This window comes from Pinus tabuliformis, chromosome Q, assembly GCF_031772625.1.
Source record: "Pinus tabuliformis cultivar Carrire ecotype Pingquan chromosome Q, CPIR1, whole genome shotgun sequence".
Taxonomy (NCBI): Eukaryota; Viridiplantae; Streptophyta; class Pinopsida; order Pinales; family Pinaceae; genus Pinus; species Pinus tabuliformis.
The window spans coordinates 177206025-177494382 of NC_142296.1; positions in this window are offsets into that span (position 1 = coordinate 177206025).

Consider the following 288358-nt stretch of genomic DNA (forward strand, 5'->3'; position numbering starts at 1 on the left):
ATTTCATTTGGAATTCGACGTTTGATAGTGAGGTTAGATTCTGAACTTGTTGTATTACAGCTTAATAGAGTTTATGCCATTAGAAATCCTGTGTTATTAAGGTTGTTTTTGAGAGTGCGTCTCTTGGAACGTGAATTTGATTACATTGAATATCAACATATTCCAAGGTCCTTAAATACATTAGCAGATGCAATTGCTTCTCGAGTGTTGGACAAACATTTACAATAATCATGCAAGTAAATTTAAAAACATTTCATCATACATGTTAAACAAGATAAGCCGGTAATAATGATATATATAGATAGAAGTGTGTCAAAAATATATACATCGTCTTCGATCATAGGTTGAAAACACCTTATGATCGGCAAAATGATAGTACAAAAAGTCAAAAATGTCACATGTGACTACAAAAGTGACTAGTCAATCACTGGTGGTGCTCTCTGTATGACACCACTGCGCGGGCTACCTTATGCAAAAATCTCCTAAACGGTCCAGGGACTGCGACTACGAAACGCTGAAGCCTGATAGGAATGTCATCCATAGTAGTCTCAGGTATATCTGCCGTGAGACGCTCTAGATCATGCTCCAACTCAGCTAGTACTTCTGCTGCCGCGTCCTGTGGGGCCGGTACCGGTGCAGCTGGATGTAGTCTATCAAAAGGCCGGAGGTTGGCTGGACGCTGTGGACCAACATCTGCATTTTGAAAGTTTTACTGTTAGTTTTGAGACGATATATATGAAAAATAAAAAAATACATAATTAGAAAACTTGTGAAAATAAAAGTACCTCTGTCGTCCCATTGTTCTCCCTGTGGAAGAACCATGTCCGGATCACCTCTAAAATCCATTCCGGCATACGGAAAGTCCTGTATCGAAAAAACCTGGTCCTCTAACCAGTGAAAGTAACTATATGAGAATCGAACCACTGCCGCACCCTCGTCAGGATGCCGGGCCATCACCGCAACCCATCGTATCAGCTTTGGCTCCCGAGGACCCAAGATATCAACAGTGAGTTGCTGAGGGATCAGCATTGGAACTCTCTCCAAGGCAAAGCTCACGACTATAGGCCCATATCCAAAAGTCTTTAGTCGTCCGTTCTTTGCCTTGGTCAGTTGGCTCTTCATATGAGCCGACACAGCTTCACACCAGTTGAAAATGGTGCCTTGGTAACAGTCAATTGCCATCCGCATTTGGGATCCGGAAGCAATGTGTAAAGCGGCCGCGCCGCAAATTCTGGTGACCGTGAACGCTATGACTTTGAGTTCAGGCAGAGTGATGTGTTTTATCTCTATGCCTTTTGAATGGTGAGCCCCACGTGTGCACCAATCCTCGCGGAGACTATCAAGGGGTTGGCCACCCGGCCTAGTCCCCGCAAGATTGAGTTGCTCGCCTCTGTTTGGCAAGCCAGTGAGAAAATATACATCCGAGGGCTCTATCTCGAGCTGGTGCCCTCCTATGTAAAAGCATTGTTCTTGAACGTTCCATCGCTCAACCAGCCATTCCAAGAATCTTACCTGGCCCCTCATGCCCGGTATGGTCCAATATTTGTATAATCCGCATGCTCTTAGGGCATCCAGGGAAGGTTGATGATTTATTGCAGCTTCATCTTCCTCTACATGCTCTCTTTCTCTCCAGTCTAACATGATTAATGCCCTGCATATCAAAAATAGCAATTAGAAATTGATTTGAGGATTTTTGGTAGTTTTTTGAGGGAGTTGGGGTTTTGAAATGCGCACTTCTCGGAAGACGCACCCCGGCTTTGTAGCACAGGGCGCCCGGACGCGGCTGGCCTGAAGGCGGGCCGCGTCTTCCGACCGTTTTCCCGTATGAGAAAAAGTCGGGGGACGCAGGTCACCCGAAGGGCACCTGCGTCCGCCGAGAGGCGCATTCCAAAACCAAAACCCCCCCAAAAAATGAAACTAAGACCTAAAAATTAATTCTAAACGGATAGAAATGCAGAGTAGGATGTGTAAAATACCTGGGTGAGACGGCGTTCGATTCCGACGGTCAGATTTTCCGCAGCGACCACGGGAAGTTTCTTGTCAAAAGCTCCTTTTTCAACCTCCAAAGTCAAACGGTAAAAATGACATGGTAAAAGGTCTTTTTATAGGTTTTTTGGATGAATTAGTTCATTTTTTACCATGAAAAGATGTTTTTCGATGTATTTTTGCCTATTTTAAACAGGTATGAGTAATGTGTTGCTTTTGTGCAGGACAAAGGGATTTCGAGGGAAATTGTCATTTTTCACAAATAAAAATATCAGAGTCATCTTTTAAGCCCTTTTCTGACTCCTAAAACATGAAAAGATCGCCGAGCGTTTCTTTTACACTCGTTAAAACGGAATTAAAAGACGGTCCCCTTTTAGCTCTTTTCTGACCGTAAAATCAGGAAAAGATTGCCGGGTTTTTGTCGTTTCAAACTCGATAAGGAAATAAAACGACGTGTCCTTGATCGCTTTTTACTTTTCAGGTCGACGACACTATTATGAAAGTACTCCTTGGTCGCAAGATCAAGCGGTTCCCCCAGGTATTATTTTATACTTTTTCGGGCTTGAGGGACACAAATTTACGAAAAAGTTCAACGTGGAGTTTCCTTAAGTTTTTCAGACTCTCTAAAATTGAAAAACGCCGAGTTTCTCCTATACTGGGCTCGTTAAACTTTTACAGTAAAGGACCTGTTCAATTACAAACAGGAACGAACCACTCCTTCCTAGGGTTCGAATTTAAAATAGGTTGGACTCGTCCAAAGGATGAGCTTATAATCAAGCATATGTTATCCTCCTCAAGCTTGTTAAAAATAAAGAGGTACTTGCCAGAAATGGTGGGGGAAAAGAGAGAAGAATGAGCCTATTTGTTACCTTTTATCTCAAAAGAAACTTTATTACCGCTCTTGAACACGACACTTTTCATTCACCTGGGTCGGGAAATCTTTTACCTCACAGTTGACCAAACCACTTTGAAAGTCTTTAACCGGGTTCCGGGGATTAACTTTGAGTTATTCGTCACCAAGCCATCTGTCGTGTCGTTATGTGTTCAAGAGGTCCGCAAGCAAAAATTTCATCTGCAAAATACTTGTCATCCATTTGACCATCCCTGAGTCAGTCCTTACAGCAACATTTCTTCAACTTGAACAATGATTTCGTGTTGCAGGCTTGCCTGCAACGGGTCGCTTTCTATCGACATCGACACATTATCTAGAAATATGACTTAGGAATCGACAGTACCTTGAAGTCTGCATGCATTAATGGCAGGTTTCTCGCCTTTGACGTCAGTTTACATCATTGACTTTCGATCAAAGGATTCCGTGAAGTGTTCGACATCAAAACATCTATTCACATTTCATGGGTTGTGCTTGGTACTTTGAGAACCATTGACATTACTGGTGGTCTCTCTCACGCTTGTTAACAGTTTACATCATCGACTGGTAATCAAGTGGTTTCTAACATGTTCGACATCAAATCATTTAATCACATGGTTAGAATCGTACCAATTCGGGAAGCAGAAGTGAAGACCCTGGATCTAGTTTCTACCATCCAGGCTGCGAGGAGTTTTGTATTCATTATCTATGTAGACTAATCATAAACAGATGGCTGCGTCCATACTGTGTCTACGAAAGTCTATAAAAAATGATGTACTGCAAGATCATTCCTGTATCAGAATAGTTAGTCCATTAGTTAAAGTTTTGAATCTGAGTATGGGAATGCCTACCTCAGTGATGATATAATCTTATACATGTATTTTGTGTTGAAAATTGCAGGTTCCAACCAGGTCATCCACAAGACAATCCTTGAAATGATAAAGCGCTTCACCCTTCCTAGAATTACAAAACCCTAATCTATTCCAGGCTTCGCACTTTAGGGGGCAATCTGTTACACTAAAAAATGTCACCATGACCACTTACAGTTAGTATGGCTCAAATCAACAGTCATGCTACCCTCTTAGGCAAGTCTCATGCCTCTGCTATCCATCTCAAACTCAAAGAAGAGAGAAAGTCTTGTAAAAAATGTGTTTATCTCTGGGGTCGCAGGTTCTCTCTAGCCTTACCTACGGGGACGCTCACCATGTTCACAAAAGCTGCGTCCATGGACGCTCTATATGTTAAGGGACAGGTGCGTCCTTCTGTAAAAGGCAAAATGCGCGAGTTTCATCTTAAAAAAGTTACTTGTGGTTACTTCTAGAACCTTCTAGAGGTCGGTTTGATGAAATGGATGCGCCTCCAGTTGGTTCATGTATCTCTATTAAGGGGGAACTTATCCCATCAATAAGGGAGCTATCCCACCCAAAGAGGGGGATTATCCCATTGATGGTGGACCTGAATAACCTCTTTACAGCACTATAAATAAAGACATTGAGCCAGAGGGAGGAGAGGTTGAAGCTATACATTTTCTTTGGGTAAACGCTGCAGGAATTAGGACTCCCATTTAGAACCTTGTGAGGAGAGATTGTCTTTGCTTGATTCTACTTGGAAGTGGGTGAGCTTTGTCAAAGTAGAGGAAAACCCTTGATGGACCCTGGGAGGAACTTGCACAAGACCAAGGCCAGGTTGTAAGAGTTTCTTTGTTTCGTTATTAATACAAACTGGTTTATTTTTCTCAATAGCTTGTGTTAATGAGTTATTTCATGTGTTCCTTGGTCTGCATGTTGAATATATGTTTTATTATATGAAATACAAGTGCTTGGTAATTGTTTGATTGTTTGTGGTTGCAGGAATTGACATGAAGGAGGAGCTCATCTGGATCGGCAAGGACGGACTACAATAACAACGTTTTGGAATAAGGTAAGCCTAAACACTCGTAGTTTTCATGTTGTAAAAGGTATATTTAGAGAAAGATCACTCCATTTTGTCTTGTTTGTCGCTAGAGAGTTTAGACTCCTAGGGAGGTCAGTTGTGTCCGCACAAACGACTTTTTCCGCCACGACAAGTCTAAGGCTACTCCTCCTTAGGAACCAACAGTTCCTCCACAGCCTGTAGTTGGAGCTCCCTCTCAAGGGAAACTCGCATGGCCGTCTGCTCATCCAACTTGAGATCTCTATGATCCACTGTCCTCTGACTGGTAGGCAAGTACACCCAATATTTGTGAGGTGTATCAGTGTGTAGAATTTCCCACTATAGATCAATAGATTATGCAATATACTAAAGCAAATTACAAGATCTACTTCTACAACAAACTTGTGGAAGATTAATCGATTTTGAGCAAGATCAATTAGAACACATATAACTAAGAATGAGCAAGAAATCACACATGAACATAGAAGAATAATCTAGGGAAAGCCTCAGCTAAAAACCCTGATCTCTGTATTATCATACAAGTGGAAATATGTTCAGATTACACAAAGCATTAGCTCACAAGCTATCCTGCTCTCAGTACAATCCAACAATACAGCTCACACACTGAATAGACACAAGATATGCCTTCCCTTAGCCCTCCAAGCCTGCTATTTCCTTACGCAGTTTCTATTGGGGTCCAATGCTGCCACCTGTGTAAATTGGCCTCATCACACACTCATCAAACTCAAAAGTAACTGCGCAATCTCTAAGGAATGAATTCCTTCTGAATGTAAGAGATATCCTCCATGGAATATTCCCGCAACTGATAGTACACTGTCCCATCATCTGATCTCAATTGGGTCTCTGACTGAACTGACATGCATGAGTTATTTATGAGAGAATATTCAGTTATCTAAAGTGCAGCAGTTACATGCATGCATGCATTAACTAACTGAACTCACAATTAGTTCAACAAACTATTTGAACTAATCTAACTGGACTTAACTCAATTAACTGAGGTAACTAATTACAACTCAAATTACAACTCATCCTGATCTCCTTTAATCAAGGGATAAGTTCCTCAATCAATGGAGAAACTGTTGCATGTCTTCACATAGACTTCATGTTTGATTTTCTACAACTAATTAACTCAAGATGAATTAATTAATTATTTTACAAACAGCTGCTAAGATCAAATTCGAATTTTAATTCTCAATTTTAGTTTAGGGACTAACTAAAATTGGAATGTATCCCGAAATGCTATTTATAGCAGTGCTATTTTTAGCACTTCTATTTTTAGCATTTCTTGTTGCTATTTTCAACACTCCCTCTCAACAAGAAAGGGATTATTAATCACCCCGATCCTGTCTCTATTGATCCAGATTTAAATAGGAACGCAACAAAATATAGAGATAACCATATACACAAAGATGCAGCGGAAATAATGCTTCATTTCATTAATGGAAAATACTGAAATATGCTTACAACCAGAAATGAAAATAAACCAGCTAGGACGAGGGTAGCTTATCTCTGAGAAGAGATGTGGTGGCTACATGCCTCTAAGCTGTGTTACAATGAGGCTCAAAGGCCTATTTATTGTTGAGAAACAATGGAAAACCCTTAACATCCAAAACCTAACCCTAGAAGATGAAACGCCAAATTGTGGGCCCCGTTTGGGTAAATTGGTACATCAATTTCCCGGGGTTGTAACGTTGGCATACGATCTCCATTTGCGCGTGCAATAGATCGTTAGAAAGATCTATCCGAGCACTACAACTTTGGGGAGGGAAACATCAATCCATGGACCCATGTTGCCCCCAAATTTCTCAAAAAACGTCGTTTTGGGCCTCAAAATGGCTTCAGAAGTTCAGGACCCGAAAAACTACTAAAAGTAGTAAATTGTGCTACAATTAAGGAAACTGAAAAAGTTGAAAGTGACAGTTGTGGGGGTCCAGATGGGATAGGTGGGTGGCCACCAACATCCACCTGGATCATTCCTCCCCACTTAGGAAGCAATGGTCCCCATTGTGTTGGGTTCCTCCCTGAGATGAGGAAGATTCTGCTGAGGGATCATCTATGGAACTCGAACTTGCATTTTGACAATGCCTTAGTCAAAATTTCTGCACCCTATTCCTCAGTCGAAAAATATAGCAACAACATGATCCTCTTCACCACACAGTCTCAAAGATGATGGTACCAGATATCAATGTGCTTGGACCTGTCATGAAATACTGGATTCTCAGAGAGTTTGATACAACTCTGATTATTGCAGTAGATCACAGTTGGATCCATCCTCTGACCAAACAATCCCACTAGAATCTTCTGCATCCAAATGGCCTCGCATGCTGCCTGACTGGAAACCATGTATTCAGCCTCTGCTGAGCTAAGTGCAACTGACCTCTGTTTCATGTTGTACCAGGAAACTGTAGCTGAACCAAGGTTGAAGATTCCTCCAGAAGTGCTCTTTCGGTCTGATGGACTCCCTGCCCAATCTGCATCTGTGAAGCCCTGAAGCTTCACTCCCTTTATCCGTCTGTACCACAATCCATACTGAGATGTGCCTATGAGGTATCTCAACACATGCTTCGCTGCCTTCCAAAACAACGTGGTAGGCCGAACCATAGCTTGACTCAGCTGGTTCACTGCAAAGCATAAGTCTGGTCGTGTGTTCACTAGATACATTAGTGAACCCACAAGCTGCTGATAAACATTAGCAACTACTACCTCACCTGAAGTAGCATCCTCTTTCCTCGAGTTCCCAGCTAGAGGAGTCTGCATGGGCTTGCACTTCTCCATGTGGAAGCGCCTGAGTATCTCATTGGAATACTTGCCTTGAGACACAAATACTTCCCCATCTTTTTGCCACACTTCCATGCCTAGAAAGTAGTGCATAAGACCCATGTCTTTCATATCAAACTCTCTTGCAAGGTCCTCCTTGCAAGAATTGATCAACTGATCATCACCTGTCAAAATCAAATCATCCACATAAAGAACAATGATCAATGGCTTACCTTCTACCATGATGTGGTAAAGGTTCGTATCTGCTTCACTCTTGGTGAAGCCCAACCCGGTGAAATAGCTGTCGATCCTGATGTACCAAGCACGGGGTGCTTGCTTCAGCCCATACATAGCCCTCTTGAGTCGGCACACATGCGACTCACGATCGAAGGTCTCAAAACCTTATGACTGCTCAATGTACACCTTTCCTCAATCTTCCCATTGAGGAACGTTGTCTTCACATCCATCTGATGGATCTTCCAATCCATCTGAGCTGATAGTGCCAACATCGATATGATAGGTGAGTACCTTTCTACAGGAGAAAAAGTCTCATTGTAGTCGACCCCCTTGACCTGTGAGAAACCACGAGCAACAAACGTTGCCTTATGTTTCTCAACACTACCATCAACTGCCTGCTTTACCTTGTAAAGCCATCTGGAACTCACCACTGACTTGTCCTAAGGTCTTGGGACAACATCCCACACACTGTTCCGAATGATAGAGTCATACTGCTCTACCATTGCAGCAACCCAGACTGGTTTTTGTACTGCCTCCTCGAATGAAGAAGGTTCAGACTCTACACACTCCCCAACTAGGGCCATGTAACCAGTGTACTGCTCGGGTGACCTCCTCTGTCTGCACTGAGAAGATGGCTGTCCCACATTCTCTCGCGCATCCGTCATCAACCTGTCAGCGTCCCTTGAGCGTTTCCGCCCATCGCTGGAAGACTCAGCATGAGTGGATGTCTCCACTCCTGGATCCTTTACATGCGGCTACTCCACATCACTATGAGGCTCCTCCTCCTTAGGAGCTGAAAATTCCTCCTCTGCATGCAACTTGATCTCCCTCTCAAGTGATACTCGCATGCCTTTCTACTCATCGAACTTTAGATCTCTGCGTACCACTGTCCTCTGACTAGTGGGTAGGAACACCCAATAGTTGTGGGGTGTATCAGTGTACCCCACAAGTATCCCCAACTTAGTTGTTGGATCTAGCTTCTTCCAGGCATCTTTGGTCACATGGCAATAAATCGATGATCCAAAGTTCCTAAAGTGACTCACATCTGGTCGCTTCCCGGAAAAGGCCTCCATAGGTGTCTTCATCCCCAGTATACAGTGCGGGCTTCTGTTCTGCTAGTATATTGTTGTATTGCATGCCTTAGCCCAGAAATGAAGTGGTAGGCTTTGGTCATGCAACATCGCTCAAGCTGCTCCCACAATCAATTTTTTATTCCTTTCGGCCACCCCATTCTGCTATGGGTTATGGGGTGCCGTCAACTTTCGTTTAATTCCTTCTGCAACGCAAAAGTCCTTAAATTGTTGGGAGACATACTCTCCACCATTTTTGCTACGCAAGGCTTTTATTTTATTTCCATATTCTTTCTTTGCCAAGGCTTTAAACTCACAAAACCTCAAGAAGGTCTAATCCTTATTTTGTATAAAGTAGATCCAACATCTACAAGAAAAATTTTCAATAAAAATAACATAGTATCTTTGTTTAGAAGTGGAGGGTGTAGAGAATGGTCCACAAACATCTGTGTGAACTCGCTCCAGGATTGCTCCAGCTCTACTGTCTCAATCCTGAAAGGAAGATTTCGCATACTTACCTAAGGTACAACCTTTGCATGTATCCGTATGCTCCAGTTTTCCCTTGGGAAGTTCGATAGAAATCTGCTGCATGATCTTCAAGGCCCCATGGTGCAAGTGGCCCAATCTTCTATGCCATATCTCTCCAACATATTGGCTTTGCACCACCTCTTCTTTGGAACTCAATGAACCACAATCATCTACCTCCAGCTTGTAGAGATTCTTTACTCGAATCCCAATCCTCTTGGTTTGTCCAGTACCGATATGCCTAAAGAATACCTTTCCTTTACTAAAGACTACATCATAGCCTTTATCTTCTAGCATAGCGATAGACACAAGATTCTTCTTCAGACCCGGTACATACTTTACATCAGTTATGGTGAGAGGAACTCCATGCTCCCTCTGAAACACAACCATACCTTCACCTGAAACACGGTACTTTCCATCATCGCCCATCTCGATCTGCATCTAGATATCCTTCTCCTCCAAGGTACTGAAAAGATTCTTGTCGCTGGACATGTGGAAAGAGGCTCCACTATCCAGGTACCTAACACATCCCACCATGGATGAAACCATGCATGCGATGAGAGAGAAATCCAACTCAAACTATGAGGCGAGTGCCTCACCGTCTGATCCCTTCGAGGATCCCTTTTTGGATTTCTTCTGTGGACAATTCGTAGCATAATGGCCCACCTCATGAAAATGAAAGCATCACACTTTCGATTTGTCAAACTTCTTCCCACCATGGGAAGAACTGGATTTGGGATGGGACGCCTTCCCTTTCCCTTTCCTTGCCTTATTCGCTAAGGCTAGATTTTATTCATCATCTTGCTTTGATGAAGATCCATCTCTGGTGCTTCTCCTCATCTCCTCTTGCATCAGATCCGACCAAATTCATTCCCAATCTGGCAGTTTCTCTCTTCCATTTACCGAGTCTTGGTAGTTATGCCAACTCTTAGGAAGACTGAGGAGAGCAAGACTCACCATGTCATCATCGGCTGTCGTGATCCCTACACTTCCAAGCTCATCCCTGCAGGTGGTGAGCTTGTTCAGATATGTAGAGATCATGTCGCCCTTTTCACACTTGATTTTCTGAAGCTTGTCTTTCAGCATCAGCTTCCTCTGATCACTGCTATTTTGATATAGATCTTTTAATTTTTTTGACATTTAAAATGATGTCTCCTTCCCATGGAGGCTCGAGACAATGTGGTCTCGAACTCCCTCCAGGAGGATTCTCCTCGCTCTAGCCACACATTTCTTCCATTCCACCAATTCTATAGTATTAGCTGCTGTTGGCTTGGGGATTTCTTGATCAATGAAGTCCTTTAGACTGTTTTCCTCTAATACTGCTTCCATGCGATCCTTCTAGGATATATAATTTAAGCTACCATCAAGGGCATACTCGAGTCTCAAACCATTGAATGCCTTTGGGGAAATTTGAGATGTGATAAGAATTCGAATTCTATAATCAAGAACTTGAAACTTTGAACTTCTCCCTTCTTTGTATACTGTTCTTCGCTTTGATCACCTTTGCTCTGATACCATGTATAATTTCCCACTGTAGATCAACAAATTATGCAATATACTAAAGCAAAATAAAAGATCTACTTCTACAACAAACTTGCGGAAGCTTAATCAATTTTGAGCAAGATCAATTAGAACACATATAACTAAGAATGAGAAAGCAATCACACATGAACACATAAGAATAATATGGGGAAAGCCTCAGCCAAAAATCCCGATCTCTATATTATCATACAAGTGGAAATATGTTCAGATTACACAAAGCATTAGCTCACAAGCCATCCTGCTCTCAGTACAATCCAACAATACAGCTCACAGACTGAATAGACACAAGATATGCCTTCCCTCAACCCTCCAAGCCTCTTATTTCCTTGCAAAGTTTCTTTTGGGGTCCAATGCGGCCACCTGTGTAAATTGGCCTCATCAAACACTCATCAAACTCAAAAGTAACTGCGCAATCTCCAAGGAATGAATTCCTTCTGCATGCAAGAGATATCCTCCATGGAATATTCCTGCAACTGATAGTACACTATCCCATCATCTGATCTCAACTGAGTCTCTGACTGAACTGAAATGCATGAGTATTTATGAGAGAATATTTAGTTATTAGAAGTGCAACACTTACATGCATGCATGCATTAACTAACTGAACTCACAATTAGTTCAAAAAACTATTTGAACTAATCTAACTGGACTTAACTTAGTTAACTGAGCTAACTAATTACAACTCAAAGTACAACTCATCCTGATGTCCTTTAATCAAGGGATAAGTTCCTTAATCAATGGAGAAACTATTGCATGTCTTCACATAGACTTCATGTTTGATTTTCTACAACTAATTAACTCAAGATGAATTAATTAATTATTTTACAAACAGTTGCTAAGATCAAATTCGAATTTTAATTCTCAATTTTAGTTTAGGGACTAACTAAAATTGGAATGTATCCCAAAATGCTATTTATAGTAGTGCTATTTTTAGCATTTCTTGTTTCTATTTTCAAGACAGTGTACCCCACAAATATCCGCAACTTTGTTGTCTTCTCAAGATTCTTCCGTGCATCCTTTGTCACATGGCAATATACAGATTAGCCAAAGATCCTAAAGTGACCCACATCTTTTCTCTTACCGGAGAAATCTTCCTCCAATGTCTTCATCCCAAGTATGCGATGTGTTATCACTGAAAATGCTGTAGTTAAAAATTTTTAGCTTGGCTTAAAGTCAGGGTGTTTTCGCAGCGCCTGAATACTGTTTAGCAGTTTCGCAGCGCGAGGATTCTTTTAGCAGTTTCGCAGCGCCACTTGTTTTAGTGATTTCGTAGCGCAAAACACTGATCTTGCATTGGCTGCGCTGCGAAATTGGGAAATGACAGATATTTAAGGGAAGCTTCTAGAAGAACTACACAGAGCTGCATATGTGGCATTGTTGCAAAACAGTGTCTATGGTTTAGTGGCCAATTTTCTTGGTAAATCAAATAAGAGCTTGTGCAGTCTTCGATAGATTATTCTTTTCTGTTGGATGATAATGATATAAGAGGGGAGTCTCATATTAAAGATTTGATGGAAATTCTGTTCTAGCAGCAACTATTGCATGGGATAATTCTCTTTTGTGGACCTTCAACAAAGGATTAGATACGCTTGAACTGACATTGCACCAGGTATCTGCTGAATTGAGAACATTTGGAAACATGCTTCATTTGACCATGATAAACAAGAACACCTTAAGTCTTTGAAGCCATTCAGGTGTTTGTGATTAATAAAGGGTTACCAATAAAGGCAAAAGGTGTTGAGTGGAAAGGAATAGAAGCACGTGCTGGCCTCTCTGGCTAGTCAGCTGTGCTCCATTTTGCAACTTTGGCCACCTTTTTATACACCCTTTCTTCATTGCTCTACCCAATGCCAGTATTTGGACAATTCCAGTGTTAATACTATTTTGTATTCCTTGTTCTTCAATATTGTTTTCTTGTGTGGCAGCAGTGTCCTCATTACCTAGCAGGAGTATAACATGTCTTCTATTTTGGCGAAAACTTGTGGAGAGGATGAAAAAGTGATTGCTGTACAACCCAAGTGTTTGGAACTCTCGTTCAAAATCTTTGGAGCAACAATTTCAACACCGATTTCTACAGAAGACAGCGCAGGCAAATATTCAACGAATGACAAACTCAGCCGTGCTGTAGGAGATGAAGAAGCGTCGTTCGAATATAGTAATGTTGGTGATAATTGTCATGCGAAAAAACCAAATGTAGGGAGAATGGAAGCTGATGAGGGATCATGTGCAGGTGCAAGAATTAAGAGCAGCAGCTCTAGTACCAGTGATCGTAAGGTGTCTTCGATGATACCCAAGAAGAAGCCTGATTATAAGGGCAAGGTTCTTCCGTGTCCAAGGTGCGAATAGTCTAGAGAAAGTGAAGAGAGTTTTTCTGAAGGGAAGGGTGTACAAACAAAGGTTGCGGTGGACATAATGCACTTTTAAATAAGGACCGAAATTTCAGGTCGTTGGTTTGGCACCGACATGAGTGATAATACAGATGGCGCTGAAGGAGTTAGGTTTGGTCTTTTGGCTGATTTATACGCGTCCACATAATCGGTATCATGATAAATCCGATCCTCATGACCGTGAATGGTGTTAAGGAGCCCGAGTATTGTGTAAACATGTTGCGCAGATCCGAGAGGCACGTGCAGAGTATCCAATGCAAAATGTAACTCATACAGATGCTACTTAGAAGGATGATGTGCTGAGTGATGTTTTTTGTTTAGCTCACCGCGGTTTAAATAATGGCGTTATTCCAAAAAAGACACAGAGGTGCGCCTGCCACTGAAAAGATATTTCCATGGATGCTCATCCCTCGGCTATCGAGCAGCATAAGAATTGGATCCGTTTCTGGTGAAACGAATGGGGGGTGTCTACCATAGGGACTTGAAGCCAGAAAATTTGCTTCTGGATACATATGGAAATCTTAAAGTATCAGATTTTGGCCTAAGTGCTCTGTCTCAACAAGTCGGGCATGACGGTTTGCTTCAGGGAGGCAGAGCTAATTAATTATTTTAGATCCCAAGAATGAAGTAATATTTCTGTAGTTGGAGTTGAAGTGCATTTTTAGGGAGTTGAGGTTGAATTTTTGTGCCAATTTTGGAGAGACCGTGTAGGGTCTTCCTAGAAATCATTCGCTCAGCCAAGTTCTGGAATATTTGTCCATATTGCTGCCTTTCAAAGCAAGGTTTCGATCAGCCAATTACACCCTAGAGGAGGACAAATGATTTACTTGCATTTCAAGAATTTGTGCCAAGTCTATCTTCAAAATTTGGAGCTGAACTTGTGGTCGAATTTACTACAACTAGTGGGCCAAAAATCTGTCTTAGGGACTGATATTTTCATGTTGATCTCAGATCTGAAGGTGCCACGAATTTGTCATTTCTGGGTTGAAATTTGCTAGATTAAATACTGTAGTACCTTTGTGTTGATTTCCTGAGTATACCCAGGTGTTGGGAGGTGAAAAACAATTATTAAATCTCTGTTGAACACTGCATGTAATTGCTGATACTATTACTCTGAATGATGACCTCCATATGAAGTCATTTGCTCACTATAGTGGCTGGAAAAAGGGTAGATATACAATGGGGCAATTGCAGACTTATGGTCATGTGGTGTCATCCTATTTGTTTTAATAGCAGGTTACTTGCCTTTTGATGATCCAAACCTTATGACATTGTATAAAAAGATATATAAATCAGATTTTACATGCCCTTCATGGTTTTCTTCTGGTGCAAAAGAGAAATTACAGGATGAAGATGCAAGGTTCAAAGACTGGAAGAAAGGGTCATTTGAATGTAGCTACAGAGGTATTTGAAGTAGCTTCTTCTCTTTTTATGGTTGAAGTCCGCAAGGCTAGAGGTGATACCTTGGAATTTCTTAAGTTTTACAAGAACCTTTTGGCAGGCCTAAAAGTATCTCCAGAAAGCAGAGGAATCCGAGCATGCTGTTTGAGTTTGTTTTTAGGAAAAGCTATTGACATTGAAGCCTGGCAGCTAAACAGGATTATTTGCAAATTGTTGTTCATTTGTTGGAATGAGGAAGATCATTAATAAATGTAGCACAGTGTTAGCAGAAAACCAGTGAGGGGGACTGTGTTTTTAAATCACACAGCAGTTTCGTAGCGCGCTACGAAACTGCTGTAGGTGATGATTTTAAAAAAACACAGAGCAGCTAGTGTAATACTGTGAGCAGGAGTTGTGAAAGAGAGACATCTGTCTATGCCACCTACAGTACATTCAAAAACATGGTAGTACTTCATGCCTGGGGTTGTTAAATGATTTGGGAACATGTTGCTACACTTTCGGAGAAGGTTGGGAGACATAGACCATTATAATAGGAGCACACTTTCTGGTCATTAAATGAGCCATCAGCGCTTTCAAGCATCCCAAGCCAGTATTCATTGTATCTGCAGCTCAGCCATCTCAATCCAACTAGCAAAAGGACGTGTGTCAAGAGCCAGAAAAGCATCAAGCATACGAGGAGAAAGGAATTAATGTTTTAGTTTGATTAGGATTGTGTGCAATTACATTTCAGCACTTTGTAATTAATGCATTAGTGAGTAGCATGTAGGAATAATTAATAGCCACCTTCGAGGCTCCCCTCATGCTGGAGGAGGATGCTCGAGGTGTTTGAGTTTGCTTGCCTATATATGGGCCAAGGTTAGATGTAGAAGGGGTTGGATTGTATATACAAAAACAGAGTTTTTTAGAGCTTATGAAAAGACTGTTACAGTAATGGCAAACAGGGTTTTTTCTTCCCAAGATTCTCAATGCATCTTTTTGTTCAAATGTGATGGTGGTTTAGTTTCTTAATGTTCTTTTTACAGCCTTGTTATGGTACAATCCCTCAGAATTCATATTATATGCTCTGACTTCCTGTGTGCTTGACAGGCTGTGGGTTTTGGTGAAGCATGTTTGAACATCACTCAGAATTCATTTTTTAATGCTCTGACTTCCTGTATGTTCAGCAGGCTTTGATTTAGGTAAATTATGTTTGAACCTTTGATGATGCAAAGAGCCTTGGCTTCTATGAGATGACTGTGATTTGGTTTATTAACTGTGAGAGACTCCATAGCCCAATGAAGACTAATTTGATGTATGTCCAACCAGCTATATTTTTATAAATGTGTGAAGAGTTAGCCCTCTAGTGTTTGAAGGATTTTGTCAAGAGTCATGAGAGAGCCCTCTCTGATTAGGAAGGCTAATTCCTAATCTAAAGTATGGTCTGAAACAGTTACATGAGACCTTGCTTGGTTGCAGTCCCTAGTACTGGTTTTGTGATAACATTTTGGTGCGTCTGCCGGGAGCTTAAGATTGAATTTCTGAAGGTAGCAGGAGTTCAAATGATTTTCAAGGCTGCAGAACTACCTTGGCGACTCCACACAGCAAAGAACAAATTAGAAGGTGACTCCACTGCTAGAAGATCAGTAGCTTGATGAAGTTTCAAGATGGATTCCACCGCAAGAAAGAATGCCAGGTATGCTCCTATGAATCGGTCTCACATCCCTGGTTTTCCAAATCCTATGCCAAAGGTTGATTGGGTGGATGATCTTCCAATATTCAAAGATGAAAAGAAGGATGATGCTGCTCTCCATTTGGTTAAGTTTCACTTACATGTACGCAGTCTTAAGGTTCATTTCCCTGAAGATTGTCTCATGAGGATGTTTATGGCTACTTTAGAAGGAGAAGCATGGTCTTGGTATAAAAGTTTGGAAAATGATTCATTATCTTCTCTTGCTGATTTCCATGATGTGTTCTGTGAAATGTATAAAGAATATTATCCTTCTTTGTTGCTGCTCAAAGATTGTTGTAGGCATTCTTTGAATCTTATTCAGTGCTTGGAGGATTATTATGGTGATGATGAATTTACAGATGAAGAAATTTTAGAGGCTCTTCATGAAAATGTTTTTCAGCACCAAGAAGAAGGTATAACACTCTATGAAGCGCCGCATGAAGAGCAACAAGAGTTTACCTGTGAAAACCATGTTTTATCCTTTGATATTGATGTAGAGATGCAGCAAATTTGTCAGGCTTCAGATCATAATGAAGACGGAATTAATTGCACTCAGCAAGAAGAAATATTGGAGGAAATTTTCTATGACCCTCAGGCAGAGGAAAAGCTTGCTCAATTTTGTAATTCCTTGCAGCAGCTTACCCCAAATAATAATCATAATAGTGAGGAAAATTCCATTGTTTCTTGGAATGATTCAGAAAAGCAACTGGATAGCTTGTCAAATAGAAAAGTGGATAGTACATCAGAGGAGTCTTGTGTGGTTGAGAATCAGGGGCCTGAAAATGAAGAGTGTTATCATGATCATTATTTTCAGCAGTTTTCTATGACAGAACACAAGGAGGCTACGCTGGTTCCTTTCTCTTTCACGATTGAGGAACTGAACACGGTGGTTGAAGATCAGTTTGTACAGCTGGAAAGTTTCGAGAAAAGACAAGCTGATCATGTGTTTTGGGATCCTATAGCTGATTACATGGAAGAGTTTTATTCTCCAGTGTTTCAGCTTACCTATGAAGATCAGAGACATTTTCAGTGGCAGCTGTCATCTCACTATTACATTGGCGCTGAACTCCGGGACAGGCAAAGAAGTCAAATGTCAGATAAAGCAAATAATTGGCTGCATTGGAAGTTTCATATTGATTGAGCTGAAGAGTTTGAATTGTTAGGGTAGGTAGGTAGGTAGATTGCAAATAAGCTCAAGGTTGGCTGAGCATTTATTTTTCAGTAGCAGTAGTTTCTTTCTCCTACAGTCATGCTTGTCAAGCAAATTTTTGTTTGTTACAAATGGGTAAGGCACTGGAGCTGCGTGTTCTTAGCGCACCACAAGGGCACACTATCCCTAGTGGAGCCACTGTTATCACTGAAAATGCTGTAGTTAAAAATTTTTAGCTTGGCTTAAAGTCAGGGTGTTTTCGCAGCGCCTGAATACTGTTTAGCAGTTTCGCAGCGCCAGGATTCTTTTAGCAGTTTCGCAGCGCCACTTGTTTTAGTGATTTCGTAGCGCAAAACACTGATCTTGCATTGGCTGCGCTGCGAAATTGGGAAATGACAGATATTTAAGGGAAGCTTCTAGAAGAACTACACAGAGCTGCATATGTGGCATTGTTGCAAAACAGTGTCTATGGTTTAGTGGCCAATTTTCTTGGTAAATCAAATAAGAGCTTGTGCAGTCTTCGATAGATTATTCTTTTCTGTTGGATGATAATGATATAAGAGGGGAGTCTCATATTAAAGATTTGATGGAAATTCTGTTCTAGCAGCAACTATTGCATGGGATAATTCTCTTTTGTGGACCTTCAACAAAGGATTAGATACGCTTGAACTGACATTGCACCAGGTATCTGCTGAATTGAGAACATTTGGAAACATGCTTCATTTGACCATGATAAACAAGAACACCTTAAGTCTTTGAAGCCATTCAGGTGTTTGTGATTAATAAAGGGTTACCAATAAAGGCAAAAGGTGTTGAGTGGAAAGGAATAGAAGCACGTGCTGGCCTCTCTGGCTAGTCAGTTGTGCTCCATTTTGCAACTTTGGCCACCTTTTTATACACCCTTTCTTCATTGCTCTACCCAATGCCAGTATTTGGACAATTCCAGTGTTAATACTATTTTGTATTCCTTGTTCTTCAATATTGTTTTCTTGTGTGGCAGCAGTGTCCTCATTACCTAGCAGGAGTATAACATGTCTTCTATTTTGGCGAAAACTTGTGGAGAGGATGAAAAAGTGATTGCTGTACAACCCAAGTGTTTGGAACTCTCGTTCAAAATCTTTGGAGCAACAATTTCAACACCGATTTCTACAGAAGACAGCGCAGGCAAATATTCAACGAATGACAAACTCAGCCGTGCTGTAGGAGATGAAGAAGCGTCGTTCGAATATAGTAATGTTGGTGATAATTGTCATGCGAAAAAACCAAATGTAGGGAGAATGGAAGCTGATGAGGGATCATGTGCAGGTGCAAGAATTAAGAGCAGCAGCTCTAGTACCAGTGATCGTAAGGTGTCTTCGATGATACCCAAGAAGAAGCCTGATTATAAGGGCAAGGTTCTTCCGTGTCCAAGGTGCGAATAGTCTAGAGAAAGTGAAGAGAGTTTTTCTGAAGGGAAGGGTGTACAAACAAAGGTTGCGGTGGACATAATGCACTTTTAAATAAGGACCGAAATTTCAGGTCGTTGGTTTGGCACCGACATGAGTGATAATACAGATGGCGCTGAAGGAGTTAGGTTTGGTCTTTTGGCTGATTTATACGCGTCCACATAATCGGTATCATGATAAATCCGATCCTCATGACCGTGAATGGTGTTAAGGAGCCCGAGTATTTTGTAAACATGTTGCGCAGATCCGAGAGGCACGTGCAGAGTATCCAATGCCAAATGTAACTCATACAGATGCTACTTAGAAGGATGATGTGCTGAGTGATGTTTTTTGTTTAGCTCACCGCGGTTTAAATAATGGCGTTATTCCAAAAAAGACACAGAGGTGCGCCTGCCACTGAAAAGATATTTCCATGGATGCTCATCCCTCGGCTATCGAGCAGCATAAGAATTGGATCCGTTTCTGGTGAAACGAATGGGGGGTGTCTACCATAGGGACTTGAAGCCAGAAAATTTGCTTCTGGATACATATGGAAATCTTAAAGTATCAGATTTTGGCCTAAGTGCTCTGTCTCAACAAGTCGGGGATGACGGTTTGCTTCAGGGAGGCAGAGCTAATTAATTATTTTAGATCCCAAGAATGAAGTAATATTTCTGTAGTTGGAGTTGAAGTGCATTTTTAGGGAGTTGAGGTTGAATTGTTGTGCCAATTTTGGAGAGACCGTGTAGGGTCTTCCTAGAAATCATTCGCTCAGCCAAGTTCTGGAATATTTGTCCATATTGCTGCCTTTCAAAGCAAGGTTCCGATCAGCCAATTACACCCTAGAGGAGGACAAATGATTTACTTGCATTTCAAGAATTTGTGCCAAGTCTATCTTCAAAATTTGGAGCTGAACTTGTGGTCGAATTTACTACAACTAGTGGGCCAAAAATCTGTCTTAGGGACTGATATTTTCATGTTGATCTCAGATCTGAAGGTGCCACGAATTTGTCATTTCTGGGTTGAAATTTGCTAGATTAAATACTGTAGTACCTTTGTGTTGATTTCCTGAGTATACCCAGGTGTTGGGAGGTGAAAAACAATTATTAAATCTCTGTTGAACACTGCATGTAATTGCTGATACTATTACTCTGAATGATGACCTCCATATGCAGTCATTTGCTCACTATAGTGGCTGGAAAAAGGGTAGATATACAATGGGGCAATTGCAGACTTATGGTCATGTGGTGTCATCCTATTTGTTTTAATAGCAGGTTACTTGCCTTTTGATGATCCAAACCTTATGACATTGTATAAAAAGATATATAAATCAGATTTTACATGCCCTTCATGGTTTTCTTCTGGTGCAAAAGAGAAATTACAGGATGAAGATGCAAGGTTCAAAGACTGGAAGAAAGGGTCATTTGAATGTAGCTACAGAGGTATTTGAAGTAGCTTCTTCTCTTTTTATGGTTGAAGTCCGAAAGGCTAGAGGTGATACCTTGGAATTTCTTAAGTTTTACAAGAACCTTTTGGCAGGCCTAAAAGTATCTCCAGAAAGCAGAGGAATCCGAGCATGCTGTTTGAGTTTGTTTTTAGGAAAAGCTATTGACATTGAAGCCTGGCAGCTAAACAGGATTATTTGCAAATTGTTGTTCATTTGTTGGAATGAGGAAGATCATTAATAAATGTAGCACAGTGTTAGCAGAAAACCAGTGAGGGGGACTGTGTTTTTAAATCACACAGCAGTTTCGTAGCGCGCTACGAAACTGCTGTAGGTGATGATTTTAAAAAAACACAGAGCAGCTAGTGTAATACTGTGAGCAGGAGTTGTGAAAGAGAGACATCTGTCTATGCCACCTACAGTACATTCAAAAACATGGTAGTACTTCATGCCTGGGGTTGTTAAATGATTTGGGAACATGTTGCTACACTTTCGGAGAAGGTTGGGAGACATAGACCATTATAATAGGAGCACACTTTCTGGTCATTAAATGAGCCATCAGCGCTTTCAAGCATCCCAAGCCAGTATTCATTGTATCTGCAGCTCAGCCATCTCAATCCAACTAGCAAAAGGACGTGTGTCAAGAGCCAGAAAAGCATCAAGCATACGAGGAGAAAGGAATTAATGTTTTAGTTTGATTAGGATTGTGTGCAATTACATTTCAGCACTTTGTAATTAATGCATTAGTGAGTAGCATGTAGGAATAATTAATAGCCACCTTCGAGGCTCCCCTCATGCTGGAGGAGGATGCTCGAGGTGTTTGAGTTTGCTTGCCTATATATGGGCCAAGGTTAGATGTAGAAAGGGTTGGATTGTATATACAAAAACAGAGTTTTTTAGAGCTTATGAAAAGACTGTTACAGTAATGGCAAACAGGGTTTTTTCTTCCCAAGATTCTCAATGCATCTTTTTGTTCAAATGTGATGGTGGTTTAGTTTCTTAATGTTCTTTTTACAGCCTTGTTATGGTACAATCCCTCAGAATTCATATTATATGCTCTGACTTCCTGTGTGCTTGACAGGCTGTGGGTTTTGGTGAAGCATGTTTGAACATCACTCAGAATTCATTTTTTAATGCTCTGACTTCCTGTATGTTCAACAGGCTTTGATTTAGGTAAATTATGTTTGAACCTTTGATGATGCAAAGAGCCTTGGCTTCTATGAGATGACTGTGATTTGGTTTATTAACTGTGAGAGACTCCATAGCCCAATGAAGACTAATTTGATGTATGTCCAACCAGCTATATTTTTATAAATGTGTGAAGAGTTAGCCCTCTAGTGTTTGAAGGATTTTGTCAAGAGTCATGAGAGAGCCCTCTCTGATTAGGAAGGCTAATTCCTAATCTAAAGTATGGTCTGAAACAGTTACATGAGACCTTGCTTGGTTGCAGTCCCTAGTACTGGTTTTGTGATAACACGATGCAAGCTTCTATTATGCAAATAGATCGTTGTGTTGCATGCCTCAACCCACAAGTGAATTGGTAGGCCTTCGTCATGCAACATTTCCCATGCTTCCCCTACAATAGTTATGTTCTTCCTCTCAGCCACCCCATTCTGCTGTGGGTTATGAGGTGTCGTCAACTCTTGTTTAATTCCTTCCACTGCACAGAAGTCCTTAAACTCTTGAGAGACATATTCTCCACCGTTGTCGTTTCTCAAGGCCTTGATCTTCTTCCTTAACTCTTTCTCGACCAAAGCTTTCAACTCACAAAACTTTGTGAAAGTTTGGTCCTTCTGCATGAAATAAATACAGGATTTACGAGAATAGTCATCAATGAAAATCACATAATACCTTTGCTTTGTTGTGGATTCCATCGAGAATGGTCCACATAAATCAGTATGAACTCACTCTAAGATAGCCTCTGCTCGATTGTCTCGATCATGAAAGGAAGACTTGGTGTACTTTCCCAAGGTACAACCTTTGCATGTGTCAACTTTCTCAAGTTTACCTTTGGGAAGTCCTGTAGATATCTACTGCATTATCTTCAAAGCCCCATGACGCAAATGGCCCAACAGCCCGTGCCACAACTTGCCAATGTCTTGGCTTTGCACCAATTCTGCTTTCATACTCAATGTTGCACAATCATCTACCTCTAGTTTATAGAGATTCTTCACCCGAATCCCTATCCTCTTGGTATGGCTGGTGGCTATGTTTCTTAGGAATCCTTTCCTTTACTGAAGACAACATCGTAGCCTTTGTCCTCCAACATCGTGACTGATACCAAGTTCTTCTTCAGTCCAGGAACATACATCACATTTGTCAAGGTGAGAGGAGCTCCATGCTCCATCTAAAAAGCAATCGTGCCCACTCCTAAAACACTATACCTTTTGTCGTCACCCATCTATATGCACATCTTGAGGTCTTTCTCCTCCAAGGCACTGAATAAATTTTTATCACCGGTCATGTGGAATGAGGCTCCACTGTCAAGATACTAGACACAACCCATCATCGATGACACCATGCATGCAATGAGGGTAAAGTCCATTTCGAACTAAGAGGCGAATGCCTCACCTTCCAATCCTCTCGAGGATCCCTTCTTGGACTACTTCGATGGGAAATTAGTCGCATAATGTCCCATCTTGTGACAATTAAAGCATCTTACTTTAGACATTTCACCCTTCTTCCCTCCATGAGAAGAATTCGATTTGAAATGGGAAGCCTTCCCCTTCCCTTTCCTTGCCTTACTTGCTAAGGCCAGATTTTCTTCATCATCATTCTTGGATGAAGAACCATCTCATGTGCTCCTCTTGATCTCCTCCTACATAAGATCTAACCACAGTTGTTCCCAATCCAACAGTTTCTCCCTTCCATTCACAGAGTCCTGGTAGCTATTCCAACTCTTTGGAAGGCCAAGGAGAGTGAGGCTCACCATATCATCATCAGAAGTAGTTATTCCTACACTGCCAAGCTCATCTCTATAGGTGGTGAGCTTGTCAAGATATGTGGAAATAGTATTGCCCTTCTCCATCTTGATTCTTCGAAGCTTATCCTTGAGCGCCAATTTCCTCTGGTCGCTACTATTCTAGTAGAGGTCCTTCAATGTCTTCCACATTGAAAATGAAGTATCCTTCTCATGGAGACTCGACACAATATGGTCTCGAACTCCCTCAAGGATGATCCGTCTCGTCTTCACCACACACTTCTTCCACTTAGCCAACTCTTGTGCATTAGTTGAAGCTGGATTTGGGATTTCTTGATCAATGAATTCTGTCAAGCCATTGTCTTCTAATATAGCCTCCATTCTATCTTTCCATGCTATGTAATTCGAGCTACCTTCCAAGGCATACTCGAGTCTCAAGCCATAGAATGCCATTGGCCAGCCTTGAAGTATGATATGAATTCGATTTGCACCTGCAACCTTGAACTTCAAACTTCGAATTCTCTTCTCAGTATATTATTCACAGCTCCGATACCATGTAGAAAATTTGTGATAGGTTAACCTGATAATGCAATATAAATCAAAGTAGAATACTATAACCTACTTCTACTATCAATTTACAGAAGCTTAAAGATCGAGCTGAACAATACAACAAGAAGAAGAAGAATCAATGGCACAATACACATGAAAATACTTTGGGGAAAGTATTAGATAAAAACCTCACAATATTGTATTATCATACATGGTGGAAATACATAGGAATTATACAAAGCCTTAGCTCTCACAGCTAGCCAACTCTCAGTACAATCCTCACAGATGCTCACAGGAAATCTTGTCTTCTCTCCAGCATTCCTCTCTGCCCTCCAAGCTCCTATTTCCTTGCGTTTTTCCTTGTGGATGATTAGCCTATTACCAAGTGGAAAAACAAGCCTTCAAAACTGCACAATCCTCAAGGATGAATCCTTGATTGCATGCATGAGTTTTATCCATGAGAAAACACATGCAACTGATAGTACACTGTCCTTGAACATTAATCTCAACTGGGTATTTCTAAGAATATACATGCATGAGTTTCTAATGAGGGAATCTTCAGTTAATTGGAGTAGCACTAGTTGAGTGCATTAATGCATCAACTGACTTTTAACTCACTATTAGTTCCTCAAACAGTTTGGAACTAATTTAACTGGACTTAACTTAGTAAACTGAGTTAACTAATTACAAATCAAATATAACTCAATATTATCTCCTTAATTTAAGGGATAACTCTTGCATGACTTCAAAAATACTTCTAACTTGAATTTCTCCAACTAATTAATTTAAAATAAATTAATTAATTATTTCCAAGTAGATGTTAAGACTAAATTCAATTTTAATTTAGAATTTAATTCAAGGACAAATTAAATTGGAATATTCTTGTTGCCATATTTCAACAAAATACATATTTTCCATCTATTTTCTCACTATTTCCATCTTAAAAAAAAAGGCTAAAAATTTCAACAGCCTGGAAAATCATAGAAAATGCTCATAAACAGGTCTAAAAAGAAAGCGTAGCAATGAGACTTAAGTGGAATGGTACAAAAGAGAATGGAAATTTTGCAACATTTATGAATACAATACAATTTGTAGAAATTAGATGAAACTTGTACAAATAAATTTTAAAGTCATGTAATGGGTAGTTTAAAAGTAAAATCGTCATTAAAAAAATTGTTGACAAGTAGGGGCACCCATCAAATTTAACCCCTGCTAGGAAATGAGTACTTTATCACTTGCTCCCTGAAAGAATGGATCTTTTGTCTCATGATTTGGAGGAAGGATGTAATGATACCTAAACCTTGTCACAACGAAGGACATATAAATTCAATGTTACCAAGATTGATGTAGACTGTTGGTTGATATACATGTTGAATAGTGTGGATCATTTGACGATCATATGCTAGTTAAGTTGACAAGTAAGTGTTGATTCTTGGATAATGACATGATTGTCACACATTGATTGTTTGAAAAACAAGTGATATGTGGATTATGGTGAGGAATTAACATTGCATGGAGATCGTGGTGAGCCCAACATTAGGGAATCCGCTATAGCCTTTCACCCTTTCGTCTTGTGACTTTTTTTTAAGCTTGCAAAACTATTCGAACCCTGTAGTTTTGAACATCTAGTGTGGATGTGCATGTCATGCCCACATGCACAAATAATTAAAGGCTAACTGTGGGCCCATAAGCCACAAGTCGAAGATAAGGAGAAATTATAAAAACTTCAACATAAAAGACACTCATAAATTATTTTCATCAAGTGGTATCAACGCAAGGAAATATTTCCTACTTGAAGAGGAAGTGGAGAATGTGAAGATTCAGGGAGCAACAAAAGAAGGTACAAGTTGTTTGACACTCTAGTAAGAGATTTGTTTTCTCTGTGCAGGTGACAACAGAGGAAGGTGAGAAGATTTGCAGTAGCCTAAAGCAAGGAGTGCTCAAATGGTTCAAGAGGAAAGAACCACAAAGATGCCAAAATCCCAATCTCACAAGAAGGTTTGATGAGTATCATGTAGCAAGTTGGAGACTTGTTATTGAAGAGGTTTGTTGCAACTCATGAGTTAAAGATATTAAGAGAAGAACATAAGCATGTGATTAGGAGGTCATAAATTTTTGTACCTTGGGAGTCTGATGTAGGAGCATTGACTTATCTTTCAAGAAATAAACGAAAACTAAAAGAAGTCACATAGAAGGTACAATTGTCAAAAGGAAACATGAATTGGTAATTTACTATTTACAAGCATGAAAAAATCATATCCTTGAGGGATTTAGGGATTATGTTAAGAGCTTTATAAATAATATCATGGATCCGAAGTCATCCATGACAATGTATTTTCCCAATATAAATTGTAGTATTCCAGCATTGAAGAAAGGTGGCCAATGAATGATGAACAAACTTGCCTAGGCACCAAGAGATGCCATGTAATAATATATTAGTTTTAAAATTACTGAAATTTGGTTCATCTGTCGCTGTGCATGTGCAAATATCATAGTTTATATTTCTATCTTGATGGTGTGAGCCATGTCTTGTTGTGTGAGCCAACGTGTTGATGTTGTGATGGTAGACTCTTAAAATCCTAGGAAATGAATAATCTATCACTCGCTACTTGGAAGAATGAATATTTTGTATCGTGATTTGGAGGAAGACTGAAATGATCCTTGAAATATTTCACAAAGAAGGATGTATATAATCAACATTTCCAGGATTTATTTAGACTATTGGTTGATTTGTGTTTTAAATGACGTGGATCATTTGACTATCCTACAATTATAAATCTTACAAATAAGTCCTGGTGCTTGGATAAAGAGAGAATTTCCACACATGGATTGGTTGGAAAACAAAATATGTGTGGATGTTTGTGAGGAATTAACGTTGCGTGGATATTTTGGTGAGCCCATTGTGAGGGAATTCACTACTGCCTTTTGTCCTGCAACTTTTTTTAAAACCTGCAACACTTTTAAGACCCTACAGTTTTGAACTTCTAGTGTGGAGAAGCATGTTACACCCATGCGCACAAAGAATTAAAGGTTGAATGTGGGCACATAACCCACAAGTCCAAGATCGGGAGCAATTAAAAAAGCTTGGAAATGAAATACCCAAAAAATCATTCTCTTCATAGACACAATATATTATTGCAATAAAACAACTACACTGTAAATAACAAGACAAAAGAGTGAAGTGAGAATGAAATAATACTAAAACTTTAGATGAAGTAATTGAAAAACCAATTACTTGAATAAATTACACTTGAATAAAATTCTCATAGTGAGAATAAATTTACAATAAGTGTAGTTCCTTGTGCATGCATAACTAGTAGAAAACAACTCTGCCTTGGTACTACTTAACTAGACCAAAAATGGAATTGTAGGGGCTAGTATAGAGTTTGAATCAATAATAGAGTTGACAAAGGATAGTATGAACCACAAATAAGTGAAAAATGAAGAAAAAACTCACACACTCCACTCTCAACTCTACAAATATGGAAAAATTCAATATAACTAAAAGTCAAAGGATAAGGTTTCCTAGGATAAAGGGATAAGTAGGATAGGGTTCTTGATAAGATTTGTACCTATAAATAGGATGTAAGTGTACAATGTAGATAGGTAGCTAGACAATATAAAGTGTGCATTAATGGATAATAAATAACCATGTCACTACCTCGTCAATCCTTCAATCCCTAATCACTTCCACATGTCATCCTACATGGCATCCCCAGCTAAGAGAAGACATTATAAATAGTAATTAATTAAAATAATATGACCATTTTAGGGTTAGGAAATGTAGGGTAGGTTAGGTTAGATTATGGGAATTATACACCAACATATATCACATGGAATCTCTATTAAGGAATGATTATGCAATCCTTCTTAAGAAAATTTCTTGCTACTTTTGTCCATGGTGTGAGAAAGTAATGTTATTGGAGGAAAAATAAATCTAAACCAATGGCTCTACATCATGGGATTTGATTCTTAAAATTTGGAAACAATGTTGATCCCTTTGTTAAGCTAGTTACAATGAGTTTTCTAACCATTTTTTCCACTTCATTATAGTGGGAGGAACCTATGCTCAACCCTCTTTAGTTTTTGATTTGAATGCACCCTTCAACACTCTTGAATGTGCTAATTAGGTATCCATCAATCCCATGACAACAATGTCCCTATATACCAATTCCCCCTTTCTAGTTGTTGATGGTGTTAGACCCGTCAACATGTCAGGGGATCTCCTCGGTAAGAAGTCCTAATTAGACCTCAGACCATTTGGTGTAGGAGTCCCAACAGTGGGTTGTACGGTATCACCTTGACTGCGGTTTCACACAGAGGCAAGTAATATATCCCTGTTGGTAGCAAGGGTGTGACAACTACGACGAGTCAAGGAAGGTGCATGAATGGTTCTAACACACGAAAAGTGGGGTGAGTGCGCCCCTTGGAAACCTGTAATAGTACTTGGATTGGAAGGGAACACGCGAGCAAAGATGCATCACCAGTTGGAAAAAAAGTTAGCGAGCAATCTAAAGTGATGGTTAAACCAATAACACGTATGCAACAAGATTCATACAATTGCATACAAAATAGTTCATACACAAGTGTGTAAGTTAAATAACATACATTGCTGGAGTAACCAAAATAGTCCAACTACAATAACAACATATGCATGAAAAATTGACGACTCTATTATATTAAAAAGTGTAAGTTCAAGTCATATAATTCATCCATGTCCAGTCGCTAGCCCTGATAGTGGAACGTTACAGCCACAACCGCCTGCTCCTCCAAAGAGATATACTAGCTCTACGTAGTGGAGAAGCCAAGGCTCGTTACAATACTATCCAAGCTTTCTCTAAGATACTCATATTAGAAGCTTGGTTGACCAAAATCCTTTACAATGAGTTATGAGGGACTATTTATAGCAAAGGGTGGGGTGACCCTCGACATTACCCTTTGTGACCGTTCATCTACCCTCATGACTCTTCAACTACTCTATGATTGTTACATTCAATTATCGACACTTGAACTTCCACTTGAGAAGATGTTACATTACAATGCACATGTGCCCATGTGAGACAAAATGGCTTGAGCAAGCCATGCAAGACATTGCTGACACTCGGACCATTGTGTTGAGAAAAACTCTTTGACATCCTTGTGATGGTCGAAGGTGGTGAGCTGATGCCAAGCTTGGACATCCCTGATGGTGTACGTGCGCTCAATGGTGACATATTGTTGAAGCGAAATATTGCCTTTGTTGCATCTGGGTGCACTGATATGACTCCTCTGTCCAACTTGTCTGATAGCATGCGCATGACCGTCTTGGGTGCGACTGAACTGGAAACATGTTGATGAATAGTGTCTACATTGATCTCCAAGCATGTGATGTTGGCCGTGCACATCAACTTGTCAAAATACACGTACAACACCATTCGAACTTGCTTCTTGTCTTCGCCCCGGTGAGTGTGCCGAATGGGTGGGATCGCATGCGTGTGCATAATGACATGCATGGTGCTACATTCCCTTGCATGTGATCAACAACACTTCTCACCTTTTCTACTACGTGCCAGCTGCAGGGATGTATCTATAACTTCTAAGAGTGCAATTTCATCCGTCTTTGCATGTTGTGCCCCCTGCTGTAACTCATTTTCTTGTCTATGTAGCTCCGGTTCTTCCTTGAGTTAGTGCTTCAACACATGCAACTCCTTCTTTGTTTCTCTATCTTCCTTTGTGCAATCTTCGTGTTGCACTGTCAACTCATAGACTCAATCTCAAAGTTGCTTTCGTCATGAGTGGATCTGCTTTGAACTTGCAACTTTTCTCTACCTCTATGATGTCAACAACTTTCCTCTTCCATTTGTTGCATGCGAGTGTGCTGCCTTCTACTACTGCTGATGGTGCTACTCGTTCCGATGCTGCTGCCATATCATCTTGATGTCCTTGTCCATGAAGAACTTGATGTCTTCATAGATAGGCAAGTTCATAGACACTTGATCGACTGCATCCCCAAGTGTGCTCTGAATGGTGTCTTCGACTCTGCTCTCCTAGAATCATTGTACCTATGCTGTTGAGAGGTAGATGAACACTACGATACCTAGAGAAATAACAACACTCATGGAAAGCAATCTATCAGTTGAAAGCCAAAACAAACTAGAGGACTGACATGCAACATACATGTGTGACTGTCTGTGAAGATTGCATAATTTTCACCGGGAGGCTGGGAGACTGAATGACAAAACTGTGCAATGCACAGTCCGAGTTATTGGGAGGCTGACTAATTACTGGAATTGCGCAATGCACAATCCAGCCTAGCCTGCTGAGGGCTGAAACTGCAGAATGCATAATTTCAGTCAGCCGTGACATGTAACCAGTAAACTGATTACATAGTTTCTGGGGTCAGCAGGACACTGCCTCCAAGAATTGCACAATGCAAGCCTGGAGGTCAGTGTTGGGCCAAACTTGTACAATTTCTGGAGGGAAGGTAGAGCCTTCACTTCTAGAAATGCACAGTGCTAGCTGGGCAACACACGGTCCGGGCTAAGGCAACCCAGACCGGTTATCGGGTGACTGAAAACATGAGAAGTTTGAGTGCATGATGAGATGAGTGCAAACAAGAGTGAATTATCATACATGCAAACAACAAGTGCAGGATTCAAAAATGGGAAAGCATGCATGTGTGTGAAATGAGTCACTACGACGATGACCTTCTATGCAAACATAGTGTCATGCATGCGACAACAGTGAGATGCGAACAAAAACTGAAACAGTGCTTCTACAAGCTAACATACATCAAAATGACAACAAGAACTCACTGAAATCAAATAGAAAACACTCACACAAAGCGAAACACAAAAAGCGATATAAACATAACGCAATACATGAAAAGCGAGCTTACCCTAAAACAACTAAGCTGAATGTGCCGATGACTCCTAGATGCAATGTGGGATATCAAAGCTGCAAGTTTGATGTGAGGAATGAGCTCTGTAGTGTCGGTTGATGAGTTTTGATAAAATCGAGGTTGTGACACGCATGCGACAAATCTAGGAAAAGCAACACTTTGCGGGAGGTTTATGAAATGATCCTTGCATGTAACCTCCAAATCTTAAAATAGATCCCTGAATCAAGGGATGTATTTGCATGTTATCTTGGGAGAAGTAGTCCATGCATGAAATCAATTTTTCTCAGTCCTGGAGGGAACCGGTCAACCTGAAGGCACATGCATCGGTCTACGAGTCTGGGATGAAAATATGCGTAGTTTCTAGGATGAGCAGAGATGGTTGTCCTAGAGGGATTGCACGATTTATGGGAGGAACAGGTGACTGTCTCCCAAGATTGTGCAATTTCTGGGCTGAGCAGTTGTCCTGGGTCAGACCTCGCAATTTTCTCAGGGAAGCTTGTCTGACTGCATTGCGCAATTTCTAAACCCAATAGGCTACCGGGCTAGATTTGTGCAATTTATGCTAGCTGTTCAGATGGATGTCCCAAATAATTATGCAAATTCTGGGAGGAAGAGGTGACTGTCTCCTAGGATTGTGCAATTTTTGGGCTGAGCAACTGTCTTGTGATGAATTGCGCAATTTTTGAGAGGAATATTGTCCGGAAGAATTGCGCAATTCTGGAGCCCAACTGGATATCCATCTGGGTTTGCACAATTTCTAGAGGGAAGGTTGGTTACCCTCTAGAATTGTGTAATTCCCAGAGGGAGCTGCTCAACCATCAACTGACACTAAGTTCAGAAAGAAGCCTGTGAAGGGGGTGGAAAAAACTTGCATGTACAGGCTGACAAGACTCTATGAAATGGCTAAAGTTGATGTGCTTGACAGTGCATGACATGCTGCTAAGGATGGTCGGTAGGGAGGCTCCAAAATGAAGCTTGGGAAAAATTTTGGAGGGTGGTTGTAGCCGCTACAACACTAGTATACAACCTTTCACCAATATACAACTTTTCTTAATCCCGAAAGCGTTGGATTCTAGAGTTTCTAGAGAATTACCTTCCTAAGAGGATTAGCTCGACCTAGATTGTCATGAATTGGATTGGCGTCAATAATTGTGGAAGTTTCCTAACTTCTAATGGCCCTAAGTGCCAAGATACATCCTCCCATATCTAGGAAAGGCATTTATAATGCGACTCTATGGGGTGAAGTAGGAGAGCTTAGTGAAATAACATTATGTTGTAAAAATACCACTAGAATAGGCCCTCCCTTTCTACATGAATGAGCCCAATTAATGTGTGAGAAAGGGAGGTGAAGGAGCAAGGGATCAAAGGATGATTATACACTAGAAGGTGTTAAATATTGAGGAGGGTTTGGGGGGGGGGGTGTGGGCGAATTAGTATTCTTCAATTTTTTCCTTATTTAACACATTCACTCTCAATGAATTAATTATTAAGCCACTTACACAACTTTAATGAATAATCTTAAGCATTCAAATACCATCAAGCTTGAACATAGAACACAATACTTGGAGTTTTATGTGGAAATTTTTTTGGGAGAAAACCATAAAACAAATTTGTCTTTATTAATGGATGTAGGCACCAACCTAGTTCCAATCATTGTAAGAACCAACTTGCAAGAGACACCAATCCCCTTTCAAATTTGTAGGAATCAACCTACCAGAGACAACAATCCCATTTCAATGTTTTGCAGGCACCCACCTACAAGAGAATCCAAACCCCTTTAAATATTTGATTTTTATTTTATTTGTTGTTAATTCAATCACCTTATCCCTTCTTTATATCTTCAATCTTAATTGGTTTCAACACCTTATAGCTCCATGTCCTACAATTTGATCTCAACAAATGTAGTTTTGATATATTTTTCTAAAAACTTCAACTCTCTTTTATCCTTCTATTCTCCAAACAACAAGTTTCATCCAATCCGTCCTTCAACATTCACACTAATTGTCCTTTTCCTCAATTTTTTTTGGCCATGTATTTATAATTTTTTGTTACTTCCTCCTGTCCAACATTTACAATGGTTTGGATCCCATGGTTTAAATCGATACCATATTTTGGTCCCATGATATTGTGTCTTAATCATGCAAAAATCTATCTTTCCAACTTCTATAACTACCTAGATTCTGCTAAAAGAAAAAGAATACCAACTAGTTTGTAATGAATAAAACAATAAACCATGCACAACATCCTCTAGGCCTTAGAGATATGCCACAACATGGACATTTGTGGCACTCATTATCAATGCTTTTCTTACAAGGAGAAAGTTCCAACTCTTCAAGATGGTATTAACATAAAAAAAAAAAAAAAAAAAGTTTCTCCCAATATGCTTCCATCAAGAACACTTTTTGGTGGCTCAAGAAAGAGTTCCACATCTGAAAATTGTCCAAATTGTGGCATCCTTTTATCCAACTTTGTTGAAATAATCATTTTTCATGACATATTAGGGTCAACCTACATAAAAAATTGACAAGTTTTCGCATTGTTCCAATCATTGTAGTCTTCAAGGCACAATATAATAAAATCTTATGTTGCATCTTGCTACGAAAAAGTGCCTCTACAACACATGATTGAGATTGATGAATAAGGGGTCAAACGTGTCTCGTGATTTTGTAATAGCTATCACACAAGTAGTTCTAAAATCATATCCTCTACTTGACACAAATTATAATATTCTCTTATCTTATAGATGGTCATTTAGTGTTTCTAACAATAAAACAAAATTATGCCATGGCCCTGTGATGTTGAGCACCTCCATAAATGCACATTCCACCATTAGGCATCATTTTGTAAGAGATCTAAACACCATCAGGGCCTAATAATGCTCCTCCATGAACTTTCTCATCCTACAAGGTCTCTCCAACTCATTCAAGAGGAGCTACAATAGTTCCCTTCAAAAGAAATGAATGCTTAGTAAGATGTATCACAGAAAAGACGATCCTTATTCTTCAGTTTTTCTTTGTCTAGATTACAAAGTTCATGCATTATCTTTTAGAGATTTCTTTTGATATTCTGGGACCCCTTATCCAAAATGGGGAAAATCAATGGAACATTATCCATATTCCTTCATTGTAAAATTTCTTCCAAGAAACACTTGAGTTATATAATACCAATTCTAATACACTCTCCCTTCAATGAGGAACTTTGCCCTAACTTCTTTTCATAAGTTTCTATATCATGGGATTCTTTTAAGGCAACTGCTTCCATGAATTGATCATTCAAAGTATAAATTTCCTCTCGATTAAGACCTACAAAACCAAAATTTCTCTCCAAACCATATGATAAGCTTTCACTATATTTGTATATACAAACACAAATATTTTCAGTGCCCCTTGGCCAAAATCCTCTGTAGTGATCAAGTAACACCTCTAAGGAATGACACCACTTTCTTTGACAACCCTTCCATTTACATCAATGAAAACACATGTTAAATAATCTCCCACTTTGGGATTGATGGCAACATCACTAGAAATAATCTAGTCATTAATGTACTTTGGCTAAGAACTCCCCATATTTGTTGGTTGATTCTTCTTCTCCTTATGTCTTCTTATTTGCCCCCCCTTTGAAATTAATCGAAAAGTGTTACATGGAAAATTCTTCTTTGGTATATAAATTTGTTCTCCATTTCATGGTTACAACTCCCCCTGTGCTTATTCTTTCTTTTACCTCTCCTGATAGCAACATAACTATCACTAGTCTTTGTAATTTGTCCCACTAATGGATTTTCCCCCTGTTTTGTATAGCAATTTCCATAATTAGCATTATTTTCCTACAATTCACTTTATTAAGGTGGCATGGTTTTGTGTACTGCAGGTGTACACTACTCCTTTTACTTGAGAAAATGAAGAGAGAATATTCCCAACCTTTTTCTAAGGTGCTCAAAAGTCTCTCTAGGAAGTGGTTTGGTAAATATATCCACAACTTGCTCTTTTTAGGAAATAGATTCTAATTTGAAATAATGATAACTAACTTGTTCTTTGAGAAAATGATACTTGATGAGTATGTGCTTTGTCTTAGAGTTCATAATAGGGCTCTTAAATATTTTAATGGCATTAGTGTTATCACACATAATTGAAACAAGTTGATCACAATTTACCTGAATATCCACATGATCTTTCTTCTTCCCTAGAACTTAGGCGCAACATGATGTTGCTGCAATATAAGCTACTTCAATTGTTGATAGGGAAATTGAAGTCTGTTTCTTTCTTAGCTAGGAGACTATACAATTGCCTAGAAAGAATGATTCTCCACTATTTCTTTTGTTGTCATCAACACTACTAGCCCAATCCGCGTCTGTATAAGCTTTGAGAGTTAAGTTTGTGCCTCCTAAATACCATAAGTCAAATTCTATGGTCCCTTGCAAGTAACTAAATATCCTCATCACTACATTCAGATGAATTTGCTTTGGATTTGACTAAAGTTTTCCCACTAATCCTACAACTTGCATAATGCCTAGTCATGAACGTGTTAGATAAAGTAAACTACCAATCATAGTCCTATATATTGTCTGATCTACCTCTAGAGATTCTGAATCCTTGTTGAGTTTACATCCTATTTCCATAGGTGTGCTCATAGTTTCACAATTCTTCATACCAAATTTCCTCAATATTTCTTTAACATATTTAGTTTTTAGAAATAAAAGTACCCTTTTTCTGATCAGCGAACCTACAATCCAAGGGAAAATGAAAATTCTCCCATCATAGAAATTTTATATTATTTCTACATATTAGCTGCAAAACTTTGACTCCTTAAATCAGCATCACCACCAAAAATAATATCATCTACATAAACAACAATAATCAACAAACTATCATTCTCATAATTGATATAAAGATTAGTAGATGTTGTTCCTTTTTAAAATCCTTGATGCTAAAGATACTTGTCAAGTATGTAATACCATGCTCTTGGGGCTTGTTTCAATCCATAAAGGGCCTTCTTCAATTTGTAAACACTATTTTCATTATCAAACAATTGGAAACCCTATGGATGTTCCACATATACTTCTTCTTCTAACTCTTCATTTAGAAAGATTGACTTGACATCCATTTGATATACTTTGAATTTGGAGCAAAGGTTTCTTTGAAGTCTACACATTCTACTTGTGTACACCCTTTTCACACTAATCTAACTTTATTCTTGACTACTTGACCATTCTCATTCAATTTATTCTACTAGGCATCAATCACATTCTTATATTTTGGTCTTGGAACTAACTCCCATGCTTGATTTTTCTCAATATGATCTAGTTCTTCCTCCATTGAGCTCATAGTTGATTGGATCATATGATCTGACACATTGTTGTTATCTTTCTGTGTAGGGGTGCCTAATAAATTCTCATATCAATAGTTTCAACTATCTTGCAAAATCTATAGCATTTGTAGCCTTTACTCTTGGAGGAGTAGCCAAGCAAAATTCCTTCATCTAGTATAGAATCAAATTTCCTTAAGTTGACCTTATTTCATTTGATATAACATTTGCTTCCAAATACCTTGAGGTGTTTTATTGAATTTGGTTTGTCATACCATTGTTTATAGTTTGGTTGTGTGGTATATTCCTTCTACGACTAGTCACACATGTGGGGGCAGGGGGTGACAGACTCTCCAGTTTGTTGCGCTAGGCGCAGACCTCCCTGTCGGGGAGTTTTAGGGGGGTGGTAGCCCCACTGCACGGGGTTCGGGGTAGTGCCCTAGGAATTTTTTTTGGACCCTATATTTTGTGGGTGGACCTACTTGTCGTTTTGTGCATGGGTTTTGCACGTGGTTTTGGGCATGATGGTTTTTTGCCCATGGTATTTTGTAGATCCGGTCAAGGGAACTACATTTATGTTCTAATTCAGATTTAATGGATTGGAGTTTATGAATTCTTTGACATATATATATATATATGTATTATAACATTGAAAGGAATATAATGAAAAATCAATCTGGTAGTCCCGGTTTTGGGATCCATGGGAAAATTTTTGTATATTTGTTTTGTGTTTCTCGCCATTATTTATTTTATTTTTTTTAGAATTCGTTTGTAGTTAATTTATGTACAGGGTTAAAACCTACATTTGGTATCAGAGTTGTTTCGGCTTCAAGGGTACACCTTTGTTGTTGAGGAGTTTTGTTCAGGCCCGTGGTAGACCCTGTTCAGTGGGTCATTTGCAGTATCGATTCTTGTGGTGAAAGATGACGAGCAGTGGAAAGATGGAGATCGAAAAAATTAATGGTCATAGTTTTGAGTTGTGGAAGCTCGAGATGGAGGATTTGTTGGTGGACAAATATCAGTGGACTGTGGTAGATCCAGGTACTAAACCAACGAGAATGTCAGCAGAAGACTAGGCAAAGCTGGATTGGAAGGAAAATAGCATAATATAGTTGTGTATCTCAGATTCAATATTATTGAATGTATCAGAGTAAGATACAATGAAGGATTTGTGGGTCAAGTTAGGGACTGTGTACCAATCTAAGTCTCTAGTGAACAAATTGTTCTTGTGAAAACAACTATATAACCTGAGGATGAAGGATGGAGACTCGGCGACCGAGCATCTAAATGCCTTTAATATTGTGGTAAGTCAGTTGTTATCTATTGATATAAAAATTCCAGATGAAGATAAGTGCATCAATTTGTTGTGTTCTCTACCAGATTCATGGGGTAGTTTGGTTGTTTCAATAGGTATAAATATAACTACTTTGAAGTGTGATGAAATCGTCTCATCCTTGTTGTCAGAGGAGAGACAAAAAAATATGGAGAGCTAGAATGGAGATGCCCTTTCTATATGAGGATGGTCCTAGATTAGAAACAAAAATAAGTCTTCGAGTGGGAGATCTAAATCTAGAGGGAGATCTAAATCTCAAGGAACACCTATAAAGGTATGTTGGAAATGCGGAAAGGAAGGGCGCTACAAAAATAACTGTAGACCTAAAGCTCCTGAGAAAGGAAAGGGATCTGATGATGCTCCTTTTGCAGAGGTGAAAACCATCTCAGATGACGGATGGGATGTGTATTTGGCTTCTTCTTCAAGTACACATGTAGATTGTTAGGCATGGTTGATTGACTTAGGTGCATCCTTTCACTTCACTCCCCATAGGGATTGGTTCTGCGAGTATGAGAAATATGTTGGTTGTGATGTCTTCTTAGGGGATGACAGGAAGGCTAGAATCATCGGATGCGGGAAATTCAAGCTGAAGTTGCAAGGTGGAAGGATTAGAACACTTTCGGGTGTTTCACATATTCTTGCATTGGCCAGAAATATGATTTATGTAAGCAAGATGGATGATGCAGGTGTAAAAAACAATGTTCGAGAAAGATACCTGCAAGATGGTTTTGGGAGCACTGGTATTGATACGGGGAGTTAAGATTGGAACTTTGTACAAACTTCTGGGTAGAATTATTATTGATGGGTGAAACAATTCTACAGTTCTTGAAAGTGGAGGGGAAACTCACCCAATTTCTCTCTAGATTTCGATTTTTTTGAATATTGTGTATATGGGAAGCATAATCAGGTGAGTTTCCCCTCTGGTGCTAAGAGAGAGAAAGGGATATTAGAGCTTGTGCACAGTGATATGTTTGGACCTATGTTGGTTTCATCACTGGGTAAGTCTGTGTACTATGTATCATTTATAGATGACTTCTCAAGGAATACATGGATATATTTCCTCAAGAATAAATCTCAAGGGTATTTGGATGTGATGCATATGTACATGTTCCAAAGGAGAAAAGAACCAAGTTGGATAGTAAATCTAAAAGGTGCATATTTATTGGATATAAGGATGTTTTAAAAGGTTATCAGCTTTGGAACCCAGAAAAAAGGAAGGTTATGTACAGCCGAGATGTGGTATTTAGAGAGGTGAAAGATGTTATTAAACATGAAGTCCTACCAAAGGAACCTGAGAAGATAGAGTTTGAGATAAAGGAGGAAGAATCAGACTCTACATTAGAAGAGGAATCAAAAGATGAAGAGCCACAAACTCTAGCTGTGAGAAGATCAGTTTGAGAAAGAAGGAAACCATAAAGGTATAGTCCATCAGCTTTTAATTGAAAATTTTCTTTATCTATTATTGATGATGATCCCAGAACTGTCAGGGAGGTAGTAGATTCATAGGATGGAAAACTCTGAAAAGAGGCCATGGTTGATGAAATGACATATTTGAAAAAAAATGAGGCTTGGGATCTGGTGGAGTTGTCGGCTGGAAGGAAACCCATTGGAAGCAAATGGGTGTTTAAGAAGAAGATGAATGTAGAAGGAAAGGTTGATAAATACAAAGCTTGGTTTGTAGTAAAAGGTTATTCCTAGGTGTCAGGAATTGATTTTGGTGATATTTTTTCTCCTGTTGCCAAGGTAGCTTCTATTAGATTACTTTTATCTATTGTCATTGCTTTTGATTTTGAGGTAGAAAAGATGGATGTGAATACAACATTTCTTCATGGGGATCTGGAAGAAGAGATCTACATGAAGAAATCTGAAGGCTTTGCGGTGAAGGGAGAGAAACAACTGGTATGCAGGTTAAGAACGTCTCTGTATGGATTAAAATAGTCACCAATGATGTGGTATAAAATAACTAATACATTTATAAGGGCACTTGGCTTCACCATAAGAAAATCGGATCACTGTGTGTATTTTAAATTAATTGGTGACCATGTTATTTATCTGGTCTTTTATGTGGATGATATGTTGCTGATTGGAAATGATAATAATTATGTAGGATTTAAAGATCCCATTGTCCTCCAAATTTGACATCAAGGATCTTGGTGTTGAAACTATATTTTGGGTATGGAAATTAAACGAGATCAGGCAAAGAGGAAGCTCTGGTTAAACCAGAGGAAGTATGTCAAGACAATACTGCAAAGGTTTAATATTCAGGATATTAAATGTTGAAGGTTCCTATTCTTGTAGGTGTAAAGTTATCCATTGAAAAGTGTCCCAAGACACAAGAAGAGGAAGAGGACATGTCCTGTGTTCCATACGGAAGTGTAGTCGGTGGCCTGATGTATGCAATGGTCTGTACTAGACCATACATTGCACATGTAGTGGGAATATTGAGTAGGTTTATGTTAAAACCAGTGAAGGAGCATTGGACAACAGTGAAGCAGGTTTTCAGGTATTTGCGTGGCACTAGTGATTATGGTCTCTGCTACCAAGGAAGACCAGGATTGGATAGAATTTTGGACATCCATGGCCTTGTTAATGTAGACTGGGCTGGAGATCTGGATCAAAGAATATTTACAAGTGGGTAAGCATTTAACCTCTTTAGAGGTGCAGTCAGTTGGATGAGCAAGAGACGATCTGTAGTGGCACTTTCAACTACAGAGGCAGAATACATGGTAGCCACTCATGCAAGTGAGGAATCAGTTTGGTTGCAGAGATTGTGTTCAAGTATGGGGTTAGTATAGTGAGCTAAAGGATAGACTATGACAACCAAAGTGCAATTTTCTTGGCAAAGAACCTTGCTTATCATTCAAAGACAAAGCACATTAATGTTCAGTATCACTTTGTGAGGGATATAGTTGAGGTAAAAAAGGTATTACTAGTAAAGGTGGACACTTTGAAGAATGTTGCAGATGCATTGATGAAGTCTGTGAGCACTGAGAAGTTTTCTTGGTGTAGATAAACAATGGGTGTTGCAGGGCGAGACCAATGACTAAGCTATCTTGTGACCCCATGTGTGGAAAAGAAAACAATAAGTGGGAGAATGTTGGGTGTGTGTTATATTCTTTCCATGACTAGTTGCATGTGCTGGGGGGTCACAGGGGGGCGATATCCCCCCTGTTCATTGTATTAGACGCAGCAGGGGGGGCGCAGCCCCCTTGTAGGGGAATTTCAGGGGGGCGGTAGCCCCCTTGCACAAGGTCTAAGGCAGTAGCCTAGGAAATTTTTTTTGGACCCTATATTAGGTGGGCAAACCTACCTATGGTTTTGTGCATGGGTTTTGCACATGGTTTTGGGCTTGATGATTTTCTGCCCATGCTATTTTGTAGATCCGGTCAAGGGAACTACGGTTATGTTCTAATCTAGAGTTGATGGATTGGGGTTTATGAATGCTTCGACATGTATATATATGTATTGTAACATTGAAAGAAAATAATAAAAAATCAATCTGGTACTCAGTTTTGGGATCCAATGGAAAACCTCTGTGTATTTGTTTTGTGTTTCTCGCCATTGTGTATTTTCTATTTTTTAAGAATTCATTTGTAGGTAATTTTTGTATAGGGTTAAAACCTACACATAGGGAGTCTTGTTGTTGTTTACTCTAATATAAGCCTTATTAAGGATGATGCCTATTTTTTGAACTGCTTCTCCCCAAAAAGTATTTTACACTTTTGACTCATCAAGAATTGCTCTAGCCATTTCTTGCAATCATGTTTAGTCTCACAACCACACCATTAAGCTAAGGAGTTGTTTCTATTGAAAATTATCTCTTAATCCCACTTTTCTCACAAAAAGCATTGAATTAATCAGATATGAATTCACCTCCTCTTTTTTGATCTTAAGCACTTAATCTTTAAGTCTATTTCATTCTCAACTTACTACTATGAAGGTCTTGGACTTACCAAAGGCTTTAGATTTCTCTTTTAGTAAACTAATCCATGTCATTCTAATATAATAATCAATTATGAGCATGGAGTATCTCTCACCCCATGGAGATTGAGTTCTTTTGGGTCCACAAAGATCTATATGAATATGTTTTAAAGGTCTTGTTGTTGAATTTTCCTTTGCCTTGAACCAGACTAGTGTTTGTTTTCCAAATTGACATGAATTGCAAATAATACTCTTTGGCTTTGAGATATTTAAAATATTGTTGTTGAATATTTCAAAAATAGAACTGTGTATTTTTTGTGATGACTCATCACAAAAAAAAATACACACACAGTCCTATTCCAGAAATCTTCAACAACAATATGAATAACTATGGAAGTCTCCAATCACTTATATCCTTGACATATCTCGTACAAAATCATTTTTTCCTAACTTGACAAATTAATCCAAGCTAATATGACCTAGCCTCTTGTGCCATAACTAACTCTCATCCCATTTTTCCCATACAATAACTTTATGCGTCCATCTAATACATATACATCGCCTCCATCTCATACATATACATTGCTTGAGGTTCTAATTAGCTTCACAATTGTTTTACTTGAATCTACCTTCTTTACATCACAATCAATAATATCTCTTCACTTCCTTTTGAGACTTCCCATGGTAAACCCAAAATTACCAATTCACCACTATCAATCCTCATTTCAAGACATCCCACGAAACACAAAATTTACCCCTTCATTAAAGATCGAAATTATTTTTCCACTAAACATAAATTTGACCCCACTTCAGCACTAAGTAAAAAACATTTTACCACAAATAAAAAATTTGACAATTAAAAGATAATTTCCTACATGAGACGAAAGTGACCCAACTTCGCTAAAGTATGGGCATGGGTTGGAAAAGATGTACTCTGCACTTTGTTAATAAACTAAGCGGGAACAAATTAATTCCAATGTTGTGGGTAGATGTGTGTCTAACCTTTTACCGTAAAATTATTTTCGTCTTAAATTAAAACTTGACATTGTTTCAGTTATTTTCGTGTTAAATTAAAAGCTGAAATTGTTTCGGTAAATATAAAATATAATTGTTTGATGACTAAATAGATTGAATGTTTTCAAGTTAATTAGATTGATGTTTTTTGTTTTTTTACCTTTTTATAAGTGGCAATTTATTTTAAAGATATGGTTTCGCGAAAATAAAGTAAATTAATTAGTTAATAAATTTATTTTTTTAGTTTCAAGTTTAATTGATATGTTTTTAAATATTTTATTTAAAATTATTTTTGTTTTTATTTTTTAATTGAAATTAGGGAATTTGTGTTATGTCGATTGTATAATTATATTGAATTGTTTATTTAAAAATTTCAAATAAGTTGAACAATTTTTTTTTTTTTTTTTGTACAAAATGCAAAAGTTACATATATAAGTGGATAAAAAGTGATTACCACTATAGACTTTTAAGTAATTGCCTAACATTCTAATAACTTGGAAAACATGAACTTGATAAAATATGATGATTGGTAGCTTTTTAGATTCCTCTATTGTTTAGGATAGAGTTTTGGTTCTCAATATCTATGTTCTCAATTAGCTGATTCACAATGTCCTTTTCCTTTAACCCCTCTTGGTTTGAATTCATAGACATTAGATAGTTAGATGCTCTTAATTATGCATCCTTACATAAGTTGACCGCTATTTCCCTTAGTACTTGCATTAAACTTCAAGGGTGGAAATTTGTTGTTTCTATTGTACTAGTATACCCAAAATGGATGTGTGAAATGGACTAATGTTTATTGTCATGGAATTTTGAGGTGATTGAAAATATAGAAGTTTTATTACATTGAACTCAAGATGGAAGAAAAGCCAAACAAGTCAAAACACCCACATAAACCTGCCCCCTCTTAAAGAACTTTCCTTGATTGACCAACAAAGAAGTTAAAACATAATCCCAAACCAACCAAGGAATTAGAACATAATGCTAGACCAACCAAGAGAACAAAACATTAAATCCACAAAACCTCTAGCAAATTCCCCCCAAGTGATGACTCATATGTACAAAAAAAAGACTTGAATGCCTTGAATAAAAATCTAAAAAGTCCAAAGAGTCAATATCAACACTTAGAGTATGGCTACTTAATCAAATTGGAAAAAATATAGGCAAAGGAAACAAATATCTAATCAAGCAAAAATTGAAAGTGTAAAAGCTCCCATGCACAAACAAAACCTAGAAAAAGAAACCAAACTAAATATACTTCAGTCCATAAATTCACTATATCAAGAATGATCATTACCAACCTATAGAGAATTACAATTCTTACTGAACAACAACCAACCTTCTTACTGAACAACAACCAACCAAATGAAATGAATTTCCATATCCCTTGTGAGATCTTAGTCAACAATCCCCCATAGTCCAACCTTGCATATGATACATTCCATCCAAAGGTTCAAATCCTTGCTTTTCCATGAGCTTAAGCATGTGAGGGGGGAACTCTAGCCTCTTCAAGTTAATTATCTCACGTTGGAAATGAGGTAAACATGTGATTGATATATTTATTGTTAATGTGTTAGTACTTACCCTCGGATTCATAATATTTTGATTATGGTATGGTTCAGTGATTTGTTGAACCATTAATCTTAAGCTCCCTAACTTTTACAATAAGGGCTTTGTTTGCAAGAGAGTATGCTTATTGATTATTTTTCCATAAAACTGGTAGAAGGATATCCTTTGAAAGTTGTTGACCTCTTGTTGAGCTCAACTCAATGTGGAAGTAAGCTTGTAGTCAATATAGGGGCCTTCACAATCATTAACTTTAAAATTATACTTGATTCTTTCATATTTTTTTTTACCATGGTGAATCGGTAACTTGTTTGAGTAAAACATAGTTACCAATCAAACAAGAACTTGAAGTGCTCACTTTTTTAGAGGTTACAAAAAATCATCTGATTTTGAAAAGTGTTGATTACAAGCATATTTTTGAGGCTTCAAAATTTCTTATGTATTAAGTATGCACATTTTTTTTAATGCTAGTGATTTTCATACCGATTTTGAAAAGGTTGATGCAATATCAACCATTTTTTTTCGCATATATTTGACACTTTAAATTTTTTTATATATTAATTATGGATGTTTTTTTTTAAATGTTGGTGATTTTCATCTGGATTTTGAAAGTAGCATAAACATTTTTTTAGGTATATTTTTAACACTTTAAATTTTCTTATGTCCTAAGTATGCACATTTTTTTTAATGTTGATTATTTAACCATTTTTCAAGTTGTCTTATTTTTCTTCTTGTTTTTCTTCCTAAGATGTTTGTTTTTTAAGGGTTTTTTAAACTTGTGTTTTTATTTTCCTTTGCAATGTTTTCTTATAATGAAATTTTAATATTTGTTTTCAAAGTTTAAAAAAATAATATTTTGAAGTTAAATTTTTAAAAATATTTATATATTATTAATTAATAGCTCAATACACAAAATATTTGTCACTAAAAAATAATAATTTTAAACACTCGACAAAAAATACACATTTTGCATATAGATATAATTAAAAAATAGGTATTTAAGACATTTTTTTTTACTAAAAATGACATGTTAAATAAAATATTTTTATGAAAAATTTGAATAAAAAGTTGGAAAAATAACAATTTTTATGAATTTTATATTGAAAAATAATGACATTTGAAAGTTGTTGATATTAGGACCTATGATATTAATATTAATATATAGATTAGATTTTTTAGATTTTAATATTAATATAGATTTTAGGTTATATAATGATTTATGATATTAATATTATATATATATATATATATATATATATATATATATATATATATATATATATATTAGTTTTTAGATATTGATATAGATATTAGGTTTTATTAATATTAATTCTATTATTTATATTAAGTTATAAAAAAAAATTAGGTTATATAAATATTAAGTTATATAGTGATCTAGTTTCATAAATATTAAATTATATAGACTTAGGTTATATAAATATTAATGTTATATAGATATTAGGATTTATGATATTAATATTAATATTTATATTAGTTTTTTAGTTATTAATATTAATATAGATTTTAGGTTATATAAAGATTTATGATTTTAATATTAATATATATATTAGTTTTTTAGATATTAATATTAATATAGATTTTAGGTTATTTAAAGATTTTGTTTTATAGATAATTAAATAAATGATATTAATTTATAAAAATTAAAATTAAATTTATGTTTCATTATAAATCTTTCTAGCTGACCTGTGCTGTTCCTTTAAATTCATTCCCTCATGAGTATTTATTTCTTCCTTCTGGCTCTTCTTTTATCATCTTTCTCTCAACCTTGATGATGGATCCCATTTGGGATTCGAAACGTTGTGCTGTTCCTTTAAATTCATTCCCTCATGAGTATTTATTTCTTCCTTCTGGCTCTTCTTTTATCATCTTTCTCTCAACCCTGATGATGGATCCCATTTGGGATTCGAAACGTTGGTGTAAAAATTCTATTACTGTGGATTCTCCGGTCAAAAATTCAAAAAGCACAAACCACAGATCTCTGAAATCCAATAACATTTGAAGTTTTTTTTCATATAAAATGATTTACATAAAATTTTAAATAAAAATTAAAAAAAATATTAAAAAAATACAATTAAAAAAAATATTAAAAAATTAAAAAACATTAAAATTAAAATAAATAAATAAAGATAAGCATTAAAAATATATATATTAAAACTAAATTAAAAAAATAAAGTTATGATCCGGGAAAAAATTAAAATAAGAAATATGAAAAAAATTTAAAATAAATAAAATAAATCAAAGGCAGCTCTATGCCCCGACTGACAGAGGGTCAAAAATCACCCATTAGCTAGCCAGGGGCAAAGGGGTTGCCGTTGATTTTTTTAAATGTTTTTTTTTTTTTTTTTTTTATTGTTTATTTTTTATTTGGTAATGTTTTTTATTTTAATTTTAATATTTTTGTTCTTTAAATTTTTTCATTTTCACACACATATATAAGTGTTGTGAACATCTCGATAACAATATGATTTTATCTTGAAATCACGTTTTTTTGGCTTAACTAGTACTTGTCAATTTTTAAAGATATTTTTATGGTATCTTAATTTTATCAATATCCCCATTTTTGGTTTTTCTAAACCTTCCAGATTTGATTTTGAAGTCGATGTTCACAAAATATATATATATATATATATAACTTAATATTTATTATGTTTTTATTTTATTTTTTGATCTTGAAGTCGATGTTCACAAAATATATATATATATATATATATATATATATATATATATTTAACTTAATATTTATTATGTTTTTATTTTATTTTTTTTTGTTTTTTTTGTAGTTTACATTTTTATCTCATATATATATATATATATATATTTTTCATTATTATTATTATTATTATTATTATTATTTTGTTGAGTTCTTATTGATCCTCGACTAGCAACCCGACCCCATTATGTGTCAATTTGATAGTTCATTTTAAAGTTTTTATTATAATGGATTGTAGAAATTAATGTGTAGATTCAATACTTCTCATGAAATTTGCTAAATCATAAGACTTGAAGCTACTCTACTGATCTTCGGAAATTAATTCACTATCTAAAACAAGAATCAACAACATGCAAAAGGAAACATCACACATACACAAAGGTTTATCTAGGGGAAAGCAACTAGTCCAAACCCCTTACTATCTATATTGCATTAATTAGAGAATAGAGAAAAATACAATGCTTGCTCAACCTTGAGCACACTCTGCAAGTGTATAGTCTATCCTTCTAACTGCCTGACTGAACCTAGCCCAACACTTAGCCAATTTCAAGCCTTCCCAAGTTCCTCTTTCCTTGCACTATTCCCTTGGGAAATTGCCCTATTTTTTTAGGAATTTCACACCAAGGAATTGCACAATAGCCTTAGGTCAATCTGTGACTATATGCACCGCCTGTACACATGGGAATATGCTACAACTGATAGTACACTGACTTGGAATCTCCATCTCAACTCGGTAACTCAAATTCTCTGCATGCAACAAATATTTTAGGTTGATTGATCAGTTAACTGGTTGATCACTGAGTGTGGTTAAAGTTACACATCCACAACTTGACCTCCACTAATTCCCCTAATAGTTAGAACTAGTTAAACTGACAATAACACAAATTAACTGAAATAGATTGATACAAATTAGAAATCAATCATGTAGAACTGAACTCAAGTGTCTCCAACTCGAATTTATTGAGTTAACTGAGTGACAAGAACCATGTCACCTTAATTAACTATCTCCAAAAACACAAATTTAAATTTACTATATAAAATTTATTTATATTTCTTTAATTCTAAATTAATCTATTATTATTATTATTATCATCATACGACTTTATATTATCTTGTAAAATATTTCTAATACTATAAAACCAAAAAAAAACTAATAATTTTTATTATATAAACTAACTAAACTACTACTCTTTTTTTTTTTTTTATAAACTCACTGAACTTGGGAAAAAAATAAGAATATAAACCTGATTAACCATTTTATTTTATTTTATAAACTCACTAAACTTGGGGGAAAAAAAAAATATATAAACCTGATTAGCCTTTCCACCCAAATACCCATTACAAATTACCCAACCTATAGAAAAATTAGGTGTATTTTAATGGCCTCAGTAGCGGTGGGATTGACGATGCCTTTTCACTTTTATATAATTATAATCCAAATTTGCACTGGATTTACAACCATATATAGGAAAATATAATAACAACCAATAAAGATTAAAGCTTATTTTATTTACTGTTTTTTCCATATATTTATTTTAAGTATTAGAAAAAAACTAAATATTATATATATATATATATATATATAAAATGTATACAAATATACGTGCCTTTGATTATAATTAAATGCTCCACCTTCTCATCCATAGAGTTATCATGAAACTGCCTTAAATAAGAGGCACGTGAATAAGGTACTAACTCAAACACCGCAATCAAGCTAGCCAAATCAACAAATGTATATGTAAACCACAATAAGTGTTATAGTCTAAATTTACTTTTAAACAGCTAACCTACGTAACCTCTTTTTCCTGAGAGGTACGTAAGGATTAGATATTACCAATTTACCTTCACTTCGTTAACATTTAAATGATCAACAAAAGGAGTTTGGGTGAACCATTGTTTTATAATGTGAATTTGATCACATGGATTTTGTTGATAGTGAAATGATAATTAAGGCATATGTATGATTCCATTGGATATTGTTGATAGTGAAATGATACTTGGTATATGCATCATTCCATTTTACGTGTCCTTATGTTCTTACTAACGAAATAACTTTGAATAAACTCCATATACTATGTTATGCCTTTTTATGTGATGAAATGTTCATTGAAATATTGGGAGAGGAATAAGATAAAGTTTTGAGGCTATAAATTCAATTTTAAATGTGATATTTTCCGGAGTACATAGACATGGAGTATATAAACATATTAGAAAATTGTTTTGAGTTCATAATTTTAGTACATTTTAATTTTGTAGGTTGTTGATTTGTAATTGAAATTTGAAGGTGATATATAAATTACAAGTGAAATTTTATGTGTTATGGGTAATGGATCAAGTTACAAAACAAATAAACAAGTGATTTTTAAACTTAATTATAAGTTGAAATAGAGACAAAATAGCATATCAGAAACACATAACAACAAACATGATAAATGAGTTCACCCCTCTCCTGGGCTACATCTCCTGGTCCAACTTCCAATGCAGGGCCTCTTTCATTAAGTGCTCAAATTTGTGTTTTCATGGCTTTACAATGCTCAGAATGCAATACAAATGTCTCCAATGGATCTAGAACTGTCAAAAACCCCCATCTGGGTTCTTTCTGCACCTCATTTCGTCAATTGAGAAATTTATGTCTATTACAAGTTTTTCCCAAATTCCATAGCTAATCATCCTCCAATTCGACCCAAACCTAGCTTGAGTGCCCCAAACCCGGAACCGACATGCAAACTTGGGTTACAATCCCAACCGACGGGCAAAATTGTTGCACTGTTAAACTGTCCACTAACGCTCAGTTTTAGAATTTTTAGGTCGTATGGGGGCACATGCCTAGGGGCTAGGGCTAACTTCCTGCCCCTGTCGGCCAACCCCTAAAAAAAATATGCGTGTCATATCGGCCCCATAAAACTGGGCCTCTTCGCTTTGTTTCCACGTTTGGTGCTTTTAATTTGGGCGTGCTCCATCTGTTTGGCGGCAAGGTCGTGTGGTGGCTATATGGCCCGGGGTTGGCCCCCTTTGCTCCTCTGCACACCAGGTTATATGTAGGGTCATGTGACCCTGGGGCTAGCCCCTATCCATTCTGCCCGCGGTTCTGAGTTATGGATCTGGTGCGTTGTTTTGTGGTAGGGTCGTGACCACGACGCCGGGGCTAAGCCTTGGCCCTTAGTCCCACCCCTTATTTCTGAGGGCGGGGGGACTATGGCTGGGGCTTAGCCCTGACCCTAACCTCCAATATGAAATGCGCTAAACTTTAAATCAAAGTCGGAACCTTAGGTTAATAAGTGGTATGGTGGTGGCGCAGTGGTATATGGTTTTGTTGCTCGGTGTTTGGTTGTGGGTTTGATTCTCGTGGGCAGCTTGGCTTGACCCCTTAACAATTTTTTACACACAAACATGAGGCCACGTGGTAGCCAGCCATTAGCCCATGTGGTTCTCCCCATTAATCTACTTCAACGAACCCACAACCAATGAAATTGTGCCATTCACGAACCAATAAACAAGAGACACTTGTCAACAAACTATTGGCGTGAATTGTACATAGTCAATTTCTTAGTCACCTGCCTAGTTAGCGTATGGACTACTGATTGGGCATACCTGCAACCTAATTACAAAAATTTTAGTTGTTTGGAAATTCAATCAGAACATGATATCGGTTTGGAGTGAAACGAGTTGCGTTGGATTCAGATCGCCAAGATCTACGTACTGGTATAGGTTTCGAGCATTTTTTAACACTTTGAATTTTGAGCACTAAACTGATCCCTTGGATCACTCCTCCCCATTGGAAGATTTTGGACCTCCAAAAGACTACTTTCAGTCAACAAATAGATGAGGGTACAATTTCCTCACCCTTCCAACCTCAATCCATTTAGCTTTGCTTGGATTTGTGCCTTTGAGATTGTTATCACTCTGTAATTTAATAAGGCTAGGAAATAGTTGTAGAGGTAACCATAAGACCACTTTGGGAGTTGGGAATCTAGCCCTTCCAACTCGAGAGAGGGATCTCTCTTTATAATTTAGCTTTTTTTGACTGACTATATTAGGATAGTTATCAATTTCAAATTTGGGTTTTTCTATTGTAGGGTTGAGATAGTGGAAATTAGGCCATTGAACAATGGAGTCACAAGTTTAGATTGATCAAATACAGAGTTTACAGGCTAAAATTACAGGGTAGGGTAGGCAAGTTCATTGGATCTTTTAAGATCTATGGCATAGAGAAGAAAAAAAGGTTAAACAATCCAATTAAAAGCAGAGCAATTAAGAATTCAGTTTTTAATATTCAGTAGAAAACATATAAATTATTCAAAGCCAGAATCAGAGTACATCAAAACAAATTAGGTTCTTCAACTTTCTATTGAATAATTTAGATCTTAGGAATAACATATGGATAGCAGAGAGTAAACAAATTAACAAGGAGAAATGCACTTCACCAATGAAAATGACACAAGAATCCTATAATGATTGCATTGTATTATTGAAAATCTAATCAACGGTGGCTCTGTGAACAGATTTACAATAATAGTCATGTTCTTCAAACAAATCTCAACCTCTATTACTTCAAATTATGAAGTATTTATAAAAATTATTACAAAAAACTTTGAGTGGAAAATATCTAGAATTAATTACAAAAATATCTTCAAACTTATTACAAAAATAGAACCAAAATCTAGGAAATCTGAAACCGTTGACACTATTGTCAAGGATGGTTGTTGATGACTGGACCTGAAAAATAGCAGCAGGTTGTTGATTTCCTTCTGGACATTAGGTTGTTGATGTCCTTCTAGAGATTTGATGACTGATTGTGCATTGCCTTGTTCATCATGTTTTGAATACTTTGTTTTGTCACAAAATATTTGGAAAAAAATAATATATTTAAATTAATATTTCCAAATATCTTAATGAAATTCATAATTCAAAATATAAAGTATTTATTAGAATGATTTATAATTCCATCATGTTTTCAAATCCATGTATTGTTTCAAAAATCCATGGCTTGTTTTCTCTTCCCATGGATTTTGAAACCCATGTGTTGTTCCTACTGGCCTTCCTTTTGATTTTCACCTGTAAATTCAAATTCACATGTATTTGTAAATTCATTTTACATCTACAAGTCGTGTTTTATTTATCCTCCTATCCATAAAACTCATTTACATGAAGCTCATTTTTTGTCACCTATGCATTACTTTCATAAACATATGATCGCAAAATTTCCCTTTTATTTTCTCTTATGAATTGATTTTCTTTCACCAGTGAATTTCTTTTTACTTGTAGCTGTAAAATCATTTTACTCCTTTTCTTTCCATCCGTGAATTCCTTTAAAATCTCATTTCACCTCATCTTTTTCACTCAACTTCCCATCCACATAACATTTATTTCATAATCATATGAAATTCCATTCCCACCACATTTTATAAAAATCAAAACAATCTAATTAATGGTTTTATGAGGGGGCTAGGTTGTAAGAGTTTTTTAGAAGGGGGGTCCAATGGAAACATGACACCTGTAAAACCCGGTAAAAGTGAAAACCACTTTTCATTTTAATTTGCACATAGCTCGAGGGTTTTAACATTAGGGGAAAATTAATGCATGAGTGTGGGGTGGGCCATAGGATTTGACTTTTGTATTTTTTTGACATATGATAAATTAGTTTTCATGCTTTAGAGTTTTGATTTTTTTTGAATTAATTATAATAATTCAAAATAAATAATTTCTCACTTAGGCCTTCTTCTTTGTTTTCTCATGCGGACTTCAACTTGATCTTTCTTTTGATCTCGATGTCACTTTGAAGCACTAGATATATTGTTGGAAAGCAGCTCGTGAGCTCTTACTGATGGGAACAAATGTAACATGATCTGAACTGACTCCCTAAACTTCATACTTTGCCCCTTGGAAATAATTTGCAGGATGAAATAACAACATCTCAAATATAATAATCATCAACTATAATCAAGTGACCCTATAAAAATTATAGGACCCTAACATAGACTCCGATGGGGATGGCATCCTCCCTGTGAGGTGCTAAGAACATTGTAGACTGATAACCTAATCCATTGGTCTAATCCCAAATCTACAACCTGTTATGTCATAAAAACCTCTGTCACTGAAAATCTTCAAATTGAAATCAAAACCATTCTGCACACTGAAAGAAATACACTAAATTGAAAGTTGTACTGCAAACTGAATGATCCAAAAATGTATCCTGGATAAACCTCTAAGTCTAAAAGACTTCATGCAAGAGGTAAAAGGTGCCAAATGGCACAAATCCTTTGTAAATAAGAGGAAAATGAAAATTGGAGGTTGCCCTCAGAAATAGTCTCATTGCAGAGATCTTCTCATTCTGAATCCAATGCAACTTGAATGGGTGAAAAAACAGACTTTAGATGCAGAAGTTATCGCATGCAGAAGATGCCCAGTTTCTTTGGAAAAAGAGGCAAATATTCAAAAAATAGCCTAAAAGGCTTTATGAAGAAAATCGCATCAGAGGAGGACTTAAAGTCGGACGGAAGGCACCTCGATCAGCGATCCTCAATGATCGGACCGGCGGATCGGGTCGGAGACAGGCATATGCACCCATAAGGCAAAGCCCCAGGTCGATGCGATAGTGCGATTGTCGATATCGACGGATCAGTGGCGGCGATACCAAAGGAAAGGACCTCGGGCAGTGTGACTTGCGATTTGCAATTGCGATCAACATATTAGCAGATCGGCGATCGACACACCCAAAGGGGAAGCCCCAGGCTGTTGTGACTTGTGATTGCGATCAGGACCGGACCCGATAGGGATATAAAGCGGGATTATGGAAATTTGAAGTCCGGGAACATTGTTTTCTGCAGATTTTTCTGTGTATTTCAGCGTTTTCCTATGTTAGCACATAATGAATATTTCTGGAGAATTTAAAGCACCGATAGCTCCTTTCGTTGTGGAATAGGTGAAAGTCATCCCCGAGAGCGTTTAGAAATGATTGTTAACGCTCAAAGAAGGGATTCGAGCGAACCATCACACCTGTGCATTATGAAGCTCAGAGATCCACAGAGGCGAAAGGGAATGATTCCTCATGATGGCACAAAGAGGAACAAACAGGAAGCCGTAGAGTTGAAGGATGCCTCAAAGACTAGAGAGCCAAGCGAAAAAGCTAGTTTTCCTTCAGGGAGCTCACAAAGGAGCAAAGAGCCACAAAGCCAAGAGATCACGCTATACATCCCACAGTCGCAGAGCTGATAGAAGGCATAGAGCCACCAGAGGTTGGGGCGATTGCAGGGGATGTTTCCTCAAGATGAGGAAGAGACAAAGAGCCTGAATGATCGAGTTACAGAGAGCCACGAGAGCATGGAAGGCTGAACAACAAGTGAAGAGATAGAGAGCCCAAATGATTGAGCTGCAGAGAGCCACAAGAGTGTGGAAGGCTGAACAACAAGCGAAGGGATAGAGAGCCCGAATGATCAAGCTACAGAGAGCTACGAGAGCATGGAAGGTTGGACAACAAGCGAGGAAGACAAAGAGCCCGAAAGGGAAAACCTTCAGACAACGCCGATTTGGCTTTTAAGCCATGAATGTCAAAAACTATTGGCTGCTAAATTGTTGATGATGGCCGGGTTACTGTTGCTGTTGAAGGTTGCTGTTGGGGCTTTGCTGCGAAGCAGAAGCCAAAGAGGAAGCATAGATGTGCAAAGGTAGCTTGGAGAAGTCCAGAGTTGTTTGAACGTTGAGGAATCCAAAGGGAAAGCTCAATGTATGCAGAAAGAGCTCAGAGAATCCAGAGCCGAAGAGCCAGAGCCAAAGCCAGAGCTGAAGAGCTACAGCGAGAGCCGAGAGCCAGAACCGGAGCTAGAGCTAGAGTCAAAGTTGAGAGCCGAAGCGAGAGTGAGAGTGAGAGCCAGAGCGAGATCCAGAGCCAGAAAGCCGAGAGCTTCAGAGCCAGGGATGAGATGGTAAAGTAAGCCCATCGTGTTATGTGTAAACTGATGGAGTTGAGTCAAAGAAATGTAAAAGAATTGCTGCCATAATCCCAGAGGGCCTAGTTGAGTTGACTAGAGCTCACAGATATGTAGCCCAAGAGTTGTGGGTGAACTCCTAATTAACTTGTTGTTATGTGTGTGCTTTACTTGCTGCATTATTTACTGTTCTTTGTATTTAAAATATCAGCATAAGCAACAGTAATTACAACACTTAACAATAAAAAATAAACATAAGCATACACCTATTTCAAGCACATTTTTAATTCCGCATTGGTTAATCATGAAGACTTGGGAAAATTTAATGCTTTGGAACTGGGAGAGGTTCTTGTAAGCTAGACAAGAAGTCTAAGTGCCCCATTTTCAGATCACTGAATATGAAAAGAATGCTTGAAAAATATTCTCAAGGTACTGAGCTAATTTACACGCAACTACCTACCCTACACTGCTGAAAATCATGTTGAATAAAATAATACAAGAATGCCAATGAAGCCAGTCAATTAGTTGTTGTAATAAGTGGACTGCTTGACTGCTTGTTAGCATTTTCAAGTGGACAACTTAACTACTTGTTAGCAAAATCAAGTGGAAAACTTGACTACTTGTCCACATAATAGAAGTTGTAATATGTAATGGCAACTAATGATGGATCTAGTCTTTACAGTGAAAACATGGTTGAATACTTAAGCTGAAAAGAACCTCCATGTAGTTTGCTAGAGGATCAATAAAGGCATGATCTATTAGTTTACCCTCCAGGCCTTCAATGATCAGTTGAGCATGGATGAATTTTTTAGTTGTATCCTCAAGGTTAAACCCTGATTTCAACTGTACAATTTCAGTCTTGTGCTCGAAAACAAAACTTTCATCAATCTGCAAATCAAAAGGCAATACAATCTCCTCTTGTTTTGGCGAAGGAATATTTTCAAAGATCTGCTTAGGATCTTGGAAACCATATGACTGAATCTGAAAATCTAAGAGTTCAATACCCTTCTCAAATGTTTTAGCAACTAACTCAAGAAAACAAATTTTACTTTTAGGAGAAAATTTGCTTGATTTCAAACAATGAAACATGGCCGTTGAAAAAACTTCATCAATTTGAAAATCCGCTAACTTATCCCTGAATTCTTTAAAAACTTCACAAGATAGATGATTTTCCACATACCCTATTATCTCGTTTAGCAAGAAATCTGATCAACATGTAGTGCAGTCGCCTTGAATGCTCTAAAATATGGATCCTTTGACAATGGAGTCACCCTAAAATCTTTGAAGCTCTGGATACTTTGAACATGGAGCCATCAGGTGAATTATTCAGCCTTCTTGTGTTTGATCATTGTCCACCATCAGTAATTAGATCTGGAACTTGATACATATTTTTGAGGAACATGAAATGTTTGCTCCCCAATATGGTTGCCACTATGTTATCACTCTGTAATTTAATAAGGCTGGGAAATAATTGCATAGGTAACCACAAAACCACTTTGGGAGTTGCGAATCTAGCCCTTCCAACTCCATAGAGGAATATCTCCTTATAATTGAGATTTGTTTGACTGAATATATTAGGCTAGTTATCAATTTCATATTTGGGTTTTTGTGTTGTAGGGTTGAGATAGTGGAAATTAGGCCATTGGGAAATGGAGTCATGGGTTTAGAATTATCAAATGCAGAGTTTACAGGCTAAACTTACAGGCTAGGGTAGGCAAGTTCAATGGATCCTTTAAGATCTATGGCATGGAGGAGAAGAAAAAGATTCAGCAATCCAATTAAAAAAAGAGAAATTAAGAATTTTGTTTTTAATTTTCAGTAGAAAACATAGAAATTATTCAAAGCCAGAATCAGAATGTACATCAAAACAAATTTTGTTCTTCAACTTTCTGTTGAATAATTTAGATCTTAGGAAAAACATATGGATAACAGAGAGTAAACAAATTAACAAGGAGAAATTCACTTCACCAATGAAAATGACACAAGAATCCTGTAATGATGACACTGTATTACTGAAAATCTGATCAATGGTGGCTCTGTGAGCAACTTTACAATACTAGTCATGTTATTCAAACAAATCTCAACCTTTATTACTTCAAATTATGAAGTATTTATAAAAATTATTACAAAAATCTTTGAGTGGAAAATATCTATAATTAATTACAAAAATATCTCAAACTTATTACAAAAATAGAACCAAAATCTAGGAAATCTGAAACTGCTGAAGCTATTGGCACTATTGTCAAGGATGGTTGTTGATGTCTGGACCTGAAAAATAGCAGCATGTTGTTGATGACTAGACCTAAAAAATAGCAGCACGCTGTTGATGTCCTTCTGGAGATTTGATCACTGATTGTGCATTGCCTTGTTCATCATATTTTGAATACTTTGTTTTGTCACAAAATATTTGGAAAAAAATCATATATTTAAACTAATATTTCCAAATATTTTAATGAAATTCATAATTCAAAATTCAAAGTATTTATTAGAATGATTCATAAATCCATCATGTTTTCAAATCCATGTATTGTTTAAAAAATATGTTGGGTGTGGAGCCTGATTATCTTTTGTATTCAAAGGTATCGCCGCATTGGACCCCAGTTTGTAATGGGGCGGCAAAGCCACCTGTAAAATATATGCTGCAAGGGGGTTATAAGGTGGTGCAGCTGTGACCTTTGAGAGCATCCCCCTTGGCGGGGGGATCAGGGGCAACGCCCCCAAAGCTAAAAATAGATGTAAAATTGCCTTGTAAAATGTTGTAATTTCGTAGTCAATCTGAGTCGTTCATTAGGCGGAGATCTGATGATAAAAGTTATGTTTAATTTAGCGTTTTTTTCCCTAGAAGGCAACCCCTCGCTATATATGAGGGAATTGTATTGTGTCTATGTCAACTGTATTCTGAGTGATGAAGAGAGAGGAGATTGAGAGCGAAGAGGGAATTACAACGGATCTGTTGTAGGTTGTATCTCTTTATTTTGCATGATAATATAAAAGGAAGGACTGGTTGTTTCTCCGTGGATGTAGCCCAAAACTGGGTGAACCACGTATATCTGTGTCTCTCTTGTTTTATGCATTTTCTGTGTTTATATTTCTGCAATATTTTATGTGTTCCATTGCTCTGTAATATATAATTTTCTAACAATTGGTATCAAAGCCGAAGGTCTATTTGGCTGATAAACTTGTAGGAGAGAAGGGTTCCTAGTTCGAGTGGGAGCAATGGCAGAAGATGGTGGGTTTCGGGTCGAAAAAATTTAACGAACAAAACAACCAGCTATGGGAGATGTAGATGGAAGATTATTTGTACCAGAGATATTTGTACCAACCATTGAGCGGAAAGGCAAAGAAGCCGACGAGTCTGACAGATACAGAATGGGATATTCTCGACAGAAAAGCACTTGGAACAATACGGCTGTGCCTAGCGGCGTCGGTAGTGTTTAATATTTCAAAGGAATTGACAATAGAGGGTTTAATGTCAACATTGGCCAAACTATATGAAAAACCCTTGGCCTCAAATAAGGTATTTCTTATGAAGCGTTTATTTAATATGAAGATGTTAGAAGGTGGATCTATTTCTGATCATTTAAATGAATTTAATATAGTTACCAGTCAGTTAAGTTCTGTAGGGATAACTTTTGATGATGAAGTTAGGGCTCTATTATTTCTTTGCTCATTCCCAGAAAGTTGGAATGGTTTAGTTATGGCCATTAGTAACTCTGTCTCTAGATCTAGTACTTTAAAGTTTGATGATGTTGTCAGTGCAATCCTTAGCAAGGAAATGTGACGGAAAAGCTCCGGTGAGACATCAGGTAATGCTTTGACTGCAAATACTAGGCGAAGAAAAATGGAAAGAGGAAAGAGCCCTAGATATCGTAGTAAGTCAAGAAAAGGCAGATCCAAGTCAAGATCGGGGATAATGTGTTGGAAATGTGAGAAGAAAGGACATCTAAAGAAAGGCTGCAAGTCTCGGAATTGAAAAGAAGGAGACATGCAGCAAGAAAACAATCATGAAGCGAATGTGACAGGTGATGTGTTGCAATATGCTTTGGTTATTTCTTTAGAAAATATTATTGATGCCTGGGTGGTAGATTCAGGGGTCTCATTCCATGCCACACCTAATAGGAAACATTTTCATGATTATGTTCAAGGAGATTTTGGAAAGGTTTGATTGGGTGATGTTAAACCCTGTAAAATCATTGAAATGGATACAATTTTCATAAAAAACCAGAATGAAAATCAATGGCTATTGAAGGAGGTAAGGCATGTTCCAGATCTGAAGAAAAATCTTATTTCAACATGGCAGTTGGGAGGTGAAGGTTGTGTGACTACTTTTACAAATAAAACCTGGAAGTTCACTAAAGGATCCATGGTAATAGTAAAAGGAGAAAAGATTGGTACATTGTATTTATGCAATGGTATTTCTAATTCTGTTAATGCTTTAACCTCTACAGGAGAAGATATGACATTGTGGCATCATAGGCTCATGCATCAAGAAATTTGTTGCCAGGTTTGAAGCATGTTAATTTAAAATTCTGTGAGAATTTTGTTTATGGAAAACAGAAGAGAGTCACATTTCTCAGAGTTGGGAAAGAAAATAAGAGCGAAAAAGTAGAGCTTGTGCATACAGATGTATGGGGACTTGCTCAGGTATCATCTCTTGGTGGCTCTCGTTATTATGATACTTTTATTGATAATGCTACCAGAAAACCCTGGATTTATTGTATTCAAAATAAATATGATGTATTTGATACTTTCAAGAAATGGAAAGCTTTGGTTGAAAATGAGACAGGAAAAAGGTTGAAGTGTCTCAGATCAGAAAATGGAGGTGAATATTGGAGCAAAGAGTTTGATAGGTATTATTTAGAGAATGGAATTCGCAGGGAGAAGACAGTTCCAGGAACACCACAAGAAAATGGTGTGTCAAAAAGGATGAACAGGACAATCATGGAGCGTGCAAGGTGCATGAGATTGCATGCAGGATTGCCTTTACAATTTTGGGCAGATGTTGTAGATACTATTGTTTATTTAATAAACAAAGGGCCTTCAAGTTCCTTGGATGGTGGTATTCTAGAGCAGGCATGGATAGGTAAAAATGTAAACTACTCATTTTTAAAAACTTTTGGTTGTGAATCCTTTGTCCACATTAATAAAGAAAATAGAACAAAGCTTGAGGCAAAATCAAAGAAATGTAACTTTATTGGATATGGTGTTAATGATTTTGGTTATCGATTTTATGATTATGAAAAACAAAAAATCATTAGGAGCAGAGATGTCATATTCAATGAAAAGGTTTTGTATAAGGATCAGCTGCAGGAAAAAAAACAAGAAAAAGAGGACAGAGAATACTAGTTCTTGATGAGATCACATAAAAAGTGATGGTGCCTGAAAATCATAATGATCAATGGCCAGAACAACAACCACAACAGCAACAAGCACCTCAAACACCTAAAAGTGGTGTTAGAAGATCTACCTGGACAAGTAGACCCCCTGAATGATACTCTCCTTCATTATATTATGTACTGTTGACTGATTCTGGTGAACCAGAATGTTATGAAGAAGCAGTGCAGGTAGAAACTAGGAAGAGGTGGGAGCAAGCCATGAAAGAAGAGATGGACTCCTTAGCACTTAACCAGACTTGGGACTTAGTTAGGTTGCCTATAGGTAAAACAACATTGCAGAATAAATGGGTTTACAAGTTGAAGGAAGAAGATGGTAGTAGATAAAGGTATAAAGCTAGACTTGTGGTGAAGGGGTTTGCACAGAAAAAAGGGTATAGACTTTGATGAGATATTTTCTCCTGTTGCTAAAATGACTTCAATCAGAACTATTTTAAGTCTAGTAGCAGTTGAATATTTGCATCTTGAGCAGTTAGATGTAAAGACAAATTTTCTCAATGGGGATTTGGAGGAAGAGATATATATGCAACAACCACAAGGATATGAGGTAAAAGGGAAGGAGAAACTAGTGTGAAGGTTGAAGAAGAGCTTGTATGGCTTAAAACAGGCTCCAAGGCAGTGGTATCTAAAATTTGACAGGTTTATGTCTGAACAAGGTTATATTAGATGTCACTCTGATCGTTGTGTTTATCTCAAAAGAAAAAATGATGGCAGCTATATTATATTGTTATTGTATGTAGATGACATGCTTGTTGCAGGTTCTAACATGCAAGAAATAAAAGTGCTCAAAATAAAATTGGCAAACTCATTTGAAATGAAGGATTTGGGTGCTGCAAAACAAATCCTTGGTATGAGAATAAAAAGAGATAGGAAGAATCACAAATTAACATTGTCTCAGAGTGAGTACATACAAAAGGTGTTGAAAATCTTTAATATGCAGAATGAAAAACCAGTTAGTATACCTTTGGTTAGCCATTTCAAACTAAGGAAATGTGTCCCAAGACTCGAGAAGAAATGGCTAATATGTTTAAAGTTCCATATGCATCAACAGTTGGAAGCTTAATGTATGCAATGGTTAGCACAAGGCCTGATATTGCACATGTAGTGGGAGTTGTAAGTAGGTACATGAACAATCTAGGAAAATAAAATTGGATGGCAATAAAGTGGGTTTTCAAGTATTTGAGAGGTACCACAAATCAAGCATTATGCTTTGGTGGTTCAAACATTACTCTACAGGGATATGTTGATGTAGATATGGTGGGTGATAGAGATAATAGGAGGAGCACCACAGGGTATGTGTTTACTGTAGGAGGAAAAATTGTCAGTTGGGTCTCAAAACTGCAAAGTGTTGTTGCACTCTCAACAACAGAACAGAGTACGTTGCTGCTACAGAGGATAGTAAAGAAATGATTTGGTTACAAAGGTTTCTAGATGAATTGGGTAAGAAGCAGGAGTTGGGCAGTTTATACAGTGAGAACCAGAGTGCCATACATCTTGCAAAGAACTCTTCATTTCATTTCAAGACTAAACATATACAGCTCAATTACCATTTCATATGGTCAACATTGGAAGATGGACAGTTGAAGATGGAAAAGATACACACTAGCCAGAATCCTACAAATATGTTAACAAAATTTGTAACTAAGGAGAAAATGAGAGTCTGCTAAGTTTCAATTGGTCTTCAAGTATGATGAAGAAGTTGAGAAAAAACCAGGTCCAAAGTGTAGTCATTGTCCAGCAAATGAAGAAGCGGTGGTGTTGCTATAATCAGTCTCCAAGTGGGAGATTGTTGGGTGTGGAGCCTGATTATCTTCTGTATTCAAAGGTATCACCACATTGGACCCCAGTTTGTAATGAGGCAGCAAAGCCGCCCGTAAAATATACGCTGCAGGGGGGTCCAGGGTTGGGGGGGGGGGGGGGGGGGCGGCTGCGACCTTTAGGAGCATCCCCCTTAGCGGGGGGATTGGGGGCAGTGCCCCCGAAACTAAAAATAGATGTAAAATTTCCTTGTAAAATGTTGTAATTTCGTAGTCAATTTGGGCCATTCATTAGGCAGAGATTTGACGGTAGAAGTTATGTTTAATTTAGGGTTTTTTTCCCTAGAAGGTAACCCATCGCTATATATGAGGGAATTGTATTGTGTCTATGTACAACTGTATTCTGAGTGAGGAAGAGAGAGGAGATTTAGAGTGAAGAGGGAGTTACGACGGATTTGTTGTAGGTTGTATCTCTTCAGTTTGTTGGATAATATAAAAGGAAGGACTGGTTGTTTCTCCATGGACGTAGCCCAAAACTGGGTGAACCACATATATCTATGTCTCTCTTATTTTATGCATTTTTTGTGTTTATATTTATGCAATATTTTATGTGTTCCATTGCTCTGTAATATATAATTTTCTAACAAAATCCATGGCTTGTTTTCTCTTCCCATGGATTTTGAAACCCATGTGTTGTTTCTACTGGCCTTCGTTTTGATTTTCACCTGTAACTTAAATTCAAATTCACATGTATCTGTAAATTATTTTTACATCTATAAGTCTTGTTTTACTTATCCTCCTATCTGTAAAACTCACTTACATGAAGCTCATTTTTTTCACCTGTACATTACTTTCATAAACATATGATCACAAAATTTCCCTTTTATTTTCTCACATGAATTTATTTTCTTGCACCCGTGTATTTCATTTTACGTATAGCTGTAAAATCATTTTACTCCTTTTCTCTACATCCATGAATTCATTTAAAATCTTGTTTCACCCCATCTCTTTCACTTAGCTTCCCATCTGCATAACATTTATTTCATAATCATATGAAATTCCATTCTCGCCACATTTTATAAAAGTCAAAACAATATAATTAATGCTTTTCTGAGGGGGGTAGGTAGTAAGAGGTTTTTAGAAGGAGGTCTGAAATAAAGGGAAACATGACACTTGTAAAACCATATAAAAATTAAAACCACTTTTTGGACACCCCCTATGGTTAAATGTCAGATGTGTTGGGGGTCTGAAATCTTTTAATAACCCTTGATTTTAATTTGCACATATTCCGAGGCTTTTAACATTAGGGGAGAATTAATGCATGAGTGTTGGGTGGGCCATAGGCTTTGAATTTTTTATTTTGGTGATGTATGATAAATTGGTTTTCATGGTTTAGAGCTTTGATTTATTTATTATTTTTTTTGAATTAATTCTAATAATTCAAAATAAATAATTTCTCACTTAGACCTTCTTCTTTGCTTTCTGGTGTAGACTTCAACTTGATCTTTCTTTTGATCCAAATGTCGGTTTGAAGCACCAAATATATCATTGGAAAGAATCTTATGAGCACTTACTGATGGGAACACATGTAACATGATCTGAGCCGAACTTTATATGAAAAAATCTCCCTTAAATTCATACTTTTCCCCTTCTTGGAAATAATTTGCAGGATGAAATATTATTTACAACAACTCAAATATAATAATCATTAGCTATAATCAAGTGACCCTATAAAAATTATAGGACCCTAACAGAGACCAACACGAAGGTGCTCGACATTCCCTCATTTGAAGTTCTTTTCCTTCTGTCAAGGATAGTATCCTATTGCAATTCTTCAAGAAATTCTGGCGAGAAATATTCTATTGAAGGAATCTGAGTATGCTCTCCTTGATCATCAATCAAAGGAGGCTCATCTGAATACATTTTCATATAAGGTGGTGTTGTGCTCTACAACAACCCCCCATTTCATATCATTTTTACTTATAAACATTAACGTATGAAATGGGTCCCTTTAAAATTTGATTTGGTATCAATGCTATTATAATCCAAACAATTCCAAAAAATGAATAAATGCACTTTATAAAACTTTCTGGGTAAACCCTTAAAATAAATCATGTAATGATTTGTCATTGCGATAAGGCGATTGCAAGATCGCATATCGCAATGACACATGAATTATAATTAAGCACCCCAAAGTTTTCTGCCGATGCGCATTCGGCGCATTCGGCGATCGGTGATATTCCATGTACATGTTATAATGCTCCATGCCAATAGTCCCGACGCGATGCACATTCGACGAATTCGGCGATCGGCGACACGCTACCATAGTTGTGATGTTCCCAAAGACTTGTCCCGATGCGATGCGCAATCGGGAATCGGGTATCGCGGCAATCTCACCTAAGTCTTATTGCACTCGAAGTTTTTCGCCGATGCGATATCGCATTCGGCGATCGGTGATATCCAATACGCACCATTAAAGCAAACTAATTATATCCCCGATTGCGATCCGATAAAGCGCGGTTTTCGACGAAGAGCCGTTAAGTGATGGGATGGCACAATTCAATTGTAATAAAAGCTTGATCTCTCATGCAATCCTTCATCTATGCTCAACCGCCAAAACGTCCATTGCATGCTTAAGTGAATCGTTCACCCAAAAAACGATATAATGGGCATTTAAGAAATGAAGCATTGAAAACGGTTAATTAATAAGATCATGTCTTAAAATCTTTTCGCGGATTGTATACGCGCCCATTTTAAAAGCTAAATCCTTCAGTTACACATCTATTCATATATGCTGTATCACTTAAGAGTTTTTTTTCATCGCTATCTCTGTGTATTACGCCCAATTGCCTCCTTGTGCACAATTCATTCACGGAAGCTAGACCTGAGAAGATGGGAAAGAAGTCCAAGAAGACTGTAGGTGGTTCTGCAACACCAACTGCAGGACAAGCGGCCGCAAATAAGAAGAAGGGACTAATATCCGATACCACATGCACGGGGCTCACCAGAGTGACTTGGCAGGGCACTTATAACCTAATTGAAGCTAGTGTGGACTTACTCAAGAAGTCTGATGCAACTCTCAAAGATTTGGCCGACTCTTTCCTCCACAGGATAGCGGCCAGAGATCAAATTCTTCCTTATACAAACATTGTGCGATGGGCGATTGAAGAAATCCCCATTTTGGACAGAAATTTTAATACAAGAGATGGGAGAATTTTCGGATCATTCAAGCCAGATGACCTAAGGCAAATGTATCATTTGCCCGAGCCAGAGAAAATATATAACAAGGACTTCCTGGAGAAGTTTGCAAGCGAGAATGAGATCGAATCTGAACCTATCAAGGATTGGAGGCAAAATCCCAACAAACACAAGCACGAATCCTCCGGTAGGTACTCGGTCGATTCTTTAGCTTCTCGTTATTGTTATGCAGGGATTATGATGTGTAGGCTATGGGGATTGCATGATTCTGCCAATTTTACCATTGAAATGGTTCCTTTAATGGAGGCAGCAGTAAATAGTTGGATTATGGATTGGGCTACTATTGTCTGTTGTTTGGAATGCTTTCTGAGTTGAAGGAAGGACTGCGACGTAGCGATTAATATACAGGAGTGTTAAGCAGCTTACATGGTACTTTTATCTGCATTTGTATTCATTTCTCTTATATGAATTTCTGTGTTATTACTTCTTGCTATTATTGAATACATGCATGCGCTATAACAACAAATCTCTATCTCAGCCCACTATTGGATGTTTTGTGATTTGCATTTCTTTTAATCATGTATGTAACAATGATATAAATGATAGTGTAGTAATTTCGCTGTTATCGCTTTGTGTAACTATTTATGCACAACAATCTTGAACAATTTAATATCTATGTTTTAAGACAGAGTCATCTATATGCCTGTCTAAAAGCTCAGATCATCAAACGCTACACTTTAGAGATCGATAAAACCCCGGGGTAGATTATAGTTATTTTTATTCCTGCCGATAGTTGTAATTATTCGCTTATCACTAGCATAATCTATAAGTCACACATCCATCCCATTTTATCCATTTTTGGGAAACTGGTCCCATTATCCCCAGTCGGAGCCACTATTCCAAACGGAAAAGGAGCTGTACTAAGGTCTGGACCGGGTGGTTTCCCCTATGTTGTTGCAGCGATTTTCGAGTCCTCAACATAATTGGCGCTAGAAGGAGGGCCTCAACTGTGAATGGCACATAAATCCAAACCTATAAGCCATTCAAAGAGAAATTCTCCCTCCGAATCCCCTTGACCTTCTCATTTGCACACTGGTTCGCCGGTATCCAAACAAGGAGAAGGGGAATCAACTACCACTGCTCAAACCCATCATACCACAGAACAATTAAGTCTTGAATCACCTGAAGTCCAGTCTCTAATCCATAAACTTCAGAGCTTCTCGATTTCGCCACAGAAATATGAGGTATCAGAAAGCAGTGTGACTTCGCAGTTCAATCTCACTCACCCTCTCACCAGACTTCAGAGTGAAAAACTCGGTATTGAACCCACTGAGTTCCCTTTACCCAAAGGGAAAAAGGCGAAGAAAATTACTGAAGGATCTGATAGTGAAGAGCTCTCATCCACGTCTTCCATTGCATTTTCCCCTCTGCGAGGTCAACCATCCACTCCCCCATTACAAATTGTCGTACATCAGGGATTAAAAGCCTCAATATCCCAACCTGTTCACTCCTCATCTTTGATCCCTTCCCATACATCTGGAATTCCAACAGTAGTGTCAACCACTGTACCTATCACAATGGCAGACCCATGGACTAGGCCAGGTGCAGTCAACATGCCTGCACCGTTGCATGATCTACCAGATGCTCCCGAAAAATGGCTGCCTAAATTTAACCCAGATGACGGGACCCAGGCTGAAGAACATATCAACAATTTTATGTTAGCAGTTAACTTAAAAGGAGTGACAGAGCAAGATGTTGTTGTAAGACTCTTCCCCTACACCTTACAAGGATTAGCAGGATCCTGGTATTTTTCCTTACCCTCTGGTTCAATTACCAGTTGGAACACATGCCAAGAGCAGTTTCTTACCAAATATGGAGATGATAGGTCCTTAGCTACTTTAATAAACGACCTCTCCAATCTGAGAATAGAGCATAGGGAACCAATAAAGGAGTTTAATGCCAGATTTAATAAACTCCTGAATAAAATCCCTACAGCTTCTAAACCAAGTGAACAAATTCGAAGCGAATGGTATATTACTGCCCTACCTGCCAACATAGCTATTTTTGTAGACAGGGCTGGGAAACCTACCTTAGCTGAAAACATGAGAGAAGCACTTGCTGTTGAAAAGCGCATCAATGCTCTAGAAAAGAAAGCTGCTTTGGAAGATAGAAAAGCTAAAAAAGTTTCATTTAAAGAGGATTCCAAGAAGAAAACCCCAAAGGACCCGTACGACATGGAAGGTTTACAAAAGGTCCTTAAAACGTTGTCTAATGAAATGGTCGAAATAAAGAAGCAGGTGGCCGAAACCTCAAACAAAAGACCATTTAGGACTTTTAAGAAAACTGAAACAAAGCCACCCAATGTTATCTCTAACGCAGATTCAGAGCAAGAAGAAGAGGAAGAGGAAACAACCTCACAAACCGATGATGAAGAAGAAGTAGCTGAATGCCACGGAATGTGGGATTTTATACTCCCAAACTCTGATACCGGGAATGAAGAAGAAGCCTTTCCAGTTACTACAAGAAGTAAAAGTACTTCTGAACCTGCTCAGGCAACTTCAAAGAAGAGGAGCGCAGGTGTTGCCACAACAAAGGAAAAAGTTCCCCCAAAGAAGCCGCCTGTAGTAGTTCCCCAAAACCAGCCTTCAACTTCTAATTCTCCTTCAACATCCAAGACATTAGTGGTATCTGATTCAATGGAATATAACATTGTTGATAACATGAAGAAAACTAAGGCAAATATAACTATGTTTGAGCTTAGTAAATTAAAGCATCAACAAAAATTACTTCTTAAAGAATTAAATGTTGTTCCCTCTACTCCACTTCCCAGTGCAAGAGCTGCCAACGATTCAGGCCAGCCTTCTGCAGGTATGGTTGAAGCTACCGATTCAGTTCTAATTGGAGATAAATCGAATTCTCACACTCCACCTTTCCTGCTGACCTATGAGATTTATAACAGAAACCTGCACAACTGTTTAATTGATTCAGGGGCATCATCTAATATAATGCCAGCTTCAGTTTGCTCTAAGATGAACATAGAACCCCAGAAGTCTGCTATTCATATTGTACAGTTGGACAGGACCAAAGTGCAGGTTGTAGGAGAAATTAATTCTGTAACCATCAGGTTGTCTGCCGATCCCAGGATTGTACAGAGGATAGATATCTTAATTGCCGACATACCTGAATTCTACGGTTTAATTTTGAGCAGAGATTGGTCCGAAAAACTGCACGGGTACATTTCCACAGATTGGTCACATATGTGGCTTCCCTACAAGGGAAAGCCAAATCAAATAAGGATCGATCGAGAGAAGCATATGACCCACACAGTTACTGAATTTGAACAAGAAAACCAACCTGTGGCATTCAACAACAACATTTTGGGGAACTATTCGTCAGAATCATTCTTTGGCAACTTTGTTGCCCAACCATCTCCTTTTTCAGTCAGTCATTTTACATCTCAGATTGAAATTTTTTCACAAACTGATAAGTCCAGATGTTTTAATGATGCTGAGAAAAATGTAAATATTTTTGTTAATACTCCTTTATTTTGGTCTTTATATTTTGATGGCTCTAAATCCAGCGAAGGTTCAGGAGCAGGTTGCGATTTGGTTAATCCGCAAGGAGAAAAGACAATGTTGTCTTGTAGGTGAGAATTTGAATGCACTAATAACACAGCCGAATATGAAGCTTTAGTCCAGGGATTATATAAAGCAATTAGCCTTGAAGTGCAATATCTAAAAGTATTCGGCGGTTCGGAAATCATTGTCAAATAGGTAAGGAATGCAATTCATTGTCTTTCAAGTCACCTCAAGCATTATCAATCGCTAGTGCAGGATCTTACCTCACACTTTTCAGCATTTAACATTTCTTCCATTCCTAGGTCACAAAATTCGGTAGCCGACCTACTAGATAATGTAGCTTCTAAGCTTCTACCTTCTGAAGACTACAACCTTGATAGATTTTCTATAGAATTACTTTTTAGGCCTTCAATTCCTGACAATGTCACTAATTGGAGAGTATTTAACCATGACGAAGATATCTTGCAGTTTCTAACTTCCGAAAATTCCTATGACAATCAAGTTATTGAGGAAAATGATCATGATCTACAGATGAAATAAACGCCTCAAGAAAATTCAATTCCTAAACCAGTAGTGAAGCTTGAAGACCTTTATGATATCAAAGACAGGTTTAAACCTGTAATTAATGCAAAGCTTCAAAGTTCTACCCTTAGGTTTGAATTGATAAATCTAGGCACTAACGATGCTCCTCAAAACATCAACTTAGGAATAGGGCTTTCCCAGGAAGAAAAGGAAGCATTTATTAAATTGTTAAGAAAAAACAAACAGATCTTTGCTTGGAAGTATGATGATTTAAAGACGTATGATACATCTATTATCCAGCATACCATTCCTATGCTTCCTGATCAGAAACCTATTCAGCAAAAGTTAAGAAAAATACATCCAAATTTAGAGAGCCAGATAAATTCGGAGCTTAACAAGCTCTTGAAAGCCAAGATTATTTTTCCGGTCCGACATTCAAACTGGGTCTCTAATATGGTGCCAGTCAGAAAGAAAAATGGCGACATTCGAATCTGTATTGATTTCAGGAACCTCAACAAAACGAGCTTGAAAGATAACTTCCCATTACCGACTATGGAGCAAATCCTCCAATCAGTAGCAGGCTCTGAATTGATGTCCTTTCTTGATGGATTCTCAGGATACAACCAAGTTCTGGTTCATCCTGATGACCAACTTAAAACTACATTCAGAACAAAATGGGGAACATATGCATATCAGAAAATGCCTTTTGGACTCATAAATGCAGGAGCGACATTCCAGAGAGCCATGGATATAGCCTTTAAAGGGTTGATTAATCGATTAGTAGTCGTCTATCTAGACGATATTACCGTATATTCTAAGAAGAGATATAATCATTTGCATGACTTAAATCAAATCTTTCAGCGATGCAAAAGATATGGTATTTCTCTGAACCCAAAGAAGTCTTTCTTTTCTCTTGATCAAGGAAAACTCTTAGGCTTTATAGTGTCCAAAGGTGGCATTTATATTGATCCTGATCGGATCAAGGAAATTTCTGAAATCCCTTTCACACACAATAAAAAGTCGATGCAGTCATTTTTAGGCCAGATTAATTTTGTTAAACGATTTGTTCCAGATTTTTCTCAAATTGTATAACCACTTCAAACAATGATCAAGAAGAATTCAGTCTTCAAGTGGGGATCAGAAGAAAACCAAGCTTTTGATGTTATCAAGCAATCAATAATCAATGCCCCAGCCTTGAATACTCCAAATTTTTCTAAACATTTTACATTGTATACCATTGCGTCCGATGCATCTTATGCTGCAGTTCTCACGCAGCCAAATGCTCACAATTTAGAGGCACCAATATCATTCTTCAGTTCAAATCTTCAGGGTGCCGAATTAAATTATTCCGATGTAGAAAAACAAGCTTTTCTGTATTCAAAGTGGTCAAACATTATCGACCCTTTCTTTTAAAAACCCATACAAAAATAATAGTTCCTTTCCCGGCAGTTAGGCAACTATTAATCCAGAAAGAGCTGGGTGAAAAAAGGGCAAATTGGGTCACAGCGCTTCAAGAATATGACCTAGAAATTAAGCCAGCAAAGATTGTTAGGGGCCAAGGTTTTTGCAGGATATTGGCTGGAGCATCCAACATTCCAGAATCAAGCGATGCAGATCAAACTCAAGAAATTAATCAGATAAGTGTTATTGATTCTGGATCTCAATATGCCGATTTAATCTTTTATCTAAAGAATGGTTATGCGCCTCCGAATTTGTCTTACAAAAACAAAAGGGCCATTAGATTAAAAGCGAAGAATTTTACAATCATTGATGACGTGCTTTTTAGACAGAATTACAATTCTATCTTGTTAAGATGCCTTGAAAAACCTGAAGCCCAAAAGGTTTTGCAGGAGCTACATGACGGACCAGCAGGAGGACATTTCGGAGCTGACATAACAGCTCACAAAATTATTCGTGCTGGTTACTATTGGCCTACTTTGTTTAAAGATGCTCACGAGTACGTAAGGAAATGTCTAAATTGTCAAACTGCTAGCGGAAGACAACGTAAATCAGCTTTCCCCTTGCAACCAATCAACATTGAACATCCATTTGAGCAATGGGGATTGGATATTATTGGGGGGATTACTCCAGCATCTTCCAAACAGCATAAGTATATCCTTATTGCTACCGATTACTTCACAAAGTGGGTTGAGGCAATCCCTTTAAAGACAACAAACTCTGAAGCAATCATTGAATTCATAGATCAATTCATCATTACCAGGTTTGGTGTCCCAAATGCACTTGTTTTTGATAATGCATCTTACTTTTCAGGTAACACTATGTTTGATTTCGCTATTAAAAGAGGATTTAAGTTAAAATATTCTGCTAATTATTATCCCCAAGGAAATGGCTTAGCAGAATCTACTAATAAGAATCTGATTAAGATCATTAAGCGAACTATCGAACAAAATCATAGGAATTGGCACAAATCCTTGGTATTCGCATTATGGGCTGATCGGATAACATAGAAAGCTTCTATTGGAACTTCTCCATTTAATCTTGTTTATGGAAAAGAAGCAATCTTACCCACAAATCTTATTTTTCCTTCTTTAGCCCTAGTGAAGTTCATTGAGGAAACTCCTTCCTCTTCTATTCAGTTTAGACATGACCAGATCCTAAAATTAGAAGAGGAAAGAGAAAAAGCCAAGGTTACTCATGCCAAACACCAGCAAGTCATCAAAGCAGCTTTTGATTCAGCCTCATCCGGTTCAAAGCAGTTCCAAGTCGGTGATTTAGTTCTGAAATGGGACAAAGCCCATGAGGACAAGGGTAAGCACTCTAAGTTCCAGAAGTTGTGGCTTGGACCATTTCAGATCTGTGAGAAGATAGGCCATTCAACCTTTATTTTGCAAGATTTAGCAGGTTTGAGAGATTCTCTCCCTGTTAATGGCCTTGTCTTGAAGAAATTCTTTCACTGAGGAGGTAACCCCTTCTCCTCTCATTTCAGTAGGATTTTAATAGTTTGTAGGATTTTAGGAAATAAGGTTGTGAGATGTCTCCCATTGACCTTTTGTTGTATTTAAAAATTTGTCCCACAGAATGAATATGAACATTTGCTTTTGAAAAGATAGAATTTTTAACCAAAAAAGGATAATTTCTAGGAAATTAGATGTCTTTGTATTCTGAAATCACAATTCAAATTTTTGTCAACTCCTCTCAAATCATAGAAATATTGTAAACCATTTTCTGTTTTTCAAATTGGTCTCTAAAGGTTATCCATACTAAGATAGGAATCAATCCAATCTCAGCATCTTCAACTCTTACTCTGTCATCCATTACTCTTAAGAAGAAAATTGTTCACCCCATTCACTAAAGTTTATGATTTTTCAGAGTGTAATTCTAAAATATAAGATATTTAAGATAAGAGGTCTTATTACAAGCTTGCTTACCACGTTCATAGAGAAACAGTTTATCTGACATTACCAATACTGCACACCAAAACAGGGTAATGGCTTCAAATTTCAAGACAAGGGGTCTCATCACGAGCCAGCTTGTTCAGTTAAACTACTATCAGTGAGTGGCATTGTCAAACAGCTGGCCACCAAACCAGGACAAGGGATTTTTATCTTATTAAAGACAAAGAAGAAAAAAGGAAATGAAATACAAAATATGTAAAAAATATTTTGAATTCATTCTGTTAATCACACTCTTAATTGGATGGGACAATGGACAATCACATGGTTAAAAGGTATCCCTATCGAAACTATAGATGTTTGCTGGCAGCAGAGGCTCTACCTGTGACAGATGAGTTTACTATAAAAGGCTGATTTGGAAAGGTATTCTATTTTATCATTACAAACCAATAAAGACCTATTTCAAAGCTTAGAATGTTTTTATTTTCATAGAAAAGAGGGAGTCAACAAAATAGTTTCATTTTTCTCAGAATATATTGAAATCTAGTTATATTAGAAATTTCCCCATTGATTGAAACTCTATTTTTTGAAAAAGCTTAAGTGTTTCTATTTTTGAAAGAGATAACTGGTTCTTCCAGCGAATCGCCAATTGTTGTGCTCTACAACAACCCCCCATTTCATATCATTTTTACTTATAAACATTAACGTATGAAATGGGTCCCTTTAAAATTTGATTTGGTATCAATGCTATTATAATCCAAACAAGTCCAAAAAAAAAATGTATAAATGCACTTTATAAAAATTTCTGGGTAAACCCTTAAAAGAAATCATGTATTGATTTGTCATTGCGATAAAGCGATCGCAAGATCGCATATCGCATTGACACATGAATTATAATTAAGCACCCCAAAGTTTTCCGCCGATGCGCATTCGGCGCATTCGGCGATCGGCGATATTCCATGTACATGTTATAATGCTCCATGCCAATAGTCCCGATGCGATGCACATTCGGCGAATTCGGCGATCGGCGACACGCTACCACAGTTGTGATGTTCCCAAAGACTTGTCCCGATGCGATGCGCAATCGGGAATCGGGTATTGCGGAAATCTCACCTAAAGTCTTATTGCACTCGAAGTTTTTCGCCGATGCGATATCGCATTCGGCGATCAGTGATATCAAATACGCACCATTAAAGCAAACTAATTATATCCCCGATTGCGATCCGATAAAGCGCGGTTTTCGACGAAGAGCCGTTAAGTGATGGGATGGCACAATTCAATTGTAATAAAAGCTTGATCTCTCACGCAATCCTTCATCTATGCTCAACCGCCAAAACGTCCATTGCATGCTTAAGTGAATCGTTCACCCGAAAAACGATATAATGGGCATTTAAGAAATGACGCATTGAAAACGGTTAATTAATAAGATCATGTCTTAAAATCTTTTCGCGGATTGTATACGCGCCCATTTTAAAAGCTAAATCCTTCAGTTACGCATCTATTCATATATGTTGTATCACTTAAGAGTTTTTTTTCATCGCTATCTCTGTGTATTACGCCCAATTGCCTCCTTGTGCAGAATTAATTCACGGAAGCTAGACCTGAGAAGATGGGAAAGAAGTCCAAGAAGACTGCAGGTGGTTCTGCAACACCAACTGCAGGACAAGCGGCCGCAAATAAGAAGAAGGGACTAATATCCGATACCACATGCACGGGGCTCACCAGAGTGACTTGGCAGGGCACTTATAACCTAATTGAAGCTAGTGTGGACTTACTCAAGAAGTCTGATGCAACTCTCAAAGATTTGGCCGACTCTTTCCTCCACAGGATAGCGGCCAGAGATCAAATTCTTCCTTATACAGACGTTGTGCGATGGGCGATTGAAGAAATCCCCATTTTGGACAAAACTTTTAATACAAGAGATGGGAGAATTTTCGGATCATTCAAGCCAGATGACCTAAGGCAAATGTATCATTTTCTCGAGCCAGAGAAAATATATAACAAGGACTTCCTGGAGAAGGCGAGAATGAGATCGAATCTGAACCTATCAAGGATTGGAGGCAAAATCCCAACAAACAAAAGCACGAATGCTCCGGTAGGTACTCGGTCGATTCTTTAGCTTCTCCTTATTGTTATGCGGGGATTATGATGTGTAGGTTGTGGGGATTGCATGATTCTGCCAATTTTACCATTGAAATGGTTCCTTTAATGGAGGCAGCAGTAAATAGTTGGATTATGGATTGGGCTACTATTCTTTCCGATAAATTAGCAGTAGCTGTTCGTGATTTTAGGTCTCAGTCTGTTGTTTCAGAAAGGAAAATGCCCCCGTTCTACTATAGTGCATATATCTTAGACACTCTTTGTTTCAATTCTGAATTTCCTGTTCTCGGGTGGAGGTGGACTGCACAGGACCCTTCACCCATTCATATATATCATCAAAAATTGTGGAAGTCTTCTTATAAAGACCACCTGTATAAAATCTATAATGGTTTCATGGTGCCCATTTACTATTCCATTTTTGATAAACCCATTTCAAAAATTTCCTATCAAGCTTCCTTTGATTTACCAGCAGTAGCAAGTTGGTTTGGAGAAGAAAATTTCACCTATATCAGAGTTTTCGGCAGCAAAGCCGACCCACATGTTCTTCCTCTTTATGTTCCAGATAAGTTGCTAGCAAGGGAGATTGCATATCAGATCATGGCTGAGAGTACTACACAGACTCTCAAAATAGAAAAGAAGAGAGGATGGCCATCATTTCCCTTCAGATGTGGCGTTTATACTCTGCATGATCTTAAACATGCAGAAAAGGAAGCCACGAAGCTCCAGTCTTTAACGCTGGCCACGATCCCAAACAGACCATACGACCCAAAAAAGACTGCTTACAATGCATTAGAGCAGGCCAAATTAACAAGGTTTGAGCATCAGAAGGATATGTTTGATGACCTGTTCGTTGCCGCTGAGACAATAGGTCATGTTAAAGAACTTGCTAGGATGCGATATAATGATGAGGGATTAACTGAGTTCAATAAACTCAGAGAACAGAGGTTGCAAACTCTGCCTCTGCATTTACTGGCAACATCCCCAGCAACATCATCAAGCCGACTTGTTCAAGAACAGGAGGAGCAGCAGAAAAAGCAACAGGAGGAGCAGCAGAGGAAAGAACAGGCAGAAAGACTAGAGAAAGAACAAGCCGAGAAACAGCATAGAACACAAATGGAACAAGAAGAAAGAAGGAAGAAAGAACTAGCAGATAGGCAGAAAAGGGAGCAAGAATAACAGCAAAAGAAGGAACAGGAAGAAAAACAGAAGAGAGAAAAAGAGGAGCAGCAGAGGAAAGAGCAGCAGAAGCAAACCACCAATGTAGACACTACTATAGACCCCAATTTATTACAAGAATGGCAGCAATTTCACTCCATCATCAGTGGATTGGAATGTTCAAAAAATGGGGATAATTATAAGACGAATGATACGCAGGATGTTACCTCTCCTCAGGTTCTAAGTGGAACCAGCGGCCCACCAAGTTCAAAAGAAGTTGAAGTTATTCCAAAAGACCCCTCTGACCAGATTATTCTACAGATAGAAGATATTCCGCCATTGGATGTTTTCTACAGCCCAAGACACAGGGCAGTTGTAAAGCGGTCAAGGAAGAGACGAAGGATTGATCAACCTTCTATCTTCCCCGAACAAACGGTCACGGGTAATGTAGTATGGAAGGAGGAATTGGATCCCTCCGATGATTTGACAAAGCTATCACAGTATGCAGGCGCTTATTCGGCGGCAACAATTGACAAAGCATCGGAGGTGAGCCTCCTATTGAAGAATAAGGACCAAGAAATCCTTGCGTTACAGGCAGAATTGGTTGAAGCAAGGCAAAAAGCAGCACAAGCTGAAGAACAGTTGCTGGCGCAACAACAAGAGAACAATCAGTTGACTCAGCAATTGCAAGCGGAAAGGCAAAGGATCGATCAGGGTGCGATCCAGAAACAAAAAGAATTGTCGGAGGCGTTGGAGAATTTGAGGGTGGCGAATGAGCAAATGATGAAGACCAAAGACGAGCAGATTGCTCAAATGTCATCGCAGCTGGAAAAGATGAAAGGTGCATCGCAGGTAAAAGAGTTTAAAACAGAGGCATTATTGATAAACAATGCGTTGATAGCTCAGGTCAGACTCTTATGTCAACAGATGGATCAAGCTGAGTCCCTATGTGAGCTGACTACAGCGATAAATCAACAGGTAGAAAAGGCCAGGACTGAACTAGATCAAGCGGACGAGGCCATTACTGCACATCTTGACTGGCAAGATACTGATTTGGGAAAAGCAGCAAACTTGCCCAGGATTAATGAAACACAGAAAGATATACTTTTCACAGAATGGCACACCCAAGTGATGAAAGCAGAAAGGGCGGCTTCAAGATGTAAAACAACCGCCAGCAATCTAGTGGATCTAGTCAATAACACTCTTTACCTGGCCAATATGATTTCTCAATGTACACCGGGAAAGATAACAACTCCAAATGCATTGGAGCTAACATGCTACCCTGAATTAGAAGAAAAAGGAAGATTAATCGCTGGAGTTAAAACCTTATCTTTAGATGCATATTGGCTCTTTTTAATCAAGCCACATACACAGAGATCTGCCCTAAAGTGCCTTACAGATGCAATCGGGTGTATAATTCCCGATATCCAAGATGCCACCTACGCTGCACAACTCAGTTCGCGCCTCAACAAACCTCCGGAAGTTGAGCCAATGCTTGCAATTAATCAACTCAGATTCAAAGGAAAGCAGCCGACTTAATGAGTCACCCTCCCGCTTGCTAGATCGCCAGCCAAAACAGGATCAAGAGTTATTGATACCAGCTTAGTAGGATTTCTGTTTAAGTAGATATTTAAATTAAATTAGTATTTATAGACCCTTTCATTGTTTTGGAAAGGGTCGTAAAATTTTGTAACAGACTTAAAGGCTGAAGTTTGCACTACTGTACTTCAGCCTATATTCTTTTGTGAAACTCGACCAATGGTTCTTAATTTAATGGGAAAGCTGTTTTATGCAATTGCGCACTATTGTCTGTTGTTTGGAATGCTTTCCGAGTTGAAGGAAGGACTGCGACGTAGCGATTAATATACGGGAGTGTTAAGCAGCTTACATGGTACTTTTATCTACATCTGTATTCATTTCTCTTATATGAATTGCTATGTTATTACTTCTTTCTATTATTGAATACATGCATGCGCTATAACAACAAATCTCTATCTCAACCCACTATTGGATGTTTTGTGATTTGCATTTCTTTTAATCATGTATGTAACAATGATATAAATGATAGTGTAGTAATTTCGCTATTATCGCTTTGTGTAACTATTTATGCACAACATTCTTGAACAATTTAATATCTATGTTTTAAGACATAGTCATCTATATGCCTATCTAAAAGCTCAGATCATCAAACGCTACACTTTAGAGATCGATAAAACCCTGGGGTAGATTATAGTTATTTTTATTCCTGCCGATAGCTGTAATTATTCGCTTATCACTATCATAATCTATAAGTCGCGCATCCATCCCATTTTATCCATTTTTGGGAAACTGGTCCCATTATCCCCAGTCGGAGCCACTATTCCAAACGGAAAAGGAGCTGTACTAAGGTCCGGACCGGGTGGTTTCCCCTATGTTGTTGCAGCGATTTTCGAGGCCTCAACAGGAGGCAAATCCAAAGGGAAGGAATTATTACCAATCTTTTCTATAATCTTAAAATGTCCATACCTTATTGGTTTTAGCTTTTTACCTTCTCATTTAAGCCTCTCTTTGCTAATGTAAAGGAAAACTTCATCTCCAATTTGAAAACTGTGATCAACATGATGTTTATCATGCCTTGTCTTGTACTTGGCTTGGCTCTTTTCCAACTGTTCTTGAACCATTTAATGCACCAATTGAACTTTCTCAATGAACTGCTTGGCGTCATCAATGTCACTATGACCATCAATAGCAACATCCTTCCCAAAGATAAAATCTAAAGGAGATTTTGGTAAGTAACCAAAGCGTGCCTCAAATGGAGATGCTTGACTCATTGAATGCTTTGCCTAGTTATAAGCATGTTGAATGTAGTGTAAGTGTTCATCCCAAAGCTTGGAAGGTTTGTTGCAATAACCACGAAGAAGATGTAGTGTCGTTTTGTTCACCACTTATGTCTAACCATCGGTATGTGGATGAAATGTTGTGCTTTTTTTCAACTTGGTGTCCATGAGTCCCCATAATCTTGAACAAAATTTCCCAACAAATCGAGAATCTCAATCAGAAATAATGGATTTGGGAAACCCAAAATGTACCCATACATGTTGAAAGAACATTTGTGCAGTTTGTTTAGTTGTAACCTACTTCTTACAAGGCATCAAAATACACATCTTGTTGAAATGATCCACCACAACATAAAGATAATTATGATTTTTTTAGACATAGGCAATCCTCCTACAAATTCCATAGAAACACTTTCCCAAGGACAGGAAGGAACTAGAAGTGGAGTATGCAATCTTAACTTTCTATTGCTAGGCTTACTTGTAGCACATAAATAACATCCTCTTACATATCGTGATACACTTTCATTCATTCTAGGCCAATAACAATACCTTTGTAATTGTGCCACCATCTTGCCTACACCAAAATGGTCAGCAATAAGAGAAGTATGTGCTTCCCTTATGATGTTGACTCTTTCACCCTGTGGAATGCATAGCTTGCCAAGATGATACAAAAAATTATCATGCACATGGTAATCCATTTTCTCTACTTGGTTTCCTTGACACAAAGTTTCATTTCAACAACCTTGTTATAGATACCTTTCTTATAACTTATCACCAAGTGGAATTGATGCAAGAAACCCATCCATCTGAAGCACCTCTCTTTTTGTAGCTTAGTTTGTGATTGCAAGTATTGCAATGGTTGATGATAAGTGTGAATGCTAGTTTATTTTCCCATAAAATAATGTTTCCACATTTTCACACTTTGCACCAATGCATATAGTTCCTTGTCATATGTAGGATAGTTAAATACTGCACCATTAAAAGTTTCAGAATGGTAACATATGGGCTTACCATGTTTCATCAAGACTACTCCCATGGCATAGTCACTTGCATCTGTTTGTATCTCAAATGGTTGTCTTAAATTAGGAAGTGAAAGAACTGGAGTTGTACTGATTCTCTCCTTCAATGCATCAAAATCTTTTTGTTGCTTGCCTCCCCATTGAAAAATCTGCTTTATGCTTGTCAAGGCATGTAATGGAGTTGCAATTGAAGAAAAGTTAGAAATAAACTTTCTTCAATACTGGGTTGCTCCCAAAAAGATTCTAACCTCTGTTACATTATTGGGCTTGGGCCAATCTACAATGACTTTGACCTTTGAGGGATCTATCTTCAATTCACCCCCTCCAACAATATGTCCCAAATAAACTAATGAGGTCTTTCCAAACTCACATTTAGACATCTTTAAAAACAAATTTTCTTTCTTCAAGACATCTAAGACTTGTTTCACATGCCTAACATGTTCTTCACGAGATTTGATGAATATCAATATTTCATCTAAGTATAAAATTACAAAATCATCAAGAAAAGACCTTAAGATATCATTCATAGCTCTCATGAATGTTTAGGAGCATTACAAATCCCAAATGGCATAACCAACCATTCAAACTAACCTTGCTTTGTTTTGAAAGTTGTCTTCCATGTGTCTCCTTCAACAATCTTAATATGATGATAACCACTTCTCAAGTCCAACTTAGTGAAATACACAACATCTTTCAATTTATCAAGAAAATCATCAATTCGAGGAAGAGGGTAACGATTCTTTACCGTAATCTTGTTCAAGGCTCTAAAATCTACACACATGCACCATGTACCATATTTATTTGGTACTAAAACCATTGGTGACCCGCATGGCGATGTGATTGGTATGATGACCCCTTTGTAAAGAAACTCTTCGATTTGTCTTTTGATTTCTGCATTCTCCATCAAACTGACATCCTATACATGTGAATGTTTGGAAGAGGACAATCTTCTTGCAATTGGATCAAATGTTGGATACCTCTTTTAGGAGGAAATCCTTTGGGCTCCCGAAACATCTCATCATATGTGTTAACAACCTCATACAAATCAGATTTTAACTTTGTGTCACATCCTTGGAAAGCTTCATTTTCAACATTATCTTTGGGTTTGATCATCAAGAGTACAAAGTTCTTACTAGCATTGACTAACGTCTTCATTTTTCCATCATTCACAAGTCACAAATTCAACTTTTTTTTATGTGCTCTAACAATGTACTCAACTCCATTTTTAAACATGTGATATTTGTTCTCATGGCGATGAAAGATGGCTCTCCTATCATATAGATATGTGCTTCCCAAAAAAATGCCACAAATGTCAAGTGGAATGACACCAAGCTCTACCTCATCTATAATGTTTGTAGTGATGGAAAATCTTAATTTACATCTTTTTTTCACATGCAATTTTGCATTGTCACATATCCAACCTAAAGGATATGGTTTAGGATGAGGAGTTGTTTCCAAATTCAATTTCTTGACAGTGTCTTCAGAAATGAGGTTTGCTTGTGAACCACTATCAAACAATGTATCTATCTTGGTATGTTTTGAAATAAATCTAATGTGGAAAAGCTCTATTCTTTCCTTTTCATGTTGAGTTTCATTGAGGCTACTTGAAGAACTAGTACTTGCAATAGAGTCCTTACCTTTGAATCCCATGGCTATGATCTTTGTTTCATCCCTAGAGTCGAATCCTAAATCATGTTGTGTAGTTGCAACAGTCTTTTGTTTCCCTTTGTTTTTAAACTTTTTGGGTCTCATTTCAGGATGAAGTTTCCAACTGTGGTCTTCATCATGGCCTTCTTTTGAACAATGTTTACATGTGATTTTTTCTCCTTCTTTCTTAACTGAAGCATTCTTCTTTCCTTTTCCTTTGAATTTCCCCTTTCCTTTGTCTCCACCCTTAAATGGATTTGTGCTGCCCTCCCGAGGAATATTCTTCCCTCTTGCTTCTAAATGAGTTTCCTATATACAAACTTCATCTAGTTTTGTAGGGTTAAACATGAGAATATGTATCTCAAATAACTATGTAATCCTCCAATATATTTGAGTAGAGTGTCTTGAGAGGATAAATCTATACCAAAAATCAAATCTCTTTTTCTAAATTCTTGAGTATACTTTTGTACATTTTGACCTTTAGCTTGCCTAAAGCTTTTCCAATCCATAATAGCTTTTTGCATGTATGCTAGTGGATAAAATTGTCTTCTTGTTGCAACAACAAAATCATTCCAAGAGGATAAAACCTTACCATGTTTCTTCATGTCCTCTTGAGTTTTGGCTTCCTACCAAATAAGTGTTGCACCTTCCAATATAAGAGAAACAAGTTGAATTTTGGTCTCATCATCCTTGATTCTTTGTATCCTGCAATACACTTCAATCTGACGAAACCGATTATCTAGTTTCTCATCATTTACCTCCCCATTGTATGTATGTAATTCAAACTTTATATCAAGCTTAAGAAAAGGAGTTTTACCATGTCCCTTTGGAGAATTAGGAGGTGTTTGTGAAAGGGTAGAAGAAGTAGAATATGAGGATGAAGATGAGGATGAGGATGGATTTGAAGGTGGTGGTTTGTAATCATTCCCTCCATTCCATTTTGGAGGCTTATCTCCTTTTCCTCCATATCCTGTTGGAGGCTTTGAGATCTCTCCGTACAACCTTGAATTCCTCTCTTCATAAATAACATTTATCATTTCAAACATCTCAAAGAAAGCTTTTCTGAAAGTCATTTCATCTTCAGACATCCCTTCAGGACCTTCTTCATGTGCCATGACTATTGAAGTTTGAGGTGTGTTTGTTCTCCTTGAAAAAATTTGAGATCTTGGCTCCACAAGTTCTCCTTCTCCTCTTTTAAGCTTCAACTTTGTAAGCATTAGAAAAACACTTGCAAACAAAATAAAACCTTCACAATAACCTGATGCTCTGCTACCAAAATGATGTGTAATTGAAACTTGAAGGTGATATACAAATTGCAAGTGAAATTTTATGTGTTATGGGTAATGGATCAAGTTACAAAACACATAAACGAGTGATTTTTAAACTTAATTATCAACCAAAACATAGACAAATTACCATATAAAAAATAGATAACAACAAACATAATAAATGATTTCACCCCTCTCCTGGGCTACATCTCCTAGTGCAGCTTCCAATGCCTTGACCTCTTTCATTAAGTTCTCAAATTTGTGTTTTCATGGCCTTACAACACTCAAAATGCAATATAAATGTCTCCAATGGATCGAGAACTGTCAAAGACCCCATATTGGTTCTTTCTGAACCTCATTTGGCCAAAAATTGAGAAAGTTATGCATGTTACATGTTTTTCCAAATTCCATAACTAACCATCCTCTAATTTGACCCAAACCTAGCTTGAGTGCCCCAAATCCAAAACCAGTGCGCAAACCTGGGCTACAATCCCCCCCGACAAGCGAAATTGTCGGACAGTTAAACTTTCCACTAACACCAAGTTTCCAAATTTTTAGGTCGTATGGGGGAACATGCCCAAGGGCTGGGCTAACCACCTACCCCATCAGCTAGCGAAAATACATGTGGTCATATCGGCACCATAAAACTAGGCCTCTTTGCTTTATTTCTGCGCTGGGTGCTTTTAATTTGGGTGTGCTCCATATGTATGGCGACAAGGTCATGTGGTTGCCATATAGCCCGGGGTTGGCCCCCTTTGCTCCTCTGTGCACTAGGTGTTGGAAATAATACTGAGAGGGGGGGTGAATCAGTATTATAAGATTAATAAAACTTTTTCATTTCCATATTCAGATTCATATATGCTGCTTCCACAACTTCTTATGATTCAGTTAGTTGATCCTTAATGAGTGCATTAGAACATTATCAACCATATTAACAGTAAACAGGTGCAGTAAAATAGAACAGATCATCACACATAAGTCACACACATGAACACCAGATATAAGGTGGAAACCCAATGTAGGTGAAAACCACCTGCTGCAATATGTCTCTATCTTCTTTCAAATAGAATTTATTTTACAATGATTTTGTACTGGTGCAGTCCTTTACCAGTACGCAGGCTGCAACCTGCAGAGAGCTACAACTCTCTCTCGTTCTCCAGTCTCTCCTGGAAGGGAGCTACAACCCCCTACTTCGTTCAAGGACCACGTTTCATTAATTTTCAGATTGGATCCAAGAAGGTAAAATGGTCATTAAGTACAAACAAATATTCAGAATTACCCAAACAGTAGATCTATCAGAATCACTCAAGGGCCAACCCAAGCACCAAATCCATACATGATAGTTATCACCCGATTTAGACAACAAAGGCTGATATCAAGACCCAAACAGAGGATTTACATACTGTTGCACATCCGAAGGCTAAACAAGAAGAAAATTAATATTGCGCACTTAGAACCCTTTAGTAAACAACATAAGTGGCTAGAGCATATATAAGAAATGATTGCAGCTTTGTTAAAAAGAACCTGTGGGTGACCTCTCCGACATCACCTCCTGAATAGCGATTCTCCACACTCGAAGAGACTTCTGTCTTTTGCCTGTCTGCAGCTGCACCGTTTCCTTAAGATCTTCAATTCATCATTGATACTTGCCAAAGGATCTCTTTTATTCTTATATAGTCACGCTTTTAATAAAACCATGAGTCAAAACTAGAGGATCCGAAATCCCGAGGCTCGCTTGCTTTGACCGATTTCTTAAGGAATGATTTAAGTGATAAAAACAGCGGGAAAACGATGAAAAATGGTCCAAATAACAAAAGGCAGACTTTAAACATTATGCACCCATAACCATAATATATCGGGTCCGCTCCTTATCGCTGTATAACATCGTCTATTTGCCGATGGCCGATCCGATGGATCGGATGCGATATGGCCATTAACCATGCTTTATAAATATATCGGGTCCGCTCCTTATCGCTATATAACATTGTCTATTTGCCGATGAGTGATCCGATGGATCGGATGTGATATGGCCATTAACCATGCTTTATAAATATATCGGGTCCGCTCCTTATCGCTATCGGCGGTTTGCGATGGATGCGATATATTATAAAGTCCCTTTAAAGTTCCCATCGGGTCCGCCACTTCTTATCACAATTGGAGGATTGGGGGGACGACCCTTTATGCTTTCCGATACACTGCGTACGCGATATTATTATAAACCACATTTGATATGCCATCGGGTCCATATGTTATCGCAATCGGAGGATTGGGGTGGACGACCCTTTATGCATTCCGATATACTGCGTACGCGATATTATTATAAACTGCCTTTAAGACCTCCATCGGGTCCGCCTCCTCTTGTCGCAATTGGCATTCGGGTGAGGCAGGGCTTGACTGATTGCCGGGGATGCGATATTATTATGGACCAAGATTAATGCCACCATCGGGTCCGCTCGCAATCGGAGGTTTCAGTGGTGTCACATAGCCGAACCCCCGACGTGCATATATGCCGAAATATATACATTAACACATATAACTGTGTTTATCCGCCAAAAGGGGAAATGCCTTTGATTATTGTAAAATGCATATATATGGGATTTGGGCACCCAACAACTCCCGATAGTGTTAAAGATATATATATATATATATATATATATATATATATATGGGTTTTAAGCATCCAAACACCTCTGATAACATTAATACATGCGTATATGGCCTTTCTTCTCTAATACATGAGTATATGGCCTTTCTTCTCTCCTCTTGGCTCTTCTTGTCCCCATCATGGTGTATATAAGGGAAATGATCGTCTAAGAGAGGGTTGCCATCAAGTCCAACATATGTTCATAATGCCATAATGCCAACAATCTCCCCCTTTGGACTTGATGGCAACAACACCATCCAAAAAGCACTCTCCCCCTTTGACATCAAGGGCAAAGGGCGGATATCTGCTTCTCCTAACTATTTCTCCCCCTGAGAGCTTTCTCCTCCTAATTTTTCCCCTCTGACTTTAGGACAGAAAGTTGAGCTATTCTGGCTATATATATAAAATAGGAACCGCGCTATACTGCCTACATATAACATAATTCAGCATCTTTATTGCCATGGATAGATACAGTTCATTTACCCAACATGTTCCTCCTTTTGTAATACGATAATGCCAACAATGAATTATGCTCCCCCTGAACCTTGTACGCGTATACCCCATCAGAACCTCGTGTACAAGCACTAATATGAGAATTAACAGCAGGATGATGCGTCGACAACCCCCAGCTTCTGCCTGAGGTATTCAAAAGTCTCCCTGGGCAATGGTTTGGTAAATATATCAGCCACTTGTTCCTTAGAAGAAATGTATTCCAACTTGACCTTTTTTTCAAGCACTTGTTCTCTGAGAAAATGATACTTGATCGGTATGTGCTTGGTTTTTGAATGCATGACTGGGTTCTTTGAAATGCTGATTGCACTTGTATTATCACATAAGATGGGGATAGGTGGAGTACAAGTGATTTGGAAATCCTGTAAAGTCTGCATCATCCAAAGAAGTTGGGTGCAACAAGATGCAACAGCCACATATTTTGCTTCAGCTGTAGATAAAGCAATCGAACTTTGTTTCTTGCTAAACCAAGATACTAATCTGGAACCCATAAAGAAAGCACCACCACTTGTGCTTTTCCTGTCATCCACACTTCCAGCCCAATCTGCATCTGTGTAAGCATGAAGTGTGAGATCTGTATATCTAGGATACCATAAGCCAAAGTTTTGAGTTCCTTGAAGACATTTGAAGATTCTCTTTACTGCCTGAAGATGAGTTTCCTTTGGGTTTGCCTGAAATCTTCCAACTATTCCAACTGCATGCATGATGTCTGGTCAGGTTCCTGTCAAATAAAGTAGACTTCCAATCATAGATCTGTATGTTGGTTGATGAACTGCAGTCGATTCATCATTCGCACTAAGACTGCATCCTGTAACCATGGGAGTACATACTGGTTTTGAATCTTCAATGCCATACTTCTTCAAAATATGCTTGAGGTACTTGGTTTGAGACAAGAAGATATTGTCTTTATTTTGTTGGATTTGCAATCCAAGAAAGTATGTCAGTTCACCTAGCAGGGACATTTCGAATTCTTTCTGCATTACCGAGGCAAAGTTTTGACTCATAGTTTCTTCATTGCTACCAAAAATAATATCATCTACATACACAACAAGTATTAGCAACTTGTCATTTTCAATTTTTATATAAAGATTGCTATCTGTTGATCCTTTTGAAAAACCTTGTTGATGAAGATATTTGTCCAAATGGTAGTACCAAGCCCTTGGAGCTTGTTTAAGACCATAGAGAGCCTTTTTCAGTCTACATATGAGGTTTGGATCATTCCCAAGAATGAACCCATCTGGCTGCTCAATGTATACTTCTTCTTCTAAATCTCCATTCAGAAAAGTTGATTTCACATCCATTTGAAATACTTTTAATTTTTGAAAGCTTGAGAGAGCAAGGAACATTCGGATAGCTTCAAGTCTAGCAACAGGAGCAAAAGTTTCTTCAAAGTCTATTCCTTCTTGCTGAGCATATCCCTTACAAACTAGTCTTGCCTTGTTTCTAACTACTTCCCCATTTTCATTCAACTTATTTTTGAATCCATTTTGTCCCCATGACATTCTTATCTCTTGGTCTAGGAACTGATTCCCAAGTGTTGTTCTTTTCGATCTGCTCAAGTTCTTCATCCATAGCCTTGACCCAACATTCATCTCTGCATGCTTCTTTTACATTTTGTGGCTCAGTGGAGGAGAGAAATGCCAAGTAGCTTGAGGCTTCTGCTATTGTTCTTCTTGTTTGTACACCTGCCTCTTTCTGCCCCAAAATCTGAGATTCTGGATGATTCTTTTGGACATGCCTGGATGGAGTCTTTTTTTCTATCCTTATCTGTTCCTCTGGAGCCTCTTGAGGTTCTTCTTCTTCATTATCAGTCTGATTTGAAGGGTAGTCTTCATCTTCTTCGATATTTTCATGATTTACTTGCCTAGGAATGTATCCTTTTTCATCAACCACTACATCAATGCTGCCAACAATTCTTCCAAGTCTTTTATTGTAACACTTATATGCTTTACTATAAGGCGAATAACCAAGGAGAATGCCTTCATCTGCTCTAGGCTTAAGTTTTCCAAGCTGTTCATCAGTGTTCTTAATATAGAATTTGCTTCCAAAAATTTTAAAATACTTTACTGAAGGAGTCTTACCATACCAGAGCTCATGAGGAGTTTGAGTGCTATTTACTCGGACATTTGTTTTGTTGAGAATAACAACCGCGGCATATGCAGCTTCACCCCAGAAGGTTGCAGGAGTTCCAGATTCATCAAGCATGGCGCGGGCCATTTATTGGACTGTTCTGTTCATCCTTTCCACCACTCCATTTTGCTGAGGAGTCCTTGCTGTAGAGAATTCCCTTTCTATTCCATGCTCTTCACAGAAATCGAAAAATTCGTTTGAGGTAAATTCCCCACCTCTGTCAGACCTGAGACACTTAATCTTGTGATCTGATTCATTTTCGACCAAGGCTTTAAAGGATTTGAATTTTTCAAATGCTTCGTCTTTGTGTTTCATAAGTCCTAACCAAACAAACCTGGAGAAGTCGTCAATGAATAATATAAGGTATTCCTCTCCTCGAGGTGTCCTTGTCCTAAATGGACCACATACATCTGTATGAATAAGTTCGAGAGGTTTTCTAGCTGATCCTTCCTTCTTAGGGAAGTTAGTCCTGGTTTGTTTACCAAACTGACATGATTTGCATATTGTATTCTCTGGAATTTTGATATCTGGAAGATCACGAAGTGCCTGATACTTGCATGCTTTCCTTATTTGTGAAAAACTTAGATTCCCCAACCTCCAGTGCCATAACCAGTGCTCATCATCCTTGCTCATATAGCATTTTTGTTGTCCTTCTTCAAATATGTATAGATTGTTTGGAGTTCTTTTGCCTTTGATCACTATTTCACCTATATCAAGATCATGAACACGACATCCATTTGATCTAAATATTACCTCGGTTCCTTGATCGCACATCTGACTGACACTTAGAAGATTATGTTTCAATCCATCAACATACAAAACATTTCCTGCTTTGACCTTTTCTTTCAATTGAGCAATACCTTTTCCTTTTATGGCAGCAGGAGTATCATTCCCAAATGAAACTTTCTTTCCTTTTTCTAAAGCAGTGTATGATTCAAGTTTTTCTTTATCACCTGTCATATGCTTCGAACATCCGCTGTTGATGTACCATTGATTTTCCTGTCCTTCTGCATAAAATGCTATCCCACATCTTTCTGGTCGAGGTTCCTTTATTCTCCATGTTCTGGTGCTTGAATCTTGTTCCTTTGTTTGCCGAAACCTACTCCTGCATTCAGAGTCTTCATGACCAAATTTATTACAGATAGAGCATTCAATTTCATTTTCAAGCACCGAGAAGTTGTTATAGGTCCTTTTTGTAATCCCAGTCATACTTTGCTTTTGGGCTTCTCTAATCATGATTGTTTTGTAGGCAACACATTGAGCTGCTTTGTGACCGAAGTTATGGCAAGAGAAACATTGGCCATTGAAGAAGCCTCTGCGATTATAAAATTTACCATTCATATGATTGTGATTTCTATTTTCATCCATTCTTGAGGTGAATTGTCCCTGATTTGTCTGGTAGTCTTTGTTTATTCTTGATGAAATTTGTCCCTGTTTTACCTGGTGATCTCTGTTTGGCTTTTGCTCATATCTTCTTGCAGCATCGAGATAACTCTTCGAGGTGGATGCTTGAGATGTTTCTCCATTATACCCCAGACCTGTCTTAATTAGAGGAGAGCGTTGTACATTGATGATCTCATCTAGAGTTTCAGATCCTTTAACAAATTTAATATTGAGAGCCTTTGTTTTCTCAATTTCTTTTCGAAGCCCAACAATTTCACATTCTAACTTTTCAAGAGATTGTTTCTTTTCATCAAGTTGGATTTGCAGAGTCTCAATGATCACATTCTTTTCTTCTAAGCATGTCTTGAGTCTAGACATATCCTCATAATAAATATCTATATCTAGAGCATCCATGTAATCATCATCTTCAAAAGCCATTAAAAGTTTATAGGGATTACCTCGTTCATCTTCATCGCTGTTTGATAGACCATCACTGTCTTCATGGGTGTAATAGCTCTTCTTATTTTCATTCTGTTTCTTGTTCCATCTAACAGGTTCCTTTCCCTTGTCAATCTTATCCTTATGAGGACATTTGGCAGCATAGTGACCTACTCTTCCACAAGCAAAACATTTGAAGGGTAACTTACCTCTGAATCTGCCAGTACCTCGTTGAAGATTTCTGACAAAATTTGATTCTTCTTCTTCTTCTGACACATGACTTGATTCAAGGTACTCTCCTTTGCTTGAAGCCTTGAAGGCAGCTTCTCTCCTATCTGAAGGACCTCCTTTTCTCATTTCATAAGCGGTTATAATTCCATGCAGCTGTGACATGGTGAGAGTTCGTAGATTCTCCTTTTCTTCTATGGTGGACACTTTAGATTCAAACTTGGTGGACAAGGATCTTAGAACTTTTTCAACCACAATAGCCTCTTTTATTTCTTCACCCAAGTTTTTCATGCAGTTAACAATCTCATCTACCCTAAGGAAATAGTTAGCCACACTTTCATCATTATACATTCTGAGATTCTCATACTGAATCCTGAGGGTTTGAAGTTTAGCACGCTTTACTTGTTCATCTCCTTCGTAGCTCAAGACAATCTTGTCCCATATTTCTTTTGCGGATTTATATTGCATAACCTTTACGAATTCTGATTGAGATAAGCATCCCAACAGAGTATTGATAGCTTTAGAATTTGTTTCATATTACTTTTTCTCAGCCGAATCTGTAGGAGTAGCTGAAGGAAAAGTGTAGCCTGTCTCTATGATATCCCAAACTTCCGTACCAAGAGATTGAAGATAGGCAGTAACTCTTACCTTCCAATAATTGAAGTTTGTCCCATCAAACATCGGTGGCCTGATTGATGCTTCCCTCTCGCAGTTACTCATAATGAACGATCTTCCTTCAAGCAATCAAGTTTCTTCTGAAGGACCTGCTCTGATACCAATTGTTGGAAATAATACTGAGAGGGGGGGGGTGAATCAGTATTATCAGATTAATAAAACTTTTTCATTTCCATATTCAGATTCATATATGCTACTTCCACAACTTCTTATGATTTAGTTAGTTGATCCTTAATGAGTGAATTAAAACATTATCAACCATATTAACAGTAAACAGGTGCAGTAAAATAGAACAGATCATCACACATAAGTCACACACATGAACACCAGATATAAGGTGGAAACCCAATGTGGGTGAAAACCACCTGCTGCAATATGTCTCTATCTTCTTTCAAATAGAATTTCTTTTACAATGATTTTGTACTGGTGCAGTCCTTTACCAGTACACAGGCTGCAACCTACAGAGAGCTACAACTCTCTCTCGTTCTCCAGTCTCTCCTGGAAGGGAGCTACAACCCCCTACTTCGTTCAAGGACCACGTTTCATTAATTTTCAGACTGGATCCAAGAAGATAAAATGGTCATTAAGTACAAACAAATCTTCAGAATTACCCAAACAACAGATCTATCAGAATCACTCAAGGGCCAACCCAAGCACCAGATCCATATACATGACAGTTATCACCCGATTTAGACAACAGAGGCTGATATCAAGACCCAAACAGAGGATTTACATACTGCTGCACATCCGAAGGCTAAACAAGAAGAAACTTAATATTGCGCACTTAGAACCCTTTAGTAAACAACAGAAGCGGCTAGAGCATATATAAGAAATGATTGCAACCTTGTTAAAAAGAACCTGTGGGTGACCTCTCCCACATCACCTCCTGAATAGCGATTCTCCACACCCGAAGAGACTTCTGTCTTTTGCCTATCTACAGCTGCACCATTTCCTTAAGATCTTCAATTCATCATTGATACTTGCCAAAGGATCTCTTTTCTTCTTATATAGTCACGCTTTTAATAAAACCATGAGTCGAAACCAGAGGATCCGAAATTCTAAGGCTCGCTTGCTTTGACCGATTTCTTAAGGAATGATTTAAGTGATAAAAACAACGGGAAAATGATGAAAAATGGTCCAAATAACAAAAGGTAGACTTTAAACATTATGCACCCATAACAATAATATATCGGGTCCGCTCCTTATCGCTGTATAACATCGTCTATTTGCCGATGGCCGATCCGATGGATCAGATGCGATATGGCCATTAACCATGCTTTATAAATATATCGGGTCCGCTCCTTATCGTTATATAACATTGTCTATTTGTTGATGAGCGATCTGATGGATCAGATGCGATATGGCCATTAACCATGCTTTATAAATATATCGGGTCCACTCCTTATCGCTATCGGTGGTTTGCGATGGATGCGATATATTATAATTTCCCTTTAAAGTTCCCATCGGGTCCACCACTTATCGCAATTGGAGGATTGGGGGGACGACCCTTTATGCATTCCGATATACTGCGTACGCGATATTATTATAAACCACATTTGATATGCCATCGGGTCCATATGTTATCGCAATCGGAGGATTGGGGTGGACGACCCTTTATGCATTCCGATATACTGCGTACGCGATATTATTATAAACTTCCTTTAATACCTCCATCGGGTCCGCCTCCTCTTGTCGCAATTGGCATTCGGGTGAGGCAGGGCTTGACCGATTGTCGCGGATGTGATATTATTATGGACCAAGATTAATGCCACCATCGGGTCCGCTCGCAATCGGAGGTTTTAGCGGTGTCACATAGTCGAACCCCCGACGTGCATATATGCCGAAATATATACATTAACACATATAACTGTGTTTATCCGCCAAAAGGGGAAATGCCTTTGATTATTGTAAAATGAATATATATGGGATTTGGGTGCCCAACAACTCCCGATAGTGTTAAAGAATAAATATATGGGTTTTAAGCATCCAAACACCTCCAATAACATTAATACATGCGTATATGGCCTTTCTTCTTTAATACATGAGTATATGGCCTTTCTTCTCTCCTCTTGGCTCTTCTTGTCCCCATCATGGTGTATATAAGAGAAATGACCATCTAAGAGAGGGTTGCCATCAAGTTCAACATATGTTCATAATGCCATAATGCCAACACTAGGTTATATGTAGGGTCATGTGACCCTGGGGATGGCCCCCAAGGGTTGACCCCTATCCATTTTCCTGTAGTTATGAGTTATGGATCTGGTGCGTTATTTTTTGGTAGGGCTGTGACCATGGGGTTGGGGCTAAGCCCTAACCCTTGGTCCCACCCCTTGGTTTTGAGGGCACAGGGACAAGGGTTGGGCTTAGACCTGACCCCAACCTCTAATATTCAATGTGCCAAACTTTAAATCAAAGTCGTAACCTTAGGTTAATAAGTGGTATGGTAGTGACGCAGTGGTATATGGTTATGTTTCTTTGTGTTTGGTTGAGGGTTTGATTCTCATGGGCAGCTTCGCTCTACCCCTTAATAATTTTTTACACACTAATAGGAGCCCATGTGGCAGCCAGCCATTGGCCCACTGGCTCTCCACCATTGGTCCACTTCAACAAACCCACAACCAATGAAATTGCATCATTCACGAACCAATAAACAAGAGGCAATTGTCAACAAACCATTGGCTTGAATTGTACATAGTCAACTGCCCAGTCACTTGCCTAGTGAGAGTACAGACTACTAGCTCGACATATCTACAACCCAATTATAATTTTTTTTTTGTTTGGAAATTTGATCAGAACACAATATCAAGATTATAAGATATCAGTTTTGAATGAAACAAGTCACGTTGGATTCAGGTCGTCAATATCTACACGCTGGTATAGGTTTCGATCATTTTTTAACACTTTGAATTTTGAGCACTAAACTAATCCATTGGATCAATTGTCACATAATTATATCAATACATCTTTAGCTCCTCTCAGATCATCCCTTTTGAGGTTTGGACTATCCCGATGTGGAAGTGGGAAGCACCCCTGAAACTTAAATTCTTCTCCGGGTTGGCCTTATTCAACCGCATACTCACCTGTGAAAACTTTATGAAAAGGGAACTATTTGGTCGGACTATATGCCTTTTGTACAGTGCTTCCCTTGAAGACTGCGTACACTTGTTCTTGAAGTGCGCTTTTGCTAGTGATATTTGGGGTAGAGTCACTCACATGTTGGATATTATAGTGGAGTGGGATTGATCATCCATCATATCATGTCTCATGTAATGGCCTATGAAACATAGACCCTTCATAAATATCCCTCTATATGTGTTTTGGGGGATTTGTAGAACCATGAACAAAGTTGTTTTGAAGGAAAATCTCCTGATGCTCACTCGACATGTATTAAAATTGTTGGCCACTTTCTGTAGATTGGTCCTAGGGTGTCCATGAACCCCCATCACTCTGCAACTTTCAAGGATTTGGGAGATGCCTATCTAGTATAATTCTTTGATGGTGACTTAAACAAAGGTAGGCGTGGATGCAAAGTGCTCATCAAATTATGTGTATTTGTGAATACCGCTTCTATTGGCATGGAGGAGAGGGGATAAATTACTAGGCTGAGATTGTTGCATTATGGGGGATCATATAATGTGCAAAATGACTCACCTTTGAATCTATCAATATTGTTGGGGACTCTAAATATATTATTGAGTGGATACATGGAAAGAACTCCCTTGAAATCCCCCTCCTTCATCACTGGATGGAGAACATCCTACAACTCTCTCTTTCTTTTGATGATATATCTTTCATTCATGTGTACTGAGAACAAAAAAGGGTGGAAAATTCCTTATCTAGACAAGGGGTTTCCCTCTATCTTGGAAGGATGTTTTTTCAAACTCTGCTTAATGGCTCTGCCCATGAGGATGGATGCTTTGAAGTCTAATTCGGAAGCCTCCTTCACTGGGGTTTTTTGACCCGTTTTTGACCTTTTGTTTATGTTCCTTTTTTTTCCCTCTGTTTGATGCTAATACTGGCTCCATCAGATTGTAAGCTCACAGAGCACGATCTAGCTCATTTTGTAAATTTTTTTGAAGTGGGTAGTGCTCACTGTCATATCATTGCTCTTATCTCATAGAATATCTGATTTTGTATGAAGCTTCTCTTATTAATATAAGGCATGTTGTGTTTTTTTCCTCTGATAAGAAGAAGTATCTATATATATTTAACATAGACCTATGAATTAGGTATTCATTTTTTTCTATAAAGGTAAGAAGTTTTTATTCATCATGTTATTAAGGTTATACAAGTCTTCATATGTAGTTGACAATTAGCTCTATTAGGATTTACTAATCTTTTAAATTTTTTAAGTTTATAATTTTTTTAGAGTTTATATTTATGTAATGTACAAATCCCTCCAAAATGATTTCATCAATATCTATATTAACATTAGTTTATGGAAAATGTCGATTCTAATAAATAAATGCTTACTTTCTATATTTATTTGATTAATTGATTATGTATGGTTTTGTATGACGTATTTTTTTATTGAATTTAGGCTTCTATGATCCATATCAATATTTTTGAGAGGGTTTTCGGTGGAAAGCACATCATAATTTGTTTGTCGAGGTAAATTGCTTCATAGTTATATTTGCTATTAAATTGAGAATTAAGCCACAAAAGAGTAAAATATAAATATATTGTTATTATAAATCAAATTAACTAATTAATTGAAAATTGTTACATTTCCATTTTAGTTATAATTTGTTATTAAACTTAGAATTAAGTCGCATAACCAAATGAATAATTAGGTTATTTAATTATTATTCATCTTATTTCTTCCTATTATTTCATATAATAATAGTAATAGAAGTTTTTATAGATTTAAATAAAAAGTCCATTAGTTAATTCTTAGTTGAATGCAAGCAATTGCATTTAATCACTAAATAACTAAAACTAACTAATTGTTTATTTAATTAACTAATTATAGGTCCCTTAAAATATAATTTTTTATTAAACTAGGAATTTAGGTTGAAAAACTAACTAACTAATTTGATTATTCTCATTTATTATTGTTTCTTAGTTGAATGCAAGCTATCGCAAAATAATTAAAACTAATTAATTAATTATTGAATTAACTTATTCTAGGTCTGTTTCAGGTGAAAACACCTTAGGGCTTTGGGATAGAACCCCAACATAGTAGAAGCAAACTACAATAAGAAATACTCAAACAGCTCAGGCAAGATTCTTATATTATCAAACTACGTAAGAGTGATCGTACCCGGATTTCCTTCATTTGAGTAGGTCTCGTAGGGTTCAGACCCTCTGCAACTCCTGATGTTCTTCAAACCTGAAAATCATTCAATTCGAACATACATAGCAGTATAGAAGTAAAGCATATTCACGAAATTGACTTTATATCATATAAACAAATGATTGATCATACATCAAAACGACATTCATATATGAATTAAAACATAATTTGATGCATAGACATAGTTAATTTCAGAAACAAGACAACATTTCTTTTATTGTAGTAAGAGAATTCACCTGAGTCTTTCTCTGGCTCCAAGCAGAACCATCCGCCGGATTCGTCCTATCGCGGCCTTCAACAATCTTCTTCCATCACCAACACCATGATATCTCAAGCAAAAGGAAGGATATCTATAATCAAGGAAATAAGGGTTTCCTAACGCTTGGAGAAGTGCATGAGGCACAGAGATTCATCAGACTCAGTCAGGGATAATCTCAGTATAATAACTCTATCTCTTCTCCCCCTTAAGGCCTTCCCATAGAGGTCTATTTATACCTCTCCCAATTAGTTTTTTTATTTGGGAAACAGATGGGCCACATGCAATATGAGGTAATCAACAGGTAAAACCCATGAACTCCACCAAAAATTAAAGAAATTTAATTTTTTTAGGTGTTTTAATACATATACAGGGGTTGGGTATTGACTGACCCGTGTGTACACACTTTTAGCTCAGGGAAAAGTAGCGTATAGGGAATAAAACATCGTTTTTTTATATATTTGGATGAAGTCTAGAAGGAGGGGTTGTCCTAGGCCATAAACAAAGCATCACATATACCAAGAGTGGTAAGTGGTGCTATAACAGATGCCCCCTAATAGATGAGGTCAGAAGGGGTACATGATGGCCGAAATGTATTAAGTGTATGGAAAGAATCATGCTGATACTGAGAAGGACTTCACTAGAATTTAGCCTACCAAGCCATCAAAAGAGATAAAAAAGAAACTGTTGTCTGAGGTGGGCATACCCATGCTCAGAGAAAGTAAATCATGTCCGCATACAAGTGGATCTAATATGTATACTAGTATAAAGGAATTGAAAGTACATAATGGATCATCTGATCGTGATCGAAAAAGTACATGTCTGAATATCACATATAAGAAGATGATCAATGATGTTGAAGGATGAAGCTGATCACTAATGTCAAAAACTGATCCCAATAGTACCAAAATGAACATGATGGAATAAAATGATACTACATCGCAACTCAGATGCCAGCATATAAGATGTTGATGTGAAGAACTTCATCATATAAGGTGGATGGTGTCAACTAGCAGTAACAAGGGCAACTGAAAAGTGAACCAAAACATGCTGATGAAACTTGAGGTCTTCATTGACCGCCGTGGTACATTTCTACACAATGGGAATGAATGATCTGAGGTTTATCACGTGAGAAATCGTTTGATTACCGGTCATTGATGTATAATTTTAACAAACACAAGACTACTCATTGATAATGATAATGAGAGTCAAGGTATCAAGTAAAATCTAACAAGTGCGAGTGAATGAGCTGAAGTCGAACACTTGAAAGAATCTATCAATTAGGAGACAATGATGGTTTCCCACTATTGATAGTGAAGGAATCTGCCACTGATGACTGCAAAACCCAAGGTACTGCCAAAAGGACTCTAAATCTTTTTCCCAGAGCAAATGATCTATAGTCGATAGGAAAAGATTTGCTAGAAGGAAGGAATTAATGCATCCTTCATCAATCTAGCGCGAGTGTAACCCATAGGCCAATAATGTGGAAGGTGTTAGCGCTTGGAATTCACCTAGGCTGAGATAGACAAACTCTCAAGGCTACATCAAACCATTTCACCTCGTAGCTAGCCCTACGAGGTATGAGAAGGCTCTCTCGGGTCAGATTTGATAGATATTATAATATAATAAGCTGACCAATTAGGATCAAAGATATTAGGCTAGTAAATTGATAAGGGGGGTTGATTTAAAGATTTTTGGGTTTTTGGTGGCAATTGGAGGGAGTGCAATTCAGGGTGCGGGGATGGAGCACAGTTTTTGCAGGGGGTTCTTTGGGGCAAGGTAGGAACTTGTGCTGATGCCTTTGGCTTGGATGAGTGATCAGGGAAGAAAGAGAGGAGGTTAAAGAGGGCAAACAAGGACTCTGAATCCTCTTTAAACAGTGGAAAACATAGATGTTGAACAGAATTAAAAGCTGAGCATGGCATGCATGAATTCAAACTTTATCACTTTATCTTGTTCAATTAGTAGCAAAGAAAGAGAGATGTAACACATAAACAAACTTACAGTAACAATTAGAAGACACACCATCAACACAATGATCCACAAGAATCCACAATGAAGTCTGCAAAACCCTGGCCTTCCTTTCCTTAAATTGCAGAAGTAGATGTACAATACACAATAATGCTTTCTCCCACAAGAGTCCAACCATGAAAATGAGAAAGAGAAGGCATAATATAGAAGGTCAAACCTCTTTCCCCACCTCTAGGGGTCGAGCTCAGCTTCCTAGGAGCTGTTACAACTAATTCTAAATCAGTCACTAGATAATAGGCCAGCACAACAACTTGCCTCTAAAAGTTAGGAAGCCTATCCATGCATTAAATATTAACTATTTACATCAAAGAAGCTTCTAGAAGAGTAAAGAAAGATAAAGCCTATCAAAGTACCATGAAAATATTACATTCATCCATCATCTACAAGTAAAAATGGTCAACCATAGTCAAAACAGTGTTTTTTGACCGAAAATGGCAATTCTGGCAAATCTGGAAGTTCTGGTCGCGCCCCTTTACAGCTGTTTTTGAGTGGGTTCCACTGATCCAAATCAGGTGCAAAATGGCTCATTGGAAATCTTGGCCTGTCTACTTTCCATCCCAAGTGGAATTTCTGAATTTGGTGTTGATTTGACCCCTCAAAAACCATTTCTCCCAAGGTCACTTTCTGCAACTCAAAAAGTGGGCAGAAAGTCATTTTTTAGGTGTATTTTGAGCTTTTGGAGGCTCAAAACTCAAAATCAGGCTTCTCCCAAGTATTGGTAATTTTTCTTTTTGAATGCCCTTTCCAAAAATGCCAAGTTTGCAAAATTCCGAGCAGCCCTTCAAACTGGTCTCACCCGGGGTGAGACCAGTTCTTGGGAAAAACCTGTAATTTTACCAAAAATTTTCAAAATGCTCAAAAATCTTCAAAATTTTCACATTTTGGTGCTGGATCAAGGCTGATCAGTACCATGATGAGTGAGGGAGGCTTCAGCCAAGATACGGAGCGGATTTGTCCTTTTCCTCCTCTTCCGGGCCTCCGATAGCTTTCTTTGGAGAATTTTCATTCTCGCCTTGCAAACATGTAATCTTGCCCAGTAGTGTGTCTTCATGTTCCGGAGCAGCTCTTTGTCACGGTTTGCCTTGTCTAACAGTCCCTCCAAGCGCCAATTTGCTCGAATGAGCAATAACTCTCTATCCTTGGGCAGTGGGTCCCTAGGCCTCCTGCGGTTGATGTCTCGGTCGGTTCGAATCTTCCATAGCTCTTCCAACTCTTTCTCTGTCTCCAGCTGTTTGGTCCGCTGCTCTAAATAAGTGATAGTCCACTGAGCCATCTCAAGCTTCCGCTGCAACACAAGGTTCTCTTCCTTGAGCTCATAGAAATCTGAAGAGGAAGGAGAATGAGCATCACGACCAGTGAAATCATCATGTGCCTCGCCAACTGCCTCATCCTCAACCATGGGCTGCTTGCCCTCTCGTACTGCCTGTGCCGATGAAGAAAGCGAGGCCCCTTCCACCTGGTGTGGAGATAACACTCGCTGCTCTGATGATGAAGACGAGACCCCTTCCACTGGCTGTAGAGAAAGTACTCGTCGGGCTGCTGCAAATAAGGTCCTGTGACCTCTCTGATATGTGACCCGAGGAGAAGAAGCCATGTGTCTCGGGATGCTGGTCTCGGGCTGATGTGATGGCCCTCCCTCCTCATGAACTGCCTCCGGCCCTGAATGTGGCTGTGTGAAAACATCTCGGGAGATGAAATCCGCCCAAGGGATGCCCTGCTGGCTCAGCTGATGGGAAACTACTAGCTGAATAAGACCATGATGGCATAGGCTCCGGAGCTGCTGTACTGGGGTCTGTCTCCGAAAGGTAGTGGCTATCCTCTGAATGTCGTGAAATAAGTATGCCGAGATGTTCATCATCCTCACTCTGGTGAAGTGCATCATCATGCGGATATGACAAGAAAATACTCGTGAGAATCTCCCCTCGCATGTGAAGTAGTGCATAATGAGTCTCATGGTGTCTATATACTCTGCTCGGAGGAACTTGATAGGAAAGTTCCTTGTCAAGTGATGCACATAGGCAGGCCTAACATATGGCTCATAGTATACCAGGTCCACCCACTTGCGCTTTGGCCATACCTCACCCACATTGGGTATCCCGGTAGCATCTGTGATAGCCTCTGGAGAAAACACAAAATTCACCCCTGCAAGGGTGACCTGCCTGTCATGGAGATGGAGGACAAACAACCGAGCCAAGTCTCTGTGATGCTGGATGTGTGACAGCCTCTCACAAAAATGAAAACAAGCCATATGCTGAAAGCAAGATACTGCCAATGGGCAAGCCTGCAACGCTATCAGTGATGTAGGCTCTTCCCTCTTGTGGTGACCACCCTTGCCTCCCCTACGAGGCCTCTGCTGTATCTCAATCTCAGTAGATGATGATCGGTCATCACCTTGCTCATTAGTCTCAGTGGTTGACATGGTGTTATTGAGCAAGGTGGAATAAATAAGTCAAAATGACCGCTGCCCTGCCTGCAAAATGCTGTGAAGTATGCTGTTTTCAAGGGGAAACATCATGAGGGATATGTTAGGGGAGGGAATTTACATATAGGAAAGGGAAAATATATATATATAAGCAGGGAATTCTGAAGGAAAACATCACATAATGTTAAACATGCCATCTCATCTTTCATCATTTGCAAATCAATACTTTATTTAGGGAAACTGTGATTTTTAATCACCAAGGGAAAGGACAATGAAAATCTCCATGATGGAGGGAAGGATGTCATGAGCATAGGGGAATAGGGCAGCATCAGTTATAAACCTTTAACAGGCTGCTCTCCTTAAATTTTGCCTTTGCATGTCATCTAAGAGCATACTCTGTTTTTTCATAACTTTTGCAATGGCCATTTAATGCTTTTGGGAAACAGTGATTTTGTATGTTTGATCACCAAGGGAGGGAAGGGTTACTGTAATAAATTTGCAAGAAAAATGGGATATGATGTGTCAATGGTATTTAGGAAGATGAGGGTGAAAGGGAATTAGGGTTTAAGGGGACAATGAAACCCCTTTATCAATCACTACCAACTACTTTACATAACAGCAGTTCTTTTTTAATGCTGGCAGTTTCCATCATGCTTTACCATAGGGAATTAGGGTTTCTGATTGTAAGAGGAAAGGAAGGGGTTGTTGTGATCATTTTACAGTGGAAGGGAGAGGGGATCGTAACATAGGAATGAGGGAAAATAGAAGATATTAGGAATTAGGTTTAGGGGAAATAATGGAACCCATCAACAAAGTCTGCTGCCAATCAATTTTTGTAACAGCAATTCATTAAAAACAGAGGCAGCCTTATTTTTTCATTTGCCATGAGTAATCAGGGTTTCACTGTGTGATTTGATCATAGGGAGGGATATTCAATTGCCTAGAGAGTTTAACTGAAGGGACAAGCAATTAAATTAGGGTTTACATAGGGAATTAGGTAAGGGAAAAAACAGAGTTTTAAGGAGGGGAAAAAATACCATGTTACTACAAACCCTAACCACAGCAAGTCTGATTTCTTTGATGTCTATGCAAATGAAATTTTGTCATGACCTTATTGAGCTTTGAAGCCTTTGACATATACCAAGATGACCCTTTTCCTTTGTTTTTTCTGAGGCTATGCAAAATGGCAAATTTCACTGTTTTTACAATTCTTTGAGTGCATGCCTTGTCATCACTGTTTTATTTGTTTTTTATAATGTTTCTTTTCATTCACTGCTGTACATTTACATAGGCATTTTGCTGTGTTACTAGTGCTTTAGGGTTTGATCATTATACATGGGGAAAAGGTAGGGTTTATAGGGTTTGAAAGGACTAGGGTTAGGGTTTGATAGGATTAAGGGCAGGTTTGGTATGACTAATTTGCAAATGAGATTAACAAATATAACATGTTAACATATGTAATTTAATTTTGGGAAAATGAATGGAGGGATATAAGGAAAAAATTGCCTTGAAAAACAAACAAACTGTCAAACATATGCATGCAAAACATCAAGTCATTTCAACCTATTTTCTATGGATTCCTTGCATAAAATCATGACCATAACCTTCCTTTTCAATCCTAACCCATCATCAAACATGTGAATGAGGCATACCTGAACAGTTGGAGAAAATTCGAGGGTGAATTTGGCGTTTGAATAAATTTTACAGCAAACTGATTTTTTGGTCGCGCAAGCTCCCAGTTTGGTCTCACCCCTCCGTTTGGTCGCGCCTGTGTAATTTAACACAGCGCGTTGGCCTTTTTTTGGTCGCGCTCCTCCGTTTGGTCGCGCTCCTCCAAAAGACTGAAACTTCTGCAATTTGCCCAATTTCGCCCTCTAATCGCCTTTTGCTTGTAATTTCTTGCTCCAAATGCACAATGAAGACCTTGCAAGAGGGAATTTGCTTTTATAGGCTCATATTTAAAAAAATTTGACTTTAAAAACCCACTTTATAATGTTTAAACCTTTACATTCTCTTTAACACTATTTTAGAGTCTTTTTGTCCTGAAATAAGCTCTTTGGATGCGTTTGACTTCGTTCTTTTTGCAGGTTGACCGCCTGATGGACTGTAGTGAAAGAACCAGGGTTATTGCCGGCACTTTTACAAATTTTTGGGAATTTCTTTATTTTTTTAAATTCCACATGGCCTTGGACTTAAAAACAGGGTTTTTAAATCCAAGGCATAAAATGAGCTATAGCTGAAGAAAATGATAATGAAACTTATGTACAAGACTCCTTCCGGCTTGCTGGGCACCTACTGACCATGACTCATGACCTTGAAATGATTTTGACTCAAAACCCTAGACCTAAGACCATGGGACCTTAAGACAAAAACAAGAACAAGCCTGACTCAATTACATTGTTGTATGACCTGATCCAGCAAAGCCAAGAAGGGAACAAAGACCAGCTCCTCCATTCAGTGTTATGGCATGCCTAGCGGGATGCAAAACTGACACTGGTGAGACACCTATAAATGCATATGCAAAGAGTTATTGATCACTGATGGAGGGCTCAAGACCGACACTAACATTGGCTCCAATGGGGATGGTAGCTCCTTGGAGGTGCCAAGAACCTCAGACCTCTTGGGAGAGCAGACCAGTGCTTTATTCATTGGGCAATGGAGTCAACTAATAGAAAAAATAACCAACTCAAAAAGACTTTATTTGACTTGACTATAAACTGAAAACTTTGAAAGGACTATGACTCAAACAAACTGACTTTTTGCAGAAAATAAACAAACTGAAATCCCACACCAACCAATCTTCATGCTTGGAATTATAGCCTTCACTTCGGGCCCCAAACCAAGAATGAAAGATCAGTTCACGCTTGCTGTAGTAAAGTAAAATGATATGTACAATGAAGATGATTTAGAGCAGCATTGTTCAAACATGATATCTCTTGAGAAGTCGGCCATTCACCGACCCACCGGGACATTCATCGCCATTCAACTCCTTAAGAAGGAAAGCATTAGGACCACGATATGCAGCAATCTTAAAAGGACCTTTCCACAGATTATCAAACTTACCGTGTTTACCTTTGTCCTCGTTTCGAGCATCCCATCTCAAAACAACATCTTCTAGCTGAAAATTTTCTGATTTTGCCTTCTTATCATAAATCTTCTTGATACGTTCTTGCAGCTTCAAAGAGTTTTGGAGGACTTCTTCCCTTGTCTGCTGTAGGTGGACCATTTGACTGATTCTCCGTTGCATTGGATCCATGTCTTCTCCCGTTTCTTGGATTAACTTTGCGACCGGTACACTAAGTGATGTAGGAAAAACTGCATCAACCCCGTAAACAATCTCAAATGGCGACATTCCTATTGATCTCTTTTGGCTCACCCGATCAGCCCACAGTGCATTGACCAACTTCTTGTGCCAACTTTTCTCGTTGATTTCCAGCATATTTTTGATAATGTTTACTAGTGATTTATTTGATGATTCGGCCAGCCCATTACCTTGCGGATGATAAGCGGTGGAGTGACCCAAACTGATATTGTACTTATAACAAAAATCCACCATCTTATTTGACTTGAAAGCAGCTGCATTATCCGTGATCAATTTGAATGGACAGCCAAAACGGGACAAGATATTAGTTTCAAGAAAGGAGATAATTACCGAGTCTGTGGCCTGCCGAGTAGGAACTGCTTCTATCCACTTGGTGAAGTAGTCGGTAGCAGTCAAAATCCATCTATGCTGCCCGGATGAAGCTGGGTGTATTTCACCAATGAAATCAAGGCCCCACTGCTGAAAAGGTGCACTAATTTCCACCGGCTTGAGTGGCAATGGCTGCAATCTTTGTTTCCCTTGAAATATTTGGCACTCATGGCAGCTCTTCACCGCTTTGTATACATCAGAAAAAAGGGATGGCCAATAGAAACCAGCTCTCAAAATCTTGTTGGCTGTAGTTTTCCAAAATAAATGACCTCCACAATCACCTTTATGGAAGTCTTCTACCGTTGCTTTCGCTTCTTCTTCAACCAAACAATTCAGTAGGATGCCTCCGGGATCTTTCCAATACAATGCTGATTTCATGATGCAAAACTTAGCGGCCTTCAATTTCAAAGTCCTTGCTTTGTTCTTTGACATTCCAGGAGGCGCGGACACATTCTGAAGTACATACACTATATCAGCATACCAAGGAGAATTAATGAAAATGTCTGATACCTGAACCGCTGAATTTTCTCCTTCACCATCGGACAAGGCTGCAATCAAGTTGATGTCAAGCGCATGTAGGTTTGTTTCAGCCATTAGTTTAGCAAGTCCTTGTCCTTTAACCAGCTTGGTTGGCTTGATTTCAACATCATACTCCAAGAGAGCAGCAATCCACTTGCCTCTCCTACCTTCCGGCTCTGTTTGTACCAAGACATCCTTTACCGCTGCACTAGGAACATAAGCTAAGACATGAGAATGAAGAATATAAACCCGGAAATCTTTCAATGCCTTAATCAGGGCCAGCGCTTGTTTCTCAATGATGTTATAGTTTAATGCCCCATCTCTAATGATCCGGCTGAAAAATGCAATTGGCCTTTCAACGCCCTCTCTTTTTTGCATCAAAACTGCTGCTAGTGTATGCTCGGAAGCGAAAGAAAACAATATGAAATCCTGAGTATAATCAGGGCTGATTAAGGTCGGGGCTGAAGACAAGATTACCTTGATTAAGTTGAAGGATTTGACTGCCTCCTCAGTCCATTTGATCTCGCTGTCCTTCCGAAGCATGTTGGTCATTTCTCTTAAGTGCTCTGCAAGATTAGGAATGAAGCGACGCAGAAAATTCAATTTACCATTAAAAGATTGTATCTCCTTCTTGTTTCGGGGCTGTTCTAGCTGCTGAATTGCCTCCACTCTTGCGGGATCAATACGTATACCATCTTTGGAAATGATATGTCCCAACAATTTACCTTCACTCATGGCGAAGAGACTCTTTTTTGGATTTAAAGAGATGCCATATTTTCTGCATTTTTGAAAAACTTTCGTCAAATGAAAAAGATGCTCCTCATCGGATTTAGAAAATACCGTTAAGTCATCAAGATAAACAACTAAAAATATGTCCTTTTCATTGGCAAAAGCCATGTCCATAGCTCGCTGAAATGTTGCACCTGCATTCTTTAAACCAAAAGGCATTTTAGCATAATGAAATGTTCCCCAAGGTGTAGTGAAGGCTGTCTTATCACGGTCATCCTCATGGACTAGGATCTGATTGTAGCCGGAGTATCCATCCAACAATGACATCTTGGAGGCACCTACTACTCGCTGCAATATGTGATCCATCTTTGGCAGCGGATAGTTATCTTTGAGAGATACCTTGTTCAAATTTCTAAAATCTATGCATAACCGAATCTCACCGGTTTTCTTCCTTACTGGCACTAGATTAGAAATCCAATCTGAAAAGCGAACGGGAACTATAATTCCGGATTGATAAAGTCTATTTACCTCTTTTTCAATCAAGGGCAGCAACTTGGGATTGATCCTCCGCAACTTCTGCCGAAAAGGTTTCTGATTTTGTTTGATTGGAATAGTGTGTTGGATTATGCTTGTATCATAAGTCTTTAGATCTGAATAATCCCAAGCGAATACATTAGTAAATGATGACAGCAATCTAATGTATTGATTCTTTACCTTGGGTGGCAGGGCCTTCGATAATTTCACCATCTTTGGATGTTCCACTGTCCCAAGGTTGACATCTTCCACACCTTCTTCGGTTGGCATCAAAGTTGGCTTGCGAGCCACATCGTCTTGATCAAAAAGCTCTTCTAAAGGAATCAGCCCCTTTGGAATATGATTGTCTTTCAGCTGCAAAACATCCATTTGATTTATTCCTTCAGGCTCCATGTCAATTGAGATTTCTTCAAACTTACCTTCTCCATGCAAGAAGTCTTTGATTTCCTCATCATCCTGAAAGACTTGCCAATTCCTTTGGTTGTCCGGGATTGTGGGGCGGTGTTTTACATAGATTTCAAACTTGTTACTCGAATTCATTGGTATCTTTAAATTGCTTGTTGCCTTAGCCAAAGCATCGGCAACTCCATTTTGTATCCGGGGTATGCATGTTAAAGTATGCTCTGAAAACCGCTTCAAAATATCTAGAACAGCATTGCGATAAGCCCGCATACGAGGATGTTTAGCTTGAAATTCCCCCTTTACTTGTTTGATCACTAACTCGGAGTCGCCATAAATTGCTATCTTCTTTGCTTTTAATTTCCGGAGGATTTTCAAACCAGCTATAAGGGCCTCATATTCAGCTTCATTATTTGAACAATCAAAAGCCAATTTATAAGAGCAAACTTGTACCTTAATTGGAACTTGTTTAGAGACTGAAAATGGGCTGCGGATCCATACGCCAATGCCTACTCCATCGCTGCCCACTGCCCCGTCGAAATCCATGGTCCAAAGACCATCTTCATCATCATCCAAGGGCTGTACTTGTGATGTTGTTTCAGTCATGACTTGTTGTTCATTTATCTCAGCAATTGACTTTATGACAGCAGTCTTTTCTTTGCTTTCCATTCTCAATACTTCTCTAACATCTTCAGCAATGCCTGGGATATCTTCTATCTGAACTAATTGACTATTTACTTCATTAAAACTATCAGCAAATAAAACATAGGACTCTAGATCTGTCTGTACATAGTTTACAGGATGATTTACCGGTTTTTCCTTGCTTGTAATCATATACTTCATCTTTTGCTCTCGATAGACTTTCCTCATTTGTCCAAACACCGGAATAGTGGCATATGAAAAGTCCAGCTGTAAAGTGCCTTTGAGTTTTGATCCCCATGACCTTGAAAGAAGCATGCCAAACCTTGGCGGAATGTCCGCTACTACCACATCCATCAAGAGATTCTTTGCGGGAATTTGATCCAAGCTAACAACTAAATCTTTAATCAGACCGATGCATCTAACTCGGCTGGAATCAAATGAGTATAGATCATGGTAGTTACGAGTTATATCAAGTCCCAACTTCTCCATTATTGCCTTGGGCATTAAATTGTGTGATGCTCCCGAATCGAACATAGCATTATGAAGCACATAATCATGAATTCTCAAGCTGATATAGAATGGCGGGACATCGCTTTCCGGTGACTCACCATTGAGAGCTGGCCCAAAGATCAATTCCGGCTGATCATCCTCCACATTAACCGCATCTAACATTGGATCAGTATTGAACATCTTAGAAATTTGTGCTCTGTAAGTAGTGTTCTTCATGACTTCAGTAAGTGGAATGGACAATTTCAATTTTGAGACTTCATTCTCAATGCTGAACGCTTGACTTCTTTCACTTTCTTTGGCCGGATTATCTCTTTTTTCTGCTCTATCTTTAGGTACATTTGATGGCTGATCCATTTTGTTTGCTGGAGCTATTGGGGCTGATGAAGAATCCATGATTTCTTTACCTTTTCTTTGCGGAACAGCAGCACCATTCTTTGCCGCATTTTCTGCCTTCTTTTGAAGTGGATGTATAGGTACTGTTCGGTTTCTCAGCTGTCTCTCTTTGCCTTGTTGAGCTGATAAGGCATGTAGATAACCTCTTTGATATTCCTCAGACTCATCTTGAAGTGCCACATCATTAGATAGAATGTAATGCTCATCTTGAGGTGCATAAGCATTGCTTACCAGCTCATCTTCTTCCGTGATGTAAGTGGGCATGTCATCGGGAGTGAAAAAATGATTTTCTTCACCGGGACCTTCACCCTCATCTTCAGATTCTTGAGTGACATAGTTTTGCTGAAATGGGGGTTGGATCGGTTGCTGTACTGCCGCCTCTTGTCCTCGTGGTTCCCGCTGTTTTATCCTATATTGGGGCTGCTGTTGTTGACCTCTGAAATTCGGGTTTCGAACTTGTGGTTCCGGTTTGCCAAGACTGAGATTTTGGAGTGCCTTTGACATCTCTTCCATTTTTCGAATAACTTGAGAAGTGGATGCTACCTCCTCTTTGATTGTGACCTTCTTTTCCGCTTTCATTCTTGCCCTTTTGTCATTCAAATTAGCCTCCACACTGACTGCAATTTTCTGCATTTCCTCCAAGGTAGGAGGATCTCGGTCCCGCAGTGAGTAGGCCATCTCCGGATCGAAACCATCCGGGAACTTCAGCAAGGCAGATTTTCGAGATGGCTTAAGATCATCTGGTATAGCATTATACACTGCATTAAATCTTATGATGTAGTCTTGAACGGACTCACCCGGATTTCTCTTAAGGTTGTTATATTTGGCATTGATTTGCAGCGGATCCTTTCTGATTTCCCATCTGTCCAAGAATTGTGTTTGAAGTGCTTCCAAAGAAACAATACTATTTGCTCTCAACTCTCTGAACCATTTCCGGACCTCTCCTCCAAAAGTCTGAACGAACAACCTCATGGTAACATCTTCCTCATCCAATTCATACAGATCAAAAAAGGTAGTCATCCGGTCAACATGCTGCTGAGCTGAAACACTCTGTGGAGTGCCATCAAACATTGGTATCTTGCTCTTGTAGTCAGCTGGCATGTCATGAAGGTTTGCAGGAAGAACAAGGGGAGAAAATCGGGCAGCCATGACTCTAGGCGGGGGAGGTGGAGGAGTAGAAGGAGTATGAGGAGGAGGAGGTGGAAGTATAATAACAGGGGTTGTGATAAGGGGAAGGGATGTTGGCGGAGATAAAGGTGATGATGGAGTTTGAGGTGATGATGGAGGTGAACCAACAGGGGTATCGGGAAGTGTAACTATAGGTGAAATAGGTGAAATAGAGATGAAAGGAGGTAAAGAAACTCGATGAGCCGTGAGGGAAGTTTGAAGATTTTCAGCTTGATCAATAGTAGACCCAATATGATCAGATATGTTTTCAATAAAATCAACAAGAGTTGAAGCATGTATACTACTTTGAAGATGCCGCAAAATATAAGATTCAACCACTTTGTTATGCCTTTCGAGGTCAATCACAGCTGCAAAGTCAGGATCAAGAACCAAAGTATCGAGTGCACTTTCAGATTTAGATTTAAACAATGACAATTCAAAATCCTCGTCGAAATCAAGATCTTCAAAATATTTAATTACAGCAGGCGATGAATTAGATCTAACAATCAATTTTGAATCAGAAGCCAGCTTGTAAATACAAATAAACGAGGAAAGGAAAAACCACTCAGCCAAATGGAAACTCTTAGCTTATCATCTGAAGCTTAGAGTCCATAATGATACTGGGATAAAGATGTCACTGAAGTGCTATGTTCACAAATCCCACGGAGATAGACTGAAGCAGCGTTTATCTACTAACGCTGATGTAAAACAAGAGCGTTTTCGAAGGCTTCTGGCGTAACTTCAGGCTCCGTCTAAGACTTATGAAACAACACACTCAATGAGCAAAGATTTAGATGTTCTTCCCCAGTATGGTCGCCAATATGTTAGCGCTTGGAATTCACCTAGGCTGAGATAGACAAACTCTCAAGGCTACATCAAACCATTTCACCTCGTAGCTAGCCCTACGAGGTATGAGAAGGCTCTCTCGGGTCAGATTTGATAGATCTTATAATATAATAAGCTGACCAATTAGGATCAAAGATATTAGGCTAGTAAATTGATAAGGGGGGTTGATTTAAATATTTTTGGGTTTTTGGTGGCAATTGGAGGGAGTGCAATTCAGGGTGCGGGGATGGAGCACAGTTTTTGCAGGGGGTTCTTTGGGGCAAGGTAGGAACTTGTGCTGATGCCTTTGGCTTGGATGAGTGATCAGGGAAGAAAGAGAGGAGGTTAAATAGGGCAAACAAGGACTCTGAATCCTCTTTAAACAGTGGAAAACATAGATATTGAACAGAATTAAAAGCTGAGCATGGCATGCATGAATTCAAACTTTATCACTTTATCTTGTTCAATTAGCAGCAAAGAAAGAGAGATGTAACACATAAACAAACTTACAGTAACAATTAGAAGACACACCATCAACACAATGATCCACAAGAATCCACAATGAAGTCTGCAAAACCCTGGCCTTCCTTTCCTTAAATTGCAGAAGTAGATGTACAATACACAATAATGCTTTCTCCCACAAGAGTCCAACCATGAAAATGAGAAAGAGAAGGCATAATATAGAAGGTCAAACCTCTTTCCCCACCTCTAGGGGTCGAGCTCATCTTCCTAGGAGCTGTTACAACTAATTCTAAATCAGTCACTAGATAATAGGCCAGCACAACAACTTGCCTCTAAAAGTTAGGAAGCCTATCCATGCATTAAATATTAACTATTTACATCAAAGAAGCTTCTAGAAGAGTAAAGAAAGATAAAGCCTATCAAAGTACCATGAAAATATTACATTCATCCATCATCTACAAGTAAAAATGGTCAACCATAGTCAAAACAGTGTTTTTTGACCGAAAATGGCAATTCTGGCAAATCTGGAAGTTCTGGTCGCGCCCCTTTACAGCTGTTTTTGAGTGGGTTCCACTGATCCAAATCAGGTGCAAAATGGCTCATTGGAAATCTTGGCCTGTCTACTTTCCATCCCAAGTGGAATTTCTGAATTTGGTGTTGATTTGACCCCTCAAAAACCATTTCTCCCAAGGTCACTTTCTGCAACTCAAAAAGTGGGCAGAAAGTCATTTTTTAGGTGTATTTTGAGCTTTTGGAGGCTCAAAACTCAAAATCAGGCTTCTCCCAAGTATTGGTAATTTTTCTTTTTGAATGCCCTTTCCAAAAATGCCAAGTTTGCAAAATTCCGAGCAGCCCTTCAAACTGGTCTCACCCGGGGTGAGACCAGTTCTTGGGAAAAACCTGTAATTTTACCAAAAATTTTCAAAATGCTCAAAAATCTTCAAAATTTTCACATTTTGGTGCTGGATCAAGGCTGATCAGTACCATGATGAGTGAGGGAGGCTTCAGCCAAGATACGGAGCGGATTTTTCCTTTTCCTCCTCTTCCGGGCCTCCGATAGCTTTCTTTGGAGAATTTTCATTCTCGCCTTGCAAACATGTAATCTTGCCCAGTAGTGTGTCTTCATGTTCCGGAGCAGCTCTTTGTCACGGTTTGCCTTGTCTAACAGTCCCTCCAAGCGCCAATTTGCTCGGATGAGCAATAACTCTCTATCCTTGGGCAGTGGGTCCCCAGGCCTCCTGCGGTTGATGTCTCGGTCGGTTCGAATCTTCCATAGCTCTTCCAACTCTTTCTCTGTCTCCAGCTGTTTGGTCCGCTGCTCTAAATAAGTGATAGTCCACTGAGCCATCTCAAGCTTCCGCTGCAACACAAGGTTCTCTTCCTTGAGCTCATAGAAATCTGAAGAGGAAGGAGAATGAGCATCACGACCAGTGAAATCATCATGTGCCTTGCCAACTGCCTCATCCTCAACCATGGGCTGCTTGCCCTCTCGTACTGCCTGTGCCGATGAAGAAAGCGAGGCCCCTTCCACCTGGTGTGGAGATAACACTCGCTGCTCTGATGATGAAGACGAGACCCCTTCCACTGGCTGTAGAGAAAGTACTCGTCGGGCTGCTGCAAATAAGGTCCTGTGACCTCTCTGATATGTGACCCGAGGAGAAGAAGCCATGTGTCTCGGGATGCTGGTCTCTGGCTGATGTGATGGCCCTCCCTCCTCATGAACTGCCTCCGGCCCTGAATGTGGCTGTGTGAAAACATCTCGGGAGATGAAATCCGCCCAAGGGATGCCCTGCTGGCTCAGCTGATGGGAAACTACTAGCTGAATAAGACCATGATGGCATAGGCTCCGGAGCTGCTGTACTGGAGTCTGTCTCCGAAAGGTAGTGGCTATCCTCTGAATGTCGTGAAATAAGTATGCCGAGATGTTCATCATCCTCACTCTGGTGAAGTGCATCATCATGCGGATATGACAAGAAAATACTCGTGAGAATCTCCCCTCGCATGTGAAGTAGTGCATAATGAGTCTCATGGTGTCTATATACTCTGCTCGGAGGAACTTGATAGGAAAGTTCCTTGTCAAGTGATGCACATAGGCAGGCCTAACATATGGCTCATAGTATACCAGGTCCACCCACTTGCGCTTTGGCCATACCTCACCCACATTGGGTATCCCGGTAGCATCTGTGATAGCCTCTGGAGAAAACACAAAATTCACCCCTGCAAGGGTGACCTGCCTGTCATGGAGATGGAGGACAAACAACCGGGCCAAGTCTCTGTGATGCTGGATGTGTGACAGCCTCTCACAAAACTGAAAACAAGCCATATGCTGAAAGCAAGATACTGCCAATGGGCAAGCCTGCAACGCTGTCAGTGATGTAGGCTCTTCCCTCTTGTGGTGACCACCCTTGCCTCCCCTACGAGGCCTCTGCTGTATCTCAATCTCAGTAGATGATGATTGGTCATCACCTTGCTCATTAGTCTCAGTGGTTGACATGGTGTTATTGAGCAAGGTGGAATAAATAAGTCAAAATGACCGCTGCCCTGCCTGCAAAATGCTGTGAAGTATGCTGTTTTCAAGGGGAAACATCATGAGGGATATGTTAGGGGAGGGAATTTACATATAGGAAAGGGAAAAATATATATATATAAGCAGGGAATTCTGAAGGAAAACATCACATAATGTTAAACATGCCATCTCATCTTTCATCATTTGCAAATCAATACTTTATTTAGGGAAACTGTGATTTTTAATCACCAAGGGAAAGGACAATGAAAATCTCCATGATGGAGGGAAGGATGTCATGAGCATAGGGGAATAGGGCAGCATCAGTTATAAACCTTTAACAGGCTGCTCTCCTTAAATTTTGCCTTTGCATGTCATCTAAGAGCATACTCTGTTTTTTCATAACTTTTGCAATGGCCATTTAATGCTTTTGGGAAACAGTGATTTTGTATGTTTGATCACCAAGGGAGGGAAGGGTTACTGTAATAAATTTGCAAGAAAAATGGGATATGATGTGTCAATGGTATTTAGGAAGATGAGGGTGAAATGGAATTAGGGTTTAAGGGGACAATGAAACCCCTTTATCAATCACTACCAACTACTTTACATAACAGCAGTTCTTTTTTAATGCTGGCAGTTTCCATCATGCTTTACCATAGGGAATTAGGGTTTCTGATTGTAAGAGGAAAGGAAGGGGTTGTTGTGATCATTTTACAGTGGAAGGGAGAGGGGATCGTAACATAGGAATGAGGGAAAATAGAAGATATTAGGAATTAGGTTTAGGGGAAATAATGGAACCCATCAACAAAGTCTGCTGCCAATCAATTTTTGTAACAGCAATTCATTAAAAATAGAGGCAGCCTTATTTTTTCATTTGCCATGAGTAATCAGGGTTTCACTGTGTGATTTGATCATAGGGAGGGATATTCAATTGCCTAGAGAGTTTAACTGAAGGGACAAGCAATTAAATTAGGGTTTACATAGGGAATTAGGTAAGGGAAAAAACAGAGTTTTAAGGAGGGGAAAAAAATACCATGTTACTACAAACCCTAACCACAGCAAGTCTGATTTCTTTGATGTCTATGCAAATGAAATTTTGTCATGACCTTATTGAGCTTTGAAGCCTTTGACATATACCAAGATGACCCTTTTCCTTTGTTTTTTCTGAGGCTATGCAAAATGGAAAATTTCACTGTTTTTACAATTCTTTGAGTGCATGCCTTGTCATCACTGTTTTATTTGTTTTTTATAATGTTTCTTTTCATTCACTGATGTACATTTACATAGGCATTTTGCTGTGTTACTAGTGCTTTAGGGTTTGATCATTATACATGGGGAAAAGGTAGGGTTTATAGGGTTTGAAAGGACTAGGGTTAGGGTTTGATAGGATTAAGGGGCAGGTTTGGTATGACTAATTTGCAAATGAGATTAACAAATATAACATGTTAACATATGTAATTTAATTTTGGGAAAATGAATGGAGGGATATAAGGAAAAAATTGCCTTGAAAAACAAACAAACTGTCAAACATATGCATGCAAAACTTCAAGTCATTTCAACCTATTTTCTATGGATTCCTTGCATAAAATCATGACCATAACCTTCCTTTTCAATCCTAACCCATCATCAAACATGTGAATGAGGCATACCTGAACAGTTGGAGAAAATTCGAGGGTGAATTTGGCGTTTGAATAAATTTTACAGCAAACTGATTTTTTGGTCGCGCAAGCTCCCAGTTTGGTCTCACCCCTCCGTTTGGTCGCGCCTGTGTAATTTAACACAGCGCGTTGGCCTTTTTTTGGTCGCGCTCCTCCGTTTGGTCGCGCTCCTCCAAAAGACTGAAACTTCTGCAATTTGCCCAATTTCGCCCTCTAATCGCCTTTTGCTTGTAATTTCTTGCTCCAAATGCACAATGAAGACCTTGCAAGAGGGAATTTGCTTTTATAGGCTCATATTTAAAAAAATTTGACTTTAAAAACCCACTTTATAATGTTTAAACCTTTACATTGTCTTTAACACTATTTTAGAGTCTTTTTGTCCTGAAATAAGCTCTTTGGATGCGTTTGACTTCGTTCTTTTTGCAGGTTGACCACCTGATGGACTGTAGTGAAAGAACCAGGGTTATTGCCGACACTTTTACAAATTTTTGGGAATTTCTTTATTTTTATTTTTTAAATTCCACATGGCCTTGGACTTAAAAACAGGGTTTTTAAATCCAAGGCATAAAATGAGCTATAGCTGAAGAAAATGATAATGAAACTTATGTACAAGACTCCTTCCGGCTTGCTGGGCACCTACTGACCATGACTCATGACCTTGAAATGATTTTGACTCAAAACCCTAGACCTAAGACCATGGGACCTTAAGACAAAAACAAGAACAAGCCTGACTCAATTACATTGTTGTATGACCTGATCCAGCAAAGCCAAGAAGGGAAAAAAGACCAGCTCCTCCATTCAGTGTTATGGCATGCCTAGCGGGATGCAAAACTGACACTGGTGAGACACCTATAAATGCATATGCAAAGAGTTATTGATCACTGATGGAGGGCTCAAGACCGACACTAACAGAAGGAATCAGACGAAAAGGATGTAGTAACCCAACCAAAGCACATTTCCGACATACACAAGATGTAGCTAGCGCACGATATAAACCCTCTGAACCAACCAATAATGAAAGCTGACACAGAGGTGAGGAATCCACCAATAGGGTCAAATGGAAACCAAGGCACTGCATGAATCCCAATGTGTAATAATGAAAGCTGATGTCAAACACAAGGGAAACCACTCAGTCAAAGACCCATGATACTAATCGATGCTGAGCACAAGGTGACCTATCAGTAATGAAATTAAGGCCAGGGTGCGGCTCTAGGTCTACCCTCAGAGCAATTTGTCGTAGTCGATAAGGACAAGGCCCGCTAGCAAGAAGTCAATGGAGACCTTCTTAAACAAGCGCAAGCAAAGGACCAATATAATTGATGTGATGACAAACATGACACTGACAACCAGGGATGGCCGACTGAAAAATAGGTCAAGTGACACTGCAGAGAGGCTGACTCAGGTTTACTTCCCTTGAACAAAAGCACGACTCAATGATGACTATATGGCAGCATATGATAACTCTGTATAAGTTTTTCATGCAAGAGGCATAAGAAAGCTCTCCATATGATTGGAAGAGGTAACTAATCGGAGGAGTACTAACTCAATAACAAGGTTAATGCACTCCTCAGTCAAACTAAATCCCACCCCAATGGAGGAGAGACTTTATTTTGAGTGCTTTGTTCAAGGGCGAAACGACTAACTCTAGCTGCCAACAAAATATGGAAATGTCGTCTCGTTCCTACTCTTTTTGGAATATATATTTTTTTTGTCTTTTTCTTTAAAGTGGAAAAATAATAAAAGAATGATATAGTACAGTGGAAAGAACGAGTGTCAGAGAAACAAATGATCTAGTTCCTAGGAGGGGAACATTCCTATGCTCAATGCAGGGAGGCGAAAATGGTCAAGGACACTCAAAGGGATGCTCTTCCCATGGGTAAAAGGATGGGTCAAGTTGTAGAAGCTAAGTGATTGCATGGTTGACTTTGTAGAAGACATGGTCAAATAAGTGACTTAAACATGAGTCCAAGTGAAGTCGGCTCAAGGCCAAAAGGTGCAAATAGTCAAAATGCAATGCAACAGTACAACTCAACACAAAGGAGCCTCTAGGGTATAAGGCTAGAAATTAGCGCGGAAGAAAGGAGAATGTGTCTTCAACGCATCAGTCATGGCGGGACTAAAGAGGACTCCCGAGCCTACTCAGTATAGTATCATGGGCAACCAATGTCAGTGAGGATCTAACTAAGATTCACATGTAAAGGATGGTTGTACCATTGCATCCTGATTTAAAAAATTGGCGAGTGAAAATGGTTTGCTGACCAAGATACGATGGGGTCGACCCTATGACTAATGTATCGCTAAATGGAGGCTAGTATGCAAGATGCAGTGGAAAATGGTTTTCCCTAACCTAAATGCTAGTGAGAGAATGATACCTGCCATGACGGGTCAACAGTCATGGGACCGAAACAACATCTCGAAGAAGTCTCCAAAATTTCCTGTAAAAACAACCCACTCTCGACAATCCAAGCCCACAGGTCAAAAAATCCATGAGACAAAAATCAATTTTTGAAAAAATATTTTGCAATTTCAAAGTTATATAATGACTTTTGGACTCACAGTTTTTTCATTTCTGTTTGGAGCAAAGAGTTGTGGAGAAAAACTAAGCAAGATTTCCTTTGAACAATTGGACCGTTCGAATCACCCCAAAGTCTCCAGGTAATCCTCAAATCCTACTTTTAATGCTTTATCATAGTTTTTAAAAGCTTTTTCAAAGTTTTGACCATGGGAAACTATGACCAAAAATTCAACTTTGCATACATGTTGGTTGGAACTGAGTAACCCGCATATATGACGGCCTTACACGTGACTGTGTGTAAAGGGAACCTGCGTGTACACGAGTTAAAGTTTTAACATATAAATTAAGGGTTGAAACTTCAATTTTTTGCAGGATGATTATCAGTTGGAGGGAAAGAGAGCAAATCGCCATAGATAATGAGGAAATGAATGATCAAAATGCATTGGATGCTCTGAGAGGCTGTGGCTTACTCAAATTCTTCAAAATGCCAAATATGAAAGCCAATACGTGCTTGCTAGAACTTTTGATCCACTACTGGAGCGCAGAGGACGATGCTTTCATGATCGACCAAATGCCTCTACGGATTGAGGTCGAAGATATCTATTTCATTATCGGTCTCTCCCGAAGAGGGGAGGTCGTGCACTTGATAGGTAGGAAGAGAGGTAGTCTTTCGGTGGAAGACTATGTACATATATCTTGTCCTGGACATCCAGAGAAGATTGGGAGTCAAATTCCAATCAAACATGTGGAAAGTCTATCCTTGAGGATTTTGCTATTTACCATTGCACGGGTAAATGGGTTAGGTTCCCTGCATCAGGTGTCATAAGTATTTATGATCCTAGAAGTGGAATGTATTACCACAGTATTTGACTGGTGCACGCCTCTTTTGAGTAACATGAAGAGTAAATTGACCTCTATATAGAAGGGTCAAATGAAGAATTTTGGATATGGAACCATCTTGTGTTCATTCTTCTTCGGGAAGGTACCTGGGCTATGTCCCATAGTATCGGTGTCCATCAGCAACCTAGAGATCCACGAATGGGTAGATGGGTGGACCTGATGAAGTGCCTTGGGGGCAGTGACGTGCCCAGAACGACCTTTGATGATGAGTTTTTCACCTGGTGGGATCAACAGATCATCATGGTCGATGACTATGCATATGCCGGCATGGATTTCAGAGGAGATCCAGACTTAATGTTACCACCAAATGTGGCATGTGGAGACATAGGTAACAATTTTTAAGTTTTTGTGAGTTTTTTTTTAATTTTTTGGATTTTTTAATATGAAACGATCTAAAAAAATATTTTTGATGAGACAAAATACCGAAAAAATATAATGACCGTGTTCTAGATGTGGGTCTAGTGAGACCTAATGGATTTTTGAGGCACAGGTATCACAGAAGAGGGGTCGAAGAGGCGGTAGCCGAGATAGAGAGAGTCCTTTACGCTTGTTGAAAAGTGTGCAACAATAAATTCTTGTTGAGAATGCAGCAAGATGATGGAGCTTAGTGGAAAGGAGTCGCCTTCACTAAGTGGTCCCACAGGCAAGTTTTGGCGCAAAGTCTATTTTTAGACTATGTTTATTTTTAGACATATGGATCATGGTCTATGAGTTGCAGGATGTTGTTTATGGATGATTGGTCATGTTGGGAAAAATAGATGGACTTATATTTTTGGATCACAGTAGGAGTGATCAGAGTCTATTTTTAGACTGCTAGTCAAAAATAGAAAAGTCAAATATTATTGTCTCATAATAATATTTAGACTATAAACTTTATCTTATCCTCTTGTAGCACTTCATTTTGAGCTACAGATGTGGCACATGCAGATGTCAGAAGGAAATACATTTTCTTATGAGTCAGTTGATCTATTGCATGCAGGACATCAGTTAGAACTCATGCATGTGAGTTCTGTGGAGTTAGATGAGCAGTTAATGGAGTTGTGTTTAGTTTGACTTAGTTGAACTAGTTGTATTTAGTCTAACTGGCCAATAGACTAAGTGATGAGTTGTGTGAATTAGTTATTAATTAATTCACTAATTATTAACTCATAATGCAATTGAAGAATACATCAGTTAACTCAGTGCATGTACACTTCAGTGTAGATAGGTGTTAGAGGTTGAGATTGCTATCAGTTGTGCATGAGATTTTGCACATGCATGGATTGAGTAATGCCAATGAGGATTGTGCAGTGTGGGCCAATACCAAGTGAAATATAGCTTGTGCTCACGTGATTTCCAGTGTGGGTAACTTTCACAAGGTAAAAACGAGTTTGGATCAGCCATTCTCATTCATTCTCTTGCAGGATTGTGCAGTGGAGGCAGGCAAGCAGCGGAGGAGATTTGGAGATCAGATCTGAGCTGTATTGTGTGTAACAGGTGGAGATAGTATTGAGTACTTGTGAGGAGTATTGTACTATGTAATATTACATGTTCTCAATCAATCTAAAATACAGATAGTTGGGGTTTTTAGCGAGATGCTTTCCCCGGGAAAATACTATGTTGATATGTGTGATTGATGCTTCTATGTGCGCATGTTATTGTTTCTGCTTCTGTAAATTGATGATCAACGTAGAGGAGGTTATGTATTATGCATTTTTTCCGCTGTATAATTGGGATAATCTCTATTGAATGTGTTTATTATTCAAAATTTCTACATGGTATCAGAGCTAGATGATTTGTAGAAAAAATTCTTCATGGTATCGGAGTTGTTGATCATCAGTTCTACTATTCAGGAAGTGTTTACGTTCTATTTCTTCAGGCAGAGTTTGTAATCGGGCAAGGTAACCTTTGGATTCATCCTTCTTTTTGAAGGTGAGATATCCAGTGAATGCCCATACAGTCGATCTCTGTACAAGAAATACTTTGTTCTCACGAATTTTAGATCAGAAGCGGTTGAGTTGTGAAATGGTGCTCAAGGATAAAACTCAGAAACATTAGGTGTGAGAATGGAGACAATATGCCTGACGCAGCTGGACTGAAGGTGGGCTGCGTCCCCCGACCATTTTCCTGTATAGGAAAAAGTCGGGGGACGCAGGTCACCCGAAGGGCACCTGCGTCCACCGAGGGGCGCATTCTAAAACCTAAACCCCCCCAAAAAATGAAACTAAAACCTAAAAATCAACTTTAATCGGATGAAATTGAAGAGTAGGATGTTGTAAAATACCTGGAAGAGACGGCGTTCGATTCTGACGGTCGGATTTTCCGCAGCGACCATGGGAAGTCTCTTGTCAAAAGCTCCTTTTTCAACCTCAACAGTCAAACGGTAAAAATGACATGGTAAAAAGTCTTTTTATAGGTTTTTTGGATGAATTTGTTCATTTTTCACCATGGAAAGATGTTTGTCGATGTATTTTTGCCTATCTTAAACAGGTATGAGTAATGTGTCGCTTTTGTGCAGGACAAAGGGACTTAGAGGGAAAATTGTCATTTTTCACAAACCAAAATATCAGAGTCATCTTTTAAGCCCTTTTCTGACTCCTAAAAAATGAAAAGATTGCCGAGCGTTTCTTTTACACTCGTTAAAACGGAATTAAAAGACGGTCCCCTTATAGCTTTTTTCTGACCGTAAAATCAGGAAAAGATTGCCGGTTTTTTGTCGTTTCAAACTCGATACAGAAATAAAACGACGTGTCCTTGATCGCTTTTTACTTTTCAGGTCAGTGGCACTAATTATGAAAGTACTCCTTGGTCGCAAGATCAAGCGGTTCCCCCAGGTATTATTTTATACTTTTTCGGGCTTGAGGGACACAAATCTACGAAAAAGTTCAACTTGGAGTCTTCTTAAGTTTTTCAGACTCTCTAAAATTGAAAAACGCCGAGTTTCTCCTATACTGGGCTCGTTAAACATTTCACAGTAAAGGACCTGTTCAATTACAAACAGGAACGAACCACTCCTTCCTAGGGTTCGAATCAAAACTAGGTTGGACTCATCCGAAGGATGAGCTTATAATCAAGCATATGTTATCCTCCTCAAGCTTGTTAAAAATAAAGAGGTACTTGCCAGAAATGGTGGGGGAAAAGAGAGAAGAATGAGCCTATTTGTTACCTTTTGTCTCAAAAGAAACTTTACTACCACTCTTGAACACAACACTTTTCATTCACCTGGGTTGGGAAATCCTTTACCTCGCAGTTGATCAAACCACTTTGAAAATCTTCAGCCGGGTTCCGGGGATTAACTTTGAGTTATTCAGCACCAAACCATCTGTCGTGTCGTTATGTGTTCAAGAGGTCTACAAGTAAAACTTTCATCTACAAAATACTTGTCATCCATTTGACCATCCCTGAGTCAGTCCTTACAGCAACATTTCTTCAACTTGAACAATGATTTCGTGTTGTGGGCTTCCCTGCAACGGGTCACTTTCTATCGACATCAGCACATTATCTAGAGAGATGACTTAGAGATCGTCAGTACCTTGAAGTCTGCATGAATCAATGGCAGGTTTCTCGCCTTTGACGTCAGTTTACATCATTGACTTTCGATCAAAGGATTCCATGAAATGTTCGACATCAACTCATTCATTCACATCTCATGGATTGTACTGGGTACTTTGAGAACCATTGACATTACTGGTGGTCTCTCTCACGCTTGTTAACAGTTCACATCATCGACTGGTAATCAAGTGGTTTCTATCATGTTCGACATCAACTCATTTATTCACATGGCTAGGATCGTACCAATTCGGGAAGTAGAAATGAAGACCCTGGATCTAGTTTCCACCATCCAGGCTGCGAGGAGTTTTGTAGTCATTATCTAAGTAGACTAATCATAAACAGATGGCTGCGCCCATACTGTGTCTACAAAAGTCTATGATTATGATGTACTGCAAGATCATTCCTGTATCAGAGTAGTTAGTCTGTTAGTTAAAGTTTTAATCTGAGTATGGGAATGCCTACCTCAGTGATGATATAATATTATACATGTATTTTGTGTTGAAAATTGCAGGTTCTGACCAGGCTCTCCACGAGATAATCCTTGAAATGATAAAGCGCTTCACCCTTCCTAGATAATACAAAACCCTAATCTATTCCAGGCTTCGCACATTAGGGGGCAATCTGTTACACTAAAAAATGTCACCATGACTATTTACAGTTAGGATGACTCTATCAACAATCATACTACCCTCTTAAGCAAGTCTTATGCCTTTGCTCTCCATGTCAAACTCCAAAAAAAAGAGAAATTCTTTTTAAATGTATTTATCTCTGGGGACGCAGGTTCTCTCAACCTTATCTGCGGGGACGCACCCAATGTTCACAAAAGCTGCGTCTTTGGACGCTCTGTATGTAAAGGTGCAGGTGCGTCCCCCTGAAAAGGTTAAAATGCGCAAGTTTCATCTTTAAAAAGTCACTTGTGGTTATTTCTAGAGCATTCTAGAAGGTTGTTCGACGTGTATTGAGCGCCTCCAGATGGTTCATGCACTCCTACCAAAGAGGAACTTATCCCATCAATAAGGGAGTGATCCCATCCAAAGAGGGGACTATCCCATTGATGGTGGACCTGATTAACTTCCTCTTGAGCACTATAAATACAGGCATTGGGCCAGAAGGAGGGAGGTTGAAAGCTATACATTTCTAAGGGTAAATGCTGCAGGAATTAGGACTCCCATTTAGAAGCTTGTGAGGAGAGATTGCCATCTTTGCTTGTTCTATTTGGAAGTGGGTGAGCTTTGTCAAAGTAAAGGAAGACTCTTGTGGACCCTGGAAGGAGCTTGCACAACACCAAGGCTCAGTTTGTAATGGTTCCTTTTGATTACCTTTAATGCAAATTGGTCCATTCTTCTCAATAACTTGTTGTTTATGAGTTATTTCATGTACTCCTTGGTCTATATGTTGAATATGCTTTGTTTTATGTTATAATCAGGTGCTATTTAATTGTTTGACTGTTGGTGATTGCAGGTTTTGGAGAAAAGGAGGAGCTCATCTAGATCAACAAAGCTTGGACTTCTACAACAGCGTTTGGACAAAGGTAAGAACGAAACACTTGATTTCTCATATCATAATGCATGTTTAGAGAAGGATAGCTCTAGTTTGTTTTGTTTGTCATTAGAATGTCTTAGAATTCTAGGAAGGTCGGTTGTGTCCGCACTTTTGACTGATTCCGTGTGACAAATTGGCGACTCCGCTGGGGATTCCATTGATGAGAAAAGTCTTTTCCTTTGTGTGAACTTTGCTTTGAGAAAATTGGTTTATTTTTCTGGTTTTGGCTCTGTGACTTTGTCTTTGGGTGGGTTAGCTTAGGATTAGTTTTATTTTGATTTTTCTTGAGTTTTTCAGTAGGACGCACCCTCTGAGTGTTGCACAGTGCGTCCCTGGACGCACTTTTGCTGTGTGCACAGAGCGGGCCCGCACCTGTGCTAACGGGTTGCCTGCGTCCCCTGTTAGAATTTGAGAAAATTCCATTTTTTGCATTTTTTGCTCTTAGATTTTGTTTTTTCTTAGTTTTTACTGCCCAGATTCATTAGTCCCTTGTCAAGATCTTCACCTGAACTTGTTTCGATAGCATTGAGTGTTTTAGTGGATTTCATCGAAGTGTAAGCCCTAGGGTTTGATTTTTGAGTAGGTCTTGTAGTGACTTTGGCGGTAGAAGTTGTCAAGCCTTAGATCTCTCTGGTTTTGTCAGCATTCTAAGAAGTCAGACCTGTCACAAAGTCTACCTATGTGAGCAACTTACCATTGAGTTGTCTCTTGGGCCAATTTCGAAGTGCTTGTTGTTTAAGTCTTGAATTCCATTTTAATAAAAGAACAAAAAGATTTGAGTTTTGTTTTGACTAGTCTTTTGATTCTGCATTGGCTGGTCCTTGATTTGATTTTGATCAAGTAAAACAACCTAGAATCATCTTTGTGAGCTTTTGCCTTGTTAGGTTTGCTTAGAGTAATTTCTCTTTTGATTTGCTTGTGAGTCAAGTTTTCATAGTTTTTGTAGCTTTTGAAATTGTTTTTTGTTAAGATAGGTTTATATGCTTTATTAAAAAGAGAAAATACAAAAACATCTCCTTTGAAAAGTTTTGTTTCAAGTAGCTTTGAAAAGTTTTGAAAGAAAAAGAGTTTTTTCGTGCACGTAAAGAGTGGTCATGTTTGCATACTTGAAAAGAAAAAGAGAATTGTTTCTTTGATTGTCTTTTCTAAAGAAGTTGTTTTCTCTAAAATTTGCATTCTCTCAACTCTCTTAGTTAAGAATTTCATTGAAAAAGGAAAGTAGCGTAAATCATCTTAGGTGCATCTTTATAGTGGTTTGAGTTGAGTCTACACACCATTGGTTTCACTTCCACTACCTTTTGTCTTTAAAGAAAAACCATAAAAGTAACGCTTAAAGTAAAATCGACATAGTAACTTTTATTTACTAGGGCTCTGAAACACCAATTTAGATCAGGCTAGTGTCTTGGAGTAGGTGAGTAATTAACTCTCCAAGACAACAAAACCAAACAAGTAGCTTATCTTGTGATAGAATAAATCCAATTGTCTCACTTGTACTCTGGGAAAGCTCCTCTTAAAGGAGAAGCACGAGCTCGTGTCGGAACCAGTGAGGGGATCAATCCCCCCTTGTTGGGAACGATGCCAGACATGCACGTATTACAAATGGTAAACCTCGGATTAACCATTGTTGAGGAGCCAGGGGTCACTTGTCGGTAAACCTTGGATTATTGTCAAGGAGCTGACAAGGGGATTGAGCTTGCTACTCTGCCCTTGCGTGCTGTCGGAGTTTAGACTGTTCCCCCAGGTGCATTTGTTGCGGTTGGTAACCTTAGTGACCATTATCTTTAGGATTCTACCGAGGTGACGGTGGAGGGAAGATCCCACTGTACCTGGAGCAGACGTCGGCTAGACTCACTTGGATTTTCTGGGGGGTTCACTTCACTCAAGACGGTTAAAGTGGAGGAACTTGGTCCAGTCTATTCATTAAGCAAGTTGTCGGGGTAACTGTTCCACCCGGCACTTCTGTACTGAATCCAGCGATGTTGGGCTTCATCACCAACTAGCGCTTTCGGTCTGGAAGGCTACTGTTTGTGTTTGGTTTGACGCCCTAGATTCTTTAGGCGTGTGATTCAAATTTGTTTGGTTCTTTAGAGATTTTAGGTGGTTTGATTTGAAATTTTATTTTGTTTTCGTGTGTAGTAGTTAAAAGTTTTTAGCTGTGGCGGGATTACCGAGACAGTCCCGTAGACTTCGGGGTAAGTCACCTGAAATTGTTACCGGAACAGATTTGTTAAGAAAACTCCGTAGATCGCGGGGTGAATCTCCTGAAGACGTTCCAGGTCAGTACGAAGGGTTGAAGGTCCTTGTAACTCCTCCTAGTGGCAGTAGAGTAGGTTCACCTGAAGAAGGAGAATCTTCCTTGGTGGTCCATCCAGATTACCAAAGTTTAGAGACAAGTTATAATCCCAAAGCTGTTATAGTTTCTGAGCTTGTTGGTAGTTTTTCATCTGCTAGTGATACAGGCGAAGAACCAGAAATATCTGAACCTGTTACTCCGACTTCTATTGTTCTTGATTCACCGAGAATAGAAAGAATTATCACCGAAAATCTTCCTATTGGTTTGATTGCTATTGAAGAACTTGCTCCAGAGGAAGAAATAGGCGTCTCCAATCCTGAAGATCAACTTACCCTTGATCTAAGGGAGCGTGAATCTATCTTTTACAGTCCTCCTAGAAGTACTACTTGGTACCTTTCGTTAACCAATCATTTAGACAACTTTGGGCTAGGTTTTTCCACACCTCGTACTCCTTTTCCACCTGGAGGTATTCATACTCCTGTAAATATGTCTGGTCCTTCTGTTCCCACTGGGTATCAATCTCTTTCTGGTACCTTTGCGGGGGCATCTCCTCAACCCATTGATCATGGGTTATTAGTTGGAAACAGTGGTAATATACCATTGGGTGTAGGAGACATTTACATGATGTCAGGTTCAGTTCCCGTTTCCCAACCTCAAGGTGGCCAATTACCGCCTGGGGGGCAGCCTCAGTTAATGCCTGGGGGCAACCTCAAGGTACATCATTCGTGTCTGGGGGGCAACCTCAAGTTCAGTACGTTCCGATGGGGCAATACATACCTCAAGGTCAACCCCAGCCTCAATATGTACCCCAAGGTCAACCTCAGTATCAATATCAACCTCAAGGATGGCAACCTCAATGATGGCAACCCCAAGGGTATCAACCCTAAGGGTATCAACCTCAAGGGTACCAGCCTCAAGGTCAAGGTCAACCCCAGTATCCGTATTTACCTCAAGGTTATCAACCTCAAGGTCAATACTCAAGTCAAGGTTATCAACCACCTCAAGGTCAATCATATGGTCAAGGTATGGGAACTGCACCTTACAGTTATCAATCCTATCCTCAATCCGGCTATGGATCTCAGTATCCTCAATCTGTTACGGGTCAATACCCTGGAATGTTAGTGTGGGATCCGTCACAGGGTCAACAGATGTTGCAGCCAAGTATACAGTCGGTACCTCAAGCTGGACAACCCGTAGTTTCTGGTCCACCCCAGCAACCGCAACCTGTCCAGTCAAGTGTTCAAACCTCTGTAGCTTCGGTAGTTACTCAGCCGCCAATTGCACCTAGTACTCCATCTCAAACGGCTGTTGCAACTACCGCCACATCTACCATACTTACTTCTGGAGTATCGACGGCTCCGGTTTCTACTGTCTCTGTAACCACTCCTCAGACATCTTTACCGTTGTCCGGATCTACGATTCAAACCACGGTCCAGATGCCTATAGGCCAGCCTGGTATAAGTACGGTTGTCACTACTCAACCTCAATTTGTTCAACCTCCGTACCAGGGACAATACCAACCTGGGCAAGTTGTCCAACAACCGGTTTACCAGTATCAACCGTATCCTGGGTACACTTATCAACAACCTCAACAACCCTAGTACGGTCCGGTTAATCCTGGTTTTCCAGGAGGATATAATATCCCAAATGCGAATCCTGTTCCTAGTTATCCTGGATATCCTCCTCCTGGGGCCGGTATTGTGACCCAGAGTTTTAGAGATCCTAACCGGCAATTACCATTTATCGCAACTTTGGGTTTGCCAGACTTGACGCACCTAACGAACGATCCAATTCAATATCTTCCGTTCTGGCCGTCAATGCCAAATAAGTTGCCCAGCGATATACCCAAGTTCGAAGGTAAGTCTGGAGAGGACCCGTCTAATCACGTGATGACTTACCACCTCTGGCGTGCTTCAAATTCTATCTCGGATGATTCGATCCGCTTACGTCTTTTCCAGCATACACTCATTGGTCTCGCGGCCAAGTGGTACATTGAGTTACCACGGGCCTCTTTTTACAACTTTAGCCAGTTAGCTACCTAGTTCTTAACTCACTTTCAGTTGCCGGTCAAATACGATAACGGCACGGAGTTATTAACTTCACTAAAACAATCAACCTCCACGTATATTTCCGATCACATTCATGAGTGGAGACGTCGAAGAAGGCTAGTGAAAGTTTTTATCCCGGACCAAATCTTAGCTGAATGGTTTGTTAAATCATTATTACCAAGGATTACTGAAGATGTAGCTAAGGCCGGAGTAGTTACTGAGGAGAAAGTCATTGCTCAGGCGCAATACCTTGACTTAGTTTACACTCAGTCGGGTACATTACACGAGAAGATTCCGGATCTTCCAAATTCAAATCAAATCGCTACTGCTCCTTCGGGATCTCATGCCACTGATGGTATGATTGGTATCGTGAATACAAAGAGCAAGAAGAAGTCCTCCAAGGCTTCGACTACTCCTATTATCACTTTGCCCGATTCCCCGACAGGAGAGTCTTCTCCTGAACTTACCGCCGATATTCACGCTGTAGAGTCATCTACGGCCAAATCAAAAAACGGTGGGAAGAAGAAAGGAAAGAAGAAGGCTAAAGCAGACAAGGCTCCGAAGGAGAAAACCGAAAATTCGGAAACCAATGACGAAAAGCGCAAACCTCGATATCCTTGTCTTATTTTTGAAGAGGATCATTTTACGAGAGATTGCCCTCATCGGGCCGAGGTTGTGAAAATAGTCAAACGTTCTCCCACTCCTGCCGTGTTAAAAAATCCATTTCCGGAGCAGGAGAATAAGATGATAGGTTCTTCCTCGAATGCCAGTGAAGAACCCATTTTGATGATGTCTCATGTGAGGATTGCGACTCGATCGCAAGACTATGGTAGTAAGAATCCTGTTGATGGTAAGGAAGCAGAATCTTCTCACTCTAACCCATCAACCTCAGCTCCTGGTTCCGATCCGCTACAGATCGAGAAACCTAACCCGGACTTAGTAATTAAACCGCCCGCCAAGGGTGTACTTCGAAGGTCTGCTTTCAATCCACATGCGCGAGCAGCCCAGAATTACAACATTGTTGAGGACTTAGCTGTTTCACCCTCAGCAATGTCGGCGTTAGAATTGCTGCAATCATGCCCAACACAACGAAAATTGCTTTTGTCGGCTATAGGAGCTGTTGATGTTCAGGACCCGAATCTCATAATCTTCGATCTAGAAAATAGTACACTGCGTCTCCCCCATCAAATGGCTTTCCAAATTCCAGTGATAGTCAAAAACAGACCTATTCATAGGATTGTGATTGACGAGGGAGCTTCTACATGTATTATGTCAATTCAATGTTGGAGATCCCTTGGTTCTCCTTCGTTGAACCAATCCCCCACCATCCTTAAGGCCTTTGACGACCGTGGGTTCCGTCCGTTTGGTATTCTACAGGAATTGCCTATAGGGGTAGAAGGTAAAACCGTTAGTCTGGATGTGGAAGTGGTTGATGCCCCTCTAGACTACAATCTTCTTTTGGGTCGAAGTTGGTCATATGCTATGACAGCGGTCGTTTCATCGGTCTTCAGAGTAATTAAGTTTCCACATAACGGTAAGATCGTAACTATTGATCAGCTGACATACTTTTCATCCGACCCAGCCTCTTCAGAGAGTATCCAGCATGTCGGTAAGACGACAATCCCTTATAGGGATGTTGGTGTAGGTTTAGTTAAGGATTCCGGTTTACTGGGAACTTTTCCTCTCCCTCCACTCAGCGTAGAACCTTCATTTGCAACAATTCATATGATTACATCAGAAAACATTATTTATGATGATCCTTGGATTGTCCCATCTGACTCTGAGATAGACTCATTCGATGATGCTATGCCTTTGAGTCCATATGAAATTGCTTATGAAGCTCTCATGTCTTTTACCGACTCTCATTCAACCGAGATCGACCAAATGAATGTGGTCAGTGAAGAATCACTTTTCACCTCAACCTTAGAACAAATAGCGTTTCCCGAAGTCGTGTCATCTGACGAACAACTTCGCGAAATCCTAAGTGTAGACGATCTACCATGGGAGGATCTCCATCACAGATCTTCGTTTTTACCTAAGGATGAAGCATTTGAAAATGATTTTTCATCTATCTTTACCGCTGAGTATGTCAAAGACGCTCAGGATCCAACAAAACATTCTGATTCAGAGTTGAATTTAGGGAATATTTCTCGTACTATTCCCATTGATATTTCAGTGAAGCCCGGAATTGAGGAGAACATTCATATAGGTGCCGCATGTACAGACGATGAAATCCAAACTTACAAGGCCCTATTCCAAGAATTCCGCGATGTGTTTGCCTGGTCTTACGAGGAAATGCCGGGAATCGATCCTGCCATTGTTGTTCATGAAATAAAAACCTACCCGGATGCTAAACCCGTCCGGCAACGGTTGCGTCAGATTCACCCTCGAAAAGCGGCTGCGATTAAAGCAGAAGTCGAAAAGCTATTGAAAGCAGGTTTCATTTATCCGATCCCGTTAACGGATTGGGTATCGAATATTGTTCCGGTCAATAAGAAACAAGGAACAATAAGAATCTGTATCGACTATAGGGATATCAATCGAGCTTGTCCAAAAGACAACTATCCTACGCCTTATATCGATCAAATTATTGATGATTGTGCCGGAAGTGAAATGTTTTCCTTCATGGATGGTTTTTCGGGTTATAATCAAATCAATATTCTACCTACCGACCAACCAAAAACGACATTCATTTGTCCATGGGGGACATTTTCTTATTGCAAATTACCTTTTGGGCTTAAGAATGCCGGGGCCACTTTTCAACGGGCGATGTCTTACGCATTTCACGACATCAAGCACATTGTGTAACCGTATCTCGATGATTTGCCTGCTCATTCTTTACGTCGAGCTGATCACCTTGTTCACCTACGAGCAGTCTTTATGAGGTGTAGGCATTATCGAATTCGGTTGAATCCCCACAAGTGTTTTTTCTGTATAGAAACAGGTCGATTGCTGGGATTTGTTGTTTCAAAAGCCGGCATTCGCGTCGATCCCTCGAAAGTCGAGGCTATCATCAAATTGCCTCCTCCTTCGAGTTTGCGCCAACTCCAAAGTTTGCAGGGGAAAGCGAACTTTTTACGCCGATTCATCCCAAACTACGCCGAGGTCACTAAATATTTTACACGGTTGTTGAAACAGAACGTTCAATTCTTTTGGGACGAGATTGCCCAACAATCTTTTGATGCACTTAAACACGCGTTGACCCATGCACCGTTGTTGCATCCTCCCAACTACAACCAGGACTACTTCTTATACCTCGCAGCTTCATATTCCACCATTGGAATGGTATTAGTTCAAGAAGATGAATTCGGAGCGGAACATGTGATATATTATCTCAGTAGAACCTTAAATCCCACTGAGCTAAAATATTCGCATGTGGAGAAATTGGCCCTAGTAGCCGTTCAAGCTGTCCAGCGTTTTCGTCACTACATTCTTCTCCGTAAAACTACAGTTATTTCGGATTGCAACCCTATGAATTACATTTTGACAAAACAACTGCTAGGGGGAAAGTACTCTAAATGGATCGTTATCCTGCAAGAGTTCGACTTGGAGTTCGAGAAGTCCAAGTCTAAGAAATCCTTAGTTTTTGCGGAATTAATGTGTGATTTCCCGCGTACTAACACAGAGACTGTGGCAGAGGAGTCCATTGCGGACGAATCTTTGTTTCTTATCAGTACTTTAGATCCGTGGTACGGGGATATAATCATCTATCTCCAAACCCAAACCTTTCGGCCTGAAGCTTCAAAGGCAGAACGTCGAAAAATTCGGTTTCAATCCCAGCAATACAAAATTATTGGAGATACACTTTATCGCCGGGGGGCAGACTTAGTTTTTCGACGTTGTTTAACTCACGAAGAGGCTGAGAGGGTTTTGAATGATTGTCACTCTGGAGCATGTGGCGGTCATATGTCTGGGTATGCCACAGCTCAGAAGGTGTTGCGCGCTGGTTACTTCTGGCCATCTATGTTTAAGGATTGTATCATTGCAGTCCGAAAGTGCCACAACTGCCAAGTGTTTGATCGAAAGATGCGCGCACCACCTGCTCCTCTCCACCCTATAATTGCCGTTGGTCCATTCGCCAAATGGGGTATCGACTTTATTACTTGTAACCCTCACTCGGCCGGGGGGCATGCGTATATCATCCTCGCGGTTGATTATTTCACTAAATGGGCCGAGGCGATGCCTACATTCGACGCAAGCGGAAAAACAGCTGCAGTTTTCATATTCAATCATATTATAACTAGGTTTGGTGTCCCACAAGCAATCATTACTGACCATGGGAGCCATTTTCGAAACATCATGATGACTGAGCTTACAAGCCAGCTTGGTTTGCGCCACGACAACTCTACTCCTTATTATCCGCAAGCCAACGGTTTGGTTGAGTCTATCAACAAAGTTCTGGTTATCATGATCCAACGAACCATTGGTATTCATTGGTCGAATTGGCACAACATGTTATTTTCGGCGCTATGGGCATACCGAACCTCAGTGAAAACCTCAACAGGGTTCACTCCTTTCCAGCTAGTTTATGGCTTGGAAGCTGTGTTACCCATTGAATGCGAAATCCCATCACTTCAAATGGCTGTCGAATTACTCCCAGCTACTTCCGAAGAGGAGAAACGTTTATTGTACTTAGCTAAATTAGATGAGACTCGACGTGACGCCACGTTGGCAATCGAGACTCACGCAAAGCGAATGAAAGCTCAGTATGATAGAAATGTGACCCCTCGAAGTTTTTCGGAGGGAGACCTAGTGCTTTTATATGATCAAGCTAACGATAAGCTAGGTGCTGGAAAATTCGTTCCTATGTGGCATGGACCCTATATTGTAAAGCGAAAGCTAGCAAAAGGGGCTTATGAGCTGATAGATTTTGATGGGGACTCTTTGGGTAAACCCAGAAATGGACTTTACCTAAAGAGGTATTATGCTTAAATGGTAGGTATGGAGAATTTTTAGTTAGGTTAGGTTTTCTTTCTAGCTAGTATGTTTGTTAGTTAGTCAGTGTGCTTAGCTTAGCGAGTGTGTTTTTCGTCGTTATTCTGGCTTATCTTGGTTTTACTCTTGATATTGCAGATGTCGACGCCTCTCCAAACATACATTGGTTTTGCTGATGGTGCTTGTCGTAGTACACGGAATATCTCTTTCGCAGCTTGGGTTATCTATTCACCCTCTGACGAGTTAGTTTCTATGCATGGGGTAAGCCTCGGTCAAACAACGAACAACATTGCAGAATACAGTGCAGTGGTTGAATTATTATCCGAATCTATTTCATTTGGAATTCGACGTTTGATAGTGAGGTTAGATTCTGAACTTGTTGTATTACAGCTTAATAGAGTTTATGCCATTAGAAATGCTGTGTTATTAAGGTTGTTTTTGAGAGTGCGTCTCTTGGAACGTGAATTTGATTACATTGAATATCAGCATATTCCAAGGTCCTTAAATACGTTAGCAGATGCAATTGCTTCTCGAGTGTTGGACAGACATTTACGATAATCATGCAAGTAAATTTAAAAACATTTCATCATACATGTTAAACAAGATAAGCCGGTAATAGTGATATATATATAGATAGGAGTGTGTCAAAAAATATACATCGTCTTCGATCATAGGTTGAAAAACACCTTATGATCGGCAAAAATGATAGAGTACAAAAAGGTCAAAAATGTCACATGCGTCTACAAAGTGACTAGCCAATCACTGGTGGTGCTCCCTATACGACACCACTGCACGGGCTATCTTGCGCAAAAATCTCCTAAATGGTCCAGGGACCGCGACTACATAGCGTTGAAGTCTGATAGGAATATCATCCATAGTAGTCTCAGGCATATCCGCCGTCAGACGCTCTAGATCTTTCTCCAACTCAGCTAGTACCTCTGCAGCCGCCGCGTCCTGTGGGGCCGGTACCGGTGCAACTGGATGTCTCCTCTCAAAAGGTCGGAGGTTGGCTGGGCGTTGTGGACCAACATCTGCATTTTGAAAATTTTACTGTCAGTTTTGAGACGATATATATAAAAAACAAAAAAAAAATACATAATTTGAAAACTGGTGAAAAATAAAGTACCTCTGTCATCCCATTGTTCTCCCTGTGGAAGAACCATGTCCGGATCACCTCGAAAATCTACTCCGGCATATGGAAAGTCCTGGATTGAGAAAACCTGGTCCTCCAACCAGTGAAAGTAACTATCAGAAAATCGAACAACTGCCGCGCCCTCGTCAGGATGCCGGGCCATCACCGCAACCCATCGAACCAGCTTTGGCTCCCGAGGACCCAAGATATCAACAGTGAGTTGCTGAGGGATCAGCATCGAAACTCTCTCTAAGGCAAAGCTCACGACTAAAGGCCCATATCCAAAAGTCTTCAGTCGTCCGTTCTTTGCCTTAGTCAGTTGGCTCTTCACGTTAGCCGACACAGCATCACACCAGTTGAAAATGGTGCCTTGGTAACAGTCAATTGCCATCCGCATTTGGGACCCGGAAGCAATGTGTAAAGCGGCCGCACCGCAAATCCTGGTAACCGTGAACGCTATGACTTTGAGTTCACGTAGAGAGATGTGTTTGATCTCCACGCCTTTCGAATGGTGTGCACCAGGTGTGCACCAATCTTCCCGGAGACTAACAAGGGATTGGCCACCCGGCCTAGTCCCGGCTAGATTGAGTTGCTCGCCTCTGTTTGGCAAGCCAGTGAGAAAGTATACATCCGAGGGCTCTATCTTGAGCTGGTGCCCTCCTATATAAAAACATTTCTCTTGAACGTTCCATCTCTCAACCAGCCATTCTAAGAATCTTACCTGAGCCCTCATGCCAGGTATGGCCTAGTATTTATATAGCCTGCATTCTTTTAGGGCATCAATAGAAGGTTGATGTTCAATTGCAGCTAAATCAACGTCTTCATGCTCTCTTTCTCTCCAATCCAACATGGTGAGTGCCCTACACACCAAGAAACAATGATTAGAAATGATTTGGGGAAATTTGAATGGTCATTTGTGGAGATTGGGGTTTTAAAATCCGCCTTTCACGGAGGACGCACCCCGCGTTTACAACACAGGGCGTCCGGACGTAGCTGGCCTGAAGGTGGGCTGCGTCCCCCGACCATTTTCCTGTATAGGAAAAAGTCGGGGGACGCAGGTCACCCGAAGGGCACCTGCGTCCACCGAGGGGCGCATTCTAAAACCTAAACCCCCCCAAAAAATGAAACTAAAACCTAAAAATCAACTTTAATCAGATGAAATTGAAGAGTAGGATGTTGTAAAATACCTGGAAGAGACGACGTTCGATTCTGACGGTCGGATTTTCCGCAGCGACCACGGGAAGTTTCTTGTCAAAAGCTCCTTTTTCAACCTCAACAGTCAAACAGTAAAAATGACATGGTAAAAAGTCTTTTTATAGGTTTTTTGGATGAATTTGTTCATTTTTCACCATGGAAAGATGTTTGTCGATGTATTTTTGCCTATCTTAAACAGGTATGAGTAATGTGTCGCTTTTGTGCAGGACAAAGGGACTTAGAGGGAAAATTGTCATTTTTCACAAACCAAAATATCAGAGTCATCTTTTAAGCCCTTTTCTGACTCCTAAAAAATGAAAAGATTGTCGAGCGTTTCTTTTACACTCGTTAAAACGGAATTAAAAGACGGTCCCCTTATAGCTTTTTTCTGACCGTAAAATCAGGAAAAGATTGCCGGTTTTTTGTCGTTTCAAACTCGATACGGAAATAAAACGACGTGTCCTTGATCGCTTTTTACTTTTTAGGTCAGTGGCACTAATTATGAAAGTACTCCTTGGTCGCAAGATCAAGCGGTTCCCCCAGGTATTATTTTATACTTTTTCGGGCTTGAGGGACACAAATCTACGAAAAAGTTCAACTTGGAGTCTTCTTAAGTTTTTCAGGCTCTCTAAAATTGAAAAACGCCGAGTTTCTCCTATACTGGACGCGTTAAACATTTCACAGTAAAGGACCTGTTCAATTACAAACAGGAACGAACCACTCCTTCCTAGGGTTCGAATCAAAACTAGGTTGGACTCATCCGAAGGATGAGCTTATAATCAAGCATAAGTTATCCTCCTCAAGCTTGTTAAAAATAAAGAGGTACTTGCCAGAAATGGTGGGGGAAAAGAGAGAAGAATGAGCCTATTTGTTACCTTTTGTCTCAGAAGAAACTTTACTACCACTCTTGAACACGACACTTTTCATTCACCTGGGTTGGGAAATTCTTTACCTCGCAGTTGATCAAACCACTTTGAAAATCTTCAGCCGGGTTCCGGGGATTAACTTTGAGTTATTCAGCACCAAACAATCTGTCGTGTCGTTATGTGTTCAAGAGGTCTGCAAGTAAAACTTTCATCTGCAAAATACTTGTCATCCATTTGACCATCCCTGAGTCAGTCCTTAGAGCAACATTTCTTCAACTTGAACAATGATTTCGTGTTGCGGGCTTCCCTGCAACGGGTCACTTTCTATCGACATCAGCACATTATCTAGAGAGATGACTTAGAGATCGTCAGTACCTTGAAGTCTGCATGCATCAATGGCAGGTTTCTCGCCTTTGACGTCAGTTTACATCATTGACTTTCGATCAAAGGATTCCATGAAATGTTCGACATCAACTCATTCATTCACATCTCATGGATTGTACTGGGTACTTTGAGAACCATTGACAATACTGGTGGTCTCTCTCACGCTTGTTAACAGTTCACATCATCGACTGGTAATCAAGTGGTTTCTATCATGTTCGACATCAACTCATTTATTCACATGGCTAGGATCGTACCAATTCGGGAAGTAGAAATGAAGACCCTGGATCTAGTTTCCACCATCCAGGCTGCGAGGAGTTTTGTATTCATTATCTAAGTAGACTAATCATAAACAGATGGCTGCGCCCATACTGTGTCTACAAAAGTCTTTGATTATGATGTACTGCAAGATCATTCCTGTATCAGAGTAGTTAGTCTGTTAGTTAAAGTTTTAATCTGAGTATGGGAATGCCTACCTCAGTGATGATATAATCTTATACATGTATTTTGTGTTGAAAATTGCAGGTTCTGACCAGGCTCTCCACGAGATAATCCTTGAAATGATAAAGCGCTTCACCCTTCCTAGATAATACAAAACCCTAATCTATTCCAGGCTTCGCACTTTAGGGGGCAATCTGTTACACTAAAAAATGTCACCATGACTATTTACAGTTAGGATGACTCTATCAACAGTCATACTACCCTCTTAGGCAAGTCTTATGCCTTTGCTCTCCATGTCAAACTCCAAAAAAGAGAGAAAGTCTTTTTAAATGTATTTATCTCTGGGGACGCAGGTTCTCTCAACCTTACCTGCGGGGACGCACCCAATGTTCACAAAAGCTGCGTCTTTGGACGCTCTGTATGTAAAGGTGCAGGTGCGTCCCCCTGAAAAGGTTAAAATGCGCAAGTTTCATCTTTAAAAAGTCACTTGTGGTTATTTCTAGAGCATTCTAGAAGGTTGTTCGATGTGTATTGAGCGCCTCCAGATGGTTCATGCACTCCTACCAAAGAGGAACTTATCCCATCAATAAGGGAGTGATCCCATCCAAAGAGGGGACTATCCCATTGATGGTGGACCTGATTAACTTCCTCTTGAGCACTATAAATACAGGCATTGGGCCAGAAGGAGGGAGGTTGAAAGCTATACATTTCTAAGGGTAAATGCTGCAGGAATTAGGACTCCCATTTAGAAGCTTGTGAGGAGAGATTGCCATCTTTGCTTGTTCTATTTGGAAGTGGGTGAGCTTTGTCAAAGTAAAGGAAGACTCTTGTGGACCCTGGAAGGAGCTTGCACAACACCAAGGCTCAGGTTGTAATGGTTCCTTTTGATTACCTTTAATGCAAATTGGTCCATTCTTCTCAATAACTTGTTGTTTATGATTTATTTCATGTACTCCTTGGTCTATATGTTGAATATGCTTTGTTTTATGTTATAATCAGGTGCTATTTAATTGTTTGACTATTGGTGATTGCAGGTTTTGGAGAAAAGGAGGAGCTCATCCAGATCAACAAAGCTTGGACTTCTACAACAACGTTTGGACAAAGGTAAGAACGAAAAACTTGATTTCTCATATCATAATGCATGTTTAGAGAAGGATAGCTCTAGTTTGTTTTGTTTGTCATTAGAATGTCTTAGACTTCTAGGAAGGTCGGTTGTGTCCGCACTTTTGACTGATTCTGTGTGACACTTTGGTTGGATCTTGTGCAAGAGGAGATTAGACGGCGCACCAAAGACAGTTCTTCATCTATGCATGATGAGGAGAACTGTGCCTTAGTGAGTAAGGCGATGAAGGGGAAGGGGAAGGTTTCTCTTTCTGAATCTAGTTCTTCCAATGATGGGAAGAAGGTTGAGAGGTCGAAGGTGCGATGCTTTTGTTGTCATGAGTTGGGCCATTATGCTACTAATTTCCCAAAGAAGAAGTCCAAGAAGGGATCCGGGGAAGGATCTGAAGGTGAGGCAGCCTCACTTGCTTCACAATTTGAGTTGGATTTCACACTCTTCACATGCATGGTTTCATCCATGATGGGAAGTGGTTGGTTTCTTGACAGTGGAGCTTCATTCCACATGACCGGTGAAAAAAGTTTGTTCAGTACTTTGGAGGAGAAAGATATCCAGATACTCATAGGGATGGGTAATGATGAGAAGTATAGTGTCTCAGGTGTAGGCACGGTTATTTTTCAGAGGGAGCATGGAGCTCGCCTTACCTTGACTGATGTCAAGTATGTACCAAGACTGAAGAGAAACTTGGTGTCGATCGTGGTGCTGGAAGATAGAGGCTATGATGTAGTCTTTAGTAAGGGAAAGGTTTTCCTTAGACACATCATCACTAGACAAGTGAAGCAGATTGGTTCACAGGTCAAGAACCTGTATGACCTTGAGGTTCAAGATGCATGCAAAGCCTTGAGCAGTGAGGTAACTAATGGAGACTTGGTGGTTGCGAGGGACCGTATATTACCTCTCAACATGCAGAGCCAGAAGAAGTATCAGACGATTGTGAAGGAGCCACGATTGGTGCAGCAGCTTCAGGAGGTTGTGGAGCAGCCACAACAAGGGAAGTTGAGAGGAGATCGAGTAGAGACATCTACTCATGCAAAGACCTCCATTAGGGGGAAACTTCGAGCCAGGTGGGCTGAGGGATCACATGCAGCCATACCTCCAGGTAGGAGGTGGGGCGATATAGAGTGATCATTCCAAGGAGGAGGGGTAGGATCCTTGAGGTACCCAACCTCTTGGATGAGACCTTGCTACGGGAGCCGCAATGTGTAGTAGTAGGAATTGACTAATTGGGTAGAGACAGATGCGGATGGAGCATCAAAGAGAGCGACTGTGTAGGGAATCCCAGGATAGCGCATAGCATGCAGGCTGTAGCAATGCGAGAGGCACAAGTGTTTTGCACAATGCTAGGTGGCACAGAGAGGTGTGCAATGGTGCAATGGTGCGAGATGCATGGGGATGTTGCAGTAGCGCAGATGTCAGAGAGGGAGCACTTGTCAGTAGCAGGTAGAGCTTCAGCATCAGAGTGTGTTCCTAGCCCAACAGAGTGGTCAGTTGGGAGTGTTTCTGTTCCAAGTGTTGTTGGAGAAAAGTGGACCGGGTAGATGTGTTGCATGCAGAACATTCCAGAGTTACAGGATCAGGTTTGAGAGGAAGCCTTTCTTGTTGAGAGGGAGTGTTGAAAAGCGTGCAAAAAGAAATGCTTGTTGAGAATGAAACAAGATGATGGAGCTTAGTGGAAAGTAGTCGCCTTCACTAAGTGGTCCCGCAGGCAAGTTTTGGCGCAAAGTCTATTTTTAGACATATGGATCATGGTCTATGAGTTGCATGGTGTTGTTTATGGATGATTGGTTATGTTGGGAAAAATAGGTGGACTTCTATTTTTGGATCACAATAGGAGTGATCAGAGTCTATTTTTAGATTGCTAGTCAAAAATAGAAAAGTCAAATATTATTGTCTCATAATAATATTTAGAATATAAACTTTATATTATCCTCTTGGAGCACTTCAGTTTGAGCTACAGATGTGGCACATGCAGCTGTCAGAAGGAAATACATTTTCTTATGAGTCAGTTGAGCTATTGCATGCAGGACATCAGTTAGAACTCATGCATGTGAGTTCTGAGGAGTTAGATGAGCAGTTGATGGAGTTGTGTTCAGTTTGACTTAGTTGAACTAGTTGTATTTAGTCTAAGTGGACAATAGACTAAGTGATGAGTTGTGTGAATTAGTTATTAATTAATTCACTAATTATTTACTCATAATGCAATTGAAGAATACATCAGTTAACTCAGTGCATGTACAGTTCAATGGAGACAAGTGTTAGAGGTTGAGATTGCTACCAGTTGTGCATGAGATTTTGCACATGCATGGATTGAGTAATGCAAATGAGGATTGCGCAGTGTGGGCCAATACTAAGTGAAATATAGCTTTTTCTCACGTGATTTCCAGTGTGGGTGACTTTCACAAGGTAAAAACGAGTTTGGATCAGCCATTCTCATTCATTCTCTTGCAGGATTGTGCAGTGGAGGCAGGCAAGCAGCGGAGGAGATTTGGAGATAAAATCTGAGCTGTATTGTGTGTAACAGGTGCAGATAGTACTAAGTACTTGTGAGGAGTACTGTACTATGTAATGTTACATGTTCTCAATCAATATAATATACAGATAGTTGGGGTTTTTAGCGAGATGATTTCCCTAGGAAAATACTGTGTTGATATGTGTGATTGATGCTTCTATGTGAGCATGTTATTGTTTCTGCTTCTGTAAATTGATGATCAATGTAGAGGAGGTTATGTATTATGCATGTTTTCTGCAATAGTGTATAATCAGGATAATCTCTGTTGAATATGTGTTTATTATTCAAAATTTCTACAATGTTGTTCGGAGAAACTTGGTAAGAATAACTCACCAGGTACCTATGATAGCTGTAGAGGATCTTCCTAAGGAGATGCAGCGCCGTGTGGTAGGTGTACCTAGGGATTGGGTCCGGATACTACAGCGTGTAGCCAACGCTCGCGTTAACTTTTTAACTGCTCATCCTGAGCTAGCTCGATAGATAGATCTATGTATGACTGGACATGATTATGGGCATAAGCCCAAATTTTGAGGGCATCCTGTCCCAATTTTGTATATTATTTTTGAACACTCCATCTATATACAGGCGACTTTATGATATATATACAGATTCGATTTTTTATTTATTATTTATTTATTATTATTATTATTATTTTTTATGTTATTTAATTTGATGAATGATTAATGTGCTAATCTAATGCTTGATTAACAATAGAGTCTACTAATGAATTCTCATATCGTGGAATGTGAACGTATGTGATATAAATAAATGATCATTGCAACACTCTCACTCTAAAAAATGGGCGATATAAATAAGGATCGTGAACCCAATAAGTGTTATTTAACTACGACACCACCAGTTGTGAGTCTAGATAAACTACCAACGAATCGATCCCATAAGATATTGCTTTAGATAGTAAATTAAGAACGGTAGTATATTCGGAAATGTTGTTCGAAACAGGGCCAATACATACTCCCCACGACACCATTAACTAGCCAAATGGATAATAAATCACCCAAGCCGCGGAAGCAAGATTCTGAGTGTGCTAACTTGCACCATCGATGAATCCAAAATATATCGAATCAAACCATCAATACCTGCCAAAGCAGATCAAAAAATATCGATATCAAAAAAATGCCAGACAGATATGTACAAAGATACAATATATACAAACAAGCAAGTTCTCGGCCGAATCCTAAGCAAAATACTTCTTAAGGTAGTGCCCATTTCTGGGCTCCGCTAGCTTGTTCCCTTCAAATTCAATTAATTCAAGAGGCCATTTTTCAAAACACGCTTGACTATAAAGGGACCATACCACATAGATTTGAACTTGCCTGCCCCCAGGGCGCCTTTGTCTTGGTCATAGACTAAGACAAGGTCGCCTTCAGAAAAAACCCGCAGAAAAACAACTTTATCATATTGAGTTTTAATCCTTTTCTTATGGGCTTCGTTTATTATGGCTGCATCTCGACGTTTCTCATCAAGATATTCCAAATGAATGAGGTGTTCTTCGAGACTAGATGTCTTCGGAAGAAGTTCTACAACTAGCTTAAGGGACAGAATCTCATATTCGATAGGGAATATAGATTCCAACTCGTAAACTAGTTGAAAAGGAGTAAAACCAGTCGCAGTATTAACTGAGGTTTGATATGCCCAAAGTGTCGGATATAGCATGATGTGCCAATTGGATCGAGTTTTATTAATTATCCTTTGTAGGATGGTCTTAAGGGACTTATTCATGGCTTCAACCTGCCCATTGGCCTGAGGATAATATGGAGATGAATACTCCTGCTGGAAGCCCAACTTGAGAGCCAATTCAGTCGTCAGTTGATTTTGGAAGTGACTGCCATGGTCAGTGACAATCTCTCTTGGGATACCAAATTGTGAAATAACCTGGTTGAAGAGAAACAAGGCTATTGTCTCACTATCACTTTTGAAAGTAGGCATGGCCTTAGCCCACTTTTTAAAGTAGTCGACGACCACAATGATATACTTGTGATTCCCTGCTGAAGGCAGATTAGAAGTAGTAAAATCAATGCCCCACTTCGTAAATGGACTGACAGTGATAACAGGAAAAAGTGGAGCTGGATGCATGCGCATTTTCTGAATATAAACTTGACAAGGATGGCAACGTTTGACTGCTTCAATACAGTCTTTGAAAATTGAAGGCCAAAAGTAGCCTGCTCACAAATTTTTTTGGGTTGTTGCAAGCCCTGATAGATGACTGCCACAAGCTCCATTGTGGCAATCATTAAGTATTGACTTGACTTCTTCCAAAGTTAAGCAACGCCTAAGGATTGAGTCAACCCCTCTGCGATATAATGTATCACCAATAATAACATAGTTTTTAGCAAGGTGACGTAAATTTCAATACTCATCTTTGGAGAAAGCAGGTGGAAACTTCGAATTCTGGGGATATATAATGATATCTCCATACTAGGGATCCTGTGAAGAAATGAGGAATAAATTTTCGTTGAGAAAATTTTCCTCATAAACAATATCTTCCTCACAAGGCAGCTCCGAAATCAATTATGCAAAAACTAATGACTTCTTAGATTTAGCTGACAAGAGTTCGAGATCAAACTCTTGCAAAATAACAATCCATCGATTATATTTTCCCCCAATCACTCGCTTACTGAGGACAAACTGAAAAGGATTGACAGCCACTAAGACAAATGTTTTGTGAAGCATAATGTAATGACGAAGCCACTGAACAACATGGATAGCTGCCAAGGCCAATTTATCGATGGGAGAATAGCGTAGCTCAGGTCCTACTAATCCTCGACTCAAGTAGTATATTACATGCTCACTGAGAGCATCATCCTCCTGAACTAGAACCATACCGATGGTTGATTCTGCCACTTGGAGATACAAAAGGAAATCTCTGCCATAATCTAGTGGACTCAATACTGGAGCAGAGGTTAATGCTTTTTTCAAAGCATCAAAATATCGTTGCGCAAAATCGTCCCATAAAAATGGAACTCCTTTCTTAAGCAAATGCATAAATCCAATGGTAATCTTGGGGTGATTTGCTTTAAATCTCCTCAAGAAATTTGTCTTTCCTTGGAGACTTTGAAGTTGATGAATGGAAGACGGGGGAGGCAACTGAATTATTGCCTTAACCTTGAAAGGATCAACGTGAATCCCTTCAATCGATATAATGAATCCTAACAGCTGACGACATGTGACCGCAAAAACACACTTATTCAGATTCAATCGGATTTTATAAAAACGACATCTCTCAAAGACTAACCGAAGGTGCCTGGGATGATCAATTCTCTTGCGAGAATGAGCAGCTAAGTCATCCAAGTATGCTTCGATAACATGTTTGATGTCATGGAAAGCATAAGACATGGCCCGCTGAAAAGTAGCTCCAACATTTTTAAGGCCAAAAGGCATCTTCTTGTATGCAAACGTGCCCCAAGGACAAATAAAGGTTGTCTTGTGCTGATCCTCTGGACGGATAGTAATTTGATTGTAACCAAAGAATTCGTCCATGAACGAAAAAATTTCATTACCCGCACATTCATCAACAATTTGATCAATAAAAGGCATGGGGTAATTGTCTTTTGGACAAGCTTTATTTAAATCCCTAAAGTCGATACATACTCGGATTGTTCCTTACTTCTTATCTACCGGGACTGGGTTGGAAACCCACTCAGTTAGAGGAACGGGGTATATGAACCCACTCAGTTAGAGGAACGGGGTATATGAACTTTTCAAGGATTGACCGGTCAAATTTTTTGATGAATATGTTTGGCGTTTTCGTATGTCTTGATCTCATGCTGGACTATAGATGGATCAATTCCAGGCATTTCCTCATAAGACCAAGCGAACACATCTCGAAATTCTTTGAAGAGATCGGTGTAGATTTGAATTTCTTCAGGGGAACAGTCAGCTCCGATGAAGACATTTTCGATTATGTTAGGATTCCTAGAGATGTTCACAGGTACAGTTCGTGAGATAACCGACATGTTACCTTCGACAGAAAATTGTGTTGGAGCCAAAGGGTTTGAAACTGTACAAACATCACTAGTAGACAAATTGGACAAACTAGATTCAACTTCACACAATGGAGGGAGAAAATATGAATGATGATGTAAATCCTCCCATGGTCGATCCACACCCATCATTGCTTCCAAAATTGCTTCTTCAAATGGTAATACTGTATCCAAGCAATCCAAAGCTGAAGTAGAATCGAGGGTCCAAGCCAGAGCCACGTCACCATCTAACTCCTCTAGTGAAAAAGGAGTGGGACGATTGTCTGCAAATAAATGATAGATTGATAAGAGAGTTCCACTACAGACATGGGAAATGCCATTCCACCTACCTGCCCTCCATCTAATGTGGTGGTAGATGAAGGTAAGGGCCAAGGGTTCGAAAAATAACGAGTTCAAAAGAACTCTTTCCGAGAAGGCCCCTTAGAGGATGAAATTGTATTAATTATAGTTGTAGGATTAGGGAGGTCGAATATACCCATTAACGAAGTGTACATGCCAACTCATAAATTCTCAATAGGTTGACGGGGATTGTCCACCAATGGAACGGTAGAATCCGAAGTTGCGTGAGAGTCACCTAGAGAATAATCTAACTGATCAACTCTAACAATCCTCCCCTCATAAGGAAAACAGAGGATGCGGAATAATGATGAAACTATGGTATCCATCTCGTAAATCCAATTCATGTCTAAGAGGAGGTTATAATCTAGGTTCGCATCGACAATTTCTACCTCAATATTCATCTTTCCCCCAACACAGATAGGAAAGGCCGGGATGATCCCATGCAACCCATGAGAATTACCATCAAATGCTGTCAAAATAGTCGGTGAAGGAACAACTGAAGGTGATCCAATGGCCTTCCAACATGACATAGACATCACGTGTGTGGAAGCTCCCTCATCTATAACAGTCCAAAAAATATTGGTCTTTCAGTATGTGGACTTTATCTGGAAAGCCATATGGTGTGGAATTCTCTTTTTGACATTCAACATATTGAAAGTGAGCACTAAAGAATTCTTTGGGTCTACTGTGTCGATTGCCGAAAGTAAAGCACTTCTCTAAGCAGGGCACGATTGGAGTACCTCCAATGCTAACATAGCACAAGGACTTTGAGCCAGATCTTCTACAATCGAGTAGTTTTGGGCTGCCCTAGCATTAGGGTTAATAGTTGAGTGCTTTGCGGAGCCTTTCAATATCCGAGGTATAGAATCAATAGAGGGTCGCTCAATATGAAGTGGTTCTGTGGCTTTGGGAACAGATTTGGCCTTAGATGTTTCTATTTCACCATAATCACATTCTGGCGTAGTGATATCGATATGAGAGCTCATCATATAAACATTTGACGAATTCTCCCCTTCCTGGTTTCCCTTGATGAAGATACCAGCATTAGAATTTGCGCCAACAAGTAATTGCTGCCCTTGGGGAAAAGGGTTAGTTAGAATAGCTCGGGGGCTAGAGGAACCTTGCTGTATTAATAAGCACTGAGCGTCTTGCATCTTAGGGAAGAGGTGAGTCAGATGATCTCCATTGCATAACTTGCATGGAAATTTTACCTTTTTCTTGGACTCTTTCCTACCCTCTCTAGCATCATTTCTAGGTTTGTTTGCATTGCCTTTTCCTTCCTGGTTCTTCTTCTTACCTCATCCCTTCCTCTTCCCATCAGATTGTTGATTTCCTTTGGGGTTAGTGGTTTGGACGACATTTATAGAGGTAGGTTTGGAAGGTGTAGGTACAAACAGTGCTGCCTGGGTAGAAGAAGCAGTTTGTAGAGAAAACTGTTGTAATTGATTCAATAAGTTCACCATGTTAACATCAATCAATCCGACTACACCATCGACATGGGGACCTGGTTTCGGTTTGGCTAAATAGACCTTAGATCTAGGAGCATCAGGTAGAATTTTCTGAAGAACCCAGGCTGAGAATATATCAGTTCCAATTGTTGGGCTCTGAAAATTGCATGCTCTTCCATATAAACACCAGAGAGAGACAGATCCTTTGAGATCTCAGGTTGTAATGATTTGAGAAACCATTCGAGAAGGAACTTTGGCGAGATTTTAGCTTTGATAAGCCTTTTCCTCCTCCATTCCTGGATGTGATCCAAAATGTGAGTTGCAGTGTCTTGCTGAAAGTTAGCTAGAAGTTTAGTTCTGACTTCATATCAGACAGGCAACTGAAAATGGTGCAAAAAGACATTAGCCAAATCACAAAAATAAGTATAAGTGCCCCCCCCGAAAACTCTATATACCATTTGGCCGCATTTCCGGTTAGGGTGCCTGAAATAGCCTCAACCTGATCGAATAATCTATCAGGGAGTTAGATGAGCACCATAAGTGAAATGTGGTTACATGGTCTCCCAGATCTTCACCACTCTTCCCTTCGAATTTTGGGATATCCGAGGGAAGTTTAGTTGGGACCGGAGGCCAAGCCAGATTGTACCGAATCGGATCATTTATCAATTTAGTTAAGTTTGGGAAGTTCAGTGTGGCTAGAAAAGGGAGTCATGGCGGACCTTGGGAATTCCATCCAGTGCAGACGGGGTTCCTAAAGGTCTGAAAAGAATGAACTGGATTTTGAAAAACACCAGGTTTCCTGAAGTAACTCGTAGAACCTACTGAACCAAAAGGTGCTCCTTGTGGTCCAGCAAAATTCAGAGTTCGACCAACTCCTGCTGAAAATCCTCCATAACTAGTGAAGTTACCCCCTAATGAAGTGTTAAAAGGAGCTGATAGCCCCTGATAAGGATTCCATGCATTAGCAAAGGGTGGAAAATTCTGAAATGAATTAACTGAAGAATATGGCACATTCCCTTGTTGGCCGGAATAACATTGATTCCCAGCTCCTAACCCACTAACTGCAGAGTTCGTCCAACTCTGGAATGGGTTATTACCTTGACCTATAAAGGAAAAAGGCATTGACCCTAGTGTTGGATTGGAGTGTGGTATATGACCACTTCCAAATGGGAAACCCTGGAAAGAAGCTGATCCACTGATCATGGATGTGGAGGCAGTTGATGGTATGTTCAAAGGAACTGAAGGAATCTCGTGAGACGACGTTCCATAAGGGATAAATATAAAACCAAATGTAGTATCCTGAGAGCTTCCACTCGTTGATGGAATGGAAGTAGACCCAAATATAGCTGTGTTGGGAGTAATAGAAGGGATGGAAATAGTTCCTCCTCCTTGTATAGATATGGGAGTTTGCACATTCTCAACACTCATCATAGATGCCATGCTTCCAACAGTGGTCATCGAAGGAATAGATGGGTGTAAACCTGGGCTTGAAGGCCTATGAGTTGAGGTTCTGATGTACAATATAATGTTTGGATGATCAGGAGGAAGAGGAGAATTCGAAGCCGCCACTGACTCTGAAAGCTCTTCAACTTCAATATTATCTTCCGACTGAAAAATTACTCGAGAAAGAACTGGTGTGTTCCTCTCTAACTCTCTACAGGTGCCAGGTCTATCTTGTGAACTAATGACCCCAAGCGGAGGATCAATCTCTGATGTGCCTACTGCCACTGGTTGAAAACCACTGGCAGAATTTCTCGTACTCCTTCTAGGAGAAGGCTCAGGACTCGTAGGTGATAGCCCACGAAGTCTCCTAGACCGTTCAGATGGTTGATCAGCCATTTTGAATTTATTTAAAATATATACTTAAAGACTCAAAAAATTATAAAGCTAGGCTGACTAGGAGCAAAGAAGACTCACTAAAAAATCCCTAAAGATATCAACAATCAAACAACTCTTGAGTATTTTCACTCTGGGTGATTAGTACCAGACACCAAAATACAAGAAAGTTAATAACAAGGGCCTTCCTAAAATAGACTGGGGTAATTACTCCCTAGGCCTACTAGCGAAAGTATCAGAGGCAGTTACGCTGACCTTTAGACAACAACCTTTGCCAGTGAAAGCACCCAAGCTTCGCAAGGGTACCCTCAAGAAGTATTGTTGAACGTGATACAACGTCAGCCTCAGGTGCCATGGGATTCCCCTCCGCAGCCACCTGTGTGATCCCTAGGATAGGCAACTATGGTCACCAACTCATATCATAAGTGGGGCGGAATAGTCGTGAGCTAGGATCCGATAAGTAAGAGAGGGGGTATCTCTCATCCTTATCATTCACTCTTCCTCGTGCTTTACTCCCAATTACGGAGCTTTCTTGTTCTCCCTAATGCTATTGGATTTCGCTCATTAACCAAACTTCTATATTTTGTAATTTTGAGCGGACTTGGAGAGTTAACTCTCCTCTTGCCTAATCCAAGGCCCTAATAAACCTAAACTTGTTGGTGTATTCTGATGACAGCATAAAAGTTCTAGTTTATTTTAATTAATCACTTGATTTTAAAGGCTATTCTTTAAGTCAAGGGTAAAGATGGGAGTGAAACCAATGGTGTCTGTATGACGCAAGAGAAATCAATGAAAATCTAGCTACATGAATGCAATCATTTTTTCTTCAATGAAAAGAGCTCTGTATACGGGTTCTACAAAACTTCTACAAAGCAAAGTACTTTTTCTCTTCTTTTCTTGAAACACACTTCACACACCCAAAAACTAAAAGACTATGAATGCTTTAACAATGAAAACTACCCTAATGCAAGATATAATGGAGATGCAAGATCCTAAATAACACTAAAAAAGCAAAAGCAATTGTTTATATCTAACAATGAGCCAACTTAAGTACTGAAGAGGATCCAAACAAGAAGGACAAATTGTAAAAGACCGCAATTCACTTTCAACAACAAAAAGAAACCATAAACCAAACTTGGCAAAAGAAAAACAAAAACAAAGTTTTTTGAGATCTTTTCTTTTTTAAAGAAGCAACCAAAACAACTTTTTGAAATCACCAAAATGATACTAAAACTCAAAAGATCAAAAAAAGAGCACAAGGAGTCTTTGCAAGTTACAAACTTGAAATGAATGAAAACTTGAGCAAAAAGACTTCAACTTGCACAAAACGACCCAAATAGCAGGAAAGAGTTTGACAAACTGACCAAGAAGTCAGGAAAGAAATACTTCCAAATTCGTCAAAAAGACTTTCGAAAAGCAAGAAAATCTATGAGGCCAAAAAACAAAGGAGAGCAAAGCAAGTAGATTTGAAATCTAGCTTTGACACTGAAACTGAAAACAATCTCTTGTTCTGGAGGACTATAACAATCAAGAACTTCAAGACGAAGTCTTGTGTGCCAAAACACAAATTACAAACTCGCTAAAGAAGCAAAACTAGGCCAAATCTTTTCAATGAGAAAGAGACTTTGCAACAGTAAGCTTGCAAATTAATTAAATTCTTTAGACAACAATTGACCACACAGAGACTGAAAAGACCAGGCAACAAATCTTTCTGGGTTGAAAGATTTGAACAATCAATGCAAAAATTTGCATATGCGATTGTGTGCAAACACAGAGGCATGAACACACTCCTGACACAGGAAACTCACGCATACAGGAGTTCAATTTATAGAAACAAGTGTGTATACATGACTGTAAATAAAGTAAAGAGCGTATACAAAGCTTTGCAAGAAAAAATAAAAAACAAAGTCTGATCCAAAAGATCAAACTTGAGGCCTAGGACTCTAGTAGACAAAATAAGACTGTAACCACAAAAAAACCAAAGACTGAGCCTGATTGAGAATGAACAACACAAACCAGGAATAACAAGATTGTTATCCCCAGCAACGTTGCCAAGTCTATTTCGGGTGAAAGAACCCTAGGGCTTTGGATTAGAAACCCAATAGAGTAGAAGCAAACTACAACAAGAAATACTCAAACAACTTAGGCAAGATGCTTATATTATCAAAATACGTAAGAGTGATTTTACCTAGATTTTCTTCGTTCGAGTAGGTCCCGCAGGGTTCAGACCCTCCGTAACTCCCGATTTTCTTCAAACCTGAAGATCATTCAATTCGAACATACATAGCAGTATAGAAGTAAAGCATTTTCACGAAATTGACTTTATATCATATAAACAAATGATTGATCATACATCAAAACAACATTCATATATGAATTAAAACATAATTTGATGCATAGACATAGTTAATTTCGGAAACAAGACAACAATTCTTTTATTGCAGTGAGCTATAAATAACGCAAAGAGAATTCACCTGAGTCTTTCTCTGGCTCCAAGCGGAACCATCCTTCGGATTCGTCCTATCCCAGCCTTAAACAATCTTCTTCGATCACCAACACCATGATATCTCAAGCAAAAGGAAGGATATCTATAATCAAGGAAATAAGGGTTTCCTGAAGCTTGGGGAAGTGCATGAGGCACAGGGATTCATCAGACTCAATCAAGGATAATCTCAGTATAATAACTCTATCTCTTCTCCCCCTTAAGACCTTCCCATAGAGGTCTATTTATACCTCTCCCAATTAGTTTTTTTGTTGGGAAACAGTTGGGCCATGGGAAATAGGAGGTAATCAATAGGTAAAACCCGTGAACTCTTCCCAAAATTAAGGAAATTTATTTTTTTTAAGTGTTTTAATACATATATGAGGGTTGGGTATTGACTGACCCGCGTGCACATGCTTTTAGCTTAGGGAAAACTAGCGTATAGGGAATAAAACACTATTTTTTATATATTTGGACCAAGTCTGGAAGGAGGGGTTGCCCTAGGCCATAAACAAAGCATCACATATACCAAGAGTGGTAAATGGTGCTATAACAAGGTCCCTTTCCTTATCTCTTGGTCCTGTTTGATTACCCAGTCTAATGTAGCCATTTTTTGGTCAATTATAGCCATTTCTGGTCAAATATAGCCGTTCTTCGTCAATTATAGTCGTTAGATAACCTACTCTCTCTACTTATACTGCATCTATGATATGGTTCTTCAACTTGTCCTGACAATGAACCACACTAGTTGGTTCGAAATGCATCGAAAAATGAATTATGATGTGATTTCCGCTGAAAGCCCTCATAAAAGTATTTTTTATTGTTTAAACTTCTTCATTCAATTTTAGTTTACAAGATGATTTAATTGATTTAACAATATAATCTTAATTTTCCATTGCCATATTAATTTTTTTGAATATATTTACTTCTAATTTTTTATTAATGGAAAGTGAAGTACCTCTAACCTTTTTTTTTTGTATCCTAGAGGAACCCAACATCTCGCTTGACATGTAACTACTAGTATACCTTTCAGGGTCTACAACCTATCCTCCTCTTTGTAAACTAGGTCATAATCGAGGATATTTGAACCTGGGATCTCTCAATTTTCACAGATTTCACATTACTTCAATTACCAATTAAGTTTCCCCTGTAATTGAAGTACCTCCAACCTTTATTAATAAAACATGAATCTATTTTCCAATATATAATTAATTATTTTAATGATTCAAATGTATATATATATATATATATATATATATATATATATATATATATATATATATATATAATTTCAATACAATATCTAAACTATGTACTAATCTTAATGATAAACAAGTATGGGTTTAATTTAGCCCATTCAACCCTCATGAGTTACAACTTAACCTTTCTAGAGTATTCTTCATAGTTCCCACATGGCTAACCCATTTTCTATGAGTAATAGGGGATGATGTGGCATCCTCTCTAATTATGGTGGTCAGTTTCAATAGGTCACCAAGAGGCATATATGAGCTCTAATTGATGCAATTCTTGTGCCATTGGAAAGGTATCAGTGCACATATTATGGAATATAGGTCTAGTGTAAGTTGGGACCACAAAAATTGTACATTTAATGCCTCAAATGGCTCTTGAATCTTTGCACTAAAAATTTTCCAAACTGTGACCACTAGTAAAAATGACCTTGCAAGTTGATTCTTCAAATTTAAAATTTCCACTCTAAAATCATAGAGATGGATGCAAAATATATATTAATACATTTTGGATTTGGAAGTTTTATGGACCCATGTACTCTTATATTTTAAGCACAATTTTATGCAACAACATCGAATTATCTTTGGAGAAATCAGCGAAAACAATTTATAGAACAAATTACATGGAAGGCGCAACTGTCAAAAGGCAACATGAATTGTTGATTTGTTATTTAAAAGCATGAAAAAAATCATATCCTTGAGGGATCTTAGGGGTTATGTTGAGAGATTTATGGAGAATATCATGGATCTGAAGTGATCCATGACAATGCATTTTCCCAATGTATATTGTAGCCTTTAGGCATTGAAAAGAGGTGGTCATTAAATGATGAGCATGCCCGCCTAGGCACCAAGAGATGCCATATAATAGTCTAGTGGTTTTAAAATTAATGAAATTTCTTTCTTGCATAATTGTGCATGTGTAAATCTCGTAATCTATATTTATTTATTGATGATGTGATCCATGTCTTTTTGTGTTAGTTAGCGTGTTGACGTTACAACGATAGAACAAAAACCCTAGGAAATGAATACTTTATCGCTTGCTTCCTGGAAAAATGGATCTTTTGTCTCATGATTTGGAGGAAGAATGTAATGATCCCTAAAACCTATCACAAAGAAGGACATATAAAGTCAAAGTTGCTAGGATTGATTTAGATTGTTGGTTAATCTACATGTTGAATGACATGGATCATTTGACAATCCTACGCCAGTCAAGCTTGCAAATAAGTCTCCATGCTTGGATAATGACAAGATTGTCACACATTGATTGGTTGGAAAATAAATGATGTGTGGATTATGATGAGGAATTAACACTGCGTGGAGATCGTGGTGATCATAACATTATGGAATCCACTATAGCCTTTCACCATTTAAGCCTGTGACTTTTTTTTTTAAACCTGCAAAACTATTTGAACCCTGTATTTTTGAACTTTTGATGTGGAGGTACATGTCACGCCCATGTGCATAGAGAATTAAAGGCTGATTGTGGGCCCATAGGCCACAAGTCCAAGATCAGGAGAAATTAAAAAAACTTGAAAACAAAAGACACTTAGAAATCATTTTCATCAAGTGGTATAAGTGCAAGGAAATATTTCCTACGTGAAGAGTAAGCAGAGATTGCAAAGATTATGGGAGCAACGAAAAAAGGTAAAAAGTTAATTGACACTCTAGTAAGAGATTTTTTTTCTTTGTGCAGGTGACAACAAAGGAAGGTGAGAAGATTTGTAGTAGCCTAGAGCAAGGAGTGCTCAAATGGTTCAAGAGGAAAGAACCAGGAAGATTCCAAAATCCCAATCTCAGGAGAAAGTTTGATGAGTATCATGTAGCAAGTTGGAGACTTGTTACTGCAAAGGCTTGTTGCATCTCACAAGTTAAAGTTGTTATGAGAAGACCATAAGCATGTGATAAAGAGTTCATAAATTTTTTTGCCTTGGGAGTCTGACTAGGAACATTAACCTATCTTTCAAGAAATCAATGAAAACTATTTCTAAAATAAATCATGTGGAAGGTGCAATTGTCAAAAGGAAACATGAGTTGTTAATTTACTATTTAAAAGCATGAAAAAATCATATCCTTGAGGGATCCTAGGGATTATGTTGAGAGCTTTATGGAGAAGATCATGGATTCGAAGTGATCCATGACAATGTATTTTCCCAATATAAATTGTAGCCTTCAAGCATTAAAGAATGGTGTCAATTGAATGATGAACGACCCTGCCTACGCACCAAGATATGCCATGTAATAGTATAATGGTTTTAAAATGAATGACATTTGGTTCATGCATAATTGTTCATGTGCAAATCTAATCTTTTATATTTTTGTCTTGATGGTGTGAGCCTTATCTTGTTGTGATAGCCAGAATGTTGATGTTGCGATGGTAGAATTAAAATCTTGGGAAATGAATAATCTATCAGTTGCTACCTAGAAGAATGAATCTTTTGCATCATGATTTGGAGGAAGGATGTAATTATCCCTAAAATCTGTCACAAAGAAGGATGCATACAATCAACATTGCCATCATTGATTTAGACCATTGGTTGATCTATGTGCTAAACGATGTGAACCATTTGACTATCCTACACCAGTCAATCTTACAAGTAAGTCCTGGTTCTTGGATAAAGAGAGAATTTCCACACATGGATTGGTTGGAAAACAAGATATGTGTGGATTGTGGTGAGGAATAAACGTTGCGTGGAGATTGTGGTGAGCCCACTATGAGGGAATTCTATATGACCTTTCGGTCTTTCAACTTGAGACTTTTTTTTAACCTTGTAGCACTTTTCAGACCATGCAGTTCTGAACTTTTGGTGTGGAGGAGCATGTCAATCCCTGTGCACAAATAATTAAAGGTTGAATATGTGCCCATAACCCACAAGTCCAAGATCAGGAGCATTTAAAAAAAAATTGAAAATGAAAGACCCCAAAAAATCGTTCTCATCATAAACACAAAATATTATTGCAATAAAACAACTACATTGTAATTTGCAAGACAAAAGAGTGAAGTGAGAATGAAATAATACTCAAATAGATGAAGTAATTGAAAAACCAATTTGAATTCACACATAAAACTTTAATTTAATTAATTACACTTGAATAAAATTCTCATAGTGAGAATAAATTTACAATAAGTGTAGTCTTGGTGCATGCATAACCAGTAGAAAACAACTCTGCCTTAGTACTACTTAACTAAACCAAAACTGGAATTGTAGGGGCTAATATAGAGTTTGAATCAATAATAGAGTTGAAGAAGGATAGGATGAACCATAAATAAGTGACAAATGAAGAAACAACTCACACACTCCACTCCTAACTCTATAAATATGGAAAAATCTAATAGAAATAAAAGTCAAAGGATAAGGTTTCCCAAGATAAAGGGATAAGTAGGATAGGGTTCTAGATAAGGCTTGTACCTATAAATAGGATGGACGTTTACACTTTTGGATAAGTGGCTATACAATATAAAGTGTGCATTAATGGACAATATTTAACCATGTCACTACCTCATCAATCCCTAGTCACTTCCACATGTCATCTTACATGGCATCCCCAACTAAAAGTAGACATATTATAAATAGTAATTAATTAAAATACTAGGACCATATGAAGGGTAGGAAATGTAGGCTAGGTTAGGTTAGGTAATGTGCATGTTACACGAACATGTCTCACATGGTATCTCTATTAAGGAATGATTAAGTAATCCTTCTTAAGAAAAATTCTTGCTACTTTTCTCCATGGTGAGAAAGTAACATTATTGGAGGAAAAATAAATCTAAACCAATTACTCTACATCACGGGATTTGATTCTTAAAATTTGAAACAATGTTGATCCATTTGTTAAGCTATTTGCAATGAGTTTTCTAACCATTTTTCCACTTCATTTTAGTGGTGGGAACCTTTACTCAACCCTCTTTAGTTGTTGATCTAAATGCACCCTTCAACACTCTTGAATGTGTTAATTAGGTGGTCCATCAATCCCATGACAACAATGTCCCTATATACCAATTCTCCCTTGCTAATATACAACATATCACCAGTATACAACTTTCCTTAATCTTGGAAGCATTGGAGTCTAGAGTTTCTACAGAATTACCTTCCCAAGAGGATTAACTCGACCTAGATTGTCATGACTTGGATTAGCGTCAATAATTGTGGAAGTTTCCTAAATACTAATGGCCCTAAGTGCCAAGATACATCCTCCCAGATCTAGGAAAAGAATTTATAATGTGACTCTCTTTGGGGTGAAGGAGGAGAACTTAGTGAAATAACCTTATGTTGTAAAAATACCACTAGAATAGGCCCTCACTTTCTACATGAATGAACCCAATTAATGTGTGAGAAGGAGGGAGGTGAAGGAGAGGGGGGGGTGTTGTAATATTCTTCAATTTTTTCCTTATTTAACACATTCACTCTCAATGAATTCATTATTAAGCCACTTACACAACTTTAATGAACAAACTTAAGAATTCAAAAACCATCAATCTTAAACATAGAACAAAATACTTAGAGTTTTATGTGGAAAACCTTTTGGGAGAAAACCATAAAATGACATTGTCTTTATTAATGGATGAGGCACCAACCTATTGTTACAATCATTGAAAGCACCAAGTTGCAAGAAACACCAATCCCCTTCCAAAATTGAAGGAACCAGCCTACTAAAGACAACAATCCCCTTTCAATGTTTTGCAGGCACCCACCTACAAGAGACTCCAATTCCCTTTGAATATTTAATTTTTATTTTATTTGTTGCTAACCTAATCAACTCCTTTTCAATCACCTTCTCCATTCTTTATATCTTCAATCTTAACTGGTTTCAACACCTTATAGCTCCATGTCCTATAATTTGAACTCAACTAACCTAGTTTTGATCTATCTTTCTAAAACATTCAACTCTCTTTTATCCTTCTACTCTCCAAACAACACTTTTCATCCAATCTGTCCTTCAACATTCACACTAATTTTCTTTTTCCTCAAATTTGTTTGGCCATGTATTTATAGTTTTTTGTCATTTCCTCCTATCCAACATTTACAATGGTTTGGATCTCATGGTTTAAATAGATACCATATTTTGGTCCCATGATATTGTGTCTTAATCATGTAAAAATATATCTTGCCAAAAAAATTTGAGGAAAAATACATGGCCAAATAAATTTGAGGAGGAGGTGTACATAGAGCAGCTCGAAGGTTTCGAGATCTTCAGCAACGAGTCGCATGTGTGCAGGCTCAAGAGAGCGTTGTATGGGTTGAAACAAGCACCACGTGCTTGGTACACACAGATAGACAGTTATTTCATCGGACTTGGAATCTCCAAGAATGAGGCGGATCCTAACCTATACCAGATTATGGTGGAGGGTAAGTTGCTTATCATTGTACTTTATGTAGATGATTTGATTTTTATAGGAGTTGATCTGTTGATACTTTCATGCAAGGATGATCTTGCTAGAGAGTTTGAGATGAAGGACTTGGGCCTCCTTCATTATTTCCTGGGATTGGAAATTTGGCAGCGCAGTGATGGACTATTTGTTTCTCAGGGTAAGTATGCTCGAGAGATACTGGAGAAGTTCAACATGCATGGCTGCAAGCTTGTTGATACTCCTCTTCCTGGAGGTTGGAGGAAGGAGGATGCTACTTCAGCGGAGGTAGTGGATGCCACTGTTTGTTGATAGTTGATGGGGTCGCTTATGTATCTGGTCAATACACGACCCGATATATGCTATGCTGTTAACCAGCTTTCACAGGCTATGGTTAAGCCAACCAAGCTCTTCTGGAAGGCAGGCAAGCATGTATTGTGTTATCTCAGAGGCATATCGGGATATGGATTGTGGTACAGACAGGAGGATGAGGTGAAGCTATGTGGCTTCACGGATGCAGATTGGGCAGGGAGCCCAATGGACAGAAAGAGCACATCTGGAGGGATTTTCAGTATCAGGTCGACAGCAGTTTCTTGGTACAGCAGGAAGCAGAGATCCATGGCACTCAGTTCAGCAGAGGCCGAGTATATGGCAGCAAGTTTGGCTGCATGCGAGGCTATATGGATGAGGAAGATCTTGGTCGGTGTAGAAATTTTGAATAATTTAACACATATTCAATGGAGATTATCCTGATCATGTACTATTGCGGAATACATACAAAATACATAAGCTCCTCTTCATTGATCATCAATATAGCAGCATCAATAAACATAAAACATCAAGAGCATTCACACATTAACACAGTATGTAACTCGGGGAAAGCATCTCGCTAAAAACCCCACACTATCTGTATATTAATGATTGAGAACATGTAAAATTACAAAGTACAATGCTTATCACAAGAAATCAAGTAGCAGCTCCACCTGTTACATACAATACAGCTCAGATCTGATCTCCAAATCTATTCCACTGCTTGCCTGCCTCTCCAGCTCAATACCTGCTCAAGAACTGATGAGAATGGTTTACCAAACTCGTATTTCACCTGCAAAGAATCACTCACACTGTGTTGGACGTGAGCACAGGCTACAATTCTTGATATTTTCCAATTCATTGGCATACTCAATCCCTCTGATTGTGAAAATCATCATGCACAACTATAGTCACAACTGATAGCAATCTTATCCTCTAACACCTGTCCCTACTGAACTGAACATGCACTGACATGAAACTGAGTTAACTGATGTATTCTATAGTTGCATTATGAGTTAATAACTTGTGAATTAATTAATAACTAATTCACCCAACTCATCTCTAGTCTATTTTCCAATTAGACTAAATACAACCAGTTTAACAAAGCTAAACTGAACACAACTCCATCAACTACACCTCCAGTCCACTAAACTCAACTCACTTGAGTTCTAACTGAAGTCCTGCATGCAAATATTAGTCATCCCATAGGTAACCACGTATTTTCCTCTGGGATCTGCATGTACCACATCCGTAGCTCATCCTGAAGTGCTCCAAGAGAATAAGCTCAAGTTTATAGTCCAAATATTATTATGAGACAATAATATTTAACTTTTCTATTTTTGATAGCCAGTCTAAAAATAAACTTTGATCACTCATACTGTGATCACCCACACTGTGGTCACCCACACTATGGTCACCCACACTGTGGTCACCCACACTGTGATCACTCACACTGTGGTCAAAAATAGAACTTGCGCCATAATTTTCCTGTGGGCCCACTCAGTGAAGGCGACTCTTTTCACTAAGCTCCATCATCTTGTTGCAATCTCAACACTCCCTCTCGACAAGATATGGATTATCAGCAACCCCTATCCTGCCTCGATGGTACTCGAATTTGCTCCTGGTGAGAGCCTTCGTCAGAATATCAACATCCTGATCCTCCGTTGGAATGTATGAAAGCAACATGATCCTCCGCTGCACACAATCTCTGATATGATGGTACCTGATGTCAATATGCTTAGATCTATCATGAAATATAGGACTAGCCGAGAGTTTAATGCAACTCTGGTTATCACAGTAAATCACAGTAGGATCCAAATGAGAACCGAACAAACCAACCAGGATCTTCCTCATCCATATAGCCTCGCATGCAGCCAAACTTGCTGCCATATACTCTTCCTCCACTGAACTGAGTGCCACAGATCTCTGCTTCCTGCTGTACCAAGAAACTGCTGTCGATCCAATACTGAAGACCCCTCCTGATGTGCTCTTTCTATCCGTTGGGCTCCCTACCCAATCTGGATCCGTGAAGCCACATAGCTTCACCTCATCCTCCTGTCTGTACCACAAACCATATCCCGATGTGCCTCTCAAGTAGTGCAATACATGCTTGCCCGCCTTCCAAAAGAACTTGGTAGGCTTAACCATAGCTTGTGAAAGCTGGTTAACTGCATAGCATATCTTGGGTCGTGTATTGACCAAATACATCAGCGATCCCACCAACTGTCGATAAACAGTGGCATCCACTTCTTCTCCCGAAGTGGCATCCTCCTTCCTCCAACCTCCAGGAAGAGGAGTATCAACAGGCTTGCAGCCATGCATGTTGAACTTCTCCAGTATCTCCCGAGCATACTTTCCCTGAGAAACAAATAGTCCACCACTGCGCTGCCATATTTCCAATCCTAGGAAATAGTGAAGGAGGCCCAAATCCTTCATCGCAAACTCTGTAGCAAGATCCTTCTTGCATGACAGTATCAACAACTCATCACCCGTTAGAATCAAATCATCAACATATAGTACAATGATAAGCAACTTACCCTCCACCACAATCTGGTATAGGTTAGGATCCGCCTCGCTCTTGGAGAATCCAATTCCCGTGAAATAGTTGTCTATCCATGTGTACCAAGCACGTGGTGCTTGCTTCAACCCATACAATGCTCTCTTGAGCCTGCACACATGCGACTCGCTACTGAAGACCTCAAAGCCTTCGGGTTGCTTAATATACACCTCCTCCTCAATGACTCCGTTGAGGAACGCAGTCTTCACATCCATCTGATGAATGTGCCATCCCATCTGCGTTGAGAGAGAAAGAATCGTCCGTATGGAAGAATACCTTGCGACAAGTGCAAAGGTCTCCTCATAATCGATCCCCTCTATTTGTGAAAAGCCCCGAGCAACAAATATTGCCTTATACTTCTCCATACTCCTGTCAGCTGCCTCCTTAACTTTGTAGATCCATCTCGAACCCACCACTGATTTCCCTTCCGGTCTAGGAACAATCTCCCATGCACTGTTTCTGACAATAAAATCATACTCTTCCACCATGGCGTCTACCCATGCGGGATCCTCCACAGCTTCCTCGAAAGAGGATGGCTCAGTCACAACACACTTGCTCATAAGAGCCATGTATCCAGTGTATCGATCAGGTGACTATCTCTACCTGCGTTGGCCTGTAGGTGGTCCTACAACTTTCTCTCCATCTTGAGCCAGTCGCTCAGCTTCTGTCAAGCACTTTCGCCCTCTGATGGTTGACGCTGCATGAGTGATCTCTTCCACTCCATGAACCTCGTCCTGTGGTTGATCTACATTCTGAAGCTCATCCTTAGGAAATAATAGCTCCTCATCTGCATGCAAGTGTAGCTCCCTCTCAAGCGAACACTTCATGGCTTTCTCCTCCTGAAATTTTATATCCCGTCACACGACAGTTTTACCACTGTTTGGCAAATACACACGATAGTTGTGGGGCGTATCAGTGTACCCCACAAATATCCCAACCTCTGTGGTCGGCTCCAACTTCTTCCTGGCATCCTTCATCACATGCATGTAAATGTTAGCACCAAAAATCCTCAAATGAGAAAGATTAGGCTTCTTACCAGAATAAGCCTCCTCGGGTGTACTCATGCCAAGTATCCTATGAGGACAACGGTTTTGCACATAAACTATTGTATTGCATGCTTCCGCCCACAAGTGAAGGGGTAGGCCCTGATCATGCAACATTTCCCATGCAACACCCACAATCGTTCTGTTCTTCCGCTTAGCTACCCCATTCTACTGTGGGTTATGGGGAGCTATGAGCTCTCTTCGAATCCCTTCTGCCTTGCAGAAATCCTTGAACTCGTCCGAGATGTATTCACCACCATTATCACTCCTAAGAGCCTTCACCTTCTTCCCCGACTTCTTCTCGACCAGTGGTTTGAATTCACAGAACTTTGAATATGTCTCTCTCTTCTTCTGCATGAAGAAGATCTAGCACTTACGAGAGAAATCATCAACAAAAATCACATAATACCTGTGTTTTGCTATCGAAGCAACTAAGAAAGGTCCACACACGTCTGTGTGAATTCTCTCAAGGATCGTCGTGGCACGACTATCCTTCTCGTGAAAGGTGGCTTTCACAAACTTCCCCAAAGTACACCCCTTGCACTAATCTGACTATGCAAGTGTGCCTTTAGGAGGCCCTGTAGTGATCTGCTGCAGTATCTTCAAGGCTCCATGGTGAAGGTGACCCAATCTCCTGTGCCACAACTTGCCATCATCCCGGCTCACCAATCCTTCTGCCTTGCCCGCCATTGCTGCGCATCCATCTACATGCAACTGATAAAGGTTCCTCACTCGAACCCTTATCTTCTGGGTCTCACCAGTTGTCTTGCTGCGCAGGAAAGCCTTTCCCTCGCTAAAAACAACATCATACCCCTTGTCTTCTAACATCGCCACTAAGATGAGATTCTTCTTCAATCCTGGAACATGCATGACTTCCTTCAATACGAAGGGTTTACCAGACTCCCTCTCAAAGGAAATGGTACCAATACCGGTCGCACTGTATCTACCATCATCGCCCATCTCGATGTGCACTCCAAGATCTTTGTCCTCTAGATCAGAGAACAAATCTCTATCTCCCGTCATGTGAAAAGATGCACCACTGTCCAAAACCACACTGATCCAATCACACTTGAAACCAAGCATGCGATCAATGAAAAATCAAGCTCAAACTGTGAGGCTAGAGCCTCTCCTGCTGAAGATCTAGCAGCATGCTTGTTCTTCTTCTTCTGCGGACAATTAGTGGCATAGTGTCTGTGCTGGTGATAGTGAAAACACTTCACCTTGGACATATCTTGCTTCTTGCCTTTCGCACCAGACTGAGAAGCTTTCTTTCTCTTCCCTTTCTTTGCTTTGGCAGCGAAAGCACAATTCTCTTCATCAGCTCCCTTTGACGAAGATCTGTCCCTGGTAATCCACCTGATTTCCTCCTGCACAAGATCTGACCATAGTCTTTCCCATCCTGGCAATTTCTCCCGACCATTGACAGAGTCCTGATAGGAATGCCAACTCTTTGGAATACCAAGGAGAGCCAAGCTCACCAAGTCCTCATCATCAACAGTAACCCCCACACTTCCCAGCTCATCTCGACACTGAGTGAACTTCGTGAGATACTTGGGAATACTGTCACCCTTCTCGCATTTGATGTTTCTGCGTTTATCTTTGAGCGCTAGCTTCCTCTGATCGCTCTTGCTTTGAAATGATTATGTTAATGATTTCCACATCAAATATGGAGTAGCCTTTCCATGGAGGCTGGACACAATGTGATCCTTCATGCCCTCCAACAGAATCCTTCGATATTTTGCGGTCTTCTTTTGCCAAAATTTCACCTCAGCAACATCAGTAGGCTTTGGGATATCCGTATCTATGAACTCCTTCAGCCCGTTATCATCCAATACTGCCGCCATCCTGTCCTTCCATGCAATATAGTTTGAGCTGCCCTCAAGAGCATACTCCAATTGCAATCCGTTGAAAGACATTGATGCGTTGTCACCAAGAAAACACTGCTGCAAATTCGAATTCCACCAGCAACCAACTAAACTGCCTCGGATCTAAGATTCGTGAGAACACAATTTTTCTCGTACAGAGATTGACTGTATGGGCATTCACCGGATATCTCACCTTCCAAAGGAAGGATGAATCTAGAGGCTACCTGGCCCGATTACAGACTCTACCTGAAGAAATAGAATGTAAACACTTCCTGAATAGTAGATCTGATGATCAACAGCTCCGATACCATGTAAAAATTTTGAATAATTTAACACATATTCAATGGAGATTATCCTGATCATGTACTATTGCGGAATACATACACAATACATAAGCTCCTCTTGGTTGATCATCAATATAGCAACATCAATAACAATAAAACATCAAGAGCATTCACACATTAACACAATATGTAACCCGGGAAAAGCATCTCGCTAAAAACCCCACACTATCTATATATTAATGATTGAGAACATGTAACATTACAAAGTACAATGCTTATCACAAGCAATCCAGTACCATCTCCACCTGTTACACACAATACAGCTCAGATCTGATCTCCAAATCTATTCCACTGCTTGCCCGCCTTTCCAGCTCAATAGCTGCTCAAGAACTGGTGAGAATGGTTTACCAAACTCGTATTTCACCTGCAAAGAATCACTCACACTGTGCTGGACGTGAGCACAAGCTACAATTCTTGATATTGGCCAATTCATTGGCATACTCAATCCCTCTGATTGTGCAAATCATCATGCACAACTATAGTCACAACTGATAGCAATCTGATCCTCTAACACCTATCCCTACTGAACTGAACATGCACTGACATGCAACTGAGTTAACTGATGTATTCTATAGTTGCATTATGAGTTAATAACTTGTGAATTAATTAATAACTAATTCACCCAACTCATCTCTAGTCTATTTGCTAGTTAGACTAAATACAACCAGTTTAACAAAGCTAAACTGAACACAACTCTATCAACTGCACCTCCAGTCCACTAAACTCAACTCGCTTGAGTTCTAACTGAAGTCCTGCATGCAAATATTAGTCATCCCATAGGTAACCACATATTTCCCTCTGGGATTTGCATGTACCACATCCGTAGCTCATCCTGAAGTGCTCCAAGAGAATAAGATCAAGTTTATAGTCCAAATATTATTATGAGACAATAATATTTGACTTTTCTATTTTTGACAGCCAGTCTAGAAATAGACTTTGATCACTCATACTGTGATCACCCACACTGTGGTCACCCACACTGTGATCACCCACACTGTGATCACTCACACTGTGGTCAAAAATAGAACTTGCGCCATAATTTGCCTGCGGGCCCACTTAGTGAAGGCGACTCTTTTCACTAAGCTCCATCATCTTGTTGAAATCTCAACAGTCGGGTTGTTCAGGTCACACTTGGAGCCTACAATGATTAATTATGATAACCAGAGTTGCATTAAACTCTCGGCTAATCCAGTATTTCATGATAGATCCAAGCACATTGACATCAGGTACCATCATATCAGAGATTGTGTGCAGCAGAGAATCATGTTACTTTCGTACATTCCAACGGAGGATTAGGATGTTGATATCTTGACGAAGGCGCTCACCAGGAGAAAATTCGAATACCACCAAGGCAGGATAGGGGTTGCAGATAATCCATATCTTGTTGAGATGGAGTGTTGAAAATGCAATAAGATGATGGAGCTTAGTGCAAAGATGTCGCCTTCACTAAGTGGGCCCGTAGGCTATTTTTGGCGCAAAGTCTATTTTTAGACTATTTCTATTTTTAGACATATGGATCATGGTCTATGAGTTGCAGGACGCTATTTGTGGATGATTGGTCATGTTGGTAAAAATAGATGGACTTCTATTTTTAGACATATGGGTGGAGTCTATTTTTAGACTGCCAGGCTAAAAATAGAATAGTCGAATATTATTAGCTCTTAATAATATTTGGACTATAAACATTATCTTATCCTCTTTGAGCACTTCAGTTCGAGCTACGGATGTGGCACATGCAGCTGCCAGAAGGAAATACGCTTTACTTATGGGTCAGTTGAGCTATTGCATGATGGACTTCAGTTAGAACTCAAGTGATTGAGTTTGGTGGAGTTGATTGAGGAGTTGATGGAGTTGTGTTCAGTTTGACTTAGTTGAACTAGTTGTATTTAGTCTAACTGCAGAATACACTAGTGATGAGTGATGTGAATTAATTATTAATTAATTCACTGATTATTAACTCATAAAGCAACTAAAGAATACATCAGTTAACTCAGTGCATGGATAGTTCAGTGGAGACGGGTGTTAGAGGTGGAGACTACTATCAGTTGTGACTATAGATGTGCATGAGATTTGCACAATCAATGATTGAGATTGCCAATGAGGATTGCGCAGTACAAGCCAAGGAAAATGAGCTTGGATCATTCCTATTCTTGCCTTGGATTGCGCAGTAAAGGCAGGCAGACAGTGGAGGAGATTTGAACCTGTGACTTGATTCAGATCTGAGCTAGTTTGTGTGTAGCAGGTGGAGATAGTACTGAGTACTTGTGAGGAGTATTGTTACATGTTCTCTATCATTATAATATACAGATAGTTGGGGGTTTTCAGCTATATGCTTTCCCTGGTTACATACTGTGTTAATGTGCACATGCGATTGATGTTTCATTGTTTTAATTCAGCAAAATTGATGATCAATGTAGAGGAGGTTATGTATTATGCATGCATTCCGCAATAGTGTATAATCAGGATAATCTCTGTGAATAAGTGTTATATTATTCAAAATTTCTACAAACTGCTTCTTTCAATTGATCATTCAATCTATAAATTTCCTCTCGATTAAAACCTACAAAGCCAAAATTTCTCTCCAAGCCATATGATAAGCTTTCACTATATTTGTATACATAAACACAAATATTTTTAGATCCCCTTTGCCAAAATCCTCTATAGTGATCAGATAACACCTCGAAGAAATTACACCACTTTCTTTGACAACCATTCCTTTGACATTAATGAAAACATGTTAAATAATCTCCCCCTTTGGTATTGTTGGAAACATCACTAGAAATAATCCAGACATTAATGTACTTTGGCTGAGAACTCCCCATATTTTTTTAGTTGGCTCTTCTTCTCCTTATGTCTTTTTATTCCCCCACCTTTGAAATTAATCGAAAATGGCTACATGGAAAATTCTTCATTGGTATACAACTCTATTCTCTATTGCATAGTTACAACTCCCCTTGTGCTTATGCTTTCTTTTACCTCTCCTGATAGAAACATAACTCTCACTAGTCTTTGTAATTTGTCCCACTAATGGATTGCCCCCCTATGTTGTATATCAATTGTCATAATTAGCATTATTGTTCTGCAATTCACTTTGTTAAGGAAAAATGCATTGGTGTGCTACAGGTGTACACTACTCCTTTTACTAAGAAAATGAAAGAGAGAGCATTCCCGCCCTTTGTCTAAGGTACTCAAAAGTCTCTCTAGGAAGTGGTTTGGTAAATATATCCGCAACTTGCTCTTTTGAGGAAATAGGTTCTAATTTGAAAATATGATAAACAATTTGTTCTTTGATAATATGATACTTGATGGGTTGTTCTTTATCTTAGAGTGCATAATAGGGCTCTTATATATATTAATGGCATTAGTGTTATCACACACAACATAATTGAAACAAGTTGATCACAATTTACCTGAATATCCATAGGATTTTTCTTCATCCCTAGAACCTAGGTGCAACATGATGTTGCTGCAATATAATCTACTTCATTTGTTGATAGGGAAATTGAAGTTTGTTTCTTGTTGAGCCAGGAGACTAGACAATTGCCTAGAAAGAATGCTTCTCCACTAGTTCTTTTGTTCTCATCAACACTACTAGCCCAATCTGTGTCTATATAAGTTTTGAGAGTGAAGTTTGTGCCTCTTGAATACCATAAGTCAAAATCTATGATCCCTTGCAAGTACCTAAATATCCCCTTCACTGCATTCACATGAATTTCCTTTAGATTTGACTGAAGTATTCCCACTAATCCTACTGCTTGCATAATGTCTGGTCATGAGTGTGTTAGATAAAGTAAACTACCAATCATAGGCCTATACATTGTCTCATCTTCCTCTAGAGATTTTGCATCCTTCTTAGTTTACAACCTGTTGCCATGGGTGTGCTCATAGGTGCACAATTATCCATGCCAAATTTCCTCATTGTTTCTTTAACATATTTATTTTTGAGAAATAAAAGTACCTTTCCCTCATCGATGAACCTGCAATCCAAGGAAAAATGACAATTCTCCCATCGTAGACATTTCATATTCTTTCTACATATTAGCTACAAAAATTTGACTCCTTAAATCAACATCACTACCAAAAATAATATCATCTACATAAACAAAAATAATCAACAAAATATCATTCTCGTAATTGATATAAAGATTACTATATGTTGTTCCATTTTAGAATCCTTGTTGCTAAATATACTTGTCAAGTATGTAATACCATGCTCCGGGGGCTTGTTTCAATCCATAAAGGGCCTTCTTCAATTTGTAATCATGATTTTCATTATCAAACAATTAGAAACCCTATGGATGTTCCACATAACTTCTTCTTCTAACTCTTCATTTAGAAAGGCTGACTTGACATCCATTTGATATACTTTGAACTTTTTATGACATGCAAAAGCCAGGGACATTATGATTGCTTCAAGTATGGAAATTGGAGCAAAGGTTTCTTCAAAGTCTACACCTTCTACTTGTGTACCCCCTTTTCACAATAATTTGACTTTATTCTTGACTACTTGACCATTCTCATTCAATTTATTCCACTTGGTGCCAATCACATTCTTATCTTTTGGTCTTGGAACTAACTCCCATGTTTGATTTTTCTCAATATGATCTTAGTTATTCCTCCATGGAGCTCATAGCTGATTGGATCATATGATGTGACACATTTTTGTTGTCTTTCTTTGTATAGAGGTGCCTCATAAATTCTCATATCAATGGTTTCAACTATCTTGCAAAGTCTGTATCATTTGTAGCCTTTACTCGTGGAGGAGTATCCAAGCATAATTCCTTCATCTACTCTAGAATCAAATTTCCCTAAGTTGTCTCTATTTCATTTGATGTAGCATTTGCTTCCCAATACCTTGAAGTGCTTTATTGAACTTGGTCTACCATACCATAGTTCATAGGGAATCTTGTGTTATTTACTCTAATATGAGCCTTATTAAGGATTATGACTATTTTTTGAACTGCTTCTCCCCAAAAAGTATTTGGCACTTTTGACGCATCAAGCATTGGTCTAGCCATTTCTTGAACAATCTTGTTCAGTCTCACAACCACGCCATTATGCTAAGGAGTTTTTCTATTGAAAATTATCTCTTAATCCCATGTTTCTCACAAAAAGCATTGAATTCATTAGATATGAATTCTCCTCCTCTTTTTCCTCTTAAGCACTTAATCTTCAAGTTCATTTCATTCTCAACCTACTACTATGAAGGTCTTGAACTTACCAAAGGCTTTAGATTTCTCTTTTAGTAAACTAATCCATGTCATTCTAGTATAATCATCAATTATGAGCATGAAGTATCTCTCACCTCATGGAGATTGAGCTCTTGTGGGTCCACATAGATCTATATGAATAAGTTCTAAATGTCTTGTTGTTGAATGTTCCTTTGCCTTGAACTGAACTAGTGTTTGTTTTCCAAATTGACATGACTTGCAACTAATACTCTTTGGCTTTGAGATCTTTGACATATCTCGTACAACATCATTTTTTCCTAACTTGACAAGTTGTTCAAAGCTAATATGACCTAGCCTCTTGTAGCATAACTAACTCTCATCCCATTTTTCCTATACAACAACTTTCTACCTCCATCAAATACATATACATATCTGCTTCCATCAAATACATATACATTGCTTGAGATTCTAATTATCTTTACAATTATTTTACTTGAATCTACCTTCTTGACATCACAACCAATAACATGTCTTTACTTTCTTTTGAGACACCCCACCTAGAATTACCAGTTCACCACTATTAATCCTCATTTCCAGACATCCCACAAAACACAAATTTTACCCACCTCATTAAACACTGAAAATTCTTTTTCCACTAAACAGAAAATTGACCCAACTTTAGCAACGAGTAAAAATCATTTTACCACAAATATAAAATTGACCATTAAAAGATAATTTCCTACGTGACACAAAATTGACCCAACTTCACTAAGTATGGGCTTTTTTCCCCTAAATTGATAGAACTTCACTCACAGGTATGGGCATGGGTTGGAAAAGATGTACTCTGCACTTTGTTAATAAAAAAAGCGGGAACAAATTAATTCCAATGTTGTGGGTAGATGTGTGTCTAACCTTTTACCATAAAATTATTTTCGTGTTAAATTAAAACTTGACATTGTTTCGGTTATTTTTGTGTTAAATTAAAAGTTTGAAATTGTTTTGGTAAATATAAAATAGAATTGCTTAATGACTAAACAGATTGAATGCTTTAAATAGATTGATATTTATTTATTTATTTATTTTATAAAGCTTTCTAAAGTATGAATTTATTTTAAAGCTATGGTTTCGTGAAAATAAAGTAAATTAATTAGTTAATAAATTTATTTTTTTAATTTCAAGTTTAATGGATATGTTTTTAAATATTTTTTTTTAAAATGGATAAAAAGGTTAGTTATAAAATTTTCGTTTTTATTTAGGAAATCTGTATTAATCCAAATTTTACAATTACATCTAATTATTTATTTAAAAATTTCAAACAAGATAAACAATTTTTTTGTGTACAAAATGCAAAAGTTGATAAAATTTTATCACCACTATAGACTCTCAAGTAATTGTCTAATATTCTAATAACCTAAAAAACATGAATTTAATAGAAAATATGATGATTGGTAGCTTTTTAGATGCCTCTATTGGTTGGGATAGAGTTTTGGTTCTCAATATTTATGTTCTCAATTTTCTGATGCACAATGTCCTTTTTCTTTAACTCCTCTTGGCTTGAATTCATAGACATTAGTTAGTTGGATGCCTTTAATTGTGTTGTTGATTTGAGGTAGCATCAGATGTGCTTTAGCCATGAAAATTGGTGGAGAGGTTAAAGCACATGAGATATCCAAGACCCAGAAATGGTTTGGGCAGATTCTAACATTAAAATAATTAATATTTTTAATGGAGTTCCTAAGTCTAAACTTAGGAAAAATAAAATACTAATGGGAATTAATATAAAACTGGGTTAGAAGGCTCCAAAAGTCATGGATCAAGCCAAATCTAATCTTAGCCGTTGATTAGAGATTTAATCTCGGTTGTTGAAGGACCAACGAGAAAAGTATAAGAAGAGACTTGAGGGCCAATTGGAGAACACACCAGAGTGATCAGTCATTCATTTTTCTAGAGCGAGGTTGCTAAGAAAAGTTGAATCAGTGATCAACAGCGAGGGGCAGTGAGTACGAGGCAGAGAGGCAAGGACAATACTGGGAGACCAGCACCGAAGCAGAGAGAGTGAGAGCAACAATCAGTACAGACTATGTAGAGCCCAACAAAGGCTGCGTTTTCCACACAAAGGGTAGAGGGAGTGACATAGAGGCTCCCAGACGCTACACAGTACCTTAGAGGGCTGACACAGAGGGTCCTTGGGCTAACGCAAGTCAGCAGGAGGCTAACGTAGATGCCAGAAGGGCCAACACTGAGCTTCAATTATGTTGGAGAGGGTTTTGTGGGACAGGTTTTCTGAATACCTGTTTTCGGATATAGAGGTATTACTGCCATGTATTTTTCTCTGACGGGTGAGCTGGATTAAGCACCCAATTGTACTCAGATAGACTGCATAATAATATAACCCTCAAAATAGATGCATCGGTTTTCCTACATTGGGTTTTTCTGGGGACATTTGTCCAAAAATAACGGTGTCACTTGTGTGCTTGTTTTCTTTTAGTTAATGATATGTAGATGTTGAGACTGTACTTGTGTTTATTTTCAGTATTTATATGGTTAAATAACTTGTTAAGTAATTAAACAAGTAGGTGAAATAAACCAGATAGTACACGAAGAAATGCTAACGGGTTAGAATTAGAAATTACAACATGTGCATCCTTACATAAGTTGACTACCATTTCCCTTAATATTTGCATTAAACATCAAGGGTGGAAATTTGTTGTTTCTATTGTACTAGTATACCCTTAATGAATGCAAATTATGAAATGGACCAATGTTTATTGTCATGGAATTTTTAGGTTATTGAAAATATAGAAGTTTTATTACATTGAACTCAATATGGAAGAACTTTCCTAATTTCTTGAATCTCCCTAAATTCAATTAACGATAACTAAAGTATCATACTAGAGCGAGAAACTAAAGTCAAACAAGTCAACACACCCACATAACCCTCTTCCCTCCCTCTCTCCAAAGAACTTTCCCTGATTGACCAACAAAGAACTTAAAACATAATCCCAGACCAACCAAGAACTTAGAACATAATCCTAGACCAATCAAGAGAACAAAGCACTAATGCCAAAGAACAAGTGTGTTGCTTCAAACAAGACAAATCATTAAATCCACAAAACCTCCACCAAATTTCCCCCAGGTGATGAGTCATGTGTACAAAAAAAGACTTGAATGCCTTGAATAAAAATCTAAAATGTCCAAAGAGACAATCCCAACAATTTAAGTGTGACTACTTAATCAAATTGAGAAAAATCTAGGGAAGGGAAACAAAGATCTAATTCAAGCAAAAATTGAAAGGGTAAAAGCTCCCATGCGCAATCAAAACCTAGAAAAAGCAACCCAACTAAATATATTCCAGTCCATAAACTCACTATATCAAGAATGATCATTACTAGCCTGTAGAGAATTACAATTCTTACTAGACAACAACCAACCAAATAAAATGAATTTCCATATCCCTTGTGACATCTTCCTCAACAATTCCCCATAGTCCAACCTTGGGTATGACACATTCCATCCAAATGTTCAAATTTTTGCTTTTCCATGAGCTTAAGCACTCTAGCCTCTTCAAGTTAATTACCTCACATTGGAAATGAGGTAAACATGTGATTGATATATTTATTGTTAATGTGTCAGTACTTACCCTTGGATTCATAATATTTTGATTATGGTATGGCTCGATGATTTGTTGAACCAATAATCTTGAGCTCCCCAACTTTTAGAGTAATGGATTTGTTTGCAAGAGAGTATGCTTGTTGATTCTTTTTCCTTGAAATTGGTAGAAGGATATCCTTTGAAAGTTGTTGACCTCTTGTTGAGCTCAAGCCAATGTGGAAGTAAGCTTGTAATAAATAGAGGGGACTTCATAATCATTAAATTTATAATTATACTTGAGTCTTCCACATTTTGTTTTTACCATGGTGAATCTGTAACTCATTAGAGTAAAACACCATTACCAATAAAATGAGAACTTGATCGAGTTCTTGCTCTTCTAGAGGTTGCAAAAAATCATCTGATTTTGAAAAGTGTTGATTCTGAATACACCATTTTTTTTTGGGAGCATATTTTTTAGGCTTTAAATTTTCATATGTATTAAGTATGCACATTTTTTTTAATGTTGCTGATTTTCATACCAATTTTGAAAAGTGTCACATCAACCATTTTTTTGGGCATATTTTTGACACTTTAAATTTTTTGATAGATTAAGTATGGATAATTTTTTTAAATGTTGGTAATTTTCATGTGGATTTTAAAAGTAGCATCATTTTTTTTTCTAGGCATATTTTGGACACTTTAAATTTTCTTATGTCTTAAGTATGTGCATTTTTTTTAAATGTCGATTATTTAACCATTTTTCAACTTGTCTTATTCTTCTTCTTGTTTTTCATCCCAAGATGTTTGTTTTTTAAGAGTTTTCCAAACTTGCGTTTTTTGTTTTTCTTTGCAATGTTTTTTTATAATGAGACTTTAAATTTTTTTTCGAAGTTTAAAAAAATAATAAAATTATTTTTTTGAAGTTAAGTTTTTTATATATTTTATATTGTTAATTAATTGTTCAATACACAAAATAATTGTCACTAAAAAGTAATAATTTTAAACACTCAACAAAAAAACAAACATTTCGTATATAGATATAATTAAAATGTGTATTTCGAGACTTTCTTTTCGCTAAAAATGACATGTTTAATAAAATAGTTTTATGAAAATTTTGAATAAAAAATGTAGGAAAAAGAACGAATTTTAAAAATTTTATATCAAAAAAATAATGACATTTGAAGTGTTTTTTTTTCTCCCAAAAAGGCATTCACATAAAATTTTAAGTAAAAATTTAAAGGAAAATGTTAAAAAAATACAATTAAAAATAAACATAAAAAATAAAATTAAACATAAAAAAGATAAATAAATAAATAAAACATTAAAACTAAATTAAAAAAAAAAGGAAAAAACATTTGAAAAAATTTAAAAAGTTATAATTAGAAAATAACTCAATAAAATCATTAAAATAAGAAATAAATAATAATAATAATAATAATAAATCAATGACAACCCTTCGGCCCTCCGACTTGTCGCTGATCCCAAGAATCAACCCTTAGCTAGCTAGGGGTTTAGAGGTTGCCGTTGATTTTTTTATTTTATTTTAATTTTTTTCCTAATGTTTTTTGTTTGTTTAATATTTAATTTTAATTTTAAGTTATTTTTTAATGTATATATATATATATATATATATATATATATATATATATATATATATATATATATATATATATTATCTTAATGTTTTTTTTTCATTTTCATATATATGTAATTTTTTATAATTTGTTTTTAACTTAATATTTAATTTGTATCTAATTTGCTTATTTTTTAATTATCCAATTTACTTTTATTTATTTGTTTTTTGTTTTTGTTTTTTTGTTTTTTTTTTAAATTATGTTTTTTTTTAAATATTTTTTTGGGGTAATATCTATATTTATCTATATATTTTTTAAACAAAAGTTATGATTATCAAATCTAAGAAGGACACTTACGCTAATTTTATGTATGACAATAATAACTTGGAGGAAGTGTATTCTTACAAGTACCTAGGAATTGATATTCATCACAAGCTCAACTGGAACTATAGTATTGAGAAAAGGATTAATGGGGGGCGGTAAGCTTATTTTGGTCTTGAAAATAATTGTAAAACGATAAATATCGTAATGTGGGATAAAAAGAAGTTCCTCTTTGAAACTTCAGTCACTCCTGTTATCTTATATGGATGTGAGGTCTGGGGTTGCAGCATCTTTAAAGAATCCCGGAGAAAGATTAAACAAATCCAGAAGCGTATTATAACGTATAACCTGAAAATTAAAAGAAATACACCCTATCCTATTGTCCTTATAGAAGTAGGTCTTTCCCCTATCGAGAGCCTAGCTATGACTAGGCTTCTGTTGTACAAGCACAAACTCAATAACATAGGAGATCATAACTTCCTAAGCTAGCTTTAAATTTTAGCCAAAACCACCTAAGGCTCAAGTGGGGGTGGTATAAAGACACGAGGGCCTGGTTAAACCATTGGGAGATCAACGAGAATGATGCATTGCAAAACATTAATAACATTAAAAATATTGTTACTTCTAAGTTCAAAGAAAAAATTTGGTGTGAGAAATATTTAGCAGCTAAAGGAAAATTAAGCAATTATAAGAAGGTCGTCAACCCCACCCTAGAAGATCAAAAGTATCTCTCTGTTTTAACTAGCTCAAAGAAGAAAATTAATATAGCGAAGATTAGAATAAACTCTCATGAGCTCCATAGTGAAACAGGTCGTTGGGAAATTCCTAAAACACCATGGATGAAAACCACTTCCTCTTAGAGTACCCCGCATACAGCCACATTAGATCTTAGTTTCATAATCTTTGTCACAATACTGACCTTCCTAGCCTTTTACGATGTCAAAATTATAGTGAGGTCGGGGGGCTTCTCTCCAAGCTTTTAGAGCATAGGAATAAAATCTTAAATCAAACTAAATAATTGTTAGGTAAACTTGACTCACGATAGAGTCAAAGTTGACCAGGTTAAACAGTGATGGTTTTGGGGCACATGGTATTGTGCAGCCATAGTATTTTGCCGGTGATATTATATGTAATGGGGCTTATAAAAGGCTGGAAGAACTTCATTGTAATGTAAGACCTAGAGGTGAGCGGTGAAGGCTCACTTGATCAGATTGGCCAGGGTTTTGGCCAATGCTAATGCGATCTTATTAGGTTGGGTTTTTCCTCGGATTTGGGGCTTTCTCGGATAAACATTTGTGTTTATGTGTTTATGGTTGTTGTTGGTTATTTTTATATTTGTTTCTCTCAGTAATTCTCCGTAATTAATTTGTGTTCTCCGGTAAATTTCTTAACAACTGGTATCGGAGCCAGATATTGGCTTCAAAGAGATTCTTTGATGCCAGGGGTTTATAGTGCCCGATGAAATCAATGCATCCTTTTTACAGATCTGGGTCTGGAAAATAATGGTGGAACAATCATACGCGGAAGAACCTCGAGGAGAATGTGCGGAAGATAGTGCCGTAACTGCTAGGGATCGAAGTGCATTTACGATATTTACTAGTTTGGAACATGCTGACGAATTGTTCGGGATTCATGCGGCTATTTAAAGAAGGTTGAGAGATACCTTTGGTCAGCAGAAGAAAATTGTTCACGCGGCTTCGAAAATTGTTCATTTTCTGCTACGTGAGGCCACCGGTGCTGGAATCTATGAGGTTCTCAGGCTCGCAGTTGGAGCGATTTGATAGAAGTTTTTGAGCAAATCAAATTGAGAGAGGATGGATCAGAATCGCATCAGCAATAAACAAAAAAAAAAATTAATGAAGTCAAAATTATTGCATGTAAATGGGCATACTACTGTAAGACTTGGTAAGGCATGTGTACCTCTTGGTGATCACCGGTAAAGTTTGGGTTAGACCTAGGTGATAGGGTGGATTTCGGGCTAACAATACCCCGGGTAAAAATTCTGAGGGGGGTAAGGGCTAGAGTGAGCAGGATTGTCTCACTTAGTAGGTTTGGCTGGAGTTAGTCAAGGAACCCCAAGTCAAGTTTAAGGGGGGAATTGTTAGGTAAACTTGACTCACGATAAAGTCAAAGTTGACCAGGTTAAACTGTGGTGGTTTTGGGGCACATGGTATTGTGCACCCATAGTATTCTGCCGGTGGTATTATATGTAATGGAGCTTATAAAAGGTTGGAAGGACTGCATTGTAATGTAAGACCTGGAGGTGAGCGGTGAAGGCTCACTTGGTCGGATTGGCCAGGGTTTTGGCTAATGCTAATGAGATCTTGTTAGGTTAGGTTTTTCCCCAGATTTGGGGTTTTCCCGGATAAACATTTGTGTTTATGTGTTTATGGTTGTTGTTGGTTATTTTTATATTTGTTTCTCTCACTAATTATTCGTAATTAATTTGTGTTCTCGGGTAAATTTCTTAACAATAATTTGTTTCTTTAGGTCTGATAGAACAAAGTTTGGTCTTAGTGGATGATAAAGATCATCATGATCATCATCATCATCATCATCATCATCATCATCATCATCATCATCATCATATATATATATATATGATTTTTTTGAGTCTTCTTTATTTTTATTTTATGTTTTAATACATATTTTTATTACTTGTTATTATTTTTTCAATTTTTTGTTTTTTTTCTTAGTTTTAATTTTTTCCAGTCTTTTATTATTGTTTTGTTTTTGTATTTTTCATTTTTATTTATTTATTTATTATTATTATTATTATCATTTGCAGAGTCCTTGTCGATCCTTGACTAGTAATCTGACCTCATTATGGGTCAATTTGATAGTTGATTTTAAAGTTTTCATTATAATAGATAAACTCCCCACACTGTGTCAATTTTATGGTTGATTTTTAATTTTTCATTACAATGAGTTGAGTTCGCCTACACTGCGTGTCAATTTGATGGTTGATTTTTAATTTTTCGTTGTAATGTGTCAAGTTGTCTTAGGCTAAGATTTTAAAATAGCTATACTTTTAGCATTTAAAAAGGAAATTACTCCTCGTATAATGCCAATTTCATTCAGGTGTTCATTTTTAAAGTTTTTTTTTAGTCATATAATTTTCCATAATGCCATGGTTGAAATATGTTGAAAACTTGAGGTTTTTTTGTAGTCGTGATATTTGGTTTTAATTCTATAATTGAAAATTTGTAAAAATTTTAAGGTTTTTTGAGTCATGATATTTTATCTTTAATGTTATGGTTGAAAACAATTATAAGTATTTTATCTTTAACGTCATGACTGAAAATCGTTGGAATTTTAAGGCTTTTCAGAGATGTGATATTTTATCTTTAATGCTATGCCTCAAAATTGTTGGAATTTCAAGGTTTTTTGGTGTCATAATATTTTATCTTTAATGCTATGCCTCAAAATTATTGGAATTTCAAGGTTTTTTGGAGTCATAATATTTTATCTTTAACGTCATTGCTAAAAAATGTTGAAAATTTACCTTTAGAAAAAAAATTGTTCCAACATCAACACTTTTCGTTTTCAGAGCGTTTTTTCTTATTTAAAAATTAGTTTTCACTGCCATTTTTTAAAAATGTTGAAAATTTACCTAGAAAAAAAGTGTCGTTCCAACATACACACTTTTCGTTTTTGGTTGTTTTTCTTGTCTTTTTGGGGTATTTTGGCTAGATTTCTCGTTTTTCTGTCATAATTCTCGTTTGATTGGTAACTTTGTTGTAATCTAGGTGAGGTCCAAGATTAAACCTAGTGGTTGCCACTATAACACCAAAAATATATCCAATAGCCTGTAAGGAAGATATACCAAGAATTTATGACTTAGCAAGAGTCGAGACTCCACGAGGGTGGGGAATCCTACTCCTTGAGCCTTATTAGAATGATCCAAAGATTTCCTCCACTGGGATTTGAAACTAGGTGGGGGGAATAACATTCTATTGTGCCAACCACTTGGTCACCTTACAAGGGGAATTTCTAAAAATAAGCACATAGGGGTGGGATTTGATCCACTTATGTGTGCATGGGTCATGAAACCATTTAATATGGCTTCTTTAGGTGCAACCACGCTTTCGACCACTACCTCAAGATGTTTCCATGGCTCTAGGGAAGCCCTCATTGGAATTGGATCTTGCCTAATAATGAAATTTCTTACTTTCCACGATTGGATTCGACTCCTTTGGGTTTGAGTCCCACATTTTTATTTTTATCTTGTTACCATGTTGAATTGGTAACTTGTTGGAGTAATTTGGGGGAGGCCCAAGATTAAACCTAGTTGCTAGCACTATAATACCAAGAGTATATCCAAGAGCCCATAAGCCATATATACCAGGAATTTATAACTTACCAAGAGTCGAGACTTCATGAGGGTATGAGAGCCTACTCCTTGAACCTTATCACAATGAGCCAAAAACTTGAGAGAATAAAGTCATGCACAAACCTTAGTATAAGACATATGCTTTAACTTAATTCATCGAGGAAGTTTCTAATCTCTACTCATAAGTTAATTTAGTTTTTCCTTTAAAATTAATGAAAATTCATGTACCCACTACCCCTTCCATCATAAAATTCTATCTTGAAATTTTTTAATTATTTTCAAATGATAAATATAATAAAAATTTAAAAAAATTGACTCGATTAAAAAAAAACCTTATCTAAATAATCAAGTTCATTTATTTATTGACTAACATAATACAAATTCATTAATTTTATAATTATTATCCTGTCACTGGGCAAGATAATGTAATAGGTAATTGCGCCGACCCTAATTAGTTTAGTCAACATATTTTATATCTTTTGGCTATATATATATATATATATATATATATATATATATATTATAAAAAAATAAATTAGTATTTATTTATGTTATTATTGGCTAAGAATTTGAACATCTTATTGCAAAATACATTATAACTTGTGATTTTGCAATCACTACCTTTTATTAATACAATGTACTTCATTCTTGTTATATTAATACTTTTTATACACTAATAATTATATTAAAAAGATTTAATTGAATATATACATATGCATTTTTATAAACTAATAATAAATCAATGTTATTATTATTATTTTCAAATATAAAATAAAATTTTAAAAATAAAATCAATGTATTTTTATAAGCTAATAAGTATATTAAAATATTTTTTTACTGAATATTTTAGTTTATATATATATATAATTCTTGATTTGGATAAACAACCTTCATTTGGATGATTAATGGAGTTCAAATGCACCCATAACATATTATAGTTTTTTAAAGTTATATTTACATAAGCATTGAAATTAGAGCCTTGCTCTTTCATTGCACAAATAAAAACTTTACCAATCAATAAAATTCAAATTATGGAATTATAAACCTTAACACTAATTTAACTATATTTAAACTAAAAAACAAAAATAACTACTATGTAATACTTATTATATTTCAATTTAATTTTACTTTATATTATTTAAAACTAATTATTAATAATAAACATAAAATATCAAAAACACATTTTAATATAAAAATTGATTAAGCGAATCTGCTTAACTAAGAACATTAAAAAGTGAATAAACCTATCTACTTACTAACGATTACTTATACCTAATAACTACTTATTAATTGCATGAATAAAATATACTACTATCTAAATAATATATAATATTATAAATACCCTTATAAAATTATTATGCACTAATATATATGATAATTTAAATGAATGAGTCAATTATGTGAATTTAAAAAAGTTAAATGTCAGTAGATATCCAAATATTTATAAGATATTTCACATTTTTAAAATTTAATAGAGTATGAAAGTAACTAAATTTATTTTATTTTATTATTATGGTTTACTCGTTTTAATATGAAAATTTAGATAAAATAATAATAATAATAATAAATCACTTTTTAAAAATAAATCCCAATATTATATCTTAATTATTATTAAAAATATTAAAAATAAAATAAAATTATTATTAATTATTAATAATTAAATTAAATTAAAATTAAAAAAACCCTCAAAATCAATATTATAAAATTTTAAAAACATCCTAAAGTAACATAAATGATAATTTAAACAACATCCCATATTCTAAACTTATAAAAAAATATAAAACGTGATCAAATTCAATATAAAATTTTAACACTAATATCTAAATCTCAGATCTATACCCACTATGAAATAATAATAATAAAAAAAACAACATTATAATTTCCTAGCGAACTATATGCGCATGGACCCTCTCAAATGATCATATTCTCCATCATTCGAAGCGCTACTCTTTGGTTATTTTATTTCAATAGCTGGGACTTGTTAAGATAATAACGGTTTATAACCTCATCAGCAAATCGGCTCAACTTAAAATGGATAAAAGCCATATGGTGTATCTTTTCAAGATTGTTTCATGACATTTTTTATTTTATTTTTTTAATAATTAGATGACATTACATTCCAAAGCTTTTATAAAGCGAATCGTTACGTGACAAAGTTTCAAATTCCAAAAGATGTTTTTTTTTTTTTTAATTGATTATTACTTACATACATATTAGGGATTATTAAAATAAATGTTTATTTCGTATTAGTCCAGTGGTTGAGATCATTAAATAGATAAATGTGGTGGTATTTGTATTGTCATTCCCCTGTTAATATTTTTGGCGAAAATTTTGAGAAAGGAACTTTATATGAATTGGCTCATTACATTGTTTTTCATTCATATTGATACTTTCAGAGTGGAAATGTGGAGGAATCAACTCACGAGATTGTTTTTACTAGTGGGACCCAGTTTGGCAAAACAAGGTCTGAAACCTTTTGAAAGCGTTTTGAGGCATCAAACGACATTTTTTTGGGGGTAAAAATTTACCTCTTTAGTGAAACACCTTTTTTTCTTATTCTACACACAAATAACTTTCCAATGGCGCAAGAATCACAACAATAAGAGTTTTTATGTGAAAGTTATGCCAATTAGAAGTTGACCTTCCTGTTTTCACCACCATAATTCGAGAGGATGGCACGTCATCCTCCATTATTCATGAAAAAAGGGCTCTCCACGTGATTATGATGTATAGGAATCTAAAAGAGTTTATTTTGTAACTCTGGTTAAGAGTTGAGGTAATCAAACCTAACCACTAGTAGGCTATTGAGCTGTGTCATAACTGGGCCACTAGGAGGAAAAGGGATGTTATTCTTTCGAGTGCATTTGTTCCATAGTTGAGAAAAAATAGCCAAGAGGGATAGGAGAAAGAGCTCATAGAGATGAATTGTGCACTATAGTAGCCCACAGGCCACTGACCATACTTATTTGTACTTGTAGTCATATTTCCATTTAGAGAAAGAGAGTGGAGTGGCCTCACCTTCTAGCTAGGTTTTTCTCCCGAAAGGGTTTCCTAGAGCGTATCTTGTGTCAAATGCGTGAGTGTGAAATTTCATTTTTTCGTTCTCTATTTTCTGCCTAAATTTAATTCACATGCATGCACTATTAATACTAAAGGTACATATACAAAAATCTAATAAACTGTAATAATGTAGAACTTCATATTTTAAATATAATTTTATCATATATGTTGTGACAAATTTGTTGGATGTGGAGCCTGATTATCTTCCTGATTAAGAAGTCTTGTTTCAGCCACGTTTGGATCCCAATCCTCGACGATGGGGTGTGGGGGGCTTTCCTCCCCACTATTGTTGTCTAGCGGCAGCGACTACATGTTTGGATCCCAAGCTAAAAATAGATGAAAAATTGCCTTGTAAAATATTGTAATTTCATAGTCAATCTGGACCGTTCATTAGGTAGATGATCTGACAATAGAAGTTATGTTTAATTTAGGATGTTTTCCCCTAGAAGGAAACCCCTTAGTTTATATGAGAGAATTGTATTATAGATGTGGATAATTATTCTGAGTGAGAAAGAGAGAGGAAACTGTGTGAGAGCGAAGAGGAAATTACAATGAATATGTTGTAGGTTGCATCTCTTCATTTTGTTGGATAATATAAAAAGGACTGGCTGTTTCTCCGTGGACGTAGCCTAAATTGGGTGAACCACATATATCTGTGTCTCTCTTGTTTTATGTATTTATGTATTTGTGTTTCCATACCATTTTGTGTATTTCATTGCTCTATTAATTAATTTCTAACAAAACTGTCCATTGAATATCCATGACAGTTTACAGATCAAAACCTTTAAATCTAGTGCAGATGAATAATACTAGCATTTTTGTTTAGCTCTATACCATGAATTGGCTTGATGCTCGATGCTCTATACCAATGATATTCCTCCGAGCCTAAGTTGGTCTTAAAACCTTGAATTCATAGTGATATTTCGTGGGCTCATTTGTTTGACTGGGTGCATACTCATATAAGCTCTCTGATTCTTCTGATTTGGAGCCTAAATTGGTGAATGAGGCTCTTTGATTCATAGTGCTATTTTGCGGGCTCAACTGGTGGACTTAGTGCATACACACATAGGGTGTCTGCTTCTATCAATTCAAAGCCTTAATTGGTCTTGAAACTAATAGTTTTGGACAGGTCTATTAATTTACACTAAAGTAAGGTTATGATCTATAAACCACTGTGGATATTCCACTAGATAGTTCATCACAACAAATTTGATAATATTATATTAAAAATCTGAGATTCTACACTATTACAGTGATTTAATTTCTAGATCTGTAAAATTAACTGGAATTAGTGTGTTGGGCATGGAATCCCCCCACAACATGTTTTGGGGCTCAAAGCCCAAGTTTTGGTCAAATAATGTTGTAAGACTCCGCGAATTGCGGGCACAGAGCGTGAAATGTATGTTGAGTCATAGGGTTGTTCACCCTAAGTTTTGTAAGGTAATGTAATGTCATGCCAACCTACCCATGGTCCATGGACCATGGGATTGTATAAATAAGAGTGAGGCTTTAAGTTGTAAAGAAAAGGATGGAGGGATTAATGTAATGATCTAGTAGCAGATAGAGAAGAAGTCTAAGTGTCTTGGGTCATGGTAGTAGGAAGAGGCTCTGTAGCTGAGTGTGCAGAGGCCTAGTAGAGTCCGCAGCTGAGTGTGTGGACCCCTGCAACTGAGTGTGCAGGGCAGAGTTGAGTTTGTAACCCAAGAAGAAGAATAATAAAGAGAAGTTTGATTCTAAATACTGCGTATCTGCTTTTGTATTACTTTCTATACATTTATACTGTTTTGTTTATCACACGCACTTATATGAATATTGAACACTATTAAGTAAAATTGGGCTCATAAAAATAAGTTAAGTAATCGGATAATATCGGGTTAATAGTAAGGAACTAGGGTAATAACACAGATCGCGCCTCAAGAAGGGCTGCGCGAAGGCAGCATCACAGGCTGCGAGGTACTGATAGGTGTGCGTAGCGACGTGCGCAGGGTCAAACTACAGACCACCGAAAAACCATCAGAGATCTCTAGGGTGTGGAAACCTAGTTCTAGCACCCTCCCATACTACTTCGAGTGAGACCTCAGTCCGCGCTCCGCGGACTGTTGCCGAAAGGGCCAGTAGTACCGGGATTTGTTTGGCTAAATCATCTTTGAACTTGGGTCAGGCCCCTACAAGCCAACAAATGGTTCCGTTGCCGGGACCGGGATCTGCATAAGGGATGTCTGATGTTGTGTCACTGGAATCCAACAAAGAAAGAAATTGAAGGGTGGTTGGACAAGAAGATTCACAAGTTCGCGACGCAGGAAAATAGGAATCCGTGAGTATATAAGGAACAATGGTTGGAGCGCTACTTGTATACGGAAATCCATGAAATTTTCTTTGCATCCTTTCCTTTTGAGCTGTATGAGTGGATCACGAAGTTAACAGATAGTCAGGGAAGGTGTAGGCTCGACAAACCAATCGTTTGGACTCCAGAATTAGTGCGCAGACTAGAAGCGTTAGGAGATAAGATTGCGCGAGTTGTGGACCATTGGCTCGATCGAATTATAGGGGGATTTATCACTGAGTTCATGGGAGATACGATTTTCAGCTACAGTAAGGCAGAACAACGCTTCCTCAAAGGACTGCGAGGTAAGTATGTTAAATATTTGAACACTTGGATTAAGATGTTATTGTGCGAAAAGTTGGTTATGCGAATAAATTAATGTTTGGGACTATGTGAAGTGGGAAGACCTATAGAAGCAGAGGTAGTGAAGAATTAGAAACTAGTCCCTTAATTTCACCCTCGCGGGAAAGCGAGGAATAGCTCGTGAAAGTTTATCTAAGAAGCATGGTTAGTCTGATAAGGCAGTGAATTTCGTGCTTACCACCTCCACCTACACCGCCACCCGTCTCATCATATTCACCTCCATCTTCACCCACCCCACCTCTGCCACGAACACAGTTCAGTATGGCGAGTGCGATCAAACTACCCGTATTTAGAGGAGTAGGGAATGAAGATTTGGGCCAATTCTGGTTCGTGGTAAGAGCGGTATGGTAAGCACAAGGAGTTGTGGATTACAATATCAAGAATGCTACGTTGGTAAGCACATTGCAGGATCGTGCATTAACATGGTACATTAAGCATTCTAATGACCATCCGAATGCAGGAATCAAAGAAACCCAGACCGTGCTGAACAGGGAATTTAGCAGGCCAAAGTTGGAGATATAATGAATTATCGGGTTTAAGGAGATCACAATGCTCCCGGGTGAGACCCCCTGGGATCTAGACCAAAGACTGAAGAGTATGATTCGTGAAGCCAACATGACTTTGACGGGTGGACAACACCGCGTGGTTTGTAGCATCACTAACATTGCATTTAAGGATGGCCCTATCACAACAAAAACTTTCTACCCAAGTCGAAGCTTTGGAGATGGCAATGAGATTGCATGAGACCCCTATATAAGACCCTAGTCTAGGAGTCCAACAAATCCACGTGCAACTGCAGAATCTATGTCTGGAGATGCAGAGTTTGAAACAGGACAGGACACCTCGGCCAGAGGCATGCGAGGAGGTATGGTGCACAAAATGCAAAGGTCAGGGGCACGACAAGGACCACTGTCTAGTGTTTGTGAATTACTTGGCAGGAGGAGGGTCGATGCCGCTAAGACCTGAGGCATAAGCAGGACCAAGCACGGTGCTTGCACTATGGTGCGCGATCTGTTAGATAGGAGGAAAATACACTACGGATAATTGTCATCTATTGCATAAGTATACATAGACATCCTTGCAATTGTTTTGTAGTTTCTGTAAGTCGGTAGGCCATGATGAGCGCACCTGCAAAAGTTACGAACTAATGATGGATCAGACTCCTGCCTAAAGGGTGCACACCGAAATGTGAGCCCTTGACCCAAATACAGGAATGGCGCGTGCTAAATTTTAGGGGTGCGAACGAGGTCGAGGTGGAATGGGACCAGGAAGGGGTCGCAGACAACTAATTTGTTACAATTGCGGAGGGCCAGGGCACTATGCCCACGATTGTACAAAATCGACAAGGACATCATGTTTGTACTGTACTCAGTTTGATCATGAGGCAGAAGACTGCCCTACATTGATAGCAAGGCTGCGCGAAAAAGGGGTACTCCAGCCTCCTCTGACTCAGAATTTGCAGATGATGAGGTCTGAGTCGCGTGAAGAAGACCCGAATGTAAACATAGTGCTCAGGAGCGGTATGACCACTGGCGATGATAAAGGTAAGCAGTCAGAAGAAAGTGCATGGGTTCGTAAGGCTCCTACAAAGGAACCTGAATTTGATTTAGAACGTGCGAAGGAGACATTCATGGAAGCTAAGAAGAGCTTCACGGAGGCCTCCACTTTAGGTAGTAAGGATAAACTAGAACCAACGATGGATCTTTCAATGCTCGCTATCGTTTTGGAGACATGCATGAAAATGCTACACGGCAACAAGGAAGTAAAAAGACTACAGGAACTTATCACTAAGTGCGCGGGGTCAGGAGAACCGCACATGGTTTGGAAACTTGGAAAGCATTCTTTGCGCACAAGAAGGGAAATGAGGTTGACTGCGCAAATCGATGAATATGAAATGGATTAGGTAATCTTGAATCTCATATCGGATGCGAATGTACTGCCAAAACAAACATGGGAACGCATGGGCAGACCCGCGCTACAATGGTCTCCTATTCAGTTGCGAATGGTGAACCAACAGAAGATCTTGCCCATGGGAAGATTGCAAGGGGTAACGGTGGATATTGAAGGTGCGAGCACGTAGGCGGATTTTGAAGTGATAGAGATTGTCGATGATAACAATCCCTATCCCATGCTACTAGGAATAGACTGGGCCACCGATATGAACGAGTCATAAATCTAAAGAAGTGCAAAATGATTATTGAGAAAAAGTCACTACAGGTAGTAGTATCGCTAGATCCAGCTGAAGGAGCGCAATAAACTGAACCGGTGCACGATGATGATAGTGATAACGATCTTAATTGCATCTACAAGTTAACCGCATGAGAACAGGATTGGGTGAATCCAACTGCGGATGGAAGATTTTGTGGGATTGCGAAAGCTCCTGCAATTAGGATTCTGAAGAGGAGATAGAGCGATGGTAAAATCGGCTGCACGAAGTAACAACGCTTAATTGAAACATGATGGTTAGAACACTGTGCTGCGTGACAACAGAGGTAGGGGATCTGCCTATGTATGATGGGTTGACAGCGGTGGATGAATTCCTGAACAAATTTGAAAGCGCAGTTCCAGAACAACAACAGTTCGATGCTCCTAAATGGGCATTGCGCGTGATGCCCACAAGATGGTGGGGTACACATCAGAGAAGTTTTGAGGATTGGTGCAGATGCAAGAATATGATTCGCCTACGATTTGGGAAACCCCAACTAAGGATGAGAGTCAGTTACCAGGGGAAGAACAACTTGTACGCCCACCTTTCCCGATGGGTACAGACATATGACATGCAGCCCGCACAAGCGCACACCACTCCCAGAATAGAGAATCAAAACAAAACGCAACAGATTCCGGTATAGAGGTAAGGACACAATTCAAACACAGAGGGTTCAGAAGTAAGAATGTAGCAGGTTCAACAGGCAGCAACGCAGTGCGTTGTAGACATTTAGGCTGTTCAGGACTAGTTGGAGGGACTCCGCGCCAAGATCGCCACGCCAACAGAGTGACTCGAGGGCGAGTCACGATGTTTGTGTTGGGGGCTTTTTGGGCATGAAATCCCCCCACAACATTTTTTGGTGCTCAAAGCCCAAGTTTTGGTCAAATAATGTTGTAAGACTCTGCGAATTTCGGGCGCGGAGCGCAAAATGTATGTTTAGTCATAGGGTTGTCTGCCCTAAGTTTTGTAATGTAATGTAATGTCATGTCAGCCTACCCATGGTCTACGGACCATGGGATTGTATAAATAAGAGCGAGGCTCTTGGTTGTAAAGAAAAATATGGAGGGATTAATGTAATGATCTAGTAGCGGATAGAGAAGAAGTCTAATTGTCTTGGGTCATGGTAGTAGGAAGAGGCTTTGCAGCTGAGTGCACAAAGGCCTAGTAGAGTTTGCAGTTTAGTGCACAGACCCCTACAGCTAAGTGCGCAGGGTGGAGTTGAGTCTGTAACCCAAGAAGAAGAATAATAAAGAGAAGTTTGATTCCAAATAATGTGTATCTGCTTTTGTATTACTTTCTATGCATTTATATTGTTTTGTTTATCACGTGCACTTATATGAATGTTGAACACTGTTAAGTAAAATTGGGCTCATACAGATAAGTTAACTAATCGGATAATATCGGGTTAATAGTAAGGAACTAGGGTAATAACACGGATCGTGCCTCAAGCAGGGCTGCGCGAAGGCAACCTCGTAGGCTGCGAGATACTAATAGGTGCGCATAGCGACGTGCGCACAGGGTCAAACCACGAACCACTGAAAAACCATCAGACATCTCTAGGGTGTGGAAACCTGGTTCTAGCACCCTCCCATACTACTTCGGGTGGGACCTCAACCCATGCTCTGTGGACTGTTGCTGAAAGGGCCAATAGTACCAGGATTTGTTTGGCTAAATCATCTCTGAACCTCTGTTAGGCCCCTACAAACCAACATAGTGCATGCATGTAAAAGTAAATCAAGAAGAAAAGTAGAGAATGAAAAAATAAGCCCAAACACACATAATACACAATATATTCTCTCTGGGAAACCCTTTCGGGAGAAAACCCTACTGGAAGGTGAGGTCGCTTCACTCTCTTTCTCTGTCTCGAAATATTGCTGCAGATATAAATAAGTAATGTCTATGGCCCATGGGCTGCTACAGTGCATAGAACCTCTCTGTGTGCTCTACCTCCTATCTCTCATGGCTATCTTTTCTCAACTATGGAATAAAATTCTCTTGAAAGAATGGAATGCCTCTTCCTCCTAGTGGCTCGGTTATAGCACAGCAAGATAGTCTGCTAGTGGTTAAGTTTGACTACATCAACTCTTAACTAGAGTTACAAAATAGACTCTTCTAGAGTCTTTTCCATCACAAACACGTGGCTAGCTCATTTTCCATGAATAATGGGGGCTGACACGACATCCTCCCAAACTATAGGTGTGAAAATAGGAAGGTCAACTTATGAGTGGAGTAATGTTCACATACGGACTCCGATTGACGCGATTCTTATGTTGTTGGAAATATTTTTGTGTGTAAAATAACATGAAAAGGTGCTATGTTTATGCGGAAAATTTTTAGCCTAAAAAAACGTCGTTTGATGCCTCAAAAGTATCATGGAAGGTTTCAGACTGTGTTTCGCCAAACTGGGTCTCGCGAGTAAAAATGGTCTCGTGAGCTAATTCCTCCACTTTGTCCAATCCAAACACATTGATATGGATGAAAGAAATATAATGATCCAAATCAAATCATGTTATCATCTATTAATGTCAATTTGATGATTTACCTTTTAACCATCATCATTTATTATAATTGAATGTATATTCTCTTTCTTTGCCTATTCTAGATTTGTACCTAATAACTGCTAACAAGTGTTATGGTCAGGTAGGGAAAGTTTAGAAATTTACCTATGGCACAATAGCTATGAGAGAAGTTTAAGGGTTGTTCAAACCCTAATATCAAATGAAACCTATTTTTGGGTATTGTTCAAAGTTACAATGAGGTTAGTGTGTTCAAAGATTTAGCTATTAAATGTCATTTTGATTCTACATGGAAATTCTAGTTTCTATGGTTATCTGTAAAAATATAATTTTATTTAATTTTTCCTTTTGTTAATATGAAGATAAAAAATGGGGAGGGTTAAAAAGAAAACAAATATATTTAAAAAATAAAATAAAAACAAGTCTATGGCACTTCATTACCAACAACAAGAATGGAATGGCATCAATAAAGGCACCCTAACTGGTGAGCACCAGTATTGCAGCAATAATGCTGCAACTCCTGGGCTTCCTACTTGACTTTTATCAACCCATTAGTTCGTAACAAACTTGGAATCGACGGTGTTGTATGCACAAGTACTAGTTCTTACTGTAGGTTATCACTTGGTCAGCCGGCGCAAGATCACTAGGATCTCAAGCCAACTTCTATGGATTCCAAAAGAAGCTCTATATGTGATGAAAGGAAAAATAGAGATTACTCTACTGATGTTATTCTACTTGCATAAACGAAGACTGAAATGTAAAGCAAACCAAGGAAATCCTAGTTAACCACTAATCCTACTTTTGCATAAAGCACTATGAAAACCATGAAAATAATGGCATTATCTACTCAAGGAAGTAAACAGCATCTACTTAAGCTATTTCTGAAAGTAAATGAGCAAAAAAATATCTTTTTGGATTTTTACGTATTTTCATGTGAATTTGTCATGCATGTAATTTATTTGTTTGTGAATGTGGTAGCGAATAGGTGGCGTTGGAGGGCGGTTTTGGGACTTGAGAAGATGGAGGATGGTGTGGATGGGTCCTAGGAGGTCTTAGGTGGCCTTCTAGAGGCTTTTCCCAAACTCAGCCTTCAAAAGAAAGCCTACAAGAAAATGTATATGAGGACACAGGAAATCTACAGGAGGCCTACAAGAGGACGCCGAGAGCATTTTTCACTGTTTTGAAGGTGTGGGAGTAGGTGGAGAAGGTACATGTAAGTTGGAATGAAGTGTTAGGGCACCTATGGTCTACCAAGAATCATTAGTAGAGAGAAATATGATTGGATTTGCTCAAGGAGAGAGAGGAAAGTCTATGGAAAATGTAGGAAACTAAGGCAGAATTGAGGGGAGACTTGGGCGACATGTAGGGCATGGATCAGATGGAAAGTAGAATGGATAATAGGCTGGAATGCTACTAGAAGATATTTTCTGCATAAAAAACTGACAGTCAACCAATGAGATTAAGCAAGCAAGGAAATAAGTGCATCTAAAAAACATAGTTTTTGCATCAAAGTAAACTATGATCTATGAAAGGAAATGCTGATAACCATTGCATGAAATAAAAACATGAAAGAAGACTATTGCTAATAAGGAAATGAGCATGATGAAGAAGTTTTGAAGCAAAGCAAACTAGACTATGAATCAACTAGAAAGATGTAAACGCTAGAAGTCCTATCAATGAGGAAAATCTGTGTTTTTGGGGCAGCAAGAGGGTCTTTGCCTCAAATCATTGTCTCAAAGGGAGGAAGAGAGGCGAAGGCACTGCTACTAGCCTTTTGGATCTTTTCTTTATCATTTCTTAACCTACTATAGAAAGCATAAATGGAAGCAAACTATTGAATCATCAAAAGAAACCTATTCTTAACCATAAAAGGAATGCATCTAACAACAACCTAATCTACAAACTGAAATGAAACATAAAAATACAAGTAAAGAGGAGCTTGGATGCATGGATTGGGCCCTAACACAAGAGCTTCAGCCCTCTCAGGTGACTTAATGCTAACTCAAAAAGGATTCCACCTTTATTCTCAAAACAATAATAAGATTACATGAACTGTGACAAGATAATAAGCTCGAAGTTGAGCATAGTTTACATAAGAAATGCTGCAGCAAAAGTTCAAAAAAAATTCGACTAACTCCCTAGTGAGGCCCTAGGCCTTTCTACTTATACAAATGAAGCTCCAATAGCTTCCTCAAAATCAGGGAGGCTTGGCTCCCAAAACTCGAGATAAACATCAGTTATCCTCCACTTTTCTCGGCTGCCTGCTAATGCATGACTTGGCTGCTTATAATCCAAGCTGAATGAGGGGAAATTCAATATGAGGAGTAATAAATGAGGGGGATTCCCTCGAATAATTCCTCTCCTTTGTCCACCTCAAGTTATTGCTGCCATTTTTCCACTGGATCCTTGACTTTGACCACAAAAATCATCAATAATCTGCATTAAACACATAGTAAACCTCATGGCATCATAACTAACTCAACCCACTCTATAAGCATAAATATAATCAGAAAATCATGTAATAAGCTAAGAGAATGGTTGATTTGAAAAGTGGTGGGCACTAGTTTTGCAGCAATAATGCTACAACTCCTGGGCTGCCTACTTTACTCTTATCAACCCGATAGTTCACAACAAACTTGGAAGCAACAGTGCTGTATGCACAAATACTAGTTCTTACAGTAGGTTGTCACTTGGTCAGCCAGCGCAAGATCACTAGGAGCTCAAGCCAACTTCTATGGATTCCAGAAGAAGCTCTATATGTGATGAAAGGAAATAAAGATATATTCTATTCTAATTGTAGAAAGGAGAAAGACTAAAATGTAAAGCAAACCAAGTAAACCTTAATTAACCAACTAACCCTAGTTTTGCATAAAGCACTATGAAAACCATGAAAAGAATGCCATTATCTATTCAAATAAGTAAAAAACATCTATCTAAGCTATTTCTGGAAGCAAATGAGCAAAAAACATCTTTTTGGATTTTTATGTGAATTTGTCATGCATGTAATTTATTTGTTTGTGAATGTGGCAGCGAATAGGTGGCGATGGAGGGAGTTTTTGGGATGTGAGAGGATGTAGGATGGTGTGTATGGGTCCTAGGAGGTCTCAAGTGGCCTTTTGGAGGCTTTTCCCAAACTTGGCCTTCAAAAGAAAGACTACAGGAAAATCTACAGGAGGACACAGGAAATCTACAGGAGGAAAAACAACGTTCTATAGGAGACCTACAGGAGGAGGCCGAGAGCAGTTTTCACAATTTTGAAGGTGTGAGAGTGGGTGGAGAAGGTAGATGAAGTTTTGAATGAAGTTTTAAGGCACCTACGGTCTACCAAGAATCGTTAGGAGAGAGAAAGATGATTGGATTTACTCAAAGAGAGAGAGGAAAGTCTATGGAAAATGCAGGAAATTAAGGCAGAATTGAGGGAGACTTGGGTGACCTGTAGGGCATGGATCAGATGGAGGGTGGAATGGCTGATAGGCTGGACTACTGATAGAAGATATCTACTGCATAAACAATGGACAATCAACCAATGAGATTAAGCAAGCAAGGAAATAAGTGCATCTAAAAAACAAAGTTTTTGCATCAAAGCAAACTATGATCTATGAAAGGAAATGTTGATAACCACTGCATGAAATAAGACTGTTGCTAATAAGGAAATGAGCATGATGAAGAAGTTCTGAAGTAAAGCAAACTAGACTATGAATCAACTAGAAAGCTGTAAACACTAGAAGTCCTATCAATGAGGAAAATCTGTGTTTTTGGGGCAGCAAGAGGGTCTTTCCCTCAAATCATTGTCCCAAAGGGAGGAAGAGAGGCCAAGGCACTGTTGCTAGCCTTTTGGATCTTTTCTTTATCACTGCTTAACCTACTATAGAAAGCATAAATGGAAACAAACTACTGAATCATCAAAAGCAACCTATTCTTAACCATAAAAGGAATGCATCTAACAACAACCTAATCTACAAACTGAAATGAAACATAAAAATACAAGTAAAGAGGAGCTTGGATGCTTGGATTGGGCCCTAACCTAAGAGCTTCAGCCCTCTGAGGTGACTCAGTGCTAACTCAAAAAGGATTCCATCTTTATTCTCGAAACAATAAGAAGATTACATGAACAGCCACAAGATAATAAGCTCGAAGTTGAGCAGAGTTTACATAAGCAATAATGCAACAAAAGTTCAACAAAAATTCAACCAACTCCCTAGTGAGGCCCTAGGCCTTTCTACTTATACAAATGAAGCTCCCAACAACTTCCTCATAATCAGTGAGGCTTGGCTCCAAAAACTCGAGATAAACATCAATTATCCTCCTCTTTGCTTGGCTGCCTGCTGATGCATGACTTGGTTGCTTGTACTCCGAGCTGAATGAGGGGAAATTCGAAGTGAAGAGTAATAAATGAGGGGGGATTCCCTCCTATAAGTCCTCTCCTTTGTCCACTTCGAGTTATTGCTACCATTTGTCCACTGTATCCTTGACTTTGACCACAAAAATCATCAATAATCTGCATTAAACACATATTAAACCTCATGGCATCATAACTAACTCAACTCACTCTATAAGCATAAATATAATCAGAAAATAATGCAATAAGCTAAGAGAATGGTTTATTTTAATAGGTTAGGAGGTAAAATGAGCCCATATAATTACCCATTTATGAGGCTCATCATCACCCCTCTACTAAAAGTGTTGCTCATCCTCTGAGCAACTTAGTTCATCTCCTCATATTTGATGGCCCTGGTGGCCTCCCTAGCATCCCATGCTTCTGATGTGGTCTCCTCCTCTTTGTCATAGAATCCTGCCTTTCTGTCTACCTCTTCCCACTGTTGTTGCTCTTCTTCTTCTTTTCTTCCTTCTAGCATTCCTAGCAGCAGTGGGGGACTCAATTTGAGGCCAATCCAACTGACCTGCAGCCTCTACATGGAGCGCTTGTACATTGACACTCTCCTTAATGCCTCTTTCATCCTCATTGGGGAGTGATACTCCTTGATCTGCAGACTTTGTGGTAAGGTGTTCCATCTCCTCATACAAGCATGCACACAGTCATCCCCAAGTAACCTTTCCATATCCTCAAAATGTGCAGTGGTTGAGCCTGATCACTGATATGTCTAGGGGAAATTTGAAGATTATGTGCAAGAAGGTTATGTGTGCTGATGAGTGCCATGGGGTCTGATGGCTCGGCTCTAATCATTAAGGGCTCATTCTGCTCCTTTATCATCAACTTTCTTATTTCTGCTGCCCTTAACTCTTCATGGTTCATCCATGAGGCCATGGCCATTAGTTGCAGGTCCCTTAGCCTAGCTTTGGGGTGCCACACATTCATGTCTATGAGGGCCATGTTATATAGATAGAATTCTGCCATCTTTTCCTTATCTTCTGATGTGCTTTGGTCACACAGGTCCATAAACTGACTATAATCTTGGAAAGGCATTGTGCCTCTTTGTGCCTGTTGTAGCTCCAAATCTCACTCTTATGGTTTGTGATGCTGCACTCATGGCCTAGGGCAACCCTTCCTTCCAGAACTGGTCCTAAAATTTTAAAAACAGTGTTTTATCCCTTATACGCGACATTTCCCTGAGTTAAACGCGTGTATATGCGGGTCTGTGTATACCCAACCCGCGTATATGTATTAAAACACTTAAAAAAATATAAAACTCCTTATTTTCAGGCGGAGATCACAGGTTTTACCTGTTGATTACCTGTTAGTGCCTGTGGCCCAACTGTTCCCAACCAACTCTCAACTAAAAAACTACTTTGGAAGAGGTATAAAAAGACCTCAAAGGGAAGGCCTAAAGGAGGAGAGAAGAGAGAGAAAGGTTATTATGCTGAGATTTTTCCCCTGACCAGGTCTGAAGTCCCTTGTGTCTTCTGCACTTCCCCCATTTGTACAGGAAACTCTTGTTTCCTTGTGTGTTGATGTTCATCCATTACTTGTGACATCATGGAGAGAGTCATGGAAGGAGTTTGTTAAATGCTTGAGGCTGGAATGGATCCGGAAGGAAGCTTTGCTTGGAGCCTGCTGAAGGTGACTCAGGTGAAATCATTCCTTTTTATGTACTTTATTTGTCTATATAAAAGAAACACATGTCTTGGTTCCCGAAATGAATCTTCTTTATGTTTATGATATTCATGTTTAGAATTCATATGTGAATGGTTGTTTGGATTTCATAACTAACTACCTTTCTTTATAACATGAAGATGGTTTCTTTATAAGGTTTTGTCCATATATTGTTGTGTTCTTTGGAATTGGTTGTTTTGCAGGACAAAAGAGAGAAGGGAACTCCAAGAAGGTTTTGGACCGTAAGGGCCTTCTCAAATGTAGGACCTAAGGTACGTACCCTTTACAATAGAATTTGCTTATAATAGCATAATGGTTGTGTGTATGTGTGCTTCTTTAAATAGACAACTTTCAGTCTGCTAGGGTTTCAACCCAAAAATCCCTAGGGGAACAATTCCCTCAAGCAGAATTGGCGACTCCACTGGGGACAACACTCTTGTTGTTCCTAGTTTGGGTGTTTTCAATCCAATCAGGGCTCTGCTGCCTGTTTGTTTGCTGTTGCTGTCTGGTCTGTTTTTGAACTTTAAGTTTTGCCAGTTTCTTCAGTTTGTTTTTTATTTTTCTTGAAACCTTTTATATACGATGTTTTTCTTAGTTACAGAGGCGTATGTACGCATGTTGCTTTAAGTGAACCCACGTATACGTAGGTTTCCTTAGTTACAATAGCGTATACACGCAATCTGTACATAAGTACAGTCGCATATATCTTGCAATTTTCAAGATTTGTAAATCTTGTTGTCTCTGAAGGTCTGTCTGGTAGTTTGAGTCAGTCTGAAACAGTAATTTTCCAGTATCAGTTTCTGTTTTTACAGCGAGCATCTCGTTCCAAATTCTCTCTGATTATAAGGAGCATTGGTCTTTTTTTTGTTGTTGCAAGCGTCATCTTTTCTTGTTCAAGCACGCAAGATTTCTTGTTTGGAATCTTGGGTGCTCTGATTCATCAGGGTAGGGATATTGATCTCAATCTTCGTGTCAAATCTTTCTTTTGGTGACTTTTTGTTTGCTTGACAAAACCGCTTTTGTGACCATTCGCTTCTTTGTTTCATGAAAGATTGTTGATTGACACTTTCTTGAAATTTGTCTTTTTGATATTTTTGGTTATTGTTGCCAAAGCTTTCATTGCTGCTTTTGATTGTTAAGAGCACTTTTAAACACATTTATTTTTGTTGAGTTTTCATCCATTGAGTGGTGTCAATTTGCAAAAGTGTTTGTTGCATATTCTTCAATCACAAGTTTCAGTGTTGTTGAGAGCATTTTTGAAAAGACTTTACTTTTGAAGAAAATCTTTTTGAAAAGCTTAGTTTTTGCTTTCTTGAACTTGGTTTTCATTTGGTTTCCTTTTAGTGAATGAAAGTGCTTTATGTTTGTCTTAGAACTTGTTTTTAGTGTTTAGACGAAATGAATGGTAGCATCTCATATTCCATCTAGACATTTTAAGTGGCAAGATAAAGATTGATAAGCAAGCAACTTTCATTTTGTTAGAGTAGTTTCGAATCTTGCATCCACATATATTTGTTGCATTAGGATAGATTTGCATACCTTTTTAGGCATCCATAGATTTGTTAACTTTTGTGAGTGTGAAGCGTGAATTAACGAAAAGAAAAGAAAATTTGTTTTATTAGAAGTTCCTCTGAACCCTATAGAAATTGCTCTTCATCGAAAAACGAGAAAAGTGCATGTGCATGTAGTTAAGTTTTTATTAATTTCTTTTGCGTCAAAAAACAACATTAGTTTCACTTCCGTTACCTTCTGACTTAAAGAACAACCTATTTTAAAATCAAGCGCTAACTAAAATTCACTAGAACTTTTTGTTTAAGTCAGTTACACCAACAAGTTTAGGATTTTAGGGCCTTGGATTAGGCGAGTGGAGAGTTAACTCTCCAAGGCCATATAAACGTCAAACGTAGGAGTCTGAATAAAGAGAGAAAATCCAATAGCGTTAGGAAGATCAGGAAAGCTCCAGATCTAGGAGTTAAGCATGAGGGTCTGTGAAGATAGGGAAGAGAGATACCCCCTCTCCTACTTGTCCGAACTTACCTCACGACTGTTTTGCCTAGCTTCTGCGACGAGTTGGTATCCATAGTTGCTACTACTAGGGATATACACAGGTGGCTACGGAGGGGAATCCTGTGGCACCTGAGGTCGACATTGCATCACTCTCAACAGTACTACTGGAGGGCACCCTTGCGAAGCTTGGGGGCTTGCACCGGCACAGGCTGTTGTTAGGAGGTCAGCGTAACTTCCTCTGATACCTTCGCTGATAGGACTAGGCCCTCATCATCCCAGACTATCTTCGGAAGGCCCCTTAATTCACTTTCTCATATTTTGGTGTCCAGTCCTAATCACCCGGAGTGGAAATACTTGGAAGTTGTTTGACTGGCTGTTATCTTTAGGGAATTTATAGTGTGTGCTCTGTGCTCTTAGTTGGCCTAGCTTTCAATTTTTTGAGTCTTTAGTTATATCATAACAAAAAATTCAAAGTGGCTGACCGATCTCCGAGACGATCTTGAAGACTTCGTGGTCTTTCACCACCAATTTTAGAGCCTTCTCCTAGAAGGCACAGAGGTAATACTACCGGTGGGTTCTGTCCCACGCCGGTTGACGCATCAGGGATTAATCCTCCTCTCGGGGGCATTAGTGTTCAAGCAAGGCTTGGCGTTTCTGAACAAGAGAGGGACACTCCAGTCCTTTCTCGAGTTCTCTTTCAAGCGGAGAATAACATAGAGGTAGAAGAACTCTCAGAGTCGTTAGCGGCTCCGAATTCTCCACTACCATCTAGTCATCCAGATGTATTACAATACGTTGGGACTCCGACGCATAGACCGTCAAGTCTAGGTTACGCTACGCGCTTACCAGCGATGACCACTACTGGAAGCATGGATTCTACAAGTGCTACGACTATGCAAACTACAACATCGGTGCAAGGGGGAGGAACAATTTCCATCTCCTTTGCTTCCTTGTTTGGATCTTTTGCTAGCACATCTTTAGTTAGGTCTACCTCCATTCCGTCCACGAGTGGAAATGCCCAAACCAATGCTTTTGGTACTGGATTCTTCCCATTTGGCACCCACTCACAGGGTATTCCATCGGTTCTATTTAGTGCCGCTACGTCCATGATGGGCGGATCGGTTTCATTCCAGGGTTTTCCTTTCGGAAGTGGTCATATACCACATTCCAACCCAACGATAGGATCCATGCCTTTTTCATCTATAGGACAAACCAGCAATCCTTTCCAAGGTTGGAATAACCCTGGGGTTAGTGGTGCGGGAATTGGGAATCCGTTTATCGGCCAACAAGGGAATAGGTTGTACTCCATGGTTAGTTCGTTTCAAAGTATTCCTCCCTTAGCTTTGGCTTGGAATCCGTATCAGGGGTTATCAACTCCTTACAATCCTTTAGGAGGAAACTTTGCTGGTTATGGAGGCTTTGCGACCGGAGTTGGTCAAACTCCGAATTTTGCTGGATCACAAGGCTTGCCTTTTGGTTCAGCCAGTTCTACTGGTTACTTCGGGCAGCCTGGTGCCTCCAAAAATCCAGGACAATCTTTTCAGAACTTTGGGAGTTCTGCCCAGTCTAGGTGGAATCCCCAAGGTCCTCCTAGGCTTCCGTTTCTGGCAACGTTGAACTTGCCAGATCTCACTAAGTTAACAAATGACCCAATCAAATACAATCCGGCCTGGCCTTCGGTCCCAACCAAACTCCCTTCGGACATTCCAAAATTCGAAGGGAAGATCGGTGAAGACCCAGGCGACCATGTAACCACATTCCATTTGTGGTGCTCATCTAACTCCCTTATCGATGAATCAATTAGGTTGAGACTCTTTCAACGCACCTTGACTGGTAATGCGGCCAAATGGTATATAGAGTTGCCAGGGGTCAGCTTTACATCTTTCGCTAACTTAGCCAATATTTTCTTAAATCATATCTAGTTGCCTGTCCGTTATGATGCCGGAACTGAACTTCTGGCCACTTTTTGTCAGGATAAGGCAATTCACATTTCTGACCATATTCAGGAATGGAGACGGAGAAAGAGGCTCATTAAAGCCAAAATACCTCCGGAGTACCGTCTCGAGTGGATTTTGAAATCTTTACAACCTGAGATCTCCAAGGATGTCTCCATGTCTGGGGTCTATTATGAGGAGCAAGCCATTTTTAGGGCCCAACAATTAGAATTGATCTACTCGCAGTCTGGGATCCTACAAAAATACTTGCCAGATGCTCCTGGGTCTAAGGTTGACGTAGCTAAGTCGAAGCTAGGTCCCCATGCGGATGGTATCGTTGGGTCGGTAGACTCAACTATAGTGAACTTGTTGAACTAATTGCAGCAGTTGTCCTTACAAACTGCTTCTAACAACCAAGTCACATCGTCTAATCCCCCGGCTTCCCAAAATTATTCAATTAATGTCGTCCAATCTGATAACCCCAAAGGAAATCAAAATTCCAATGGGAAAAAGAAAGGACAAGGTAAGAAAAAGAACCAGGATGGGAAGACTGATGCAAATAAGTCCGGCAACAACGCTGGTGGTGGTAGAAATGAGTCTAGAAAGAAAGTCAAGTTTCCATGCAAGTTGTGCAGTGGAGACCATTTAACTCATCTCTGCCCTAAGATTGAAGATGCTCAACGCTTGTTAGGATAGCAAGGGACTTCTAGTTCTCAGGCTGTGTTAACTAACCCTTTTCCCCAAGGGCAGCAACTTCTTGCTGGCGCGAGTTCAAATCCTGGTACCTCTGTAGGGGGCAACCAGGAAGGGGAAAAATCATCGAATGTTTTCATGATGGGTTCTAACGTCCATGTGACTACTCGGTCACGTGATTATGGTGAAGCCGAAACTTCCAAGGACAAGACTGTTCCCGGAAATACCGACCTTCATATTGAGCGACCCCCTGTTGAGACTATACCATGGATACCGAAAGGTTCCGCTAAACGCGCGACTATTAATCCTAATGCCAGGGCCGCCCAGAATTACTCCATTGTGGAGGATCTGGCTCAGAGTCCATGCGCCATGTCCGCTTTAGAGGTTCTCCAGTCGTGTCCAGCTCAGCGAAGTGCTTTACTTTCTGCGATTGGAGTAGTCGATCTAGCTAATTCTTTAGTGCTCACTTTCGACATGTTAAATGTAAAAAAGTGACTCCCTCATCATATGGATTTCCAAATAAAGTCTACATACCGGACAATCAATATTTTTCGTAGCGTTATAGATGAAGGAGCTTCCACGTGCGTCATGTCGATGTCATGCTGGAAGGCTATTGGATCACCTTCGGCTATTCCTTCACCCACCGTCTTGACTGCATTTGATGGTCATTCTCATAAGCCGCATGGGATTATCCCGACCTTTCCTATATGTGTTGGGGGGAAGGTCGTCAATATTGAAGTCGAGGTCATAGATGCTAACCTAGACTATAATATCCTATTAGGAAGGAACTGGATATACTAAATGGACACCGTTGTTTCGACTCTGTTTCGTGTCATTTTCTTTCCTCATGAGGGGAAAATCGTTAAGGTTGATCAAATGGATTATTGTCCAGTCGATCCTCAAGCAAGCTCTGACTCTACTGTTCCTTTAGTGGATAACCCTCGCCCGCCTACTGAGAATTTAGGAGTGGGAATGTATTCCTCATTGATGGGTACCTTTGATCTTCCCTCTCCTTTCACTAAAATCAATGCCATTTCATCATCTAAGGAGTCCCCTCGAGAAGAGTTCTTTCGAACTCGTTATTTTTCAGACCCTTGGACCTTGCCTTCACCTACGACCACATTAGTTGAAGGACAAGTGAATGGAATGGAATTCCCTATATCTGCAGCTGAGCTTAGATATCAGTCTATCGTAGACTATGCAGACAACCACTCTGCTTGTTTTTCCGAAGAGGAGTTAGATGCTCATGTGGCCCCGGCTTGGAGCCTTGATTCTACCTCTGCCTTGGACTGCTTAGATACAGTTTTACCTTCTGAAGAAGCAATCCTCAAAGCAATGATGGGTATAGATCGACCTTGGGAAGACTTACACCATCATTCGTACTTTCTTCCTCCATTGCAGGAAGTAGAATCTAGATTCTCCGAGCTCTTTACTAGTGATGTTTGTATGGTGTCAAATCCTTTGGCTCCAGCACACATTCATGCCGAAGGTAATATGTCGGTAATTTCAAAAATGATACCTATAAACATCTCTAGAGACCCTAACGTGATCGGGAATCTCTTCATTGGAATTGAATGTTCCCCTGAAGAAATTCAAATTTACACCGACCTATTTAAGGAATTTCAAGATGTATTTGCTTGGTCTTATGAGGAAATGCCTGGCATTGATCCTTATATAGTTCAACATGAGATCAAGACGTATGAGAACGCCAAACCGGTTCGTCAAAGGCTTTGGACGGTTAACCCTAGGAAAGCCACAACTCAAAGCTGAAGTTGAGAAGCTGCTAAAGGCGGGTTTCATATACCCTGTTCCTCTTACTAATTGGGTTTCTAATCCAGTCCCTGTGGATAAAAAGCAAGGAACAATCCGAGTATGCATCGATTTTAGGGATTTAAACAAGGCTTGTCTGAAAGATAATTACCCCACACCATTCATTGATCAGATTATCGATGAGTGTGTGGGTAATGAGATTTTTTCCTTCATGGATGGTTTTTCGGGTTATAATCAAATTTCTATCCATCCTGAAGATCAACATAAGACAACCTTTATATGTCCCTGGGGTACCTTTGCATATAGAAAGATGCCTTTTGGTCTTAAAAATGTTGGAGCCACTTTTCAGCGGGCCATGTCATATGCTTTCCACGACATCAAACATGTCATCGAGGCATACTTGGATGATCTCGCTGCTCGTTCTCGTTGGAGAGATACATGCCATAGGATTTTGGTGGTGTCCTACATTGCAATGCCTCCATGCACCAGCTGGCCATGCATTCCAGTTGGGTCTCTTTCTCTTGCAGTTGTCTTCTTAGCAATTCATTTTCAATTTCCAAGTGACTTCTTGTTGAAAATGCAACAAGATGATGGAGCTTAATGGAAAGGAGTCGCCTTCACTAAGTGGGCTCGCAGGCTATTTTTGGCGCAAAGTCTATTTTTAGACATATGGATCATGGTCTATGAGTTGCAGGATGCTATTTGTGGATGATTGGTCATGTTGGTAAAAATAGATGGACTTTTATTTTTAGACATATGGGCGGAGTCTATTTTTAGACTGTCAGGCTAAAAATAGAACAGTCGAGTATTATTAGCTCTTAATAATATTTGGACTATAAACATTATCTTATCCTCTTGGAGCACTTCAGTTTGAGCTACGAATGTGGCACATGTAGCTGCGAGAAGGAAATACGCTTTTCTTATGGGTCAGTTGAGCTATTGCATGATGGAATTCATTTAGAACTCAAGTGATTGAGTTTGGTGGAGTTGATTGAGGAGTTGATGGAGTTGTGTTCAGTTTGACTTGGTTGAACTAGTTGTATTTAGTCTAACTGCAGAATACACTAGTGATAAGTGATGTGAATTAATTATTAATTAATTCACTAATTATTAACTCATAAAGCAACTAAAGAATACATCAGTTAACTCAGTGCATGGACAGTTCAGTGGAGACAAGTGTTAGAGGTGGGTGAAAGAGTGAGACTGCTATCAATTGTGACTATAGATGTGCATGAGATTTGCACATGCATGGATGGAGATTGCCAATGAGGATTGCACAGTACAAGCCAAGGAAAATGAGCTTGGATCATTCCTATTCTTGCCTTGGATTGCGTAGTAGAGGCATGCAGACATCGGAGGAGATTTGAACCTGTGACTTGATTCATATATGAGCTAGTTTGTGTGTAGTAGGTGGAGATAGTACTGAGTACTTGTGAGGAGTATTGTACTATGTATTGTTACATGTTCTCTATCATTATAATATACAGATAGTTGGGGGTTTTTAGTTGTATGCTTTCCCCAGTTACATACTGTGTTAATGTGCGCATGCGACTGATGTTTCATTGTTTTTAATTCCGCAAAATTGATGATCAACGTAAAGGAGGTTATGTATTATGCATGCATTCCGCAATAGTGTATAATCAAGATAATATCTGTGAATAAGTGTTATATTATTCAAAATTTCTACATGGTATCAGAGAAGATTTGATCATCAGATCTATTATTCAGAAAGTGTTTATATTTTATTTCTTCAGGCAGAGTTTGTAATCGGGCCATGTAGCCTCTTGATTCATCCTTCTTTTGGAAGGTGAGATATCCGGTAAAATCCCATACAGTCAATCTCTGTACGAGAAATACCTTGTTCTCATGAATTTTAGATCAGAAGCGGTTGAGTTTTGAGCTGGTGGAATTCGAATTTGCAGCAGTGTTTTCTTGGTGTCAAAGTTGAAATGTCTTTCAACAGATTGCGATTGGAGTATGCTCTTGAGGGCAACTCGAATTATATTGCATGGAAAGACATGATGGAGGCGGTGTTAGATGACAATGGGCTGAAGGAGTTCATAGAGGCTGAGGTCCCAAAGCCTACTGATACTGCTCAAGTTGAGGCTTGGCAAAAGAAGACAACAAAGTGTCGAAGGATTCTATTGGAGGGCGTGAAGGATCACATTGTGTCTAGCCTGCATGGAAAGGCTTATCCATACTTGATGTGGAAAGCATTGACAGATTTATTCCAAAGAAATAGTGACCAAAGGAAGTTGGCGCTCAAGGATAAACTCAGAAACATTAAGTGTGAGAAAGGAGACAGTATGCCCAAGTGTCTCACGAAGTTCACCCGATGCAGGGATGAGCTAGGAAGTGTGGGGGTGACTGTCGATGATGAGGACTTGGTGAGCTTGGCTCTTCTTGGTCTTCCGAAGAGTTGGCATTACTATCAGGACTCTGTCAATGGTCAGGAGAAATTGCCAGGATGGGAGAGACTTAAGATCTTGTGCAGGAGGAGATCAGGAGGAATACTAGGAACAAATCTTCATCAAAGGCACCTGATGAAGAAAATTGTGCTTTGGCTACCAAAGCAAAGAAGGGGAAGAACAAGAAAGCTTCTCATTCCGGTGCGAAAGGCAAGAAGCAAGACATGTCCAAGGTGAAGTGCTTTAACTATCACCAGCACAGACATTATGCCAAAAATTGTTAGCCTCGCAGTTTGAGCTGGATTTTTCATTGATCCCATGCTTGGTATCAAGTGTGATGGGATCGGTATGGTTCTTGGACAGTGGTGCGTCTTTTCACATGACAGGAGATCGAGATTTTTTTTCTGATCAGGAGGAGAAAGATCTTGGAGTGCACATCGAGATGGGCGATGATGGTAGATACAGTGTGACCGGTATCGGTACCATTTCCTTTGAGAGGGAGTCTGGTAAACCCTTCATATTGAAGGAAGTCATGCATGTTCTAGGATTGAAGAAGAATCTTATCTTTGTGGCGATGTTAGAAGACAAGGGATATGATGTTGTTTCAGCGAGGGAAAGGCTTTCCTGCGCAGTAAGACAACTGGAGAAACCTGGAAGATAGGGGTTCGAGTCAGGAACCTTTATCAGTTGCATGTAGATGGTTGTGCAGCAATGGAATGCAAGGCAGAAGGATTGGTGAGCTGGGATGATGGCGAGCTGTGGCATAGGAGATTGGGCCACCTTTACCATGGAGCCTTGAAGATACTGCAGCAGATTACTACTGGGTTTCCTAAAGGCACTCTTGCACAATCAGATCAGTGCAAGGGGTGTACTTTGGGAAAATTTGTGAAAGCCACCTTTCACAAGAAGGATAGTCACGCCACGATAATCCTTGAGAGAATTCACACAGACGTGTGTGGACTTTTCTCAGTAGATTCGACAGCAAAGCATAGGTACTATGTGATCTTTGTTGATGATTTCTCTTGAAAGTGTTGGATCTTCTTCATGCAGAAGAAGAGCGAGACATACTCAAAGTTCTGTGAGTTCAAAGCACTGGTCGAGAAGGAATCTTGGAAGAAGGTGAAGGCTCTTAGGAGTGAAAATGGTGGTGAATTCATCTCTGGCGAGTTCAAGGACTTCTGCAACGCAGAAGGAATTCGAAGAGAGCTCATAGCTCCCCATAACCCACAGCAGAACGAGGTTGCTGAGTGGAAGAACAGAACGATCGTGGGTGCTGCATGGGCGATGTTGCATGATCAAGGCCTACCCCTTCACTTGTGGGCGGAAGCATGCAATACTGCAGTATATGTGTAGAACCGTTGTCCTCACAAGATACTTGGCATGAGTACACCCGAGGAGGCTTATTCTGGTAAGAGGCCTGATATTTCTCATTGGAGGATTTTTGGTTCTAACGTTTACATGCATGTGATGAAGGATGCCAGGAAGAAGCTGGAACCGACCGTAAAGGTTGGGATATTTGTGGGGTACACTGATATGCCCCATACCTATCGTGTGTATTTTCCAGACAGTCGCAAGACTGTTGTGTGAAGGGATATCAAATTTCAGGAGGAGAAAGCCATGAAGTGTTCGCCTGAGAGGGAGCCACACTTGCATGCAGATGAGGAGCTATTAGTTCCTAAGGATGAGCTACAGGATGAAGTTCATGGAGTGGAAGAGACCACTCATGCAGCGCCAACCATTAGAGGGCGAAATCACATTACAGAAGCTGAGCGACTGGCTCAAGATGCAGAGAAGGTTGTAGGACCACCTACAGCGCAGCGCAGACAAAGATAGTCACCTGATCGGTAGAATGGATACATGGATCTTGTGAGAAAATGTGTCGTGACTGAGCCATCCTCTTTCGAGGAAGCTATGGAGGATCCCGCATGGGTAGATGCCATGGTGGAAGAGTATGATTCGATTGTCAGAAACAGTGCATGGGAGATTGTTCCAAGACTGGAGGGGAAATCAGTGGTGGGTTCGAGATGGATCTACAAAGTGAAGCAGGCAGCTGACGAGAGTGTGGAGAAGTACAAGGAAAGATTTGTTGCCCGGGGTTTTTCACAAATAGAGGGGATCGATTATGAGGAGACCTTTGCACCTGTCGCAAGGTATTCTTCCATACGGACGATTCTTGCTCTCTCAGCACAGATGGGGTGGCACATTCATCAGATGGATGTGAAGACTACGTTCCTCAACGGAGTTATTGAGGAGGAGGTGTACATAGAGCAGCCCGAAGGTTTCGAGATCTTCAATAGTGAGTCGCATGTGTGTAGGCTCAAGAGAGCGTTGTATGGGTTGAAACAAGCACCACGTGCTTGGTACACACGGATAGACAATTATTTCACCGGACTTGGATTCTCCAAGAGTGAGGCGGATCCTAACCTATACCAGATTGTGGTGGAGGGTAAGTTATTTATCATTGTACTTTATGTAGATGATTTGATTTTCACAGGTGATGAGCTGTTGATACTTTCATGCAAGGAGGATCTTGCTAGGGAGTTTGAGATGAAGGACTTGGGCCTCCTTCGTTATTTCATGGGATTGGAAATTTGGCAGCGTAGTGATGGACTATTTGTTTCTTAGGGTAAGTATGCTCAGGAGATACTGGAGAAGTTTAACATGCATGGCTGCAACCCTGTCGATACTCCTCTTCCTGGAGGTTGGAGGAAGGAGGATGCTACTTCAGCGGAGGTAGTGGATGCCGCTGTTTATCAACAGTTGGTGGGGTCGCTTATGTATCTTGTCAATACACGACCCGATATATGCTATGCTATTAACCAGCTTTCACAAGCTATGGTTAAGCCTACCAAGCTCTTCTGGAAGGAAGGCAAGCATGTATTTCGTTATCTCAGAGGCACATCGGGATATGGATTGTGGTATAGACAGGAGGATGAGGTGAAGCTATGTGGCTTCACGGATGCAGATTGGGCAGGGAGCCCAACGGACAGAAAGAGCACATCTGGAGGGATCTTCAGTGTCGGGTCAACAACAATTCCTTGGTACAGCAGGAAGCAGAGATCCGTGGCATTCAGTTCAGTAGAGGCCAAGTATATGGCAGCAAGTTTGGCTGCATGTGAGGCTATATGGATGAGGAAGATCTTGGTCGGGTTGTTCGGGTCATACTTGGAGCCTACTGTGATTTATTGTGATAACCAGAGTTGCATTAAACTCTCGGCTAGTCCAGTATTTCATGATAGATCTAAGTAGATTGACATCAGGTACCATCATATCAGAGATTGTGTGCAGCGGAGAATCATGTTACTTTCATACATTCCAACGGAGGATCAACATGTTGATATCTTGACGAAGGTGCTCACTAGGAGCAAATTCAAATACCACCGAGGCAGAATAGGGGTTGCAGATAATCCATATCTTGTTGGGAGGGAGTGTTGAAAATGCAACAAGATGATGGAGCTTAGTGGAAAGGAGTCGCCATCACTAAGTGGGCCCGCAGGGTATTTTTAGCGCAAAGCCTATTTTTAGACTATGTCTATTTTTAGACATATGGATCATGGTCTATGAGTTGCAGGATGCTATTTGTGTATGATTGGTCATGTTGGTAAAAATAGATGGACTTCTACTTTTAGACATATGGGCAGAGTCTATTTTTAGACTGCCAGGCTAAAAATAGAACGGTCGAATATTATTAGCTCTTAATAATATTTGGACTATAAACATTATCTTATCCTCTTGGAGCACTTCAGTTCGAGCTACGGATGTGGCACATGCAGCTGCCATAAGGAAATACGATTTTCTTATGGGTCATTTGAGCTATTGCATGATGGACTTCAGTTAGAACTCAAGTGATTGAGTTTGGTGGAGTTGATTGAGGAGTTGATGGAGTTGTGTTCAGTTTGACTTGGTTGAACTAGTTGTATTTAGTCTAACTGCAGAATACACTAGTGATGAGTGATGTGAATTAATTATTAATTAATTCACTAATTATTAACTCATAAAGCAACTAAAGAATACATCAGTTAACTCAGTGCATGGACAGTTCAGTGGAGACAAGTGTTAGAGGTGGGTGAAAGAGTGAGACTGCTATCAGTTGTGACTATAGATGTGCATGAGATTTGCACATGCATGGATGGAGATTGCCAATGAGGATTGCACAGTACAAGCCAAGGAAAACGAGCTTGGATCATTCCTATTCTTGCTTTGGATTGCGCAGTAGAGGCAGACAGATAGCGAAGGAGATTTGAACCTGTGACTTGATTCAGATCTGAGCTAGTTTGTGTGTAGCAGGTGGAGATAGTACTGAGTACTTGTGAGGATTATTGTACTATGTATTGTTACATGTTCTCTATCATTATAATATACAGATAGTTGGGGGTTTTCAGCTGTATGCTTTCCCCGGTTACATACTGTGTTAATGTGCGCATGCGATTGATGTTTCATTGTTTTTAATTCCACAAAATTGATGATCAATGTAGAGGAGGTTATGTATTATGCATGCATTCCACAATAGTGTATAATCAGGATAATATCTGTGAATAAGTGTTATATTATTCAAAATTTATACACTTCTTATGATTGCTTCTCTGTGTCTGACAACACTTAATTCTCTGCCCATTTCTCTGAGTTTGTTCTCCATGTGGTCAATATCCCCAACTCCCTTGGATTTGGCTATTTGCATCCACCTATGGGTCCTTATTCTTTCTTTTTCCAACTCAAAGAATAGTGGAATTGCAAATTTTTGTGGAATGATTCTCCCCCCTTAAGAATATTGTAGTAAGAGCCAAGACTTGGCTGGGGGTCAAGTTCTTATGCCTCTGTTGCTTCCTCCTTTTCCTGTGGTTGTCCTTCTACCATTTTTTCAAGTTTTTTGGTCTCCTGTAGTTTTGACAGGGTCTCCTGTAGAATAGTCTGTGCCTCTTGTAGAACTGTTTTTGAGTTGTGTAGTTCTACTTTTTCTTTCCATGTTGGAGACCTAGGTGTCCCCCTTTCATAAGTGATAGGTGTCTTGGAAGGGGATTCTTTCTCTTGGGCAGAGGGTGAATCTTCAATAACAATTGGAACTTTGGAAGAAGGTTGGGGTTTCCCCGTTTTGATCCTTGTGCTCTTCCTAGCCCCTGAAGTACATTGAGGTCTATCTCTTCCTCTTTTGTTTTGGTTTAATTGGGTGCTGAGGGTAGTGAGAGTAGCTGCTGCCTCTCTTTCTAGGGTCTTAGGAAACACTTCTGTCTTTTCTACCCCTTTTTCTCCTCCTTCTGTCTCTTTCTCTATCTTTGTTTGCTCTGTTTCTTCAGCTTTCTACTCCTCTCTTTTGGTTTCTTCCTTCATTCCCTTCTTGTCCCTCTAAATCACCAGTTTCTCCACCTTCTTCCTCTTGCTGCTCTTCCTCCTCACTACCAGTGGGGCTAATATTATAGGTCAGGGCCTTTATGTCATCTTCAACAGTCATGTTTTGGAAAATTTCCCATGTTATGGGGATTGTAAATGTATGGAGGGCTTCTTCCACTAAAATTTTGATTAACCCATGGTGAGCTAGTTGGTTTGGATTTCTTGCTTTTACTTTAGTACTGGAGTCAATGAGGGACTGCAGGAGGAAGTAAGGGATGCTGAGCTTCTGAGGGGCTGGAGTGTCCATGCCATACCTTAATTCATGCATGATTCTAAAGTGGTAACCATAGACAATGCTATACCTCCCCTCACAGGAAATATACTTGATTATTTGATAGCTAACTTCATCCCAAGGGTATGGTATGCTAGCCCTTCTTATGCCATTCTTATCTTCTACAGGGGTTTCATTGTTTTGGAAGAAGTTTTTCTTGGCAGCCTAGCCAATTGGTTTTTCATCCTTACTCCAAGGCAACCCAAGAGGAAGGGTAGTGACCCTACTGATAAATTCAAGGGTTAACTCCATGGAAAGGCCTCTAAAAGTGACAGTGGCATGTGTTCTGGAGTGAGAGACCAAAGAGTGGGAAAATTCATGAGAAATTTCCTCATCAAACCCTCAAAATTTCTCAAAAAAGTTCATCCAACTATCTCTTGTGAATATTTCCACTACTTGGGGGTGTGCATGGAGCCTGGAGGAGTTGGTGGGCTCCTTCCTCATAAAACCTCCAGTCATTTTGTGTATGCTTCCTTGGAAAACCAACTATGGAAATGGAGAGAATTTTTTTTTTGAAAAAAAAAATAGAGAGACAAAGACTGTGTTTTTTAAAGAAATAAGCAGCAATTCTTTTTATGAATTTCCTCCACCCAAAAGTTTTATTTTCTCCTCAAAATTAAACCACTACTTGCATATTTTGATATTAAATGGAGGCATGCCAAGAACCTACCTCTTCAGCCCAAGAATTGTGCTAAAAACCATGTTTTCCCTCTCCAAAACAACTTACTGGCCCTCCTGTAGAACACTACCAGCCCTCTTGTAGGATTCTTGTAGGTTCTCCTGAAGAACGTCGAAAGCAGGGATATTGGAGAGATTAGTGGAGAATGATGGGTACAAGGCTTGTGGGGGCATGAGAAGGTAGCAGGAGTGGAGTTTAGAGGAGAGAATGAAGGAGAAAGGTGGTGAGAGTGCTTTGGTGAGGAGTACGTATGGCTTTTTATGAATATTTCCTGTGATGGAGGGTGAGCTGGCTAGGTGTACGTTGGCTCCATTCAGACCGTTGGTCCCCACCTACCTTGTCATCATTTCATTTCCCTTGTAATCACCCCTCATGATTGCATTGGAGTTCCCATTGCCTCCTCTACCTGTCCTTGACATCTCTCTTGAGTTTGACTAAGCGCACGTGTGGTGACATATTCGGATGAGTGAAGTCAACTAGATAAAGGTGGCCGAGTTAATTGGACACCTCAACCCCAACCAGCCTCAACCATCTTATTTTTGTTGCATGCTCGCTAATTATACAAATGCAAACAGAGGAGCAGGTTAGTCACTTACATGAGATCCAAATGCGTTTGCTGTGAGGTGCTATCGCCTTTCCTTCTGCTGCATGCCTTTATTTCTTTTGATGCATGCTTGTTTGCTTGCTGAGATATGGCTGTGCTATGTGTAGGTTCCTTTCTCGTTGGATCTGATCTTTAGGTGTTTGCTTCAACCTTAAGATTTTCACCCTCATGCTGCTGATGCTATATTTTAATGGGAACAGCTACTACAGGAATTCCTACAGGAGCTCCTGTAGCTGCTTCTCCCTTTGAAATTTTTAGCTTTTTCTGTGCTTGGAGCTATGAGGATGATGCCAAAAATGCAAATAGAGATGGAGAGGTAATGGTTAGGCTTCAAGTGAGGTGAATGGTGCTATTCTTTTCTCTTATTTTTTGTTTATTTCTTTTCCTAAAAATTATTATTATTATTTTATATATATATATATATATATATATATATATTTTTTTTAATTTTGAATAATTAATTAATTTTATTTTATTTTTTATTTATTAATTAATTAATTAATTAATTAATTATTATTATTATTATTATTATTTTTTTTTTTTTTTCTGGGCAGGGAGAAGAATGGTGCTTGGGATATGATGTAGGTCTAGAAATGATGGAAGAGAGGTTTGAAGACTGCAAGAGGATTTATAAATCCTTTATGAAGCTTCCTTATTCCTCAAACTGCTTTAAAATCCATTTCTGGCTCTCTTTAATTTCTACAGGAGCCTCCTGTAGAAAACATAAGGCCTCCTATAGAAAACACAGTTTTCGAAAAAGAAGCACAGTGAGGTGAAAAGAATGTCAAGAATGATGGAGAAAGATGAGGGAAGGTAGGATAGGTGTTGATATTGGTTTCAAAGCTCCCTTGGAACCTACTTCTCCTCCCTGTAGTCCTCCTGCAAGCCTGCAATACAACTGGAAATTCATTTTTCTTTTTCTTCTTCTCTCTCTTTTTTTTTTTTTGAAAACAACCAGGGCGCCTCAGGGAGGTTTTCACCCTAGTTTCCTGCCCTGGGCACCTCCAAGGGAGGTTTTAACCCAGGGATATTATTTTCTTTCTTCTCTTTATTGACATCACCAGGCCGCCTCAGGAGAGGTTTTCAACCCAATGATGGGACTCAAGCACCTCATGGAGGTTTTCACTTGAGCCCTTATTATTCTTATTATTATTTTTTTCTTCAATGAGTGGGTGAAGTGGAGGCTAAGACATGCTCCACTACCATCACTGGCTTATTCAATCCTTTAATTAACTCTCGCTTGGAGAGGGGTTTCTTGTAGATTTTCAACCGATGTCCATTGACAAGCACGGGGATGGCTTCACCATCAATGGTTCTGATCAGAACTGAACCATTTTCATTACATTTCTCCACAGTGTAGGGTCCTAGCCATCTTGTCCTCAACTTGCCCTTGAAAACTTTATACCTTGAATCTCCCTCTTGAAATTGCTTCTCTCTGATGTTTTTGTCATTCCATATCTTCCTCTAAAGTTGAACTACCTCTTTGTGGAGAAGGGCCTGCATTCTGTGTTCATCCAATCCATTAAGCTGGAGTAATATTTCTTTTTGTGCATGGCTAAGGTCTAGGTCCAGTTGAGCTGCCATCCTTATGGTGTTGAATTCAAATTCTATTGACAGCAAAGCCTTCTTCCCATAGACCAGCTCGTAGGGTGTGAACCCTGTAGTGGTCTTCCATGTTGTGTTGTAGGCCCATGTGGCCTCAACTAATTTGTCTGCTCAGTCTTTTCTGCTGCTGCTCACTACCTTTGTCAAGATACCTTCCAATGCTCTGTTAGTGACCTCCACCTGCCCATTGTCTTGTGGATGGTAAGGGGTGGAAGTCCTATGCTTGATTCTATGATGTGTGAGCAGGCGTTCAATCAGATTAGAAGTCAACTAGCTGCCTTGATCTGTAACCAACTCTCTTGGATGCCCAAACTTGTAGAATATGTTCCCTCTAAAAAATTCAGCTACATTTTCCTCTGTTGCTTCTTTAATTTCTTTTGTCTCCGTCCACTTTGTCAGGTAATCGGTGCACACAATGATGTATTGCTTCTGCTTTGAAGGAGGGCTGATAGACCTCACAAAGTCCATGCCCCACTTCTCAAATGGCTCAAAGGTCACTTGAGGCTACATGGACATTTCATCCTCTAGAGTAGGTTTCCCCACCCTTTGACACTGATCACACTGACTGGTATATCTCCTCACATCCTGATGAAGAGTGGGCTAATAGTAGCCTGCTTGCAGTATCTTGAAGGCAATTATTTTTGCTACAAAATGACCTCCATAAGGTCCATCGTGACAAGTTAGGAGGATGTCAAAAACTTCCTCCTCCCTGACACATCTCCTCAAGATCCGATCTTGGCCATGTTTGAAGAGATTGCCCCCAATCCAGGTGAAAGGGGCACTTTTCCTTACTATTTTTCTCTTCTCCTTTGAGGATAAGTGTGGTGGGAACTGTGGTGAAACCATGTAGTTTGCTATATCAGCAAACCATGGAGAGAGTACTGAGATAGAAAACAATTGTTCATCTGACATTTGATCATCCACCATTCCTTCTTTACCTGCAGGAAAATTTATTCTAGACAAAAAGTCAGCAACAAAATTTTCTTTACCAGGCTTACCAACAATGGTCAAATCAAATTGCTGCAGTAAAAGCAACCATCTAATAATGTGAGCATTCACATCTGGTTTGTTCATTAAATATCTAATTGCAGCATGATCAGTGTGCACAAAGGTTTGATAGCCTGTGATATAATGTCTAATTTTTTTTAAGGAATGCATGACAGCTAGGAGTTCCTTCTCGATTACCGTATAGTTCAACTCTGCCTTTGACAGGTTTTTGGTTATAAAGTATATGGCATAAGGTAACTTTTCATCAATTTGTCCCAAGGCTGCTCCTATTTCTTTGTTCGCGACATTTGCGTGAATGTGGAAAGGTAGGGCCCAGTTTGGGCCTCTCAAAATTGAGACAGTCACAAGTTTGCTTTTCAAGGTATCTAGGGCTTCTTGACAGTTTTCCGACCATATGATTTCGACATCTTTACCCAAAAGACCAAACAACAGAGAGGCTAGCTTGCTGAAATATTTAATGAATCTTTGGTAATACGCAGCTAAGCCTAGGAAACTTCTGACATATCTCACCTTTTGAGGAGGTGGGATCCATTGGATGACGAAAATTTTGTTGGGGTCCACTTGCAATCCTTGTTGAGATATTACATGCCCTAGCACAGTCCCTTCAGCCATAAAAAATTCACATTTTTATGGACTGAGGGATAGGTTCATCTCAATACACTTGTCTAGAACTTTTCCTAGGTTAGATAAAGCTTCCTAAAAATCAGAGCCATAAGGAGTAAAGTCATCCATGTATATCTCTACTGCATCATGAACTAATTCGGAAAATATAATCAGTACTTCTCTTTGGAAAGTGTCTGGAGCGTTACACAAACCAAAAGGAAGGACCCGGTATGCAAAGGTACCCCAAGGGCAAGTGAAAGTGGTATTATCTTGGTCTTTTGGGTTGATTTGAATCTGATTGTACCCGCCAAACCCATCTAGGAAAGAGAAATTTTTTTCCCTGCTAGATCGTCTAACACTTGATCTATGAAAGGTAAAAGGAAGTGGTCCTTCTTAGTGGCTTTGTTCAATTCTCGATAGTCGACACAGATTCTCCACTTACCATTTTTCTTTGGCACTAGCACCAAAGGAGAGACCCATTCACTGTCAGAGATGGGATAGATGAACCCTGCATCAAGCAATTTCTGGATTTCTTCATTAACAATATCTTTAAGTGCTGGGTTCATCCTCCTTTGAGGCTGCCTGACTGGCTTGCAACCTTCCTTGATGTATATATGATGAGTACAAATTGAAGGGTGCACTCCCTTCATCTCCTTATAACTCTAGGCGAAGGCATCTAAGTGCTTTCTCAGTAGGCTACACAGTTCCTTCTCCTAGGAAGTGGATAGGGGTGGATTGATTTTCAAGGTTCTTTCTGGACCGAACTCTATATTATTAACATGGAGAGAAGTGGAGTCAACCGCACAGAGATTAGTTGTTTTGGGTTTCTCTTACTGTGTCCTCTAAAGGTGATACCATGGGAGGTGGATTTTGAATCATATTTTGAATCATATCATCCTCATCTTTCTATTTTCCTCCCATGGCAGTTTCTAATGTACAAAGTAGTGCAAAATAAACTTCATCCTCATCTTCCTCCATCAACCAGAGAGGTAGATCATGTTATAACAAAGGTTGGGTAGGAGGATATAGGATTAACAACTTGGACATATGCATGTTATTTATGGTCATGTTCCCAGCTCGACAGCTGTTGTAGGCATCGGCGGTAGCCAACCAACATCTTCCTAAAATGAGAGGATACCTGGTGAGCTTTGCCTTGGGCTGGAGAACTAAGAAATCAAAAGGGTACTCCCAAGAATCAATGGAGACCATCACATCTTCCACAATCCCCTCAGGGGTCACAGTGGAGCGATCTACTAACTATAGCACGGTTGTGGTCTTCCTCAAGGAGCCCTGAAGGTTGAGTTTGAGCATTGTGTCCTTTGTCATCACATTAGTGGTAGCTCCCAGATCAATCAAAGTATGTGGAATCATGGTGCCATTGATGTGGATATCAACTACTAAGCTTCCAAGGTATAGATACTTTGGACAGATTACCTGCCCCAACATTAGGTTGAACAGCTACCCTATGACATTGATGGTTGGGGCATCCATCTTGCACCTTCCTGGATGCCTAAAGCACTTCTCTTTAATCAACCTATTGTAGATAGGTACATCCTTTATGGCTTGGAGAAGTGGTATCTTTACACATAAATATTTCAATTCCCCCGGGAGTTTAATTTCTTCTGGGGTAGGCTGGACTATCACGGATAGTTTCTCAGGAAAGGGTGGAATTGCTTTCGGTTCACTTTCCTCTTTATCTTCCTCAACCTCCCTAGGTGGAGGCTGACTATTTGGGAGAACTTTCCCATATCGCAGGTTGATCTCCTGAATCTCCACAGCATAAGTTGGGCATGATGGTTCCCCACTATACACTTGCTGAGCCTGTCTGTTGTTCGGGTCGAATTCAGCTGGGCAGGCATTTGGGATTGATTTGGAGGAGCAAGAGGTAATGATTGTGGTTGGGTAGGTGGTGGAGGCAAAAGAGTGAGGAGAGAGTTGTGTTGGGGTCTCCACCCCTTATGAGGTGCATTCCATTAAGGTGATGGTTGAGCATAGGATTGAAATGAATGGTTGGTTGGTTGGGCATGATATTGAGATGTGAAGGACCAAGGAGAAGGCGTGGACTAGGAAGGATGAGCAAGGGGACCCCAAGAAGGTATGGAAGTGACTTGGTTGGGGTGGTAGTATGCCTGGGATGTCCCTTGCATCCCTTGTTGGTATGGTCTAGGTCCATGCGGCCTTCTTTGGTTTATGTAATAGAGCTGTTCAGTGACTCCCTCAGCCCCTTGATATACAGCTTTAAGTCTGGGTAAGGAAGGGCACTTATCTGTGGAATAATTTTCTTCACAGACTAAACAAACCTCTATAGAGTTCAATGGGAATTCGTTCCTAGGATGCCTCTTGGTGCATCTAGGGAAAAATATGGCCAAAGCCCTCTCTGCTTCCTCTTGTTTCCTTTTGATATGCAAGGTACCCATTTGCATGGAAAGAGTCTATAGCATCTCACTCTTGAAGTCTTCCAACATGTTTCCAATTTCTCCTTTGATGGATGAGTTAGGGGAAGAGGTATTGGCTATGGGTTGACTCCCCCTACCTTTCTTTCTTGTTGCTCTAGAATGGTTTATAAAAACATTCTTTATGTCTTCATATGATAGTTGGTAGATGTCTCCCCTGGCCAGTAGATGGAGGGTGTCTAAAAGATCTTCCCGAATTCCCCTGAGTAGAACCATCTTCAGAGACTCAGGCTCAAGTGTACACTTGTCCCTTTTGTAACTGAGCTGGAACCTCTCCTCATAGTCTTCTAGGGACTCATCACTTCCTATAGTCATTCGAAAAATTTCTTCTTTAGTATCTTTTGACCTACAATAGTCTCGATACTTATTGTTAAAAGCTTGTTGCATTTGAGCCCAAGTTGTGATACTATTGTCAGGTAATCCCATGAACTAGCACAATGCTGCATCCTTAAGAGTAAAAGGGAACAATTTCAACTTTTTCTCATCTTCTGCATAGTCATATGTTCGATAGACAACAAAAAACTCAAACAAGAAGGTGTCAGGATCTTCTATAGTCAGACCATGGAAATGAGGTAGGGCGGAAGGGCTTATATTCTTCATTTTGGTGTCCCCATTGGTCTCCCAAATGGGAAAGGTACCCTATATTCTTTCTCGATTCCCCCTAGCATTTCTGTGTTCAACCTTTGGCTCTAAAGGAATGTTTTCTTCTTCTTCTTCCCCTATAGGTTCTTCAAATATGTCAGGCTGTTCACCTAAGGGTTCTTCTTGATCGCAATCACCGAAGAAGAGAGAAGGTTGGCTATGTGGAGCAGTGGGGGTGTTGGGAAATTTTTTTCCTGAATTATCTCTATTCCTATGAGGCATGAAAGGAAATATTTTTGGATGGTTGTTGTTTCTTTTTCCCCACACTGATAGTCCCTACAAAACTAAAATTGATTGAACAACAAATTACAACTAACTGAAATGAGCTTGCTGAAATGAAATTTGCAGAATTGAAGAGGAAAGCAAGGAAATGCAAAACTGAAAGTAAAGAAATGACTATTCTACTTTTGCTGAAATGGAGATTGCAGAATTGAAAAGGAAAACAAAAGAAATGCAGAACGGAAAGAAAGGAAATGTCTATTCTACTTTTGCTGAATTAAACTATTAGCAGAATGTTGCAAGTGAAAATAGAAGAAAGCAGTAACCACATAATACTCTGATGCTTCCCTAGAAACAACGCCAAAAGGATGGTGAGCACCATTATTGTAGAAATAATGCTGCAACTCCTGGGCTTTGTACTTTTATCAACACGGTAGTTCGTAACAAATTTGGAAGCGACGGTGCTGTATGCACAAGTATTAGTTTTTACTGCAAGTTGTCACCTTGTCAACTGACACAAGATCACTAGGAGCTCAAGCCAACTTCTATGGATTCCAAAAGAAGCTCTATATGCGATGAAAAGAAAAAGAGAGATTAATCTACTGATGCTATTCTACTTGCAGAAAGGAAGATTGAAATGTAAAGCAAACCAAGGAAATCCTAGTTAACCACTAATCCTACTTTTGCAAAAAGCACTATGAAAACCATGAAAAGAATACCATTATGTACACAAGGAAGTAAACAACATCTACCTAAGCTATTTTTGAAAGTAAATGAGAAAAAAAACATCTTTTTGGATTTTTATGTATTTTCATGTGAATTTGTCATGCATGTAATTTATTTGTTTGTGAATGTGGTAGCGAATAGGTGGCGTTGGAGGGCGGTTTTGAGACTTGAGAGGATGGAGGATGGTGTGGATGGGTCCTAGGATGTATCAGGTAGCCTTCTGGAGGATTTTCCCAAACTCGGACTTCAAAAGAAATCCTACAAGAAAATCTACATAAGGACACAGGAAATCTACAGGAGGAAAAAAAACGTTCTACAGGAGGCCTATAGGAGGAGGCCGAGAGCAGTTTTCACTATTTTGAAGGTGTGAGAGTGGGTGGAGAAGGTAGATGAAGGTTGGAATGAAGTTTTAGGGCACCTAGGGTCTACCAAGAATCATTAGGAGAGAGAAAGATGATTGGATTTGCTCAAGGAGAGAGAGGAAAGTCTATGGAAAATGCAGGAAACTAAGGTAGAATTGAGGGGAGACTTGGGCAACCTGTAGGGCATGGATCAGATGGAGGGTGGAATGGTTGATAGGCTGGACTACTGCTAGAAGATATCTGCTGCATAAACAACTGACAGTCAACCAATGAGATTAAGTAAGCAAGGAAATAAGTGCATCTAAAAAATAGATTTTTTGCATCAAAGTAAACTATGATCTATGAAGGGAAATGCTAATAACCATTGCATGAAAGAAAAGCATTAAACAAGACTGTTGCTAATAAGGAAATGAGCATGATGAAGAAGTTCTGAAGCAAAGAAAACTAGACTATGAACCAACTAGAAAGCTGTAAACATTAGAAGTCCCATGAATGAGGAGAATCTGTGTTTTTAGGGAAGCAAGAGGGTCTTTGCCTCAAATCATTGTCCCAAAGGGAGGAAGAGAGGCCAAGGCACTACTTCTAGCCTTTTGGATCTTTTCTTTATCACTACTTAACCTACTATAGAAAGCATAAATGGAAGCAAACTATTGAATCATCAAAAGCAACCTATTCTTAAAAGGAATGCATCTAACAACAACCTAATCTACAAACTGAAATGAAACATACAAATACAAGTAAAGAGGAGATTGGCTGCTTGGATTAGGCCCTAACCCAAGAGCTTCAACCCTCTGAGGTGACTCAGTGCTAACTCAAAAAGGATTCCATCTTTATTCTCAAAACAATAATAAGATTACATGAACTGTCACAAGATAATAAGCTCAAAGTTGAGCAGAGTTTACATAACCAATGTTGCAGCAAAAGTTCAACAAAAATTCAACCAACTCCCTAGTGAGGCCCTAGGGCTCTCTACTTATACAAATGAAGCTCCCAACATCTTCCTCAAAATCAGGGATGCTTGGCTCCCAAAACAGGAGATAAACATCAATTATCCTCCACTTTGCTTGGTTGCCTGCTAATGCATGACTTGGCTACTTGCACTCCAAGCTGAATGAGGGGAAATTCAAAGTGAGGAGTAATAAATGAGGAGGATTCCATCCTATAAGTCCTCTCCTTTGTCCACTTCGAGTTATTGCTTTCATTTGTCCACTGGATCCTTGACTTTGACCATAAAAATCATCAGTAATCTGCATTAAACACATATTAAACCTCATGGCATCATAACTAACTCAACTCACTCTATAAGCATAAATATAATCAGAAAATCATGTAATAAGCTAAGAGAATGGTTGATTTGACTAGGTTAGGAGGTAAAATGAGCCCATATAATTACCCGTTTATGAGGCTCATCACTAACCAGACAATAAATTCTCAAAATCATAAAGACTACGAGTCATAATAACCACACTTTGTGATTCCTCAAACACACCATTATGCATTAAATTAAAATGCTTCATTTGTTGTCATATGATTATTGCAAACCAAAAATCTTTAAATTTGATATATTTGATTGATTTAATGGGAAAATTATCTTTATGATATTTTAGGCTAGTAAGAGTTGTTTGTTTTTTATTTTTTATTCATTTAGGCTGAGCCGAGGTGGAGCTAGGATGTTGTCCATGATGTCTCTTCATTCTTCCTCTTTCCTAACATATATGGTTTCTAATTTAGGTTAATTCTTAACTTGGTGACAACCAGGAATGTCCCTCTTTGTCTGTTTGTTGTAAATTGCACCGACTGTCCCAGAGAAGCTAATGAAATTTGCACAATTACGAATAACTGAAATTATGTATTTACATGGGAAAGTATAGATGAACACATGGCAAGGCAACATTCACAACCATTGGGAGGTAGATGAATCTAATTACAATCAACATGTGCTCTACCCATGGCGATAGGCCTCTTTAGGAATGGCATTTTTTAAGCTTTATGTCGTGCTTTGAAGCTAATTATCCTTGGTGGCAATGTCACAAATAAATCCATGCCTTTCCTTTTGATTACAAATTAAGTTTTATATAGTGCAACAATAATTTTCCATCTCTCTGGTTTCGATCACTTTAAAACAGTGAAAAATGACTATGTTATAAATTTATATATTACAAAGCAATGGAACACATAAAATATTGTAGAAATATAAACACAAAAAACACATAAAACAAGAGAGAACAATGTAAAGATTGAAACGGGAACTATAGACTCAAAACGGGAACTCTAGTTAGAAAACCCCGAAACATCAAAATAGCGCTAAAAACGAAAAGTGTGTATACTGGAATGATGGTTTTTTTTAAGGGTCAATTTTCAACATTTTTAAAAAATGCTAGTAAAACCGAATTTTTATGTGCAAAAAAAAAGCTGTTTATGAGGAAAAAACACACTAATGTTTTTGGTAGAATAACATTTTTCTTTCCTAAGTATAAATTCAACATGTTTTAGTAATGAACATAAAGATAAAATAATGGGATCTGAAGTACATTAAAATTCTATTAGTTTTCATCCATGTTGTTAAACATATAATAACATCACAATAAAGATTGCTATAATTCTAATTGTTTTCAACCATAACATTAAAGATACAAAAGAAATTGGAATGCTTTCAACCATAAAATTAAAAAACCATGACATTATGAACAAATTACATGACTATGGCTCCAGCAACCTACTGCGTCCCTGCTCCAACAATTAACAACGTCCTTGCTCCAACCCATGCATCCACCCCAGTCCATGCCATCTCCCCACGCAACTCTAGCAATGTCCCTACTCAAGCCTAAGCATCCACACTAGCCTATGCCATCGCCCACACAACCAATACTCACTCACCTGCACCCTGGCTCCAACAACCAACTGCGTCCCTCCTCCAGCAACCAACTACGTCGCCATCTCCCAAGCAATTAAAAACACACAACCCATCCCAGCCCATGCTTTCTCCCACGAAATTAACTGCACTCAACCCATCCCCCTCACAATTCACTCAACACACAATTATACCACCCACGCAGACACAATGTCTCAACACGTCACTACTCCAACCTGCGCATCCACTCCAGCCCATGCTATCTCCCATGCAAATAATTGCTCACTCATCCACACTGTCACCTAAGCCCTCACAACCAAGATCAACCCTCATAACAAGCAGCCCATCCCCCACGCATCCAACATTGCACCACCCATTGAAAGCAGCCACTCTCACACTCCAACAACCAGCCGATAACATGGAACAACCTTTTAATATTGAACGAACCTCACACACCAATAATAATAATAACCCAAGAATAACAACAATAATCTGGTCATAAATCTATCTAACCTCCAACTAAATGAACACATCCTCAACTTATTAAGGAAAAGTTTAAATTTCTCTATTACCCCTTGCAAGATCCATGTTGAATACATTCTGTGCAACATTGAATATGGCATTAAAAACCTTCCTGACACCATAAAAGAACAAATTAGACAAGACTGTTCCATCACTCTTAGGAAATCAAAACCCCCCAAAAGCAACATCAGCAAGCATGAGTATCTATCCAACCTTCATGTTGTAGTGTTGAAAGCAGACAAAGAGGAGCCACTGTTATCATGAACAAAAGTGACTACAAAGCAAAAATGCTAGACCATCTAAACAACAGTGGCTGCTACAGAAAACTCGATAAAAACCCATTAAACAGAATCTCCAAAAAAGCATGCAACTTAATCAAAACAAGTAATATACAAGACAACAAAAATCTCATAGTTAGCAATCCGTAGACACCTAGAATCTATGGAGCTACAAAGATTCACAAGGAAGGCATCCTTCTCAGACCAATAGTAAACACCATTAATGGGCCCACATACCACCTAGCAAAACACCTGGCCAAAAAACTAAAACCTCTAGTGGGAAATACAGACTCTTTTGTCAAAGACTCGACCCAATTCATTAAGGAAATTAAGAACATCAAACTTGATCAAAATGACATTTTGGTTAGTTTTGATGTCACCTCGCTATATACCAACATCCCCATCAATGATGCCATGGAAGTCATCTGCAAACTAACAGATCCTGACACAGCAAGGCTCATAGAAATTTGCCTAAGATCCACCTTTTTCAGCTTCATGGAAGATGTTTATGAACAAACATGTGGAGTTGCCATGGGGTCGCCTTTGTCTCCTATTATTGCCAATTTATTCATGGAAGACTTTGAAAAAAAAGCCCTCAAGACCTCACCCCTGAAACCTAAATTGTGGAAACGATATATGGATGACACATTCATAATATGGCCTCATGGAAGAGAAACCCTAGAAACCTTCAAACAACACCTAAATAGTTTATCCCCTTCCATAAAATTCACTATGGAAGTCGAGGTCAACAAGAGCCTCCCCTTTCTTGATATCCTCATCACTAGGAATGATGATGGCTCTATATCTCACCAGGTATATAGAAAAAAGACTCACACCGAACAATATTCACATGCCTCCTCCCATCATCACCCAACCCACAAACTAGGAGTCCTCAACACATTAGCAATGAGAGCCTTCAGAATCTCTGACAAGGAACACCTAGAAAAAGAAAAAGAACACCTTATTAAAGTTTTCCTAAAAAACGGATACAACAAACATCAAGCTATCAAAGCCATAAATAAAGCAAACACTCGACCAAATAAGAATAAAATTTTTGATAATATAATAGGTAAAGTTAACCTCCCTTACATACTAGGGACTACTGATAAAATCTCCCGCATCCTAAAAAAGAATAGGATTCTAACCACCTTCAAACCATTAAACACCATCCATAGCTGCCTTAATCCAATTAAAGACAAAATTGATCCAAAATGTCATAAGGGTGTCTACTTAATTCCCTGCTCATGCGGCAAGCCCTATGTAGGTGAGAGTGGGAGATCCTTTAAGACAAGAATCTAGGAACACTCAGCTGACATTAAACATAATCGATCCAAATCATCAACTTTAGTAGAATATTCTAACAAAACTAAGCACCAAATTTGTATAGAAGATGACTCGCATCTTAGCTAGAAGTGATCACTACTTCATAAGGAAATTCAAAGAAGCCATAGAAATTAGAAAGCACCCTAATAACCTCAATAGAGATGACGGATGGACCATAAGTGAAAACTAGATTCCAACCCTATCATCCAAATTTACCCCTCCCTAACAATAACTTAAAATTAATGATAACTTAAAATCAACAATAAAAATCTTTAATATTATTAATAAAAGTTAAACTCAAACATAATTAATATAACTACAAGCAATTTGTCTCACATACATTTTATAATATATTTTTATTTATTGTTAAAATGTATTATTATTAATATTACTGTAATATATATTTTATAATATATATTAATTTAGTGTAATATTACTATTATATATTTCATAACGTATATTAATTTTATTATTAAAATGTATTATTAATAATACATGTGGATATACTATTTTAATCAATAAAAAACAAATCAAAACATAATAAAACAATTATAATAATACATAATTAAAATAATAGGGTATAAATTAAATACTGGTTATTCCCCTAATCTAGTCAAATCTAGCCATTGTCAATATAGTCGTTACTTGGTCTTGGAATATAGCCGTTGGAGTTTCTGCTCTATCTATTTAATCATACTAAGCCTGATCTGATCATTCAACTTGTCCTGACGATGAACCACACTTGTTGGTTCGAAACGCATCGACAAATGAAATTTCTTGTGATTTACGCCGAAGAAACTCTCTTATATTTGATATGGATCACAGAAGCCTCAATTCAACTATAACCCTAATAAAATAATAATTTAATAATATATTTAATAAAATATAATTAAAGTAATAAGATATAAATTAAAACAATTAAAATAATAAAATATAATTAAAATAATAAGATATAAACTTATGACCTTAATAAAATAATAATTCAATAATAAGTCAATTAATCCTTATATCTGTCGGCCATGCATCTCATATATCTATTTATTAAACTGAATAAAAAGACCAATTTTTCATTAATCTTTCACATCCTGAAGATGAACCATCGTTGCTGGTTCGAAACGTTGATCCAAAGAAACCTAATGCGATAAATTCGGAAGATGATCTACACAATTATGAAGATCGCAGAAACCTAAAAGACAAAATGACTAAATTAATCAAAATTTCATTATTTGTATATTGAATGAAACATATGTTATATCTCTAATTTAATGTTGCATTGTAGATATTCTAAACAATAAAAATCATCATAATAAAGACATATAATCCAACAACATAAAAATGGTTGATAACTTCTGATTTAACACCATATGGAAATCAAAATTTTTATTTCAAGATACGATGCAAACATCAGTTATATAAATTGTCTTAGACAATTATTCAAAACCACTCATATTTTCTTGCACACTATCAGAATTCATATCTTTAGATGAATGACTGGATGCAGACGAAGAACTTCGATATTCTTCTCTTTCATCAACTAGTGCCCCATTTGAGTCCACATGCATGGCCACCATTTCAGATTTCAAAATTCTTGTGGATCTACGACTGGTTTCAATAGACTCCCATCTCAACACTGTTCCTTTTGGTAACAACCTTTTCAGAATCTCTAACATCTTGAAGCAAATAGTTCCTCTCTTTGTTAAATTGAAGTCATAAACAAGTATGTCAACGTCCTCCCATTTTAAGAGGTCTGTGCGGCGGCTATTTATATTTGTACCCTTTCTTTTTCTCTTTCCACCATTTTTTTGTCAACTACCATCTCTGGCTTATACACACCATTGAATGGGTGTGTATTTGTGGCATACCAATGTACTTCAACACCTGTAACATCCTCATTTTCTGTAAATAACTTTATAACCTTAGCAACCCAGAATGGATAACCATTGGGATCTCCATTTGCTAGCACTGCGATCATGCAACCCTCCTTAATATCCTGTACTGAACCCTTGTAAAGGTCTTCCATGGCTTCACATTGTGCACGAGATCTTATGGAACCACTATACATCTCACTTTCGTCGGCTTGTGAAGAATTAATAATACCTTGAGATTGTTGCTGTTCCACAATGTTTATTTCCTCATGTTCATTTAACACATTTTGTGGTCAAATACATGGATTTTTCAAAGGTATATCTTCATTTGTTGTTGTTGAAATGATATCACTTTGATTATTGAAAAATGACTCCCACCAAACTAAATCAGCAATGTCAAAGTACTCATATGTATATCTAATACATTTTTAATTTTTTTCTAGGCAATCAAAATAGCTTATATCTCTATTCTGTCTGCGTGCATTATGAACTTCACCAACTGATTGTAATAGCAATATTTTTGATTCAAATATTGGATGATCTGGAATGAACTTCCAGAATTCCAAACCTAATGACGACACCCATTATATAGTAGTTGAATACTTCTTGCCGCATATTAGTGTTTTCCCATCATTTTTTTTGATATGAAATTGATGTTGGAAGCTAATGTCAATAAGTTGTTCAATGCATTTTTCCTCACCATGTGATCCCAAAATAAACCTTCGCATGTCAACAGTTTCTTCCAACACATCAAAAGTAGGCTCTGGCATGTATGGTTTCTTAATACATTCAATTAATGATGGCAAGCTCCCAACTTCTTTCCTCCTTAATGTGACTGAAAAACGACTGAACATATGATCAATATGGTCATGAGTGTGCCCAACGAGAAGGAAACCAACCTTTACCTTCTGAAAAATTCTCAATTCAACAAGCATGTTTAGATATCCAAAAACAACCTAATTTTGGTTTTCACGGCAAGTGTTGTCCAAATGTAGATACAAAACTTCAAGAAGATTACCAAACCAATGAGAAAACACATCATTAATTATGGTTATTGTAAGATTTGCATTAGTATGAATCTTTGGAGTTGTGAAGTACACCCTTGACAACATTTTCCCATTGAAGACCATACAACCAACCAAGTGATACTGAATAAAATTTTCCTCCTGTAAATTTTTGGGTGTGTGAACAAAATGTGGTAAAAGTGTTTTCTTCTGGTCCATACCATCAATTATCAAACCCAAATATTTATTCGGATTATCATAACACTTCTTTTGATGCTTGTACAACTGTTTCCTTTCACTTGTTTGTTGTTAGCAATGCTCCTGAAGTTCTTTGACAATTGAATCTACACAACATAAAAGAAAGCCATTAAGAAATATGTTTTCATAGTTGATGACTATACAATTTTAAAAGTTAAAGTTATGAATGCTTACCTCTTTCTGACCCTTCACATTTGTCCCTTTTTTATTTAAGAGAAGCACATGTACTACAAATCCTCGTCCTTGTATTCTTAGGAATATGGACATTGTTGAATTCTTTCTTCCATACGTTCACAAAATATTGATATGTGATAAACCAACCATGTCCCTCAGCACCTTCTGCATATTCTTTGTATAAGTTGTAGATTTTTCATCTTGAAAAATTATCTGGAATATGTATTGTCTCTCTATTTGGAATACACTCTCCATGCTTTGAAAAGAAATCTTTCATCCATGACATTGCAGGATTTGATAATGACCCAAACTGTCATTTATGACGTACTTCTGAATAAAATGTGGGATCCTTTCCAAATTTTCTTGGATTCTTGAGAGACGAAAATTACCCATCGAATGAAACATTTTGAAAGCCTTTCTACAGATAAATAAAGACCCAATATGATAATCATAACCTAACAATGTAGATTGCATGCACCAAACTAAATATGAATTTTTCATGCTTTTATTCATTGACAAATATCTCTTCCTTTTCTCTAATGCAAATTTGAAATCCATATGTTTCAAGAAATCTTTTTGACAACATTCAATTGAAATGAGAGCGCTGATAGAACTTCTTCTTGTTAGATATTCTACTCTACCCCTTGTATAACTAGAACATCTTGTATTGATATGAAAAGGTCTGCTCCTACCCCTCGATACAATATTTCCTGGCAACATCTCCATCATTAGATAATCATTTGTATAAGAATTTTCATCATCATTCTGAGGAATGTTATCCACACTATGATCAGTTGTGATTTTCAAATACTGACTTGGAGGATATTCTTCATCTTCCCTTTCTTCAGTGCTACTGTCATAGTCCTTACAATTGGGACTAAATGGAAAATTTGACTCGATGTTTATTGGATATTATTCCTCATGTGCATTGTCAATGCTACTCTCATAGTCCATAGAATTAGGAATACATTGAAAATGTGACTGTTTACTTACTAAAAATGCTACATCCTGTCCTTTGTCATTGCTACTCTCATAGTCCTTAGGATTAGGACTAAGTGCTTCATCCTGTCTTTCATCATTACTGCTCTCATAGTCCATAGGATTAGGACTAAGAGGACACCATGACACTCCATTCTTTTGACATTTTTCATCATGCTCTTCATCACTGCTGCTCTCATAGTCCATAGGATTAGGACTAAGTGGACACCGTAACACTCCATTCTTTTGAAATTTGTCATCATGCTTTTCATCATCGTTGCTCTCATAGTCCATTGGATTAGGACTAAGAGGACACTGTGACACTCCATTCTTTTGAAATTTTTCATCATGATTTTCATCACTTCTGCTCTCATAGTCCATAGGATTAGGACCAAGTGGACACCGTGACACTTCATTCTTTTGAAATTCTTCATCATGTTCTTCATCACTGCTGCTTTCATAGTCCATTGGATTAGAACTAAGTGGACACTGTGAAACTCTATTCAGTTGAAATTATTCATCACTGTTGCTCTCATAGTCCATAGGATTAGGACTAAGAGGACACCGTGACACTCCATTCTTTTGAAAATTTTCATCATGCTCTTCATCACTGCTGCTCTCATAGTCCATAGGATTAGGACTAAGTGGACACCATGACACTCCATTCTTTTGAAATTTGTCATCATGTTCTTCGTCACTGCTTCTCTCATAATCCATAGGATTAGGACTAAGAGGACACCGTGCCACTCCATTCTTTTGAAATTTTTCATCATGCTCTTCATCATTGCTACTCTTATAGTCCTTAGGATTAGGACTAAGTGGACAATGTGACACTTCATTCTTTTGAAATACGTCATCATGCTCTTCATCACTGCTGCTCTCATAGTCTATAGGATTAGGACTAAGTGGACATCATGACACTCCATTCTTTTGAAATTTGTCATCATGCTCTTCATCACTGTTGCTCTCATAATCCTTAGGATTAGGACTAAGTGGAAATTGTGACTCTTTATTCATTTGAAATTCTTCATCCCCTCTTTCATCAGCGATGCTCTCATAGTCCTTAGGGTTAGGACTAAGTGGAAGAATGAACTTTCTATTCATAATAGAATAATTTCCATTATATTCATCAATATGAATAGAGTTGTTACACGAAGAAGATGTTGATGCTTCACAAAGTGAAACTTCACTATCAGAAGAATCCATCCCTTTCAAATAGAAGAGGTTGAATGATACAAATGTAGACTCTCCTAATGATATTATATAGCTTAAAGAATGAAATTTTCCCTCCAAAAATTTCATTTCATGTATTTCCATCCATATTTTATTCTACAATTTATTGAAATTTTTTTTGAAATAAATCTTTAAATTTAAAATTGTAAACTAAATATTTTACCTAAATTAATTTAATAGTTAAACTATATAATATTTACTAGACAATTGAATGTTTTTTTAAATTTTTATAATACCTTCTAAAACAAATTAATCCCACATTCATTGTGCTATAAAACAATTCCATACTATCCGCGTTATCATAGTTTCCTATATCGCCATAACAAAATTAACATGTTAATTTTTAAAAACAAATTAATCCCACATTAACCGTACACTAAAACATTTCCGTAATTTCACCTATATAATAGATTTCATTATCACTATTACGCACATAACATCAAAGTTTTTCGAGGTTCGTTAAAAGACTTGGAGCAAATTTGTCGGAGCAACTACATTGTTATCAACAACATATTCAACGAAGGATTCTCGCATTTGAAAGGTTAGCTAATTTTTCTACTTTGCAAATTTTAAAATTAAATAAGTTTAATGAAGTTTGTTTATTTTTATTTTTTTAATTAAAAATTTTTGTGGGCCAAATTTACCCATTACATCTGCAGTGGGCATGGTGGGCCCAGTAGTTCTCATGGCGGCCAAACGGGCCCGTAGGTTAGGGGCGGTGGGGCTGGCTACTCGGCACCCTGCCCCACTCCAACAGCCGAACGGCCCATGGGGGTGGCGGGGCGATTCCCATAATCGCCTTGCCGCCCCCGCGGGCCGTTGTGCTGCCGAGGTGGGGCGGAGGCTGTCCACAACTGCTCGCCCCACCTCAGTGGCCCAACGGCCCATGAGGGTGGAATCGCCCTGCCACCCCCGTGGGCCATTGTGTTGCCGGGGTGGGGCGGAGGCTGTCTGCAACTACTCACCACACCTCAACGGCCCAACGGCCCGCGGGGGTGGCAAGGCAATTCCGGGAATCGCCTTGCCACCCCCATGAGCTGTTGGGCCACCGGGGTGGGGCGAAGGCTGTCCGCAGCCCCCCGCCACACCCCGACAGCTCAACGCCCCGCATGGGTGGCAGCCGATTCTGGGAATCGCCCTGCCACCCCCGTAGGCCATTGGGCTGTCGGGTTGGGGTGGGGCTGGGGTTCAGGAGGGGGGTAGTTTTTTGGCCGCCAGGGTGGGCTAGGGGGGCCGGACCCAATGATCGGCTTGGTTGGCCGACCGATTTTCATGGTGCGGCAGTAGGGTGATGTATTTTTTAATTTTTTTTTTAAATTGTTATGGTTTATAAAATCGATTATCATTTATCATTTGCGTTGTTAATTTAAGTTATTATTTTTTTGTGATTTATTGATTTATATGTCTTTTTTTCTTCAGGAAAATGGCATCAAAGAAGATTTCTGTGAATCTTTCTGGACCAAAGAATCTTAAAGGTGGATCTTCAAAAAACATTGGTGAATGAACCCCACTTGAGCTGATGGCTACAAATATTTCAAGTGCCTCAAATGATAAGAAGATGATTTTATACTGGAAGAAATAAAAAGAAGTGAAACTTCCATCAAATGTCTAGTATGTGAAAGAAAGAGAAAGCCAAAATGTGCAGATATATCTATATGTTGATATACCTAACGATAATGGAATTTATGAGGTAATGGGAAAGGTCATAGACATGTGTTTGGTACCGGACAATGAAGTTGTTTACATACTTACAAAACCGCCCAAGTCACATGAAAGGATTAAATACCAGTTATCATATTCATTGTATGACACGAGAGAGGTATCTATAAAGTTGTGTAAAGAAATCGTAAATGAGATGACACAAAATATCGTAAGTATTGTTATTTATATTTGTGTTTTGTGTTCTTGTAACTGTTTCACTATATTTTTATAACTTTGTTTTTATTGACATATGATACTTTGTTTGGCATAATTTTGTTGAAAGTTGTTCAATTAGGTTGGGAGGCATTCATTTCATAAAGCATGATATTATTAAAGTTGTCAGCAAAAACTCTATAACAGGTCATTCCTCCTCTACTAAAACTATCCTCACCTGTATGGATTCATTATTTAACATTATTAAAGTTGTCATCAGTTTCTACATAGTGTCAGAAGAAGATATGACAAACAAGGAAAATGTAGTAATTCATGATGCTACAAAACTACATCCAAGGGATTAGAAAAAAAAGTCTCTAGTGGATAAATCTAGCAAAGGTAGACAAATTACTTTTGAATACGAGGAAGTTGAAATTGGCAGTGAAGAATATGTTGTCGTTACTGAGGATGAGATTGGAACTGAGAAGAGCCGTAAAAGACCAAAAGTAACAATGCCCAAGAATAAATCTGTTCAAGTTAATGACGAGAATGTTATGAGGAAGAAAAGTAAAGTTGAACATTTTGAAGTAGTCATTACTAATATTCAAGAACCTAGTGAAACTTCAAAATAAAGCAGAGAAATCATTACACCAGGAGCTGATTTAGAGGATGCCATTATCAAAGCAAAACAAAATTCCATTCGATAGAACTTGACAAAGAAAAACTTAATTGAGGGTGGTCATACATTTCAGCTTAATGTCAAACAAATCTATAAGGCAAGTGAAGGAAAATGTAAATATCAAATCAGAAAGCCACACCATCTACATGTTGATAACTTGAAGACATTGATGAGGTACAATCCATATGCTCATGTGGTTAATTATGTGCTTTTTGTTGATCCAATTCAATTTCCAAACAAAGAAGCATTTGATAAGTCAAAATGTTTTGAATACAATTATTATGTGCTTGGGGGGAACCATTCTGTAGAAGCTCAAAGACAATTGATGGAGGAATATCCCAATAACCCACATTTTGAAACAATGAAATGTATCATTTATGCTAGTTTATCAGATACAGAAGCAAAGTTAGTGGCATGGGATCATAATTCAGATAATGAATATAGGATGTTTATGACTTTCATCCAAAGGGTTAGATTTATTCATAGTGAATTTGAAGAAAAATGTGGTGGGGTTAGGATAAATGTTATTGTAGATTTTCGAAAGGAACGTTGCATGGAAATAGGCTATTTTCTTGAAGATAAAATCAATTCAAAAGTTGGCAAAGGCAGCAAAGTTGGTGATTTATTCAAAGGTGTTGATAACATTTTCCAATTGGCATTTAGAACTGGAGAGATATGGGAGTTGATTAATGATATTTTTAGCATGTGGGAGAACATTGACATTAAAAACCAGAAGGTCAAAATGTCTAAACCATTGATATGTAGCAACAGTAAATCAGGTCCTGAAATGAAGCAGCTACCAGAAGATATGACTATCACACCTTGGAGAGCATTGCAAGGAGTGAAGGATGAAAAAATTATCAAAACAATATTATCTCATGTGAAGTCAGGGGAATTACCATTGGAGGAAATGTCCGAGGAATTTCAAAAGTAAGTTATTGAATTATTTTTATTCATTTCTAGATTATAATTTTTTTTAAATATAACATATTGTTCTTGGTAGTATTTGTTATACATATCATTATATTGACTTTTTTTACTTTATCTATGCAGTGCCAAAGTTTACATGAAAATTCAAGAACAAATGGTTAAATTGTTGAATGAAGATAGTTGGGATGATGTTGTAAGCAACTATCCAGATTCAAGTTCTACATCAACATTATTATTATTATTATTATTATTTTATCTTGCATTTAGAAAGGTATGTTGATTTATACATTCATTTTTATTCATCTGTATACTATTTTTAATTTATAACTTACACATATTTTTGTTTATTTTATAAAATATGAAGAAGGATGCAAATGGAGCACTAGATAGTTTTAGAACCTTTATTGAAAAAATTAAGATCGAAAGACTGAAGAAGCAACGCCTTAAGAATGTTGAACTTGATCTAACTCTTACTCATTTCATTTGGAATGGGCTTGTTACTATTCAATATCAAGTAATACAAGGAGACTATGAAGACATTGCTAAACTCATACCTAAAAGGGATTATGCCCTATTTATTGCAGATACTCCCCATGGTTTCAAGATTCCAAACATTGGCTATGATAGCGACTCTTATACTTATCAAGCTCTTAGTAAAGTGGTTGTGGGATTTCTAGAAGTCACGTCATCACCATTGTGGAGATTTGTGACATTTCATTCAGACACAATTGGCGATGTTATTGTCAAGCTTCAAGGGGAAAACAAATTCAAGGATGCAGCTTATATGTTAAGACGTTTAAAATGTATATTTGATTAATGTTAAAAAATTAATTTATGTACAAGTTAATTGAACTTTTACTATTTCATGTTACAGGCAAAAGTCAAATCTTCTTAGCTGTGAAGATCAACTATTTATAAATGATTGTGAGTTCATCCATATTGATAGTTGGGTAAAAGATGATAGCTATATTTCTATGATTTTTAATCGCGTAGATGGAAAGAGTCATAGCCAAATATTGAATTATGATGTTGTTGTGAGAAAATTAACATATGAAGACAAAGAAGCAAAAGGAGAGATAGTTAACATTTATAAAAAACAAGAGTTATTGATTAACTATCTTATAGCCATATGTTCAAATGAAGGAGATTAGGTTTTGGATTTATTTTCTGGCTCATATAAGTTTTATTATATGGAATTAAATTTCAATATGTTATTTCTTAATTTATATGTCATTGTACTAATTTACTTCATTATTTCTTTTGTGCTTGATAATTAGGTACAACACTAGCATGTTGCTTCAAAAAGGAAGAAATTGCATTACCATTGAAAAAGATCCAATACAGTGCAATTTTATTCAGCAAAGAATTAATGCTCTTCAATTTCTTCCAGATGCAATGCAAGAAATTGGGTTGAAGAAAGGGGACTTTAGTGAATCACGTGTTGCAAAAAAGGCGAAGGAACCCCAACCACCATTACACGGAATGATTGGAAAGGCATACATTGGGAGATTCGCAGACGTCAAAGATCCATTAGAAGATGAAAATGAGCAAAATGAAGTAGAAAATATTGTGGAAGAAGAAAATGATGAAACTCTAGAGGACGAAGAGTTTGGATTACATGACATTGTTGATTAAATTTAAGTTATGCTAGAAATCAAGCTCATTTTTTGTAACTATTAATTAGTTATACTTGTAATGTTTGGACTTCGACATTTTATGAGAAGAATAAGCACTCAATTAAGGTTGTTATGCATTCAATATTTGTATTATGTGATTTTTGCATTAAGTTTTATGTTAATCATTATTTTTTGAAAAAAACAGTGATTATTATTATTTTTGACATGAAATTCATTAAAAAAACTATTTTTTAACCATTTTTAGTTAAAATTTCCCTATAAAAATTGTGATTTTGACTTGTCATTTCTAGCAAAAACTTACAAAAAATTATCAAAACGTATATTTTTTTAGTTATATTTATGTTAAAAATAGTTATTTTTATGTCAATTGTTAAAAATTATTCTTTTTTAGAGACAATTATTTCATGCGGATTGAAAAATTAATTAACAATGTATAAATATGTAGAATATTGAAAATTCAAAATATAGACATTCTTCTTTAAATATGCAAAACAATAAAAACCTCACTACAAAAAACAAAAAAAATAAAAATAAAAACAAGAAAATATGAAGAAGAAGACCACTTCAAAAATTATTAAATTCAGAAAATAATTATTTACATTTCATACATTCGAAAATTTAAAGTCAAAAAATAGGTCTTTTAAAAAAAGGGCCTGATGCAGAATTACCACTTTTTTAAATCAACATGAAAATCACTACCATTTTAAAATGCAATGTACATAAAAAAAATTAATGTAACAAAAACTATGCTCTAAAAAAACATGTGTGTTCTGCATCACCCCTTTTCAAAATTGGGTCACTTTTTTTCTATGTCTACGAAACGGGTAACAGTATCAGTTCCCATTTCAAAGTTTACATTGTTAGAGACATAGATATACGTGGTTCACCCAGTTTGGGCTATGTCCACGGAGAAACAACCGGTCCTTCCTTTTATATTGTTCAACAAAACGGAGGGATACAACCTACAGTAGATCCGTTGTAATTCCCTCTTCTCTCTCACACAATCTCCTCTCTCTTTCTCGCTCAGAATACACATCTACATAGTCGCAATACAATTCCCTCATATATAGTGAGGGGTTTCCTTCTAGGGAAAAAACCCCTAAATTAAACATAACTTCTACCGTCATATTTCCACCTAATGAATGACCCAGATTGACTACGAAATTACAACATTTTACAAGGCAATTTTACATCTATTTTTAGCTTCAGGGGTGCTGTTCCCGATCCCCATCGGGGGGCTCTAAATAATCTTCATCGGCCCCCCTGGACCACCCCGGAAATGGACAAAAACAGGCGTTGCTGCCACCCCATAACGAACTGGGGTCCAATGCGGCGATACCTTTGAATAAAGAAGATAATCAGGCTCCACACCCAACACACTACTATGGCAAAAACTAACATATCACTGGTTTTAATAGAATCAAGTAGAGAATGTCTACAGTTATATGGTGGTCATTCTTAATTTGAATCTTGATTCAATCAAGGATAATTCCTTTGCATGCACATCCCAAATATTTGACTATAATTTAGGTTGAGCATATATTAGGACTTTGATTTGACTATAATTCAAGTTGAGTATATATTAGGAATTTGATTCAATCAATAAGAACTTTGCATAAACATTCCAAATATTTGACTATAATTTAGCTTGAGACATTCTACAAGAACAACCATATATAAGTTGGAGAATCTAGAAATCTAGAGACCTTATAGGAACAATTTTTCTTTTGCAAAGGAGATGAAGACCTATGTTATGAGAATTGCTATAGGAAAGCTATTAAGTTCTAGAAAATTGATATGTTATGGACATTTTGCATCATTTTTTGAAAAGTGTGACTAGTATGGGGAAGCTTGCTAAGGTATAGTGTTAGATGGAATGGATGGGTATATCTAAGATTAATGAATAACTAGAAGAAATGCAAGATTTATTCGAGGGCATCAAAAATATAATTGAAGTTGCAGTCTATTGAAATCATGCAAACCCTCCAAATTAATTCAAAATAAGTAGCAAGACCCTCAGATATATATATATATATATATATATATATATATATATATATATATGGTCTTGGTTGATGGGATTCCCAGTTCAAGAGATTCCACTCCATTAAGAAAAACTAACAACATTAACAACAATGCTAGTTGTCCTATGGTAGTGCTGATCATTATGAGGATATTGTTTTTATTTAAATTTTCCTCCACATATTGTGTTTATCAGACCTGTACATTTCGTAGTGAAAAAAGTGTTTACATGTCATTAGGATGTGAAGAGACATCCATTTAATAATTATTTTTGTATCAAGATTAATAGTTAATACAATTAGTCAAGCCTCATCTCCTAGAGAAGGCTAGTTTAGTGATCAAGGACAAAAAGATGTAGTGGGAAGGAGGCAACTACTTCAAACAATTTTCATTATGTATTTAGACTTTGAAATCATTGGTAAAAATCCAAATATAATATTATTCTAATGTTGTTATAATATCTTTTTTTACTCTTAGACTGTATAAGTTTTCAAAAGAGTTGCATCCATAAATTTGTTGTTCATTAATATGTTGTTTATAAATGAAAATGATTCATCTTTTTCCACTGAGTTTTTATAATTTTTATAGTATTTTATTCCTTCCTGGTTTTTGGATTACCTTACTTGAACAAATTCTGAGCTCATGCAAAAGAACTCGAAATCATAGATCAATGAGAATTTTTGTAATTTAGAGGCTCTCTCTAACTATTGCATTTTCACTTACAAAGTGAAATAGTATGTTTAGTTCCACATCAATCTTTGCAACCTTTGTTGTAATGCCTTTCACCTGGTGATGTATTCTAAGGAGTCCATTTCAATTTTACACATGCTGGGTTACGGAAAACAAGATGATAACCTATTGGGCTAAATTGAACATCCTACATGTAAAAGCATTTGTTGACTAGTATTGGACTTGCTAATGTTCAAATTTGGGTTGACTCACCTATTATGCTTGTGGGTAGTTGTGTTAGGATCATAAATATAGGGACAAATCATGAAACTAAACCCCAAGCTTCCTTGGTGACAAGCTGCAGGTCTACAAGTTCCTTGGAAAAAAAGAAGAGTGGAGAAACCAAAATAATGCAAATTCATTTTCTAATGTTAATTCTTCCTTTTGAGTATTATAAATCCATGGATGGTTTACACTTCATAAATATGGATTCTTTGTAGGAATCTAAAGAATAAAAAGTAATTCTTTAAAAATGTGCATGTAAAAAATGTTGAGTCTAAAAGGACTATAATATAAACCACAGTTCAAACAAGGGCAAAAAAAAAAACCTGAATCTAGTCTAATATTGATCAGGTGGATCAATTTTATGCTCAAATTTAAAATTTTTGGAAATGGATCAAAACCTGAATGACCGCGTAGATATCGTCATCCTGAATCCAACACAATTTGTTTCACGAAAAACGGATGTCGTATGCTCTGGAAATGAGTTCTATTCGTTTGTGGAAATAATACAAAAAATTGGTTTTTGGTTGTGCAGGGTTGCACAGTCAGCCATTCATACCGATGACTGGACCCTGAATGTACATGTTGATTGTTCATCACTAGGAAATCTCTACTTGACACTTGGTATGATTTCGTTGGCTGCAAAATGGGTTAATTTCGTTGGTGAATGATGGGTTGAGGTGGCCCAACCAGAGGCTACCACGTGGCCCCCCTGGTGGCCATCAAAATTTTGTTAAGGCTGAGAAGCAGCCACGGGATTTGAAACCATGACCTCATCCACACCAATTTCCACCCTCACCAACACACCATCAATGTTACTTGTTAAACCATATAACACAAACGTTATTTAAATTTTTGAATCACGTGTTTTGGTGGGGGACCGGGTTAAGCCCTAGCCCCTAACCACCGCTGTGCCATTAGACCATTGGCGGAGGGCCGAGGGCTTGGGCCTAGCCCAGCCCCATGGTCCATGGCACATACCACAACTCGCAACATAAAACTGACCATCATGACCGAGAGCTCTGATGGGTAGGGTGGGCGTTAAGGCCCAGCCCATGGACCCATGACCCATATGGCTGTGATTTTTAGAGTTAAGGCTATTGGAAAATTTAATGAAGCGGAAAATTGTGCCCGGTGCAACGGGAATCTCACCGGTGCAAAACGAAGTTGATGCCTCACGTGGCCTCCAATTGTGGAAATTGTGGAACTATTAGCAGACATGTGCGATTTATAGAACAAATAACAATAAAACTTGGGGAGATCATAACTTTCTTAGTGTTTGGCCTTTTTGGGAGCAGAAAGAGGCTAGACAAGGGTTTTTGATATTTCTGAAGTCATCGGATTTATTTTTGAAGCCATTTGAGAAAAATAATTTGATTTAAACACCATTTTATGAGCATAATGCAAGAGGCCCATTCATTGGACGCTGGACCAGGAGATGTAACCTAGGAGGGGTGAACTCCATCATTTTTTTGTTTTTTGTTTGCTGTTATGGTGATGTTGTCTCATGTTTTCTGCAAAAAATGAACTTTTAATTCATGTTTACGTGTTTATGAATTTGACATAAGAGGCTTAAAACTATAATTTATCACTTGCAAAATTTATCATAATCCTCAAGCAGTTTCAAATACAGATCAAATAATCAAGCAAGAGATGGAATCAAACAGAGATAACATGCCCTGCTCTATCTCTATTATTTTCAAATAAAGTCAATTCCAAGAATGGAAAACCCCTTAACTCATCCATCTCTTTTGGTCAATCTTCTATTGTGATTCCTTAACTTTCTAGGATGATTATATTACAATCTTCCTCAATCTGATATGCTCTTGCATGTGCTTAACCATTTTTATTTCTATGTGGCTATCATCTTGTGCACGGGTGATAATTGTGCTAAAAAATGGTTGTGGACTTGCATTCTTCTTTCTCTTCACAATCTCTTTGTAGGAGCGATGTGATGTTGTGAACCCTATTGTATATTGAAGTTCATGCTACAACATAATGGTTATAGCCTCTTTAATTACCTTGTTTCCTTTCTTGCTTTGCTGTGGCTAATTGGCAAGTGGAGGCACCTGTAGGCATGTTTTGAATTTGCATCCTCATCAGTGACCTTTGGTGCAAAAATTTCATCCATATGCTATCATGTCACTAGCTGATGAAATTTGATGCTAATTTTACATTAAAATTCAATGTTGATATCCATAAATAAATGAAATATATCTAGAAAATTGTATCCTCCATTATCTTTGCAATCATTTTGTTGGTATGCTTTCTTTCTTTGATATGTTTGATGTTATGTATGTTTGTAGTGTAACATTCTAGTTTGTATTTCTATGGCTTCAATGAATGTTTTATAAGATTATGCCATAAAAAAATGTGTGTGTTTTTTTTTGAACAATAGACTATGCTAGCAATCACAAACAAGATTTATCATACAACTATGAGAGAATCCATTCAAATATTTTATCAAAAAATTGACACATTTCCAAGACACCCAGGTTTGTAAATGGAAGTTAGAACATGAATTCGAAAACAAGAATTAAATTTCAAAGGGTTGCAATTAGATTCATCAACATGTTGTTTGCTTCTTACCCAAGTCACATTATCAAGGTCATGGATAAGGTTCTAAGTCACACAACTATTCAAACAATCAACTCATTTGTGGGCCTTTTAAAATTCAAACACATTTCATGAAACAATTTTGTGGCAACACTTTAATTCTTGGTTATGCTCACAATGTAAAGACATGTTTCCATAACTTCATAGACAAAATCAAAATTAACTTAGCCTTGCTCGTATTTATAAAGAGTTATATATCTGGTGAGTTTTCCAACAATACATGGTACTAATAGTTTAGAAGACATGTCCCTTTTTTTGGGTGCATGGTAGCTTACTAATTTGCACAATAGAACCCTTGTCAAAACATATGTAATCTTTGTTTTCAAATGGTCAAGAGTAGGGAAAAATAATTAGCACAGTCTAGAAATAGGGTCCAACAAGGTTAATTCTAGGACTATGTAAATAAGAGAAAGTCTTTGTGCAACTGTAATTTGTTTGTTCATTTATATAGCTGGAATATGGATGCCTACTAATTTTCTTACTTTGATTCTACATGTATTCAGACATGGCATTTTCTTCATTGGATACTACATATATTGTGCAATTTAATTTTGTTCTACATACATTGTAATGGCTTAAGCCAATGTTTTTAACACTTGATGAAACAATATAAAACACTTAAGATAGGGTCCTTGAACAATAATCTATGCCTCTTGGACTCGTTTCCAATTAGCATAGTGTTCATGATATGATAAAATATGTATATGTTCTTGAACAACTAAAAAACTTATGAATCTGATTTAGAGACTCGTGGAGACATTTGATTTGATTATACTGTGTTTTGAATTATCCTTGCTACTACTACGTAGATTTATTATGGTGATCTTGGTATGCAATTGTTGCTTAAAATCAATGTTTCCTATTTAACTATATCGTTATATTTTATCTATTTTTGATCACATGCAAATAATGCCATTTTCAAATTTCCTTACAACTTATTCCTCATCTTCTTTGTCTGAGAGCTAGGTACTTGATTTTGGCCTATTGGTGAACAAGAAAAGAAAAGAAAGGAGACTACATACTATATAAAAAAATTCATAATATCCTTCAATGATACTTGGTGGTTGACTATTCAAGATATTTCATGTTTTTTCCATTGTAAAGTAGTGTTGCATTTGACAACTTGCCATATTAGCCCATTAGACAACATGGTAATGAAAATGCTTTTGCATTGAATGAATCAAATGTGCAAGAAATATATCACAAGTTATCTAGATTCAATTTATATAGGATGGAACAATTCTTCTACTATCCAGGGGATTGTCTGTTTGACTCTTTTTCTATTATTCTTGACTTCCGCTATACCTCAACTAAAATATGAGAAGGAATTGTTAATCACTTCCACCATTGCTTGATTTTTCGACATGATGTCTCTTTGTAGTCACTACATATTGAACTAGATATTGAGTATATTGAAGACCTTTACCATGTTAATGATGTTCAAACATACTTGCAAGGATTGTCTACACCTTCTTCTATTTGTGCTTCTTCTACAATTAGCTTGTGTGAAGATTATTTTTGCATCAAATGGTTCTCTAAGTGGTAGTAGGTTCCAATCAATGTTTGGCTATTCACAAATGGGCAACCATATATCCACTTCAATAAAGAAATGATGGCTATCAATATAATATTTTGTTGCATAACCAAAACCCTATTTGTGGCCATTTCAAACCACTCTTGTTGCATCACACAACATACATCTTAGCTCCAATTCCTAGATCAATTGCTTCATTCATTTGTCCATGCCAATGCCCCTCAAGAAACTTGAAATGATATTAGAGTTATTGAATGCTTAGAAGAAAACCTCCATGCCAAAGTCATTGAGAAAGAACAATGTATCAAAGATTGGAAAGCTTATATTATTAACTTATCAATGCCATATGAAAATGGACATATAGAGGGAAACACTTTTTCGATCCAATCAGTATGTGAAATACTTGATGTTAAATATACATTTGGTGTGCAAAAATGAAATATATTACTTTGAGGTTCTATTCATAAAACACTTCATCTAAAGTGTTGTATCTCATGCATCTACCAATGTCCACATCACATGTGCATTTTTATGCACTTCTGCAAATTAATGGTGTCAAAAATGTCAACCATAGTGACAAAGTGCGAAGAATGCTTGAATCAATGTCAAGGAAACAAAATTGAAATATCATGTCAAGTGTCCCTTCCAAGCATCTTGTTGGAAAAGAATCCAACGCTACTACATCTTGTTCTCCACAAGACCATCACTCAATTCAAAATAAAATATCAAGAAAAATAAAAAATTTGGAGGTGCCTAAACATTGCACATTATCAGAACAAGATGTTGATTATTTGTCATTGAGAAAACACAATATAAAATTAGTCTCTTGTTCTTTTTCCAACATATCCAATAAGCAATGCACTTGCTTACATCAATTAAAATCTGCAATACGAACATAGACTGACGAGTTATATGAAAAACGTAAAAAGAATGTGTTGTCAATTAAAGCAGTTGAGACATATTTGAAATTGATATAAGACACACCTACATATGAATGTTGCATTTGTGACAAATTTCATTTTGCAAAAGACATGCGACACATTGACAAAATATCATTATCAACTTTTGACAATCTTGTTGGCATTATGGCTTATGGGTTGTCCTTGATGTCAACCTCATCAGAGTTTGCTAGATGGATTGTCACAGTTGTTGTATATGAATTGTTTGTTCATTATGGTGTCTACATGATGTTTTGGTGTTCCTAATACCATATCGATGTGTCAAGTGTAGCACTGATGTTTGAATGGTTGAGTTGCAGATGTTTGAATGTGGCTTGCATGGTGATACAAAGCTTTAACACGTGGTGTAGATGATAAGGATCTATGCTGCAAAGTTTTAGATTGGGTAGAGAAGGTTTTGGGCTACATTAAGCCCCAACCGCATGGAGGAAGGCCCATTGGGGCAGCTGGAAGCCTTCAATCACATGGAGGAAGGCCCATAAGGGAAACTACAACCAATATCTCCATCAATTATGCGTGCAACCATGTTTGTAGGAAAATAAAATGAAAAGCTAAGAGCAAAATCATAGTTACTCCCATAAGGATTCATGCACATGGGGTGGAATTGACATGGTCCATTTTTACCTTAATATTTGTGCCTGTGGTATTTAGTGACCATTAGTTTTTTTCTCGAGGTATTTGGAGTTTATATGGCTATAAAAGGAGATCAATATTGAGCAATGAGTGTGCGCATTCGATGAAGATATATCTTGTGATTTGACTTGGAATTTGTGTGCACCAGAGTGCCAGGAGCCTCAGATCTGAGAAATCTAAATATGCTCTGAAGAGTTAATGATTATATTTTCTTTCTGCAGGTGCAATGGAGGATCAAAGAAGTTGATCTATAATATGCATTTGAGGTCAGGTTATGAAATCATCTTGAAATATCTTTATAATTGTTTTTACAAGGACCAAGAGGACTCTTTAGACCATGACTTATTTTATATGTGGAGATCTTGTTACAATGAGGTTAATATGTAGTACATTAATTTGACAGTGTTGAGTATGACTATTTTATTTGCAAAAATGTTGAAGGTTTTGATGTATATGCAAGTTAATGAGATTGGCTTTGATTGAGTACGTATAGATGACTGACAAATATTAGTGTGCTGATTAGTTCATGTTTATGAATTGTTTGTTAATTGAAGTTAATGTTTATGGAAGTATATTTTATTGAGGTGGCAGAACAATGATTGGATTACAAAGATCTATATTTTTGGACAAGGGCACATATATTTATATACAAAGAACCATTCTTAACAAGTTTTTATGCAGTGACTGAATATTGTCTGCAGCTACAATGACAAAGAGTCTTTTGGATCAAACTTTGGTTACTTGATATGATTCACTATCCTTGCTTGTCTACATTGTTTATGCTCTATATTTACTACTATTAGATCATCATGAGTAGTCATTATATGTCTGACAGAGATTAAATATTGGACCCTTGACATTGCTTGTTTACTCACAAATACACAAAATTATACATTGTATTTGGATGACTATTCTTTATTACACGTATATGCAAGGTTATAACTTTTCTTGGACATAGGTGTATGTAGGGATGATGAACCTTTTCCATGTTATTTGTATGGAGGTTTAGGCTAAGAGATATCTTGCTTCTTATCTTGAAAATAGATTGCCATGATTTATATTTATAGTTGGTAAAAGTAGTTTCTTGTTGTATGTCGATGGAAATTATTTGAATATTGCAATGACAGTATGGGGTTATTGACAAATTGCAAAGATATAGTCTTCACTGGTTGAGTTATTAGACATTGATGTATTTGTTCTAAACTACTGATGGTTATGATGAATTTGTTTTGGCACTTGAGATAAGGTCCATTACTTTGGGTATATACTGTAGAAGGGTTTGTAGTATGCAAATATTGTGGTAGTGCATGGATCAATGTGTCCTTTATGGTTGGTTTGACAATGATTGAGTATGGTAGATCTAGTTGTGTTGGTATTGATGATTATAGTTATGAATTTGATGAGCCACAATGAAAGAAATGTTATGATATTGCTTGTTCTTATCTCACATTGCCTAGTAAGAGGAATTTGATGCTTAACAATGATATTACATTTGGCATGGTGCAATGTTTTGGCTTTGATATTGGCATGGTGATAATTTTGGTTCATTGGCTTGACAAGTTGTGACTTGGGTGGTCTTTTAATGAAGGACATTGGTTTGGTCTATGGCTTGATTATGATAGTATTTTCTTGGTGAATATTATCTTAGCTTGGCGTTTGACAGGGGTTATGAAATGTTTCTTATGAAAATGAATATGATGAATGATTGATGTACTATATGGATTGACATTTCACATCTAGGGTTTTTACATGATTTGGCTTGATATTTGACAAGATTGTTTTGATTTGTCTTGGTACTATTCAGTGATATATTCAATGATTCAGTGTTTGGTATTCAGTATTGAGTTTGATCAATGATTTCAATGATTGGTATTTAGTGCTTGATATTTAGTTATTCAATGATTCAGTGTTTAGTATCTTGATATATTGTTTTTGTGGGTGGTGGCCTGCATGTTTCAATGGTTGATTAGACAGGTGGATCCAATGGGAGCTTGTAAACTTGATCAGAGAGTAGTAGCTCCCATCCAATAGGAGCTGGAAAATGAGTGGAGGTTGTAGCCTCCTGTAGGTAGGAGCTTGTGTGTTGGAAAGAGTCCATGCCAGTACAAAATGTAAGAATAATTTTCTTTATAATAAAAGAATAAGACAAAATCATAGTAGTAGTGGTTTTCTCCCACAATACGTTTCCACCTAAAATGTTGGGTGTGGAGCCTAATTATATTCTTTATTCAAAGGTATTTCCGCATTGGACCCCAGTTCGTAATGGGGAGGCAACGTCGCCCATTTTTGCGCATTTCTAGGGGGTCCAGGGGGGGCGATGATGATTCTTTAGAGCGCCCCCCTGGTGAGGGATCGGGGGTAGCACCCTTGAAGCTAAAAATAGATGTAAAATTGCCTTGTAAAATGTTGTAATTTCGTAGTCAATCTAAGTCGTTCATTAGGTGGAAATTTGAGGGTAGAAGTTATGTTTAATTTAGGGGTTTTTTCCCTAGAAGGCAACACCTCGCTATATATAATGGAATTGTGATGCAGCTATGTAGATGTGTATTTTGAGGGAGACAGAGAGAGGTGATTGTGTGAGAGTGAAGAGGGAATTACAACGGATCTGTTATAGGTTGTATCTCTTCATTTTTGGAAAATATATAACGAAGGAGTGGTTGTTTCTCCATGGATGTAGCCCCAATTGGGTGAACCACGTATATCTACGCCTATGTTGTTTTATATTTTTTCTGTGTTTATGTTTATGCAATATTCTATGTGTTCCATTTCTCTGTAATATATATTTTTCTAACAATTGGTATAAGAGCCGAACGTCTATTTGGTTGATAACATCGCAGGAGAGAAGGGTTCTTGGTTCGAGTGGGAGAAATGGCAGAAGATGGTAGGTTTAGGGTTGAAAAATTTAACAGCCAAGACTACTAGTTGTGCAAGATGCAGATGGAAGATTATTTGTACTAGAAAGATCTGTACCTACCATTGAGTGGAAAGACAAAGAAATTGATGAGTATGACAAACAGAGAATGGGATATTTTCAACATAAAGGAACTTGGAACAATACGGTTGTGCCTAGCAGCGTCGGTAGCCTTTAATATTTCAAAGGAAACGATAATAGAGGGTTTAATGTCGGCATTGACCAAACTATATGAAAAACCCTCGACCTAAAATAAGGTATTTCTTATGAAGTGTTTATTTAATATGAAGATGTCAGAAGGTGGATCTGTTGCTGATCATTTAAATGAATTTAATACAGTTACCAGTCAGTTAAGTTCTGTAGGGGAAACTTTTGATGATGAAGTTAGGGCTCTGTTATTTCTATGCTCATTGATAGAAAGTTGGAATGGTTTAGTTATGGTCATTAGTAACTCTGTCTCTGGATATAGTACTTTAAAGTTTGATGATGTTTTCGGTGCAATCCTTAGCAAGGAAATGCGACAAAAAGCTCCAGTGAGACATCAGGTAATGCTTTGACTACAGAGACTAGGGGAGGAAAAATGGAAAGAGGAAAGAGCCCAGGATATCACAGTAGGTCAAGGAAAGGAATATTTGAGTCCATATCAGGGATAGTGTGCTGGAAATGTGGGAAGAAAGGACACCTGAAAAAAGGCTGCAAGTCTCGAAAGGGAAAAGAAGGAGACGTGCAGTAAGAAAACAATCATGAAGCGAATGTGACAAGTGATGTGTTGCAAGATGCTTTGATTCTTTGATTAGAAAATATTATTGATGTCTGGGTGGTAGATTCAGGGGCCTCATTCCATGTGACACCTAATAGGAAACGTTTTCATGATTATGTTCAAGGATATTTTAGACATGTTCGATTGGGTGATGATAAACCCTGTAAAATTATTGGAATGGGTGAAGTTTTCATAAAATAGAAGAATGGAAATAAATAGTTGTTGAAGGAGGTAAGACATGTTCTAGATCTGAAGAAAAAATTAATTTCAACAGGGCAGTTGGGAGGTGAAGGCTGTGTAACTATTTTTATAGATAAAACCTGGAAGGTCACTAAAGGAGCCCTGGTAATAGAAAAAGGAGAAAAGGTTGGTACATTGTATTTATGCAATGATATTTCTAATTATGTTAATGCTTTAACCTCTATAGGAGCATATACGACATTGTGGCATCATAGGCTCGGACACATGAGTGAGAAGAGGATGTAGATTCTTCACTCAAGAAATTTGTTGCCAAGTTTGAAGCATGTTCATTTGGAATTATGTGAGAATTGTGTTTATGGAAAACATAACAGAGTGAGATTCCTCAGAGTTGGGAAAGAAAATAAGAGTGAAAAATTAGAGCTTGTGCATACAGATGTATGGGGACCTGCTCAAGTATCGTCTCTCGATGGCTCTCATTATTATGTTAGTTTTATTGATGATGCAACCAAAAAAACTAGATTTATTGTATTCGCAATAAATTTGATGTATTTGATACTTTCAAGAAATGGAAAGCTTTGGTTGAAAATGAGATAGGAAAAAGGTTGAAGTGTCTTAGATCAGACAATGGAGGTGATGATTGCAGCAAAGAGTTTGATAGGTATTGTTCATAGAATGGAATTTACAGAGAGAAGACAGTTCCATGAACACCAAAAGAAAATGGCGTGTCAGAAAGGATGAACAGGGAAATCGTGGAGCGTGCAATGTGCATGAGATTGCATGTAGGATTTCCTTTACAATTTTGGGCAGATGTTGTAGATATTGTTGTTTATCTAATAAATAGAGGGCCTTCAAGTTCCTTGGATGGTGGTATTCCAGAGGAGGCATGGACAGGTAAAAAGGCAAACTACTATTTTTTAAAGAGTTTTGATTGTGAAGCCTTTGTCCACATTAATAAATAAAATAGAACAAAGCTTAAGGAAAAATCAAAGAAATGTACCTTTATTGGATATGGTATTAATGATTTTGGATATTGCTTTTATGATTATGAAAAAAACAAAATTATTAGGAGTAGAGATGTCATATTCAATGAAAAGGTTTTTTATAAGCATCAGATGCAGGAAAAGAAACAAAAAAAGAAAACAGAGAATACACAGTGCTTAATGACATCACATAAAAAGTGAAGGTGCCTGAAAATCATAATGATCAACAGCTAAAACAACAACAATAACAACAAGCACCTCAAACACCTAAAAGTGGTATTAGAATATCTACCAGGATAAGTAGACCCCCTGAACGATACTCTCCTTCATTATATTATGTATTGTTGACTGATTTTGGTGAACCAGAATGCTATGAAGAAGCAGTGTAGGTAGAAACCAAGAAGAATTGGGAGTAAGCCATGAGAGAAGAGATGGAATCCTTAGTACATAACCAAACTTGGGACTTAGTCAGGTTGCTTGCAGGTAAAAAAACATTGCAGAATAAATGGGTTTACAGGTTGAAGGAAGAAGATGGAAAAAGGTATAAAGCTAGGCTTGTGGTGAAGGGGTTTGCATAGAAAAAGGGTATAGACTTTGATGAGATATTTTCTCCTATTGTTAACATGACTTCAATCAGAACTATTAATTCTAGTAGCAGCTGAAGATTTGCATCTGAATCAATTAGATGTAAGGATAGCCTTTCTCCATGGGTATTTGGAGGAAGAAATATATATGCAGCAGCCACAAGGATATGAGGTAAAAGGGAAGGAGAAACTAGTGTGCAGGTTGAAGAAGAGCTTGAATGGCTTAAAGTAGGCTCTAAGCCAGTGGTATCTAAAATTTGACAGGTTTATGTCTGAACAAGGTTATACTAGAGGTCACTCTGATCATTGTGTTTATCTCAAAAGGAAAAATGATGGAACTATATTATATTGTTATTGTATGTAGATGACATGCTTGTTGCAGGTTCTAACATACAGGAAATAAATGTGTTGAAAAGAAAATTGGCAAACTCATTTGCAATGAAGGATTTGGGTGCTACAAAACAAATCCTTGGTATGAGAATAACTAGAGGCAGGAAGAATCACAAATTAACATTGTCTCAGAGTGAGTACATACAAAAGGTGTTGAAAAGATTTAATACGCAGAATGCAAAACCAGTTTGTATACCTTTGGCTAGAAATTTCAAACTAAGTAAGGAGGTGTGTCCCAAGACTCAGGAAGAAATGAATTATATGTCTAAAGTTCCATATATATAAGCAGTTGGGAGCTTAATGTATGCAATGGTATGCACGAGGCTTGATATTGCACATGCAATAGGAGTTGTAAGGAGGTACATCAATAATCCAGGAAAAGAACATTGGATGGTAGTGAAGTGGATTCTCAGGTATTTGAGAGGTACCAGAAATCAAGCATTATGATTTGGTGGTTCAAACATTGCTCTACAGGGATATGTTGATGAAGATATGGCAGGTGATAGAGATAACAGGAGAAGCCCCACAAGGTATGTGTTTACTATAGGTTAAACATTTGTTAGTTGGGTTTCAAAATTGAAAAGTGTTTTTGCACTCTCAACAATGGAAGCATAGTATGTTGTTGCTACAGAGGCTAGTAAAGAAATGATTTGGTTACAAAGGTTTTTGGATGAATTTGGTAAGAAGGAGTTGGTAAGGTTATACAGTGACAACCATGGTGCCATACATCTTGCAAAGAACTCTACATTTCATTGAAAGACTAAACATATAAATCTCAAGTACCATTTCATACGGTCATTATTGGAAGATGGACAGTTGAAGCTAGAAAAGATACACACTAGCCAGAATCCTGTAGATATGTTAACAAAAGTTGTAACTAGGGAGAAACTAAGATTCTGCTTGGTTTCAATTGGTCTTCAAGTATGATGATGAAGATGAGAAACAACCAGGTTGAAAGTGGAGCCATTTTCCATCAAATGAAGTAGCGATGGGGTTGTTATAATTAGCCTCCAAGTGGGAGATTGTTGGGTGTGGAGCCTAATTATCTTCTTGATTCAAAGGTATTGCTACATTGGAACCTAGTTTGTAATGGGGCGACAATGCCGCACGTTATTGTGCGCCGCCAGGGGGCGACGGTGATTCTTTAGAGCCCCCCCTGGTGGGGGATCGGGGACAGCGCCCTCGAAGCTAAAAATAGATGTAAAATTGTCTTGTAAAGTGTTGTAATTTCGTAGTCAATCTAGGCCGTTCATTAGGCAGAAATCTGATGGTAGAAGTTCTGTTCAATTTGGGGTTTTTTTCCCTAGAAGGAAACCGCTCGCTATATATGAGGGAATTGCATTGTGGCTATGTAGATGTGTGTTCTGAGAGAGATAGAGAGAGGATATTGTGTGAGAGTGAAGAGGGAATTACATTAGATCTGCTGTAGGTTGTATCTCTTCATTTGCTAGATAATATAAAATGAAGGACTGGGTGTTTCTCCGCGGATGTAGCCCAGATTAGGTGAACCATGTATATTTGTGTCTCTCTTGTTTTATATGTTTTCTGTGTTTATATTTCTGCAATATTCTATGTGTTCCATTGCTCTATAATATATATTTTCTAACATAAAATTTAGTGTCCATATTTGATTGATGTGTTGATGTGTTTATGGTTCACATGCTCTTAATGTTGCTCATGGTTCACTGAATAAGATATAATCAATAAAACTGTGATATGCTAATGAAACAATTGATCAAGACAACATGTGAAACGAAAGAATGTGTTAAGTGAATTTGAATTGGGAATGAAATATTGATTCACCCCACCCTCTATATTTCTAACAATTGGTATTAGAGTAGGTATCTCCAGTAAAGCTTAACCATGTGAGAATAGATTAGGGACAATGGGAAGGAAGCATGGGAAGAAGGTAGAAAAAAGGAAGAGGCCAAGCCAGGAAAGCACTAACACTGATGTATTCGATGTCATGGAAATATCTACATTCATAGATCGAGGATAATCAGTAGTAGATCAAAACAATATAGAAATATGGATTATGAAGGTATTCTCATTCTTAATGATACTAATTATCAGGATAGGATAGAAAGGATGAATTCTAAGTTAATGGCCCTTAGATCTGATGTTTGGCATTTAATATGTAATGGTTTCACTAAAACTCCCCCATTAAGTGAATAATTCCAAACGAATGGTCAAGAATTAAACACAATTTATTGTTGCCTATATGAGTTAGAATTTGAGAAAGTTATGCATTGTGAGACTACAAGGGAGGTATGAGATAATCTATAGGTCATCCATGAAGGAGAAGGAAAATAAGTAACAAAGTAAGTTTCCTCATCAAGTAAATCGACAGGTAATCTTGTTTCTAAGACATTAAATGAATCAAAAGGAAACTATGGTTTGTCAGAAGATGAGAGTAATCATGAAACAAACTTTGTTATATCGGATGTAGTTATTGATTTAGAAGAAGATAGGTTAGAATAAGTACTAAAAATTAGAAGAAAAATTGCTTCTTCTTTGAAAAAGATTAATAGTCTTGAGAATAAGTTACAAGAATGTGAAAATAGGGACCATAAAACAATAAATGTTGCAGAACAACTTAACGAAAGGAAATAATATTATTAGGGACTTGAAGCAAAGGTCATCTGTCTCAAACCATATCTTTATAAGTCAAACAAACAGTATGAGGAGATACTCCAAGTATTTGAAGAACAAGAGCTTGGGATTAAGGAAGAGATTATCAAATTAATAAAGCAAGTAGAAGAAGAAAGAAAGATTGAAGAAGGAATGAAGAAGCAATATATGGAAAATGAAGATCAGTGTTAAAGGATGGAAGTTGAATTAAGCATTCTGAAAGGTAAATTAATAGAAAAACACAAACATTTGAAATTCCATGACAGTACCAACATATTGGATAATCTTCTTAATAGTCAAAGATCCCCCTCCATCAAGTCAGGCCTTGGTTTTCATGAAAGTGTTAAAGGAGAATCTAGCTATCAAGCTTATTATGAGGTTAACAAAAAAAACTCTGAGAATCCTAGTAAATAATTAAGAAGTCAACTGGACCAATAACCAAGGAAAGTGATTTTTCAAAGGAAATCATTTGCTCACAATAAGGTAATGTTGATGTTGATGTTAAGAATAGAGAAGCAACTAATGTATTATTAGTTTAAGGGATAATGCAAAACATTATAAGTGTAGGTCAAACAATTGATTAAGGGCGTGTAATCATATGTACATCAACTGGATGCAAGCTTATAGAAGAATACACTGAAGAATTTATAGAAAAAGGATTCAGAAATGCGGATAAATTATATGTATTGAAGAAGATTCCAAGAATAAATAAGAGGCATTCAGATTCAGAGTAAAGGAAATAGTCCCCACTGCAGTATATTATATCCAATTCTTATTTTAGAAAGGACTCCAAAAGTTCATATGGAACAATTAGGTCCATAACGTCTTTGTTGAATGATCTAAGGGGGAGCCTTGCATTAATGATGAGTTATGTTGTTCTTTTGGTGATGATATATGATACTAACGCTACATCTGTGAGGTACAAGATAAGATATGACATGTTCAAGGGGAGCTTATCAACAAATCATTATTGGCATTATAGGTTTGACATTAGTTTATTGCGGACTACTGATCTAATGTTTTAGCGTGATGTGATCATGACTGGTGATGAAGAATTGGCACAGGTTTAGGGGGAGCTTCTCATATCCTTCCAATGGTTCATTATGATTAACTTGAGCCCAACTTATTTGATATGATATATGGTTATTTTTGTTTTCAATCTTCTTATATTGGCACATTGGTTGCTATTGGAAGATAAATGTTGTTGTCACTATGTCATAATTGATGTTGATCTACAATGAGCTCATTATTGTTGTTGATCGATATTATTGCATTTCTTAATGGTGATTGGAAATTGGGTTGCTGCTATATCTAATGTTGTTGATTAGAATGTTCACATATTGATGCTATTCTATACATTTATGAATATTTGAGATGCTTCCAAGGATCTGCATACACATTTCTCACACTATGTCATGATGTGGGTTGATTTAAAATGTTGCTTCAAAGCCCTACTGTGTTGATGTATTGAATAGTCATGCCATGTATCATCATTTTCCCATTATTCAATCATTTGAAGTAAACTTGGATTCCTAGAAGAGGTAGATATCAATTGTCATGTATCTGCTACAACAATCCATGTATTTTTTATTATATAGCGGGTCCAATTTATGCTCAGGTGGAGCATGGTTAGTTGAAATCTTTGTTTTAAATCAAAAGATCAGACCTATAGTGTTGCACATGTCAGGGGGAGGACTTCTCTCATATTAACTTTTGCCTTTTCCCACATGTGTCAATAACAATGGCTAATATAGCATACACTTGTACCATGTTGATCAATTAGTTAGATTAGTTTGTGGGAGGCATAACTTTCACATAGGAGCTTTCATTAAGGCAATTTTTGAATCATTGGAAAGGTATCAATATGTAGAATAATGTATCTTAGTCCATAGTAAATTTGGAATAACAAAAAGTTGTTTTTTGAGGCCTCAAAATGGGTATACAATATTTAATGAAGTTTTTCACCCCAAATTATCCAAACTAGAACCATTACTAAAATGACCCTACAAATTAATTTGTCCAATTTTTTCGACTCCAAAAGCATCAAGAGATTGATCCAATCTATATCAAGAAACTAAGTATATCAACATGCATGTCCTTTTACTCAATACTAATGTGGATAGTTCAACTATATGAACCATTCAATCTTGATGAGAAAAGTGAGTCAAGCCTTACTTTCCATAGAAGACTTTGCATTAGATACTCAAGAATAATTAGCAAAATATATTGTTGGAATTATGGCTAATGTGTTGTCCTTGATGGAAACCTACTTCATAGAGATGTCAACGTGATGGTTATGCAGAGGCTACAGGTGATAAGAACAAGGAATATCAGCTCAAATACAAATGGATGGAAAATATAAATTTTGAGAAAGTATACATGGTTCTTGTGAAGTAATATCGCATACATACGTAGGTATGGTGAAGAGAAGTCACGTACAAAATTCAAATGAAGGTATTATGAATATCAGGGATCTTTCCCATGGCATTGGCCCATAATAATGAGTGTGACAATGGTTATTTTATCTTGTGAAAGAATACCAATGGAATTACTGAGGATTGGCCTAAGGTATTAGCTAAAGGTAATGCTATATAAACAGATGGAGATTAAGGTGCTAAGTGTGATGTGATGAGTTATTTATGCATGATTATGGTTTGAAATGGGTGTGCACCAAGGAACATGGAGATGGATCATATATGATAGATTTGAGATGAATACATATTGGTTAATATGTTTATGGTTTGATAGATTTATGATGATGGTATAATGATATGTGACTGTAACAATGTGTATGTCGAGATTTGGGTTTGACAAATGTTGTGTTATGCAGCGAAGGTATGGTTCAGTGATTTTAGTTATATACGTTGGTTTGCCTTTGATAATTCATGTACATATGGATATCTACCTCTAAGTAGTTGCGTATATATTTTGCGAAAGTTCAGAATATTTACACATGTGTTAAGAATGGGAAGTGCGTACATATGCAGATATCCTGTGTAAAAGTCATGTATACATGCTAGAGTTTTGGAGTATGGGTTGTTGATGATGTTTGATCAGTTTTGTTTGTCGATCATGCCTCTGTCATAATAATATTTGTTTGACAGTAATGATTGGGTTGATTTGGTTATGGAATGGAATGTTTATTGATGATGATGCTACTATGTGGTGATATGTATTTGGTTCAGTAATCTGTGATGGATTCAACATGTGTTTCATGATTGATTCAGTATGATAGTGATTCAGATTTAGGTGTTAGTTATTTGAGTCTATATGCAAGTCTTATTCAAGGGAAGCGCGTACATATGTGGGTATGATTCATAAGAGTAGCATATACATTCTGCCATATGTTTGATCAGGGTTTGCAATGACAAAATTTGTTTTATGTGATGAGCAATAAATGGCCTGGTATACTTATCAGTGGTTGTGCATTGATATGATCTAATATGGATTTGTTTGATCTAGTTGCATTGTTTGATTGAGATCTAGTTATTGATTTGTTGATTCCATTAGTTTAGTGATTGTATGATTTGATTCAGTGATTGGTTTCAGAATTTTTACTTGGTTTGAACTTAATGATGGAAGTGGGTCCAATATGAAAATATGGTGAAATATGGCCTACAAGTTTGATGTTTTTGATTAAGGTGGATCCAATATGAAATATTATGAAACGTGGTCCACAGAGGTACTGAGGGTTGGAGCCTTCAGTGAGGAAGTTGAAGCTTCCTTCTAGTAGTAACTAGATAGTTTGTGCATGGGGTAGGAGCTCCCTTATAGTGGGTGCTGGAGAATTAGAGAAGGTTGTAGCCTTCTACAAGTGGGTGCCTGTGTACTGGTATGAGTCTGCGTCAGCACAAGATTGTAATATGTTTTCCTTTATAATAAAAAAGGATTACATAGATAATGACAATGGTGGTTTTCTCCTACATTGTGTTTCCACCTGAAATCCCGGTGTTCATGTGTGTTGATATGTTTCTTGTGTGTTGATGATGTTTTTGTTCTTTACTGCTCATGTTTTAGCTTAATTAATGAATAAGGAAGTAATGATGCTATGCTTAAGGATGAACATTTAATGAACTAACTGATAAATTAGTTATTTGGATATATGTTGTTTATATTCATCACAGTTGCATACATAAGTTGGTTTCTTGAATGACAGTAGCGTACAAAAATTAGAATAAGAAATGAAAAGTTGAACTAAGTTTAAAATATTGATTCACGCCCCCCAATAATTTTCCCAACAATTGGTATCAGAGCACATCCCTTAGTAGAAGCTTAATCGCTTAAAGGGAGAGCCGTCAAGATGAGTAGTCAAGAAGGAGTATTTTCTGTCAGACCACCTTTATCTAATGGAAATAAATTTGTCTTTTGGAAATTCAGAATGAGGGAAGTTTTGCAGGCACTTGGAGAAGATGTATGGGAATATGTTGAAGGTGGATATCAATATCCAACCTCTATTCCCACAGATACTTCAGTGAATAAACAATATGAAACTGATGCAAAGGTTGTAAATGCCATCTTGGGAAGTCTATCGTGTCTGAATTTGTGAAAGTCATGCAACTGAACATCGCAAAGGAATTGTGGGATAAGATTATCCAAAGTTATGAAGGTGACACCAAGGTAAAAAGTGTTAAACTTCAAATGTTTAGAATTCAGTATGAGACACTTAAAATGCATGATGATGAAAGCATTGCAGACTTTTTCCTTAGAGTAGATGAGATTGTTAACTCAATGAGAAATCTTGGTGATGAAATAAAGGATGCTACTATTGTTGAAAATATTTTGAGATCACTAACTCTAAATTTTGATTCCAAAGTCTCTGTTATTGAAGAAATCTAGGATTTGAAGAGTCCCACTGTTGAACAACTCCATGGGATCCTAACAATATTTGAGATGAGAAAAGGTGGTCCATCAGATATGAGAGAAATAACTTTCAAAGCCACATATAAAGGGAAAGAGAAGGAATCACCCAAAGATGCAAGCTACATATCATATGAGGAAGAAGCAAACTTCATGAGGAAATTGCAAGTAGGAACTGGAAAATTCAGAGATAGTCATAGCACATGCGATGACCGACGAAATTCAGATTCAAATTCTAACAGTCATTATCAAGTACTTATGGCTCTTGAAGATCAGTCAATTAATGAATCAAATAGTTGTGAAGTAGATGACTTAATGAGAGCACTGAAAGAGAATGATAAACTCAGGAATGCAAACAAAGAATTGGAAACAAAAGGAAATAGTATGGTTAAGGAAATAAACATGTTAAAGATGGAATTAGAAGCAACCAATAGAAGAACATAAAGCATAAGAAGACAACTTCAAGAAAAAGAAAAACATTGTGAGACATTAGAATATGAAGTTGTGACCCTAAAGGAAGAATATGAGAATATCAACAAATGGGTAAAGGCATATGAATCTCTAGAGAAGATTATTAATGAAAAACACTCTCCTCAAATCAAAACTGGCATTGGGTACAATTACATGGCTTCACATACACAATGTGATGATAAAAACCAGTATAGTGTTATTCAAAGGAAAATTGAATCAAGTCACACATATGAAAGAAACTCTCCTAGAAACTATCCCCTAGCCACAAAGGATGGTTTTATGGATATTGTTTATCTTGTAACTCATTTGGGCATAAGGACACTAATTGCAGGTCAAGAATTTGGAAAAGAACCAGGAGAGGGGATAAGTTCCAACACATAATTAGAAATCGCAAGTCAATATGGAGGAAGAAGGAACATCAGTCTGAAACGTAGGGAAGATTGACCCTACTACAATCCATTTTTTTTAAATCTTACTTCTCATATTGACTGCAGAAGTGATATGAGGTACATGAACTCATGAAGAACAAATGATGACTATTAGATCCATAGGATCAATGATGTATGATCTCAGGGGAACTATGCATGAGTATCTTGGTGATGGTTCCCTATTTTGGTTTGATATTCTTTTTAAATTTTGGTATTACTGACATTACATCTGATGTAGTAACAGTAAACATGAACATTGTTGGGCCTCAAATATGCCCATGTTTTCATCATACAATACCACCATTCATAAACTACATTCATGTATTTTTAACCCATTCCATATCATAATTCCATAACTTACTGCCAAATACATATCTTACACTCTCTAGTTGGTTATCATTAGTTTTCTTGACTCTTATATGGTTAAATATGATTTTTCCATGACATTCTAATGATGGTTTTGCTAAGTTCATTTGTCACATGGTTCCATCACCGAAATTCTTCACATGTCATTTGACCTAGTTGGTACAAGTATAGTACGAGAATATCCAATTTGGGGTTTCGACATTTCGGCACACTTTTGGGGGAAAATGATGGAGGTTTTTATCCAAAATAATGTTTTAATACCTTTCCATGTGTTGGATTGCAACCAGGATGCACATGTGGGTCCCTTGGAGCTATTTAACAAATCTACTCAAAATGTGCACAGTTTCCAAACTGCCAAGTTTGACCTAGATTTTCGTGCAGTTGGAGGTGAGTCTGGAAAACCTAAGAAAATGGGTTTGTTAACCATCTAACCAATTATCTATATCCAAAATGGTTTCTCCAGATTATGATTTTTATAAAATTTATAAGTGGGTCTAGGAGGAAGTTTTATAAAAAAATTATTGTTTTTCCAGAGTTCTAGAATCTTGCAAAAAGAGTCAAACAACCAACTTTGGGAATGATTTTCGAGGATCTGGATTTGAATGAGATGAATCCAAGAGAAATTTTTGTTGAAAATATAACAATTTAGGTTCCCTCCAAATAGTTTTCCACAATATAGTTAGGAAGATATGCCAATATCTTTGGGGTCAATTTGTTATAATTGTTCAATTTTCCATAATTGAGGAAAATGACTAATTTGCCTTGTAAATCTTATAAATGGCTCAGCCATGGTTTGTTTTGTAAGGTTTTGAAGTTTGTAAAAGGAAGAGAAGCAAGGAAGGAATAAACGATGGATTGAAGCTCTGTTGTAATAATAATTGCATCTTAATTGAATTCTGTTTCATATCTAAATTCTCTGTAAGTATTATGGCTGTGTTTTGAATTTTATTTCCATCGAGTTAATCTAAATTTCTCTAGGAGTGGGAAGATCCCACCACCACTTGGAAGAAAGTTCTGTAGTTCATTCCAATCATAGGGATTATATTTGTAGAGTGATTTTCATTAACAAATGTGTTCATGAGTGCAATCTAAATCTTATAGTTCAACATTTCGATTTCGATTAGAGTAATTTCTTTTTTCCATTAGATGAAATATAAATCTTATAGTTCAACATTTTTATTTCAATTTGAACGATTTTTTTTTTATTAGATGCAATTTGAATCTTGTAGTTAAAGTATTTTGATTTTAATTAGGAGTATTCTAGGTTTGAATTGGCATTGCAATTGAATTAATTTAGCCTTGAAATGGTCATTGCATCAATTTAGTATTTTGATGATTAAGTAAAGTGGTAGATTTGTGAGACCCATGATTTAGATTTAGTGTGCATGCTTTTAGAATAGAATTCTCTGTTTTTGATTAGCATCAAAGTGTGTTAAATGAATTCTTCTTTCATTAAGCATAGTTTTAATTTTGTAATTATCTTATGAGAATTTCATAGTAAACATGTCAGTGTGCTTTCATTGTAGTTAAATTTTACTTGCATTGAGATTAAGTTTGATTGATTTAGATTGAGATTAAATTTTTTTATTTGCATTCTCTACTTAACTCAGAAATAGGAATTTGATATTAATTTAGGTTAGATGCTCTGATCCTACATTACCTACACTTGTGCCTCGAAGCTTACAAGTCCCAGATTGATAATTTAATGTTGGAATTATTAAACATATATTTTCCCCAACATTTTTTTTTTTGCGTCGTTTCCAGGGAGGTGCTAAAGGGATTAGAGCATAGTTTCTTTCACATGTTTTTGTGTGATCTTAGTTGCAGGGTAATTGGACTGCATAGATGACGGTAAGACATGAGTGAAGAGCCATGCATTCGCTATTGTTAGGCTCGCTTCAAAATCTGGTTGTCCAAGTAAGCAAGGAGTTCAAGTTTTGTGAGTTTTATTGCAATCAGTTTTTATCCATTTAGATTAAAAAACATTTAATCTCTTTATTTGTAAATCATCTTTGGGGTGTTGTACGAAACCCCGGTACTAATCCATATGTGGAGATAGAGATTTCTAAAATAGCAAGCATGATTTAAGGATGATGAAGAATTTGAACGAGTTATCTCAAATCCCAGCAGCAGTTGGGGTCTTTTCCTCTCAGCAAGAGCAGATCTTGACAGCAGTCAAGAACCTTTCTACCTCTCCAGAAGTGATCGAAGAACCTGATTTCCATGAGCCACAACCATGTGAAGAGCTATAATTCTCCAATAATCACATTTTCCAATATTTAGATGAAAATGAGCACTTATGGACAACATCTATTGGAGAGAAACCCCTAAAACCAGAGATCGAAGAGGATAAAGAAGAGGACATGCAACATTGTCCAAATGAAGAAATGGACCAAGACCACTGTGATTACATAGAGAATCAGTTCCAAACCAGTACCCCAACAAGGCATCATTCTCTTTTTCACACTTTCTCAGGATCATATAATTTGCAGCTATCAGTTTTACATGCTCACGTACATTGTAAAGTTTATATGTTAAATCTGAGCATGAATATATCCTTGTACCTGATCTGCACATGGCTTCACTGGAAGTTCTCTTTCACTTGAAGGGGGACATATTTTCTCTATTATAGTAGGAAAGTTAGTATATAAATAAATAAATGAAAATAGTAAAGAGAAAAATAAGTCCTTTTGTGAAAACCAAATTGTCTGGCGCAACTCGACAAGGACTTTGCTTGAAAACTAGGTAACTGGTGGCAAGGTTCCAATAAAGTTTGTAAATCTGTATGAGTTCTTAAAATCATGTATCTTTCAAGTCATTATTTTTGTACTAGAGTTGGTTGATGTGGGATTTCTTAAGGCCCACTTGCCTAACAAGCCTTATCCCATTGACATCAAAACATTGTTTGGGATTACGATTAAGGTTAGATAAGGTGCCTGGGAGCCTGCATGCCTTAATAGTAGGTATCCTTGTCATCTACTAAGGAAATACATCAATGTTTCTTGATGGATGAATTTTATAGTCCATTTGAATTCAACAAATCCATTCATGGCTAGTAGAATGTACCTAGTGCCTTGATTCCCATTGACATCAAAGGTGGGATATCTCGCATTGGTTAACGACATCCTCAATGGTCGGTAATCCAGTGATTCTTTCTTATGTTCGACATTGACACCATTTATTCGCATATGCATGATTGCACATGGGTTTTTAGCGGTTGAAGACTATATGGTTTTGTGATCTCAACACATTTGCAGCAGTTTGGTTCTTTGTATCAACATGTCCTTTGTCATTTCTAGCAGCAATCACCATTCCTTAGTGTTTGGGGACATACAAATCCTTAGGCATGGGGGAGAAGGGGACCTTCAGTTCATCTTTCAACTCTTAAGTTCATCCTTCAACTCTTCATCTCATCCTTCAACCTTCTTCAGCAAGTCAGATCAACAGTCACATCAGTTCTAGCCATTCCATCATTCATCTTGCAACATCGAGCACATCAACAACAAAGGTAAAACTTGAGGCAAAGTTGGCTAAGATTATTTAATTCATTAGAGATTAAAGAAAGATTTGATGATTAACCACCACATAATCCATATATTTTTTTTTTCCATATACCCTCCATTTGCAAATTCCTCATTCATAATAGAATGCTTGCTACTCTCATAAGGTCATAATCATGAAAAGAAAAGTATATTGGTTCATGTAAACAAAAGTAGTAACTATAGTGCCTTCCCCTCCTACATTCACACATATTTTCAGTTGAGTGTATCCAATAAAGGATGAATTCATTGTTTCCTTTCATAAAGTAACCATTCATAAGCATTTTCCTCACAAAAACAGAAAGCACCTAATTTGCCATCTTCATCACCACCTCATCTCATCCACCATTTCCATTGCCACCTATCATCTCATTCATCATTTAGTCATACCATATCTATTGTTTATCCTCAATTTGTATCGCTAGCAAAATCAAATCTATGGTAGTCAAAGAAGAATGGTGTTGCTCCATAAGAACCAACACCCTCAAATCTTCATGCAGTGTTGCTCCACAAAAACTGACCCCGCCCAAAGCCATGATGCCATAAAATCTATAAATAAGCAAACTACTTGTTTGCATGAGGACATGCAAATCCTGAATCATGGGGGGATGTTGGGCCTCAGATATGCCCATGCTTTCATCATACAATACCACCATTCATAACCTATATTTATGTATTTTTAACCCATTCCGTATCATAATTCCATAACTTGTCGCCAAATACATATCTTACACTATGGCTGGTTCTTGTTAGTTTTCTTGAATCTTCTATGATTAAAGACGATTTTTCCATGATTTTCTAATGATGATTTTGCTAAGTTCATTTTTCATAGGGTGCCATCACCGAAATTATTCACAAGTCAGTTGAACTAGTTGGTACTAGTAGAGTACAGGAATATCCAATTTGGAGTTTCGATATTTCGGCACATTTTCGGGGAAAAAGGAGGGAGGTTATTGTCCAAAATAATGTTTTAATACCTTTCCATTTGTTGGATTGCAACCAAGTCCCACATGTGGGTCCTTAGGATCTAATTAACAAATCTGCTCAAAATGTGCACAGTTTCCAAACTGCCATGTTTGACCTAGATTTTTCGTGCAGTTGGAGGTGAATCTGGAAAATATGAGAAAATGGGTTGGTTAACCATATAACAAATTATCTATATACATAACCTTTTCTCCATATTATAATTTTTCTAAAGTTATAAGTGGATCTTGGAGGCAGTTTTATAAAAAATGATTGTTTTTCAAGAGTTCTAAAATCAAGCAAAAAGAGCCAGATAACCAACTTTGGGCACAATTTCTGTTTAGTCAATTTAGAGTCCTAAATTTATTGAATGAATTATCAACCGAGGTTTGTAGACTGATGAAGTGTGATGCACTATATGTGCTTAGTTAGCTTTTCTCTTACTTCGTGGTTTTGTATTTTATGTTTGTTTTGGGGGGTTTGTGTTCTTCCATGTCTAAGAATATATAGTCTATGAGAGATTTACATGGATCTAATGAGTTTTTAGAGAAAGGATAGGTTCCTAAGTTAGTCTAAACTCCTAAAATGGGCTAAGAACTAGTTAGGACCTACTAAGAGAAACAGATCATCTAGCTTATCTACCATTTAGTCCTAATCCATGGATCTAATTCTTAAAACCAAAAGTAATACTGATGCAGAAGGTAATTCAATAATTGAATTCATTAGCCATTCAACCATTCAATTTTGGAACATGATAGAATCAATCTCCTTGAAATGATACTTTGGAATGTCAAGTGATGAAACTAAGTATTGACCTGAAAACAGAAAAGAAAAGATGACAATTTGTAAAACTAACAATGTGTTGAGTAAGCTCAATCATTGCATGCATTAGATATTCAACCGATTAAGTTAGAATTGTCATCATTTCGAAATGGTTTTGAGAACATATATTAATACAAGTAATTGACAGTTCTATGCTAAAATGAGTAATCAAAAACAGTAAGAAGCTAAGCAATTGTGTATTCTCATTTCTCCATTTTTCATTCAGTCATTTCTCATACAATATCTCAGAAGAATAAGACTTGCACAGTTGTGATTTTTATCCTCACACTTTTGGTTACAAACTGAAATGAAACAAAACTAAAGAAAATGGACTTGCAGAAAAACAAAGTAGTAGAAATTAAAATGAAAACAACAAGTGAAAAACCTCCTTCAGTGCAAGGGCCCTCTACAACTGATGTGGCTGGATAACAGCTAATTAAAGATGCACTTTTAAACCACCACTGACAAAATAGAGTTTGTATTATCCACAAAATGAAGTCTGAATAGATTTTTTAAAAAAAACTTGTAATCCTCCCTTTACTTCTAACTGCTTCTCGGTCTCATCTAAGTGATATTTATAGAAAAAACAACATAGCTGTCTAAGAGAAAATCTTGTTACAGGTGGCTTGATCCAAATATATCATGACTGTTTATAGAAAGACATGCTACAAATGGCTTAATTCGAATTGTAATGAGACTGTTAAAATTCTGAACAACTACAGGTGGCTTGACATGCATTAACTCCTCAACTCCTGATTAGATACAAGTGGTTTACTCCGCATTAACTCTTCAACAGAACCGTTAGACTCTTGATTAACTACGAAATATCAAGAGTCCTACTGCTACTAGATAACATATTTGACTCCAACTTTGACCAAGACATTACGCATGATTTTTTGTCGATATGGATCGAGTGAGTAGGATAGAATCCATGTAGAGGTGATTCTGGAGATGCCCATGTAGCCCAGTTCTTTATTTGACACCTGTAACCTGCCAAACCATGAAAGTAGCTAAGGAACCCATAGTTAGCTGCAGAATAGGCTGCGTTCTATAGCTAATTTGAAAAAATCTATTAAAATAGCATGAACATGAAAATATAATATGGTGATCATTTTAATGCTTTCCTAAGACAAAATCTAGCATTTATCATTCATTGGATATGTAGTCTTGTACGAAATCAAGAGAAATAGGTGAGAAAAAATGTCAAGGGGAAGGTAATTCTGAGGTTCAACATACCCCAACTACAAAATCATTGCATGTCCTCATGCAATTTGCCAAAAATATGAATTCTTCTTCTCTATGCATTTGCTTAGACACTTCTACTAGTACATCCAATTTTCTTCTTTTACTCTTCTTTGAAGTGACTGTCCTTCTGGGTTTCCTCATAAGAAGCCTTTATTTGAGGTTGATGATTGTTCTATTCAGACTTCTATTCTTCCTTTTCAACTTCCTATTTTTCTTATACCACAGTCATAGATGCAGAATGGTATTATCATGGATAGCCTTGTCCAATTTATTTTGTTCCCTAAAGGTTTCATTCTCCTTCTTGATATGTTTGTTCAATATATCTAATTCATAAATTCCCTGTTTGAGAGATTCAATTAGAGGTTCTTGTGGATTGACAGAGGGTTCTAGATTCATTGAGGCACTTTTCTTCTCCATTGATTCTATATAATCATATATTTGTTGTTGTACTGGGTCTATGCTTGGAGATCTTCTGCTTGGGCTACCTTCAAAATGATGGTCAGGAGAATTTTGAGGACTATGTGTGGAAGGGATGTTAACAGGAGAAGTTTTTGGGGTTTCCTCTTCTAAGTTTATGAACTCTGTCCCTTTTGACGGTGTTTTCTTTGCCAACCCTCGAACTCTAGAGCTTCTTCTAGGTTGTAGCTGACTTATATTCTCTTTCTCTGTGACCTTTTTCTCTTTTCTTATCTTTCCTCTTGCTTTGAATTGTTTCCTGATTTATGTTAGTTCTTTAGATATTAATTTTTCATCATCTTTCTGTGATGAAGACTCAGGTTTGTCTTCAATGACTATACCAATCTTCTTTCTTTTACTTTTTCTAACATTATCTTCTTTGGGTGACTCTGGTGCTTCTTGAAAGTGATTTCTAATGAGGAAATACTCACAGGTATCTCCTATGCCTTTTAAGTGAAACTCAATCAGTATCTTTACCAACCCATGATGGTACATGGTTGTGTCTATGAATTCTATTTCCTTCTGCACATTTGAAGCCATCCTTATTAAACTATTTAGCAGGAAGAAAGGAAGATTGATTTCTCCATTTTCTAGAAAATTCATCAATAAATGTATATGGTAGACATACATGCACCTAAATCTCCCTCACAGGTGATAAATTTCTGTAATATCAAAAGCATGCTTCTCCATTTACTTTTAAGAGCTGAAATGGAAATTCCTTTTCTAAGAATAGAGACATCCATACCTGGGTTCCTGAGGATTACTTTCCATGATTCACTGTGGAATTCCTTGGTTTTGAACCATATTTCACCATGTCTTGGAAGTTATGTAGCCTTTGTTATGAAGGATTATGTTACTGCAAACTTAATATCTCCAATTTCTACCTCTGTACCATCAAAATATCTAGCAAAAGATTTTGTGATCTCTTTATGAAAGCCATCAAAATTTTCAATGAATTTGAGCCATCCAGCCTTCTGCAACATTTCCTTGAGTTGTGGGTATCCTTCCATATATTTTGCTCCTATCGGTTCTGACCTGACAATGAGTCCCATGTCTTCTGTTTCGAAAAATTCCTTAACCTTCAGAATTACCCTCCTGGTTTATGAAATGGATTGACTGCGAGTATGGTGAAAAGAATTGCAGGCTTGCATGAAATAAGTAGATGGTAAGGGTTTTGGAAAGACGTGGACAAATATTTCATGTCGTAGTATGACCGTTAAAAATAATGAGGGAGTTAATTATGGACCATTATGTGACAGAAGACGGATGGTGTGGCGGATATGCAGTATGATGGAGATGGGAATCAAATCAAATGATGATTTGTCATGGAGACATATGAATGCCCATATTATACATATTCTATGTTCTAACCTTGCTATTTTAAAATAAATTTTTGCACTTTTACCTCTTGGAACCTAACCTTCTTGTTTATTGTTTTTCTTTGATGTTGATCCGCAGATCCCCTTCTTAGCATATCAGTCTTCAAAAATGATTCTTCAATTCCCTGCAATCAAAATTTATTTGGAACAGAGCTGTGGAATAGAGTTATGGTTGTAGAATCAAATTGGCTACAGAATGGAGTTAGCTGCAGAACATGACAAAGATGAAATATGGCTATGGAATGTGGATGTGAAATAAAATGAAAGCGGAGTGTAATGAAAGGAAAATGGAATATAACAGTGAAATGGAATGAAAGTGAAGTGAGATGAAATGAAATGAAATGAATTTGCAGATTAGGCATTGCAAATGAATGTAGCTTTATGTTAATACATATTACAGAAAGAGAAATAGGAAATATAGGATGTCAGACATCTCTGATTTTCACCCTGTATTTCCTGTATAAGTAAGCCAATGAACAATGGGTTTTCAGACTTATACATATATATATATATATATATATATATATATATATATATATATATATATATCTAGTTTTTTTGTTTTTGTTTTTTGTTTTTTGTATGTATATATATATATATATACACGAAAATGAAGTTAGTGGAGAAGAATAATTCTTCTTCACCAACTTCATCTCAGTGTTATCTTGGAAAATTCTAACAAAATCCTCCCTTGAAATTGGCTTATGATATTCTTTAACCGATGACCATTTACAAGAAGAGGTACCTTTTTCTCTTCTATTGTCCTTATTATCACTACTCCATTGTTAAATACTTCTTCAATCTCATATGGCCCAAGCCAATGAGTTGAAACTTCCCTTGAAAATTTTTGAATTTTGAATCGAACAAAAGTGCCCAATCTCCTGCTTGAAACTTCTTCTCCTTGATATACTTATCATGCCATTTAGCGCTTTGTTGTTGGACTAAAATGGTTCTTTGAACTACATCTTCCCTGATTTCATCAAGGTCATTGAGTTGCTCCAATCTATGTTTCTGTGCTTCTGATAAATCCTGCCCCGATTGGACTGCCATCTTGAAGGTTCTGATTTGAAACTCTATATGGAATAGTACTTGCTTCCCATAAACAAGCTCATAGGGAGTATGTCCTATTGTGTTCCTCCATGTAGTTCTGTGTATATGTACAGTCTTATTGAGAATTCCTTCAATCACCATATTGGCAGATTCAACTTGACCGTTTGCTTGTGGATGGTAAGGAGTAGACTTCCTATGTTTTATATTGTATTCTTCTGCAAGTCTTTCCACCATTTTAGATGTAAATTGAGATCCTTGATCTGTCACTATTTCTCTTGGAACACCGAAACGAGTGAAGATGTCCTCAAAAAGAAAATTAACTACTGATTTCTCATTAGAAAAAGGTAATGCTTTAGCTTCTAACCATTTAGTGACATAATCAGTGCATACCAAAATATACTTTTGTTTAGATGGAGGATTAATTGGTCCAACAAAACCCAAGGCCCATTTTTCAAAAGGTTCAATGAGTACCTCAGTTTGTAGTGGAATTTCATCTGAGGAAGTAGGTTTCCTTTGACATCTATCACAACTTTTGACATAATCTTTGGCATCTCTGAAGATGGAGGGCCAATAATATCCTAAATGAAGGATTTTATAGGCTGTCCTTTTGTCAGCAAAGTGTCCACCGCAAGGTTCATCATGCCATGCCTTAAGAATTTTAGGAATTTCATCTTCTCGAACACATCTTCTTATCATGAAATCTAGACCTGTTTTATACAATTCATTAGTAATCCATGAGTAATTTGCAGTTGTTTGAATGATTTTTCTTTTCTCCTTAGGAAACAAATGTGAAGGTAATTTTCCTGTGACTAAATAGTTAGCAATCTCTGCAAACCAAGGAGTTTGAGTAGTTACTGCAAAAAGATATTCATCAAGAAATTTATCTTCAACTAGAGTGTTATCTTTGATATTTTAAATTCTAGACAATAAATCAGCAACTGTATTTTGTTTTCCAGGTCTATCTAACACAGTGACATTGAACTCTTGCAGGAGTAATAATCATCTTGTAACTCTGCCATTAGTAATCAGTTTATTCATTAAGTATCTAATTGTAGAGTGATATGTATGAAAAAAGGTTTCATAGCCTGTTATATAATGTCTGAACTTCTTGATAGCATGAACAACAACTAAGAATTCTTTTTCAGTTATAGTGTAATTTAACTCAGTGGGAATCAAATTCTTGCTTGTGTAGTAGATGGCACAAGGGATCAAATCTTTTTGTCCTAATACAGCTCCCAGATATGTATCTGAAACATCTGTTGAAATATGAAAAGGTATTTTCCAATTTGGACCTCTTAAGATGGGTGCCTTAGAAATTTTTGCTTTCAAGGTCTCAAGTGCCAACTGACAATCAGGATTCCATTTGAATTCATAATCCTTGGTGAGAAATTTGAAGAGTGGTGATGCTAGTTTAGTGAAATTCTCTATAAATCTTCTATAATATCCTATGAATCCTAGAAAACTTCTAACATCCTTTTGACAATTTGGAATTGATAACTTAGAGATGACTTCAACTTTAGATTTATCAACTTTAATTCCATCTCCTAAAATGTGATGTCCTAAAACAATCCCTTCTATAAACATCATAAAACATTTTTCATGGCTTAGTGAAAGGTTTGCTTCCTTACATCTTTTATGAACATTTTCCAAATTTTCTAATGCTTCCTCAAATGTATTCCCATAAATTGTAAAGTCATCCATATATACCTCTACATAATCATGTATCAGATTAGAAAAAAGTCCTAGTACTGCTCTTTGAAATGTTGCAGGTGCATTGCATAATCCAAAAGGGAGTACTTGGTAGGCATAAGTTCCCCATGGGTAGGTGAATGTGGTTTTATATTGATCTTTAGGTTCTACCTGAATTTTATTGTAACCATTAAAACCATCCAAAAATGAGAAGTACTTTTTACCTGCTAATGTATCTAACACTTGATCTATAAAGGGAAAAGGAAAATGATCTTTCAGGGTAGCTTTATTCAATTCTCAATAATCAATACATACCCTCCATTTACCATTATTTTTAGGCACAATCACTAGAGGAGAAACCAATTGACTATCTGAAATTGGGTAGATAAAATTTACATTCAACAATTTTTGCAACTCTTCTTTCACAATTTCCCTAAGATTTGGATTCATCCTTCTTTGAGGTTGTCTAATAGGTTTACAATTTTCCTCAATGTAGATGTGATGTATACAATTATTAGGACTAATTCCTTTCATGTCAGTGTATTCCCATGCATATGCAAAAGAATGTTGTTGTAAAGTTTTGATTAGCTTTTCCTGTTGTAATTTTTCCAAGTTATTGTTGATGTTCAATGTTTTCCCTAGAAATATTTCAATTGTATAGCTACCAAATTCTTCCATAGAATAAAGAGACATCTACCTAAATGACAAATATTCAATATTATATTTTTCTTGAAACTGATCATGTTCATATTCTGGAGATGATTCAAAATTTTCCATTGTATTCAAGATTTGACTATCTTCGCTAATGGTTGAAATAGTAAAGAGAGGTTGAATATCATTTTCATCATCATTCCATTCTTTGTCATCTATCTCTATGATTGTTATTCTTGAGGATATAAAGTGAATTTCTTAGTTGAATTACCATCAGATATATACATATCACCAGATCTACAGCGAATGAATGCATCAACTGTAGCTAGCCAAGGTCTTCCTAATATAAGTGGATGTCCTCCTAGATTTCTCTTTGGGGTTAGGATCATAAAATCAACAGGGTACTCCCAAGAGTGTAAGGACACTGAAATATATTCTAACACACCATCTAGTTTAATTACTGATCTATCTGTCAATTGCAGTAATGTAGGTGTATAAAGAAGATTGGGAAGTTTGAGCTGTTCCATGGTTTGTTTGCTCATGATGTTTATTGCTGCTCCTAAGTCAATCAGTGTGTTTGGGATTTCAACTCCATTGATATGTTTTTTTACAACTGGACTTCCTGGATCTACATATTTTTGTATGGAAATTTTTCCCATCATTATGTCTGTTATTTTTCCTGCTAGGTGATTTCTTTTTACTTCTTTTGTTTTTCTTCCTAGTTTCTTCATGCTCAACTCTTTTATTGTTTTAGATAGAATTGGAATCTCCTTAATGGCTTGTGACAAAGGAATTTTGATATAGACATTTTTCAATTCATCTAGAAAATCATAATTAGGCAACATACTATGCTTTTCTACCCCTCTATCAACTTGTAATTTTTCTAGAAAAGGTGTAGAAGTAGATACTAGTTGTTGCTCTATGATAGGATTTGAGTTTATTGGTTCTTTCTGTTTTTCATTTGCAGTGTTCTGGCTTTGAGGAGATGTTTCTTCAAAACTTTTATTTTTCTACAGAGAATCTTCCTCAGAATTTTCTTGTTCTTGAATAACCACAGAAGGTTTTTTCTTTTCTAATATCCTACCAGATCTCAATTGGACATCATTGAGATCTAATGGAGTAATCATGTAAGTTGGAAATTGTTGTCCTTCTATGATCCAGGTGGAGATTGGTGGCCACCTGCCAAGTCCACCTGGACCCCCACCATTGTCTTTCTCAACATTTTCAGTTTCCTTAATTGTAGCACAACTTACTATTTTTAGCAGTTTTTCGGGTCGTGAACTTCCGGAGCCGTTTTGAGGCCCTAAACGACGTTTTTTGGGGAATCTGGGGGCAACATGGGTCCATGGAATGAACCGATGTTGCCCGTTCCAACAATGATAGTGCTCGGATAGATCTTTCTAATGAGCTATTGTACGCATCAAACGGAGATCATATGCCAAAGTTACAACCCTGGGAAGTTGATGTACCAATTTACCCCAAACAGAGCCCACAGTTTGGCGTTTCATCTCCTAGGGTTGGGTTCTGGAATGTTAAGGGTTTTCCATTGTCTCTCAACAATAAATAGGCCTTCGAGCCTCATTGTAACATAGTTCAGAGGCATGTAGCCATCACATCTCTTCTCAGAGATAAGCTACCATCGCCCTAGCTGGTTTATTTCCATTTCTGGTTGTAAGCATATTTCATTATTTTCCATTAATGAAATGAAGTATTATTTCCTCTGCATCTTTGTGTATATGGTTATCTCTGTAATTTGTTGCATTCTTGTTAAATCTGGATCAGTGGTATCAGAGCGGTCTGCTTTTTCTCTGTTTTTCTTTGCATGTCCCCAACAAGGTCGGGATATAAGGAGTTAGGGCTTGAACTGGTTGAACCTTTGCAAGACCAGCCTCGCAAATCCCGACGGCCTCCCATGGCGGACGAGAAGAAAGATGAGGGGGCAGGAGATCCCATCAAAATCTTGCTCGAAGAAGCCCTCGAGTGACAACGGAACGCAATGATGGACAACTTCGCCCAGATCCTTCAACGGCTACCCAGAAGCAACGCATCGGCTTCCAGCAGCTACTCTGGAAACGCCACACCCTTTAAGGTACAAGTTAATTTTGAAATCCCCATATTCGAGGGTCAGATAGACGTAGATGCCGTAGATAAATGGTTAAATCTGCTAGAGGGTTATTTTTCTGTTCATGAATTTTCAAGTCGGGAAAAGATTGCTTTTGCTCTTCTCAAAGCAGCCCCCCACGTCAAGGACTGGTGGGAAACCTACTGCAAGCAGAAGGATGAAAGTACTGGCTCACTATTTTCAGCCGCACCCACCTGGGTTTCGTTCCGGGATGCCATCAAGGAGCAGTACTACCCTGTCGGAAGCTATGAGGATGAATACATAAAGTGGACCACGCTGCGGTAGGGAAGGGACCAAGACGTGCCGGAGTTCACCAATCTTTTCCATACCCTTCGCACAAAGTTGGGTATCAAGGATTCGGAGCAACATTTGATACTCAAATACCGTGGCTGTTGACACAAGTACATCCAGGAAGAAATACAGTTCCTAAACATCCCCTCGCTCGGCGCAGCATACCGATATGTCGTCAAGGTCAAGCAGAAGCTTAAACAAAAGAAGCGAGACTTTGGATCTGCGAATCCAAAGCAGGGGAAAGGTGCCCCTAAACCACAAAACAAAGGACAAAGCCAAGGCGGGACAGCCCAAGACAACCAGCCGAAGCTGCAAGCAAAGAACAGCGCCGCGAAGCCGAGAAAGGACACTGGAAAATGGTGCGAGTTCCATAAGAGCTCCACTCACAACACAAGTGAGTGTCGGACCAAGCAGTCACTGGTGGCTGAGCTAAAGGTTTCAGAATCAGATGCATGTTCCGACTCTGAGTCAGAACCCGATAAGGGGTATGAAAAAGGGAATCAGATCATTGATGCGGATCCCAGCGCCACTGTTGCTACCGCAAAGATCCAGAAAAATGAACCCGAAGATCCTGAGGAGGAGGAGCATCTCTTCCACTCCCAGATGTCGGTAAAGGGCTCCCCGATACAGTTCATTGTTGATAGCGGGAGTCAAAAGAACCTCATTTCGGCAGAGGTCGTGAAGCGGTTGGGCTTACCGACCACAGCACATCCACAACCATACACCATTGGGTGGCTTCACCAAGGACGAGATCTTCGCGTGACCCAGCAGTGTCGCCTTCCATACAACATCAAGCCCTTCACGGATGAGGTATTGTGTGACATTGCTCCCCTTGAAGTTTGTGATGTATTACTAGGACAACCATACTTGTGGAAGCGACATGCTGTGTATGAATCAAGACCCCGTGCTGTTATTATTACATTGGGAAATAAGTTGTTCAGGATACCAGAGGTAGCACCACCTGCCGCCATCTCTTTGATTACTGCAAAACAATGCAGTAAGATCATTTCCAAAACCAGGAAATTTGTTTTCCTGATGATACACCCTCAAGGAAAGAAGAAGACAGTGGTCGCGGCCTCCAAACGGGGTCCCTCTACATAACAACTACAGATGGACAAGGTTGTGGAGGAGTACGAGGACATCTTCACCTCCCTGACATGGGTTCCTCTGCACTGTCAAGTCAAGCACTCCATCGATCTGACCCCAGGTGCGCCGCTACCCAATGGACCAATTTATCGGCGCTCCATTCTGGAGAACGATGAAATCAAGAGGCAGATTCAGGAGCTCCTGCAGAAAGGTCACATCCGTCCGAGTTCATCGCCCTGTGGGAGCCCGATCGTGTTGGTACAGAAGAAGGATGGGACGTGGAGACTCTGTATTGACTATCGGGCGCTGAACAAGATCACTGTCCGTAATAGGTACCCGATCCCGCGGATTGATGACCTCCTAGACCAACTAAAGGGGGCGAAATATTTCAGCAAGATCGATCTGAAGTCAGGATATCACCAGGTACCAATCGAACCCTCGGATGTGTGGAAGACTGCCTTCAAATCCAAGGAGGGCCTCCTCGAATGGTTGTTCATGCCTTTCGGATTGACGAATGCTCCTGCAACCTTTATGAGGCTAATGGATGACATCTTGCGACCATTCACCAACTCCTTTGTAGTAGTATATTTGGATGACATTCTCATCTTTAGCCAGAGTTGGGAAGAGCACCTCCACCACATCCGACAGTTTCTCCAAACACTGCGGCAACACAAGCTATGTGCCAATTTGGAGAAATGCACTTTTGGCATGACCCAGGTTCAGTATCTGGGATACATCATTGATGAACAGGGGGTGCATGTCGATCCAGCCAAGATCCAAGTCATTCGGGATTGGCCCTCTCCAACCACTCTAACAGAGCTCCGCAGCTTTCTAGGTCTTGCCAACTTCTACCGCAGGTTTGTGTTGGGGTTTTCTCATATTTCTTGGCCCTTGAGTCAAGTCACCAAGGGCGGGGCGAAAGCAAAATTCTTTTGGTCTGAATCTCAACAGAAGGCATTCAGGGAGTTGAAGGATCGCCTCTGCACGGCACCAGTGCTTGCGTTACCAGATTTCAACAACCATTTGAGGTCGAGACAGATGCCTCTGACTATGCTATTGGGGCAGTCCTTACTCAACATGGACATCCAGTGGCATATCACAGTGAAACACTTTCAGACACAGTCCGGAAGTACCCCACTTATGATAAAGAGATGTATTCCATTGTACAGGCCTGCCGACAATGGAAGCATTACATTTTGGGGAAGGAAACGGTCATCCACACAGACCACCGACCTCTGCAGTTCATACAGACCCAAGGGAAATTGCAGAATGATCGCCATCAGAAGTGGTCTACATACCTGCAACAGTTTCACTTGAATATCAAGTATAAAAAGGGCAGCACCAATAATGTTGCAGATTGCCTCAGTCGACCACCGATCATGGCGCTAACCACCGTGCTCAACTCTTGTGGGCACGAGACTTCTGATTGGCCACTTCTCTACAAAAGCGACCCAGAATTCGGCCACACATACCAGACACTCTTGGAGGGTCGGCATGTTGCAGATTTTCACCTCCAGGATGCCCTATTATGCCACCTCGGTCACCTTTGTGTTCCTTCAAGCGAGCGTGCCAAGATGATTTGGGAAGCACACTACAGTCGGGCTGCTGGGCATTTCGCGGTCGAGAAAACAGTGGCAGTACTGCAAAATTATTTCTATTGGCCGAATCTTCGACAGGATGTTGGGAAGTACATCCGATCATGTACTGCCTGTGCCATTGCCAAACCGACCATTAAGAAGCACGGCCTCTATACCCCGTTGCCTACCCCTAGTCGACCTTGGGAATCCATCTCCATGGATTACATGTCAGGCCTTCCTTCCACTAAGCATGGAAATGACTGTGTTTTTGTGGTCGTCGACAGGTTCTCGAAGATGGCCATTATGGTGGCCTGCAAGAAGAATATCACAGCAGAAGCCACTGCTAAACTCTTCTTTGAACGAGTGTGGGTGCACTTTGGGATCCCACAGTCTATCATCTCAGATCAGGACAGTCGGTTTCTCAGCACATTTTGGTCCAGTCTCTGGTCAATGCTGGACACCAAACTCACGAAGTCCACAGCCTTCCATCCTCAAACTGATGGCCAGACAGAGGTTGTCAACAGGATGATTGTGCACATTCTGCTCATGTATAACTCAAAGCATCCACGCACATGGGACGAGAGCCTCCCCTATGTTCAGCACAGCTACAACCGAGCTCTTCACAGCTCCACTGGCCATAGCCCTTTTCAGGTGGGTTTGGGATTCCAGCCACTATGCCCCATTGATGTGGCCATGCCACTTGCAGCTACTCACATGAATTCAGCTCATGTCCAGTCCGAAACAGATAAGGCCACCAGCTTCATTGAGCACATCCAACATATTCGCCAGCAGGTCCATGACATTCTTGAGAAATCAAATGCCAAGTACAAGCAGCGACATGATCAACACCGGGTGCCACACAAGTTTCAGGTGGGCGACAAAGTCTGGTTGCATTTGCAAAAGGAACGCCTTACTGGAGCCTATCAGAAATTGAGACCACTCTGATATGGTCCTTACACCATTACTAAGGCTATGGGAGACAATGCATTTGAGCTCAGCATTCCCCCATTCCTTGGCCTGCACCCAGTATTCAATGTGGACCACCTTCGGCCATACTTTCCACCATTGCTAGACACATCCGACATTGCAGAACAACAAAAACCCACAGAATTAAATCCAGATTGCATGGAACAAGCTGCAACTGATCGGATCATGGACACACAGATCAAGAACACTCGCCAACAGAATATCCAACTGTATCGAGTTGTCAAAGCAGGCCAACTCCTTCAGCAGGGCAAGTGGCTCACCAGGGAACAAGTTCAGCAGAAGTTTCCTCATCTCATGGAGGAGCTCAACGCAATGGGGACCATTGCTTCCTAAGGGGGGAGGAATGATCCAGGTGGATATTGGTGGCCACCTGCCAAGTCCACCTGGACCCCCACCATTGTCTTTCTCAGCATTTTCAGTTTCCTTAATTGTAGCACAACTTACTATTTTTAGCAGTTTTTTGGGTCCTGAACTTCCGGAGCCGTTTTGAGGCCCTAAACGACGTTTTTTGGGGAATCCGGGGGCAACATAGGTCCATGGAATGGATCGATGGATCAATGTTGCCTCTTTCCAACAATGATAGTGCTCGGATAGATCTTTCTAATGAGCTATTGTACGCGTCAAACAGAGATCATATGCCAAAGTTACGACCCTGGGAAGTTGATGTACCAATTTACCCCAAACGGGGCCCACAGTTTGGCGTTTCATCTCCTAGGGTTAGGTTTTGGAATGTTAAGGGTTTTCCATTGTTTCTCAACAATAAATAGGCCTTCGAGCCTCATTGTAACACAGTTCAGAGGCATGTAGCCATCACATCTCTTCTCAAAGATAAGCTACCATCGCCCTAGCTGGTTTATTTCCATTTCTGGTTGTAAGCATATTTCAGTATTTTCCATTAATGAAATGAAGTATTATTTCCGCTGCATCTTTGTGTATATGGTTATCTCTGTAATTTGTTGCGTTCCTGTTTAAATCCGGATCAGTGGTATCAGAGTGGTCTGCTTTTTCTCTGTTTTTCTTTGCATGTCCTCAACAAGGTCGGGATATAAGGAGTTAGGGTTTGAACTGGTTGAACCTTTGCAAGACCAGCCTCGCAACTCCTGACGGCCTCCCATGGCGGACGAGAAGAAAGACGAGGGGGTAGGAGATCCCATCAAAATCTTGCTCGAAGAAGCCCTCGAGCGACAACAGAACGCGATGATGGACAGCTTCGCCCAGATCCTTCAGCGGCTACCCAGAAGCAACGCATCGGCTTCCAACAGCTACTCTGGAAACGACACACCCTTTAAGGTACAAGTTAATTTTGAAATCCCCATATTCGAGGGTCAGATAGACGCAGATGCCGTAGATAAATGGTTAAATCTGCTAGAGGGTTATTTTTCTGTTCATGAATTTTCGAGTCAAGAAAAGATTGTTTTTGCTCTTCTCAAAGCAGCCCCCCATGTCAAGGACTGGTGGGAAACCTACTGCGAGCAGAAGGATGAAAGTACTGGCTCACTATTTTCAGCCGCACCCACCTGGGATTCGTTCCGGGATGCCATCAAGGAGCAGTACTACCCTGTCGGAAGCTATGAGGATGAATACATAAAGTGGACCACGCTGCGGCAGGGAAGGGACCAAGACGTGCCGGAGTTCACCAATCTTTTCCATACCCTTCGCACAAAGTTGGGTATCAAGGATTCGGAGCAACATTTGATACTCAAATACCGTGGCTGCCTACACAAGTACATCCAGGAAGAAATACAATTCCTAAACATCCCCTCGCTCGGCGCAGCATACCGATATGCCGTCAAGGTCGAGCAGAAGCTTAAACAAAAGAAGCGAGACTTTGGATCTGCGAATCCAAAGCAGGGGAAAGGTGCCCCTAAACCACAGAACAAAGGACAAAGCCAAGGCGGGACAGCCCAAGACAACCAGCCGAAGCTGCAAGCAAAGAACAGCACCGCGAAGCCGAGAAAGGACACTGGAAAATGGTGCGAGTTCCATAAGAGCTCCACTCACAACACAAGTGAGTGTCGGGCCAAGCAGTCACTGGTGGCTGAGCTAAAGGTTTCAGAATCAGATGCATGTTCCGACTCTGAGTCAGAACCCGATAAGGGGTATGAAAAAGGGAAGCAGATCATTGATGCGGATCCCAGCGCCACTGTTGCTACCGCAAAGATCCAGAAAAATGAACCCGAAGATCCAGAGGAGGAGGAGCGTCTCTTCCACTCCCAGATGTGGGTAAAGGGCTCCCCGATACAGTTCATTGTTGATAGCGGGAGTCAAAAGAACCTCATTTCGGCAGAGGTCGTGAAGCGGTTGGGCTTACCGACCACAGCACATCCACAACCATACACCATTGGGTGGCTTCACCAAGGACGAGATCTTCGCGTGAGCCAGCAGTGTCGCCTTCCATACAACATCAAGCCCTTCACGGATGAGGTATTGTGTGACATTGCTCCCCTTGAAGTTTGTGATGTATTACTAGGACAACCATACTTGTGGAAGCGACATGCTGTGTATGAATCAAGACCCCGTGCTGTTATTACTACATTGGGAAATAAGTTGTTCAGGATACCAGAGGTAGAACCTGCCACCATCTCTTTGATTACTGCAAAACAATGCAGTAAGATCATTTCCAAAACCAGGAAATTTGTTTTCCTGATGATACGCCCTCAAGGAAAGAAGAAGACAGTGGTCGCGGCCTCCAAACGGGGTCCCTCTGCACAACAACTACAGATGGACAAGGTTGTGGAGGAGTACGAGGACATCTTCACCTCCCCGGCAGGGGTTCCTCTGCACTGTCAAGTCAAGCACTCCATCGATCTGACCCCAGGTGCGCCGCTACCCAATGGACCAATTTATCGGCGCTCCGTTCTGGAGAACGATGAAATCAAGAGGCAGATTCAGGAGCTCCTGCAGAAAGGTCACATCCGTCCGAGTTCATCGCCCTGTGGGAGCCCGATCGTGTTGGTACAGAAGAAGGATGGGACGTGGAGACTCTGTATTGACTATCGGGCGCTGAACAAGATCACTGTCCGTAATAGGTACCCGATCCCGCGGATTGATGACCTCCTAGACCAACTAAAGGGGGCAAAATATTTCAGCAAGATCGATCTGAAGTCAGGATATCACCAGGTACCAATCGAACCCTCCGATGTGTGGAAGACTGCCTTCAAATCCAAGGAGGGCCTCTTCGAATGGTTGGTCATGCCTTTCGGATTGACGAATGCTCCTGCAACCTTTATGAGGCTAATGGATGACATCTTGCGGCCATTCACCAACTCCTTTGTAGTAGTATACTTGGATGACATTCTGATCTTCAGCCAGAGTTGGGAAGAGCACCTCCACCACATCCAACAGGTTCTCCAAACACTGCGGCAACACAAGCTATGTGCCAATTTGGAGAAATGCACTTTTGGCATGACCCAGGTTCAGTATCTGGGATACATCATTGATGAACAGGGGGTGCATGTCGATCCAGCCAAGATCCAAGTCATTCGGGATTGGCCCTCTCCAACCACTCTAACAGAGCTCCGCAGCTTTCTAGGTCTTGCCAACTTCTACCGCAGGTTTGTGTTGGGGTTTTCTCATATTTCTTGGCCCTTGAGTCAAGTCACCAAGGGCGGGGCGAAAGCAAAATTCTTTTGGTCTGAATCTCAACAGAAGGCATTCAGGGAGTTGAAGGATCGCCTCTGCACGGCACCAGTGCTCGCGTTACCAGATTTACAACAACCATTTGAGGTCGAGACAGATGCCTCTGACTATGCTATTGGGGCAGTCCTTACTCAACATGGACATCCAGTGGCATATCACAGTGAAACACTTTCAGACACAGTCCGGAAGTACCCCACTTATGATAAAGAGATGTATTCCATTGTACAGGCCTGCCGACAATGGAAGCATTACATTTTGGGGAAGGAAACGGTCATCCACACAGACCACCGACCTCTGCAGTTCATACAGACCCAAGGGAAATTGCAGAATGATCGCCATCAGAAGTGGTCTACATACCTGCAACAGTTTCACTTGAATATCAAGTATAAAAAGGGCAGCACCAATAATGTTGCAGATTGCCTCAGTCGGTCACCGATCATGGCGCTAACCACCGTGCTCAACTCTTGTGGGCACGAGACTTCTGATTGGCCACTTCTCTACAAAAGCGACCCAGAATTCGGCCACACATACCAGACACTCTTGGAGGGTCGGCATGTTGCAGATTTTCACCTCCAGGATGCCCTATTATGCCACCTCGGTCACCTTTGTGTTCCTTCAAGCGAGCGTGCCAAGATGATTTTGGAAGCACACTACAGTCGGGCTGCTGGGCATTTCGGGGTCGAGAAAACAGTGGCAGTACTGCAAAATTATTTCTATTGGCCGAATCTTCGACAGGATGTTGGGAAGTACATCTGATCATGTACTGCCTGTGCCATTGCCAAAACGACCATTAAGAAGCATGGCCTCTATACCTCGTTGCCTACCCCTAGTCGACCTTGGGAATCCATCTCCATGGATTACATGTCAGGCCTTCCTTCCACTAAGCATGGAAATGACTGTGTTTTTGTGGTCGTCGACAGGTTCTCGAAGATGGCCATTATGGTGGCCTGCAAGAAGAATATCACAGCAGAAGCCACTGCTAAACTCTTCTTTGAACGAGTGTGGGTGCACTTTGGGATCCCACAGTCTATCATCTTAGATCGGGACAGTCGGTTTCTCAGCACATTTTGGTCCAGTCTCTGGTCAATGCTGGACACCAAACTCACGAAGTCCACAGCCTTCCATCCTCAAACTGATGGCCAGACAGAGGTTGTCAACAGGATGATTGTGCACATTCTGCGCATGTATAACTCAAAGCATCCACGCACATGGGACGAGAGCCTCCCCTATGTTCAACACAGCTACAACCGAGCTCTTCACAGCTCCACTGGCCATAGCCCTTTTCAGGTGGGTTTGGGATTCCAGCCACTATGCCCCATTGATGTGGCCATGCCACTTGCAGCTACTCACATGAATTCAGCTCATGTCCAGTTCGAAACAGATAAGGCCACCAGCTTCATTGAGCGCATCCAACATATTCGCCAACAGGTCCATGACATTCTTGAGAAATCAAATGCCAAGTACAAGCAGCGACATGATCAAGACCGGGTGCCACACAAGTTTCAGGTGGGCGACAAAGTCTGGTTACATTTGCAAAAGGAACGCCTTACTGGAGCCTATCGGAAATTGAGACCACTCCGATATGGTCCTTACACCATTACTAAGGCTATGGGAGACAATGCATTTGAGCTCAACATTCCCCCATTCCTTGGCCTACACCCAGTATTCAATGTGGACCGCCTTCGGCCATACTTTCCACCATTGCTAGACACATCCGACATTGCAGAACAACTCAAACCCACAGAATTAAATCCAGATTGCATGGAACAAGCTGCAACTGATCGGATCATGGACACACAGATCAAGAACACTCGCCAACAGAATATCCAACTGTATCGAGTTGTCAAAGCAGGCCAACTCCTTCAGCAGGGCAAGTGGCTCACCAGGGAACAAGTTCAGCAGAAGTTTCCTCATCTCATGGAGGAGCTCAACGCAATGGGGACCATTGCTTCCTAAGGGGGGAGGAATGATCCAGGTGGAGATTGGTGGCCACCTGCCAAGTCCACCTGGACCCCCACCATTGTCTTTCTCAGCATTTTGAGTTTCCTTAATTGTAGCACAACTTACTATTTTTAGCATTTTTTCGGATCCTGAACTTCCGGAGCCGTTTTGAGGCCCTAAACGACGTTTTTTGGGGAATCCGAGGGCAACATGGGTCCATGGAATGGACCGATGTTGCCCATTCCAAAAATGATAGTGCTCGGATAGATCTTTCTAATGAGCTATTGTACACGTCAAACGGAGATCATATGCCAAAGTTACGACCCTGGGAAGTTGATGTACCAATTTACCCCAAACAGGGCCCACAGTTTGGCGTTTCATCTCCTAGGGTTAGGTTTTGGAATGTTAAGGGTTTTCCATTGTTTCTCAACAATAAATAGGCCTTCGAGCCTCATTGTAACACAGTTCAGAGGCATGTAGCCATCACATCTCTTCTCAGAGATAAGCTACCATCGCCCTAGCTGGTTTATTTCCATTTCTGGTTGTAAGCATATTTCAGTATTTTCCATTAATGAAATGAAGTATTATTTCCACTGCATCTTTGTGTATATGGCTATCTCTGTAATTTGTTGCGTTTCTGTTTAAATCCGGATCATTCTACCATGTGGGTATTTTGAGAATTTTTATTGTTGGGGTTAGGTAATGGTTGGGCAGGTAGCTGATTTGGTCTGTGTAGAAATGGTAATGAAAGTTGAGGGTTTTGGTTTTGAAGTTGGGGTTGTTGATTTTGTTGAGGAATTTGTTGGGGAGGATAGTTTGGATATGATGGAGGGTATTGATAGTATGGAAAGAATCTTCCATAAGGATTGTACAATCCTTGAGCCCAAGGTTGAGTTTGAGAATGATATTGAGGCCAAGGTTGTTGCCAAGAATTCAAATTTGGAGGGGGCTGCATATACATTTGGTTGTTAAAACTCGTAATTTTGATACCCTTGCCAAGGTCTTCTAGAGACAAAGCAAAGAGACTTTGTTGGATTTGAAACTGTTTCTTCTTGAAAAACAGCTTTAAGACCAGGGATTGAAGGACAACCCTTTGTCTCATGGTTTTCTGAACAAATCACACAAGTCTCTATGAATTTTGCATCTAAAGGGCATTCTCTTAAAGTGTGCTTCTTTCTGCATTTGGGACACAAAATCGCCAAAGCATCAGTTTCAGTTTTCTACTTGTTTTGCAACTTAAGGGTGTCTATCTGTTCACTAAGGATCACTAGAATACCTGTTTTAAATTCATTAAGTAAGCTCAATCACTACATGCATTAGATATTCAGCTGATTTAGTTAGAATTCCCATCATTTCGAAATGGTTTTGAGAATATCTATTAATACAACTAATTGACAGTTCTATGCTAACATGAGTAATAAAAAATAGGAAGAAGCTAAGAAAATGTGTATTCTCATTTCTCCATTTTTCGTTCAGTCATTTCTCATACAATATCTCAGAAGAATAATAATTGCACAATTGTGATTTTTATCCTCACACTTTTGGTTACAAACTGAAATGAAACAATACTAAAGAAAATTGTCTTGCAGAAAAACAAAGTAGTAGAAATTAAAATGAAAACAACAAGTGAAAAACCTCCTTCAGTGCAGGGGCCCTCTGCAACTGATGTGGCTGGATAACAGCTAATTAAAGATGCATTTTTAAACCACCATTGACAAAACAATGTTTGTATTATCAACAAAACGAAGTCTAAACAGAGTTTTTAACAAAAAGCCTGTAATCCTCCCTTTACTTCTAACTTCTTCTCCATCTCATCTAACCGATATTTATAGAAAAAACAACATAACTATCTAAGAGAAAATCTTGTTACATGTGGCTTGATCCGAATATATCATGATTGTTTATAGAAAGACATGTTACAAATGGATTAATTCAAATTGTAATGAGACTGTTAAACTTCTGAATGACTACAGGTGGCCTAATATGCATTAACTCCTCAACTCCTGATCAGCTACAAGTGGCTTACCCCATATTAACTCTTCAACATAACTGTTAGACTCCTGACCAACTACAAAATATCAAGAGTCCTACTGCTACTAGATAACATATTTGACTCCATATTTGACCAAGACTTTAGGCATACTTTTCTGTTGATCTGGATCGAGTGAGTAGGATAGAATCCATGTAGAGATGATTTTGGAGATGCCCATGTGGCCCAGTTCTTCATTTGACACTGCTATGGAACCCACAGTTAGCTTCAGAATAGGCTGTGTTCTGTAGCTAATATGAAAAAATCTATTAAAATACCAAGAACATGAAAATATAATATGGTGATCATTTTAATGCTTTCCTAAGACAAAATCTAGCATTTATCATTGATTGGATAATGGATATGTAGTCTTGTAAGGAATCAAGAGAAAGAGGTGAGAACAAATGTCAAGGGGAAGGTAATTCTGAGGTTCAACAATTTCCGAGGATCTGGATTTGAACGAGACAATTCAAATATATATATTTTTTGAAAATATAACAATTTAGGTTCCCTCCAAATAGTTTTCCAAAATTTGCCATGGTTAGGAAGATATGCCAATATCGTTGGGGCCACTTTGTTAAAATTGTTCAACTTTCCATAATTGAGGAAAATGACTAATTGGTCTTGTAAATCTTATAAATGGCTCAACCATAGTTTGTATTGTAAGATTTTGAAGTTTGTAAAAGGAAGAGAAGCAGGGAAAGAATAAACAATGGATTGAAGCTTTGTTATAATAATAATTGCATCTTAATTGAATTTCGTTTCATCTCTAAATTCTCTGTAAGTATTATGATCGTCTTTTGAATTTTATTTCCATTGAGTTAATCTAACTTGCTCCAGGAGTGGCAAGGGACCAACACCACCTGGAAGAAAGTTTTGTACTTCATTCCAATCATAGGGATTAGATTTGCAGAAAGATTTTCATTAATGAATGTTTTTATGAGTGCGATATGAATCTTATAGTTCAGCGTTTCAATTTTGATTAGAGTAATTTTTTTTTTTTCCATTAGATGCAATATGAATCTTATAGTTCAGCATTTTGATTTCAATTTGAATGATTTTGTTTTCCATTAGATGCAATCTATATCTTGTAGTTAAATTATTTTGATTTCAATTAGGAGTAGTCTAGGTTTGAATTGGCATTGCAATTGAAGTAATTTAGTCTTGAAATGGCCATTGCAGTAATTTAGTATTTTGATGATTAAGTAAAAGTGGTAGATTTGTGAGACCCGGAATTTAGATTTAGTGTGCATGCTTTTAGAATAGGATTCTATGTTTTCGATTAGCATCAAAGTGTGTTAAATGAATTCTTCTTTCATTAAGCATAGTTTTAATTTTGTAATTAGCTTATGAGAATTTCATAGTTAACATGTGAGTGTAGTTTCATTGTAGTTAAATTTTACTTGCACTGAAATTAAGTTTGATTGATTTAGATTGAGATTAAAATTGTTTATTTGCATTCTCTACTTAGTTCAAAAATAGGAATTTGATATTAATTTAGGTTAGATCCTCTGATCATGTGTTACCTGCGGTTGTGCCTCGAAGCTTATGAGTCTCGAAATTATAATTTAACGTTGGAATTATTACACATCTATTTTCACCAACATTTTTGGCGTCGTTGTGAGGAAGGTGGTAAAGGGATCAGAGCATATTTTCTTTCATGAGTTTTTGTGTGATCTTAGTTGCTTGGAAATCAGATGGCGAAGGTGACGGTAGGACGTGAGTGAAGAGCCACACATCCATTTTCATTGGGGTCACTCCAAAGTCTGGTTGTCCAAGTAAGCAAGGAGTTCAAGTTTGGTGAGTTTTATTGCAATCCATTTTTATTCATTTAGATTTAAAAAAAATCAATCTCTTTATCTGTAAATCATTTTTGGGGTGCTCTAAGAACCCCTAGGTACTAATCCGTGTGCGGAGACAGTGATTTCTAAACTAGAAAGCATGATTCAAGGATGATTAAGAATTTGAACGAGTTATCTCAAATCCTAGTAGCAACTGGGGTCTCTACCTCTCAGGAAGAGCAGATCTTGAGAATAGTCAAGAACCTTTCTACCTCTCCAGAAGTGATCGAAGAACCTGATTTCCATGAGCCACAACCACATGAAGAGCTAGAATCCTCCAATAATCATATTTTCCAATCTTTAGAGGAAACTGAGGACTTATGGACAACATCTATTGGAGAGAAGCCCCTAAAACCAGAGATCGAAGAGGCCAAAGAAGAGGACATGCAACATTGTCCAAATGAAGAAATGGACCAAGACCACTATGATTACATCGAGCATTGGTTCCAAACCAGTACTCTAGCAAGGCATCATTCTCTTCTTCACACTTTCTTAGCATCATATAATTTGCAGCTACTAGTTTTACATGCTCATGTACATTGTAAGATTTATATGTTAAATCTGAGCATGAATATATCCTTGTACTTGATTCTTACATGGTTTCACTGGAATTTATCTTTCACTTGAAGGACGATATCTTTTCTCTAGTATATTAGGAAAGTTAGTAAATAAACAAAATGAAAATAGTAAAGAGAAAAATAAGTCCTTTTGTGAAAACCAGATTGTCTGGCGCAACTGGACAAGGACTTTGCTTAAAAACCAAGTAACTGGTGGGAAAGGTTCCCAATAAAGTTTATAAATTTGTATGAGTTCTTCAAATCATGTATCTTTCAAGTCATTATGTTTGTACTCGAGTTAGTTTGATGTGGGATTCCTTAAGGCCTACCTACCAACAAGCCTTATCCCATCGACATCAGAACATTATCTGGGATTAGGGTTAGGGTTAGATAAGGTACCTGGGAGCCTGCATGCCTTAGTGGTAGGTATCCTTGTCATCTACTAAGGAAATACATCAATTTTTCTTTATGGATGAATTCTACAGTCCATTCGACTTCAAAAAATCCATTCATGGCTAGTAGAATATACCTAGTGCCTTGATTCCCATTAACATCAAAGGTGGGATATCTCACATTGGTTAACGACATCCTCAATGGTCGATAATCCAATGATTCTTGCTTATGTTCGACATCGACACCATTTATTCACATATGCAAGATTTCTCATGGGTTTGTAGCGGTTGAAGACTATATGGTTTTGTCATCTCAACACAGATTTGCAGCAGTTTAGTTCTTTGTATCAAAATTTCCTTTGTCATTTGCGACAACAGTCACCATTCCTCAGTGTTTGGGGACATACAACTCCTCAGGAATGGGGGAGAAGGGGACCTTTAGTTCATCCTTCAACACTTAAGTTCATCCTTCAAATCTTCAGCTCATCCTTCAGCATTCTTCAGCAGGTTAGATCAACTGTCACATCAGCTCTAGCCATTCCATCATTCGTCTTGCAACACTGACCACATCAACAAAAAAGGTAAAAATTGAGGTAAAGTTGGATTAAGATTCTTTAATTCATTAGAGATTGAAGAAATCTTTGATGATTAACCACCACATGTTTTGTATATTTTGTTTTCCATATACCCTCCATTTGCAAATTCCTCATTCATAATATAATGCATGCTACTCTAATAAGGTCATAATCATGAAAAGAAAAGTATATTGGTTCATGTAAACAAAAGCAGTAACTATAGTGCCTTCCCCTCCTACATTCACACATATTGTTAGTTGAATGTATCCAATAGAGGATGAAGTCATTGTTGCCTTTCATAAAGGAACCATACATAAGCATTGGCCTCACAAACACAGAGTATGATAGCACCTATTTTACCATCTCCATCACCACGTCATCTCATTCATCATGTCCTCCTACCATATCTATTGTTTATCCTCAATTTGTCTCAAAATAAAATCTATGGCAGTCAAATAAGAATGGTGTTGCTCCACAAGAACCAACACCCTTAAATCTTCATGCAGTGTTCCACAAAAACCAACCCTGCCTAAAGCCATGATGCCATAAAATCTATAAATGAACAAAGTGCTTGTTTGCATGAGGACATGCAAATCCTGAAGCATGGGGGGATGTTGGGCCTCAAATATGCCTATGTTTTCATCATAAAATCCCACCATTCATAACCTATATTCATGTATTTTTAACCCACTCCGTATCATAATTCCATAACTTGCCGCCAAATACATATCTTACACTCTATGGTTGGTTATCATTAGTTTTCTTGACTCTTATATGATTAAAGATGATTTTTCCTTGATTTTCTAATGACTCTTTTTCTAAATTCATTTGACACAGGGTTCCATCACCGAAATTCATCACAAGTTAGTTGAACTAGTTGGTACAAGTAGAGTACAGGAATATCCAATTTGGGGTTTTGACATTTCGGCACGCTTCCGGGGAAAACCGAGGGAGGTTATTGTCCAAAATAATGTTTTAATACCTTTCCATGTGTTGTATTGCAACTAGGTCAGACATGTGGGTCCCTAGGAGCTAATTAACGAATCTGTTCAAAATGTGCACAATTTCCAGACTACCAAGTTTGACCTATATTTCCGTGTAGTTGGAGGTGAACCTAGAAAATCTGAGAAAATACATTTGTTAACCATATAACCAATTATCTATATCCAAAACTGGTTCTCAATATTAGAATTTTTTAAAATTTATAGGCGGGTCTTGGAGGCAATTTTATAAAAAATGATTGTTTTTCCAGAGTTCTAGAATCTTGCAAACAGATCCAGACATCACCCTTTGGGCACGATTTTTTAGGATATGGATTAGAATGAGACAAATCCAAGAGAGGTTTTTGTTGAAAATATAACAAGTTAGGTTCCCTCCAAACATTTTTCTAATATTCACCATTGTTAGGAAGATATGTCAATATCTTTGGGGTTAGTTTTTTAAAATTGTCCAATTTTCCATATTTGAGGAAAATGACTAATTCGCCTTGTAAATATTATAAATGGCTCAACCATGGTTTGTATTGTAATATTTTGAATTTTGTAAAAGGAAGAGAAGCAGGGAAGAAATAAAGGATGGATTGAAACTCTGTTGTAATAATAATTGCATTTTAATTGAATTTTGTTTCATCTCTAGATTTTCTGTAAGTATTATTGATCCGAGTTGACTCAGCTCCTGGATTTAACCAAGATCTTGTACTTTCGTGATGTTGTTAGAATTGCATTTAAAATAGCATAAAGGAATAGATATGCATGTTGTAAAGAAGAAGGAACATGACAATCATTAGCAACCTAAAACTCAAGACTTTGATAACGAAGTTCGTCAAGGAGGGACTACGTCTCTGGGCCCAGGTGTTAAGATGGTGTAGGCCGCTACATTAAGTGTTGTTAACAGTGATGATGTACATAGGTGGAAACATAGCTATCATACAAGGAAGATGCCCTCACACAGGAGTGGCTCCACGAGATGTTCCGCTACAGGAACCTCTCAGTCAAAAAGGACTCCTATCAGTATGACATAAACTCATGCATGATGATAATGAGCATTGTGCCAACATGGCATCAAGGGATCTCAAAGCAAACGTACATGGAAACACATGAGTGTCCTGTCAACATTACGACAAATGGATCGCAAACAAAACACGATGAATCATGACAACAAGTACATCCCACAGATGATTCCGTGTCACATCAAGCAAGAATCATGAAACAAGTAATAAAACAATATCCCACATCAAACATCAAATAGGGATCTATGTAGCACAATGCATCTCATAGAAAAAAAGAAGTACATGAACACACTGCATATACCTCACATCATGGGGCCATCTGAAGAAAAGGATGTCAAGCTGCTGAAGCTGGCCATACCATCAATCTCGTGGCATCGAACCTCATGGAATGACTGCTCACATGTTGAATGCCGACACTTGTACTCCACTTTGAAAAGTGGCCGAAAAATGAAATGATCAAATGGAAAATCTAAATGCACCATCAGATTTGTGGTGTCAAATAGTGTAAAATCGTCTGTCAAATTTCTGAATTTTGACAATGTGAGAATCTGGGGCTTATGAAATCTTTTAGATTCCCCCTAGATTCCTCAAAGATTCCCTCCTTTGCGTCATCTGAAGATCTGCTGCTCAGATCAAAATTCTGAATTATCCATTAGGTTCGTGCCATTGAGAGGTGTAGGATCGACATAAAATTTGTCCAATTTGGACAATGGGAAAATTTCACCCTCCTAAAAATTTGACTCAATCATGGTTCCGCCTGTATTTTTCTAAGATCATGGTTCCACTTGCAAAACAATAAAAAAATGTGCCTCGATTTTCGTGCCGCACCTTGGCTCTCCTCCCCTCCTATGAAAATGAAGGTCAGGGCTTTTTAAATGTTGGTTGGGTGGAAATATCGATGAAATGGCTGTTGTGCCAATGGTAAACTTCGCTGATGGGAAGCATTGGTCAAGGCGTAAAATCCCGCCCATGCCCAAAATAGGCACACATTTATGTTTAATGAACCATCCTATCATATTAGATAACCATTTTAACATAATATAGGTCATGGTTATAACTATTTTAATGTTTTTTTGGAGCGCAGTTTGTATAATACAGAACCGTTTACAAGCCTAA